Source organism: Melospiza melodia, chromosome 30 (assembly GCF_035770615.1).
Source record: "Melospiza melodia melodia isolate bMelMel2 chromosome 30, bMelMel2.pri, whole genome shotgun sequence".
Taxonomy (NCBI): domain Eukaryota; kingdom Metazoa; phylum Chordata; class Aves; order Passeriformes; family Passerellidae; genus Melospiza; species Melospiza melodia.
Genome location: NC_086223.1, coordinates 2966251 through 3227282, shown reverse-complemented (window position 1 = coordinate 3227282; position 261032 = coordinate 2966251). Strand labels below are relative to the sequence as shown.

The following is a 261032-nucleotide window of genomic DNA, read 5'->3' as shown; positions in this document are numbered from 1 at the left end:
GAGTGAGATTTGTACTGTGTCCCCAGCCTGCAAGGCTCTTCCCATGGTGAAAGGAGCCTGCAAGGCTCTTCTCTCTCTTGGAGTAAAAGCTGATGCCTGCAGGGGAAGCTGGAATGTCCTCAGGGAGGAATACTGGCATAGTTGCTTTGTCTAGGCTGACTTAATGCACAGCCTTGCTTTTCTTTCCGAGGATGTGTGGGAGATTGAGGTTTGAGGCTACTGAATGCTTATCTCTCCATTCCCCAGCCCTGGAACACTGTGATTTTGTCCCACAGACAAAGCCCTCACACAGCCCCCAGTGGGATTCCATTCACTTGCAGCAGTGTGCTGCTTTGGTTGTCCCAGCCACTGCAGCTTGTGATTCCCCTGGAGAAGCGGGGCTGGAGGAGAAGGGGAAAACTGTCCTGCCTGCCTGCCTGGCTGGGTGGCACTTGTAACCCTTTCTTACCTCTGCCAGCCCTCCTAGCTGCAGTGCTGCTGCCTTAGGAGGGCTAAAGAGAGGAGTTGTTCTGCATTTCTGCATTTCTCATGTGCATTTTTGCCACATGAGTGCTGATAATCCAAATTATGCTTATCTAGAGGCTGAGGCAGGTGCCTGTTTATATTGAAGGTCAGCTGGGCAGGTTTTGCTGTGGTCATTTCTCAGCTCTGTGCCTGGTCTGAGCTGTTCCATGAGGTGCCCTTTGCCTCTTGTGTTGTGTTCCAGCTCACCTGTGGCTTTCCTTCTTTGCAGGGGTAGCAAACCTGCTCACTGGGCAGAAGAAGAACCTCATGGCTATGGCTAAAACCTGGTGGAACCAGTTCAGCATCACTGCCTTGCAGCTCCTGCACCAGAACAAGGCTGTGTGTGGCTACCATCTTGGATATATGGATGAAGAGGTTGAGCTTCTCAGGAGTGTTGTGGCCAAGCTGGTTAACCTGTACAGCCAAGGCAAAATCAAGCCCAAAATAGACTCTGTGTGGCCCTTTGATCAGGTGAGTCTGAGCTGACATCCAGTGGTACAGAGCACCTCGTCCATGGGGGCTGAACTGTTGAAAATGTCTAATAACCATCTGCTCTCAGACGTTCTGAGGCTGAGTTTTATTCCTTTTAAAATATTAAGGCTGAGTAAAGTGGCTGGGCTGTTGTGCTCCAGTGCACAGGGCTGGGCAGTGCCAGACAGGGTCCCTGGGGAGCAGGGCAGGTGCTCAGCTGAGCTCCAGGGGCATCAGCAGCAGGAGGGGCTGGGTTCTGCATCACCCTGCAGCTTGCCCTGAGTGCTCTGTAGCCTGTAATTAAGCAGACAGATGGGGAGGTTGTTGCTGCCCTTCCAAGAGTGCCAAAGAGCCCAGGCAGTGAAGCAGAATGAAGGGAGCAGCAGGTTTTCCAGCAGCTCTGCTCTGCTCAGGGTTATTGCATTGATGTGTCCAGGCAGAGCCAGGCTCTTCCCTTGGGGATGCTGGGGCAGGAGCTGCTGCAGGGGAGCAAAGAACTTACTGATGATGGTCAGTGTTCATACCTGAGAACTGATGCAAAGGCTTAAGGAAAGCTTTGATTCCAGGCCTGGCCCAGGTGCTTGAAAATAATGATAAAAATGATACAATTCTGTGCATATATTGTTTTGTGCAGCTGGTAGAAGCTTTGTCCTGCTGGGAGGTGGCTGGATTCCTCCCTTTGGAGAGTGACACACGCTGCACTTCCACATTTGTGTGAGCAGAGCCTCCTTGTGTGTGTGTGTGTTTAGGTTGGGCTGTGTGAATTCTTGATAGTTTCCTATAGGCCTGCTGGGGTAATTGCCCAGGTCTGTCCAAAACACACCTGTGCAAGGCACCTGGATGCTTGGGAGGTGCTTGAACTCCAGGAAAGCTGCCTCTCAGTTATCAGAGTGCTCTGGGGGAGCTGAGGGGCCCAGGAGGGGCACAAATGCTCTCTGCAGTGGGTGGGGGTCTCACCAGGCTCCTTTTGCCTCCAGGTGGCAGAGGCTATGAAGCAGATGCAAGAAAAGAAGAATGTTGGAAAAGTCATCCTGGTTCCTGAAGCACCCAAGGAAGAATCTAAAAAAGCAGAGAACTAAGGAGAAGGGATGTATGCAGATTATGAATTCATGGTTTAACTCCCTGATCTCTTTGGGACCTGGAAATGGACAGATCAGTATCTCCCATCTTTCACCAGTACAAGAACATCATGGTTATCATTCAGATGAGGTTTGCATGCTCTTGTTGTGACTGACCCTTTGCCAGACATGCCTCCTGCTCTCTCTTTTGAAGCCTGTTTATTTCATACTGCTTTCTAACCACTTGTTTCTCCACTGAATTTCCAGACTAACCTCCTTTTTCTCTGGCAGTGAGGCTGAAGCTTCCAAGCAGTTGGTGACTGACAACTGCACAGCCTGTCACTGTAAAGTCAAGGCACAAAGTACTGTAACAACTGCCAAGTGTCTCTGCAGAAACTGAGCCCTGCTGAAGCATTTGCACTCTCAGCTTTGGGAAAGTCTGTTCAGCAGAGGATTGGCCAAATGTAGGATGTTTCCTCCACAGCCAAAGGAAAACCACAGCTGGCCTAGTTAAATTCAAGCAGGGGTTTCTCTTCTGTTCACACTAACCTGGCTTTATTCCCTCTGCTTTTTGTAGATCACTAACACAGCCAGATATTAACAGCTCATGTCGTTTTTGCCTTGACCATCCTGGCAATTTGGAGCCTATTGCAGATCACACTCCATTTGCAGTGACTTCTCTGTGCAGTCTGTAAATCCCCTGACAGGCTGGGCTGGGCTGTGTCTGACTACAGAAGAAAAGTTTCAATTAGATAACCTGATCCTGTCCATTTTCTATTTCCAAATTGTATAGAGAGATCTGAGCAGTGTCTGATTCTTAGAGACCATAAGGACTCAACTGTGTCTCAAACAACTGGAACAATTATGTTGGCTCTGTGCTTTATTATGTTGGGCTCCAAGTTGGTGTTGTTAGGCCTTCACCCTTGTCTTTGTATTTCCAAGGGCTGCAGTATTGAATTGGACTTGAGTGAGATGGAAACAAAATCATCCCCTATTAATGCTTTGTGCAGTGCCCTGTGCACTGAGGAGGTGTTGCAGTTTGGGAAGGAACTTTCAGGAGCCCCTCCTGTGGGCTGGCTGCCCTGCAGCCTGGGCTGGCTCTCCCTGTGGCACACTGGTGAGATGACAAACAGCCCAGCTGTGTGTCAATGTGCCTCTTTACCTGCACATTCTGAGCAGTTTTCCATTGTCTCCCAGCTCATTCCCTGCAGCAGGGCTTGGCTCTTCTCCCCCTGAGTCTGTCCTGGGGCTCTGGCACTGAGGGTTTAGGAGCTGCTTGGGATGCTCCTCCCTATACCAGAACTGTTTCATCTTCTACTTTTCCTTCCTTGTGTGTAGTTGGAAACAGAGCTGTGTAGAGACCCAAGCCCAGCTCTGTGAGCACCTTGAGCCCTGGGTGATGCAGTCCTTGAGCCCTGGGTGATGCTGTCCTGGACCCTGCTTGCAGCTCTGGGCCCACTCTGGTGCTGTCAGTGCTTACTTGGCATGGGCTGTAGGTGTTGTGGGCTTTTGGGCTTCATTTTGGATTTGAAATGGTAAACCTAAGGGCACTAAGAGCTGCCCATCATGGAAGAGCTTGTGCTTCAGAAGCAGAACCTTGAGGCTAGAATCCTGCTCAATTAGGCCACAGGGAAGGCCCAGGGCCCAAGGAGGGCAGGTACCCACTGGGCACAGGGCTGGGCACACAGCCCCATCACCACCCAGGGCTGGAGTTCCTCTCTGAATTCTCCCTCAGCCTGCTCAGTGGGACTCTGCCAGTGCAGTTTGGGGTGCAGGTGCTTGGGCTCGGTCCAGAGTTCTTTAGAAATGCACTGGCACAGCTTCCAGGGCTTTTCCCGTGGCTAACTTTAAAGATTGCAACAATCCTGTTCCCTACAATCTCAGAGGAGTGCTGGAGTCCTCTCACAGATCCTTGTCAGTTCATCTCTTGAATTTCATAAACACAGCCTGATGGAACTCTCAAGCACAACTTTTTACCTTTCTGAATCCAAAATCTTGCTGCTTCTTTCAGCCTGCTCCGTTGTGCTGATTTAGATTGAATCCAACACTGTCTAATGCTGCTTTACCAGGTGTGAAAACAGAAGGACTGTCTAAATTGCTGAAATGGAAAGTCTGGACCAGTTTCTCTGAGAAACTGGACTTCACCTTGATGCCAGGGCAGCATGCTGAAAAGGCACACAACCCTGCACATGCTCTGATTGTAAAAGGGAAACTGTTCTGGTGTGTTTCACAGCAACATCCTCTCTCTCCCTGCTTTTTCCTGAGCCAGTCTCGTGCTCAGTGCCTTACGTGGATGGCCTTGGGTCAGGCAGTGTGGCAGGGCTCTCACAGAGCCCTCTCTCTGCCCTGCTGCCTCCTGTGTGCCACAGCAAACAGCATCTCGGTGCCTTCTGCTACATGACTAAGAAGTCACTGGGGCCTTTTCCATTCTGGCCTTTCAAAGTATTGCCAAAACACTGTTTTGACTCTTGTTAGCTCTGTTTTGTGAACTCTGGTGATGTTGTTGGACTTTCCATGAGTTAGCTGTTCTCTCCCCAGGTGTTCCAGCCTTTCTGGGGCTGACCTAGTGCTCCTGTACCCCCCAGTCCATAAGATCTGTTGTAAAGCCCTTGTCTTTCCCAGGGCAGAGCTGTTTGGCTCCAAGGTGAGGCTTTATCAGCTGCTCCAGCCTTGGCTCTTTAGAAACAATCCTAGCTCCTGGCTCTTTTTGGGCTCACATGTCTTTCTAAGCAGAAATTCCTGAAGCCCTTATCAAGGCAGGAATGCCAAGCAGTCACTGCCTGTTCCAGGTCAGCACTATTTTGTGTCTCTTGGTAGCAACAGTGTTTTCTACAGGAAGACCAAGATTAAATGTAACCTTGCAATCCTCTGCTCAAAGTTCTGCTCCACGTGGGTGTGGTTGGTTGTGTTTTGGTTTTTTACTTTTCTTTTTTATGGGCCAGTTAAGTATAAAACCTGTGTAAAACAACTTCAAGTGTCTTAATCCAGTTAACCAGCCAGTCTGTGTACTAAGGACCAAAGCAAAAAAAAACCAAAATGAAACCCTAGGATAAAAATCATTCCATTCAGTGTTGCTTGTTTAGGGCAAAGTTGTGCTACTGAGGAACTGGGAGATTGCTGTACTTAATCATGTGTGCCATTCCAGAAGTGCAATTTAATGTTTATTTTACTGATTGTCTTGACTCAAAGGTTGTGCCATGAGGAGTGCAGGTGGAAGTGTAAGGAGTTGGTGAGTGGAGGAGGCACCCCCAGCCCTGCCTGCTGCAGGGGGCTCGGTGCCAGTGCCTCTCCTGTCATTGCTGTAGTGGCTCCCAGCCTGGTGCTGCTGCTCTTGGACAGAATGCAGCTCCTTTGCTGTCACCAGGCAGCAGTTGCCACGTTTTTGACTCTCTGAAGCTCACTTGTGTTGCAAGCTGACTGCAGGAGGGGAAGGGAGCAGAGGTGGCCCTGCCCAGTGCTCTGGGAAGGAGTTCAGCTCTAGGATTTGTTTCAGACACCTGTATTAAACTAGAATGGATTAACCAGGGAGATGTAAGAAGCACTGTGTGTGTGAGGCTTCAGCTGGAGCAGGATTCTGGCCTGCTGACAGCTGCTATCATAGGTGTGAATCCACTCAAGTTGCTGAAGCCTCTGGTGTGCTGAGCCCTCGTGCTGGCAAAGTGTTTTTGGCAAGTAGTACATGAGCATGATGTGAAATGTGTTAGACTCTGAGTGAGCCTCTTGCAGCATATGGTCTGGTCTGTACTGTCTGAGTTGTGTTGATTTGCAGATTTGTGATATGAGTGCTGCTCATCCTACAGACACATAGCAAATCTTTTGTTTAAAAAATATATTTCGCTTTTTTGTGTAACCGAGTTGGACAGAAGACAACTGTGCCACTGCTGTTTACATGACTACAATGTGTACTGCTCCTCTGTCAAATGTTACCATATGCCTTATGTGTTCCAAATGGTAATTAAAGCATAACAAAACCTTCACAGTGCTGCTCAGCTTTCTGTGGTGGTGAACCCTCTGCCCACAGCAGATTCAGTTGACAAAATGTAATGCTTCCAGCAGGAGGAGATGCCTCTGCTCTCAGGAACAGCTGTTGGCTTGAGTGTTGTTCCTGACACTCATCCTGAGGGCAGCCATGGTGATGTTTGTTTGTGAAGCCTTTAGCTGGGCTCTGCACTTCATATCTGGGTGTGGCAGTAGCCAGGTGGGACTGAAGTGGGTGCCTGTGCTGAGGGTAAGACAAGGCATGAACAGCCATCATCAAACATGAGAATAAATCCTGTTTATTTGTCAGCATGGAGACTGTCCCTGGGAGGAGGCAGCTGCTGAAAGCTGTTAAATGTTCTCCTCAAGAGAGCCCCAGGTCACCTGCTGGCCTCAGAGCAGGGGCCTGAAAGCTGACACTAAGGAGAGCTCATCTCCAGCCCCAGCTCTGGCAGCAGCTGAGCTGGAACCTCTGTAGGGGCAGGAGGTGGAAGAAACTTCCAGAAGCTGGGGCTGGATGAGATGCAAACTCCTGCCCAGGTTTGTGTCCGCTGCTGGAAGCCAAACAGGGCTCACTCAGGCTGCAATCAGCTCTGTGATTTCAGGGCATGCATCCAAGAGGAGCTGGAGTTTCTGGCAAGCACTGAGGCCTGCATGGGGCAGGGACAGAGGTGCTGCTCTTTGCTAAAGTGCAGAGTTCTGGCTACGTGTGGGGAAAGCAGGAGCTCTTTCAACAAACACCTGCTTCTTCCTGAGCTGTCTCTGTGAAGCTGCAGTTCTCAGCAGGAAAAGAAGGTGAAGGGAAGCCACAGGCTGTGGGAGAATCACACAAGGCCCAGTTTATTGAGGACTGTGCCAACCTCATGGAGGTACTGGGCATCTGGGTAGCCATTCCTGTGGGGCAGAGAGGAAGCACTGTAAATCCTGCTGCTGTGCCAAAACCACAGTGGGAAGCAGCCCTTTATTTTTGTCCCACCCTTTCAGAGGGGCTGAGAGGGGAATTGCTGCCCCTGGGATGTCCTGCAGCCTGCAGGTGCAGCTTGTACCCAGCACAGGCTCTAAGTGAACAGGGCCCACAGTTCCTGTCCATGGGGAATTACAGGTTTACCCAACACTAAGGGATGGATTTGTGGGATGGATTTGCTCCAGCTGGAGAGTGCCAGGGCTGCTCTGCCATGCCACAGCTGCCCTGCAAGCTGAAGCAAAGGGAAGCACCAACTCTGCCACTGTGCCATCCCTGCCAGGATTTGTTGAGCTGGAGCCCCTGGTTCTCCTCCCATTGCTACAAAACCCACAACCATACCCAGAAACTCAGGATGAGCTGGGCCATACCTGGCTTTGCCTCCATCCCAGGAGGTTTTGTGGGGGATAGGGCCCCATGTTACTCTTTCCTCTCCATTGCAGGACTTGATCTGGAATGTCAGCCCACATTCAAACGCTCTCTTCAGCAGCTTTGCTATCTTCACCCCTTCTGTGTTTTCAGGCAGGAAGGCACAAAAATTCCCCCCTTTGTAAGGGTGTCCTGGGCGAGGGTCCCCAACCTTGGAACAGGAATAAGACATTTTAAACAATGGCTGGAATGCTTTGCCTCTGAGGGGATTTCTAAGGTTTGTCTAGCTTGAAAACTACACTCATGACCATGGTCCCCATGGGCTGATAGTCACTGTCAACTGAAACCAGAGGTCACACATGCTTTTGAGAAGCAGCAAGCTGCTCCAAAACCTGCTGTGGAGCTTTTTGCCTTTCACAGGTTAACACCTCTGCTGATTTTTCTGTGAGGTAGGGAGCTGTGGCTGCTCTTTCCCCCCGCAACCACCCTGACAGCCCTCCCTGTGTGGGCTGCAGTGGGATGGGGAAGCTCTGTGTGGTACCTACCCCCTGCACTCCATCAGGGATGTTGTAAGCAAGCTGAAATGTTGAGTCCGGATAGAATCCAGGCAGGCTCTGGGACAGGGAGGAGATCTTCAGTGTCCCCAGGATATTGCAGCTTGGCATATCTGAGGAGGACTCACAGCAAGCTGGCTGCAAACTGTCTGCTGCAAAACATGTCCTGCACAAGGCGTGACCACAGGAGCCCTGGCAGGTCACCCCTGAGGCCTGGCAAGCATCACACTGCTCCAGAGGGATGGTGCTGCTTTCCTGGCCAAGGCTGGGCTCTCTTCTCTGCTGTGGTGGGAGCTCAGGCTCCTCCTGCTCGTTGCTCCTGCCCCCTGGGAGCTGGGCCCTTCCCTGCTCTGTGGGCTCTGCTGCAGGTGCCTGTTGGGCCACAGCTGGTGCTGGCTCAGCAGCCACAGCCCTGGGTAGCCAGGTGGGCATAGAGTGAGGAGTTTCACCAGCTGCAGGGACTGGACAGTGCTGCTGTCCCATTGCTTCGTTGTGGCCTCCTCTGCTCTTGTCTCTTGCAAACTGGAACCTGTCTGGCAAGACTTGTTTCAGCCGGGGGCTGTCGGGCTCCCCCAGGGTCAGTTTTGTCTTGCGCTGTTCCTGGAACTCCCTCAGGCCAGGAGGGCTCTGCTTATCCCCTGTGCCAAGGCTCAGCAGGCTGCTTCCTCGTCTGCCAGCCCCAGAATCAACACAGCCCCTGGCTTCCTCCTGCCCCCAAGCCTGCTGGTACCTCCAAGGACTGGGGGACCCCTTTTCCTCAGCCTCTGGCAGCCAGGAAGCCCTGAGCACATGTGGAGAGTCCATTTTATTGATGATGTTCAGGTGCTGTGGGGAACTCAGGCCACCAGGAAGGGCCACATCCAGCACTGGGTCCTGGCTTCTGCTTGGCTGGATGACACTCAATTTCCCTGTACTCTCTGGTCCAGGAGACAGGGATGAAGACTTCATGGCACAGAGCCTCCTAGAGGAAAACATATGGAAGGCCTCACTCACTCCTGGCAGCATCTCCTTGGGGCAGGCAAGGTAGAGCTTGTACTTGTCTTTGCTGAGTCCAACCTGGAAGGATTTTCCCCGCAAGAGGCTGCACAGTTCACTCAGGTCACTGTCATCTGGCCCACTGACAGCAAGCTCTGAGTAGCTCACGCTCTGGCACACCAAGTCAGGGCACTTCTGCACTAGATCTTCCACCTTCCATTTAGCCTGGAGCAGCCTTCTCCTGTCCTCTGCCTGCAGCATCAGCACCGTGCAGTCGCCGGCGTGGCGCTCCGAGATGTGCACCCCTCCAGCCCTGCACAGCTCATCAATAGCAGCATGGCACACATCTTTCAGGTAAAACCACTGCAGAGTGTCCAGGCTTATCTCCTCACTCACCCTGCTGATGTCTCCAGAGTTGCTGCTTTCCTTTGACCTCGACAGGGAGAAGCTGTTGGACCGTCTCAGCACAGGGCTGGATGCTGAGGGTTTGCAGCCTAGAGCAAAAGGGGTCCATGTCACATCACAGTTGCTGTAGATGCCAGCAAGGGAGTGGTACCCAAAGGGACCTGAGCCTTTAGAGTCCTCAGCATGCTGAAAAGTGCTGTTTTCTTTGCCTGCAACAGGCATCAGCAGCTTTTCTCCTGTGAGTCTGGCACCTCCTTCCACATGGTCCCTTTCTGTGGGGTCATTCTGCTGAGGCTCTGCTGCTGACCCCACAACTTTATCTGCCATAGGGGTGGGAGGCTGATACTGCTGGCTCAGTGCCCTTGGGTCACTCTGACCAGGAACATCTGTCTCTGATGAATGTTTCCCAGAAAGCTGCACCTGTGCCACTGCTGGAGAGTCCTGACTCACCAAGAGGTCCTGGCCAGCCTGAGACCTGTCAGCTTTCAGGGTGCTGAAGCTGGCAGCTAGCTTGAACTCACCTTTCTGCTCCTGCTTGCTTGGGCTAAGCCTTGTGGGTGAAGGATGCACAGGAGGTTTGCCCAGGAGTGGTGCAGCCTCTGTGGTGCCAGAGGGCTGGGAGCTGCTCAGCGTGTCAACCGTGCGCGCAGCACTTCTCCTGGTGACAGAATCCTCAAGGAACTGCTTGGCCTTGCACACATCAACCAGGCTTCCAACGAGATAAAGCTGCTTCACGTCCTCATGGCAGAGCAGCTGGGGATACAGCTCCTGCAGCTCACGTGTCAGAGCCCTGAGTGCCTGGCTGTCCATCCCCAGCCCTTTCTTAGCGATCTTCTCCTTGCGCAGGCTCGCCTCCAGCTGCTGGTAGAGCTGCTGCAGGGCCAGCTGGGCCTGCCTCAAGGCCTCTGTGTCCCCAGACACTCCTCCAGATGGCTGGAGGTACAACACAGCAATGCCATCGCCACTGACATCCACCACATCCACGTGGTGCTGCTGCAGCACACCCTGGTACTCAGCAGCACAGAACCTCTGCATGTACAAGTAAATGTCCGAGTCCACGGCGAGGGAAAAGTCCTCCAGCTTCCCCAAAAGTTCCACAGCTTCCTCACCCACTGGGCTCTGAGGTGATGGTTCTTTAGCTGCCATTTCCTGCACCTGGTCGCAATCTGGCAGCTTTGCTGCCTCTTGGGCTGGCTCAGTGGAGTCAGGCACTTGCTGCTGATCAGGCATTCCCATCTCCTTGGCCCCACAGCTGGAAGCTGGCAGGAGGATCTGGCCACTGGCCTGGTTCTTGAGGTTCAGGCTGCTGAGAAGGTCTCTGCTGAAGGTCTGCAGCTCAGTGAATGGGCCCTGCACTATGCACTGCATGTTCTTGGAGTCGAAGCTGAAGTGTACATTGCTGTACTCTTTGTGCAAGTCCTTCAGGAGGGTTTTGCCCGTGGGCAGCTTGCCATAGTCAATTGTCATGCTCACGTGTATGAAGATCTGCAAGTAGACAGCAAGGGAGTGAGAGAGCAAGGACCAAAACCAGCCCCTTTCAGAGGCACAGAAGGCAAGTGGCCCTGCATTACTGTGACACACTCTTCCACCTCTCTCCCTCAGCATCCAGGACCCTGACACAGACAGAACCAAAGACCCAGACTAAGCAACTCCTTGTGCACTTGTCAAAAGCTTTCTGCAAACAAGGAATCGGAGGGGGGAATTGCACAGAGACAGGGCCACATTTCTACACACTGGGAGCTCTTCAAAAAGCCCAAACCAAAGAAATCCACTATTGTTTTGCATCTGAAATGCAGTTGCTCTCTTGCCTTTGCAGAGCTTCAGCTCCAGATCTTCAAGCAGTTTTGGCACCACAGGCTTGCAAAAAGGTCTGCAAGGCCAGGTTAATTCCCATGCCCCTGTTTTGGGGGCTCAGATATGAAAACGTGAGACATGGCTACAGCCACGGTCCCTTGAGACTGGAGGAAGAGGCAAGAACTCTCCAGTGCTCCTCAGACACCAGCATGTCTGTATGCTAGGCTTTCCTGAGAAGGAAAGAGGAACAATACACTGTGAATCCAGCTGATGACACGGCAGAGGCATTAACAGGATCCCCTGTGTGGCACCAGATGGACTGGGGAAAAGTGCCTGTTCTCTTCCAGCCTGACTACCCTCCAACTGACAGGCACAAATGCCAGATGACTGAGAGCACAGCCTGCCTGCCTGTCCCTGTGCTATTAGCACAGGGGGAAAAAAAAAATCTTCATTTGAATATGAATGAGGACGGATTTAAGTGTAATTAAGATGAAAGGAGAGAGTGAGGTCTCCCTTCTCAAGCTGTCTGCCAGGCACAGAGTCTGTGTGGGAGCAGCTGGGGCTGCCACATCCCTCAGTACCTCATTGGGGCTCAGCTCTGAAGCGTGGGGTGTCACCTCCAGCGGGTACTGTGTCTTCCCAATGGCCAGCACGTGGTTCTTCACCTGCAGGATCCTCTGGGCCACTGGTGGGAAAAGCCACCCAGACCTCTGTCAGCCCAGCCAAGGGACAGCAGTGGGGTGGGGGACAGTGGGACAGGGGCTGGTGGGGCTGGGGACAGTGAGACAGGGGCAGGACAGAGGATGGTGGACAGGGGAGGGTGGGCAAGGCAATGTCAGGGTTGGGGATGGTCAGACAGGGAAGAGTGGGGCTGGGGATGGTGGGACAGGGCACAGAGGGGCTGGGGATGGTGGGACAGGGCAGAAAGGGGCTGAGGGTGGTGGGACAGGGCACAGAGGAGCTGGGGATGGTGGGACAGGGATGAGGGGATCTGGGGATGGTGGGACAGGACACAGAGGAGCTGGGGGTGGTGGGACAAGGAAGAGAGGGGCAGGGGATGGTGGGGCAGGGCACAGAGGGGCTGGGGAAGGTGGGACAGGAATGAGGGGAGCTGGCGATGGTGGGAAAGGGAAGAGTGGGGTTGGGGTGGTGGGACAGGCCAGGCCCCCGAGGGTCCCGCGGGCGTTACCTTCCGGCGCCTCGAAGGTGATGAGGGCGCAGGGCAGGGAGCCGGGCAGCACCCGGACGTTGGCGATGTCGCCGCCGCCGTTGCGGGAGCGCAGGAAGTGAATGGTCAGCTTGTCGGCCGCCCTGTCGGGGGGCAGCTCGGCGGGGAAGCCCTGCACCCGCACCGTGCGGCCCGCCATGCCCGCGGCGGCGGCGGCGGCTGCCCGGGCTCCGCCACACCGGCACGGCCTCGCCGCCCGCTCCCACAGCTCCGGCCACCGCCCCGACCCCTCCGCCGCGAGGAAACGAAAGCGAAAGCGGAGCCGCTCCGCCCTGGGCCCGCGGGAGGGCGCGGCCCGGCTCCTCAGGGCTCAGCTTCGCCCTGGCCCCTCAGAGCGCGGCGGGGAAGGACTCAGCCTCACCCCGGCCCCTCAGAGCACGGCCGGGAAGGGCTCAGCTTCGTCCCGGCCCCTCAGAGCACGGCCGGGAAGGGTTCAGCTTCACCGCGGCCCCTCAGAGCACGGCCGGGAAGGGCTCAGCTTCGTCCCGGCCCCTCAGAGCACGGCCGGGAAGGGCTCAGCTTGGTACCGGCCCCTCAGAGCACGGCCGGGAAGGGTTCAGCCTCGCCCCGGCCCCTCAGAGCACGGCCAGGAAGGGTTCAGCCTCACCCCGGCCCCTCAGAGCACGGCCGGGAGGGGGTTCAGCCTCGCCCCGGCCCTGCAGGCAACGCCCGGCCCGGCCCCAACACAACAGACACGGTGGGTGCTTCCAACAGACACTTTTAATTTCTCCCGTGCCCGCGGGTCAACGGACGCACGGAGCTCCTCAGCCTCGGGCTGAGACAGGACCAGCCCGTGTCTGGCCAGGACTAGCCCGCAGTGTCCTCCACGAACACGGCCACCCCTGTCCGCCCCGCTGGGACGTAGGCGAGCGCATCCACCTCGCCGCCGCCGCGGCTGGCCTTCTGGAAGTGGATCTCCAGGGCGTCTCTCATGGACTCCACGCTCATCACATCGGGGATGCCCAGCAGCAGGACGGTCCTGGGGCAGCGGGAGGGCTGGAGCTGGGCAGAGCAGGGGGTGAGTGCAGGGCAGCGCAGGGAGAGGGGCTTCAGGAGCCCCCTCAGCTGTGCTGCCTCCACCCAGGCTGGGAGGAGCTGCTTTCACGGGGTTCATGCCCTTACCTGCAGGTTAGAGATGTCTCCACTCATGTATGGTGATATTTTGATTTTGTATTTCCCTTTCCCAATGGGCACCTGGATATGTCCTCTTTCAATTAGCGGCTCTGCCACTGCATATGGAGAGGAAAGCCCTGAGCTGCCCAGGTCAGCTCCAGGAGAAGTTCTGCCCCTGGCATAGGCACCAAGGCTGACACTGCCCAGCTCATTGCTCAGCTCACCCACACCAGCACAGTTTTGGGGGAGGCAGGACAGCCTGGGGCTCACTGTATCTTCCCTGTTCCTCAAAGACAGCTTCCTCTGCTCTCAGATTTCCCCCCAGAGCAGGCTGGGCTGCTCCACCCTTGCCAGCCACCCAGGCTCAGCACACCCCACGCACCTCCATCCCGTGTGAAGGTCAGCACCACCTGCTGGGAGTCCTCCAGGAAACTTCTGCTCTCCACCTCGCTGCCCCCATTCTTTGTCTTGCTGAAGAAGAGCTCCAGCTTGTCCAGCAGTGCCTCCTTGGAGATGCTCAGGCTGGGCAGGTCAGACACAAGGATGCTCCTGCTACTCTGAGTCAGCCTGATCTGTGGGTGGCACCGGCCAGTCAGTGCCAGGGCAGGACTGGCCCAGAGCTCAGGGGAGCAGTGCCCTGGTTGAGGCAGGCTCAGACAGGGGGAGCAGCGTGCCCAGGGCACCCCCATGGCATGGGCACCCACGGGCCCTACCTCCAGGGCAGATGGCAGCAGGATGTCCATGGGCACTGCCTGCACTTTCACTCTGCACTGGTCGAGCTCCTCCAGCTGCCCACAGCTCAGCTCCACCGTGTGCTCCTTCATCTCTATGATCCTCTGGGCCACTGTGGGCAGGGAGAGCCCCCAGCACAGGGGAGTGACTGCCCAGCACTTTCCAGGACAGCAAAGGTGCTGGGGAGGGGGCACAGCCCCACACAAGGCAGGGAGAGGGGGAGCACCAAACTCTGGCACAGGGAGGGGACACAGAGCAGGCTCCAAAGTGATCGAGGACACCTGGCCAGAGCAGTGCTCTTCTCACACTTACCCTCTGCCTCCTCAAAGGTGATGAGAGCTGAGCCCCCTGGCAGAGGGCAGCGGATCAGTGGGATGAGCATCAGCTTGTTCATGTCCTCCTTGTTTGCTGGGAGTCCCTTAAAGATCATTTTCTTTTCTGGCAGGGCAGACAGTATCTAGGCACAAGCAGAGACAGCACGTGGAAGAGACTGGACCCTGCACAGGGCATGTCCCTGCCAATCCATGGACTAGAAATAAGCTCATGGCTCAAATAAACTGCTGGAGAACCTCAGCAGAGTCTCTCCTAGTGTCTGGCTGTGCCTGGAATTCCAAAGCATGACCAGAGCTCCTGGCTCTGGCAGAGGAGCTGTTCCAGTCATCACACAGTGCCCAGCTGCATTCACCTGCAGCTTCTCCAGCCAGGCTTGCGCCCTTGCCAGCAGACCCAAGTGCCCACACACACTCTGTTACCTGCACAGGATCATTCCAGAAGACCCTCTTCTTCAATTCTTCCAGTTTATTGTATAGAACCTGCTTCTCCAGCCTCAGTCTCTTGTTCTCCTCCCTTATTGTAAAAATCTAGAAGGAAGGAGGGAAAGAAGGAAGTAAGGACAGAATGGGAAGTAGGGAACACCAGGACACAAAGGGCTGCAGCACGTTTCTATTCCTGGGCACACAGCTCCAGCCCATTCTGCTCTTGACTGCCTGCAGCTCTGTCCTGGCCCCTCTCCTTTGAGGATAGCCCTGCCTTGCTGCAGCACTGCCTCACTTCTCAGCACAGGCCTTGTGTTCCCCATGAAACCTCCAGCAGATCCCAGGCAAGTGATCTCAGAGCAGTGACCTGCATCCTGCAGCCCCTGGCACCCTTCCAAACCTAGGCCACCCACTGAACACTGACTGACCTGGCGTGCTCTTTCTTCATCTCCATTTAAAGGCAGCTGTTGCTCTAAAACTTTATGAAGTTCTTCTTTCTTCAGCTCCTGCGTCCTTTGCTCTGCAGCTTCCTTGGCCGATTGTAGCTTTGCACATTCTTTCTCCAGAGCAGTGTGAAGCTCCTGTGAGAAGCACCATCAGACAGCAAGACCCTGACGACACTGCATCCCCCACCAGCCGGGCAGCCCCGGCACAGGCTGTGCCCTGGAACAGACTCTCCCTCCAGGGGATTGCTCCTCTCTGCCGCCTCTGACTCCCAGAGAACACCCGAGCTCCTGGCTGGTCCAGGGCGGACCCCGCCCAGCTGCCCAACCCTTCTCGGAGCAGCCGGACCCACCTTGCAGCGCTCGATCTCCTGCCGGAGCTGCTCGGGGCTCTGCAGGCTCTCGTCCTGCAGCCGGACGAAGGATTCCTAAAGACAGGAGGGGTCTCAGCCGCGCTGCGCCCCCCCCGCCCGCCGCTCCCCGGGGCTCGGCTCTTCCTCACCTCCTCCGAATCCATCCCCGGTCCCGCGGGGAGCCCTGCCCTGCCCACCGGGACCGCTCTCCCTACTCCCTCCGTGCTACCGGCGACTCGCTCTCGCCTTTCGCTTTCGTTTTCGCCAACTCGCCCCGCCCCGGCCCCTCCGAGGGCAGCCCCGGCCGCGGCGGAACGCGGGGCCCGCCCAGCCCCGTCCGGTGCCTCATCACCTCATCCTCTTCCTCCATCCCCGCCCCGCCTGGCTCGCCTTCCGAGCACCCACCGGGCTGCCAGGAACGGACCAGCCAGTAAATAAAGAAATTAACTCTTCCACACGGACCACCTACTAAGTATAACATCTTCCAAACGGACCAGCTAGTAAATATAGGAATAAACTGAGCGGACCAGCTACTAAATATAGAAATTAACTCTTCCAAACAGACCAGTTACTAAATATAAACTCTTTCAAACGGACCTGCTACTAAATATAGAAATAAACTGTTTTGAATGGACCAGCTACTAAATATAGGCATAAACTCTTCCAAATGGATCAGGTACAAAATATAGAAATAAACTCTTCTGAACGGACCAGCTACCAAATATAAACTGGTCCATTCCTGCCCCACTCTTGGATTTACAACTCGACCCAGCCCCTGCTCCCCTGGACAGCAATGGCTTCCCCAGCTCGTAGAGACACAGAGCAAGCATGACCACACCACAAAGGCCACTGCTTGTTTGTTAAATAACAAAAAAGGCATGGTTTTTAATAAACATTTATTGATGCAACCTCGTTACACCTTTAGAATCGCAGCTTCTGGAAGAACCACTTATTCTTGCCAGTTTTGTACCTGAAAGAGAACACACAGGTTAAAGGCCGTGTAAGAGCAGGTAAGAGCACCAAACCTGCACCTGAGCTGTCCCAGACAGACAGAATGTAGCACCTAATTCACCCAGAGGTAATTCACCTCATCTCTATGGCCTGGGCTACAACCAAACCCACTTTAAATATTGAAATTCCAAGGGAAGGAACTGCCAGGCTCCAAATTTAAAGACACCTGCACTGTGGCAGTTTCCACCCCAATGGGTACAAGCACAGGACACAGCCATCCCACTGGAAACCTCGTGTGGCAGGGGGAGATGCCCTTGGAGAACAGCCTGAGACACTGTGTCCCACTGAGGCCACACAGCTCCTTCCTCTGAAGGAGCTTCTGAACAGAAACCCATCAAAAAAGAGCAGAAACCCCAGCAAAGCATCAGCACTGCTCTGGCCCACCCAGCCCAGTGATAACAGAGAGGATGAACTGGCAGCACCTTGTCAGATCATCCTGTGGCACCTGAAAGGCTCCACAGGTGCTGGCACGACGGTGCACACACACAGAGGTGAGAAAAACACACTCAACAAACACTCCTGCAAAGAAGCCAGGGTGGAAGTGCCAACCTGGAAAAGCACAGACTGTAGCACAGCAACACCAACCCCTCACACCAGTAACAGCACAAACAACACTGAGCAGATGAACTCCCAACTCACCTCTCCTCAAATTTCACCTTGGCTTCACGTCTTGCTTTGCGTTTCAGAGCGGGATCCCTGAACACGTCCTTGTTCACCACTGTTTTGTCCAGGGGAATGTCCACAGAATACCTGGCAGAGAGCAGAACAGTTCAAAATGGGCATGGTACCTGGCACAGGGCTGAAAACCAAGCACATTCTAATGTCCAGACAAGGAGTTACAGCTCCTACAGTCTCCTCAGCTGAGGAATCACCAAACCATGAAAGCAGTCTCAGTTCAGCCTATAACGGAGCCATGCCCTTTCTGAGGGATATGCAGCTCTGTTCCATGTGGTGCCTGGGAGCTGCTCTGAGAGCTCTGAGGCACAGTAAGAAATGGCTCTACCAGCTCCAGAACCTCAAAGCTGTCTCTAACACCCCCCGAGCAAAGGGAAGATCAGTGTGGCTGAAATAAGAGCCAACTGCCTCATCCCAAAAGTTCATTAATATTTCCACTCAGCCTCAGACCCCAGCTCCATTTTTGCAGAGCCTGAGCCTCACATTCATTCAGCCACGGCATTGACAGCCTTGATAACTCTCGGTGCTCAGTAGAAAACACAAGAACCACGAAAGCAGCCGGTATCAGCACTCACCGGGTGGGCATCAGGTGGTTGTAGTTGTAAACCTTCACGAAAGACTTGATCTTGGACCTTTTTGCGATCTTTTTCTTGCCCATGGCAGCAGTCACCTTACGCGGGTAGCGATCGATGCCGGCCACCAAGGCGTGGCTGTACGGCCGGTCCGAGGTGCCATCGTCGATGTTCTGAAACAAACAGGCCGTGGTGGCGGCGATCGCACCGAGGAGCGGCGGCGGAGGTGGCACCGAGGACCCGCGCCCGTGCCTCCCTCCCGGTGTCCCGCTCGCCCCGGCCCCGCCGGCCCAGCCCCGCGCTCACCTTCACGATGACGGCCTTACGCCCCGAGTAGCGGCCGGCCAGCACCAGCACCACCTTCCCCGGCTTCATAAACTTCCCCATCTCTGCGGAGACAGCAGCCGGCAGTCAGCCCGAGCCCGCCACCCTCGCCCCGGCCGCCACCCCCGCGGATGGCGGCGGATGCCGCGCCCGCCCGCTCTCACCGAGGCTCCGCTGCGATGGCGCTGGGCCGGAAGGCAAAGGGAAGGCAGCGCCCGGCTTTTACCCGGACACCTACGTCACTTCCGCCGCGCCGCCGGGAGCTGCTGCCGGCACCGAGCGGCGGGACCGTGTCCGCCTCAGTAACCCCCGGCACGGTGGTGCCGCGTCCGCTTCCCCCGTACCCCCGCGCACAGCGGTGCCGTGTCCGCCTCAGTAATCCCCGGCACGGCGGTGCTGTGTCCGCTTCCCCCGTACCCCCGCGCACAGCGGTGCCGTGTCCGCCTCAGCCATCCCCGCCCCAGCGATGGCGTGTCCGCCTCAGCCATCCCCGCCCCGGCACGGCGGTGCTGTGTCCGCTTCCCCCGTACCCCCGCGCACAGCGGTGCCGTGTCCGCCTCAGCCACCTCCGCCCCAGCACGGCCGTGCTGGTGTCCGCTTCCCCCGTACCCCCGCGCACAGCGGTGCCGTGTCCGCCTCGGTAACCCCCGGCACGGCCGCTTCCCCCGTACCCCCGCGCACAGCGATGCCGTGTCCGCCACAGCCATCCCCACCCCGGCGGTGCCAGTGTCCGCCTCAGCCGCCCCTTCCCCTGGCACGGCGGTGCCGGTGTCCGCCTCGCCCGCCCCCTCCCAGCCCCGGTAACGCACAGAGCACACGGGACAGGGTTGAGCTCGGCCCACAGGTAGTACAACGGTGTTTAATTTACCCCGCGGGACAGCGGGCGGCGCTGATGCCCCACAAAAGCCCGGAACAAGGAGCTGGGTCCGTTGGACAAAGCACCCCGGCAGCCCGAGGGACACAGAGCGCAGAGCCGCTGGAGGAGCCCGCGGGCACCTCTGGCCCGGCACTCATCTCCTCCTACCGGGGGAGGTCAGACTGCCCCCAAGGTGCCTCAAACCCTGCCAGCTCCCTCCTCCATGAGAGATCCTGTGTGCAAGGTGTAGAGCAGAGACTGCAAGAAACAACCACAATGGAGCTCACTGCACATCCCACGGGCAGTCCCCGTGGCCAGGCCTCTGTCCCCCACCCCTGAATTGTCCCTGGCCACTGGGCAGGGCAGTTTGGCCCCAGAGCAGCAGGGAGAGGGCAGGGTGAGGCGCTGCTGCCCAACTGCGGCCTCCAGCAGACAACACACTGCCAACAACACGAGACCCTAAGATTTCCCTAAAAGCAAACACCAAAGAGACAAACTCGGTCTTACAAAAGCCAGGCTTCTTGAGCCCAACAGCTGCCTACTAGTGGAAAAACGGACGAACGGCAATAAAAACACATCAAAACGCATCTTTGATATTTTTCAGCTGCCGAACAGCCAGGTCAACCGGGAGGTTGAACTTCAGGCTGCTCAGGCGGCTGAGGAGGGTGAGGGCGCTTTCGAAGCCGGTGCTGGCCATGTAGCTCCAGGGCTGGTAGTGAGACTCAACCAGAGCCCCAGACTTGCAGATGAGGTTGAGCCACGAGACCAGGCGCTGCTCGTTGAGCGCCATGCACACCAGCGCCTTCAGCTCCGAGTCCGCGCTGCGCTTGAAGGGGCCGTGCTCCGTGAGCACCGTGTGGATGGCTGCCAGCAGGCTCTGCTTGGGGGTGGCCACCACTGCCCCCGTCACGGGCAGGGCGAAGGACAGGGACAGCTTGCGAGCCGGGGATTCCGCGAAGGCTCGTCCGTTCTTGGCCTTGTAGTACTTGACAAAGAGTTCCCAGGGGTGCATGGTCTGCGGGGAGGGGGTGAAGGCGGGGATCAAGCAGGCGATGGGGGCCAGCACCAGGCTCATGCCTGGGGAGGAGGCGTAGAGCCCGTGGGCCAGCAGGTCCCGCAGGGCCAGGGTGAGCTCCCTGCGCACAGCCAGGGTCAGCTCGTCTCTGCCACCCAGGGGAACGTCCTGCAGCTCGGAGGAGCAGATAACGTGCTCTGCCTGCTGGTGTTTCAGGGCTAGCTGCCTCACCCGCTCCACCGACAGCTCCAGTTTCTCTATTAAGGGGGAGAAGTCGTGCCTGTCCCGGTCCTTCTGCCAGAGGGTGCGAGGGATCTGCCCCGTGGCACAGCCAAACTGGCTGACAGCAAAGATCTGCAGCACGGCCAGCACGCGGCGCATGAGCTGCAGGCCCGTCTCTTGCATCCTTCTGGCATCTTCTGGGTTCACTGGCCAGGGTAGAAAAGAGAAAAACATAATCTCATTAGGGAGTCAACAACTCTGCGTGATCATACACACAAAGGGAGTGCAAATATTTGAAAATCCCTCCAGGTTAGCATTCTGAGTAGCTGCAGATGCCTCATGCTACATTATTGTACTTCCAGCAGGTTTAAGGGATAAGTAGGGAGGTCTCAAACTCCAAAGAATGCTGGATCCCTCCCAGCTCCCTGTACCTGCTCACACTGCTCAGAGCCTGAAGACCACAAATTACGGTGTGTTTTGCACCAAGTATGAGCAGTCTCTTCCTGACCCCACTGAGGACTGAGCCCACCCACCATGCCACTTGCTCAGGCTCTGTGACTACTCTGAGGATCCCATGGAAGGAGGGTAAAGGAAAAGGACACAGGCCTTCAGCAGAGGGAGTGCCAAAGCACAGAAACCAGCTGCCAGGAAAAAGCAGACAGTGACTGCTTTGTGTTCATCAAAGCTCCAGGGAGGAGCTGGAGCTCTGCTGACAGTGCTGAGCCCAGCAGTGCCCACCTCTGTTCCCAGGAGGCCGGGTGCTGGGTTTGTAGGAGCCTCCACAGTCACAGTGGGCATCTTCTGCCTTGCCAGAGCTTCCAACTTCATCTACAAAAAGGATTTCACATCATTATTTCACATTTGTTAATTTCAGCTGAATATCCCAAGTCTTAAGGTCAAAATTCCTCAGACCCCTCTAAATCTCTTTTGTCACTCTATCAATACTTTTCCTCACTGTCAGTTTAGAGAGATTTGTACTCTCCTGTGACCCAGAAGCTGCTCCTGCATCTCCTGACATCTGTGACTCTCTTCCTCATGACGTCAGGCAATTACAAAGAAATTCAGTCTGCTCATTCAAAAACTCATCACTGACCCTGAATGAAGTTGATGAACATTTCCAGGTCCCTTATCTGGGTTTTCAGCTGCTCCACCAGCTGCTCCTTCACCCTGGCTGGATTCACAATCTGTGCTATGGCAGCATCCACCCTCTGCCGCAGCTCCTCTGGAGAGAGCTTTGCAAAATCTTCACTCAAGTCCATGTCCAGCTTCTTTATCAACTCATTTATAATCATCTGCAAAACACAAGCGAGCAGTGGGATTTCACCACGTGGCACTGCTGCCTGGGAGCTTTCTCAAATAATTTTTTATATCAAATAAATTTTTACATCAGCGAGAGGGGAGAAGTTGATCCAGCTCTGCAGGGTAATGATTCATGTTTAACATAGAGGCACAGAGTGCTGGGCTGGAGCAAACTTGCACTTTGGAGGGATTGCACAGAACAAGGAGGGGCAGCACTGGTTTTAAAACAACTTCAAATTCTTCAGGAAAATATAACTCCTTTCCCAGAGGTTCCCTCAGAAACAGGACACCTTTACTGCACAGAAATAACTGCAAAAGACACATGACAGGCTCACACGTGTAGACAAACTCCTGACATTCTACAGCTGCTGGTGAGAAATACAGACTGATGAGTGCCTACAGTATGTAAGACACTCAGGCTAGGAAATACAGCTGGAGGATTTGGGAGCCTTACCCGTTGTCTTTCCATAACCACAGACTGTGGCAGGGAATCATAGCTGCCCTCTTGGTAAGCAAAGGTCTCAAGGTCATCCAGCTGTGTCTTGAGCTGCAGGATCAGCTCTCTCTGCTTCTCCTTCTGGACCTCAATTTGCTCCTGCTTCTCTCGCTCACCCTGGAAAAAAGTTAACAGTAAACAAAATTGAAAGCTTACTGTCATACCCAAGGCACAGAGAACAGGATTATGATGTGAGCAGTATCTCCTGCAGCTCATGTACTTCACTAGTCAGCACTGCAAATTGGCCTGAGAGAAAAATGTGAGCACCAAGCAGAGGTACCAGATACATCATCTCATTTAATAAAGGAGGGGAAGCACCTCTCCAGACCGCTTGCACCCACGTCGTGTCTCACAAGGCCAGGATCCAGGAAGAAGGAGGCCAAATAACACGTTCATATCACAGATGCTGTGAGTCAGCCGTGCTGTATCAGGGCGTGGAGCGGTGACACACCGCTCAGGGCTCCGAGGCACATCCCTGCGAGCAGCCTGCGAGTCCCCGGGAGCCTGCGAGCCCCGTGCAAACCCGAGCACCGCGGGCAGCGCAGCCACCCTCATGCGCTTCAGGCGGGGTTAAACCCACACACCGACCGCGGGGCCATGCCCGGCAAAGGCTCCACTCACCGGAGCGGCGCCGAGCCCGTGGGGCAGCGGCGCGGGGCAGCCGCGGAAGGCGAAGTCCTCGAGGTCGCGGAGCAGGCGCTGCTGCTCGGCCGGGCCGGCCCGGGCCACCTGCCGCAGGCGGAACTGCACCTGAGCGAAGTGCGAGGCGAGCGCCAGCAGCGCCCCGTGCAGCCGCCGCCGCTCGGCCCGCAGCTGCGGCACCGACTCCGCCGAATCTCCCCCGGTAGCCGCCGCTTCTTCGTCCTCCTCGTCCTCGTCCTCCTCCGCCGACACGGCGCCCACCGGCGCCCAGCGCTCGCCGGGGCCCAGCGAGCCGCTCTCTCCCTCCATAGCCGCCGCTACCGGCGCCGCGACGCCGCCGCCATCTTGGCGCTGAGGGGCGGGAGCGGGCGGGGCCAGCGCGCCCCCTCGCGGTCCGGCCCAGCGCGGCGGCGGCCCCGGGGGCGCGCACCGGGGGGAGCGGGGGGCGGCCCCGGGCCTGGCCCGTCCCGGCCTGGCCGGTCCGGCAGCCGCGCCCCCGGCCCGAAATAGCGCGGGGCGGGGTCGGCACCGCCATGGCGAGGTGAGCAAGGCCGGACGGGACAGGCGGCGCACAGAAGCCGTGTAAAGCGCCCGGTACCCGGTAGAGGCAGCGCCCGGCAGGAGCCTCCGATCTGGAGCAGCGGGCAGCGCCGGGCCAGGCAGATGGGAGCGGACACAGCCGGCCGGGCCCCGCCGGCCAGGGGCAGCGGGGAGAGTCACGGGGCCGGTGTCCGCTCCCACCGCCCGTCGGCACCCGCCCGGCTCCCTCTGCCCGTCCCGGGGCTCGCCACAAGCAGAGCCGGTGTCCGGGGCCCTTTCCTCGCCCCTGGCCCCTGCCGAGCTCTGTTAGGCACCGGGAAATGCCCGCTGGTGATGGTGATAGCCGCCGCTCTGCTCTTCCCCAAGGCAACCCGCAAAGACGCTGTGGTACGACCGGCCCCGGTACGTGTACCTGGAGTTCTGTGTGGAGGACAGCACGGACGTGAAGGTGCTCATCGAGGACCACCGGCTGGAGTTCAGGTGAGCTGCCGCTGCCCTGCCCACCGACACGGCCCTGCTCTGCTCGGGGGGTGGTTCAGGGGAGCGGGAGGACTCTGTGAGAGGAGAGCACGCGGGGACTCAGCTCTCTCCTAAGCCCTGTTGTTATAACGTTTTGGCAGCTGCAAAAATGCAGACGGTGTGGAGTTCTACAACGAGATCAACCTGTACGCCAGAGTCAACTCCAAGGTGAGGTTTCCCGCCAACAAACTCTTCTCTGTCAGCCTCTGTCAGGCTCAGAGTCAGAGCCAATCTGTGCAGTCTTGAGCAACACTGCCTAACCCTGAATGCTGCCCATCCTGAGAGCCCCAGCCCTGGGGCTGGTACTCACACTGCTGCCTTGAGCCAGAAACAACCTGTCTGTGGTTCTGTGACCCCACAGCCCGCACAGGGCTGAGCAGACAGGAGCCTGGCAGACCCTGAGGCACCCCAATCTCTTGGCAGGACTCACGGGAGAAGCGCTCTGACCGCTCCATCACGTGCTTTATGAGGAAGTGGAAGGAGAAAGTGGCCTGGCCACGCATCACCAAGGAGAACATCAAGGTGTGTGTGGTGCCTCAGTGCATGTGCTATCCCCACTCAGCACCTCATGGCTCCTAGGAACCAGCCTGCCCCCAGGACACACACAGAGGCTTCCACAGGGGATCCCAAGACAGAGCTCCCAAAAAGCCCTACCTGATAACCACCACTAGCCCACAGACTTCTGCCCTCCAGGAAGGACGTGGCACCCTTTTCCTTGACACACTCAGGATCAGGACCAGTGCCTGCAGGCAAAGGGACACTCCTGCTTCCTGCCCTTGCCCTTCACCTGTGTAGGAGCTGCCCCTGGGCTGGAGGTCCCTGCAGTGCTGCTCCCCCACTCAGGGGATGCTCTCTGTGCCCACAGCCAGCCTGGCTCTCCGTGGACTTCGACAACTGGCGAGATTGGGAAGGGGACGAGGAGGTGGAGAGAGCCATGGTGGAACAGTACGCAGAGGTGAGCTGGGCCACGGGCCTCAGGATCCTGGGGCACATCGTATGGGTGTGTGGGATGGGGGAACGCCGGGAATTTGAGGATCCAGATGTTTATTTCCCATCCAGATGCTGGAGAAGGTGACAGAAAAAGCTCCCCCTCCAGCCATGGATGACCTGGATGTAAGTACCACCTGCCGAGCACAACCCAGCTTCAGCCTTCTGCCGGCTCTGGGGCACCGGCAGCACCTCCCGCTGCTCACCTCGGGCAGCCCGTCCCGGGACAACCGGCTGGTGCCCCCCGCTGCCACCGGGGCTGGCCCGGTCTCGGCCCAGTCCCTGGCATCTCGCTCCTCCCTCCCGCAGGATGACTGACGCCCAGGCCCCCGGGGACGCCGCGGGAGTCAGCCGGTGCACCGGCAGCACCACCGGGGAGCAGCGCGGGCAGGGCTCTCCGAGGAAGCGGAGCCGCCTCAGCTCGTGCATCGCCGCGGGCATGGCTCCCGACCCGCGGTCCGGTCTCCCGTAGCCGGCTAAGCTGGCGGGGCACGGGGCAATAAACGTGAACTGCCGCAGCCGTGCGCTGTGTGCCGTGTGCCGCGCCGGGCCCCGGGAGCCGCTCACCCGCACCGGCCCCGGCGGGAGCGCGCGCCGCCGGCGGGAGCGCGCCCGCGCGTCCCCGTGCAGCCCCCGCCCCCTTCCTGTCCCTGTCCGTGTCCGTGTCCGTGTCCGTGTCCCTCCGCCGGTCCCGGCTCGCTTGTGCCGAGCGGTCGCCATGGTGTTCCGGTGCCAGCGGGACAGCTGGGCCCGGCAGGTAGCGTCGGGCCGGGGCCGGGACCGGGGTCAAGGCGCGGGGCAGGCCCGGGCGGGCCCTCACGGCGCCGCCGTCTCTGTCTCAGTTCACCACCAGGGTGGTGTCGTGCCGGGCGGCCGAGCTGCGGCCCGAGGGCGGCGGGGAGCCGGTGAGCGGCTTCCAGGTGGTGCTGGAGGACACCATCCTCTTCCCCGAGGGCGGCGGGCAGGTACGGGCCGGGCCGGGCCGGGCGGGGCGGGCACCGGGCCGGGAGCGGCGGCGCTGATGTCCCGTGTCCGCAGCCGGACGATCGCGGCCTCATCGGGGACGTGCCGGTGCTGCGGGTGACACGGCGGGGCACCGAGGCCGTGCATTTCGTGCCGGCCGCGCTGGAACCGGGCGCTGAAGTGCTGCTGTCGCTGGACTGGGAGCGCCGCTTCGACCACATGCAGCAGCATTCAGGTCCGTGCCGGTGCCGGTACCGGGGAGCGCACGGAACACCCCGCGGGCCGTGCCGCTGGGGCGGGGGGGCGCCCACCGTGTCCCCATCCCGGTCAGGGTAGGGAGAAATCCGCCGGCTCTGTGTGCACAGCTTGTTCCCGGGACTGCTGAGGGCAGCAGCACCCTCTGTGAGCTCCCCTTCGCTTGTAAACGCACCAAAAACAGGTTTGGAAGAGAAAGTTCAGCCTGCTTTGCACAGGGTGTGCTGCAGTGCCAGGAGCAGAGGCTCATGAGGCCAGAGCTGCTCCTTGCTGCTCCTGAGCTTTGGCAGGAGCCCCTCAGCACCCAGCACCCAGGCTGTCGTGGAGAATGTCAGCAGGGAAGACACGGCCTGACCGAAAATGCCAGTGGCACTCAGAGCTAGTGCTTGCACATCTCTTCCAGGACAGCATCTCATCAGTGCCGTTGCAGAACAGATGTTTGGATTCAAGACTACGTCATGGTGAGCAGGATAAAGGTTCCTTTTGACTCATTTGGCACATGCCAAAATGCTACCCTGCACAGAGCCTGAGCACTGAAACACCAAAAGCAATTTGGATGTTTCATTTGAGCTCAAATGTTGTAGGAGAGATGACTGACCTGGAGAGAAGATGTAGAAAGTGTTTTCTCTGTCTTGTCCTCCTTAAGTGTTTGGTTTCCACCTGGTGCTTTGAACATAAGAGGGAGAGGAGGGAAGTCTGTTTTGTTTCAGTCCACACTGCCAGCAGTGGGATGGATGCTGGTGCTGCACAAAGGCACCTCCCAGCTGCTCTCAGCAGATGTCCTTCCTTGGTGCAGGGAGCTGGGCCGCCAGCGCAGTGTCATTGAGCTGGACACCCCCGTGGTGACAGCAGAGCAGCTCCAGGCCCTGGAGGACAGCGTGAACGAGAAAATCCGGGACAGGGTCCCTGTAACAGTGAGGGAACTGGCTGCAGATGACCCTGAAGTTGAAACAGTGAGTGGTGGGGGAGAGCTGATGGCGTTCGTGGAATAGCTGAGCACAGATGTCACCTGCTCTGTCACCCTGCTCCTCTGGCAGGTGAGGAGCCGGGGGCTGCCCGATGACCACGCGGGGCCGGTGAGGGTGGTGGACATCGAAGGCATCGACTCCAACCTGTGCTGTGGGACTCACGTCTCCAACCTGAGTGACCTCCAGGTGGGCTCCTGCAGCTGGGCTGCCCCTGGGAGCCAGGCTGCACATGAAGTACAGCCAGAGTCCCTGGGATCCACAGGCTGCTCCAGGCTGTGCTGGTGGGGAAAGGGGTGGCAGAGCCCCAGGGTGAGGGAGCCCCAGGAGGGTCACACATGGGCTGGGTGCCACAGGAGCTTTTGTTTCCTTGTTGCAGAGCTCAGCCCTGTGATGCTTTTGCACTGCCAGGGGTGTTGGCCATGTTCTCTCTGCTTGAAGCTCTGATATTTTTGAGTGTTCATCATGGATGAGAAATCTGTGCAGGGAAATGGTGATAAAATCCTAGACTGCCTTTAAGTATTTGTACTTTCTCAGTCATTGGTTGGAGTTGGTTTCCCAGCAGATACATCCAGATGTCCTGTAGAGTACATCCCATGGCTAGAAGATTGCATAAATTCCACTGTACTTTTTTTTTTTTTTTTTTTATGTTGACCTTATAGCTGATTTAAATCCATTTATTTTCACTAGCAGAGAGTCAAAATTCATTACAAAGCACAATCTGGCAGGAACTGACCACCTATGTGAATTATCAAAATGCTGTTCTGACCAAGCTGATTTTCTTTTGAAGGTTATTAAACTCCTTGGCGTGGAAAAAGGGAAAAAGAACAAAACCAACTTGGTTTTCTTGGTGGGAAACAGAGTGCTGAAGTCAATTGAACAAAGTCACAGTACTGAGAAGGCTCTAACCTCTCTGCTCAAGTAATCCTCTTTCCACCTTTGTTATTTCATCTTCACTCCTCCTCCTGAGAGATACCACATAAGCCTCAGGGTGCACGTTGTGGGGCTGTGTGTGATGTTGTCTGTTGTACTCCTTTAGGAAATTCTTCCTCTGTCCTTCAGAGAAGTGATCCAAAGTCTCTCATTTCTTTCAGAAATGGACCAGGTGAGCATGTAGAGGCTGTGAAGAGACTGCAGAGCTCTGTGAAGCTGCTCCAGAAGGTACAAGAGTGCCTGGGAAAAGTGGGTTGTCACTATTTCCTGTAGGCCATTCGTTGTGGTAACTGGGAGTCAGATCATTGGCTTCAATTTTTGTGCATATTGTGAAAAGTGCTCAAACCTCTGGGAACACAGCTGTGTTCACACTGACTCCTCCAGCTGCAGGACAGTTAATTTCCTTTCCTTTCAGAACAACCTGAACTTGCTTAGAGACATTGCTGTTTTGATAGCCCGGGACTTCAAGAGCAAACCTGCTCCAAAGCAGCTCTTTGTGTTGCACAGGTATGGGGGAGCTCAGGGAAGAGGGGCCAGCAGTATCCCACAGGTTTTATGGCTCTTGGATCTCTCACACCTCGTGAGAGCAGCTTGTTTTCTCGAGGGAGGAATGTAAACAAAGGAAATAGAATATTAAACTGCCTTGGCCTGCTGCAAAGTTGTGTAATTAAAGGAATCTGTAATTCAGTCACTGAATTCTTCTGGTGCTGTAGCTGAGAAATTGCTGTGTCCATCTAATTCCCTCTGCACTTGATATTTTCAAGTAAAACCAGGGAGCTCTATTTCTTAAAGATAACACTTGAATAATTCCTAAAGGAGAGCCCAGCAAGGATTTACACCTATAGACAAGAGAAAGAGGCCAAAATCTCTAATCATGCACTTGGTTTCTGACTGAGATTTTGTACTCTAGAGGGGAGTTTTGCTTCTTTCTGAAACGTTTTTTTTATCCATCCTTACAGGAAAGAGGGTGATTCTGAATTTATGAACATCATTGCTAATGAGATTGGGACAGAGGTGAGTCACTGATGAAGACTAAACTGACACCACTGGTTTTCCACCCCAGTTTTACATGGCCAGGCTTCTGTTCCTGCCACAGTCATGATCTGCAGATCTGGTTCCTTTGACAAGTACCTGAGGTTTCCTGTCCCCAGCAGCCTCAGTCTGCAGGGCAGTCCTCAACAGTGAGAATTCAGAGCCCTGGAGAAGAGCCCTAAGAGCTGTACAGAGCCTCACTGGCTGAAATAGGTTAGGATAGAATTAGGTAGAAGTGGTGTCATGGAAGGAGACCCAGACACCAGGTGGTTCATCAGAGGTCCAGTTTATTGAAGAAAGCATCAAACACTTATACAGCAAATAATAAGCTTATGAATATTCTGTAAGCCAAGCAATCTATTGGTTAAACTATACCATGAACTCTTCCTCATTCCTTAGGGGTTACATCTCTCTTTTCTCATGTCTCTTTCACTATTTGTTATCCTACTACAGCTAGGCCCAAGGACACGCAATCTCACAGGTGCAGGACTTGGAATTAGCCATGGCTTTGTAATTTTCCAGTCTCTAGCAGCTAAATTCCCAACAAAGTAGGATAGGAAGAACAGCAAGTTTCAGTCACAATCACCTAGTTCAGCTGCCAGCTGTGTCCTTTTAATTTGGGATACCCCAAGCAGTGTCAGTCTCAGTAATGCACAGAGATTTCTGAATTGTCACTTTGGTGTTTGTGTGCTGTGGCCACTGTGGAAAGCACTGATTTCTCTGGAGCAAAGCCCATCTCTGTCCACAGGAAACCCTGCTATTCCTGACTGTGGGAGATGAAAAAGAAGCAGGACTCTTCCTTCTAGCTGGACCTGTTGAAGCAGTTGAAAATTTAGGTCCCAGGTAACGTTTTGTGATTTATTTAACTCGGGTAAGAACTCTGATGTTGCAGACATGATGAGCAGCTGCACAGTGTGATCCAGGCAGGGATCTGTGTGTGCTGGAGCAGCCTGGGCTCCAGCCTGTGCTGCTGCTGCTGCAGGGTGGCAGAGCTGCTGGGAGGGAAAGGAGCTGGGAAGCGCGGCCGCTTCCAGGGCAAGGCAGCCAAGATGAGCCGGCGAGGAGAAGTGCAAGCTCTGCTCCAGGAATTCATCAGCAATCAAAACCCTGGAGCATGAGAGACAATTCTCAAAGTAGCTTTGTCTTATATTTGTTTGCACAGGCTCCACTAGCTTCTCTACCAGAGAATAAAGACCTGAACCCAACAGCTGGTGTGCACATGCTCTGCGTGGGCTGCTCACGGAAATGGGGAGGGGATCTGCCATCAAGGCTTTGCTGCAAGGCCTCAGTTGTCAGAACAAATGGTGCAGGGGTTAAAGTAGTCCTTAATTAACCACTTTCTAGGGTTCCCAAACCCAGAAGGGGCCTCCTGCTGGCAGTACTTTGGGGCGTTTTGCTTTGTGCCATTTGCTGAGGAGAAGTTGTTTGGTACAAATGCTCAAGCAAGAGGCAGCTGGTCCCCCCAGACTCCTTGGGCTGGGTGAGGGCAGAGAGCAGCTGGAAGGGAGAGCAGGTACCCCAGAGACAAGAGATCATTCCTCACCACATACCACACCTTTCCCTTGGTGGGGTGCAGTTGTTAGTGGTCGTGTTTTGACCATCAATAGTTTCTGGAGCTGATGCAGCTGTAAACTCCCTCGGGATCAGGCAGAGCTGTCCCTGCTGTTCCCTCAGCTCACCCTTCCTGCCCAGGCAGGCCCTGGAGCTGCTGCAGTCTCCTCTGGAGGAACTAAAGGGCGCTGTGGAGCCACAACAGGGCTCAACAGGTAATTTGAGAATTTACCCTTCCCCTTCTTGCCAGAAATGGTGTGACAAGTTTACCCCAGGTGTTGGTAATAAACAGAGAACAAGAATAAAAGAAACCTCCATCCTAAGGAATTTTATCTGTCATGAACAAGGGGATGGGAGCAGCCCCAGCAGATCAGATTCCCACCCATGGCTGCTGTGACTGCTGCAGGGCCACAGCCTTGGCTGAGCTGTTGGGATGGCACCAGGACAGCGGGAGCACCACTGGGGCCTGGAACTGGTGTGGGGTCAGAGCTGCAGGGGCTGTGCTTTGGGAGTGATCCTACACATGCACAGAGTCTGGCAGGAAGAAAGTGTCCACACCTCCCTGTGTATTTTGGACTATCTCAGACTGATGAGGATGTTTCCTGAGAAGGTTTAGCTGGGCTGTACAGCCTGCACAGCTTGGAGGGCAGCAGGCTGAGCCCTCAGGACTTCCTGAGTGAGCACTGGGCTGGGGTACTGAGGTGAGAGGGGCACGACCCCAACCCCACACCATGGCAAAATAAATCCCAGTTCTGTCCCCAACACCCTGGGGACTCAGCACAGCCCCAGCTGAGCCAGTTGATCCCAAAGCTGAGCTCGTTTCTGTAAGCAGTGAGGTGACACAAGTTTGTCCCTGTTCCTGGCACAGAGTGCACCCAGAAACCTTGGACAAACAGCACAAAAAGCAGCTCATTGCCCCCACTGTGCTGTCAGGGTACAGCTGTATCTCAGGACAAAAGGTGAAGACCCAGGGCAGTGCCCTTCCCAGTGGCTTGAACACATCTTGCAGCTGTTGAGGGTCTTCAGCCCCCAGGAGAAATGTCCTTCCTGTACCATCTGCAGCCATGGCACAACAAGCCTGCCTCCAGGAGCCGATCCCCCATCCCATGGTGCTGGCCAGCAGGACACTCAAACTCTGCAGCTAAACAACCTTCATCTTTAATAAAACACCTCCTGTGCCCAGCCCCAGCCACCCCCTGTGCTGTGTGCCCAGCTCCACGCAGTCCCTGTGTGCCCCCCACACTGTCCACAGGGGTGAGCACCAAACGTCCTCCCAGGGCTGGGGGTCCCTCACCCACACTGGCACTCGATCTCCATGTCAGTCTGTCCTTCCTGTCACAGAGCTGCCTCTTCAGCACGCTGAGGTGACAGCGCTGATGCCAGTGGTGCTGTCCCCAGCCCTGCAGCACAAGGTGGGCTGTCCCCACGAGCTGCAAAGGAGTGCAGGACTTCTCACTGCTGCTGCTGCTGGCTCCTGGGCAGGTTTCCCCCACCCGTGGGTGCAGGAGGGACAGCAGGGCAGTCGTGGGCACGCAGGGCTCTCTCTCTGTGCCACCAGCCAGCCCAGCCCAGCAGGACTGGCACTGTGGGTCCGTGCTGTGGGAGCCACCCAGCAGCACCGCCGGCCCAGCCTCCATTGTCAGCTCCCAGTGCAACCCGGTGGCTGAGGTGTCCCCAGGGCCTGGCAGCTGCCCCTGAGCCACCCTGGCGTGCCTTAGGCCGCCTTTTTGTGCTGTGTGGGCAGCAGCTGGGCCAGGCAGTAGGGGATGAGGCCCACGGTGGCCAGCGGCACGGCCGCGCTCTTGCAGAAGGACAGGGCGTAGAAGAGCAGCTGCACGTGGGAGGGAGGCTTGAAGGCATCAAAGACGTGGAGGATGAGGAGGGAGGCAGCGGCGCAGCCCAGGCGGAAGAAGGGCGGCTGCTGGCCCTGCGTTAACCGGGAGCTCTCCTGGTACAGGGGGGAGTTGAGGGCCAGCCCCAGCCCGAAGAGGATGCCCAGGTTACGGAGGAGGCTGGCAAAGGGAGTGGTGTCAATGTGCACCCACTCAGGGTTGCTGCACCACTTCTGGGCCTTCTCCAGCGTCCAGAGCAGGTCCACGCCGAACGTCCACAGCAGCAGGTAGAAACCCAGGGTGAAGCTGAAGAGGAAGATGGTGATGAGCAGGTACCGATGGAAGCTGGCGTGGTAGATGCAGCGGACGTGCTGGAAGGTCTTGGCCACAGCCATCCCTGCCAGGAGCAAAGTGAGAGCGCTGGTGAGTGCTGCAGGTGCTGCAGTGCAGCTCAGTGTGCTGCAGGGACAGGGAGGGGGGGTAGATCAGTGCTGCAGGTGCTGCAGTGCAGCTCAGTGTGCTGCAGGGACAGGGAGGGGGCTCTGGTCAGTGCTGCAGGTGCTGCAGTGCAGCATAGAGGTGCTGCAGGGACAGGGAGGGGGTATTGGAATTAAAAACCAAGGAGGGTTCTGGTGCACTCACCTGAGAACACCCCTGCAATCACCTGGTGCGGGAAGTGAGCGGCGATGAAGACTCGGGACATGCAGACACAGACCTGAACTGCCCAGAAGCCAACCCAAAGCACCGTCCACAGCACCCTGTGAGGGACAGGTGGCCATGTGGGTGCCAGGGCCAGCTTGCACTGCCCATGGCACTGCCATCACGCACTCCAGACAATGCCTGGCTGTCACTGAGCCTGTCCCCGTGCTGCAAGCCCACAGCCTTGCACCTCGATGGGCTTGGCTGTGCCTGTCGGTGCTGGAGCCACCTCTGCCTGGCACAGGTGGTTTTGGCACTCAGCTTACCAGTATCCCAGTGTCCTTGACTGCTTCTCTCCCCCAGCAGCAGAGAGGAGGGCTGTCACCATCACGTAGTACACGCCTGCTGCACCCATGGCATGGCCAGATGGGCTCCCTGGGCAAGGAGAGAGAGCCAGGTCAGGCTCTGCAGGGGCCAGAGCTCAGCACCCACAGGGGTTTGTGCTGAGCCACCACAGCTTCACCAGGGGTCAAGGTGTGCCCCGTGCAGGGGCTGCCCTGCCTCCTTCCCCTGCAGGCACAGCCAGTGTCCCCAGCACACTGCAGCCTCTCTGCAGGGCTGGGTGCTCCCTGCAGGCTGCCAGCACCGGGCCAGCACCCCCTCTTTGCCTGTTCAGCTCAAGCACCCCCTGCCCCTGGCTGCCAGTCCCTGCCATGGCTCAGGGAACCCTACCAGGGCCAGTCTCGCAGGTGAGAGGGAACTGCTGGATCTCTGGTGCAGAGCTGTTGCCATAATAGTCTGTGTCAAGGACCCACCAGTATGGCCTCTCCCCAAAAAGGATCCTGAAAAGAAAAGAGAAGGGGTCTGGGGAGGTCCAGGGCACAGCTGCAGCTTTAGATCTGTTCTGGGAGATGGAAGAAGCAAAGCACCCACAAGTGGTGCAGGGCATCCCGACAGACACAGCACCCAGCTGACTGCCTGGTTCTGCCAGCCAACACTGCCTGCCCGTGTCCCCGTCCCCGGCCCTGAGAGCAGGAACACCCTGGGGGCAAGCCAACATTGCCTCCTGTGCTGAGGGGCTCCGTGGAGATCCCCCCACTCAGCACCAGCCCTGGCTGATGGGAGGCTCTGCTTGCAGGAGGCTCCATCCCTGCTCGGAGCAGAGGGGCAGAGCTGTTCCTGCATGGCCTGGGGAGGAGTGACCATGGTCACTGCCCAGCTGGGGCTGAGAGCACCCACGTCAGTGCAGGTGTGCCAGCACAGGTGGGAGTGCTGGCTCAGGGCCACTCACCACTTGAAGACGAGGTTGAGCCAGTCTCCAATGACAGCCACCCAGATGAGCCTGATGCCCACGGCCTCACTGAAGTGGAACCAGATGGGGAAGAGGACAAAAAAAGCATTCCTGAGATCAGCAGCATAGGAGATGAAGAGGAACCAGTCCTGGGAGCCCTGGAAGCGCTGCTGCAGCCAGTGTGTGGTCTGGATGCCCACATCATGCAGGAGGTTCATGTGGGCCTCCATCCTGCCCCGCTGCCCTCAGCGTGCCTCCGGCTGTCCCCTGCTCCACTGTGCCACTGGGGTTTTATACTCTGCAGGGTCCTGTTTGCAGCAGGCAGGTCACTGTCCCAGCGCTGATCTTTGGACCCAAAACCACTCTTTCCAAAGGTACATCACCAGGGGGTTGTAACAAACATGTTTGGAACAGCTTACGTAAAAGAGGAAAACAGGTTTGGAGGGCACGTGGAGAGCAGTGCTCCAAGCCCAGCACCATCCCCTCACTCAGGGGGATCCTGCAGCCCTGGCTCCTCCAGCTGTGCAGCACAGCAGCCCTGACTGACCCACAGCCCTTGATCTGACTGACAGCAGCTCTGACTGACCCACAGCCCTTGCTCCATGATCCCACACTCTCTGTGACAGTCCTGCAGAGCTGCCATGGCCAGGGCTGACAACTGCTCTGGTCTCTCTGCCATCCCCTCATGAACCACCACCAGAGCATGGTGAGGATGCCCAGGAGCATGCAGAGGGTGCATGGAGCAGAGGGCAGACTGTCCTGCCCTCTCCTCATTTGCCAGGCTAATTTAACTTTGCGTAATGGGAAACTTTCAAAGCCGTTCCTGGAGGTTCCTGCAATCCCAGAGAGCCAGGCCTGGGGTGCTCCTGGCTGCCAGTTGTGTTCTTCTGATCTCTAATGGGGAGCTGAAAGACCTTTGCAAATAGGGACTGCCCTTCTCCACTTGGTTAATCCCTCCTGCCCCACCAGACCCCAGCTGTGGGTGCAGAGCCCAACACAGAACTCATCCTGCAGTGCCCATGGCCATGCCCTGCACCCCAGCTGCACTCTGCCGTCCCTGGCACTGCATCTTTGTCACCCAGCAGCAGCACCCAGCACAGCTGAGCAGGCAGCAAGGCATTAATGATCAACAGCCAGTGAAATGCATCACTTATCTCCCTCCTGAGAAAATTCATGTCAGGATCCTTGAACCCCTGCCCTGTGTTGTTTGTCTCTGGGAGGGAGCTGTGTCCAGTTCTGAGTCCTGCTGACAAACAGCAGCAGTTACAGCCCCGTCCTGCCCCTCTGCCCATGCATGGGAGCCATGGGGTCTGACAGGCACAGCACCAGCAAACCTCCGTCCTTGGGGTATGGCCTGGGAGGAAAGCTGGCAAAGAAAGGCCACAGACACAGCGTGTCCCATCCAGCCTGGCCGTGCTGCACCCAAGGAAGGTGGTCCCACACCCTGGGCTGAGCTCCTGACCTGCAAAAACACCCCAACAAAACAGGAGTTTGCACAGAAACTGAATTACTCTTGCAAAACAAATCCCCCATCAGCTCACTCCAGGGTCTTCAGCTGAGAGAGGCTTTGGCCAGCGTGAAGGAATGCAGCAGACTTGGCTTCTGTTCCAGCAATATTTTGAAACCATCAGCAAGAAATCCTTCCCAGGAGATTTCACAGCGGAAAATGGGGCAAAAGGTGCTGGGGGATGGGGGCCAGCACTCCAATCCTCTAGGAAAATGTCACTGCAGGAAAACTGGGGCCATGGTGGGGAGAGAGCAGCGTGATGGGAGCAGCCAAAGGACAGAGTGGCTCAGCCCAGTATCCCAGTGTGTTTGTGCAGTGCCAGGTGCCCATGCCACTGCTCAGGACAGTGCCAGAGGTGCCAGGGTCCACATGGTCCCTGCCCTGTGGGTAAATCCCCAGCCCCAAAGTCCCTGTGAGGAGCTGGGGCAGGGCAGGGCAGCAGGAGCTGTGTGGGCACTGCAGGCTCTGCATTCTGGCTGCTCTGACCATTGCTCAGGGTCCTGCTCATCCCTGCAGGGATGTGCACTAAAAATGTGCTGGCTTTCCCATGGAAGGACTGGGGGAACCCAGTTTGTGCCTCAGCAGGCCCAGCTGCTCTGGCACACGCTGTGCCCGTGATTCCCAAGGCTCTGGGTGCAGCCCTGGCCAGCACAGCACCACTGGGGGCTGAACGTGCCATGTGGAGAGCCCGTGCTCGCTCCAGAACGTTCCCTGCCAGCTGCAAGGTCCAGGCTGGGCTGTGGCAGCGTGCTCACTGCGTCAGCAGCGCCCGTGTGGGCACAGGGAGCGGGCTGGGCACGACCTTCCTGCTCTGGGCACAGCCCAGGGCACCCAGGGGCCACTGCAGGCCACACTGAGCCATGGCCTGAGCTGCCCCCTGCTCCCCTCCCCTCTCCCGGGTGCTGCAGCAGGCTGAGCTGGCTCCCAGGGGCACATCCACGGCCATGAGGGCTGCCCAAGCTCCTCTCACCATGTTCTTGGGGCTGCTCAATCCCCTCTCAGCCTGTTCTTGGGGCTGCTCAATCCCATCTCAGCCTGTTCTTGAGGCTGCTCAATCCCCTCTCACCCTGTTCTTGAGGCTGCTCAATCCCCTCTCAGCCTGTTCTTGAGGCTGCTCAATCCCCTCTCACCCTGTTCTTGAGGCTGCTCAATCCCCTCTCAGCCTGTTCTTGGGGCTGTCAATCCCCTCTCAGCCTGTTTTGAAGCTGCTCAATCCCATCTCAGCCTGTTCTTGGGGCTGTCAATCCCCTCTCAGCCTGTTTTGAAGCTGCTCAATCCCCTCTCAGCCTGTTCTTGAGGCTGCTCAATCCCCTCTCAGCCTGTTCTTGAGGCTGCTCAATCCCCTCTCAGCCTGTTTTGAAGCTGCTCAATCCCCTCTCAGCCTGTTCTTGGGGCTGTCAATCCCCTCTCAGCCTGTTTTGAAGCTGCTCAATCCCATCTCAGCCTGTTCTTGGGGCTGCTCAATCCCATCTCAGCCTGTTCTGCACAGACCCATGCACTACAGCGAGGGGCTGGACACCCACCGTGCCCCCAGGGACTCTTTGGTGAGTGTGTGGTGCCTGCTGCCGTGTGCCAGGGGTGGCACTGACCTCTCCCAGCTCCTTGGTGTCCTCATGCCAGCCTGGCACGGTGGGGAGGGGCTGCACATGCAGCTGGGGTGTGGAATCGAGGGTCCCCACACAGCGGGGCTGAGCAGGCTGGGCAGCAGCCAAGCCCAGAACTGATTAACACAGCTCGGAACAAGTGTTAAACATTAACTGCCCTGTTTGCTCCATATTCCCTGGCAGGAACCTCCTGCCAGCGCCAGGGTCCAGGAGCATCGCCAGGACAGCCCACACAGCCGTGCCAGGCACTGTGCCAGGCTCTGGGGCTGCCCCACAGCCTGGGAGCCCCTCAGAGCTGAGCCGGGACCTTCCCTAAGGGGCTTCAGCAGGAGACAGAGCAGCAGCCAGGAGCTGGTTCAGGAAAAGCACAGAGTGCCCCTTTATTGGGAAGGGCACACACAGGGCAGTGCCCAGCCCGGGCTGTGCCCATCCAGAGGCTCAGCCTGGGCTCCTGCAGCAGCATCCCAGCGAGCCCAGGGCAGCACCTCCCTCTGCAGAGCCAGCCCTGGTGCTGCAGTGCCTGGGGAGGAGGTTTGGGGCATTCCACAGCAGCTCCACACCACTCACTGCTGCCACTGTGAGCAAAACCTCAGCTGGAGCCCAGCCCCAAGGGCAGCTGCAGCTTTGTGCTGTGGCCAGCACTGTCCCCCGTGTGCACCAGTGATGGGAAGGAGGTGGAAACTCCATCCCAGAGGAGGGGAGTTCACCCCACAGTTCACAGGGCGAAATGAAATCACTCCCAGGGGCTGCTTTTCAGAGGCTTCGGGTCCTCCCTTGCTGCAGTGCTGAAATGAGAACTGAGCTTCTCCCAACAGCTGACCCCGAGCACAGGACAGCCCGGGCAGGATGGGGCAGCTCCTGGGTGGGACAGAGACCCCCTGAGCGCCCCCCCAGCAGCCCCTGGCCCATCAGAGCCCCCCCAGGGGCGGTGCCAGGCTGAGGTTGAGGAAGCCCCCGAAGTGGAAGGGGGGCAGGCGGGGGGCACAGGTGGCAGCAGAGGACAGGCAGGCGAGGGGGTTGTCCCCACACGCCCCAGCATCCTGCTCACTGCTCAGGTACACGCTGTCAGGGCAATCCACCGAGGGGTCCTCGCTGAAGTAGTTGTAGGGCCTCAGGAAAAAGCCAACGCTGTTCCCCACGGTCACCGTGTTGGGGATGTCTTCAGCGTGAGGGACGTGCAGGAACCCCACGGTGATCCAGGCAACCAAGTCCTGGAGAAGAGGAACAAAACATCTGACAGGCTGAGCAGGGCTCTGCCAGCCCACCCCTCAGGCTGGCTCTGGGACAGGAGCAGAGGTTCTGAACCCTCAAGGTTCAGCTTCTCCCCACTCCAGGAAGCCCAGCTCACCTGGTTGGTGATGGTCTCGTTGTTGATGAAGTCGGCAAAGGCCACAGTGGGCGTCCAGGGGTCGTTCTGGTTGTAGACGCTGGTGCTGGTGGGCTCCTCCTCCTTCCTCCTGGTGACAGCCAGCTGGTACCTGCCAGCACAGGGCCACAGGGGCTCGTCCACGCCAGCCATGGCACTGCCAAACTGGGGCTGGGCATCCCCAGTCTGCCCTGGGGCGGGGAGGGAAAGGGCCAAGAGGGCAGAGATGGGCAGCACCCCAGCATCTCCAAGCTTTGTGGGGAATCCCTTGCTGCCTCTGGCTTTTCCAGCATGGCTGGGACACGGATGGATCCAGGTGCAAATGCTGCCAGTCAATGCCCAGTGCACTCCCCTAAGCCACAGCTGCTCCTGCCCCACACAGACATCCCCAGCATGAGCTCCATCAGCTCATCCTGGCACTGAGACTGCTCTGTGCTGATCCCAAGCACTTTCCAAAAGCCATTCTGTCCTCGTGGGAAGGTATCACAGCCTGGCAATGCCAGTGCTTCCCTTAGGAATTCCTTCTGCAGCCTACTGCCCCTCAAAGGCAAAAACACCTGGGGCTGCTCTAAATTAGTCTGACATGGGGTCAGACTCCTGCCTGCGACCTACCATGAGCAGATGTTATTGAGCAACAGCTCAAGGAAATTTCAGAGCCAAAAGCTATCATGTTTGCTTTAACCCTCTGTTTTACCCTTCCCTGCAGCCTGCTGCAGGCCTGCCCAGGGGTGAGAAGCTCCCTCCACCAGGAGCAGAAGCTGCTGAGGCCTCGGCACCCACCTGCCCCAGCTGACTGAGCGCTCCATGGAGCTGTTGGTGGGCAGGTGCTTCCCAGCAAAGCTGATGACCTGGATCCTGTAGCTGCGTGGGTGCCCCCACCTGTTGGGATTGGGGCTGACAAAGGAGAGGTAGCGGGGCAGGGGGGCATTGAGTGGGAATGCTGCCTCGTCCTCCCTCTCCAGCCGTTCCCTGCGGAGGTGCGGCCGCTCAATGGTGTTCTGTGCGCTCCAGGGATCTTTGACAAACTCATACTCCATGTCCTGGCTCTCCAGCGAGTTCAGCTGCCCTGTGAAGCAGAAGAGAAAACCCTCTCAAGCCCTGCACCCCAACAGAAGGCCACAATAAACCACAGCCATGCACAAAGGCGGCCACACCTACCATCAACATCCAGGTCCACCTTGTAGTGGATGTGGTGGATGTGCATCGTCCCCAGCGTGTGGGGCCCAACCCTGTTGCCATAGTCAGTGCCTCGGCCATGGAGGAAGGAGGAGCTGATGTAGCCCATGGCGTGCACCCTGACCTCCACGGCCCCGTTGGTGTGGAACATGAAATCCCAGATGTAGTCGTAGTTGATGAGCGTGGAGATGGTGCGGATCACCAGCGCGTTCCTCCGCAGCCCGCCGTAGTAGAAGGACTGCGAGTCGGAGAAGTGGCGCCTCAGAGGGAGGGCAGAGTCGTGCTCAAAGATGCAGAGGGAGTTCTGGTTGGTTTTGGGAGTGTCTGTCTCTGCCAGGTAGTGCCTGTCCACGTAGGTGGCCGTGTAGGGGCAGTCCAGGCCCCGCACCAGCTCGTAGGCAAACCTGCCGATGCCGAAGCTGCCGTCCAGGTAACGGGTGGACATTCCCCCGGGGCAGTTGGAGCCATACAGGGCTAAGGCTTCCTGCAGGCTCAGCTCATAGACAATCCTCTCCCCACGGTACCTGATGTCGAAGAGGCGCGGGCCAGTGTTGGGGTTCATGCCAAAGGCGAAGCTCCAGCCCTGGAAGGTGACGTGGTTGTTCCTGACGCTGTAGCGGGGACCCTGCGGCTCGAACTGCAGCGGGGCCGGGGGCCCAGGAGGGCGTCGGGGCTTCATTGAGCCCAGCACTGCCTCAGCCTGGGGCTGCTTCAGCCTGACCACCTCCAGTGCACCAGCCACGAACTCCTGCTCCAGATCCCCCGTGCTGGCAAAGTAGCGGCCGTTGTAGAAGACTTTGCGCAGCTGCCACCGGGACACCCGCAGGTCCCCGTGGTCCACCAGCACCTCCAGCCCCACCGGGGACAGGTAATAACCAGTGCCAGCCACGTTGTGGAAAAGAACAAACCAGGTGACACGATCCCCAGACCTGAATCCCCGCGGGGCCGTGGTGAGGGTGACCAGGTCGGTGCCGTCGGAGTCGCAGCAGGCGGCGAGGAAGAGCGGCGCCTTCTTCAGCTCGCTGTGGATGAGGGCGTCGATCTGCTTGTACTCCCGGCCCGTGACGGGCCTGCGGTGGTAGGGCAGCCTCCCCCCGTACTTGCGCACCGTCACGTCCCGGTGGTACGCCGGCCCCGGCAGCGGCCCCACCACCAGCTCGGTGATGTTGGGCTCCGGCTGCTGCCCAAAGTACAGCACAGCCAGAGCCTCCCGGGGCGGACGGGCACCCCCCGAGTCCAGGAACCGCAGCACCTCTGCCTTGGCGGGCACCTGCACGTCCAGCCAGGCGATGCAGTTCTCCGAGGGCTCGGCACGCGACGCCTCCACCAGCGGCACCCCGAGGTGGCCCCGCAGGTACCGCACCACCTGCGACATCTCCTCGGCCGTCAGGTCGGCAAACACCAGGCTCTGGCCGTCCTCTGTGTCCTCCTGCTCTGGGGGAAGGCTCTGGCACGTCCTGGGGCTCCTTTCCCTGGTCAGCAGCACGCAGACCAAAGCGAAGATCGTGGCTAAGGCCAGGCCAAGCAGGATGAGCACGGGTTTGAGGCTCATGCCTGCTGAGGCACTGGGTGCTCTCTCTCAGTCTGGCAGGACACGTTTCCAGCTGTGCAATCCTCCCAGCCACTCACTAGAACAAGGGGCTGGGTTTATTTTCCTCCCCTGTTTCCTCAGCAGGGAGCAGCCCCTGGAACTCGCAGGGAGGGTGCAAGGGGACGTTCTCACACATTGCCAGCATTTGCTGGGAGCCATAAAAGGCAACTATGCTCTGCTTCCCTAGAGGGCCATCATTTTAAGTAAACTCAATGTTTGTACATCTGTCCTTCCCCTCAGGTCCCAGATCCTACACTGCAGAGCTTGGAGAGGATGGATGCAGTTGTTTAGGGGAAATAAGCACATTCTCACTTCTCCTCTTTCTCTTAACCCCACAGATGCTGGGCGGGCTGTAGAGATAAACCTTCCCTGTGCAGAGCAGTGCTAAACACAGCACCCTGTCCCATCCTGACACAGCTCTGCCATCACTGCTGCTGCCAACATCCCCATGGTCCTGCAGCCAGGAGGGAGGGGACAGCTGTTTGTCACCCTGTGAAGGTGCCCACTGGTCCTGAGTTACAGCCTGGCACAGACAGGGCTGCAAGGAGGGGAACAGGGGCACCAGAGCGCAGCCTGGCAAACAGGCAGTGGCACTGCATCACCAGCTGCCATCAAAGGTGAAACCATTAAAGCCATAAAACCCCTTCCTGCAAGGTCCTGCCCAGATCCCTCCTTTGTGCCCAGCATTGAGGGCCTGAAAGCCACAACCAGTCCTGGCCATGACCCAACCTCCCCACAGCAGCCACAGGGCTTGGTGCCAGCACCCACATCCACCCCAGCTCATCCCTCCAGCTGGACATCCCCGTGCCCAGACAGCACCCAGAGCCACACTGGGCTGGTTTGTGGGTGCAGGAAAGATGGCAGAGAGCAGCACCACCCCCCAGGAGATGCAGCTGTAAGAATGAGACACTTGAGAGCATTGGACCAGCACCATTTTCATTATTTTAACCTGAGAAATGCACTACACAGCACTTGCTTCTACAGCAGAGGAACAGGATTCTCTCCTGGCTTTCCTCTGGCAATAGACTCAAATTCAGGAATTACAGATAACAGATAGACTTCCATCTCACATCATAGTAGGAAAATCATGTTTCCCTTTTCAAGAGCACTATTTCAAAAGCAATGATAAAACGTGAAGTCACTGGACAACTGAAAATTGAGACAACTTCACTAAAAAGCTGAAAACTGGAGACAGAACAGTCAGCCTGGTGTCTCTGCCCACGTCTCCTCACCATCCTGTAGCATTAAATCCTGCTCATATTTGGAAAACCATCAAAAGTGAATGGGGGGAAGCTTGGCAAACAGGAGGCAGTTTTGGGCAAGCAGGCAAGAGGGTTGATTTCACATGCTGTGAAGTCCTGCTCACTGGTGAAAAACACACCATCCTGGGAGTATATAGAGGGGTCCAGGTCATAGTAGTTGTAGGGCCTCAGGAGAAAACCAACGGAGTTTCCCACGGTCACAGTGTTGGGAATATCCTCAGAGTGTGGGATGTGCAGGAAGCCAGCAGTTATCCAGGCTACCAGGTCCTAGGGAAGAGCAGAACAAGCCCAGGGTTACTTCAGAAGCTGCAGCAGCAGTGGCCAAAATACACGTGGGGCAGTGGGGAGGGACAGAAGGGAAGGAGGGGGACCCCAATGGGCACCAGCCAGCTGTGCTCCCACACACCCAGCTCCCCTGTCCTGGGAAAGAGCTCCTCCCTTCCCCAAAGACCTGCCACAGAATCACAGAATTTCTAGGTTGGAAGAGACCTTTAAGACCATTGAGTCCAACCCAGCCACAGCCACGGCTGCAGGTATCCACCCAGTGGAAGGACTCTTGCTTTGACCTCCATGGCCTCACAACATTTTCATGATGTTTTGCCAGCATTTCTCCACAGGGAGAGACAAACTTCAGCTCTGCACACACTCTCTGTGTTCTCTGACCAAAGGACCAAGCAGACACACAGAGAAGGGGATGCCCAAACCCACTTTGCTCCCAAAGCTGGGCCCACTGTCCCAGGAGTGGTGCTGGAGTCTCTCTGCTCCTTGGGGCTCCATTGAGCCTTGGCTGGGTGTCACATTGAGCCCAGGGAGCCCAGCTCACCTCATTGGTGATGGTCTCATTGTTGATGAAGTCAGCAAAGGCCACAGTGGGCGTCCAGGGGTCGTTCTGGTTGTAGATGCTGGTGCTGGTGGGCTCCTCCTCCTTCCTCCTGGTGACAGCCAGCTGGTACCTGAGGACAAGAAAAGAGAGGGGAGCAGCCCCCCGAGGCAGGGCACAGCTAAATCAACTCCTGAAGGCCTGCAGAGCCCAGAATTGTGCTTCCCTGCGCCTCCCATCCAGGCACATCCAGCAATCCTTCCCAGCTGGCAGGGCTGAGGGGCTCTCTGGAGCCTGCCCTGCCAGCCAGAGCAGCCTGACCTTGCCCAGCTGATGGCCCTCTCCATGGAGCTGGCCTCAGGGATGTGGTCCCCTGCAGAGCTGGTGATCTGGATCCTGTAGCCACGCTGGTGGCCCCACTTGTTTTTGCTGTTGGCAGCAAAGTAGATGTATCTGGGCATCTTGGAGTGGAGCAGGAAGGCAGCCTGGTCTTCTGTGTCCAGGACTCTCCTGGTGAGCATTGGCCTCTCTATCTGCTGCTCTGGGCTCCAGGGAGCCTGGGCCATCTCAAACTCCATGTCCTGGGCCATGAGGGAGTTTTTCACCCCTGTGAAGCCAAAACAAAGTCACTGAGGAGAGTCCCCGCAGTGCCCTGCTCCCCAAGGACACCACAGTGCCTGCTCTCCCTGCACGCTGAGCAGCCCAGGAGCAGCTCTGCAGCTCCCCATGCCATGACAACACCATGTGTGGATCTGTGGCTGGACACTTGTCCAGGCTGGGCAGCACCGACAAGAGGGGACAAGGGATGAGCCTCACCCCAGGGCACAACAACAGGTTTGCCTCCCATTTTCCTCCCTGTTTGCCTCCACAGCCTAATTAACAAGAGCACGAGCTTTGTTAGTGCTCATCCTGCAGAGTGGAGGCCCCTGGAGCAGCCTGGGTGCTGCACACATGCACATCACAGGCAAGAGCAGTGCTGGGTGCTCTCAGGCCCTGCCACAAAGAAGGGACACGGGCCCAAGGTTTGGAGCAACAGGAGCGATTCAACCTGGGGATGAGGGGGCAAAGAGCATTTGATGGCCAGTGCCTGTGAGTTCTGGCAGAGGGGTTATTGCTCAGAACCTCCTGCCTGTCCCACCATTAATCCCCTCTGTGTTCTGGTCCTTTACCATGTGAGTTCTCAGCTTCCATAGAAACCATTTCAGAGCTGAACTTGTGGCCATCTGTGAAGGTCTGAGCCCCACAGAAGATGATCCAGGCACAGCTGAGCTCTTTTCCTTTCTTTTTCTCACATGAACAAAACTTCTGCTGCTCCTGGCAGTATTAACAGTGACAGCCTGATTTCATGTCCCTTCTCCCTGTTCCTGCAGTTCTGCCACCTCCCCACTGCAAGCACACCACCCTGCCCCACAAGTGGGAAGGAAAAACTGTATAACCACCAAGAACATAAAGTTCTTTGAGAAGTATTTGGAGACGACTCTTCCAAAAGCAGAAATAAGATCCAGACCTACCTCCCACGTCCAAGTCCACCTTGTAGTTGGCAAAATGGGTGTGTAAGGTGCCCAGGGAGTGCTCCCAAAGCCTATTGCCATATCTCAGGCCATCCCCACGGAGAAAGGAGGAGCTTGGGCACCCCATGGCCTGCACCTTGCCCTCCAGGGCCCCGTTCTGGTAGCAGATGAGTCCCACACGTGGTCGTAGTCGCCCACGGTGGCGATGGAGCGAAGCACCAGAGTGGTGTCACCACCTGAGGCTGAGCATCCCTGCACTTCCAGCACTCGCTGTGAGCAGGGGCTGCTCCTGGGCTCCAAACCCTGTGCAGACACCCACGGCCAGACTGTGACTGCACACGGACCTCGCTGGGAGGATTTCCCCAAGGGAGGAGCAGTGCCAGGAGCAGCAGCGGGCTCTGCAAAGCAGGCTCACTGCGGCTGGGCTCAGACACGGCCACCTCCCCGTCTGCCCGCCCGCGCCTATGGCAACACACCCCGCGCCAGACGGGAGGCCTCAAGGAAACACAAACATTTTTCAGCTGCTACCTTTCATACTTTCCCTGAGCCGAACACAGAGCTCCCAGAAATTCCCACTGCTTCCCACCCAGTCACCTTGACAGACTGCTTTATGCGTCGAAAAGTAATTTTGCAATGAAAGAAGAGGTTAGGAGAATAAAGAAGCAGAGTTCTGATGTAGTTATTAGGGATTGTATGGACAAGGGGGCAAACCTCAAAGCATTAGGCTTTTAAGCTAAACAAAGAGGGTTTCCCCCCTCCTTAATGATATGCCTCAACCAAACCCTGGCCCCTGATTTTTTATCATGCTCACTTCATGACTCACTTTTTCTTTAATTATCCAACCCAAACTTCAGAACAATGGCAGACATTAAAAGAAGATCCAGACCTACCTCCCACATCCAAGTCCACCTTGTAGTTGACAAAATGGGTGTGTATTGTACCCAGGGTGTGCTCCCAAAGCCTATTGCCATATCTCAGGCCATCCCCATGGAGAAAGGATGAGCTCGGGTACCCCGTGGCCTGCACCTTGCCCTCCAGGGCCCCGTTCTGGTAGAAGATGAAGTCCCACACGTAGTCGTAGTTGCCCACGGTGGCGATGGAGCGAAGCACCAGGGCCGAGTTCACCAGCCCCCCGTAGTAGAGCGACTGCAGGTTGGAGTAGTGGCGCCTCAGAGGCGAGCCCAGGTTGTGCTCAAAGATGCAGAGCGAAGCCTTCCTCTTCTTGGGCCTCAGGCTGTCAGACAGAGAGACTGTGTCCACAAAGGTGGCCAGGTAGGGGCAGTCCACCCCTGGCACCAGGGGCGAGGTGTAGCGCCCCAGGCCGAAGCTGCCGTCCATGTAGCGGGTGGACATCCCGGCCGGGCAGTTGGAGCCGTACACGGACAGCGCCTCCTGCACGCTGATCTCGTAGGCAACCCTCTCCCCCTTGTGTCGGATGTCAAACAGCCGCAGGCCCCTGCTCACGCTCACGCCAAAGGCGAAGCTCCAGCCCTGGAAGAGCACCCGGTTGTTCCTGACTCTGTAGCGGGGACCCTGCGGCTCGAACTGCAGCGGGAACGGCGCGGCCGCGGGCGCTCGAGGCCTCATGGAGGAGAAATCCCCGTCCCTCGGTGCCCTCCTCACCTTCTCCACGCTGACCCGGCCCTGCACGTAGGCACTCTCCAGCTGCACCATGTCCCTGTAGTACTGCCCGTTGTAGAACACCCTGCTCACTGCCCACTGGGAGATGTCCAGGCTGCTGTGGTCCACCAGCACCTCCAGCCCCACGGGGTGCAGAAAGAACCCGCTCACATTCTGGAACACGACAAACCAGGTGACCCTGTCCCCAGACTGGAACCCACGGGGAGCAGCCGTCACGGTGGCCAGGTTGGCTCCATCATACTCCATGACTTGCTGCATGAAAGCTGGAGCTGAGGGGAACACTCGGCTCTTCAGGAAGCCCCCGATCTGCTTGTACTCCCCAGCCAGCGTGGGCCTGCGGTGGTAGGGCAGCCTCCCCCCGTACTTGCGCACCGTCACGTCCCGGTGGTACGCCGGCCCCGGCAGCGGCCCCACCACCAGCTCGGTGATGTTGGGCTCCGGCTGCTGCCCAAAGTACAGCACAGCCAGAGCCTCCCGGCGGGGACGGGCCCCCCCCCGAGTCCAGGAACCGCAGCACCTCTGCCTTGGCGGGCACCTGCACGTCCAGCCAGGCGATGCAGTTCTCCGAGGGCTCGGCACGCGACGCCTCCACCAGCGGCACCCCGAGGTGGCCCCGCAGGTACCGCACCACCTGCGACATCTCCTCGGCCGTCAGGTCGGCAAACACCAGGCTCTGGCCGTCCTCTGTGTCCTCCTGCTCTGGGGGAAGGCTCTGGCACGTCCTGGGGCTCCTTTCCCTGGTCAGCAGCACGCAGACCAAAGCGAAGATCGTGGCTAAGGCCAGGCCAAGCAGGATGAGCACGGGTTTCAAGTTCATGCCTGCGGCTGGTCCAGAAGCATTCAGAGACTTTCAGAGCAGGCTTTCCAGCTCCTGCCTCTGTCAGTGTATGCTGCACTGGATGGATTAGCAGAGAAAGTACAAAAGACTGGGAGAGGCTAGGGGAGGAGATCTGAAACCCTTGGTGACCAGAAAGGGCAGATCTCCTCTCAGCTGCAGCCTCTCCGGTCCTCCTTCACGGCAGTGCCCTGAAAGAACTTGTGGAGATGTAGGGTCAGTGACTCAGACAAGTTCCACATAATTCCGTTGCTTTTTCGGTCCAGCCTGCTTTCCTGAGGCTGCCTGTAAAAACGGAGACTCTGCAGCCAGCCTGAGGTGGCTGTGACCACTGTGAGGCTCTGACAAGCTGGGAATTGTTGCCACACTGTACAATTTCACCTCTTTACAAGTCACCGATTTTCCTTGTTTATCAGGCTGCTTCCTTGTAAACATTCCCCCTGGCAACACCATTCCAAGCTTGGAGTTACTTTTTATTTAATTTTTTTCAGTCTTCCACATGGAAGCCTTTGCTGAAAACACATCCTCCTGTGTAGCAGTAGAAAAATTTGGCAGGCATGGAGATGTAGCTCAGGATGAGAATCAGGCACCAAGGTGCTGTGAACAACCAGCCCTTAGAACAGCTCTGAGCCAATGAATCCCCAGCACTGCACTGCCACAGGACCACCCAGCCTTTGTCTCTGCCTCCAGTTCAGATAAATTGAGGTGCAGCTTCCTAGAGGTTCCCCCAAGGAGAGAAGGACCCTGAACCTGCCCCTGGCAGCAGCTGAGGGCAGTGCCTGCTGTCAGTGCCCAGGCTGGGCAGCCACACCTGCCCTGTGCCACCCCAAGGCCAATCCCTGCAGCCTCACAGTGCTGCTCACAGCCCTGGCAGAGCAGGAGGACCTGGTGCTGCCTCCTGCCACGCAGCAGATGCTCGGGGTAGACAAGACTCACCAGCCTGGCTCCAGGCCCAGAGCTGGTGCTGAGCAGGACAAGGCATCCAAGAGAACCAAGGCTGGAGATTCAACCCAATATTTCCACTCCTGCTGCCAGCCTCACCTCACCTCACCCTCGTCCTCTCCTCCTTGCATCAGTTTCCTGATGGGACACAGCACCCACCAGCCCCTGGTTGTTCCTCTGCAGCAGATCCTGCCTGGCTCAGCCCCTCTGTGCTCATCCACCAGGCTGGGAGGCAGAAGGGCCACGTTGCTGTGGGACACACTCCATCATCCTCACCACCCTGGCAGCCTGAGCCTTCCTCAGGGCAGGCTGCAGCTGTGCAGGCCAGGGACACACTCATAGAGTCTGTGCCAGCACACAGGGCTCTGCCTCAGCAGCCAGGAGAGCCTCAGAGCCTCAGCTCTGCTTCATGTGGCCACAGAGCCAGCAAAGGGGCTCACTGCTGCACAGACACAGCAATGGGCAGGGACAGCACAGGAGAAGAGAGAGAGAAGAGAGAGAGAAGAGAGAGAGAAGAGAGAGAGAAGAGAGAGAGAAGAGAGAGAGAAGAGAGAGAGAAGAGAGAGAGAAGAGAGAAGAGAGAAGAGAGAGAGAAGAGAGAGAGAAGAGAGAGAGAAGAGAGAGAGAAGAGAGAGAGAAGAGAGAGAGAAGAGAGAGAGAAGAGAGAGAGAAGAGAGAGAAGAGAGAGAGAAGAGAGAGAGAAGAGAGAGAGAAGAGAGAGAGAAGAGAGAGAGAAGAGAGAAGAAAGAGAGAAGAGAGAGAGAAGAAAGAAGAAAGCGAGAAGAGAAAGAGAAGAGAAAGAGAAGAGAAAGAGAAGAGAAAGAGAAGAGAAAGAGAAGAAAGCGAGAAGAGAAAGAGAAGAGAAAGAGAAGAGGAGCCATGGCTGCATGAGACACAGCAGCCACAGTGGCAGAAACACCTGCTCTCACCAGCTCCCAGCAGCAGAATCAAATGTCTCTGAGCAACTCCAAACAAGGCAAAGCAGCACGGATTTCCAGTCAGGTTTCAAGGATTACCTGGGGTGAGGCTTGGAAGAAAAATTCCCTTTTGGTTTGGGCCTGGAACATGGTGCCCATTTCACTTGGAGCACAGAGCAGCAGCTCTGCTGTCCTGGGTCAGGTTTGGAGCACAGAGCAGCAGCTCTGCTGTCCTGGGTCAGGTTTGGAGCAGCAGCTCTGCTGTCCTGGGTCAGGTTTGGAGCACAGAGCAGCAGCTCTGCTGTCCTGGGTCAGGTTTGGGGCACAGAGCAGCAGCTCTGCTGTCCTGGGTCAGGTTTGGAGCACAGAGCAGCAGCTCTGCTGTCCTGGTGCAGCTCTGGAGCACAGCCAGGACATCCCTGCTGCCTCCCAGGAACAGGACAAGTGTTCTGCTGCCACACACACCAGCAGAGCCAAGGTGAGACAGCAGCAGAGCCCCCATGGCTGCAGGACAAAGCTCAGTGGACCTTTCCTTAAAGAAGCACACAGATTGTTCAGGTTTGGCTTCAGCTCTTGGCTTTGCATCTGCAGCTCCTCAAAGCCACTCAGGCTCAGGCTGCAATTACAGAAGGGCCCTTTCCAAGCAGCACAGCAGTAGTTTAGGAAAACTCCACAGGCCTTCCTGCCCCACAAATCACAATTCAACCCTGCAGCTGGGCTGAGAGAAATCCAGAAATAGACTGTGGGAACACTCCTGGTTCTCTGCATGTTGGGGGCTTGGACAGAAAGAGAAACCCTAATCTGTACTGACATCCCCATGGCAAAGCAACCACAGCACACACCCCAGGGCTGCTGGATAAGGATGGAGCTCTCTGCACTGCAGAGCCTGTGCCACGGAGGCCCTGTCTGATAACAGGTTTTTAGTACTGTCTGCTTCTGCTGGGCTTTTCCAGCTCTGTTTCAGAACAAATAAAACAACCCTGAATCCACCTTCATCTTGCAGCAGGAATTTGAGGAAGCAGAGTAATTAACTAAGTCTGCAGAGCCAGAACCTGCCTGATGGAAGGCAATGAGGGATCACTGGGGGCCACACACACCATGGAATTGCTCTCCAAAAGGAGCCTGCAGCAGCTCAAAGCTAACCTAGAATTAAAGAAATTGCACGTCTCTGTAACTTGTAACTTGTTTATGACCTGCTCAGTGCACGTACTGCTGCCCACATGCCAGTCCCCATCACTGACCCACATCCCATGGAGAACTCACATCCTCCCCATGTTTTATTCGGGCTATTTTGGCTAAACTCATGTTTTATTTTGGCTCGTGGCTGCTTTTAGGCACTGCCCATCTGATATTTGCTAAATTGCCCACACTCCCCAAACACAGCAAGGGAGAGGGGAGTGCTGTTTTTCACGCACACAGAAAGGTAGAGGTGGCAAAAATAGCATCTGAAATTTACTGAAACCCAAACCAGGTGCAGACAGGTTTTATCTTGGGGAAACTCAGAGACAATTAACTGTGACAGCTGGGGAAAGGGCACAGGAGGAAAACCCCAACACTCCTAAACAGAGTCAGGAAAGCAAGGTCTGAGCCAGCCCCAAAGCAGAGCTCAGACTTCAGAAAGCTCCCACTCCCAATGCCTCACCTCAGGGGTCAGCTTATGCAAAGCACCACAGTGGGACCTGCCTGACCCTCCCTGCACTCCAGCTGTGCTGCTGGCAGTGCCTGTGCCTGCCCACAGCTGCTGAGCCATTATTCTCCTCCCCTGCGTTCAGCTGGGACGCCTCAAGGGCTGGTGAAGCTGCACACTGCAGCTGCTCCCACAATGAACCTCATTCCCTGCCAGCACCTGCCAGGACAATTGTCCTGCATGCTCCACCCTCCCACGGCTCCCTGGGAGCTCAGGTTTTTTGACTGTGGTGAGGAGGAGCCCTTTGTGCTGCAGCACACCAAATCCTGCCAGCAAGCCCTTCCCTTGGGCTCTGCTCCAGCTGCCTTGGCCCTGGGATGTGTGTGCAGCCCAGTGCCCCCTCCCTGCACGGGCCAGGCACCTGCAGGGCTTTCCCACACTGCACAAGGGGCTGCTCCTGTTCCTGGGCAGCCAGAGCCCGTCTGGAGCTGCTCCCAGGGCAGTCACAGCCTCTGCTGGGCAGCCACGGGCACAGCCCCAAACAGGCAGCAAACCCTGCACCCTCTGCTGGCTCAGAGGGGCTGCAGCCCTGCAGGACGCTCAGGAAAGCTTTGAGTGCCCCTGGAGAGGCCTCTGTGCCCCAGCAGGCAGGGAAGGCAGGAACAGGATGATGCCCAGAAGAGCAGAGGGCACTGTGGTCTCTGCTGGGTACCACACACAGGAGCACGAGGTGTGTGCCCCACAGAGACATCCAGGACAGCCAAGAGACACCTGCCAAGGAGACAGAGAAGCCCTGGAGCAACTGCAGGCTCAGAGAAACACCACATCTGTTTGAACTGGCACAGCCCAAGGCCCACACTGGGCTGAGATGGGACAGATTCCATCAAACCCAAGCCCATGGGGTAAAATCATGCCCAGTGTGAGGCATGCTGATGGAACCTACACAGCAGATTAGTTTATAACAAAGAGGAATGAGGAGAATGAAGGGAAGGAGCAACTGAAGGTGAGAAAGGCAGAACCAGAACTGGACACTAAACCTGCATGGCCTAAGAGCCCAGCATCACACACAGGGGGCTGCCTTGAAAGAATTCCAAGTACCTCCTTTTAATTTCTTGACATGGTAAAAGTTTACATAGGTTCATCTGGCAAAGAAAGCTGAACAAATGAAAAGGAATCAATACAAAGAAACACAAGGGGAAGTGCTGCTCCCAGACAGCAGCTCAACACAGTTGGTTTGTTACTGAATATTTATTAGCGGGAAGACTAAGAGTTGACTTAACTACAAACAACAACAGAAGAGTCTATAGCAAGGGCCAGCAGCCCCCCACACTCTGGGCAAATCCCTGGGAAACCAGCAAGAGACAACATGGCTCTTAGATGTGGAAGCAGAGAAAAAAATAAAACAAACTAAAAACGAAGTAAAAAAAAAAAAAAAAAAAAAAAGGGAAGAAAGTTCATTCCATTTGTCACTGTTGTTACAATGAGATTAACACAACTCTTAAGGCTACTGCACAATAAGAATATACAGGTGTAACAGCGAGACCTGGGAAACAGCAAGGTTCCTGAAACAAATGATTTAACCTTCCCTGATTAAGGGACTTAAGTAGAAATACTATAAATAAGAAAAATTTTGAAGCCTGCAGCGTTATGGGCCCACTTGCCACACACAAAAACTGACGCAGTACAACCAGTCATTTCCAAGGGGGTTTGTAATGGACCACGAAATGTTCTGGCAGCTCAAAGGAGTCACCAGGCACAGGAGTGTGCCCTTTGCAGGGGAAAGACTGCAAGGTCTGCAAGGTACAGGTGGGTATCAGCCACCCTCACCATCAAGCACCAGCTGTGGCAGCCAGCCTGCCCTGCCCAGGCACCAGGAAGCACTGCCAGGGACAGGGGGACTCAGTCTGATCACATGCACAGAGATATTTTAGGACTTTAGCATCAGATCTCCAGCCCCTCCCTTCCCTCAGCCCAGGCAAAAGCAGCCCATGCTGAAGGGGCAACTGGGATGTATGTGAAGGAACATTGGTTTCAGCCAAGGAAGTGGCTCTAGTCAAATGGCAGAAGCCACCTGAGCTCATGACAGCCAGGACAGCACCAGCTCTAGTTCCAAGCATTTGCCTCACGCTCTGCACTGATCCAGGCAGGAGTGGTGAGGCAGAGACCTGTGGGGCAGGCTGAAAGGGAGTGCAGATGGCTCAGTGGCACCAGAGCACAGCTGCCAAGGGGCAGGGGCCCTGGTCAGTGCAGAGCTGGTGGCAGAGGGGCCTGGCCACAGGCAGCAGTGGGGACAGAGCTGCCCTGCTGTGGCACTGCCAGGCTGCCCTTGTGCTGGGCTCTTTGCCCTGTTCCAGAGACCCCAGAGCAGCCACCAGACAAGAGATGGGACAGGACAAGGGCTTGGTCTATAGTGTTGTTCCCACTCAGGTAGGAAGCAAGGCATGAAGGAATGTCCCTGTCTGGCTGCAGCAGCCTCTGGGGCCTCCAGTGCAGCATGGCCTCTGCTACCAGTGACTAGAGGAAGAGGGAGAGCTCCTGAGACCTGAACAAAACCAATCACAAAACTAGGCAAGAATTTCTTTAGAGTTTAACTAAGAATGCAATACTATTTCCAGCCAGTTTCCCATCTCGATAGTCACGTAACAAACCAAGGCAATGACGGTCTTTAGTTGACTGAACAGTTCTCAAGTTCAAACGTTGACACTTAATAGAGGGTCTCAGCATTGCTGCTCCGAGGCCTCTTGATCTTCTCAATGTTTTTAAGGATCATGTCATGCAAAGTGACCTGCAAAAAGGAAGAACAGGACTCAGACAGGAGGCCAAGCATCCAGCTTTCACCATAAGCACTGGCTACCACAGAAGCACCACCCTCAAGCATTGTGTGCAACCACACACCTGGGTAAGATCACAGAATCACAGAAATTCAAGGCTGGAAGAGACCTGTAAGATCATCAAGTCCAACCCATGTTCTAACAATTCAACTAGATCATGGCAGCAAGTGCCACATCCAGTCTTTTTTTGAACTCTTCAAGGGATGATGACTCCACCACCTCACTGGGTAGATGATTCCAGATAAGCTAGACCTTACAAAACCAGTATATAAAATACCAAAAACATTCATTCAGAAACCGTAGGATTAGCTTGTACTTTGTGAAGAGCTGAGGATCAGATTCCCACAGAGGGGGCACCAATATTTTGCATTACGGCCCTGGAAACATCTGCATCTCTGGGAGATGCTGCAGAAACACCTCACTGGAGGCAAAGTGGGAAGCAGGCAGGCCCAGGGGGAAAGGGGAGAGGAGCAGCAGCAGGAGCACAGTGTGGCTGAGTGCTTTCACTCACATATTGATTTCTCAGCTCTGAAATGATGAGGCGCAGGCTGATGTACTCCTTCTCGTCGATCTCCGTCACGGTGCGCCGATAATCCTCCTGTGGGGCACACACAGCTCAGCCCAGCCCAGCCCAGGCTCCCACAGAGCCCCCCAGCCTCAGCTCAATCCTCACAGCATCCCCTCCCCTTCCCCCAGCACCCTCAGCTCAGAAAGGACAGGGACAAAGAGCTCAGAGTCCCAGCATCAACGTGGAAATCTGCACGTGCCCGCTGACTTACCACGTGAGGGTACTTGGCTATTTTGGAAACCAACTTTGCTCTTGTGATATAGTATCTGGCAGGGAAAGAGAGAGATTCAAGCTCAGATAAACAGCACCAGGATTATTTTCATGTCCAAGCTGCCCTGCACAACAGCTGGAGGACCCTTCTCAAAACATTCTTTTCCAAGGAGATCCCAAAAAAAATTCCCAATAAAGCTATTTTGGAAACCAAGTTTGCTCTTGTGATATAGTATCTGGCAGGGAAAGAGAGAGATTAAAGCTCAGATAAACAGCACCAGAATTATTTTCATATCCAAGCTGCCTTGCACAACAGCTGGAGGACCTTTCCCAAAAATACTCCTCTTCCAAGGAGATCCCAAAAAAAATCCCAGTAAAGCTATTTTGGAAACCAAGTTTGCTCTTGTGATATAGTATCTGGCAGGGAAAGTGAGAGATTAAAGCTCAGATAAATAACCAAGATTACTTTAATATCCAAGCTGCCCTCTAACAACAGCTGGAAGACCTTTCCCAAAAATATTCCTCTTCCAAGGAGATCCCAATAGAGCTATTTTGGAAATCAACTTTGCTCTTGTGATATAGTATCTGGCAGGGAAAGTGAGAGATTAAAGCTCAGATAAACAGCACCAGGATTATTTTCATGTCCAAGCTGCCTTGCACAACAGCTGGAGGACCTTTCCCAAAAATACTCCTCTTCCAAGGAGATCCCAAAAAAAATCCCAGTAAAGCTATTTTGGAAACCAAGTTTGGTCTTGTGATATAGTATCTAGGAGGGAAAGTGAGAGATTAAAGCTCAGATAAATAACCAAGATTACTTTAATATCCAAGCTGCCCTCTAACAACAGCTGGAAGACCTTTCCCAAAAATATTCCTCTTCCAAGGAGATCCCAATAGAGCTATTTTAGAAACCAACTTTGCTCTTGTGATATAGTATCTGGCAGGAAAAGAGAGATATTGAAGCTCAGATAAACAGCACCAGGATTATTTTCATGTCCAAGCTGCCCTGCACAACAGCTGGAGGACCCTTCTCAAAACATTCTTTTCCAAGGAGATCCCAAAAAAAATTCCCAATAAAGCTATTTTGGAAACCAACTTTGCTCTTGTGATATAGTATCTGGCAGGGAAAGTGAGAGATTAAAGCTCAGATAAATAACCAAGATTACTTTAATATCCAAGCTGCCCTCTAACAACAGCTGGAAGACCTTTCCCAAAAACCTTATTCTTCCAAGGAGATAACAAAAAAGATCCCAATAAAGCTATTTTGGAAACCAACTTTGCTCTTGTGATATAGTATCTGGCAAGGAAAGAGAGAGATTAAAGCTCAGATAAACAGCACAAGGATTATTTTCAGGTCCAAGCTACCCTCTAAGAACAGCTGGAGGACCTTTCCCAAAATCATTCCTCTTCCAAGGAGATCCCCAAAGAAGAAGTTTGTTCTTGCATGCCCACCTAGAAATCTGGTCCAGGTAAGATGCTGCCTCACTCTCCACAGTCCTAAGCTCAGCAACTGTTTCTTCCTGCAGGGGAGACAAGGAAAGTTAGCTCCTGTAGGCTGCAGCTGGCCTTCAGGGCTCAGGAAGCACTGTCTGCTTCAGCAGCACCACATCAAGTTCAGGTTTGGGTTTTAAAATCTAAGCCAACCCCATGATTGCAGCTGCTGGACATCATGAACTGAAAAATTCAGAGGAACATCAGAGATCCAAGCCCCTGGAGCACAGAGCAGTGCCTTACCTGAATAGAAACACCAAAGTTGTTCCCATCCTCTATCCTGGGAATGAGAAGCTGCACCCACATTTTGACCTGCAGTGGAGAGATCACAGCACTGACCAAAGCCAACACCTGCACAAAGATTTCTCTCAGCAATGCCAGGAGGAGCTCCCAGGACCCTGCCTTTGCAACACAGCTCATGATCAGCTGCTGCAGGGCCCTTATGAACCTGTAACACCTCCAGGATCACCTCCCACATGGCTGGGATGCCATGCCAGCCAGCACAGGCCCAGCTTCCCATGGAGAGCTCTCCTCACCATGCCACAGGAGTCTGTGCTGGGCAAAAGAAGGGCAAGGCAAAGCCTCATGAGGACTGATATCAGACATCCTTCTCCTTCAGGTGAAGCACAGAGCTCCCCAGGCCCCTGCCAGACAGGACAAAGCCCTGCCTCTCCTCATCTGCAGCACAGAGGGACCTGCTCCTCCCACAGCTCCACCTCTGCAGGAGTGACACCACCCCCCTGCCTCCCCCTGCTCCAGGCTCACCGTATTGCACTTCTCAATGAGCAGCCTGATCTCTGGTTTCACTTTCTCTATGATGTCCACCAGCTGCTGGTTGCTCTTCAGCATCCCATTGGGCATCACAAACACTTTGGTACCTGTGGCACAGACAAACCCTCAGTGCCAGGGGCTCACAGGAGCAGGGATGGACTGAGGGGACACCTGAGCCTCACTCAGCAAGGCCAGAAAGGGGCTGAGCCAGGCTGTGGGGAAGGGGAAAGGGACATGGCACAAGCAGTGACCACAAGGGGAGGAAAGGAGAGAACAAACACAGAGCAGGATGAGATCGAAGAGCTCGAGGATGCTGAGCACAAAGAGTTTTCCTGGTGCACAAGAAGTTTCAGTCTCAGCTTAATGCAAAGCCTGGAATGTTCTTCCAGACAAAGAGAGGAACTGCACAGATCCTCAGAACCAGGAGACAGCTGCCTCTGTCAGCAGGCCCAGACCCAGCCAAGCACTACTTATGTCTATCAGAGAAGTACTAATTATGCTTCTAGGAGCTGGAAGCTGACTCCTCCACACCAAAACATCTGTAGGTCAGGCTCTGGGCTGCTTGAGCAGCAGCTGCTGTCAAGGCAGGGCAAGTGGGGCTTGCACAATCTGCATCTCCAAGGCTCAGGGGGCAGGCAGCAACACAGGGGACTTGGGGAGTCTCTTACCCTGAAAGGTCTCGTCGTGGTCTTCCAGCTTCCTCTTTTTCATGTTTGGCTAAAATATACAAAATGTTTTACTCACTAACTAGCTGTAAGCTGTAGAATGTTGCAAAGGAAAACCAAAAAAGGAAAACTTAGAGCTCTGCCATGTTCCTGGTTTCTAAACACTCTTCCTTAAATCCCAGGAAGAGCTGCAGAGCTGTGTTACCTCCAGGCTTGAGAGATCAATCTCTAAAGAGATCAGCCTGGTGTTAAACAAGAATATCCCACCCCAGCAGAGAGCAAACCATGCAGTTTGAACGGGAGCTGGGAGCACAGCCAGCACAGTAACCTTACCCCATCCAGTCCATCGTGGCTGTTGGTGAGAAGAATTGGGTCAGGCACTGGGAGGTTCATGTCCGAATGGATCTGAGTCAGATCATGAATATTCAGGATGGGTTCCTGCAAAGTAAAGCAGAGTTGTTACCTGATCACGAACGAGCTAACAAATTCTGCCACACCAAACACAACAAGAGAAAAGATTCAGGCCTCCTTCTTGTCCAGAATTAGGATGAATGAAGATAAAGAGCCTGGAAATAGACTGTGGACTCCCCACACCCTGAGTGCCAGGCCATGGTGTCCCTGTGAGAGCCCAGCACTGCCAGGGACAGCCCAGTGGGGAGGAAAATAAATGTGAGACATCACACAAAGCAAACTGCACAAGGCAGCACCCCCTCCAGAGCCAACAGCACTGCAGCTGCTGCCTCGTGTCCCTGCAGCAAGGTGAGATGCTCAGAAAACAGCCCTGGAGAGACCTGCCACAAGACTTTCAAAATGTAGCTGCAGGTGGAAAAGGATGCAGAGCACAAGGCACACCCTACCTTAAGGAATCCATCGAGTTCTAACAGCTTCTTTGGGAAAAAGTTTGCTACGAGGTCCTCAGCCTGAGAGAGAAAGGAAGAACAAACAGTGATGGGGGAGAAGCCACGTGGCTCCCACCAGCAGGCAAGAACAGCAGGGAAATCATCTGTGCACAAGCAGGAAACAAAGAGAACCCAGGGCTTCCTGCTGCCAGCACCAGACAAAGCCCAGGTGGGATTTAGGAGTTCAGGAGGTTCACAGCAGCGCTGAGGGCATCAGCTGGGTGCTGCCGAGCTTCCAGGGCAGGCTCAGCCCACGGCCGAGTGTGTCACAAAGATAAGGCCAAAAAAAAAAAAACCCCATTGCTGCTGGGCCCGTGGCACTCACCTCACTCGTGATCCGCTCCCTGAAGGAGTCAACCTACAGAAGCAAACAGGGACAGTCAGGGCGGCTCCGAACAGCCGGGGCGGCCGCGCTGAGCCCCGCACGACCCTCCCGGCTCGGCTCCCGCTCTCCCGGGGGACCGGGAGGAGCCCGCCAGCACCGAGCGGGGCTGCCCGGGGCGGCTCCATCCGCCCCCCATGACCCCGGGCGCTGCGGGGAGCCGGGAACCGGGAGGGAAGATGCTCGGATCCTCCGGGCCGCCCCCCGGGGCAGCCGGGCCCGGCTCGGGGGCGGCCGCAGCCCAGCCCCGGCCGCATCCCCGCCCCCCGGCGCTGCAGGGCCGGGCGGGGGTGGAGACACCGGGGGCTCGTCGGGGCGGGCGGGCCGGGCTGGAACGGCCCGGAGGCGCCGTGGGGCGGCCCCAAGCCCGCCCCGCCCCGGGCCGGCGGCGGCAGAGCTCGGTGCGGGCCGGCGGGGCGGAGGCGGCGGCCGAGCGGGGCCGGAGCGGGGCCGGAGCGGGGCCGGGCGGGGCGGGGCGGGCGGCGGGGCCGGGGCGCACCTTGAGCTTCACCTCCGGGTCCACCTTGAGCAGCGAGGCCATGGCGGGTCCGGGCTCGGGGCCGCTCCGCTTCCCCGGGGCCCACACCGGAAATGACCTCACGCCGCGCGCCCGCCAATGCCGCGCGCGCCCGCCGCCCGCGTGACCGGCCCCTACCGCGCACGCGCGCCGCCGCGTCCCGGCCGCTCCAGCGCCGCCCGGGGCGGGGACACCGAAAATGGCGGCGCCGGGACCGCGCCCCCGCCTGCGTCACGTCCGGCGCGCGGCGATGGCGGGGCGCGCGCGGGCGGCGCGATGGAGGCAGCGCGGGCGGGCGGCGGCGGCACCGGCGGCACGGCGCACGTCAGCTTCGTGTGCCAGCGCTGCTGCCAGCCGCTCAAGCTCGACACCTCCTTCAAGGTGCTCGACCGCCTCACCATCCAGGAGCTCACCGGTACCGGGCGCCGTGGGGTGGGGTGGGCGGCCGGGGCTTGGGCCTAGGCCTGGGCCTGGCTGACGCCGTCTCTCCCACAGCCCCGCTGGTGAGCGCCGCCCCGGCCAGGCCCGGGGACCTGCACGGAGAGGAGAGCGCCCTCACGGAGGTACGGCGGGGCCGGCGGCGGGGAGCGGCGGCAGCGGCAGCTCCCCCGGGCCTGCCGGTAACGGGGTTTCCTTGCCTCCAGGAAGCTTTCGTGGAGAACCGGCAGGATGGCGTGTCCAGGAGGTTCATCCCGCCTGCCAGGTACAGCCACAACCCTGCCGGCTGGGAGCCTGGGGCAGCCCCTCAGAAATGTCCCCTCACGGGGGTGGGTCACGCTGAGCAGCTCCTGTGAGCCCCCAGAGCTTCCCCTGCAGGATCCCCCTGGCCGGGTCACACTGAGCAGCTCCTGTGAGCCTCCAGAGCTGCCCCTGTGGGATCCCCCTGGCTGGGTCACACTGAACAGCTCCTGTGAGCATCCAGAGCTTCCCCTGCAGGATCCCCGTGCTTCAGTCACAAATAGCTCCTGTGAGCCCCCAGAGCTGCCCCTGCAGGATCCCCCTGGCTGGGTCACACTGAACAGCTCCTGTGAGCATCCAGAGCTTCCCCTGCAGGATCCCCCTGGCTGGGACACAAATAGCTCCTGTGAGCCCCCAGATCTTCCCCTGCAGGATCCCCCTGGCCCTCGAGCTCCTTGTCACACAGAGCTGCACCATCCTTGTTGCACTGTGGGTGAGCACAAACCCAGCTGAGCCCCCAAAACACGGGTTGCCCCATCCTCCTGCTCTCCCTTTGCCCTGAGCTAGCCCCAGGTTGTGGTTTGGTGCTGGAGCTGCCTCCCCTCAGCACTTACAACGTGTTCTTTCCAAGAATGATGTCAACAGAAAGTGCCAACAGCTTCACGCTGATCGGAGAGGCCTCGGATGGCGGCACCATGGAAAACCTCAGCAGGAGACTGAAGGCAAGTGGGGCACAAGCTGGCACACTCAGATCCTTGGGAATGGAGCTTCAGTTTTTCCTGATGCTCTGCAAAACTAAACTGCAAAGTTTCCCATAGCATTTGTCTTCAAGGGGCTTGGTTGTGGAGTAGTTGAGCAGAGATGGATTATTTTAATGAGTATTTGGCCTGCAAAGAGGATTCCTGCTAACTGAAGCTGCTGAGAAGCAGCTGCCTGAGGTTTCACTTGCACTGATGTGAGCCCTTCCTCCAGGTCACTGGAGACCTCTTTGACATCATGTCTGGGCAGACAGACGTGGATCACCCCCTGTGTGAGGAATGCACAGACACTCTGCTGGACCAGCTGGACACACAGCTCAACATCACAGAGAACGAGTGCCAGAACTACAAGTGAGTGATGCAGAGGTGACAGAGCTGCTGTGGCTTGAGGCACAATCAGTGTGGATGATTTATTAAAAACATGGATGTTGATCTAGTACTGATATCCAAGTGTGATGGACAAAAACTCTCTAACAGAGTTAGAAAGTCTATGTTTATTTTGAGATAACTCCCAAATACACACCACAATTTACAGGTGATTACAGAGCCCTTTTATCTATACAAATATTGAATACCCAAAATACAAATGCATATTCATAACTTTGGTACATCCCAGTCCCTGCTCTGTATGGTAATTAGGTCAAAAGCTATTAAGCATGGTAATTAGTTCAAAAGCTATTAAGCATGAGTAGTTTGTTCCTTGAAATGGGTCAGAAGTCCCAGAGTGAGGAAGTAAATGAAGTCTTCCTCATTCTGACCTTTCTACCTTTTCAATGCAAATATGACAAATGAACCCTTGGTAGAGCTCCAATTCCTCGTCTTCAGGTGGTTTCAGAACAGAGGAGGCCCAAAATTGTCTTATGTTCCTAAAAACAGTTGTCTTATGTTCCTAAAAACAATTGTCTTATGTTCCTAAAAGCTATTTATCAGTTTCTATATTCTTCATTATAAACCCAGCTAAACAAACATTGTATTGACGGGCAATCATTTATTAGTTAACTACTAACTCTTTGCTTCATCAAGGCCTACCCATTTATTTTAATTAACTCCAATAAAGCTTATCTCTAACTAAAATCTTAGCTCCTCTAAAATCTCTAAATTCCTTAAAGTTTATGTCTCATGGAGAGCTCAGGATTGCCAAGAGCTGCAGGGGCTGCCAGTGCAGGACTTCCCAGGATACCTGTCCTGGCAATCCTGTTGTTCTCCTCTAGGAGATGCCTGGAGATTCTGGAGCAGATGAACGAGGATGACAAAGAGAAGCTGCAGACAGAGCTGAAGGAGCTGGCACTGGAGGAGGAGCGGCTGATCCAGGAGCTGGAGGATGTGGAGAAGAACCGCAAGATTGTGGCTGAGGACTTTGAGAAAGTCAGGGCAGAGGCTGAGCGGCTGGAGCAGGAGGAGGCTCAGTGAGTGGCAGGGCTTGGAGGCAAAAAATAAATGAGAAATTTGTAAATGTGCCCGAATGCCAGTGGTTCTCTCTGTGCACAAAAAGAGAGGCCAAACTGGCCTGCAGAGCTGTCACTCTGAGGTAGAAGCCAGCCCTCAGCACTTCTTGTCCTGTTTGTGCTCAAAGGTACCAGAAGGAATACTGTGAGTTCAAGAGGCAGCAGCTGGAGCTGGATGATGAGCTGAAGAGTGTGGACAACCAAATGCGCTATGCCCAGATGCAGCTGGACAAACTAAAGAAAACCAACGTGTTCAATGCCACCTTTCACATCTGGTAATGTGGACATTGGGATATTATATCCATTTGCTTGGAATCTACAGTGTGAAGGTTTTGAAGGCACTGCATTTGATAGGAAAGGTGCAAGCCAGCTCACAGTTACCTCCCAGCAAAGCAGTGAGTGCCACCTGTCAGGAGTGGCAGCTGAGGAAAGTGTGCCAGGCTGTGGGAGTGGGAAATGGCTCCTTTGTAATACTTTGGCAACCCCTGTGCCAGCCAGCAGTGACACTGGCATTGGGGATCACAGAGCAGGCAGCTTGGAGAGGCTGGCTGGGGGTTTTTGTTGTGCTTTTGTGACAAAAAGACAGCAAGTGTTTGGTGTTTACATACACTTGTTAAGAATAGCCCCAAACCCTCCTTGTGCTTGGCTGGCACTGTGTGTGCTGTGCTCTTAGGACACAGCCCCTATTTGGTTATCAGGCCATGAGCTTTTCCCAGCCTAGCACATTTATTTATAATTCTCCTTATCACAGGCACAGTGGGCAGTTTGGCACAATAAATAACTTCAGGCTTGGCCGCCTCCCCAGCGTTCCTGTGGAGTGGAACGAGATCAACGCTGCCTGGGGGCAGACTGTGCTGCTGCTGCATGCCCTGGCCAACAAAATGGGCCTCAAGTTCCAGAGGTACCTGCAAAACCACCCACGGGTCATTCATGGCCCAGAGGAGGACAGGCAGACTCAGGTGCCTGTGAATTCTGTGAATTCTGTCTCCTTTTTTTCAGATACCGCCTTGTCCCCTATGGCAACCACTCCTATTTGGAGTCTCTCACAGACAAATCCAAGGTAAGGGATCCTGTACAAAGCATGGGACATTGACCTTGAGTGCCAGAGCCCTGGTCACACTGGGGATGCAGGAAAAGCTTGGTCTCTGTGGATTTGGAGTCCAGCAAAGCTGGCTGCCCCAGCTCCTCCAGCATGGTGACATCTCACATCCTGTATGAAGCCACTGGTGCTGCCAGCCAGCAGTAGAACTGTTGAATGACACACCTGGCCAGAGGCAGAGGCATGTTTTGGGGTGATTGGCAGGTAGATTGCATGATTTGGGGTTGCTGGAAGTCAGGAAAATATGCCTGCACATGGTAGGGACTTGCACAAAACCAAGTCACACTTGCCCTGTGCCACAAGCCATTTCTCAGCATCCCATGACAAATTTAAGCATCACATGAGGTTAAAAAGCTGCAGTGACCGTATCAAAACAAGTGCTTGGTGTTCCTGATACAAATCTCTCTATTCCAGGAGCTTCCCCTGTACTGCTCTGGAGGCCTGAGGTTCTTCTGGGACAATAAGTTTGATCATGCCATGGTGGCATTCCTGGACTGTGTGCAGCAGTTCAAAGAGGAAGTGGAGAAAGGTGAAACTCGGTTTTGTTTGCCTTACAGGTGAGTGTTGCCACAAAATGTCAAATTCAGCCCCGTGTGCTCTTCCTAGCATTGTTTCAGCCCTGATTTTTCAGAAATCATCTGCAATTCTTTATGATGTGTTTGATAGTTTCATTGAAACTTAAAAGCCAGCCCCTTGGGTGGAGTCCTGAGGCTTGCTCAGATCTCTTTAAAAACAGGATAGTGTTATTGTCAGATTTAAAATGTAGTGCTTGGTGTCATACTGAGGTTAAATGCTTGCAGTAGGAATACACTAATTAAAGCTTGTGTGTGATACAGGATGGACGTGGAGAAAGGAAAGATTGAAGACACAGGTGGCAGTGGTGGCTCTTATTCAATTAAAACACAATTTAACTCTGAAGAGCAGTGGACAAAAGCACTAAAATTCATGTTAACTAACCTGAAATGGGGCCTGGCCTGGGTCTCATCCCAATTCTATAACAAGTAACTGTGATCAGAACTTGGCCTGGGAGCCATGGAGTGTCTGCATTGTGTTGGAGAAAGGCAAATGAAGATATCTCTTAACATTAACCAGTACAAAATGTTTACAATACCAAAAATCCACAAGACACTTTATTTACAATGCCATTATTACAAGTAGTTTGTAGAAAAGCAATATGCAAAATTGTATTGTTGAGTTGAACAGAATAAAACCTAGCTATTAAATGGATTCTAAACTGTTATTTTTGGGGTTTATGGCCATGCACATAAATCCTTGTCAAATGAGCATCAGTTTGAAGCTGCTCTGTTACAGCTAATGCAAGGTTGGAAAAGCAGGACATGACAAACACAAGGAATAATGTGGGAAAACTGCCAGAACTCTGCCTGCTCATTAAAGAATTTAAAATAAAATATTTTCTAAGTCATATCAGCACTTCTTTGTGCTGCTGAACTTAAAAAGGTTTGAGACCATTACAACACTGTAATCCCTCCTGCAGGCTGTTCCTGCACAGGGCAGTGCTGAGGAAACAATGAAATTATTCCAGGTGTTTCCAGCCAGCAGTGCCTGGCACAGCACAGACCCCTGGCACTGGCAGGGACAGCCAGGCTGGGCACTGCTGTGGTGATGGTCACAGTGCTGGCACAGAGAGGACAATCCCTGTTTTATAAAGCAGGGGTTCTATAAAAGCAGCAGGAGGAGACAGAGCAGCCCCATTTGTGAGAGCTGGTCCCACCAGCCATGGCAGCACCTTTCAAACACAACCACTCTGAGGGATCTCTGATGAAAGAGAGCTTAGATCCCAAACTTAAAAGATGCAGCTGTTACAATAAAGCTTTTAGGGCATTTCTAAACACTGTGGTGCTTAGAAATGTTCTAAGGGCATTTCTAAACACTGTGGTGCTGTTGAGCCTCCTTCCAGAGCATGACTGTGATGCCCAGCAGGACAAGCTTTGCTAATTAACACATGACAGAATTCAGGTAACCCTGAGCTGCGCTGGGCAGTGTCACAGAGCAGGGACAGCTGTCAGCAGTGTGACAGCTCCTGCTGCTGGGCCAGTGACTGGAGGGACAGGGTGGTTCTATTTCTGAGGAGGGATTCTGTCCTGAGGGGATCTGGTGCCACGGTGCTGCTCGGGTGTGGTGCTGCCAACCACGCGCCTCACCACGGCGTAGGAGAACTCCAGGATGCTCTGGGCAGTGATGCCAGTGATGCAGTTTAAATGCTCCACAGCCTGGAAAAAAAGAAAAGATCACCTAAATCTGTGAGTTTACAGACTGACAAGAGTAACTGCTCTACCTGCCAGTGGAACATTGCCTGTGGGGTTTTGTTCTGTGAAGCACTAAAGGTGAGGACACTTGTAGGAATGTGCTCCCTGTTGAAGGAGTGACTGAATTATTCTTTGTCTGCTTAAAAAGGCAAAAAGCACAGAAGTTTCTCTCCCAATTTGATACAAAAGATACCTCATAGGCCCTTTTGGACTTCACATCAGACCTGGGGCTGTCCAACTGGACAGAGCCAAGAGGTCCAGCCTAGGTAATTCACTAGAAAAGGAAGAGAACAGAGGCAATAATTGCCTTTGTGGGGTGTTTTAGCAGGAACAAGAACCTCTTCCCCTTAACTCAATTTTTCTCTGTAAGAGCTTTGTTATTTGCCTTTTATTAAACATTTTTCTATTTCCAACACTACCTCAAAAGCCATCCTACTAATTTTATACCATTCAAAGTAGCTAAACTATCTCAAGTATAATCAGTTTCTCTAAGAGCTCATAAAATCTAACTCAAAAAACAACACACCACACACTCACCAGTGCCAGCACACAGCTCTGACAGAAACCCACATGCTTTGTGCTAAAAGACAGAGGTGTCCCCTCCCAGTGCAGCCCCAGTTGCTGTGCTGGAACCACCACAGATAAAGCACCTTGGCACTGTGTTTTGCTGTGCTGGAACAGATAAACCACCTTGGCACCGTGTTCCCGTGGAGCCAATGCCTTCAGCAGTGACTGTACCTGCTCCCAGTGCCCAGGGCTCAGGATGAACACCCCTGTACTGATAACTCCAACAGCCAGGAGCATGAAATCTTCCTTCACTGTTAAAAACTTGGCTCTGCAGAAAGAAAAGTGTGTTCAGGTGTAAAAGTTGCTTCACAGTTCAAAAGCACCTGCCAGTGCTCAGGACATGTTGGTTTATTTAGGCCAGCCTGAATAAACCACTGGAACTGACAGTGCAAGGCTGGATTTCAACCAAATGAAGCACTTTCCTTGCCCTTGAAGCAGGTGTGGAAAAGCATGTTGTTTGAACTGGTGTATTTAGAAACAATGATGAATGTCCCCTCAAATTATTTTTTAAAATGGCATAATGAGAAATAGCCCAAAATGGCATAAATAGCAGCACGTGCTATGCCCCAAAATGGCATAAATACCTGCATATGCTGCTATTTATTAACTTTTTCAAGGGGTTTTCATTTCAAAGGGTTATTTTTATTATTTTAAGTCATTTTCAGGCCTTACATCTGCAGTTTGCTGGGTGTGGAGTTCTCGATGGCAATCTTCAGCAGGGTGTCATAGATGGTCTCTCTGGTCAGGTAGCAGAGGTCCAGCAGCTGCACACACAGCTGGTGTAAAGGCTTGGCAGGAAGCAAGCAGCCATTGTATCCTGGCAGAGATCACACCATCAGTGCCACGTTCTGGGTCACTACACTGAGTCTGAGGTACCAGAAGGGAGAGGGAATTCTGAGGACAACTGCCCTGACTCTGAGTGCCACAGGATCCCTCAGCCTCAGTGGAATTTCACTCTGAAATTCAGGCTGTCAGAACTGGGCTGTGCTGGTACCAGTTCTGGGTGTCTCTGGGTCTGCATTGAAGGCACTTGAGACAGTAGTTCATGTTCAGACTCAAGTGTTTGTTATTTCTGGTCAGTAAAACAGTCTCACCACTGTGAGTTGGGCAGCTTTTCATTAGAAGGCACAAAATGGCCAACAATCTCTTGGTACAAGGTCTTTTAAAACTAAACTGTCCAATTAAGAACTGACACCTGGATTATTTTCCCTTTTAACCCAATAACTGATCCCAGTGTGGACTTTTCTGCCCAATTGCAAAATGCCACCCAAACCCAAGAAGGAAGAAGAAACCCAGGACAACACCCTGTGCCCTCCATCTTGCTTCCACCCACAACACACTAAAAACCCCAAAACCTCAATTTCTCACTTTTGTGGGTTCCAGTCTATGTTGAAGTCTGGGAAACTTTCTCCATGAATGAGGGTCAAAGTCAGAGCTCCCCTGGGGGTCAGGGCACCCCAGAGCAGACAGAGAAATATTTCCTGGGTGCCCTGGGTTTCCACACTGGGCCAAGAAAATTATGAGTGATTGTAGAACATTTGGCCTGGCACCACATTTGGGGGCTTTAAACTCTTAATATTTTACTGAATGACTCATGGCTGGCTGTCCAACAACATTCTATAAAGGACAAAGTCCTCATCTGGAAAGCTCTGGAAAATCTGAACTGTTTCATGTGCAAAAATATGTAATGTGAGACATTTCAGAGCAGCAACAGCTCAGTTACCCTATTAAAAAACTTCCTTCCCCTTCTCCCTGAGTGATACTCTCACCTAGAACCTCCAGGAGCAATTCCACATAGGCCAAGGGGGTTGACACGTTGATGTGGAACTGCAGAGTGTTTAAAACAGCAAGCTCTGACTCCAGCAATTCCTGCTTAGTGTAGGAGTATTTTATGGATTGCAGAAATGTTAAAGCTGTGTCACTGGTCACTCTCTGAAGAGGAAAAAGAGACAAAATGTCTTCCAGGAGTAAGGCAGGAACAAAGTGGTGTCACCTCCCAGCTCTGACCTTCCCCACAGGTTTCAGCTCAACAAACCATCCCCAGGCAGGTGTGGACACACAATTTTTGACAACCACAGGGCTGAGATTTTCCTGCATTTTTTTCCCCCCCTCAGAATGGGAACACTTGCCAGCAAATTGTTACTGGGTGAGCAGCAATTCACCTACCCTAAAGGGAATGTTGTGTCCTTGGCATCTCATTATCACTACTGGCTTCCAAAAAGGAAATCTATTTTTAAGAGAGATTAATACACTGCAGATTTAACCATGGTGCTAGAGCAAGGACAGGCTGAGCTGGCTTACACTGTAGTGCAGAGAGAGTTTGCTGGCAAGCTGAACACAGGACACGAGTCTCAGGACAAAGGTGTTGGTGATCTGATCCCTGACAGAGCTCCAGCTGCTCCTCTGGCCTTTTGTGCTCCCTCTGCCATCACACATCTGCTCTACCTGCTTGATCATGAACCTACAAAAGCCACAATTGCTCAGAGAATGGTTCTGGCTGCTGAGGAAAAGGGACAAAGGCAATTCCACGTATATGTATATATAATATATACATATATGTAATATACACATACATGTAATATATGTAATATATACATATATATAATACACACACACATATATAGAATATACACATATATTATATATGTATATAATATATAATATATATTGTATATTGTATATTACATATACAAAAGCCAAAATTGCTCAGAGAATGGTTCTGGCTGCTGAGGAAAAGGGACAAAGGCAATTCCACATACGTATATATATAATATATAATATATATATATATATAAAATATACACATACATTTAATATATATAATATATACATATATATATAATACATACATACATACATATATATTATATATATAATATATTATATATTGTATATTATATATTATATATTATATATTGTATATTATATATACAAAAGCCACAATTGCTCAGAGAATGGTTCTGGCTGCTGAGAAAAAGGAATAAAGGCAATTCCATATGCATGTATATATAATATGTACATATATATGTGTAAATAGATATATAATATATATATATTATATACATGTAGGTATATATTGTATATACTATATTATTATGTATATATTGTATATTATATATTCAAAAGCCACAATTGCTCAGAGAATGGTTCTGGCTGCTGAGGAAAATGAACAAAGGCAATTCTACATACATGTATATATAATATATACTTATATATAATATACACATACATATATATAATATATACATATATATGTGTAAATAGATATATATGATATATAATATACATGTATGTATATATTATATATATTATTATGTATATATAATATATAATAGATATTAGATAAAATATTATATATTGTATACAAAAGCCACAGTTGCTCAGAGAATGGTGCTGGCTGCTGGGGAAAAGGAACAAAGGCAATTCCACATATGTGTATATATAATATCTACATATATATAATATATACATATAGAGAGAGAGAGATAATACGTGTAAATAGATATATATTTTCTATATATAATATATAATGTATGCATATATAAATATTTATATATTTATATATGTGTATTATATGCAATATATATTGTATGTGTATTATATATACAATGTACAATATATAATATATATTGTACAATATACTTTATAATATATATAATACAAATATATATTATTTGTATTATAATAATACAAATATAATACAAATATATATACTATATTATATATGGTATATATAATATATATACATAACATATATATGTATATATAATATATACATATATATTATTATGTATATATTTGATATATATACATATATCCATCTATATATTATGTATGTGTATATTAATATGTATGTATGTATGTATGTATGTATAGGAGTATATGTAGAAGTAATAATTCAGATTAAATGAAAGAAGAGACAAAGCTCATTAATCCTGTGTGGTTTTGGGACAGAGTGAAACAGGGCTGGGCAGTAAAACCCCACCAGGGGATGGGAAATGTGCTGTGTTTAGGACTCTCATTACCGTTCAAGTAATTCCACTGCCTGGTACCGTGTGGGCAGGTCCAAGTGCCATTTTTCAGCCAAAAGGAATATAAATTCTGCAAAAAGCACAGCAGGCACTCGCTGCAGCTCCCGAGGCTCGGTGTACAGCCGCCCCGGGAGCTGCTGTGCCGAGCCTCACCCACGATCCGCGTCTCTTTGAAGCACCCGGCCTGCTCGGGCAGCTCGCTCAGGTACTGCTCGTTCTCCGTGGCCAAGTGGATCAGGGTGTCCTCGATAATCTCAGGAGCAACCCCACAGAACACGGGCCCTGAGTCACGGCCCCGGGCCCCCAGGGGCACCTCAGTCCCCATGGAGCAGGGCAGGGCCGAGGCCGTAACGGCAGTGATTGCACCGGCCCTGCGGGGAGAGACCGGCCCGGGGCTCCGCCGCCTCCTCCCGGCCGCTCTGGGGCGGCACCAGGCCGGGTCTGGCCGGGTTTTGGGCAGGCCCCGGCCCCGTTCAGGCCCCGGCCCCGTTCAGGGCGGGCGGCTGAGACGTTTCCCACCACGTGACCCCACCCCACCAATCAGCACTCGCCGATGCCGCGATGGGCATCACCCACTCGACGCCGCGTTCCGCCCGGGCTCTCCGATTGGCCAGCGAGCCCCTCCGGATGTGACGTCACATCTCCGCGCGGAGCCGGCGGGGCAAGATGGCGGCGCCGGGGGAGCCGGGTGAGGCGGCGTTCGCGCGGCGCATTGACCCGGCCCGGGAGCCGGGGCTCAGCCCCGAGCAGCGCCGCCTCATGGCGCAGGTGGAGCAGGTCCAGCGCCAGCGCGCCCTGCAGCGCCGGCTCCGCAGCCGCAACGTGCTGCTGGCGCTCGGCATCGGCGCGGTGACTTTTGGCATCTGTATCCTCCGGGGCCACGGAACGGTGGGGCCGGGGGGCTCCGGGGCCGCGCACGCTGCTTTTCCTTAACTCCCCCCGCAGACGGTTACACCTTCTACTCGGTGTCGCAGGAGCGGTTCCTGGATGAGCTGGAGCAGGAGGCGGAGGCGGCGCGGGCGCGGGCCCGGGCGCGGGCGGAGGGCACCGCAAGCTGAGCGGGGATCGCCCGGCCCGGCCCGGCCCGTGACTGAGCTGCCGCCCGCGCCAGGCAGGACGGGCCTCGAGGCAAATGCCCTGAGGGGTTCGGGCCTGCCCCGTGCTCTGCTTTGGCCCGGAGAAAGCCCCGGGGGCTCCCCGCAGGCAGGGCAGAACCCGCCCCGGGGCCGTGCCCGCGGGAGGGACGGAGCGCCCGGGTGCCGCCACTCCCCACAATAAATCCTCTCACTGACGCTCCGTTGTCACGGATCTCTTGGGCTGTGCCCGCCTCAGGGGGGATTTTCTGCTTTTTGCTGTTTATCCTCACACAGTGAGGCAAGCAGCCACGCGTCCTGCCCGACAGACACACGCAGAGCCAGTTTGTATTCAATCCACGTTTATGAAAACGCTTTTCCAACGCCACATCTTCATAACAAAGTGCTCCCGGATCCAGGAGGGCCGCCGGGAGCCGAAGGCGGGGTCGGTGCGGGGCTGGGGGTCCTCAGGGGGGGCTCAGCTCCTTCCAGCCACCAAGCACGGACACACCTCGCTCGTGTCCTCCCGCAGAGGGGCCGGGGACAGCGGGCAGAGCCCTGGGGACGGGCCAGCCCCACAGCCGAGGGCAGCGCGGGCTCTGCAGGGCTGGCTCTGCCCGCCGAGGGCAGCAGGCACTTGGATGAGGTAGTTCATGGGGTCATTCCTGGCCAGCCGGCTACTGCGGAGAGAAGCAGCCGTGAGCCGAGAGGCGCAGGAACGCCACGGGATCCCCGCGGGACCCGCCCGTGTCCCTTACCATGCGCCCGATGTCGTCGGCGAAGGTCACGCCCTTGTTGAGGCGCTGCTCCTGCGAGCCCGTGCTGCTGCCGCTCAGCGAGTTGCGGCGCATGATGCCTGCGGGGATGGCACGGTGAGGGCACCGGGCTGGGCAGCTCAACCGGGGCCGTGCCCGGTGGGGAACGGGGCTGTGCCGCTCACCCCGGGGCTGTGCCGCTCACCCTGAACCCTGCCCGGTGGGGAACGGGGCCGTGCCGCTCACCCTGAACCCAGCCCGGTGTGGAACGGGGCTGTGCCGCTCACCCGGAGCCCTGCCCTGCAGCCCCGCTCAGCCCGGGGTCCCTGCCCTGCCGCCCCACCCTGCCCGGCGGTGAACGGGGAACGGGAGCGGTGCCGGTACCCGCGGGCGGTGCCAGCTCCAGGCGCTGCAGGCTGTTGCGGCGGGAGGGGTTGAAGCTGCCCTTGGAGAGGCGGCGCTGGCGGCCGGACAGCATGGCAGCGGGGGACACGATGCCCAGCGGCGGCTGCTTCCCCATGCGCAGGTACAGCTCCTCGATCTCCTTCTTCTGAGCGCTCTGCAGCAGCTGCACCTCCGCCAGGTGCCTGCGGAGAGGAGAGGAGGTGGCAGCGGGGCCGGGGAAGGGACAGCGAGGTCCCCACGGGCTCGCTGGGAACACGCGTGGGCTCCCAGGTGCCACCCCTGCTCACTTCTGGCGCAGGTTCTGCAGCTCCTCCCAGATCTCCTCGTCCTCGCTCTCGGTGTCGTCGCTGCTCACGTAGGAGAGGCTGCGGGAGTAGCTCAGCCACACCTGGCTCAGCATGGCCTGCGGCACATTCTCCGTGCCCTCTTCCCCAGGGCCCTCCCCGGGGTCGCTCCCCGCGGGCGCAGCGGGCGCGGAGCCGCCCTCGGCCGGCCCCTCCTCAGCCTTGGGCGCCTCCGGTGCCGCGTCCGAGTCGCTGCTGGAGCTGCGGCTCGTGTCGGGCACGGCGGGAGGCGGGGAGGCGCTGGCTGCCGGCTCCGGGCCGGGCTGCTCCCCTTCGCTGCTGCCCGGCCCCAGGTCCTTGGCTGGCACCACCTGGAAGCGGCCCAGCACCTGCGGCTTGGCTTCTGCTGGGGACAGGGGCAGCGGTGGGCACAGGGGCATTGCGGTGCCCTGGCACAGCCTCTGCCCTGCCCCTCCTTACCTTCATTGATGGGTGAGAGCTGCGCCTTGGGCACGCTGGAGGCTGGTGCCTCCGAGATGATCAGAGAGTGGCTGGGCTTGGGGGCACCGGGCAGCACCTGTGGGCACCTGAGCACATCAGCAGCCCCACCCCCGTCCTGCCACCTCTCCTGTCCTCCCCTGTGGGCACTGAGCACATCAGCAGCCCCACCCCATGTCCTGCCACATCTCCTGTCCTCCCCTGTGGGCACTGAGCACATCAGCAGCTCCACCCCCCGTCCTGCCACCTCTCCTGTCCTCCCCTGTGGGCACTGAGCACATCAGCGGCTCCACCCCATGTCCTGCCACCTCTCCTGTCCTCCCCTGTGGGCACTGAGCACCATCAGCAGCCCCACTCCATGTCCCACCACATCTCCTGTCCTCCCCTGTGTGCCCTGGGATCTGCCACCCTCTCAGCCCTCCCTGCAGCCCAGTGGCTCCACAAGCCACAAGGCTCCATCCCACCCCAGTGCAGCACCTGCAGCGAGCACCCAGCCCTGCTGGGCAGCCCCTGTGCACCCACACTCACCGTGCTGCCCTCTGCACTGCCAGCTGTGGATGTGCTCAGCAGCTGCACAGGGCTCCCCACGGCCTCGCTGCCCGGGGGGCACCCTGGGGCTGGTGCCAAGGGAAGGGATGGTATGGGCACTCCAGCAGTGGGGACAGCAGCTGCCACTGACTCTGGGGTCCCGCTGCCAGGTGGGACTGGCTTGTCTGTGCTGGTGGGGTCAGGGTACACAAAGCGTGGGGCACCCAGGGCAAGACTCTGTGGCCGTGGCAGCAGGGGTGGGTACAGGTGCCCACCTGAGCTGGCAATGGAGGAGACAGTGTGGGCCACGGTCATCACTGCCAGGGAGAAGACATTGGCCAGGGACAGGAGGGGAGCAGTGGGGGACAAGGGTGTGCTGGTCACAGCAGGGCTCAGGGGGCTGCTGGGCTCACAGGGAACAGGGGGTGTGGGCACAGGCTGGGGGGACAGGAGGGCTTGGGGCAGGGCTGGGGGGACAGGCGCCCCTGGGGTCCCCTGGGGGGTCAGCGTTGGTGTCACTGCTGGTGACGACGTGAGCCAGGAGGGAGCCATGGAGACGAGGGGCCAGGTCTGTGCTGGGCCTGCAGGGAGAGGAGCATCAGGAGCAGCCCCAGGGCCCCTCCTGGCCCTGCCCAGGGGAGCAGCTGGCACCCCCCAGGGCAATGAACACGCCCACCCTGCCAGCACCAGTACCTGAGGGCGACCCCAGTGGCACCGGGGGCTCCACAGGGCTGCCCAGGTTGGTCTCTGACGGGGAGCGGCTCAGCAGCGGCAGCACGGGGGGCTGCACAGACAGGCTGGGGCTGGTGCAGCTCAGGTCTGTGGCACAGGGTGACAGCCAGCCTCAGCCAGGGCAGGACGTGTCCTTTGAGACCCTCAGGGCTCGGCTGAGGCCATCACCTGCCCTGCATGGGGCTGGGGGAGAGAGGAAGGGCCGGCAGAGGGGCACAGACGTACCACTGAGCGAGGATGAGGAGGAGATGGAGCGCGAGAGCCCCTGCAGCTGCAGGTCCACCTGTGAGAAGGGTGAGCTGAGCCCAGCACTGGGGCAGAGGCCACGACCAAGCTGTGCCAAGCCCCCACTGGCCCCACCCTGGGGACAGGAGCTGGAATCTCCTCTGTGCTGGGGAACACCTTGACTTGTCACAGGAGCGGCCAAGTGACCACAGGAGGACCCTGCACCCCAAGCCACCCCGCACTCCCTGGGGCCAGGCAGCGCCCCAAGCCATGCCCAGCAGCAGCAGCAGCTTCCCCAGGCTGGCACTCACAGGGCTGCCCAGAGCACTGTCAGCCCCGGGGCCCTTGGGCAGCTCGGTGCCCCCGCGGTCCTTGCGCAGCAGGGTCTCCACGCGGTGGATGATGTCCCGGATGCGGCTGATGAAACTCTCCCTCTCCGACTTGAGGATGAACTCATTGTGCACCTGAGGGTGTGCAGGGGTCCATCAGCACCCAGCCCAGCCAGGCACAGCCCACCTTCTCCCTCCCCCTGCTCTCACCATGGCGGCTGCAATTTCCTCGGGGTTGTCCCCATCCAGGTCGAACTTGAAGGTCACCATCTTGTTGTTGTAGGTCTGCAGCTGGCACTCCACCACTCGGTCGTTCTTGTCGGAGATCTGGGGGTGGCAGGGCTGGCTCAAGCCCAGGAAAACCCACCTGGCCCTGCCCGTCCCCTGCCTGTCCCCAGCCTGGCTCTGGTGGCACTCACGTTGGTGATGCGCAGCCTGGAGCGGGCTCGGCGCCGCAGCAGCTTCCCCGAGGCTCTCTTGGGGGGCAGCTTGGTGCTCTGCTCGCTGGCTGACAGCCCCTCATAGCCATCACTCATGCCTGATGCCACATCCGAGGTGTAGCTGCAGGAATCCCCAGCTCCAGAGCATCAGCACGGCCATTCCCAAGCACCACCCTCCCTGTCCAGCTCCCCCAGCCTCACCTGTCCACCGAGGAGGAGAAACCACTGGCAGGGGGCAAATGGTCTGTGGGCAGCTGCACGGCGATGCTCTGCAGGAGAGGAGGGGTGAGCTGGTGCCACAGCTGGGCTGAACTGGTGCCACAGCTGGGCTGAACTGGTGCCACAGCTGCCCTGAGCCCCCCTGAGCCCGTGCTCACCGTGGGGAAGCAGCGCACAGGCCGGCTGGGGGGAGGGCTGGTGGGGTCCACAGCCACAAAGCTGCGGTGGGCCAGGTCTGGAGAGTCCAGGAAGCCAGAGGAGCTCAGGTACCCATCGGTTTCACAGTCGGCTGTGGAGGAGAGCTGGCATGAAGCAAAGGCAGTGCTTTCCCTCGCTGGGCAGCTGGGGAAGGGCTGTGGGGTGGGAGAAGCTGATGGACCCCCTCTCAGCCCTGCTGCCCACCCGGCTGTGCCCCCTCGGTGCCTACGCACAGGTGGCCGAGGAGTAGCTGGTGTGGCGGTAGGTGAAGTGCTGGTGCTGGTCAGCCTCGGGCTCCTCGGGCTCCAGGGGGAAGGTGCTGCTGAAGGCAGAGTCCCCAGAGCCGGGGGTGGCCGGGGCGGGCGTGGGGCCGCCAGGTGGCAGCGGGGATTTGAGCTCCTCCAGGAGGCGCAGGACACCTGGCGGCTGCTCTGGCTCTGCCGGGGATGGAGCGCCCTGGGCACGCTTCAGCTTCTCCCTCTTGCGCTTGATGGCCACCACACGGTCCCGCACCGCCTTGGCCACCAGCTTGTAGTCAGCCTCACATACAAAGCCCAGCACCACCTGCGCAGGAGGGAGATTGTCACTTGTGTGGGGACCCCACAGCACCCCAGGGCTCCCCCAGGTCTGTACCCACCATCTCCTGAGCCACCTCCTCTGCCACGTCCTTGTAGAGCTCAAAGAGGAACTCGATGGCGTTGTTGTCCTTGTATTTGCCGTGCAGCTTCTTCGTGTCGTCCATGCGCAGCCAGAGCTTGAGCCCAGACTTGACTCCATCATCCTCCTCAGCCAGCTCCACGTGCACCCCGGTGTCCTCCTGGAAGAAGGAATGCTCCAGCAGGTCCTGGATGGTGTACCTGCAGAGGGCAAGGCTCAGAGTGGGCTCGGGGCCAGGGGAGACCCTGCCCTGCCACCCGGACCCTGCTCTGCCCCCACCTCTCGTTCTTGTCCATGCGGATGCAGCCCTCGATGATCTCCTTCAGCTCGGGCACCTTCACCTTGTAGAAGCTGCTGGGCTTCAGGCCCTGGGGGTAGTGACAGTGAGCACCTCCTGTGCCAACCCAGGGCCCAGGGGACAACCAGCCCAGGGCCACATGAGCTCTGCATGGCCCCTGTGGCCAGGCCACGTGTGCCTGCATGTGGCCAGGATGCCCCAGGGCTCAGAGTTTCCACCTCAACAGGCAGGAGCTGGCCAGGACCGGTCAGGGCAGCTGCAGTGCCCAAAGCCAGGGTGACTGAGCAGACTGCTCCCGTTCCACCCCATTAACACACTGGTGCAGCGCCAGGGATGTGGGGTCTGGCCAAGCCATGCCCCACCACCACCAGCCACAGCTCCATGGCCTGGCAGAGCAACCCCTCACTGCCTTTAGCTGTTCACACAACCCACACAGTGACACATTTCATCAGCAGCAAGGCCTGGCAGCTCCAGTGGGGAGCTGGGAAACAGTGAGGGTGTGAGGAGGGCACACAGGGGGTCCTGCCAAGCACAGGGGGCCACAAAGACCCAATGCAGAGGAGGCTTCTGTGGCCCCAGCACAGTGACACACACACAGGGCTGTGGTCCCCCCCCAGAATGGGCAGCTGACCATGGCAGCGCCCCCCAGCTGGGGCCGGGCCTCACCGAGGTGACCTTGCGGTAGATCTGGGCGGCGTTCTGGCACTCAGAGTAGGGGTACTCCGAGGTGGCCATCTCCAGCATGCACATCCCAAAGGCGTACACGTCCACGGCCTCGTCATACTTCTCCTCGTACATCTCGGGGGCCATGAACTCGGGGGTGCCTGGGGGAGCAGGGGAGCTCAGCACCCCCACATTGCCCACCCCTGCAGCCCCCAGAGCCCCCAGGAGCCCCCACCTATCACACTCTTGGCAAAGGAGGCTCTCTTGAGCGTGGCCAGGCCCAAGTCCCCGATCTTGACGGAGCCCGTGGGGCCCGTGATGAAGATGTTGTCACACTTGAGGTCACGGTGGATGATGGGGGGCGAGCGAGTGTGCAGGAAATGCAAACCCTTGAGGATCTGCCGGCTCCAGCGCTGCAGCACCTTCAGCTTCATCTCCTTAAAGCGCTTCAGATACCTGCCAGGGACCAACAGGGCCTCAAATACCCAACAGGGCCTCAAATACCCAACAGGGACCAACAGGGCTTCAAACACCTACCAGGGCCTCAAATACCTGCCAGCGACCAACAGGGCCTCAAATACCCAACAGGGACCAACAGGGCCTCAAATACCCACCAGGGCCTCAAATACCTGCCAGGGACCAACAGGGCCTCAAACACCTACCAGGGCCTCAAATACCTGCCAGCGACCAACAGGGCCTCAAATACCTGTCAGGGACCAATAGGGCTTCAGATACCTGTCTGGGACCAACAGGGCCTCAAATACCCAACAGGGACCAACAGGGCCTCAAATACCCAACAGGGCCTCAAATACCCAACAGGGACCAACAGGGCCTCAAACACCTGCCTGGGACCAAGAGGGCTTCAAATACCTGCCTGGGACAAACAGGGCTTCAAATACTTGTCAGGGACTATCAAATACCTGCCAGGAACCAACAGGGCCTCAAACACCTGCCAGGGACCAACAGGGCTTCAAATACCTGCCAGGGCCTCAGATACCTGCCTAGGACCAACAGGACCTCAAATACCTGCCTGGGACCAACAGAGTTTCAAATACTTGTCCGGAACCAACAGGGCCTCAAATACATGTCTGGGGCAAACAGGGCTTCAAATACCCACCAGGGACCAACAGGGCTTCAAGTACCTGCATGGGACCAACAGGACCTCAAATACCTGTCTGGGACCAACAGGACCTCAAATACCTGCCAGGGACCCACAGGACTCAGACCTGTGGGGCTCAGCTTCGTGGCCCAGCCTTGGCTCCAGCCCACCCTCCTCCCATCGCCATCCAGACCCAGATGACCCCACAACAAAGAGCAGAGACCCCGTTCCCTCCCCTGCCCGCCCCAATCACGTTTTCAGGGTGCCAGATGGATTCAGATGACCCCACAACAAAGAGCAGAGACCCCGTTCCCTCCCCTGCCCGCCCCAATCACGTTTTCAGGGTGCCAGATGGATTCAGATGACCCCACAACAAAGAGCAGAGACCCCGTTCCCTCCCCTGCCCGCCCCAATCACGTTTTCAGGGTGCCAGACGTCATGAGCTCCGTGACCAGCACGATGCAGATCTGCCCTTTGATGGTTGACTTCCAGGAGTCGTAGAAGCGGACGATGTTGGGGTGCTGCAGCCCCTTGAGCATCTCCACCTCCTCGCTGAACCGCTGCCGCTCCGTCTTGGACAGCTTCCGTGTCTGTGGGAGCCAGGAGGGGTGAGGGGGGCACACGGGGGATCCTGCTGTGTGAGGGGCCACAAAAGACCCTCACGACCCCATACAAGGCAGAGGAGGCTTTTGTGGCCCCAGCACAGTGGCATGCACATGGTTTGGGCCACTCTGGACTGGTCCCTCCACCAGCCCACCACTCTGGGTGAGTGCACCCAAGCAGTTCCCCATTGCCCTGTGCTGAGCCCACCCATCCTCATTCCCCTCACTCAGCCCCCAGCTGCAGCTGCCTGGGGACAGGGATCCCCATCCTGCAGCTGGAGGGGACATCTGGGGACTCTGCAGAGGCTGCTGCCACCCTGCCCTGTGCAGACACCATGGCCACGGCTCTTCTGCCCCCAGCGGGGCAGCAGCAGCCCTGGGCTCTGTGCTGGGCCAGCCTCAATGAGGCCTTTGTTGGGGAAAGCAGGCGGGGGAGGCTCCAGCCCAGGTTTTTCCATGTTCCTCCTGCTCGAGTTAATTAAAGTGGAAACACAAGCCGAGGGTGCTGACTGCAGCTGGGGCAGGGGCCAGCGGAGGGGACAGCCCCTCATGCTGGAGGGACACAGCTCCAGGGTGCAGGGAGAGGGGAGCTGGCTGGGCAGGGCTGCAGGAGGCAGCTCCAGCCTCAAGGGAGGGCTCAGCCCTGGGCAGGAGGAGCAGGAGCAGTGACAGCCCCACCACCCTGGGGTCCTGCAGAGCTCAGCTGCTGCACAGCCTGGGGGCCTCCACGCTGGGACCCCTGCCCAGCCCACGTTCAGAGGCCAAGGAAACTGGAGCTGCCCCGGCAGAGCTGCCAGAGCTGCCTCGGCCCCTTGGCCAGTGGCCACCAGCCATCAATCCCCTCGGCTTTCGTAACATTTTCATTGCATCACAGGCGGCCCCAAGGCTTGGCTGGAGCTGCTCCATAATCCCCCCACATTTAATACATGCTCAGGGACAGGCTCAGCCCAGAGGAGAACCTGAGCCTGCTGCAGCAGCATGAATGGGACCTTTCATAGGGAAGGAGGAAAACAGCACCCGAACCCCTGCAGGGCCAGCAGCACACACCGGCTTCCCTGCCCAGTGCCACGGCCACCACCACCCCTCTGGCCCTCTGCTACCCACTGGGGGTGTCCAGAGGCTTCACTGCACCCCACAAACCTGCAAGGGCATGAGGAGGCTGTGAAATGGGGATTTATGGGTGCCAGGGCTGTCCCAGCTCAGCCAGAGCAGACCCCAGCTGGAGCAGCTGTGCCAGCACAGCCCTCACTGTGCCATGCCCAGCTCCAGCACAAGGCCACCTCTCCCAGAGTGTCTGGAGTAAGGTCTGGGGGAGGCAGGGCTGTGCCCCAGGCTGTGCCAGGGCTGCTGGGCTCGCTTGGCATCACTCCTTCCACACACATGACCCCAGTGGCAGCAGCTCCCAGCCCTGTGCTGATACTCTCCCCGTTAAATGTGGGCATCAAAGCCCATCCTGGGCTGGAGCAGCACCAGCAGGGGCAGGGCAGGCAGGGCTGCCAGCACAGACATGGCACACAGCATGGGCACACCGTGTCCTCTCCTTCCAGCCTCCACACAGGGCGGAGGAGGACGCTGGGGGTGGTGGCACGGGGACCACGAGGAGCTGGTGGCAATGGTGGCAACAATCCAGCCCCTCCTGTGAGCCAGGAGCTGGCTGCTGAGGAGCCCAGCACAGCCAGCAGCAGGAGCTGAGGCCAGCTGCAGGAGAAGGGAGGGTGGGGATGGCTGCTGTCCCTGCAGCAGGAGGCTGTGCCCAGCCTGGCAGTGCTCTGTGCCCTCTGCAGCACTCACAGGGCTGCCCCATGGCACTGCACTGGCACTCGGAGCAACACCATGGTGGGGCACAGAGCCAGTGCTCAGCACTGTCCCTCCAGCCACATCCACAGCCCCAGGGACCCCCAAGCCCCCCAGAGGAGGCAGCACTCTGTCAGCTCTCAGCCAGCTCCTCACTGCCCTCCCCGTGCCCTGCAGCCCCAGGGCTGCTGGCTGAGCTTACCTGGGTGCCAGAGCCAGGGCAGGCACAGCACTGCCTGCTGCTCCTGCCCACCTGGGCAACCCCAAGGGGTTTCCACAGGAAAATCTCACAGCCAGGTATTTACAGCCAGACCCCACTCTGGGCCTCTGGTTTCCTCTCCCTGCTTTCTCCTTCCCCAGCACCCGCAGCACCTCGGACAGAAATAGTGCCAGGCTAAAGCTGGAAAGCACAAACAGTGGGGCTGTGGACAGACAGACGCTGCCTTCAGGACAGGGGACAGGGATGGGCAGGTCCCCTGAGGGTCTCAGGGAGACAGAAGACAGGCAAAAGCAAGCCGTGCTTCAGCAGGCTCTGAGGAGGGAAGGTCAGGGCAAGGACAGCAGGGAGAGCTGGGGTTTGGGACTGGGATCCATCACAGCAGCTGAACCAGGTTCTCTGGTGCAGAACAGGTCAGGCCTGAGGTTAAGTACTCATTTGGAATTGAAAGGCAATAGAAGGAGAACTGTGAAGTGCACAGGACAAAGCTATTTTTAAAATGGCAGAACCACAACCATTTTTATTTGTGGTTCCAAATCCCGTATTTGTGTCACAGTGTGCAATTCTTTGCATGATTGCTGAAAAAGAAAAACAACAAACTCCTAAATGTCTGTGTCTGTGCTCTCAGCCCCCTGTGGGACAGGGATTTGGGTACAACAGACACTGCATAAAGAGCAGTCAGTGGAATGGAGCCAAGCCCTGGGTGGGGAGGGCAGGGGCAGGGTCCTGGCTCTGGCAGCGACCCCCAGAGGGGTCCGGTGTCCCCAGCACCATGGGGGGCTCACAGAAGGGTCCCTGGCAGGGGACCCTCTCCACCAGCACCCCCAGGGGACAGGTGAGTGCTTGTGCCACTCCTGGCTGGCTCTCAGGGCCAGCATGTTCCTGCTGGGCAGGGACACAGCAGCGTTTTGCTGCCCAGCTCCCCGTTCCCCTCCACCTGAGTGGGGCAGGCTCATCCCTCCCAGCCCCTCCGAGACACCAGCAGTGCCCGCAGGCAGGGAGGAGCAGGAACAGGAGCTGCTGTGTGTGCCAGGCCCCAGGGCAGGCAGAGGGGCACAGCTGTGGCATGGGGCTGAGACCCACGGGGAGGGACACAGCTGACTCACCCAGGGATGAAGGGCCTGGGCTCGCCAAGGAGAGCCTGTTCCAGTCTGTGGCTGCCACCTGAAGGGACTCGAGAGAGCTCAGGGGTGTTTGGATGGAGCTGGGGGGCTTTGTGAGGGCAGGAGAACTGAGCTGGCTCTGAACTGAGCTCTCAACAACTGAACTGTGCAGCCCATTGGGGTGGGGAGCAAACTCCGAACTGAGCTCCGAACTGAGCTCTCAACAACTGAACTCTGCAACCCATTGGGGTGGGGAGCAAACCTTCACCTTCCTCACTAAGAGCCCTCTAGAAACCACCCAGCAGTCTCTCAGGATCTCTTCTTGCTCTGCTGGGCTGCAGCCACCCCGAGGACCCAGCCCAGGCAGCCACCTGTAAGTGCACTGAGCTTTTGGGAACAAGACAACAAACTCGCAAGACACGTTTTTCTGTGTCAACAAGGACTTGGACCTTTCCCACCACAGCAGCCATCCCAGGGTCAGGAGCCTGAGGGAGACTTTGGACTTCACCAAAAGGTGCTCCAAGGAGAAGAGGCAGCCCCACACATCTCCCTGGGCACCTCCATGGACAAGATCAGGCCCATCAAAAGCACTTGAGGGGGCAAAGGCATTGTGGAGGCAACGCTGTCACCACTGCTCTCAGCACAGCAGGACAGCCAAGGAGAGAGATGGAGGAGAGTGGCAGCAGAGAGGAGATGGGGATGCTCCTCAGAGTCCCTGGCAGCACCACAGAAACCATCACAGGTGACCCTGTACAGCACTCCAGCCAAGGTCAAGCAGGCAGAGGGCACCAAGGTCGTGTTGCACCCTGCTCCCAGCTGACAGCCAGCCCCAGCTCGCTGCAGGCACCTGCCCCAGGGCACACCGAGGGCTACAGGAGCAAACTTTGGGGGGAAGATCCAGCACAAGCACAGGCAGGCACGCAGAGAGGGCACTGCTGTGCTCCTGGAGGGAAAGCTGCGAGCTGCTGGGCAACAGAAGCACAGTGGGATGCCCAGCCCCAGATCCACCTGTAAAGTGCCAGAGTGGGGGCTGGCATCAAGAACGTGGGCACCCTGGCATGCTCCACGGTGCAGGCAGCAAGAAAGCAAATGGAAAACAGCACGTGATGAGCAGGAGGGCCAGGAGCGGCGGCAGCGAGCAGCACTCGGGGCCCGGGCCAGCGGACCCACGAGGCACCGAGGCACGGGCAGTGATGGGCACAGCGCAGGGCAGCGAGGGGAGCCCGCACCGTGCCCTGCCCGCTGCTGGGGCACCACAGGGACGGGCACAGGCGGAGATTGACGGAGCCCAGGAGGTGCCCGCGAGTCCCAGACAGCAGCCGGGCAGGGTAGGACCGGGGGGGCTGCACAGGGCAGGGAATCAGCGGGGCAGAGGGTCCCGGTGCCTGTCCGGAGCCCCCGGCCCGGGCTGGGGCCGTACCTGCAGCTCGCACCACGCCACCTCCACCGTGGTCTCCGTGTCCAGCCCCTTGTAGACGGTCTTGAAGGAGCCGCGGCCGATCTCGATGTCGAACTTGAGGAAGCGGCCGTCGGGGGAGGTGGCGACCGCCCGCGTCTCGACCTCCTCGCTCTCCGTCTCCTCCGGTTCCCGGAGCCCGGCGGCGGCCGCCGGCGGCGGCGGAGACACCCCGCGCTCCCCGTCCGGTGCCGGGTACCCCAGCAGCTCCAGCTCGGCCGAGCTCCGCCGGTTGAAGCGGGAGGAAGCCCGTCGGGAATCGCGCCCCGAGGGCCGCCGGCTGCGGTTACGGTGCGGGGCCCGTCCGGTGAGCCCCGGACCCGGCTCCGGCTCCGGCGGGGAGCCGCCGTCCGCCCGCTCCGCCTCGGGATGGGACATGGCTCCGGTAGCGGCGGGCTCGGCCGCCAGCATCGGCTCCGGCCCGGCGGGAGCGGCCGCTCCCGAGCTTCGCACCCGTGGCCTCCGCCAGCCCGCAACCGGGAGCGACCGCCGAGACCCGGTCCGGGCACCGGCCCCGGCACCGGCACCGCCCCGGCGGCACCGCCCCCGCCCCGCCCGGGCCCGCCTCCGAGCGACCGCCGCCCCCCGGCCGCGCTGCGCCACCGGGCAGGGGCACCGGGCAGGGGCACCGCACCGACAGCGAACAGCGCAGGGGCACCAAACCGGGCAGGGGCACTGCACCGACACCGCACCGGGCAGGGGCACCGCATCGGGCAGGGGCACCAAACCGGGCAGGGGCACCGAGCAGGGGCACCGCACTGACACTGTACCTGGCAGGGGCACCGCACCGACACCGAACAGGGCAGGGGCACCGCACTGACACTGTACCTCTCAGGGGCACCACACCCGGCAGGGGCACCAAACCGGCCCCACACCGGGCAGGGGCACCGCACTGACACTGTACCTGGCAGGGGCACCGCACCGGGCAGGGGCACCACACCGGGCAGGGGCACCGGGCAGGGGCACCGCACTGACACTGTACCTGGCAGGGGCACCACACCGGGCAGGGGCACCACACCGGGCAGGGGCACCGCACCGGGCAGAGGCACCGCACCGGGCAGGGGCACCGCACCGACACCTAACAGGGCAGGGGCACCGCACTGACGCTGTACCTCTCAGGGGCACCACACCGGGCAGGGGCACCAAACCGGCCCCACACCGGGCAGGGGCACCGCCCCGGCCCCGCGAGCAGCGCCCCGCACCGCTCCCGGTCCCCCCGGGCTGCCCCGTCCCAGCCGGGGACACCGCCCGGCGCCCACCCGGCTCCCGGGGCTCCTCGCTGTCCCCTCCCCGCAGGACAGCCCGTTCCCTGCCGCCGCCCCCGAGGGGCTCCGGGGCTGCTGTGACAGACGCAGCCGGAGCAGGAACGTCCCTGCTTTCAACATTTCCTCGGAGTTTCCGCCTCTGGTGCCGCTGCCGGGACGCGAATTCCCCCTCACGCTGCCCCGCTCGGGGTCACTACGGTCCGAGATCCTGAAATTAGGGTCAGGCAAATAGGAAGAGCCGAAGGTGTGTGTCAGCCCCGCGGGAGCCAGCGGCCGGACAAGAGCGTGTTGTCTGTCCAGGCTGAAGGAGAAGGTTGTTCTGCCGGTGAGGCTGTTTACACAAAACACAAAGCGATTGAGGCCAGCGCTGATTTCTTTTCCCTGAGGTCAGATTGTTTCTACTCAACGATACCGGAAACATTAAGGAGTGGATGGGCAGGGGAAGGCGGTCACGGGCTCCTGAACGCCAGGCTGGCACCCGCGGGGTGACCGCGGCTGCCGACCTGCCCCACGTCCCGCACGGCTGCTCCCCGCAAATCCCCGCTGCCAAGAGGGAGGACGAGCATTTCATGAAGTGTTCCTGGCCGATCTCTGCTCTGCTACCCCCATCCGACCTGCCCGAGGAGCTGGGTACCTCCTTCCCAGCCCGGAGTTTGAGTGATGCCTCTGCTTGGTGAGCAGGGAGCAGCAACCACATCCCCACTCAGCCCTGCACCCCTTGGAGCGTGTGAGGGGCTTGGTCCCAGCTGAACAAGCAGCACTGGCTGGACACCACGTCCAGCACCTCTGCCAGCTGCTGGGGCACCAGGTGCCACTGAGCCCAAAGGCCACAGGCACAGTGCTTGTACTGTCCCTGCCATGGGTCCCTCTTGAGCTGCAGGTTTGACTCAGCCCTGTTAAACAACGCTCTCTGTTCAGGTGAGCCTTGCCCAGAACCTCCTCAGCATGGCCAGAAAGGGGGACACGTCCCTGCCAGGGGTGCCCTGCACTGCCCAGGCTGGCAGGGAGCCCCAGCTCTCCAACAGGAGACACAGAGCCAGGCAGGGATCTCAGCTTGGTCCCTGGCAGGCTCCTGTCTCCTTATCAAGGGTTTCCATCGTGAAACAAGATGCCTTGGAAGATCCCAGAGGAGCAGGGGAGTGTTCCAGTCCAGTGAGGCCCCTGCAGACAGGAGAGGAAATTAGGGGTGAAATTTGCTCCAAGTGCTGCCCTCTCACACCTCCCTTTGTGGGTGATCTGAGAAATTCCCTACACGATCCCTCCAAATGCCACTCCACAGCTCAGGCAGGGGAACAGGTCCTCTCCTGGCCTGGCCAGGAACACCAATCTGCAGCCAGCTTGGCCTGAAAGCACAGGGCTCATGTTCCACAATCAGGAGCCCACTGCAGCTCCCCAGCCTTATCAGGGTGACATTTCTGGGCTGCAGGTGCCAGTGCCAGGCTTCGCTTTGAGGAACCGCCACAATCAGGGAACATAACCCCATTTCTCGCCTGCATTTGGCTGCCAGAAGGAGAACAGGGGACTGAGTAATCACTCTCCTCAGAATTAGATCATGAATCAAAGCCCTGCTCAGCTCCAGGCTCCACCAAGCCCTGCCAGGAATTGTCTGTGTGATGCCAGAGCTTGGGGCAGGAGCACAGAGGGGCCAGGATGGGTCTGGATGAAGGGGATGCACAGCTCAGGGTGCCTGTCCCAGGAGGGCTCCAGGCACACCCAGGGCTTGTTTCACTGTGGGCTTCATCACCCCACACCCATGGAACCTTCTGTGTCCCTCAAGTGAGTTCAGGGAGGTGGAGAGGCACCCAAACCTCAGCTCACTGTGCAGATCACTGCAGAGGATTTCCTCAGCCCAGAGGCACAGATGGGACCCACCTGCACGTTCATCCCGACACATAAAGTTATCAAACTGAAACAGCTCCTGCTCCTAAGCAGGTACATTAAAAAAAAAAATCTTTCTCAGAATCTTTCCTCCTTCACCAGCAAGATGGGTCTGGATGAAGGGGATGCACAGCTGGGGATGCACAGCACAGCACAGGGTGCCTGTCCCAGGAGGGCTCCAGGCACACCCAGGGCTTGTTTCACTGTTGGCTTCACCACTCCATACCCATGGAACCTTCTGTGTCCCTCATGTGAGTTCAGGCACCCAAAACCTCAGCCGTGGCTGGAACCCTGGGCAGATCACTGCAGAGGATTTCCTCAGCCCAGAGGCACAGCTGGGACCCACCTGCACGTTTATCCTGACACATAAAGTTATCAAACTGAAACAGCTCCTGCTCCTAAGCAGCTGCATTATGGAAAATCTTTCTCAGAATCTTTCCTCCTTCACCAGCAGGATCCAAGTGTGCCCAGCCTGATAGAGCCTTATCTTGGCACCAGCCCCTCTGAGCTCTGCCTCACCCTGCCCACAGAGCCCTAATCACCACAGCCAGACGTGGCAAGGGCCTCTGAGGGGCTGGAGGAGGGGGTTGTACCAGGCACCCTGAGCCCCCCAAAACCACCCTGAGCCTCCTCCTGCAGCAGGGCTGTGTGGCTGGGCTGGGCAGCGCCTGCACAGAGGGACATCTGCTCCATGCAGGGGGGCAGCAGCAGCTCTGCCACTGCCAGGACTCATCCTATGGCTTCAGCAGGGACACCATGGACTCAGCAGGGACAGCTCAGCCTCAGCAGTGGCACCTCAGCTTTAGCAGGGACACCTCAGCCTCAGCAGGGACACCATGGACTCAGCAGTGCCACCATGGCCTCAGCAGTGGCACCTCAGCTTTAGCAGTGACAGTGACACCTCAGCAGTGGCACCTCAGGTTTAGCAGTGATACCTTGACCTCAGCAGTGGCACCTCAGCCCCAGCAGTGACAGTGACACCTCAGCAGTGGCACCTCGGCCCCAGCAGTGCCATCCCAGCCCAGGGAATTTGGTCCCACAGGCTCCTCACTGGATGTGGCCTCTGGTATCCAGCCCAGAGGGTGTGGAAAAGGAATTTTACACCGTGTCCACTCTGCAGAGGGGACGTACTCTTCCTCCTCCTCCTCCTCTTCCCCCCGTTCAGTGAGTAAGCAACTAAATAGGAATCTGAAAAGGAGAAGGGAATTGCTGCCAGGAGTGGCTTGGAATGAAAAGCTGGTTTGGGGCTTATCTAATGTCACATCAGCCATTTCCTAAGAAGGGAGCAAATTTAATTAAGAACACAGACTCCCTCAAGGACAGGCAGGTTACACAGAGCACTCCCAGGCTGGAACACAGTGCTGGGAGGTCGGGATTGTGCACACAGGCAGTGAGAACAGACACTCCAGCCTGGCTGCTGAAGGGATCAAACTGCTTGGGATCCAATGCAGCCACCTGCAGGCACAGCACCCTGCTCTCTGCAGGGCAGCCAGAGCCACCACAGAGGGAAGGGGCAATGCTGGTGGCATGAGGAGGAAAGGGGAGGCAGATCTTGGACATGGAAACAAAGCCAGACTGGGAGCATAAAAATGTCACAGACATCTTTTATGAACAATCCTTTCCTTAGGATTTTTCCTCCTGAGAAGCTTAGGGGCCTCAGGAACAGAATGTAAACAATGGTTATCTGCTGCTGTGGGATGCAACAGGTGCATCTGGGATTGGTCTCATGTGGTTGTTTCTAATTAATGGCCAATCACAGTGAGCTGGCTCAGACAGAGAGTCCAAGTCACAAGCCTTTGTTATCATTCTTTTTCTATTCTTAGCCAGCCTTCTGAGGAAATCCTTTTTTCCATTCTTTTAGTATAGTTTTAATAGAATATATATCATAAAATAATAAATCAGCCTTCTGAAACACGGAGTCAGATCCTCATCTCTTCCCTCATCCTGGGACCACTGTGAACACGGTCCCATAAAGATCCTAGAGAGACTTTGGTGGCTGCAGACACAGAGGGATGACCCCTGAGCAAGCAGAGCCTGTGCCAGCTGTGGGGACATGGCACATGCCATGGCACAGCCCGTGCTGCTGGCTTTGCTCAGCACCACCAGTGGCAGGACCATGACAGAGCTCCCAGGGGTGGTGGTGCTCAGAATGAACCCACAGAGCCCACTGTGAGCACTGCTGGTGCCTTTGCTCAGCTCACAAGGGCTGGCACTCGGCAATTCCTGCACAGCCCTGCAGAGCCTGGCACAGACAGGAAGCCCCCAGAGCAAGGTGCCCACAGCAGGGCAGCACAGCCCACCAGGTCCAGCTCTACGGGCTCCTGCCACAGAACAAATATTCACATTTCACAGTCTGCAGCATGCCACCTGCACGGAGAATTCCTCAGCGCTGACATCAGCTGGCAGGAGCAGGTGAGGCAGGGCCAGGCTGTCCCCAAGGGCAGGCAAGGACAGACAGGGGCAGCCTGTGGGGTGCAGGTGCCACCTGCTCTGCTGCACCCCCACACTGACCCGAGGCCACTCCAGCACTGCCCCCAGCCTCTGACAATGACCAGGGAAAGGTGGCCCTGCTTCCCCAGGGCTCACAGGGTCAGCAACTGCACCTGGCCACAGTTTCTGACAAGTTATCACAATTTCTGACTTTGTCATCACCTAAAGCTGAGTCATCCCTCTCCCAGCCACAGTGCTACACAGCTCACCCCCTCACCTCTGCACAAACCCAGGGGCTTCCAGCAGGCTGCACATGCTAATTTAAAGTAAATGTTGTCCTGAGAAGGGCAGCAAGGGTTCCCTTCTCCTCTTTTTTTGTGCTGTTTCCCACCCTGGAACCACTGCATTTCCCTGGGGCACACAGGAAATATGACTGAAGGGCAAAAATCTGTTACAGCGCTCTGTCTCTGATGGAAAAATAAAGACAGATGAAAACAGCCAGGCTGCTCTATAAATACATCTCATTTTAATCACCTGAAATGAGTTCCCTGGCTTCCCCCAGCCTGCTTGGCAGCAAGTGCATTTCCTTCTGCCACTGAGGGCTTCCACAGGCAGTCCCCTGCTCCTGCCCCATCCCCTGGCACTGCAGCAGGGCTGCAGGACCCAGGCACGTGTGGCTGGCAGGGACACGGGGGGACCCTTGGAGGCCACCACAGGCACAGGGAGCAGCAGCAAGTCCAGTTCCACTTGTGGGTGGTCCCTCCCAGAGCTGCCTGGAGCAGCTCCAGCCTCTGGAACACATCAACAGGGAGAACAGACAGACAGAGGAGCTCAGGATATTCCCAAGTCTTTGGAAGGGTTCTCAGCCTCATCTCACCCCGAGATGCAGCTACTTGCAGTCACAGCTTGAGGCCAGGCCCAGAGAGGAAGGCTTGGCAGGGAGAGCCCAGACTGCAGCAGGGAAGGGGAGGAGGAGGCTGCTCTCAGAAGAACTTGACTCCTCGGCCATCATCCAGAGTGATAATCTCAGCCTTGTGCTCCTGCTGCAGGGCCTGCAGGGCACGGAGCAGCGTGGCCTCATCCAGGCCATGGAACTCTAGGGAAGGACAAAGATCCCCATCAACAGGAAGGAAAAACAACAATAATATAAATAAAATAACAATAACAAAAAATATATTATATATAATATATTATCATATAGTATTATATATTATATATGTAATATTATATACATAATAAATTATATATTATGTAATATTATATAATATAAATTAGAAATAATATAACATAACATAATATAACATAACATAACATAATATAACATAACATAATATAACATAACATAACATAATATAACATAACATAATATAACATAACACAATATAACATAACACAATATAACATAACACAATATAATATAACACAATATAATATAACATAACATAATATAACATAACATAATATAACATAACATAATATACTACAATATAATATAATATACTACAATATAATATGATATGATATGATATGATATGATATGATATGATATAATATAATATAATATAATATAATATAATATAATATAATATAATATAATATAATATAATATAATATAATATAATATAATATAATATAATATAATATAACAAAAATAACATCAGGAAACAAACAGGTTTGTGAGGGAACTTAGGGCAGCAATGCTGAGGGCTTTTAGAGCACCATAAATCCAGAGGGATGGACACACTGACAGGTTCATCATCTCTGCTTGGGGAACAGAGCCTGGATGGATGAGCCACAGCAACCTGCAAGGCAGAGCCTTGCTTGAAAGCAAAACACCCCTCACCACACCAGATAAAAATCCTAGGCAGTGAGGAAGGGAAAATGCAATTACAGAAGGGATGTTCCTGCAAAGTGATAAAAGCCCTTGGAGCAGCATGTGCCAATAGTGGGGAAAGGTGAGTTTGCACCTGAGATTTCAGAATATTTAATCTACAAAGCTGCAATCTGTCAATCAGCTGTTTACATGCTCCAGAACACCGAGCCCCGGCTTTACCTTCATTCTCTGTGTCATCTCCACTGACCAGCTCGTACAGCGTGAACACAGAGTTGGTCAGGCCATTCTTGGACACCTGGAAACACAAAAGAAAGGCAAAACAGCAAATTTCATCCACGTGGCTGAACATCCTTGTCCAAACCTCTCACACATCCTGGGTTGTGCAAAGCTGAGTGTACAAGCAGTGCTATTTCCTAAATAGCAGCCAGGGTCCCCCATGCTCATGGACACAGCCTGGTCTGGGTGTGCTCTCACCCACTGATAGATGAGCTTTCCCCATTCTTCTGGTCTCTTCCACATGATCAGGAAGCTGGTTTTGTTCTTATCCAACCATTCCAGGTTCCCTAGAAGCAACAGGGAACAGGGATTGAGGCGGAGAAGTCAGAAATAAGGATTGTGAAAAATGTGTACTTTATGATTGGCTTTTCGCAAATATTAAAATTAATATTATTATATGTGTTGTGTTAGAAAGTGATGCTGTATTGATTTTCTTAAGTAGTGTGTTAAATATAGGTTATAAAAATGTTAAAATGTTTTAGGTTATATAAAAATGTTAAAATAGAAACTATGCTATGTAAGATACTTTTTTAAAGAAAGGACTTGCAGGGAGATAGCAGCCACAGGACACCTGAAACTTTCAGAGAAAGAGAATTTATTGCTCTCTTATGAGGAGAAATTAACTTCTTCCTGCCTTGAAGGCACCTAAGGATTCAGAGGAAGCAGCTGACACTGACCAGACAGAATCCTGTGTTTGAATGGAATTTATGCATCATGGATGAGGTGCATGAATATGCAACAGGCTGTTGCTTTTAAGGGTTAATCCTCCGTTAACTGTGTCCTTTTTTTGGGCTTATTTTACCCAGAAAAAGGTACCTGAACTGCCTGTAACTCTTTGCTTTCATTGTCCCATATTGTCCTAATCCAAACTGTCCAAATTATTATTACCCTAACTGCGTTACTATTTTTACAACCATTTTATTACTATTAAAAAAATTAAAAACAAGCGATTGGCGTTTTTCACACGATCAAACACGCACATTTCGGGACATGTTGCCACACACTGCACCCGGAGGCAAACTCGCAGACCATCCCTGCCCTACGCACACTAAATACACCGAATATTGTTGAACATTGCTGTGTTTATAGAGCAATATTCAATTTATAGAGCAATACTCCCTTCCCTGCACAGCCCAAACCCCCGGGACGGAGCTGCCCGGTGCCTGCGGGGTGCGGGCACACGGGACGGACGGACGGACGGACGGACGGACGGACGGACGGACAGACGGACAGACGGACAGACGGACAGACGGACACGCACCGTTCTTGCGCAGCTCCTCCAGCACCACCTGGATGGATTCCAGCGGCAGCTTGCCTGGTTGCGGGTTAAGGAGGCGCCGGCGGAGGCGGGGAGCGGGGGCTGGGGGAGGCACCGGGAGCACCGGGAGCACAAAGGATACGCTGGAGCCGGTGGTTGGCGAAGAGCGGGATGTCCTGCGCCTCCCGCACCGTCATGGCGGGCAGCCGGTGCTCCTGGCTGTAGGCCAGCGCCAGCGCGCACCACGCCGCCAGCTGCTTCTGCCGCGTCTCGCCGTTCGGCTGCAGCCTGCGGGGCCCGGTCAGCGCGGGGGGCGGGTGAGCACCGGCACTGCCCGTTCCCGGTTCCCGCGTTCCTCGCCCTGCCCCGCCTCCCCCATACACCCAGCCCGACCCCGGCCGTGCTCACGTGAAGAAGGGCGGGAAGCTGTACTGCCACGGCCACACGAAGCTCATCGCCGCCGCTGCCACCGGAACCGCCGCCGCCGCTTTCCGCCCCGTGCCGCCCCGCTTCCGGCACGGCACAGCGAGCCACGCCCACCGCGCGGAGCCACGCCCACTCCGCTAGACCACGCCCCCACCAAACCTCTCACTCCTCATGAGACCACGCCCTCATGTGAGACCACGCCCTTCCCATGAGACCACGCCCTCATGTGAGACCACGCCCTTCCCATGAGACCACGCCCTCTCCACAAAACCACGCCCTCCCCGGCAGGCCACGCCCTCTCGACATGGCCACGCCCCCGCATAGCCCCGCCCCTCCCGTCCCGGTTTCGGTGCCGGTTCGGCCCCGGTGTCCCGGCGGAGCGTTCCCCACGCAAGGAGCTGCCGGCGGGAGCGGACCCGGGCCGGAGGGATGGAGCGGACGAAGAACCAGCGCCAGGGTGGGGGGAGAAGCGTTTAATACCGGGCCGCGGGGAGGGGAAGGCGCGGGAGGAACCGGCCGCCGCCGCAGCGCGGGGTGGTGGCACCGAGAGCCCACCGGGCGGGCCGGGGGTCCGGGAGGGCAGCTCTAAGCCTGAGCCTTGCCGTCCTTGCTGCGCCAGATGACCAGGGTGACAAGGAAGGGGATGAGGCAGATGGGCGCGATGATCATGGCCAGCAGCACATCCTCGGGCGGGTCGAAGTACACCGGGTGCTCCAGGGTGCAGTTGTGGAAGTAGATGTGGTGGCTCTGGAAGATGTACTGCTCGGCCAGGGCGTTGGGGTAGCTGTAGTTGAGGCGCTCTGCCCACCCCTCCAGGCAGTCCTGCAGCTCGCTGTAGGGCCTGGAGCAGAGACACCGGGACACCGGCAGGGGATGGGACACCGGGGACACACACCGGGCACCGGCAGTACTCCGCCGAGTGCCCAGCCCCTGCCCTTGCTCTAAAGGGGAAGGTGCTGTGTTGGGAAGGATGCAAGTTTGACAAGGAAAGTCTCACAGATGCTTAGCAGAAAGATTTTTAAATGTAGAGTCTGATGAAGGAATAGAAGTTAAAGCAAGTTTTGGTACAGAAGAAAAGAATTGCTGAGCCAGTCTTACCAAGGAGACAAAGGGTGTGTTGGTTAGAAGGGGTTTTTAGGACTTAGAGCAAGATGTTTTTACCAAGCAGAAAGATAGCACAGGCAAACAAGCCTGCTGATGTTGCAAGTAGAAAAAAGGTCTCAGAATTTTCTACTGCAAGAAAACTGAAAAACAACTTCCAGCTTAAACTGTAATGTACTGACTTTGAGTGATTGGAGAACAGTAACATGAATATGGTAATTACAGTAGTTATGATAGGCTATAGGTAAAAGTTAAGGTATAGATTGATTCTACTGTATGAAGATGCTCAGCAAAGAAAAGTATATAATGTATTGTGACCAAAAGAAAAGTATATAAGGCATTGTAACTAAAAGAAAAGTATACAATGCAATGTAACCTAAACTAAGGGTGTCCAGGCCTGCCTGCAGCTGGAGCTGACAGCTGTAGGTACAGCTCTGTCACCCATGACCCTGGACTGCTGAACCTCTTGGATGTAATAAACTGCATTTTGGAGACTGCCTGGAGTCCTGCATCCCTCATTCAAGCTCTCACAGTCCTGCTGGCCCGTACCTGCTGATGATTTTCCACTCGCACAACTGCGATGGCAGCACTTTCTTCATCAGGTGGACGAAGTAATCCCAGCAGTGCTGTGTGATGACGGTGTAATTCTGCTCTGTGGGGAAAGGGGCTGAGCAGGGCAGGGTGCCTCTGCCCACAGGGCATCACCTGCTGCCAGGTGACACCTGGAGCCCTGCCCAGGCTGGTGGCAGAGCCAGCAGCAGCACAGTGAGGGATGGACCTGCAGCAGCCCAGGGCAATGCCAGGGGCACAGAGGGAGGGCAGGCTGCTGCTGGCTGTGGGCAGTGGCAGGGAGAGCTTTGTGCCACAGGTTTTATTTTTGGGATGGTTAGGGGAAAGAAGGGATCATCTCTGGCCAGGGCACCATCTGTCCTACAGTGCTGCCTGGCCCTTGCTGAACCCCAACACTCACCCATGGACTGGGCTGTCCCGTTGGACGTGGCCGTGGGTGCGTTTGTCCCAGTGTCCTGGCTGGAGCTCGCTGTCACGTTTTCCATGTGACAAAGGCCAGGCCCGAGGAGCACTGCAGAGGGAGGGACACAGGGTGAGAGGGGACACAGGCTCTGGAGGGGGTGATAAGGGCACTGACAGGGCTCCATGTGCAGGAGCTGCCCTGGCAGAGGCTGGGTCTAGATGAAATTGCTGATTTTGGATTTGGGAGATAACTCATCTTGGCACTGGAGCCGGCAGGTGGGGCACAGGAAGGCACATGCTGGGGCTAGGGCATCCAGCCCCCCATGTGGGCAGGGGCTAGCCAGGCTGCAGGCAGCTCCCCAAAGGCTCAGAGGGGCTGTTTAGGAGCTACAAACCCTGAGCCATGGTCACAGCATGGGGACAAACTGGGACCCCCAGGCACGGGGAGCCAGCGTGGTGCTGCGTGTCAGCCGGACAGGGCTGGGGCAGGAAGAGGAAGCGCTGGCCCCAGCACAGAGCTGCTGGAGAGCCCCTCCGCCTGCCATCAGCTCCACACCCAGCACTGCCTGCCAAGGGCGTGGGGCACGTCTGGCCTGGCCCACGGGAGCCCCACGGCTCAGGGAAACTGCCCAATCCATCTTCCACCCTCGGCTGTGGGGCACTGATGGTGGTTCCGTGCTGACCCGCCAGTCTGTGCCCTCCTTGGGCTGCTTGTGGGGGGCTCTGGCACAGCTGGACACTGGGCACAGGGCACTGCTGGCCGGTGGGGAGCTCTGGCGCCGCTGGGCACTGGGCACAGGGCACTGCTGGGCTGGCACACTGGCTGTGCTAAGGGCAGCCCACCCTGAGCCCATTTCTGCCCCTGATGTCCCCATCCAGCCCCCCTGCCCGGGCATGTGCGGTGCTGCAGCTCCTCCCCTAGCCGTGCCAGAGCGCGGTGGGAGCTGCCCACAGCAGCTGGCGCTCACCTGCCGTGCCCCCCGGCCGTGCCAGCCCCAGCTAACTCAGCCTGGACGGGCCGGTCCCGTTTGGGGTGGGGCGATGGGGGCGGGCTGAGCCCAGACCCTGGCCCCGGGCCCCACGAGTGGGAGGGCGGCCACGTGCGGGGTGGTTCGGGGTGCGGAGCCCCGCGCACTTACCGGAGAGCAGCAGGAGCCCCCGGGAGAGGCGGCCGGAGCTGATGTGCGTGCGCGGTGCCATCCTGCCAAAGCCTGCCGGCTAACGAGCGGGACAAGGATTTCAATGGAAATAACAGGAAGCAACTCCTTTCCTCTGACAGGGGCAGTTTGACTACAGGAGACGTGTGAAAAATGAGATTGCTCAGTGCTGCTCTGAAGCGGCTCTCCCGGCGGGACCCGGCGCTGTCCCGTGCGGTGCCGGCCCCCGCGGGCATCGCTCCCGCACCCCGGTACCCACGGTACCCACGGTACCCACGGTACCCACGGTACCCACGGGGCCCGCGCCTCACCCACCGGCCCGCAGGATCCGCTCCCCGAACGGCACGTCCAGCGTTAGGAGGCCGCGATTTGTTTACTTGTGTATTTCTCTTTAATCCTGTCTGGGCTGGGTTGTGAAATCCCTCGTCTCCTGCGTGGAGGGCAGGCAGCCCAGCAGCGGGGGGAGTGGACGGGAAAGCACAATGTCCCCGGCGATGGGGGCGGCAGGGGGACCCACGGCCCCAAAACCGCAGCTTCTGCTTTAGCCGGGCACCTGCCCCATAGGGGCAGCCCCAGCTCCTGCCCATGGCCGCGGAGGGAAGGGTGATGGCACAATCCACCCCCAGGCACCAGGCCGAGGAGGTGGGGAGGGGGCAGACACTTGGCCGGCCCTGCCGGTCCTTGGCCGCAGCGCCTTCCTCCTGCTCCGTCCAGCCTGGCGCCTGCCTGGCTGTGCCAGAGCCCCCCTTCCTGGAGCAGTTCCTGCCCAGGGGCCCGTGTCCCCCGCACTGGGGGTGACTTCAGCCTGCGACATTCCCACACAGGACCTTTCACGCCTGGCGAGGGCAGAGCACAGCCCAAAGCCTCCCCTTTAACATCAGCCTGCAGGGCAGGGCAGGGCAGCTCGGACGGACCCTCCCTGCCGCGGATCGCAGCTCCCCAGCAAAGTCCTGGCAGAGCTGTCCGATGCTTCCCGGGCAGCAGCAGCCACCTTCTGCGGGCGAGTGGCCACATCTGGAAGTCATCCCCGGCACTCCGGTGCCTGCAGGGCTGGAGCCACCGGTCCCTGTTTGTGGTGGAGCCGGCGGAGCCTCCGGCCGGGTGGCAGGAGCCTCTGCCAGGGAGACACCCAATGATCTCAGCGCGGCCCCGGGGCTGGGACGGCCGCCGTCCGGAGGGGATGGGCAGGGACAGGACGGTGGCTGCCTGCCAAGGGCTCCCCACCCAGCCTGGCATCCCCGGCCTTCCCTGCCAGCCCCCACCCTGGGTGCGGGGTCAGTTGTGTGACTGGGGCTCTTCTCCCCCCAGTGCTCCCCCAGCCCCATTCCCAGCCTCCCCTCGCCACGGGACCCACTCCATGCCCAGGGAATCGCAAGCTCCCCATCCCTGCTCTGACCTGTCACCCTCAGTCCTGTCCTCCCGCCCATTAGCTGCCAGGGCTGGGAGGGAAGGAGGCTGTCGCTGGCCCCTCAAAAACCTGGGGGCAAGCAGGAGATGGGCAGCTTCTCCCTGGGATTTGAGCCCCTTTCTGGGCTCTGCTGAGTGTGAAGGCAGCTGCAAGGGGCACGAGCAGCCACACTGGGGCCACCTGCCCAGCTCGGGGAGCCTGGCCTCTGTGCAGCTGGTGAAGAATTCAGAAAAGAAAGAAGGTGTTGATGGCTCCAGGCCAGGGCAGGAGAGCAGCTGGGTGCCACTGGAGAGCTCACTGCGGGTGCTGTGGAGGGGACAGCATGGGGCCAGCCTGCAGGGCTGGGGACACATTCCTGTGATGCTCCGAGTGTGCATGTGGTGGCACTGGGGCCTCGCTCCGTGCAGCACCCGCGGGAGCAGAGACGGGAGCGGGCAGCAGAGCAGCCCCAGCCCGGGGAGCATCCTCATCCTCCCGACAGCGCCATCCCTGTACCCGGGCTGGGGCTGCCCTGGTCACCCATCCCGGAGCCCGGCTGTCCGCTCGCTCCCGAGCCAATGCCCGGCGGGGTCGGGGGACACCGGGCCCCGGCCGCACCGGGCTCGGCGGAGCTCCCAGATACGGGCGGGCCGGTCCTGCTGGAACCCCGCAGTCACCCTGCCGGAGCCCCGGGGCAGCCGGCACACGGGGCCCCCGCCGGGGCAGAGGCAGTTCCGTGCGCTCCCCAGCGCCGGGGCCCCCGGGGCAGGAAAGCGGCCGCCAGCAGCGGCTTCCTGCCCGGCGCCGCCACAGCCAGGGGTGGGGCCACAGGCACCCGGGACACCGGCACGGCTTGTCGGGGAGCGAGGCCATGCCGGGCACGGCTGTCCCGGGGCCCGGAGGGCGATGGAACCGGGCGGGAACGGCGCTGTCCCACCAACGCTTCCCACGGGACCGGGCCGGTCCCGCAATAGGGGCCGGGAGGACCCAGACACACCGGGAATGGGCGGGCACGGCACCGAGCCGCTGCTTAACCCGTTCCCCGCAGCCGAGAGGGGTGTCCTCCAGGCTGGAACAGGTCCGCTCTGCCAGGGCAGGGCATGCACCCCGACCCACCGGCACCGGCACCGGCACCGGCACCGGCACCGACACCGGCGGCGCGGGGCGGGGCCTGGGGATGTGAGGGGCGGGCCTGGGATGAGGGGGCGGGGCCTGTGGGTGAAGGGGCGGGTCCGGGGGGTGTGAGGGGCGGGGCGGGGCCGGGGGTGGCGATGTGAGGGGCGGGGCCCGGGGCGGGCCGAGCCGAGGCGGGGTCTGGTGCCTGAGGCGGGCCCGGGGCGGCATCCGGGGCTGGGTCCGGTGCCTGAGGCGGGCCCGGGGCGGGGTACGGGGCGGGGTACGGGGCGGGTCGGGGGCGGAGGCCGGGGCGGGCCGGCGCGCGCGCAGTGTGTCGGGGGCGCGCGGCCTCCCCCTGTCGCCATGGCCGAGCAGTGAGTGCGGGCGGGGCCGGGGGGTCCCGGGGGGTCGCGGGTGCCCGCGGTACCAGCCGGGCCCGGTGGGGCAGGGACTGGCGGGGCTCGGGCCCGCTCCCCCGGCCCGGCTTCGGCTCGCTCCGGTTCTTGTTGGCGGAGCTGGGACGCGCTGGGGCCCGGCCGGAGCGGCACGCAGGGCGGCTGGAGCGGAGCCGCGGCTCCCCGGCGGTGTGAACCGGGGGAGGGCGGGGACCCCCCGGGGGCTCGGGGGACAGCGCGGGCGGTCCTGATCAGCGCCGCCCCTCGCTGCTGTCCCGGGCCTGTCCGTGCGTTTCAGCTGGGGGTGTTCCGCAGCCAGGAGCGCTGCGCAGCGACGGCGTTATTTGCTTGGTTTAAGTCTGTGATGTATAGAGTGTTTTTCCCATCCACAGGGACGTTTTTCTAGTATCACTTGTTTCGGGGTTGAGCTCGCCATTATTTAATGTTTATTCTTTCTGTGCTGTTACAGAAAAATGGAAATTACCACTCCTCCGACATCCAAGTGTATCATGTACTGGAAAAGGAAAGTCAAGTCTGAGTACATGCGTCTGCGGCAGCTCAAGAGGTTCCAGGCAAACATGGGAGCAAAGGTACAGCCACAGCAAGGACTGGGCTGGGATGCCCCAAAAAGAATTTATTTCAGCTGACAGTGTCTGAGTGTTACTAGAGGGTGTCAGCATGGTGAATTGATAAGCTGTGTTTGACTTGGATCAATGGGAGGAGATGCCCCTTCTCCTCCTGCTGTCTTGAGCTGTGTGGGCAGCAGTGTCACACACACGAGGTCATTGAACAGGCATTGGTGTAACTGCAGCAGGAAAGCTCATTTCCCCTTGGTTTTTGCAGGATCTCCTTGCTGAACCCTTTCAGTGCTGTTGGAGTTCTCAATGGGTTTTCTTAAATTTTGAGACTCCTCTCTCTCCCTTCAGGCTCTCTTTGTGGCCAACTTTGCAAAGGTCCATGAGAAGACTCAGATCCTTAATGAAGACTGGAAGAAGCTTCGGGTGCAGCCAGTGCAGCTGATGAAGCCAGTCAGTGGGCACCCGTTCCTGAAACAGGTGTGCAGAGGAAAAGGGGCACCATCAGCAAGTGGGGACTGCAGCCAGGACTCTGCAGGGAGCTGTGGGGATATGGATGAGTTTTTGTCTGTGTTGCCCATGCCTCACACTTCTGCAATGCAGAAATGGATGAAAAGTACCCCCAAGGCTTTTTCCTGTGATGGAGTGCACAGAGTGCATGTGGGGCTTCTGTGTTTGTCCTGAATTCAGTTTTCCTCGGGCTGTGGCAGCCTCCCAGAGTGGTTCCTCACTGACCTTCCCTGTACTTGTATTCCAGTGCACTGTGGAGAGCATTTTCCCAGGATTTCCAAGCCAGACACTGTACATGAGGACCCTGAACACAGTGGCACTGGTGCCCATTATGTACTCCTGGTCCCCTCTTCAGCAGAATTTCATGGTATGTGTGAAGCATGGGGGTCTCAGTGAGATCAGCATCTGATTGTTACACAGTTGGGGAGTGGCTCTTCATCCCACTTGTTTCAGGCAACATCTGTGTGAGAGATGATGGAAAGTGTTGCTTTAGTTGCTTGTTTTGTAGAATCCCAACCAGCCTTGAGTCCACACTACCTCACCAGGCAGTCTCCTTTGCATGTGGCTTCTTTACAGAGTCACCATTCTTTCACAGAATTCAAAGAGTAAATATGTTTTTTTTTTTTTTTTGGGGGGGGGGGGTGTTTGTTTGTTTGTGTTTTTTCCTAATATTTTTATTTCCCTTTGTATTAAGAGTTTTATTTCTTAGTCAGATCTTTTTGTTTGTGACTGGGTTGCAGTGGGATAGCACTGATGTGTCAGTGATGAGCCATCTGAAGCTTTGCTGTGTGTTGTTGGCAGGTCTGAGGGACCAGAGCACAGCCCCACTGGGGTCAGCAAACTCTGCTTTTCTGAGCTGTGTCTGATCTCTCTTCAGGTGGAGGATGAAACAGTTCTGTGCAATATCCCTTACATGGGCGACGAGGTGAAGGAAGAAGATGAAACTTTCATTGAAGAACTTATTAATAACTATGATGGCAAAGTTCATGGAGAGGAAGGTAACCTGGGAGCAGCCAGCTCTGTCCACTCCAGGCCAGGTTGGATTGGGGCTTGGAGCAACCTGGCTTGTCCATGGCAAGGGTGGAACAAGATGAGCTTTAAAATCCCTTCCAACCCAAACCTTCCTATGGTTCTGTGGTTCAGTCTCTTGCAAATATCCAAGTAGTTCAGAAGTCAAAAGGTGGCAGCAGCAACCAGCTTTTCTGTGGGAGCTCTCAGAGCAGGATAACAGGATGGTGCCTGCTGTTCTCCTTTGCAAGGGCACATTCCTGCCTTTGGGTACCTCACTCCATTTTAATACCTGGAGTGCTCTGGAGCCAGTTCTGTTGTGTGCAGGGATTCACAGGCGTCCTCTGGGATGCTGAAAATGTGCTAGAGGGGGAGAAGCTCAGCAACCCTGTTCTGCTTGTTGCCTCAGGCAAGAGTTTAATCAATGAAAATCACTGCCTGCCCCATAATAAAACTGCCCAGTGGGGAGGAAGACAGGGAAAACTGGTGTGGCCTGTCCCCAGATTGCTGAAAATGATACACCACTACTGACTTTAGTGCTAAAATCCCACCTACCCCAAAAAAAAACTGAGAGGAGGGCTCTGGTGGGTATCAGAGCATGTAGGCTTGTGGTTTGCTATGGCAAGAAATGAGAAAGATGGTGGCACTGCCACTTGTGTGTGTTTCAGAAATGATCTCAGGGTCAGTCCTCATCAGTGATGCTGTGTTCCTGGAGCTGGTGAATGCTCTGAATCAGTACTCGGACGAGGAAGAGGAAGGACACAACGATTCTGAGGTGAAGCAGGAGGATGGAAAAGAGGAGCTGCCAGTGACAAGGAAAAGAAAGAGAATTGCAGTGGAAGGTGGGTTTGCCCCAGAGAAATGAAGATTATGTTGGTCACATTTCTGTCCTGAGCACTGGGCACTGCTCTCCTGCCATCCCTGGGTTGTCAATGTGCCAAGAGCAGTTCCAGCTTGACAAGTTCTGTAGCAGAAGGGAAATGATTTGCTCTCACTGTCTGCTGTGGACAGGGGAAGAAATCGCCATCGGAAAGTGTGGTGAGAAGTTATTTAATGAGTCATCTGGAAACCCACTTCCTGTGAGATTAGCAGGGCTGGGTGTTTTCTGAGAGGCTGTGGGATGTTTTCAAGTGCTGGTCTGGCAAACACCTGTCAAAGAGGTGTGGGTGGATCTCCTTCTGTGGGAGGCAGGGAGATGGACATTTTCAAATCCCTTCCAGACCTGCTTTCCATGTATTAGTGTTCCTCTCCCCTCTCCTGTGCCACCTGGAGCTCTTGTTGCCTAGAGGAAGCTCTGGTTTGTGGGATTTTCATGTGTCCTCAATGACCTTTTGAATGCTGATGGGTAATTTTGTCTTTGTCCTTGATCTGTAGTGATATGGGCAGCACAAACACCAACACTTCTGTGGGTATAGAAAAGCATTGTCTGCAAGTTCTGCCCTGGCAGAAATAAATAGTAATAGCACTTTAGAGAAGTTGGTGCTCCCAGCAGTACATTGTGCTGCACTGCAAGTGGCCTAGCACTGCTTTGAGAATACCTCAGCCTGGTGCAGATCACAAAGTTTATCTGCTGTGCATGGGATTACATTTTTGTCTTAAAACAATCCTGAGCATCTCTGGAATTGCTCTGTGCAGGGAGGAAAGACCCATCCACATCAGCTTGTCTGAAGAATTGTCTCCTCTTCTTTGCAGGTAACAAGAAGTGTTCAAAGAAGAGGTTCCCCAATGACATGATATTCACTGCTATTTCTTCCATGTTTCCTGAGTATGGCTTCCCAGAGGATATGAAAGAAAGGTAGAAAATCCCTACACTGTTGTCTGTTCCTTTTCTTAGCAAGAGTTGCAATCTATATTTCAGAGACCCAGCACTGTGGGCTGGCTGTGCCACAAAGCTCAGTGCCTGCAGGCTCTGTGAGCAGAGTGTGTTTTGAGTGTTACAAAACTTGAGGTACCTTCTCAGGATCTTCTGCTGGTCAGAGTGACCCCCAGATGTGTTAGAAAGTCTCTTTTCCCAGCCTGGCAATCAAAGAAGGAGTCAGAACTCTTCTATTCTCTTTTTCAAGGTTGTTTATTGTTTCTTATTTATAAAATTCTTTCTCTTAACTTGCTGAGGTCCATTCAGAGGTCAGACAGAGGCACACTGGTGTTATCTTTTTATATTAAAAAGTATGTACATTATTTACCATAACTTCCCAATACCTATCACCATGTTAGACAGTGAGCTTCTACTCTAAACCAATCCAAAAGTGCCAACATCACAGCAGAAGATAGAGGCCAAGAAGGAGAAAGGCTGGACGTGCCCAGATTCCTCCATCTTGCCTCCTGAACCCCCATTCTAAAAACCCCAAAAAATCTATTTTTTCACCCTGTGACAAACTAATTATTATTCTCCTTAGACTTTCATGGCTTGCAGATCCTCATATAAGATTGGTAATTTTTTCCATGGGTCATAATCAAAGTCACAAGTGTTTTGAGCTCTGTGCCAAGGTCTCTGAGCCCCCTGGCAGGGGTTTGGGCAATCCAGGACAGCCAGAGGGATGTCCTGAATTCTGACAGTACCTGGGCCAGAGCCTGATGATGCTATAAAGCTGTCCCAAACAGGCAAAGCACATCCCTGGGTGTTTGTGTGTTGGGGAAGATGAAACAGGAAAGCCTTATAAATATGATTGCCTGGCAAAAGATTTTGAGAATATAGAAACTATCAGTGAGATTGAAATGAAAGCAAGCTTTGAGATCCCTCAGTTACTGAACAACTGGAAAACAATGGAATGGTCTGCTGAAGGTCCAAGGGTCAGAGCAGACCCTACAGCTTGGCAGAGGGGGCCCAAAGAGGAGTTTTTAGGGTTTAAAATGTAACACCGTATGGTGATGTAATGATTCTTATAGGCTGTATGTAAATGCTATAGGATTTGTATATTGGACTAGATTGGTTAGTAAGAATTAGAATATTCAACACAGAAGAAGATTTATTGTATTGTAACAGGAACCTCGCTCTCTTACCCTTTTACTCTCTTACCCTCTCATCCTCTCTCCCCCTCTCTTCTCTCAGCCTGCTCTGAGCTGTGCCTGGCAGCTCCCAGCAGGGCCCTGCACTTGACCCTTTGCAATAAACCCCAAATTCCTGACCTGGCTGCAGAGATCTCTCCTCTCCGTCCATCCTGACCGTCCTACCCCCGTCACTCCTACATTTTGTTTGTCCCCAGGTACCGGGAGCTCACCGAGGTGTCCGACCCCAACGTGCTGCCCCCACAGTGCACCCCCAACATCGACGGGCCGTGCGCCAAGTCGGTGCAGCGGGAGCAGTCCCTGCACTCCTTCCACACCCTCTTCTGCCGCCGCTGCTTCAAGTACGACTGCTTTCTGCATCGTAAGTGCCGCCTCAGCCGGACGCTTCCCTAGAGCCCTTTCTCCTCAGTTTTCCTCTGCACGCCTTGCTTAGTCCGTGCTGGAGTCTCTGGAGGGTGGTGCCTCGTGAGTTTGCAGTGGGGCCTTGGGAGCTGACAGAAGCCTTTGGCACGGACGGCTGCGCTCTGGGCTCCCGCGGACGGCAGACCGACGCGCGCGGCCGTCCCCTCTCCGCGCTCCGCACGCCGCCTCCGAGCTCCCGGCAGTTTGTGCGCTAGTCCTGCCACCACCAGACTTTGCTCTTGCTTTGCAGAAGCTCCTCAGTGAAAGGCATGAAATGTTTCACTGCCAAAGTCTGGACGTGCCCCCCTGTGTTTTGTTGCCTCCCTGGAACTTACAGCTTCGTCTTAGTCATGTTCCTGCGGTTGGTCCTGCCAAAGCCTTTTGGATGCTGTTTGGCTGCTGGAGCTGCTGTTCTCCAGGTCTTAAGGGCTTCTTTGGGAAGTCACAGGACTTTCTCCAGTGAATTATTTATTAAAAGATATAATATTAATATGACGTGGTCTTTTTGTTTCAGTGTGAAAGCTGATCCTTCTCCTTTGGCCTCTCCTTCCCAAGCTGCCTGGTCCCCACTGTGGGTTGGAGCAGGGTTACCCTGTGGGTCTGGTCACCTCAGGCCCCACCTCAGCCACACAGACTCCTGCTTCCTGTCCCTTGCAGAGTGGGGGGAGACTCTTGGAGAATGCTAATAGTAAAGATAACTGTTACTTTTTCAGCTTTTCATGCTACTCCTAATGTGTACAAACGAAAGAATAGAGAGACCAAGATTGAGCCAGACCCTTGCGGCGCAGACTGTTTCCTGTGGCTGGTATGTTTCTCTGTCACCTTAGAAACCATGAGAGAAGTGCCCTGGCCAGCTGTGCTCTGCAGAGCTCTGTGGATCTTTTGCACAACTTGGATGATTTTTTCAGAATTAGTTCAGGTCCTGGTTGGGCTCAGAGGAGCGTGACTGCAAATGCAGACCTTACCAGATGCATATTATAGCAGATCTCCAATAAAGATTAATTGCAGAGCTGGCAGATGGGAAATTGTATGACAGATGATTTCTCTGGACTCAATGCAGTGTCAGAGAAATTAAGCCCGTGCTAAAAGGACCAGAGCAAGAAGTCAGGAGGATCCAGAGGAGTGGGCTGGGAGTTCAGGGCCAGGGAGCAATGCCAAAGAGAACAGAGTGGGAACATGCAACACAAGCAGCTGGTTTGGCACTTGCTGAAGGGACCACACGTGGCCAGCCTCTTCTACCTGCTCTTGGTGGTGGCAGGACAGGGCTTGTCCCAGGGCCTGTGGAGAAGCCTTCCTGCATTCCCTGGTCATCTGCCACCTGTCTTGTCTTCTGCTCTGCTTGCAGGAAGGAGCCAAGGAGTTCGCTGCCCTGCACAACCCCCGCTCCAAGTGCTCCGGGCGTCGCCGGCGGCGGCACCACGCGGTGGGCGCGTCCTGCTCCAGCACCGCCCCGGCTGTCACCGAGACCAGGGAGGGCGACAGCGACCGCGACACGGGCAACGAGTGGGCCTCCAGCTCCTCGGGTATGGTCCTGAGACACCCCTCTCCTCTCGGTGAGGGCAGGCAGCTCCTCCCAGCTGCAGTTCTCCCAGGCTCCCCTCTGCTTCCTGCACAGCTGGAGAATTTGGACTTAGCAGTCAGTGTTCCCAGCAAACATGAGAGACAGCAGCCCTGCCCCTGCTGCTGTGGGATTCACTGCCCTTTCCCAGGAAGGAGGAATGTTGCCAGGAAAAGCAAGAGCTTTGCTGGGACAGGCAAAGCCCAGAGCAAGCCCGTGGCTCCTGAGCACTGTGCCTGGCCTTAGGCAGGAGTGTGAGGCTGGGAGTGCAGTGCAGGGTTGCAGGGCACTAGGGGGTGACCACTGCCCCCCAAACCACGATGGCCAGGCTGTGTTTGGCTTACCATGTGCCCTTCCTGCCAGAGGCCAACTCCCGCTGCCAAACCCCCACAAAGCAGAAGCTGAGCCCAGCCTCCTCCCAGCTGTTTGCGGTGGAGACGCCGCAGGAGCCCGTGGAGTGGACAGGAGCTGAGGAGTCACTCTTCCGTGTCTTCCATGGCACCTACTTCAACAACTTCTGCTCGATTGCCAGGCTGCTGGGGACAAAGACCTGCAAGCAGGTGGGTGCCCAGAGCAGGCAAGAGAGGGGCCAGAGCCACTGCCTGTTGGTTTTATTTCTCTGCCACAAAGCTCCCCACAGGAAGGTGCCAGATCAACGCTTTTGGAGCTCAGGGTGTTACTGTGCAGCAGTGCTGCTGTTGGCAGAGTGAACCCTGTGTGCTGGCTTTGTGGGTTCCCTCCCAGGTGTGCAGGCAGGAGGAGGCAGTGTGCCATAGGCAGGAAAATGGGGCAGAGCTGCTGCTCTCTGAGCCCAGGCCTGGGAGCCTTGCTGTGCTTACTCACACTCTCCTTATGCTTTTGATAAAACAACTTGAGTGCACTGAACTTTTTGCTTATGTTCTTGGGTAGGTCTTTCAGTTTGCAGTGAAGGAATCGCTTATAACGAAACTGCCAACAAACGAGTTAATGAATCCATCCCAGAAGAAGAAAAGGAAGCACAGGCAAGTGTTGGACAAGCTTGTTTTGTTCTTAAAATGCAACCAGATCCTCTGCTTTTTGTGCCAACGCATTCCCGGTAATCCCCATCTGGCTCCCATCTGTGAGCACGTCCTGCTGTCACATGGGGCTGCTGCTGCTGGGTGCTGGCCTGGCCCAGCTCTGCCTGGGGGCTCAGGGGCCCTGCAGCTCCTGGCTCAGCCTGAGGGGAGGGTAGGGCAGCACAGGCTGCTGGTGCTGGTGCCACTTCCCTAAGAGCAGCCTCAGCTCCCTTGTAACCCACTTTGTGTGTTGATCTCAGTGTGTCCAATATTATTCTGGCTCTGGTGTTTGGCTTAAAGAGCTGCTGCAGCTGCATCACTCTCATCCCTCTCCACTTTATGGTGGCTGCTGATCATTAATGCATGAATCTGCCAAGCCCATCTCTGCTGTGCTGGCTGCTGGTGCTGAGCAGCTCTGGCTGCCTCTCCCTGAGGGCTTACACATCCTCTCAACCTTCTGTGCTCCTTTTGCAGGCTGTGGGCTGCACACTGCAGGAAGATCCAGCTGAAGAAAGGTAGAGTTGGCTGTGGCTGTGTCATGGGAGGTTTGCAAGGGTTGAGTTCTCCAGTGGGGTGGCCGTGCCCTGTTCACCACCCCAGCAGGTCCAGCAGCATGGAGGGAGTGACTACCCCTGGGGTGCCAGGGGCATCATGGCCATCCCAGTGCCCACTGAGGCTGCGTGTGCAGCAGGATTTGCTGCAGCCTGAGGGCAGTGTGCAGCCATGCTGTGGTCACTGGGCACAGCCATGTGTGTGTCTGTGGGAGCTGGGTGCTGCCAGGCTCCCTGCCCTGCAGGCAGATGGGCAGCTTGCACCTTCTTGGCTCCAGTGCCCTGCACTTGCTGCTTTGAACAGGTTCCTGCAACATTCAGCTTCCAATCTTGGCATTTCTCTTCTTGTTCTAGATAATTCACCAACCCAGGTGTACAACTACCAGCCCTGTGACCACCCTGAGCATCCCTGTGACAGCTCCTGCCCTTGCATCATGACTCAGAATTTCTGTGAGAAGTTCTGCCAGTGCAACCCTGACTGTAAGAAGAGGTCAAGGACTATTGGGCAGGAAAGCAGCCAGCTCTCCTGGCACAGAGCACAGGGAGGGTGCAGAGCTGGGGCTTGCTGGGTGCCTGCTTTATTCCTGCACTTGCTGCTCTGTCCATCCACAGCAGTTCTGTTAGCTAAGGCCCAAAAGGAGATGGTTCTGTGCTGTTCATATCTGCACTTTGCAGCTGTTGGCAGCTGAGACTCTCCTGTTAGTGCTCATCCCTGTGTCAGTGTCCTGTGGGTGCTCTGCTGGTCCCCTGTGATCAGGATGTGCCTCCAGCAGTTAGGCTGGGCGTTGGGTCACTGCTCTGCCATGTTTGTTTATCCTATCTGGGCTTCCATTCCCAGCTCTGCAGTGGAGAAAACAGCCAGACTTTCTTCTGTCCCTGCTCAAGATCTGCTTGGGGAGGAGCAGCTGGGGACAGACCCTCTGTTCTGTGGCAAAGCTCACAGTGCAACCCCGCTGTGTGTGTTGCTGCAGGTCAGAACCGCTTCCCAGGCTGCCGCTGCAAGACCCAGTGCAACACCAAGCAGTGCCCCTGCTACCTGGCTGTGAGGGAGTGTGACCCTGACCTCTGCCTCACCTGTGGGGCCTCAGAGCACTGGGACTGCAAGGTGGTCTCCTGCAAGAACTGCAGCATCCAGCGAGGCCTCAAAAAGGTATTGACAGCAGTGGGCTGCCTCAGGGCAGAGCTGACACACAGCTGCTGCTGCTGCTGTGTGTGGAGGGGGAGCAGCTTCCCTGAAGATGCCAGAGTCTGGAAAAGAAGCTGCTCTGCCCTGGGTCTCTGCTGCTCTTACTCTGGAGTAGGGACTGTAGGTGTGAAAATCAGGAGGGATGGTGGATGTCAAAATCGGGAGATGGGAGTTACATGAGGAATGGTGAGAGCAAGAGAATGTACAAAGTGGCTCTAGAGGAAGATTTAGTCTTGAATTCTGCTGGTCAGAGCAAGGAATTGAGCATTTTAAAAGAAGGGAAATTCAGAGAAAGTTGCAAATTAGTGTGTGTCAGGTCCTGTGCAGCTCCATGTAATGGTGTAAGTCTGTAGGGAGCTGTGTCACAACAAGGGCATGCTGGATGGACACTGGCTCCCTGCTGCCCCCATGACCTGTATGCTGTGAGGTGCTGTACCTGCCAACTCTCCCCATTTCCTTTCATTTGGTTCCAGCATTTGTTGCTGGCCCCATCAGACGTGGCTGGCTGGGGGACATTCATCAAGGAGGCAGTGCAGAAGAACGAGTTCATCTCCGAGTACTGCGGGGAGGTCAGTGCTGTGCTGGGGCTGCTGGCCAGGCACACGGGGGCTGTGTGTGGTGGGAGAGCTTCCTCTGGCTGTGGGGTCAGCTGCCTTCTCTGGTTCTGCTGTGCCCATGGGCTCTGAGCAGGTCTGGAGATGGAGCCCTGTGCTGTCTGGGGACACCTCTCAGTACCTCTGGCCTCCGCTGTGGAGGAGTGTGTGTGTGTGTGCTGCTGCCTGAGAGCTCTGCTCTGGCCCTGCCCCATCCCTGGGAGCCCTGGTGGGAGGGAGAGCAGGAGGGTGTTTCCAGGGGCAGCCCTGGAACCTGGCTCAGCCCTCAGCTGCCGTGTCTCTCAAGGTGATCTCCCTCTACAGCTCATTTCACAGGATGAGGCTGACAGGCGAGGAAAGGTCTACGACAAGTACATGTCCAGCTTCCTCTTCAACCTCAACAATGGTAACTTCCTGAGGTTTCCAGGGGTGGAGAGGCCAGGTGGGCATGCTCAGCCCACCTCTTGCCTGGGTGACAGGCCTGGCCTTACACCACGGTTTCCTTCTCTTTTTTCTTTTTATAGATTTTGTTGTTGACGCTACTCGCAAAGGAAATAAAATCCGCTTTGCCAACCACTCGGTGAACCCCAACTGCTATGCGAAAGGTGAGGTCCCTCTGCCCAGCCAGGCCAGGCAGGACATGGTGTGTGAGAGCTCCAGCCCAAGCTGGGGCTGCACATCTCTGATGTTGCATTCCTGATGTTGCATCTCTGATGTTGCATCTCTGGTTGCAGTTGTGATGGTGAACGGAGACCACCGCATTGGCATCTTCGCCAAGAGAGCCATCCAGGCAGGAGAGGAGCTTTTCTTTGACTACAGGTACCTTGGCCAGCACCAAACTTGGCCTGCAGGGTTGATCCCAAACTCTGTGCAGGTTTCTGGGGGCAGCATTGCTGCAGCCATGCCTTCCTGTCCCGTAGGTACAGCCAGGCAGATGCCCTGAAGTATGTTGGCATAGAGAGGGAGACGGACATCATCTAAGCTCCGGGGTGGTTCTGGCACACCTTGCTGCTGCACCTTGTAAGCAATGCCATGTTTGCTTCACGCTGACATGACTGCTGCTGTTCCTGCTGCTGTGTGTGTCACAAGTGCTACTTTCCATCCAGACACCAGAGAGACTCGGGGCAGGAGTGTAAGCAGCCCCTGGGCCATGGCTGTCCCAGGGTGAGATCCCCTCTGCCCCAGCTGGCTGGGAAATGGGGACTGCCCAGCTGTGGCTGGAGTGGCACCAAGGGATGCCTGGGGATGGGAGAGCAGCACTATGCAATATGATACTTTGAGTAGGGGTGCCACTGAGCTGGGTAGAGGATAGTGTTGCAATCCCTGCCTGTTGTGACCCAAGGGGGGATTCTCAGAAACCTTCTTTAGGCTTTGTGACCCCCTGGCCCTGGGGATAAAGGGGAAATATTCTCTGGCAGGGTGAGGTTTGGCCTTGCACTCCATGCAAAAAGGAAAGAAAAAAGCACTTTAAACTAACCCTCAACTAGTGGCTGGGCCCTGTATTTTGGGGTGGAGGGACTGCAGGCATCCCAGGTGTCCTGCACCTGTCAGCACCTTTGCTGGGATGTTGCTCCAGGGCTGGGACAGGGCAGGCTGGATGGGGCTGGGGTGGCCTGAAGGTTGGGGCTGTCCCCTGAGAGCCACATACACCACCAGCCTCCTGCCTGGCCTGGTGCTGGGTGCTGGGCTGTGCTCCCAACGTCCAGGGCTGGGTTCCCAGGATGACACGGGGAGCCTGACTGAGCCCTGACCTGGCTCCAGGGCCCCAGCCCTGCTCCCAGCTGTTTATTCCAGGAACACACAGAGGTGCTGGGTTTGCCTGGGAGCCAAGCCCTCCCTGGCCCAGCCCTCACCATACTTTCCCAGTCCCCTGCTACGGCAGGCCAGGCTGTCTGTCTGTCCTTCCTGTTATCCCCTGGAGCATGGAGGTGTTTAGGTGTGTCTGGAGCAGTGCTTGTATCCCAGCACCTTCCTGAGCCTTGCTCCCTGCCACCTCCATCCAGCCAGCTCCTGCCAGCCCTGCTCTTGCCTAAGCGTCTTCTGCCACTTTGGCCATATCTGCACTATGCCAGGCTTGTGTCTGTGGTTTGTTGACGGTGAATAATGGTAATAATAATGCACTTTAAATAACATGGCTTGTAGCCTTTGTCATAATAAAGTGGTAGCAAAGACCCTCCCCTGCTCCTGGCCTCTGTTACCCTGGGCATCAGATTGTCCTCACACTGTCCCCAGCCTGCTGGGCTCTGCCCAGCTGTCCCCAACGTGGCTCCCAGGGTCCAGGGGGGACAGAGTGACCCGGTGCTGCCAGCTGCCTGAATCACACTGGCTCAGGGTGGGAAGTGGGGAGAGGTGGTGGTGGGGAGAGCAGGACATGATGTGTGTGTGCAGCAGCAGCTGAGCTGCCTCTAGCCCCGGCTCCCTACACCCTCCCTCTCACTCTGGGACCAGGAATTGCTGTTGCCAATGTGGTGCCTCCCTTGGTGCAGGCTGAGCCGGGGTGGGAGGAGAGGATCTGCCCAGGCTGCCAAGGCGAAGGCTGGGGAGTGTCAAATGCCATCATTCTGCCTTTATTTGATTATCTTCACATCTCATTCAAAAGAACAGACTTTTTAAAAATAAAGTGCCCAGTGGAGCCAGGCCTTTGGGTAGATAAATGCATATCTGTAACATTGTCTTACCACAAACACAGCAAGTGAACAGGAGCTTTCCCTGGGCTGGAGGTAATCGGCAGGACTGGCACTTCGTACAGAGAAGTAGCAAACTACAGACCACGTACCACGACACGCGGGGGCCTCCCTCCCGCGGGAGCTTCCGCTTGGTTTTTTATACAAACCGAGAGAATAAAAAAACCAGAGTGTAGTAGAATATCCAGCAACAAAAAAATGGTAGAAAGGATCTGTACCTGATTTATGAAAGCAGCATCTCAGCAAGGTGCGGTGGCGGCATGCGCGGCGCCGGTGTTGGAGTATTGCTGGGCAGCGCGGCCGGGCGCGGCCGGCGCTCGTGGCTCTGCGTGGCGCTGGCGAAGCGAGCAAAGCAGCGGGTCAGCTACGCGGGTGGCAGCAGCAGAGGGGTGCCCCCGGCCAGAGGGAGGGTGGGCACCGGGCCCGGGGCTCCCCTACAGAGGCCAGGCAGGGTTTGGCAGCTGGAGGCCTCCGCTGTATCCGGGGCGAGCGAGGCCGGGGCTCGGCGGATCCGGGCCCGAGGAGGTGGCGCTCGGTCCGGTGCCGTTGGGTCAGTCTGAAGGCGGGTGTTGGCAGTTCAGGTGTGCTCGGCCTTTTGGTCCCGCGGCGCTCGCTCATTCCCGGGCGGCTCCCGGGGCTGTGAGCCCGTCCCACCCCCGGCCCCGTTAGTCCCCTCTCGGCTCCTCCAGGATCTGGGGCAGGTTCTGTTCCTTGCGGGCCGCCGGCGGTTTGGCGGCGCCGCCGTAATCCTGGATGGCCTTGGGCTCGTTGGTGTGGTAAGAGCCCTTGTAGCGGTGGTGGTAGAAGTAGAGCAGCACCAGCAGCCCTGACAGCAGCAGGAGCAGGAAGATCACGACTGCGGGGAAGAGGCGGCAGTGAGGGATTGGAGAGGGACCACGGGGCCGTGCCAGTGGGGAATAGCAAACAGAGGCTTCACTTACACCCGATGATGATCCCAATCCAGCCGTCGTCGTGCACGTGGGGGAACTCTGCAGAGACAGAGGAGGCAGCTGAGACCAGGCTGCAGCAAGGTCCCATGCTGGAGCTTCCCCTCTGCAGCTGGTGCTTGACCAGGGCTCCATCCCCACCAGGGTCCCACCACAGCACCCACCTGTGGCCATGTACCAGGGGTCCATCTCAGGAGGGATAAGGAGGGTGCTGAGGGGGAGCATTGAGGCACAGCTCGACTCCACCAGTTCTCCCCGGATGCTGTAGGGCCGCAGGGGACTGGTGGGGTGGAAGATGGCTTTGAGGGGCACGAGGGTGTTGAATTTCACCCCTGAGAGGCAGCCTGAGAAGCCAGGTGTGTTGTAGCGCTGGATCTCGGGGTCAATCACGCCAGTCTCTGTGGGGCCACAGAAAGAGATTATTCATCCTTCTCAGAGGGCAAGGGCCATGCTGTGCAGGGGAGACCCCAGAGACCCCAGCATGGGCAGGACCCAGCTCACCCATCACACGACCCAGGTACAGGTTCTTGGGCGAGTCCAGCTTTCTGTCCACAAACAGGGAAAACTGCTGCTCCATGACGGGGAGATAGTCCACCTGGGAGGAAGGTGCACAGCATCAGTGCCCACAGAGCCACCCTGCCCATGCCCTCTCCCAGCATGACCTGAAGCCCCCAGGGCCCCACTGGGAGGGGGCCCCAGCCCAAACCTGGGTGTAGAGCGTGCGGTTCAGGCGGGTGATGTTGACACGGTGGGGCCGCCCGTCTATCACTGGTTTGTTGGTGAGAGTGAAGACATAGGGGCTGGTGCCCAGCTGGTAGCGCAGCTGCAGGCTCCCTGTGGGCAGCACAGGGCTGTCAGCAGGGCTGGACTCTCAGTGGGCACGTCCAGCCCATCTATAGGCTTGGAAAGTGGCACCCACAGGGCAGGGGGCCTTGCCCTCACCGTCATCCTTGATGAGCACAGCCATGTAGTCCTTGACGAAGGTGCTGACATAGAGCAGCACGGCAGGTGCTGAGGTGGTGCTGAAGCTGAAGCTGACCTCCTCGCTGGTGAGGTTGTAGCCAGGCAGGGGCTGCCAGGGGCTGCTCACAATGCTGGCGAACTCCCGGGCGGCGTACAGCGACATGGGCAGGATGTTGTACCGCACCCAGGTGCCCTCCTCGAAGTACCCGCCGATGTCTGCGGGAGAGCCCGCGGGGTGAGGGCAGCGCCGGCTCCTCGGCCCTCCCAGCCCGCGGAGCGCTGCACTCACCGTGGTTGCAGAAGGGCCCGGTGAAGGCGGAGACGCTGCAGTTGCAGGTGTAGTGGCTGTAGCGCTCCACGCAGAGCCCGCTGTTCTGGCACGGCACCGGCGGGTCCTGGCAGTAGCCGGTGCAGTTGACCCGCACGCCCTCCGTCTCGTTGGCTTTGCCCTCCAGGTTGAGCGTGACCCCGTTCATCCGCAGCCCCCGCAGGCACCCCAGGAACGGGCGCATCTTGTGCTCGGCCGCGCCTGCAGCGGGGCCCAGACTGAGTGCCCTGTGGCACATGAGGACCTGGGCGTGCAGGGACGTGGCCGGGGGCTCTCACCAACATAGAGGGGCCGGTCAAATTCCAGGCGCACGAAGCTCTGTGGGGGGAATGGCCGCACCACCCAGGGCAGCTTGTCCACCCGCAGCCGGGCCAGCTTGACGTTGAGCTCAGCCTTCACCTGGTGCCACTCATCGTCGTTCCAGGGTACCACCGACCGCACCGTCAGGTTCTCGTCCCCGTTCCCGATGTCAAATATAAATGCCACGTCCCTGGTGGCTGCAAGGACACGGTGCTGAGAAGAGGCCCCAGCCCTTCTGCCCCCAACAGCCCTGCACCCTCTGCTGCCCCCCCGTACTGTTGAGCTCAATGCGGATGTAGTTTCGGTAGCCTGGGTTCTCCAGGAAGACTCCAGACTGGGCAGTGGTCTTGAAGTAGAAGGAGATGTCCAGGCTGTGGTTGGCTTGGAAGGTGGGGAAGATCAGGGCTGCGCCCCTGTTGAAGGAGACGGTGTTCCAGGTGTTGCCTGTGGGGAACAGGAGGGGCAGTGAGGGGTGGGCAGGGTCCCTCCATGTGGGACCCCTCCGTGTAGGCACTCTGCAGGCAGGGGATGTTCTGTGGGGCCGCTCACTTACGGTCTCCATAGCACCGTAGGGGCCCCAGCACGAACCGGGCTTCAGAGCCAGTGCGGTTGGTGTCTCCAACCACAACCTGGGTGACGGGCAGGTGGTCCACAAAGGTCAGCAGACCCTTGTCTGTCCTCCTGCAAATGTGAGCGCATCAGTGGGGCCATGAGGTGTTCCTGTCCCTTCGCCAGCCCGCAACCCTGTTACCCCCATCTGAGTGCCCCAGAGTCTGTGCCCCCCATGTCTGCAGTCCCCACCCCACAGCTCCTGTTGCACAGCTGCCACCACTCACCAAATTGCATGGTCAGCATCACAGTTGCAGAAGTACTGGGGGTCAGCACAGTTCTTGTCCAGCCCGCAGGCGCAGCGCTGGATGCCCGGGCTCGAGCCCCCCCAGTAGTAGTGCCGCTCATCGTTCCGCCCCATCCAGAAGCTGAAGGGCAGCCCGGCTGCAGGCACAGAGGAGGGTCAGGACACTGTCCCGTGTCACAGCCCTGCAGTGCAGCCCTGCAGCGCCGACCCCCTTCTCCCGAGGCTCACAGGGCGTGTTGAGCAGGCGGGAGTTGTAGCAGTGCAGCTCAATGCGCTGCTCGCAGTACTCAGAGGCGTTGGCCAGGGCTGAGACCTCGGCCCAGGAGGCGTTCCAGTACTCCACGGCCCCCAGGTAGGGCTGGTCCACGCTGGAGCCCGTCACCCGCGTGGCGTAGTGACGGTTGTGCCGGATGATGGTCCACGCTCGGTCCTCTGCAGTGAGAGGGGAGCTTTAGGACTTGATCCCTAGGACACCCCTGCTCCAGGAGCATCGGACAGAGGTCCCCTCAGCCCTCCTGCTGCCCCCACCTCGTATGTCACAGTACACCGTGAAGGGTTTCAGTGGCCCGCTGCCATCTGGGTCGATGGTGTAGTTGCCCGAGGTCTTCCCGCTGACCCGGTAAGCATCACACGTTTCCTTGTAAAGGGCTGGAAGAGAAGAATAGAGAGGAGGTCGGTGCAAGGGAGGCACCAGGCAGGAGCAGGGGCTGCAGGTGCCCCTACTGTCCCTGACCCACGAGGCTCCAGGCTCACATTTGTGGCAGGTCTCCCCCTTGTACCCCGTCAGGTCGCAGATGCACATGAAGTCATCCCAGGACTGGATACAGCGGCTGTCATGCTCACACAGGTTGGGGGTGCACCTGAGGGCACAGAGGCCTCCTGTCCCAGCACCAGCACAGCCCCCAGTGCCCCCCACTCCCCGGCAGCACCCTCACCCCGGTCAATACCTGTCTGTGATCCCACAGACGTTGAAGAACACGTTGTGGTACTGTGCCAGCCGGTGCAGTGCCAGCAGCTCCACGTCCACGGGCTGCATGTCCACGTTCAGCATCTGCAGGCAGCCGTGGAAAGCCGTCTGGTTTGACCTGCACCCAGTGACTGAGGCTGGCTTGGGGCAGCCTGCAAGAGAGATGGGGGTGAGCAGCCCCCAGGCACCCATTGCCCCAGACCCCACCCTGCTGCCCACCTCCAAAGAAGTACTGGCTGCCGGTGCGTAGCTGGAAGGGGTGTGCCACCCGGAACTCAGCACCATCCTCATCGTCAATGGTCACCACGGCTGAGCCCTCCCGTGCCACCAGGTGCACTGAGTGCCAGAAGCCATCATTCAGGCGGTGCCCTGCGCAGAGACGTGTTGAGGGATAGAATATAAGTAAATAAAGGTAATATAGAAAGTAATCTTACCCCCTAAAGAGTTGCAGCTGGGTTAATTATTAAAGATTAGGAGCAGGCCTGATGTTAACAGGCCACAGCTGTAGCTGATAATAAGAGTGTTATAAGAGTGGATTGATTGGTTGAGGGGAATTGGAGTCAGTTGGCTGCTGTGAAAAGAAGGACAAGTCAGTGCTTAGAGGAACTGCCTACGAGAAGCATCAAGGAGGTAGGAAACTCTGTCAATTTGGAATCCTTGCAATGTAATGACAACAGAACTCTTGCAATATAATAACAACAGAGAGGAAGGTGCTTGGGGACGCTCTGCTGCCAGCCTGACCCCCCAGCCCACCTGCAGCAAACTCCAGCTTCTTCTTGCCGGGCTGAGCGATGGAGACATTGACCTGCCCCTCGCTCAGCACCATCTCCAGGGAGCCCAGGCGGTCGGAGAAGCCGGTGTAGAGCAGGAGGCCCACGGTGTCCCAGGAGCGGAATCGGAAGCTGACGGCCAGGCGGTTCCTCCGCGGGATCCCCGGCACCTGCACGTAGTTGTTGATGCCGGCGAAGGTGATGGGGCTGGTCAGCTGGTCCTGGCAGTAGTGGCCCACTTTGCCCTGGGAGTGACCATGGGAGGGGTGAGGAAGGGAATGTCCCCCTCTCATCCCCGCAGTGCTGGCCTCAATCATGCCAAATTGATCCCAATGCCTGGCAGAGCCAGGCGGGCGCCCCAGGCCAGGGACAACCTTGCAGGGTCAATCTGGCACCGCCCGGCTGAGCACGGCCCCACATCACCCCACAGCAGGCAGGGAGCCCTGCCCCAGGGAAGGGGGCACCCCACGGTGGGGCTAAGGACACCCAGGACAGGGAGAGAAGGGGCCACCCCCCGGGCTGAACCTCAAAGCGAATGTTGGGCCGCCGGTGCCGGGCCAGGTCGGCGACGTTGACGCCGTTGAACATGATGTTCTCCACACAGCCGCGGAAGTTCTGCCGGTACGTGAGGTGCTGCTTGTCGTGGTCGATCACCCCTCCAAAGAACACCTGGCAGGCACGGGGAGGGTGTCAGCCCCTCTCTGGAGGACACCATCGACACCCTGGCAGCCCCTGCCCTGCGCACCCACCTCAGTCTCCAGGTCAAGCTGGTCGAAGGTGCCGCGGCAGCGGAAGCGTTTGACCTCCCCGTCCAGCGTCAGGTTGACGTAGTGGCCCAGGCGCTCAATGTGCAAGGAGTGCCAGTGCTGGTCATCCAGCAGGCTGCCCACGGCCACCGTGGTGTGGCCCTCGGTGGCGTGCAGTGGGCTGCTGCCTGGGGAGGACCAGCATCAGCCCGTGGCCCCCTGGCCCCACGCCCCCAGCCCCCGGTCCCGGCTCACCTAAGCTGATGTGCAGGAGGAGCTGGGCCTGTTTGAGCTCCACTGTGATGTAGTCACCCTGGGAGCCCTCCCCGTGCATCAGCACCCCATCCTGCTCCAGTGTCTTGAAGTTGAAGGAGATGTCATCCTCGAAGGTGCTGACCCTCTTGGCTCGGAAACGGTAGGAGATGGCATCGTCCCCGTCAAAGTAGAGCACGTGGGACCCTGGGGAGAGCAGAGCAGCCCCAGCCATGTCACTGCCCGCAGCAGCAGGTGCCCTGGCACGGGGAACACACCCTTCTGCTGCCATGGCTGCAGCGTGTTTGGCACAACGCCCCCTGAGAGAGCTTTGCCAGAGCCAGGGTCCCACCAGGCAGGGCTGCTGGAGCCCCTGGCCAGGTACTCACGGTAGGGGCAGCCATAGAGGCCCAGGCGCAGCCCAATCTTCCCCCGTGGGTTCCAGGCCACGGGAATGATGCGAATGTATCGTGCCAGGATGGGGTAGTGCAGGTCATGCCGCACCACCCCGCTCTCGTTCACGTTCCCGAAGAATGTCTGGGGATGGAAGGTCACTGTCAGCACCTTGCTTTGAGTCAGGGGTCTCTACACACCTCCCACCCCGGGCTGCCCCCTACCCAGTTGCTGCCCTGCTGGAAGAAGGGTTTCCAGCTGGTGGGGTGGTCTCCATAGAGCACAATGTAGCGTGTGAGCCAGTCGTAGGTGTTGAAGGTTCCCTGCGTGGCCACGGCGTTGATCCGGTGCTTTTGCATCAGGTCGATCTGGAGCCAGGGCTGCTTGTCGCGGGGGTCGGGGGACCAGCCGCTGGTGCCTGCGGGGAGAGCAGCTCAGGGCTTGCTTGGCACCACCACAGCGCCCGACCCGGCCCCTCGGCCCCGCCAGAGGCAAAACCCGGCCGGGGACACCCCCTGCCCACCGCCCCTGCGGGGGCACTCACTGTGCAGACGGGCGAAGCTGGCCGAGTAGAAGATGTTGTATCTGGAGGAGGCACCGATGGAGTAGGAGTAAAGGGGAGCAACGAGCTCATCGTAGCAGGGTCCTGAGGGCAGAATGGAGTTGGGGGCGTCCTCGGAGCGCCGAGCTGGGCAGTGTCCCTGCGCGGACCCCGAGCGCTCCCGAGGGCCGGCGGAGCGGCGGGCCCGCTGTGCTCTCCCCTCCCACTGCAGCGGAGCTGACACACCTCTGCGGGCCCGCCACCGGCACCAGCCGCCTCCGCACTGACGCGGGCGACGGGACCCCCGCTCTGCCCCGCCCCGGCGCGGAACGATCCCGCGTGGGATCCCGGGGGATCCCGTGCGAACCCTCGCGGCACCGGCAAAGGACCCTTCGGAGGGGCCGGGGTCCCGAACCTCTTTCAGGGTCCCTTACCGGGTCGGACGGAGCGCGGGGAGCTCAGGAGCATCCCCAGCTCACTGTAGGATCCGTGCTGCATCAACCCCCGGCTCTGCCCTCCCCGGTACCACCGACCCCCGCCTCGCTGCCCCTTCCCCCCGGCCCCGGGGATGGGGTCCCAGGCGCCGTCTCAGGGGGCCACGGGGAGCTGCCCGGTGCCACCGGGGCCTCTCCCATTCCCGTTCCCGAGCGGCTGCCCCAGCCCCGGTGCGGGGTCGGGCCCGGTGCGGCCCCGCGGCGGCGCTGACCGAGGTGCTGCCGGCAGAGCCCGCAGGTCCCGCGGGGCGTCCCCGCTCTCCGCGGCATCCCGGGGCGTTCCGGGGCATCCCGCATCCTCGGGGCGTCCCCGTTGTCCCGGTTGTCCCCAGAGGCTGCGGCCGGCGGGGGGGCTGCGGCGGGGCCGCCCCGGGCGGGGCGCGGTCGGCGGGAGAGCCGGGACGGCCGCGCCCGGCGGTGACCTTGGGGACGGTGCGAACGGCGGCAGCGGAGCATGCCGAGGGATGCCGGGGGTGCCCGGGGAAGAAGAGGGGCCGCCCGAGGGAGCGGAGGATGCGGGGACCGCTCGGGGATGCGCGGACGGGGCGGCGGGCGCGGTCCCGCAGTGCGGAGCGGCCGCTGCCGGGACTGCGGCCCCACTTACGTGCGAGGCAGCCGGGACCGGGGCGCAGGAAGCCGGCGCAGGCGGCGAGCAGGAGCCCGAAGAGGCGGCGGGCGCTCATGCTGCGCGCCCCGAGCCCCTCGGCGCCGCCGCTCCCGGTGCTGCGGCGGAGCGGGGCCGGCGGCTCCGCCCACGGGGCGGGGGGGAACCGGGCCGGGCCGGGCGCGGCGCAGAGTCCCGGCCGCCCCCGGGAGATGCTCCGCCCGGCAGCTCGATTTCCCCGCTCCTCGCACGGCGAGCGGCACCGGGGCCGTGTCAGTGCGGTACCGGGGCGCGGGGAGGCTGTGCCGCAGCTCCTGCCCGTTCCCCGGCGGTGCCCGGTCCCAGCCGCCGCTCGGGGAGGGTCGGAGCGGTGCCCGCAGCCCCCCCGCAGCAGATGTGGAGGGTTTGTAATCAAGCCGTGGATTAAGGCCTGCAGGTCTCGGGGTCGCCGCTCTCTCCACTGGTGCAGAAGAAGGGATTTAGTTTGTGTCTGCTCTCAACCACCCCCAGATGCACACAGAGGGGCTGGGGGGGCTGGCGCCTGCGTGCCCTACATACACCTAGAGCCCCGAGGGAGCAGGAGTCCTGCTGTCCTGGGAGCCTGGAGCAGTCCCAGGGGATGGGGATGCCCCAGCAGCTGCTGGCTCCAAGCAGGAGCAGGAACAGGAGATTGTTCCAGGCCCCCGGGACAGGGATGCCCCAGCAGCTGCTGGCTCCAGGCAGGAGCAGGAGCACGGCCAGGCTGTGCCCAGCTCTGCACCGGGGGCTCCAGACCTGGCAAAATGTGCCAGGCTGGCTGCCCAGGCAGGGCAGGGCAGCACAGGCATCAGCTGGGGCAGTCGGGGCCAAAACTCCTTCCTGCCCAGGGAATGAGAGAGAACAGAGAGCCCCAGGTGTGGAGGGATGTGGGACACCTGGCAGCGCACCAGTTTTGCTATCAAGAGCTGGAACTGTGAGCTGGGGACGTTGTCACCCTCATTCTTGTCCCCCAGACCTGGCAGTGCCCACAGGTCCATCCTAGGAGAGGCACAGCCCCCCTGGCCTTATCCTACACCCTGGGGGCTGCCTGCTCTCAGCCCCACGTCCTGACCCTGTGCTGGGTCAGATCTGTGACAGCCCCAACAGGGACGTGTAGAATCCCTGCTCTGCACCCACAGACTGGGCCCAGGACCCTCCTCCCTCCCCTTCCCCCCAGATGCAGGAAAGCACCCCCAGAGCCAGCACAGGGCAGGGATGTGCAGTTAGCACCCCTGCACTGCAGGAAGAGCAGGAGAGGGGGAAGAGAACATCCAGCAAAGAGCCCTGGGGATGCCCTGGATGCTGGGGCACCTGTGCTGGCTGCTCTCCATCCAGCCCCACTGAGATCCTGTCTGCAGGCAGCAGGAGGGCCGAGGGCAGGGTGGAGATAAGCCATGGCAAAGACAGCTGTAGCTGGGAGAAAGGGGGATTGAGGGATTATGGAGCCCATCAAGGCTAGGGATCAGTCTTCTCCCCCCTGAGGAGAGGAAATGGGGTCTCTGCCCCACAGCAACTAATCTGCTTTTTAATGAGGAGCTGGGGATTGCGTTGTCAACAACCAGCAACAGGCGTGCCCAGCACTGTGGGGATGCAGCACCAGGCTGGGAGCCCTGGGTGAGTGCCCTGCTCCAGCTGCCACCCCGGCTTCTGCAACTGTGGGATCTCAGCACCTCAGGACTGATGTGCAGAGTGGCTGAGACCACCCTTGGGGGGCTCGGGAGTCCTGGAATGTTGCCAGAAGTGTCTGGTGGCTGGACTTTGACCCTACACAGGAGACGACCTCTGTATGAGGATGGGAGGATCTCACTGGGTGAATGGTGAAGGGATAAGTTAATTAGAGTGTGAAACACAGGGTTTAGGATTTCTGTACAGGGGGGTCTAGAGAAGTAAGATGGAGGAATTGGGGCGTGTCCTGTCCTTCTTCTTCTTCTTCTTGGCCTCCATCTTCTGTGATGATGGTGGCACTTTGGGATTGGTCATTACTAGAAGTGCACCGGTTAATAAGGGTAGAAGGTATTGGGGGAAAATGATAAATATTGTATACGTAACTTGGGGTATAAAGATAGGTGACCGCCCTAGGGGCTCTCAGTGTGCTCATGGCTGGCTTGCTGTGCAGACCTCTGTTGGGCTGAAAGAAAATCTTTTAGATAAACAATTAATAAACACCGAGACCGAGAAAAGATCTGAAGCCTTTTCTCGTCCTTTGAAGCGCGGGCTGTTCAAGGCCACCCCGGGCCTTTCCAGGCCACCTAAACAGCCGAGAAACCGACATGCAACCACCACGTTTGCCATCAGGAAAAGACAACCCTAGAGCAGAGAGGGCTCTGCCAATCCTGCCTGAGGAGCACCCTGCCCGTGCCCAGCCCACAGCAGCCTCACTCTGCTCATTGGCCCCACTCTCCCTGCTCCTGCAGAAGCCAAAAGCAGCCCTGGGGTGGGCTGGGGTTTCCTGCATGTGCTGGATGCCCTCAGCCAGACCCTGCTCCCCTGGCTGCGTGCTCCCAGCTTTGTCCTGCACACCCCCATGACAGAGACTGAGCAGGGCTGCTATTTCTGTCCCCAGCACGCAGATGTAAAAGATGAACAGAGTAAAAGATTCATCATAGCTCCACAGTGGGGTCACACCTGCCACCTTGCTTTCCTCAAGGCTGGGCCTGTGCTCTTCATTCTCGGTATCAGGAGCTTCACGTAGCCAAACCACAGGTTAGAAAGAGCTGAGACACCAACAGCTTCAGACCCAGAGGCCAGGAGAAAGGCTCTGCTGTGCAATGACAGAGCAGGTAAGGGGGCTCCAGGGCGAGGGGTTTGCTGGGAGCCAGGCAGGACCCCCCCATCACTGGCTTTTCTTTGTTTTTTAGTGAGTCCTGTGGGTTTAGACTGAAAGGTAAAACCCTGGGGAATCAGGGCGGTGCCTGGTGCTCCAGGCCCTGAGCAGGAAAGGGTCTGGAGGAGCTGCTGGAGAGTCAGCCTGCCCTGGCACTGGGCTCTGATCCCAGCTGTGGCCCCAGAGCAGTTGAGGGACCCAAGCCCAGCTCGGGCTCACTGAGAGGGGCCAGAGTGAAATTGCTGATATGAGGCTGAGCCAGAGAGTGTCAGATCCTGATCTCCAGATCAGTGGGGTCCCAACTAACCAGTACCAGGCTGTACCAGGCTGCAGCACTGTCCTGCTGCCCCAGAGGGTGAGCAGCTGGGAGGTGAGAGCGCTGTGCTCCCTGTGAGAGGCAGGAGCTCCCTATCTGGGAACAGGACCGGGCAGTGCAAGGCTCTGTCCACTCTGGGGTCCCCAGGGGCGTGCGTGGGGGCTTTGGGCCCCTGGGGATGCTGGTGTGGATCCCCAAGATCCCCAAGGTTGAACTGCTCAGGGCCACGGTTGGGTGCTGAGCCCCAGAGCAGCTCCCTGGTACGTGCAAGGGGATTCTGTGGGACAAGGTGTTGTGCTGGGGATGCTGTGGCTGGGGTCACGTCCCTCCACCAGCTCTGCTCTGCAGAGGCTTCTCAGGAAGCCTGTGGTCGCTCTTACACGCTCTGAGCACGGCAAAATAAGCTGCTGCGGGTGGGTGTGAGATGAAAACGAAACCCGCAGGTAGAGGGCCAGGACGAGAGACTGCGGCACCTGGGCTGGGCTCCCCGTGGTGAGGGCGGGTAGACAAGGACTGCCCTGGGTGTGCCCTGGGTGTGCCCTGGGGGTGCCCTGGGCGTGCCCCGGGCTCCCAGTGTGAGGCTGGGTGCAGAAGGGCTGTCCCAGGGGTGGTTCTGCATCCCATGGCCGGGCCACCCCTGCCCAGCCTCCCTCTGCACAGGCGATTCCCAGCCCCTTCCCAACAGAGCCGATGGCAACCACTGACTTCTACCCCTGGGAGGACGCGTACTCGGGCGAGGCCAGCACGTTGCCAGAGCTCTGTGAGAAGGAGGAAGTGCAGGGCTTCGCCCGCACCTTCCAGCCCGCCGTGTACCTGCTGCTCTCGCTGCTGGGCACAGCGGGGAACGGGCTGGTGCTGCTCACACACAGCCGCTACCGCCAGGCACGCAGCATCAGCGATGTCTGCATCCTGCACCTGGCTCTGTCCGACCTCCTGCTGCTCCTGACGCTGCCCCTCGCCATCCTCGACACGCTGCAGGGCTGGTCCGCGGGCACAGCCGCCTGCAAGGCGCTGCAGGGTCTCTACGCCCTCAACTTCTACAGCGGCTTCCTCTTCCTCACCTTCATCAGCGTGGATCGCTACGTGGCCATCGTGCGGGTGCCGGCCGCCTGCCGCCTGCGGCCCCGGGCTCGCCGGCTCGGCTGCCTGGCAGCGGGGCTGGCCTGGGGGGCGGCCGCGCTGCTGGCACTGCCCCAGTTCATCTACGGCCAGGCAGAGCAGCACCTCGACCTCCGCCTCTGCCGCGTGGTGTTTCCCCGCGAGGTGTCACGGGCAGCCCGCGGTGCCACCAACCTGCTGCAGGTGCTGCTGGGCTTCGCGCTGCCCTGCCTGGCCATGACGAGCTGCTACGCGGCCGTGGCGCGGACGCTGCGGGCGAGCCGCGGTGCCCAGCCGCAGCGGGCTCTGCGGGTGCTGCTGGCCCTGGTGCTCGTGTTCGTGGCCCTGCAGCTGCCCCACAGCCTGATGGTGCTGCTGGACGCGGCCGAGCTGCTGCTCCCCTGGGAGATGAGCTGCGCGCAGAGCCGCCGCAAGGACCTGGCGCTGCTGCTCACGGGCGGGCTGGCGTACCTGCGCTGCTGCCTCAACCCGCTGCTCTACGCCTTCCTCGGGCAGCGCTTCCGCCGGGAGCTGCGGCGGCTCGCCAGCGATGCCGGCTGTGCGGGGTCCCTCGGCCCGCGCTGCTCCGGCCGCTCCGGCCCCCGCCGGCGGGCATCGCTCTCCAGCTACTTGGACGTGATGTAGGAGCTCCGTGCCGCGGGGTTCGGTGCCTCCGCCGCTCCCCGGGGACAGCCCCGGTGAGCAGCGGGACACGGGCAGCACCGGACAGCCCGCACGGCGCCTGCACACGCCTGCGGAGAGGGGAGAGGGGAGAGCAGCTCCGCATCGCCCGCACGCCCTGCGAGTGCCCGCAATGCCCGGAGGGGCTGCGGTCCCCGCGGAGACCCTGCAGTGTCACCGCGCCGCGGGCTCCGGTGAGCCGGCTCGGTGGGTGCAACGCTGGGGCCAGGCAGGCCGCTGGTTCTCACTCTCACAATAAACCCCTAAAGAGTTGGTTCTCACTCTCAGATTAAACCCCTAAAGAGTTGGTTCTCACTCTCAGATTAAACCCCTAAAGAGTTGGTTCTCACTCTCAGATTAAACCCCTAAAGAGTTGGTTCTCACTCTCAGATTAAACCCCTAAAGAGTTGGTTCTCACTCTCACAATAAATCCTGAACGAGCTGGTTTCCACTCTCACAACAAACCCCGAAGGAGCCGGTTCCCACTCTCACAATAAACCCCTAAGGAGTTGGTTCCCACTCTCACGACAAACCCCGAACGAGTCCCGGTCTCCGCGCGGGGGTTTTGCGGGGCTCCGTGGCCACGGGCAGCGGCGGGCGGTGCCTGCAGGAGGCAGCAGAAGCTCACGGCTCCTGGTCGCCCTCTGCTCGTCCCCGCCGCTGGAGGGACACGGAGCTCCCGGACAGGGGACAGCAGAGACCCACCCCACGCCGGACAAACCCTCCTTGGGTCCTGCACCCCATGGGGGGCAGAGGGAGGTTTTTCTCCCTTCCTTACTCCCCCCACGAGCTCCTGTGCCACGGCACATCCCGGCCCCGAGGCTGTGCGGTACCAGGGTGCTGAGCTGCGGCTGGTCCGGCCCGGACACGTGGCGACCAACGCAAGAGCACGGGCTAGGACACGGCGAGCGACATTCGTCCCACGGGGTGGCACACGGTGTCGGGGCCGTGTCCCATCACCAGGCCTGGCTAAGGAAACGCTCCAGAGTGAGGGAACAGGACTGGGCTTGGCTGTGGTGCAGCTGCTCATGGAGCCTCCCAGCAGAGCTGGGCATGCAGGGAAGAACCTCCTGGTCCTGCTACTTCCTGCTCACCCCCTGCCCTGTTTGGGATTAGCCCAGGGCTCGACGGGAAGAAGCCATTCCAGAAGCTTCACCTACTGCAGGGCCAGAAGCAGGTTCCTGCTGACTCAGCAGCTGCAGACGTGGGGTGATGGATCTCTGTCCCCCACAGCACTCAGTGGGGATCAAGAGCCACATTCGGGCAGTTCTTGGCCACACAGCACAGCTGCCCCTGCTGCCTGTGGTCTGGGGGGGTCCCGTTCCAGCCATCCAGTGCCCCCACAGCTGGTGGCTGGCCTGGCTGCACAGCCGGCCCCACACCAGGGGCTCAGCCCCAGGCACAATCCAGAGCCGGCTGCGTGGGAGGGGAGCTGGCAGCCGGAGCTTCCTGCCCGCACATCCCAGCAGCCACAGGCTCCCAGGGACGGCGCTGACCCAAGAGCTGAGGCACAGCCAGAGCCTGAGCTCCGGGGCTTCGGGAGCGGGACCAGGGCCTGGACACTGCCATGGCACCCATGCCCTCTGCCACTGGGCAGAGCCGGGGCTGAGCTGAGCCACGCAGCGGTGGCACCACCATGAACGCCTTCCACCAGCTCCTTGGTGGAAAGTCGCTATGAGGGCCTGCAGGACAGGCCTGCCTGGGCATGGTGCCCTCCTGCCCGCTGTGTCCTGCTGCCCATTGTGTCCTCTTCCCCACGGTGTCCTCCTGCCCATGGTGTCCTCCTGTCCATCATGTCCTCCTGCCCACAGTGCCCTCCTGCCCATCGTGCCCTCCTCCCCATGGTGTCCTCCTCCCCATGGTGTCCTCCTGTCCATCATGTCCTCCTGCCCATGGTGTCCTCCTGCCCACGGCGCCCTCCTGCCCACTGTGTCCTCCTGCCCATGATGCCCTCTTGCCCGCGGTGCCCTCTTGTCCATCGTGCCCTCCTGTCTATCATGTCCTCCTGCCCACGGTGCCCTCCTGCCCAGGGTGCCCTCCTGCCCGAGCACCGAGCCCACGGTGCTGCCCGCTGGCACAAACTTGGCTGAGTCGCCGTTCTGGGACAGGCGCCAGCGCTGCAGGAGAGCAGCGCACGGTGCGGGTGCCGCGGGGCAGGGCAGGGGCCCGTGCCCGGTGCCGGTGCCCACACCGGGCGCAGGCGGCGCTCAGTGACGGTGCCCCCGCGATGAGCCGAGGGTACCCGGTGCACCCTACCGGCAGCGGCGGCGGCTCCGGGAGCACCGTGCCCAGCGCAGCCCGGCCCCGCGCTGCCCCCGCCCCGCCGTGACGCACCGGCGGCCCCGCCGCCCCGGGCGGGAGCTCCGCCCCGGGCCGCGCGCGGCGATTGGCGGCGCCCGGTGACGCGCGGCCCGGCCCGCCCGGGGCGGCGGCGGGGCCGGCGGCCGGTGCGCGGGGCGGGCCGGTCCCGTCGCGTCCCGGTGCCGTCCCGTTGGTGTCGGCGGGGCGATGCCGTTCCCGGGCGGGCTCTGGTGGCTGCTGTGCTGTCGGCGGGGCTTCACGCTGCTGCGGCGGGACTACGGCGAGGCGGAGCGGGAGGCGGACGGCGAGGCCGAAGAGGAGGAGGAGGCGTCCTTCGAGCTCCGCGCTCACGGAGACCAGGTGGGGCCGGCACCGGCGCCGGGACGGCCACCGGGACGAGCGCGGGCGCGCCGCCGGGGCGGCCCCGCGGCGTGCGGGGTGCAGGGTGCGTCGCTCCGGTGGGTGCGGGCGAGCCGCAGCCCATGGAGGCTCCGGGCGGGCGCGGAGGTCCCGGGCCCGCGGGGCAGCACCGACCGTCCCGCTGGGTGCTCCGCTCCGGGCTGCCCCGCTCTTAGGACGGGACCGCGGGGGTACCGGGTACCGGGTACCGTGCCAGACCCGCGGCGGGAGCGGACCGGGGCGGTCCCGGGAGCACGTGCCGGCCGCGGGGAGCGGGCCTGGATCTCCCCTCTCCGGCTGCTTCCTCTCTGGAGGGAAACGGAGCGGCGGAAACCGGTGCTTCCTCCGGCCGGGCTGCGTGTGCGGCGGCTGATAGCGCGGGCTGCGGGGCATGGAGCTCCCGGGGCTCCGCTCTGTCCCGCCGCTCTCCCGCACCGAGGGCCCTGGATCCCAGCCCGGATTCGCGGGGCACAGGGGGTGGGGACTGCCCGGTCCCGCTGGCTGTGGCCCCTCTCCCCTGCCCGCTGCGGGGGCTGCAGCAAGGCCCTGGCTCCGTCGGTCCCTTAGCAGCAGGTCCCAGCCCGTGGGGACAGTGACGGGGCTGGAGCTGGGCCCTCTGGGGACTGACTGGTGGCAGTGCCAAGGGCACAGCTGCGTAAGGAACCGTCTTTGGGCTTCCCACATCCCATGGGCCGCGCTGGCTCCGGGCTGGCGTGGGCGACTGGTGACGCCAGCTCCCCCGAGAGCCCTTTGCTGTGGCCAGGGGGTCCTTGGAAAGCCGCGGTGTCAGCCGGCCCTTGGTGGGAGCGTGGGAGCAGCTCCCCTGGCCCTGCGGCCGCAGCTCCTCTGCTGTTTATTTATATCCCTGAGAAAGGGCCGGCTGCCGCCGCTGCCTCCTGAGCAGAAAGCAGGCACTGCCGGCATGCTGCAGCCCTGAGGAGCGTGTGAGGCCCTCCTCTCCCAGCGGGACAGTGTCTGGCGCTGCCGGCCCTGTGCATGGGCACCGGCGCTATTGACAGGTGCCCTTAATGCCACAGGTCAGTGGCGCCCGGCCCTGCCCCGCAGCGCAGCCGTACCTGCGGCGGCTCCCCCTTCCCCGCCACTATTTTTAGCATCTGTCTCTTTTTCTTGGCGTTGCGTGCTCTGGCCTGCCGAGCCTCTGGCTGCCCCGTTGGGCTGCAGCTGGCAGCAGCTCCCGTGCATCTCCCAGGACAGCACTGCCGGTGCTTCCATGTCCCCGCACCCCTCTGCGCTGGGCACCGCGCCCGGCCCGGTGCCTGCCTGTGCCTGGGCTCTGCCTCGTGTCCCAGCATGTGTGCCAGGCCCGTCACGTGAGTGGCACTGTCCATGTCAAGCCGTGCTGCGTGAGGAGGAACTGACCCTGTCCCACTGCAGGGCCAGGGACTTCCCAGCGCTGCGTCCCACCGCCGCGGGCAGGAAGTCAGCGGCCCCATTACAATGGGACTTTGTGCCGTAAGCGTATTACTCAGCACTGACCTTGTGCAATTCTGCACGGTATTCAGCCAGCTGGGTCAGCTCAGGACACACACGGCCAGCGCGCCCGCCGGCTGCCCCCGCACCCGGGGAGCCCCAGCTGCAGCCCTGGCTGCTGCCGTGCCCTTGTGGGTGCCAGGGCTCCTCTGCCCCATGGCAGCAGGGTGTGAGGCTGTCTCTCTGCGCCCAGAGCTGGGTTAATGAGGAGGAGGAGGAGGCGTACAGTCATGCCTCACCGTCATTGCATGCCAGGTAATGACCGTGGGGCTGAGATGTCTCCTTCCTCCCCAGGGATCCCTGGAGGTGAGCCTGAGCCAGCCCACCCGCAGCAGCAGCGGCTCGGAGCGGTGAGTGTTCCCCTGCCCCGGTGAGTGTTCCCCTGCCCCGCGTCCCTTGCGTGGTGCTGCAGGAGCTGAGGGACTGGCGTGTTGTGGGAGGTTGCCCTGGTGCTGGTGTGTGCTCCATCCTGCTCACCGAGCCAGCACCAGGCTGTGCTGCTCTGTCAGGCGGAGCAGGGAGTGGCAGAGCCGGGACTGCCGTGCTTGTCCCCATCCCTGGCGCATCCTCAGGCACGTCTCCATCCCCCTGCCGTGCCGGGGAGCTTGACTGCCTCAGGCTTGGCTGATGGGGCTGTGCATGACTCTGGCTGTGCCAGGAGGCTCTGCCGGGCTGTGTCCATCAGCAGAGGCTGTGCCCTGGGGTGCTTGGTGCCGAGGAAGACGGGGTGCAGGGGCACAGGGGCCTGCTCGCTCGCTGTACACGCAGTTCTGACGCTGCTGCCAACATTCCTTCCTGGTTGTTCATTTTCCGAATTCCTTGGCAGGGCCAAGACTGCAAACAGCTTATTTTTAGCCGGGGTCATTTGCACCCAATGACTCTGTTCCCACCGCAGGGCTGTGGGGTGCCCAGAGCCCCTCGGGACCCAGCTCATCCCAGCCCCGGGGCCAGCTCCCTGCTCAGGGGCTCTGGGAGAGCCCCATGGGTGCCTGAGCTCAGCCTCATGTTCTCCTCAGGTCCCTGCTCGTTGCAGAGGAGATGCGCAGCCTCATCGTGGACAAGGGCCCAGGGCCGGTGGAGGACGAGCCTGACGCGCTGGTGAAAGGTGGGATTGTGACCGGAGGGATGGTCAGAGCTGTGCAGACCCTTCCCCGTGCTGAGAAGCCATTGGGGTGGGTGTCAGCGAGGCTGAGGGCTCCCCTTCCCAGGCTGGCTGCAGCGGGAGATGCGGGGCTGCATGAAGACCCCCTGGATCCGCCCTCGGAAGTATTGGTTCGTGCTGACCCCCGACTCCCTGGACTACTACAGCAGCAACGAGAAGGGCGCCAGGCGCCTGGGCTCCCTGGTGCTCACCAGCCTCTGCTCCGTGCTCTGGCCAGACAAGCAGCTCTACAAGGAGACGGGTGAGGTGCCCATGCCCCTTGGCCGGGCTTCATCTTGCCGGCACAGCTTGTACCCTCCCTGCCAGCCCTGAGGGCCTGTTTAGCCCAGAGGAGAGGCTGTGCCGAGCCCTGGGGCGCTGAGCCAGCCTGGCTGGGGTGCTGGTGGGCAGTGGGTGAGTGGGTCTGTGCCTTGCAGGCTACTGGAGCGTGACGGTGTTTGGCAGGAAGCACTGCTACCGCCTGTACACCGAGCACCTCAACGAGGCCGTGCGCTGGGTGTGCGCCGTGCAGAAGGTCATTGACAGCAAAGCTCCTGTCCAAACACCCACCCAGCTGCTCATGCGTGATGTCGAGGTGAGCCCATGCCCACAGCAGCACTGGAGTGGGTGTTAGAGGCCTCACATGCCTCAGGGTGGTGGTGGGGGTTTGTGCACTGGGGTGGGTGTTTGGGTTCTCACATATCCCAGGGTGGTGATGGGGGTTTGTGCACTGGGGTGGGTGTCTGGGGCCTCACATGCCTCAGGGTGGTGGTGGGGGTTTGTGCACTGGGGTGGGTGTTTGGGTTCTCACATACCCCAAGGTGGTGGTGGGGGTTTGTGCACTGGGGTGGGTGTTTGGGGTCTCACATATCCCAGGGTGGTGATAGGGGTTTGTGCACTGGGGTGGGTGTTTGGGGTCTCACATGCCTCAGGGTGGTGGTGGGGGTTTGTGCACTGGGGTGGGTGTTTGGGGTCTCACATGCCCCAGGGTGGTGGTGGGGGTTTGTGCACTGGGGTGGGTGTTTGGGTTCTCACATATCCCAGGGTGGTGATAGGGGTTTGTGCACTGGGGTGGGTGTTTGGGGCCTCACATGCCTCAGGGTGGTGGTGGGGGTTTGTGCACTGGGGTGGGTGTTTGGGGCCTCACATGCCTCAGGGTGGTGGTGGGGGTTTGTGCACTGGAGTGGGTGTTTGGGGCCTCACATGCCCCAGGTTGGTGGTGGGGGTTTGTGCCAGGTTACCCCTCTGCAGCTGTTGCTTTGCCCTCCAGGAGCACAGAGACAGCCCCGAGGTTCTGGAGCAGATCTATCGCTGCAACCCCATCCTGCGCTACACCAGTGGCCCCCTCTACGCCCCCCTGCTGCCCTTCCCCTACGGCAGCCTGGACCAAAGTGGTGAGCGGCAGATGGGGGGCACAGAGCTGGGTACTGCACTCTGGGATGGCAGCAGTGATGGCTGGGATGGATGCTGTGCAGGGCAGGTGGGCACTGGGCTGGGGCCAGGCTGGCTCTGGGTGTGAGGACAGTGCAGGGAGGAGCATGGGGCTGTTAAACCTCATCCCATTCCACAGCCCCTGACCCCTCAGCTATGCCATCGGGCTGTTAACCCTCATCCCATGCCACAGATGCTGTGCAGGGCAGGTGGGCACTGGGCTGGGGCCTGGCTGGCCCTGGGTGTGAGGACAGTGCCTGGCTGCTGGCAGTGGGTCCTGGGGAGGACCATGGGGCTGTTAACCCTCATGCCATCCCACAGCTACACCACAGGGCTGTTAACCCCTATCCCATCCCACAGCTCCTGACACCACAGGGCTGTTAACCCCTATCCCATCCCACAGCTACCCCACATGGCTGTTAACCCCTATCCCATCCCACAGCCACACCACGGGGCTGTTAACCCCTATCCCATCCCACAGCTACCCCACATGGCTGTTAACCCCTATCCCATCCCACAGCTCCTGACACCACAGGGCTGTTAACCCCTATCCCATCCCACAGCCACCCCACGGGGCTGTTAACCCCTATCCCATCCCACAGCTCCTGACACCACAGGGCTGTTAACCCCTATCCCATCCCACAGCTACCCCACATGGCTGTTAACCCCTATCCCATCCCACAGCCACACCACGGGGCTGTTAACCCCTATCCCATCCCACAGCCACACCACGGGTCTGTTAACCCCTATCCCATCCCACAGCTACCCCACATGGCTGTTAACCCCTATCCCATCCCACAGCCCCCGGCCCCCGCAGCTACACCACGCTGCGTGACGAGGCTGTGAAGCTCTTCAACTCGCTGCAGCAGCTGGAGTCAGAGCGGGACCCGGTGCCGCTGATGCAGGGTGTCCTGCAGACCTGCCTGGACCTGCCCCCGCTGGTGGATGAGATTTACTGCCAGCTGGTGAAGCAGACTACGGAGCCGCCGGCGCCGGGCGGGCAGGGCGACCTGCACTACTGGCAGCTCCTCACCTGCATGAGCTGCACCTTCCTGCCCTCCCCGCCTGTCCTGCGCTTCCTGCGCTTCCACCTGGACAGGTGAGTGCCAGGGAGCTCGCCACGTGCCGGGCGCCCCTCAGATCAGTGCCACCCTGATCCTCCTGGCGTTTCTTGCAGGACGGAGAACCGTTTCCCCGCCTCGGAGATGGCCAAGTACGCCTGTTTCATCCGAGAGGCGCTGGGAAAGACGAAGGGGAGGGAGTGTGTGCCCTCTCTGGAGGAGATCCTGGTGCTGATGCAGCGGCAGGAGATGATCTGCACGGTGCACTGCCCTGGGGCGCCTGCCTGCAGCGTGGCCATCAGTTCCCACACCACAGCCGAGGAGGTGAGGGGTTATGGCTGTGCCAGGCAGGGGGGCTGGGGACATTTTGATGCACAGGGTTGGGTGGGCAGAGTGCCACAGCAGGTGAGCAGGGTCTCTCCCAGCTGAGCCACGGTGGAGAGGGGCCAGGAGCTGTCTGCGTTTGCCCACCATGACCTGTCTGTGTCCCTTTACAGCCCTGAGTGCCGTGGCCAGGAACACGTGGTCACCATCGGTTGCCTTTGTCTCGCCCAGGTGGCCCAGGAACTTGTGTCACGCCTGGGGCTGTCCCAGAGCCCCAACCTCTTTGCGCTCTACGAGCAGTCCCGGCGACGGGAGCAGCCAGTGGGCAGTGCCACGCTGCTGGCTGATGTCCTCACCAGGTTTGAAAAGTAAATGTCCTGTTCTGCTGCCTACGGAGGAGAGGGGCTGGGGGGCACAGGCGGGAGGGGACAGATGGGGATGGAGCACATCCACAAGCTGATGGAGCCGCTCCTGTCTGCTGCAGCCTGGCTGGAGAGGACCGGGAGCAGGACCCACCGTGCCGGCTCTGCTTCAAGCACTACGGCTTCCTGGACACGGACAACGTGCCACGAGACAGCCTGGAGTTTGCCCTCCTCTTTGAGCAGGTGAGTGGCACACCAGGGTGACCGTGTCGTGGTGGCCGTGCCGCGGTGGCCGTGCCATGGTGGCCGTGCCGTGGTGGCCGTGCCGCGGTGGCCGTGCCATGGTGACCATACCGTGGTGGCCATACAGTGGTGGCCATGCCGTGGTGGCCGTGCCATGGTGGCCATGCCGTGGTGACCATACCGTGGTGGCCGTGCCGTGGTGGCCGTGCCATGGTGGCCATGCCGTGGTGACCATACCGTGGTGGCCATGCCGTGGTGGCCGTGCCGTGGTGGCCGTGCCAGCTCACCCTGCTCTCTGCCAGGCGCACGAGATGGTGCTGCGGGGCTACGTGCCCACGTCGGAGGAGACGCTGCAGACGCTGGCGGCCCTGCGCCTGCAGAGCCTCAACAGCGACTTCTCCACCCACGCGCCCTTCCCGCGCCTCGAGGAGCTCTTCCCTCCGCACGTGCTGCACGCCCGCCTGCCGCCCCTGCCCCACCGGCCCCCCAAGTGCCGCGGGGCCCGGCTGCGCGCGGGGCTGCTGGCCGGGGGGCTCTGGGGCCAGGCCCTGGCCAAGCAGCGGGCGGAGCGGGACCAGCGCCTGCGGGGCCGGCTGCGGGAGGAGGGGGCCAGCACCATGGCTGCCATCGTGGAGAAGTGGAAGCTGCTGCAGGGCATGGGCCGGCCCGAGGCCATGGCCGCCTACGTGGCTTTGGTGCGGGAGTGGCCTGGCTTCGGCTCCACGCTCTTCGATGTGGACCTGCAGGCGGTGAGGCCCTGGCTGGGGGTGGTACAGGGGTGGTACTGGGGGCAGTGGGCAAGCCTGACACCCCCCTGTCCCTTGCAGAGCCCAGTGGGGGCCGGGCCCCAGCGCCTGTGGCTGGGCATCGGGGCCAAGGCTGTCTCGCTGTACAAGCCGGGAGAGCCCGAGCCCTTGGACAGCTTCTGCTACGGCCGCATCTCCTCCTTTGGTGCCTCTGACAGCAGCACCTTCCGCCTCTCCGTGGAGGACCGAGACCTGCTCTTTGAGACCTCCCAGGTAAGGGGCTGCCATGCCTCCACCCTCCCCTCACACCAAGGGTGCCCCAGACTGACCCCCGTGCCCGCTGTACCCGCAGGTGGATGAGATCGCCCAGCTCCTCAAGACGTACCTTGCCTCTGCGGGTGCCCAGCGGCTGCCCCGGCCCCAGGAGCCTCCCACCAGTGCCCCCACTCTGGAGCCCACTGTGCTGCCCCAGGGGCTCTGCCCTGCTCCCGGGCCCTGGCCACCAGTGGGTTCCTCCCACAGCTAGCCCAGCAGCTGCTGTGGCCACGCAGGTGCTCCCGTGGCCGGCGTGGGAGGGCAGCCAAGCCTGGCAGCGAGTGGCAGCTCTGTGCTGGCCCCCAGAGACCAGGGGGCCAGGGGGTCGTGCTCCCCCACTGCCATTGCCTTTCTGGCTATTCCCTTAATTTATTTTGAGACGCCTGCGCGCCCCACGTCTCCCAGCACTTTCCCTGGTGGGCAGCGGGGCCGCCCTGCTGTGGTCCCCAACGCTGCCCCCAGGCCTGTCCCCGTCCCCTATACCCCGGTGCCTTTGCCTGCAGCACTTGTGCTGCCTGGCCACCCTGCTCGTGCCCTGGGCAAGCAGAGGGTACCAGGCAGTAGTGCTGTGCCATCGTCTGTCTGTCCGTCCTCTGGAGCCACCCCTTCTGGAAAGCTGCGGGCGGCTTTTGGCCAGGCTGCCCTGGGGAGCCACGGGCTCCTCCTGCGCGAGTGGCTGGGCTCTGCGGTGGCCCTGTGGCCAGGCTGGTGTCACAGGGCTGGATGGTGGAGTGGCAGCTGGTACGGCCGGGGCTCGGCCCCTCAGTGTTGCCTCTGTAGAGTTTGTTGGTTCTGTCTTGGGATGGGGGGGGTTGGTTGGTTGTTTTTCTAAATAAATGCACAAAGGAAAGGCTGGGCCTCCTGTCCTGGAGCGTGGGCTGCCAGCGGGAGGCTGGGACAGTGGGATCCCTGGGGCAGCCAGGGCAGCAGGGCCTGGAACAGGCAGAGGGGAGGAGCAGCACAGCATGTCCTTGGGGGCAGGGACTGCTGTCCCTCTGGTCACTGCCAGGCGACCTTTGGCATTTCCCCAAGAGCACAGGCAGCTCCAGCTCCCCGGCAGCCCCTGGCACTGGCTGCCCCGGCGGGGGGAACTGCCCCAGCCACAGGGGCTGCTGCCAAAGAGGGCGTGGGAGCCCATGCTGCCACCGTGGCTGTATTTTTAGTCACCTGCTCTGTGCCCCAAAGGGTAAGAGGAAAATGCTAATTTTCACCTTGGGCTGCCAGGGTTTGGGATGGTGCCAGCACTGCCCCTTGTTCCCAGGCCACAGCCCAACTCCCACAGGTCAGGAACAGAGCTGCTGTGTCCATATCCCCTGACACTGTCCAGCCTCCCAACCATGTCCTTCCTGGTGTTGCTGTCCCTGCCTCAGATCCTGAGTGGTGAGGGCACTCCCAGCCCCTCATGGCCACCCCTGCCCAGAGCCTCAGTGCTGCAGGAGATCCATGTGGGTGCTGTGTGCTCTGCAGGCAGGGCGGTGCCAGTGCCAGCCCTGGTCAGCCGTGCAGGCAGGTCCTGCCAGTATTTCTGGCTCTGCTGCAGCAGTTGCCCAGTGCTGCCTGGGCCCCATGGCATTGCCAGCCGGGACAGAGCTGGCCCTGCACACCCCAGGGCATGTCAGTGAGCAGTGGCCATGGTTCTCCTGTGCAATGGGGCTGGCTGGCCAGCCAGACAAGGCAAGCACCAGCCCCAGGCTTCCCTGCCTGGCTGTTCAATCTGGAGTCATGCAGGCAGCATCAGTGCAGGAACAGCCTTTATTAAAGCAAAATAACCTACAAAAATATAGATACAGCCCGTGCCCCAGGCCTGATCTGGCCAAGGAGGAACAAGGCTCCCGCCCAGGGCAAGGACTAGCTCAGCCACACGGAGCCTTTGGCCACGGGGGTTGTGTGCACCCAAACTCAGGGGGCCAGGCCTGTTCCCAGCCCCAGGGTCACTCTCCTCCTCCTCCTCCTCCTCCTCCTCGCAGCAAGCGTTGCTCCCACAGGCAGAGGTTCCCTCCCAGCAGAGCGCGCAGCTGCCCCAGTCCTGTCCTGGGCCAGGGCACACGGTGGGGTGGGAGCTGTGCCCCAGCTCTCCACAGAGGAGCGCTGGCACGAGGGCTCTGCCACGCCAGGCAGCGCTGAGGGGTGACAAACGTGGGCACGGCAGAGACGAGCCCTGCCGGCGTGCGCGGGGGCGGCCGCGGAGCTTCCTGTGCCCCGGCAGGGCACTCACTGTTCCTGCGTGCCCCAGGAGATGTAGTCAGGGCGTGTGGCGGCGTGATACTCATCGATCAGCTGCTGCACGATCTCCCGGGAGTTGTCCAGCTCGTCAAAGTTGTCCTTGAAGATGTCCTCCTTGCGGAACTGCTCCAGGAAAGCCTCTCGCTTGCGCAGCTTGTCGTACTGCCGGCACGTCCGCTCGAACAGCTGGGGAGCAGCGCCGGGTCAGGGCGGCCACAGAGCCCCAGGGAGCCTTCCCCGAGGAGCCAGCAGGGCTTGGGAGGACACTGGACCAGATCTGAGCCCTGCTAGGAGCCACCCACCCCCGTCCCTGGCTTTGTGACAGGCCCAGAGTGAAGAGAAAATGATGGATGAAACCCGGGGACACGGAGATGGACAATGCCCAGGGACAGGAGGATGGATGAACCCCAGGGACAGAGGGATGGACAATGCCCAGGGACAGGGAGATGGACAATGCCCAGGGACAGGGAGATGGACAATGCCCAGGGATACAGAGATGGACAATGCCCAGGGACAGAGGGATGGACAATGCCCAGGGATACAGAGATGGACAATGCCCAGGGACAGGAGGATGGACAATGTCCAGGGATATGAGAGTGGACAATGCCCAGGGACAGGAGGATGGATGAAGCCCAGGGACAGAGAGATGGACAATGCCCAGGGACAGGAGGATGGACAATGTCCAGGGATATGAGAGTGGACAATGCCCAGGGACAGGAGGATGGACAATGCCCAGGGACAGGAGGATGGACAATGCCCAGGGACAGGAGGATGGACAGTGCCTAGGGGCACAGATGGACAATGCCCAGGGACAGAAGAATGGACAATGCCCAGGGACAGGAGGATGGATGAACCCCAGGGACAGAGAGATGGACAATGCCCAGGGACAGGAGGATGGATGAAGCCCAGGGACAGAGAGATGGACAATACTCAGGGACACAGAGATGGACAATGCCCAGGGACAGGAGGATGGATGAAGCCCAGGGACAGGTAGATGGACATTGCCTGAGGACACGGAGATGGACAATGCCCAGAGGTCTGGGGCTGCAGGGCCTGGCTTGGCAGGGGAGGCTCTCACCGAGGAGATGTTGGTGTGGTTGGCCATCATGAGGCCACTGACACGGTGAGCAGAGGGCAGGTAAGGGGACTTGCGGGACAGAGCCACCTGGATGCTGGCAGGGCCCCAGGGGATGAAGTTGGCCAACTTCCTCTCCCTGATCCGCTGCAGACTCTTGTGAACCTGCAAGGATGAGAACAGCAAGGGACAGCAGGGTGAGGGACAAAGAGCCTGGCTGCAGCAGACCCAGGAGCTGCTCCCCACAGCCATGGGGAGTCATTTCATCACGACTGCTGCCTTCCCATGAGGCCAAAGCCCCAAGAGGAGCAATCTGAAGCCAGCTCTCAGACACTGCCTAGCCTCACCCCAGGATCCCTGCACAGTGACCATGCTCTTCCTTGTGCCACACCACGGCCATCAGTACCTGAACAGCCACGGGGACTCACCTGTGTGGGATCCACCTCCCCCTGGATGATGTTGAGGATGGCAATGTAGCAGTGGTTGGTCTGCCTGTCTCGCCCTGTGGACACCATCACGTTTTTAGGCTGCAGCAACCTCCTCATCACGTCCAGGACTGTGGTTTTCCTCACACTGGCCACCTGCACAGGCAGCCAGGGGTCAGAGGGAGTGGGTGTGCTGCTCCCTGCCCTCCTGCTGCCTGGTACACACACACACACACAGGAGCAGGGGGCAGCTGGACAGAAATGCCCTCACACAGGGGATGGAGTCACATGCAGAGCCACATGCCAGACAGGGAAATCCCAACACGGCACAACAGGCACAGCCAGGCCAAGAAACAAAGTGTTAATGGAGGCTCCAGCATGGGGGCTGTCTGGCCCACACCCTGCAGCACAGCAGGGGCTGGGGGTGAAGCTCAGCTGAGAACAGAAGCACAAGGACCTGTTTTATATTGTTGCTATCAAACATGGGTTCTGTCCCACTGCCAAGCAGAAAGAAGTGCGGGTTCCACAGCAAATCCCACTGCATGCCCTCCCTGCCTTGCCCAGCTCTGAGCTATGGGCAGCCTGTCCCTGAGTGCTGCTGGGGCTTTGCCCAGCTGCTGCTGGCCTGGGTGGGCACAGCCAGGGCCAGCACCCAGCCTGCCCACAGCAGGGACAGCTGGCTCAGGTGGCAGCCCCCCCTGCCCACACTCCTCCCTCGGAGGACAGATCACACACTGATACCCTTTTCAGAGCCAGCAGTTTTTCAGATTTGCTTCTCTGAGAAACATCCTGAGGAAATGCACGCAGGGAGAGGAGAAGAGCAGCTGTTAGTTCCTTCCGGGCCGTGGTGGGGCAGTGCAGGTGAGCACCTCCCAGAAACCAGAACTGCCCCACTGGCACCAGGGGGCTGGGGGGCACTGGTTAGGGACCAGCCAAACAAAAGAACAGCACTTGAAGTGCAGAGAGGTGGCAAATTCACTCTCAGACACAGACTGAGCTTCAGGAAGGGTCTGACACCTGTAGCCCACCCTCAATGACAACGAGCGTTGCTGTTTAGACCCAAATTGCTGAAGCTGATGGGGTGGCAGGACTGGCAAGGCCACTCTCCTGGCCTTGCTCTCATCACTGCCAAGGGTGGCTTTTGCCAGTCCAGAGCCTGATGCATGCAGCAGGTAGCCTGGCACAAGCACAGCTGCCTGCTCGGGTCTGATTCACTGCACATGCGGCCGTCACGTGGTGCGAGCACACGTGGGCTGGGATTTGGGACATGAGCCTGGGATCTGGGACGTGCAGTGACAGCTCACAGCGAGACAGGGCTGACAGATGCTGCAAGGTGAGTGTGGCAGCCTCTGTGCCCTTGGGGATGGGGAGGAGAGCCCCATGGGGGCTGCCTTACCGACTGGTCGGTGGTGAGCGGCGTGTAGCCCGTCATGAGGAAGTGCAGCCGGGGCGTGGGGATCAGCGAGGCAATCAGCCCAATGAGGTCGTTGTTCATGTACCCAGGGTACCTGAGCGTGGTGGTGCTGGCAGACATGATGGTGGACACCTGGGGGAGAGGACAGGCTCAGCAGAGGGTCACAGAGCCTGTAAAAACCTGCCTCATGCCGGCACGACCAAGGGAAGCTGCGGCACCTGGATGGGCACAGGGCCCTCACTCACAGCTCCAGGCTGCCCACCCCTCAGCCCAGCCCATGAAGAAGGTTCAGACTAAACTGAACACAGCAGGGAAACCCCATTCTGGATTTTCCCGAGGGAAAAGCCCTTCTCACCAGCTGGTTGATCTGTGAGAATGACGGGTTCTGGATGTGCAGCCGGTCTGTCGCGATCCGATTCAAGGCTGTGTTGTCCAGAACCACCTGCAAGAGAGACCTGGCTCTGAGGGGCCCCTGAGGCAGCTGAGGAAGGCCAGTCCTGGCCATGTGTCCCAGGGCACTGGTGGTCCAGCACAGGCCCTCAGAGGAGCCCTCTGCACAGGTGGCAGACACTTGAAACCACAAGCTGACTCATGCATGGCTGTAACTGACACAGTCAATGGAGCCTCTTCCCTCCCTCCTGGCTGAGCTCCCCACGCTCTCCCAAGAGCTCTGCCCCACTGCAGCAGCTCCAGTGCAACTGCTCCTGCACTGCCACATGCAGGGAGCAGCTGAAGGAATGAGCAGTGTCTGGTCAGATGTGACTGAAGGCAGACTGAAGGTGCTGCCTGGCTGGGGAGGCTGTGGGTGCTGCAAATGCTGCATTCAGGAGGGGCTGCAGCACAGCTACAGAGAAAGCACAGCCTGTCCTCACTGCCTTGGAGCCAAGGCAGAAATGCCAGGCAGCTCTGCAGGGGTGAGGGTCCCTGGGGCCACATCTGCTTGGTCCCTCTCTTTGGGGTGTGCTTGTTGCTGCACCTGGGGCTTGCTCATCCCCCCAGGATGGGCTGCAATTCTGAGCTCTGGGGACAGGGCCACCTCCTCAGGGCTGGCTGCACCACGGGCCTCTTACCACACAGTCAGCATTCTGGGTCAGCCTCTTCAGAGTCAGCAGGGAGTTGTAGGGCTGGACTACGACGTCGCTCATCTCATCCTGGTTTGGGAACACCGAGTAGGTCTCCACCAGTTTCTTGGGATACCTGGTGAGAAGTGCAGCATCTCAAGGGTTAACACTACCAAGCTACACTCTCCCCTCCCACAAGCTGCCTTAGCAGTCTCCAGGGCTCAGGACAGGGTGAGTCACCAAAGCTGCAGCCAGAGTGGCTCCCAGGGAGGGAGAGAATGTGTCCCAGCCATGCCTGCCCCAGCAGCACAGGAGCTGGCTGCCAGAGGAGCTACAGGGAGGCTGAGCCATCCACAGGCTGATTAAGCAGCTGCTCACAAGCCTTTTCAAGAGGATGCAAGCTGCAACAGGCCAGGATGGCAGCTCCCAGCCTTCAGCCAGAGCCTCCCGCCCTCCCCTGCACCGTCAGGGTGTCCGCAGGCGGCTGCCTGATAAGAACACTGAGGGAAGGCAGAGCTTGGACACATCAAGTCCAGTTTCAGAGGCTCTCGAGTGCCCAGGCGTATCAGGAGGCAGCCCTGAGCAGGCATGGTGCCAGGGATTGCACAAGGCAGTGTTTGGCTGGGGGTGGTGCCTCTGAGTCAGCGCTCTCCAGCTCCAGGCAGGCTGCCCGGGCTGGGCCAGGACTGCAGCGGGGTGTGGGCAGGGGACAGGGCTGTGCTCACCTGCCCAGGGCTCTGCTCACCTGTCATTCAGCCTCTCCAGGAGGTAGGAGCCCAGCCCAGAGCCTGTTCCACCAGCAATGGAGTGGCACAGTACAAAGCCCTGGAAGGAAGCAGCAGGCAGGGGCTGAAAGTGAAGCTCAGACAATGTGTCAGCCCTGCTAGCTCCAGCAGACACCTGCCAGACAGGGCCAGAGCTTCTCACAGCACAGACTGACCCAGCTCCTCTGACCCCAGCTCCTCCAGAGCCCAGCAGCAGCTGCAGCTCCTCAGGCCACTGCTGCCCACACAGTGGGACCCGCATCTCTGCACACCCCACAAAGTGCAACAGCTGCTCTGTGGGAGAGCACTCAGGTTCCTCCCACCCAGAGCAGCATTGGAACAGCTCCAATGTCACCCCCAGGGGTCCAGTCTGGCACAGGAAATGGAACTGCATGTTCTCAGCTCTTTCCTGGGTCCTTCACATCCCTCACTCCTTCTAGAATGAGGCCAAGCTCCCAGTGCCTGGCTCCAGGGCAGCTCCCACATGCTCAGCTCCCACAACAGGCACTTGAATCTCCTGCCAGCTTGTTTGAGTGATGTCCTCCCTTTCCCTGCTGCCATGTCACAGCCTGACACGAGCACCTGGCAGCCCTGTCTGTGTGCACACAGGGTATGGCTCACATGGACAGCATAGAGAAAAATACCCCACAAGCAAACAGTGAGAGAACTTCTGGGGCAGGCTGGAGTGGGGATGGACAAATCTGACCCCAGATCCCCTCTCTACATGTTCTGTGCTCAGAAGCTCACTGAGCTAAGTCTGTGCCCATCACAATGCTGAGCTCAACCTCACAAAGAGCTGGGAAAACACCAGGCAGGGCCACCAGCTCCTTGTTGACTTACTTCCAAGCTGTCACTCCCATCAGCCTCTCTGTCTATTATGTCAAAAATATCTTCATGGATCTTTTCTCCCTGCAAGAGAGATCAGGACTGGTTTTGCTCCTTTCCCATACACAACGTGGACAAGAGCTGCTCAAGCTCAGTGTGAAGCTGAGTCAGACTGGCAGTGTGGTCCTGTGCCACACAGGGCAGCGACACAGGGCAAACCCCAGGGCTGAAAAGTCTCCCCCAAGGGCTGGTACCTGTGAGAAGCCACTGGCCCAGTTGTTGCCAGCTCCCCCTCCATGCTCAGACAGGTAGATGTTCTCTGGGTTGTAGAGGTTGGCATAGGGGGAGTTGAGGATGGAGTGGATGACACGGGGCTCCAGGTCCAGCAGCACGGCCCGGGGGATGTAGTGCTCATCATCTGCCTACAACGGGAGCAAGAGCATCTCCATGCTGCTGCAGCTTGGTGCCACCTCCTTCCCAGAGCATCAGCCACCCCTGCTGCAGGTGAGGGTGAGAGGGAGGAGGGAGAGGCTGCTCCTGTGCATGAGCTGCAGGTGAGGGTGAGAGGGAGGAGGGAGAGGCTGCTCCTGTGCATGAGCTGCAGGTGAGCCCCACACGGTGACAGGGAGGAGGGAGAGGCTGTTCCTGTGCAGCCTGCCCTCAGTGCAGCATCTCTGTGCCCCAGAGCTCTGCCAGCCGGCGAGGGGGAGGCACTCCGGGTGCTTACATAAGGCGCTATCTATGGCAGCCCCAGCCTCGTGCCTCTGCTCCGCCTCCACAGCGCTCCAGGGACAGAGCGGGAGCGCGGGCGGGCAGGGAGCGGGAGCCGGGCTGAGCCGCCCGCACTGCACGGTCCCGGTGCCCGCGGGGTGTGCAACGGGCACGGACAGTGAGCGGATCCTGCCGGGGCACGGAGCCCCGCGGGGAGCAGGGCGGCTCACGCTCCGCGGCCCGGGGCTGCCGGTACCTGGTAGAAGAAGACGTCCTTGCGGTCGGTGCCCTCGGTAGCGAACTCTTCCACGATGCCCTCGGGGCTGATGCCGTGCTCGGCGCAGAGCTGCTTCCAGAACTCGAACCCGACTGCGGGGAGGCGCGGTCAGACGGGCCGGGCACCGGGCCCGGTACCGGGGCAAGGCCCGGAGCGCCCCGGCCCGCAGGCCCCGCCCCACCCGCGTGAGGCCCCGCCCCACCCGCGTGAGGCCCCGCCCCGTCCCGCCAGGCCCCGCCCCGTCCCGCCAGGCCCCGCTAACCGCCCCCCCCACCACCACAGCATCCCGACCCCGCCCGGTGCGCGCTGCCCCGGGCCTGCCGCGGCCGTGGCGCGCTCACTCTGGTTGCCGCACTGGCCCAGCTGCAGGGTGATGATCTCCCGCGGCATCGCGGCCGAGGCTCCGCTCCGCTCCGCGCCCCGCCCGACTCCGGTACCGCCGCGTCTCCCGCCGGCGCCAACGGCACTGCGCGTGCGCGCTGCTCGCTTCCGGGGCAGCGCCGCCCCGGCAACGCGCGTGCGTCCCGGCGGGAGGTGCGGGCCGCGCATGCGCCAAGATGGCGGCGCGCACAGTGGCGTCGCAGTCGGTTGCTGGGGGCCGCCATGCTTGCGGCGGGCGCGCGCGCGCGGCGGGCGGGCGGATGTTGACGCCGTGAGGGAGCGATGGCGGCGGCGGCAACGGCGGCGGGGCCCGGGCCCGGCGAGCGGCAGCGGCGGGTGCAGGCGTTGAGCGCGGCGCTGCGCTGCCGCCTCGGGCCTTACGAGCCGCTGCTGGGCGCCGTGCAGGCCGCGCTGGTGTGGGAGCGGCCGGGCCGCAGCGCGCTGTGCTGGGTGGCGGTGCACGGCCTGTTCTGGTGAGCGCCGGGGCTGGGACCGGGACAGGGCCGCTCAGGGCTGCGGTGGCCGGGGGGCCTGGGGGAGCTGCCCTCGGGGAGAAGCGGTCCGTAAGGGGCCGCGGGTTTGCTCCGTGCCCCTTTCGGATAGGAGGGACCGGGAGCGCTGGGTTTGCTGCAGCCCCGTCCCCGTGCTCTCCTTGTACCTGAGAGCATCAAACCAGCCTGCTCTGAGGCAGGGGAGGGAGGGCAGCCTGCCCTGACAGGAGCTGTACACCAGGGCTGTCCCGGGACACCTGACACGAGCAAACCGGAGTCACCCGGCAGCTGCCCCCGGGGCACGCTGTGTGGTGACTGAGTAGCAGGTGCTGAGTTTTCCCCCTCAGTGAGTGGTTTGAGGTCGGTTTGTGTTATCCCTAAATATCTGGTCGGTACCAACTCATTGGTTTCTTCCCCACAGGTTCTTTGCTCTGACTTCCCTTCGTTTGCTGTTCCTGACTGCTGTAACCCTCATAGTGGTAGTGTGTGTAGACCAGTGGAAACACAAAATCTGGCCAGAAATTGGTGGTAAGTTGCATTTTGAGCTCATAGCAACAAATCAAGCCCAGTTTCCAGCCTCACAAGTACAGGCTCTGCGCTGCCTGCAGTTACATTGCCAAAACCTCAACTTTTTGCTTTAAGGGTCTAGAAGCCAGCAAGACTACTGCAGGCATGCTCTTTCTGGAGCTGGAATATTCTAAACCTGTGTAAACACAAGTTCTTTTTGTGCTTGTGACACTGGTATGTGCCTTGTAATCCTGAACCACAGGATGTACGTGACCTAGTGCAGGTTGGAGACAGTGATTCACTTTGTGAGCATTCAGTACCAGAGTGAGAAACAGAAGCAGATGGAACTCGTCTGGATTCCCCCTCAGAATCCATAATCAGTTTAGGATGAACACAAGTCCCAGCCTTGCTGTTGATCAGAGATGTCTTTGGGAGAAGAGGCATCTGAAGGGCTGTAATGGAGTCAGTTTTCAGCTCTCAGTGACCAAAGCAGTTGTTTCCCTCCTTTGTGACATTAATACACTGATGGACAGCCCCAATCCAGCAGCTCAGGGTCCCTTGGCTTTGCATGGTCAGGTTAGTTTGGAGCAGTGTGAGGGTCTGCATGTTCCCAGGGCTGGTTCCCTGACTAACCAGCAAGTCCAGCTCCCAGCTTTCTGCTTCAATCTACGTTCCCTGTACTTCCTGGGAAGACATTAAAGCTTTCCTTGTTTTCAAAGCTTGGCTCAGGCTCCTTGTTAGGAGACAGTGTCTGTCCAGCTCCCTCATCCCTCTGATTTGATCCCTTTCAAGTCTCAGCCTGGGTGGGAAGGTATTAAAGGATAAATCCACGATGCCTCCAGTGTGCAGGCTGTTCCTGCTCCCCAGCTGGTGTGTGCAGGGGGGAGAGGGAGGTGGGCAGGCTCTAGAGTGCAACAAACACCAAGGAGCACCAGGGAGAGACTCCTGCAGCCCTGTGCTGTCACACGTACACACACTCAGGATTTGTTATGGAGTGATGCTTCTCCATCCTGTAATTACACTTAATGTCTTTTCCAGGTGTTCCCCAGCTTATTAAAACTTTACTTAAATCCCAAGAGCTAAGCATTCCCATGGCAAATTCCTTGCAACTAATGTAGTGTCTGTTCTTAATATTTTAGTGGCAAGACCTGATGAATTAGACAATGAGAGGTAGGAAACTAATTGACTGCTCTGCTGTGATACTGTGTTGTTACCTGCACATGCTTGGGGTGTTGGCACCTTTGGGTGAGGGGGAGGAGGGAGACCCAGGTGCAGCCAGGTGCTCATGAGAAGTTTTTTACTTGCCCAAGCCATTTTATTATACTTTGTCTTCTTAGCAGCCTCCAAGATTTGCTTGCTTGATTCCCTGCCCCCTGAAGTTAGAAGTGTTGCCTTAAGAGCAATTCCTCTTGTGTGGCTCTCCAGTAGCAGGAAACCAGCATTTCTGTGGGAATTAATGAAGTCTTCTGAGACTTGATGGGGAATATTTAACAGGCTTGTTCCAGCAGTTGTTCCTGCATAGTTATGATGTGACTGCAGCATTAATTATGGGTTGAGAAATGCTGAGGTGTTGCCTCAGTGCTCACACCTGCCTCTCTGGGCACACCTTCCTGTGCTGGATGTCACTTCCTGATTAAATCATCACCTCACCTGCTGCCAAAGGACAATTGTCTTTATTTATTTTCATTTTTTTTAAGAGGCTCAAGCACAAAAGGAATTGCTCTTTCTAACCTTCAGGTACTCCTGACTAGCAGTTAGGCAACACTAACAAAAACTGACCAGTTCAAGGCCTCCAGAGTAACTGAGTACATGAAGTGAGGTGCAAGGCTGCTTCTAGACCTCACGCTGAACACTTGGAGGCTGCAGTTGACCAGATAAACACAGAAAAAAAATAAATGGATTCACTTGATTTGCCTGTGCAGCATGGAAACTGAAATTTGCCAGGGCATTGACTCAAATTCCTGCTCGTCAGCTGCTGTGGGAGCACTGGGATGCTGCTAGAGGGGCTGTAGATGAACTGCTTTGACCAGGGCACTGCTTGGAGGGCAAGTGGCCCTCACCTCTAGAGCTCTGTGCTGGGTGGGAACAGGAGGAAGCTTTAAGACAAGTATTTATAATGAGGGTCTTCATCCCTGCCACTGATGCAGCAATGTCTCCCCAAATTGTGCCTTCCCTGCAGCTGGGGATACGTCCACCCTCGGCTGCTGGGGCTGCCAGAGCTCTGTCATCATTTGGCTGAAGGATGGGTGACTGGGACCAACTTCTTGAATAATCTCTTCGTTTTCAAGAGGCAAAGTCCTGGCAAGGTAAGAAATGTGCAGTTCAGAAATGACCTGGTTGGTGTGGAGCCCGTGCTGACCACGAGGATCCTGCTGTGCTGGCATCCAGCACTGGCTGAACACGTTTCTGATGGGAGCTTGTCATGGGAGGGCTCCCTCAAGCACCATGCCTGTTATGTGGTGGGGAGGAATGGAAAACCCAGGCAGAATAATCAGGTTGTGGAGGAGGGAGGAGAAAGTGAATGTCACTGTGTGGATTGCACCACTGAAGTGAGAGCCTGGCTGCTCCTTCTGGAGGTTTCTGCCTTTTCAAGTGTCTGTCAAATTTGTCTCCTCACTGGGTTTTAACAGTTTGAGAATGTGTCAAGCTTTTTCCTTCTTCTTTTTTTTTGAGTTTATGGAAAGAGAAACCTGTAGCACAGTGATATTGTGCTTGTGCTTTTCACCTTGAAGAGCTCTCTAGTTTAACCTCTTCCTTGCTGTTGGTGTCCCTGCTTTGGGAAGCTCCTCAGCTGCCTGTGGCTCTGAGGGCAGATCCCCTGTGCCCACACTGGAGCAGGGGTTGGACACTGAAGGCTTCACCCTCTTTGGAACAATGACCTGACCCAGGATTTGCAGAGGCTGAGATGGTCAAGAAGTGAGTGGACCTGCTGCTTAACCCTGGAAACTCACTGTCTGTCATGTTCTTCAGTTTTGCCTTTTAGTGTGTGGAGTGTTCACTTTCCTGGCTGTCCTGGGCCGGTACATCCCTGGGCTCTTGCTCTCGTACCTGCTGTGTAAGTAAAGCTCTGTGCCAACACAGACTTACATGTGAAAGGAGATGAGTAGTGCTGAGTGAGGGATGGGGCTCAAAAGGAAAGCTTGTGTGAATGGTTTTAAAATTTAAAACAATACATTCTGCCAGGAATGTGGTGGTTCTTGACCAGGACTCAAAGTCTGGTCTGGAAAGAATGTGTTTGAGTGCTTAGTAACTACAGATCAGGTTGGCCTCTCAATTTTGTTAAATTGGCAGAGCTGATGTGATGTAGTAGCCTCCTTCAGCCAGATCTAATAAGCTCTTGGAGGGCTATAACACACCCAAGCTAGCTCAGCTACCCTTGGAGGCATAAAAATCAGCAGGATGGCTTCTGTTGCAGTGTTGGAAACAAAAAGATGTAATGAAGTGCAAAATAACAAACAGGGAAAAACCGAGCCAGGTGCCAGAAATCCTGCTCCTCGTAAAACACCTCACAAAAGTGATTAGTTCCTTTGTTCACTTCTTTTTCTACTAAATTGCTCAGGCAGGCAATTTCTGTACAATTAGCTATCCTTATGTTTGAGGTGAAGTCCCCTAGACCTATGAGGTAGGAGAGAAACTCTCCACCTAATCCAGGAGAGAAACTTCTAGGCTTCTTTCCTTTTTAAAAGGACAAAAAATACTTTTGTCACTCCATCAACAAGAAACACACTGCTCTAGTGATGGCACCTCCTCCAACAGCCTCCCACAGCGCTGCCCTCAGTGCTCACATCTGTGTGCTCTGTGTGTTGTGCTGCATCAGGGAACAGGCAGGATGTTTGCCAAGCAGCATCCTGAGCACCTTTCTAACCCACATTCCTGCTTCCTGCAGTGCTGCTGGTGCTGCTGTGGCCCCTGGCTGTGTACCACAGGCTGGGGCAGAGGGTGTACCTGAGGCTGGAGCCCGTGCTGCAGCGCCTGGACTGGAGCGTGCGCGGATACGTGACAGCGAGGCAGCGCCAGCGGCAGCGTGAGTCCTGCGTGTTGTCATTTCAGGGTTTACCTCAGAGCCTCGGGTTCCTCTCTGATAATTCCCTGCCAGGTGTGTCAGTCACCTCTCCTTTCCCCTCCCAGCACTGTCTGTCAGTCCTGGAATTCCAGAAGAGCATCGGTGATTGGCAGATTCAAAGCCCTGGGGGGGGCATTGGGCCATCCAGGTGTCCTTTGTCCCTCCCCTCCTGTACCTGTTTGGTGGCTCCCTACCCCTTCCCTCCCCTTTTCCCTGGGGTTCAAAGACACAGCAACCACGGGGTTAGGGAGTTCTGTTGGAGCTGTGGGCCAGAATAAAGCTCTGGTTCCAAACCCTCCATCAGAACCAACTCCTTTCCTTCACCATCGCCTTAAAGCTTCTCTGCCAGAGAGAAACCCAAGGAGCAGACCCTGTTATGGGGGGAAGCTCCATCCCAGCACCACCAGAGCTCCTGCAGGCCTGGACTTTCCTCCAAGCACCCAGCTTAGCCAAAAGTGTCTGTGGGGTGAAACACCACACACCCAGCTTAGCCAAAAGGGTCTGTGGGGTGAAACACCACAGTGCTGCTATTTGGTTCAGCAGCAAGGGCCAGACAAGCTTAGGCATGTCCTGATGGCTATATTGGCAATATTCCAATAGAGTCTTGTGCCCTTTCTGCCTCCAAGGTTTCACACCTGGATCTCTGATCCCTGGAACAGGCTGTGAATAAATAGAGGCTCCAGCCTTGGTGGGCAGTGTGGGCTGCATGTGTGGCATGGCAAATCCTTGGAACTGCCTTGAGAAGAGAGAGAGGCAGTTCCTCCTCTGCAGCCATCTCCTAGGAAGCAGCTGCTGTGGGCTTTTCACACCACCTTCCCAGAGCTGCTCCAGTTCTTGGCTGTCAGAACTGTGTGTTCTCTATTCTGGAAAAAGGAGGAAAGGAGGAAAAAAAACTGTGCGAGGGAGTTCTGCACATGTTCATTTCAGCAAAAAACCTGCAAATGATCATGGCTCTGCTGTGGAACAGGGCTCTGCTCTGTTCTGTGCAGTTTGGGGGTTTCTGGTCCTGCACAGAGCCTTGCCCAGCAGCAGTAACAGCTTTGTGTGTGCTTTCTAACAGTGCATGGCCGGGCCCTGGGTGAGGAAGCCACGGATGATGGGAGTGACAGTGAAGAGGAGCTGGCTGCATTCTGCCCCAAGGTAATGGAGCTTCTTGGAGAGGGAAGAGCTCAGCTGGAAAGAACAAACCTCACTGGGGGGACATGCAGCACATCTGGCAGCACAGCTCAGAGTGATAGGAGAGCAGATGAGGACACTGTCCTTTCAGATAGGTTTTTCCCACTCTGTTCCACTAAAGAATGTCCAGAGCTGCTTGTGCCAGCTGCAGTCTCCTACCCTGTGCAGTAAATGTGAATGAGTCTCAGGTACCAGTCTCCCACGGGGTCCAGGTTTAGCAGGAGGCCACTCCATCATCTGTTGTTTTGAGGCGTGGGGATAACCTTTCTAGTGCTGATGTTTTCAATTTTATCTTCTATTTCAAAGCTGGATGACTCTGTGGTGGCCAAGGAACTGACCATCTCTGACTCTGAGCATTCAGATGCTGAGGTTTCCTATACTGAAAATGGGATGTTTAACCTTTCCAGGGGCCAGACACCCCTGACAGAGGGATCAGAAGGTGAGAGGGAAGGGAAGGTGTGGAATGCTGAGCAGGTGCCAGTGTGATAGGCTAGAGGGAGGATGTGTTACCTCCCATCATTGAAGTCTGGCTGTTTGATGTCAGCCTTGCTGCTGGAAATGAGCTGCAAGTGCCTGTTTTGTTCAGAACTGAACTTCCTCCTGCATTCCTGTGGTGCTTGAGCGAGGGCAGCAGCTCTGCACAGGCAGATCTGGCTCTGGGTGCTGGTGCTCCACTCTCACAGGTGGCTGCTTCAGCACCAGTGTTCCTTGTGAGTGAGCTGGGATCTGAACCCTTGAGATGAGGGGAGGGAGATGTTGAAGAGTGTGATCTGTGAGCTCCCAACAGTGTGTCCAGGGGAGGTGCTGGCCCAGCTCCTGCCTGGGCCTGCGGGTGCTGGTGAGTACTGGCAATTAAAGCACTTTCTCCTCTTCCAGACCTGGATGGTCACAGTGACCCAGAAGAATCTTTTGCCAGGGATCTGCCTGACTTCCCTTCCATAAACCCTGAAGCAACAGGCATAGATGATGAGGATGACACCAGCATTGGGATCCCGAGCCTGGCGTACCGCGCGCAGGGGACAGAGGATCTGCAGCTCCCCTACGAGCAGGAGGAGTTTGGCACGCTGCCATCGGTGCAGAACCTCACCAACAACATCGCTGGCTTCGTCACCAGGGGCATGATCCAGCTGGCACTGTCAGGAGGCTCTCAGGCAGGCCCCTCACGCAGCACCAATCCCCAGAGAGGGGCAAAGACTCACCTCAGAGCAGCCAGTTTGGACTTGGACACTGATGCTGAAGGGGATGACTTTGAACTGCTGGATCAGTCTGAGCTGAACCAGCTGGATCCCACTGGCTCCCGGGGCCAGTAAACCATGCTGTCACTTCCCTCTGGTTTTCTACTGCGCATCATGGAGTGAATCCTGGAAGGAAAAGCTTTGCACAGTTCTCTCAATCGTCTCCTGGGGGTCTGGGTGATGTGACAGCCACTCCTGGCTGGGTGCACCACTGTCACTTGTGACTCCGTAGCCTCGCTTGGATCTTAAAATAAAGGACACTGGCAATCTGTAGGGAAGAGGCGTTGATGGGACAGCTCCACAATCACCCTGCACTGTCTGACATGATGCTGCCTGCTCCAAACTTTTATCTCTCAGACAATAAATCTGGTGTTTGCAGCTCTCAAGTCCAGTGGGACTGACAGCATCGCCAGGAACAATTGTGCACTGAGTTCTGGCACTGATGTGTAACCAGGGGAACAGGACAGAGCCCCTCAGATGTGCTGTCTGGGCCTCAATGCTGTTCTGTCTCAGACAGCTGTTCCCCAATCCTAATGTGTGCACAAATCCAAGTCTTCTCTCCCAGCAATATCCAACTCCAGGTGGAACCAAGCCCCTTGCTCCACTGTGGATGTTGAGCAGCTGCAATGTTTTCCTTGCACTGGCTGCTCCCTCGGCTCCAGCTCCTCGTGATGCTGTTTTGTAAGAGCTCAATGGCAATAAGACACCTGCTGTGACCATCAGACCACCTACAACAACATCCACGTGTAGCCCCTGCTCTTGTGTTGCTTCTCTGAACTAACAGCTTTTGTTAACAGCCAACTAACACTTTGCTAGAAACCCCTGTGCTGCTCCAGTGCGTTCCCCGTGGGCAGGGCCGAGGCTGCACGTTTTCCTGGAGGAAGGAGGAGGTGGAGCAGGGCTGCCAGGGCCGTGCTGTGTCCCTGGGCCCGTGCTGCCTCCAGCCGTGTGCAGGCAGAGCAGGGACAGCAGGGACAGCAGCCCAGACCAGCAGCGACTGAAGAGGTCGTGCCTGTGAACAAACCAGCAGACTCCAGGGAGCGCCAGCCCCCTCTGCCCACCGAGTGCCCACCGAGTGCCCCCGTTACTTTTCCTAAGCCATACAGACCCGGTTCTGATCACGTTTGTGCAGCCAAGAACGTACCTCGTCAGGGACCCCGTTACCGGCTGCTGTCTGTCTGATTCTGCTTATCCCACTGCGTCCGCCGTGCCGGGGCTGAGGGCGGGGCCGGGGGGGCGGCCTCAGCCGGGAAGGGGAGCTCGGTAACGGGTACGGGCTGAGTCCGGTGCGGAGGCGGTGGGGGGCGAGGGAGCGGGACCGCCGGTTCCAGCCGGGGAGTGCTGAGCTGTGCGCGGGCCGCGTTCCCGCGGGGGCGCGCCGGTACCGGGCGGGGCACGTTCCTCCGCCCATCGCGGGCCGGTACCGGGCGGGGCACGTTCCCCCGTCCATCACGGACCGGTACCGGGCGGGGCGCGTTTCCCCGCCCATCGCGGGCCGGTACCGGGCGGGGCACGTTTCCCCGCCCATCGCGGGCCGGTACCGGGCGGGGCACGTTTCCCCGCCCATCGCGGGCCGGTACCGGGCGGGGCACGTTCCCCCGCCCATCGCGGGCCGGTACCGGGCGGGGCACGTTCCCCCGCCCACCGCGGGCCGGTACCGGGCGGGGCACGTTCCCCCGCCCATCGCGGGCCGGTACCGGGCGGGGCACGTTCCCCCGCCCACCGCGGCCTGCCCCGCCATTGGCGGGGGGCGGGCGGCGCGCCGGAAGTGCGTGCCCGGCGCCAACCGGGAACGGAGCGGGGCTGCAGGCGCGCCATGAGCAAAGGGCGGGAGGCCGCGGCCGGCGGTGAGTGCGGGAGAGGCGGGGGAGCACCGGGCGGCCCCGGGAGGCCGCGGTGACCGGGGCTGGTCCCGCAGGAGGCGCCGCCGCCGTGCTGCTGCGGTACCTGCGGGAGCAGAACCGGCCGTACAGCGCCCAGGATGCCTTCGGGAACCTGCAGCGGGAGCACGGGCTGGGCAAGGCGGTGAGCGGGGCCGGGCCGGGCTGGGGCGGGGCGGGCCCGGGCCCGGCTGACGCCGCGTCCCGCAGGCCGTGGTGAAGGCGCTGGAGCAGCTGGCGCAGCAGGGCCGCGTTCGCGAGAAGGTCTACGGCAAGCAGAAGATTTACTTCGCCGACCAGGTGAGTGAGCCCCGGCCGCCGCCCGCCGGCCCCGGTGCCCCGCAGCCCTGAGCCGCCGCTCCCCGCAGGAGCAGCTCCCGGCCGCCAGCGATGCGGAGCTGCGCGGGCTGGACGGGCAGATTGCCGCCCGCTCCGGGCAGCTGCAAGCGCTGCAGCAGAGCTGCCGGCACATGGAGGCGGGTGAGTGAGTGTGCCTGGCCGGGCAGCCCCCAGCCGCCCTGGCATCCCCAGCCGTGCCCCGGGGCCAGCCCGGGCCGTGATTGGTGCCACCTTCCCAGAGCTGAAGGACTTGAACAGCTCCATGACAACCCCTGAGATTGCCAAGGAGATCGAGGTGCTGAGGAAGGACTGTGCCAGTTACACGGAGAAACTGGAGAGGATTAAAACTGCAACCAACCATGTGACTCCGGAGGAAAAAGAGAAGGTGAACAGCAGCTGTGTCTGAACTGGGGTCAGTCTGGGTCCAGGATCCAGCACTTCCCTTACCGGCACTGCTTGCCCGGGGCTGCTGAGAGCCCTGCAGGGCAGCTCTGACCCGCGGCTGTTGCAGGTGTGCCGGGAGCAGCAGCTGTACCGCCGGGAGTGGCGCCGGAGGAAGAGGATGGTATGGAGGAAGGGGATGGCACCAGCTGTGCAGTGAGGGCCCCGCCGGGACTGCTGCCCACAGCCCTCACCTGCCCTGTATCCCCAGGCCACCGAGCTGCTGGATGCCATCCTGGAGGGCTATCCCAAGAGCAAGAAGCAATTCTTTGTAAGTACCGAGGCTGGGTTGTGCTCACGGCTGCCAAGCCAGACCCTGAGCCTGTTGTGATGTGCTCGGTGCCGTGCAGGAGGAGGTTGGGATAGAGACAGACGAGGACCACGGCGTGGAGCTGCCAGCGGCCACGTGAGGTGCTGGGGGAGCCTTTGTTCTGGGGAGAAGCTGCTGCAGAGCTGCCTCTGAAACTCGGCTGTTGGGTTGCTCTTTTTCTCTTTTTGCAGGACTGGGATTTGTCCAGTGTATTTATTTGGGTTTGTTTTAATGTTTTGTAGTTGGAAGGGTGGTGGGTAGCAGTAACTTAGGCACTGGCTCTCTCCTTGCAGTGGAATGTTGTTTTTTCCTGCCCCCAGCGTGGCTGGGGGGACACATGGGGCACTGGTGCTGTGTCCTGGTGTTCTGGTAAGGAGAAGCAGCGAGGGACTGTCTGGGCTCCAGAGCTCTGTGTGTGTTCCTGCTCCGTGCCTGAGTGGTGACATGAGAATATGATCCATTAAACACCAGGATTTTGGTTCAGCTGCACATCCCTGTGGTGTTTGTCTCTTCAGAAGGTGTCAGGGAAGGATTTAAGCCCTGAGGAGTGGGGAGGGCAGGAGCCAGGAAACCACAGCCATAGGGGTGGAATGGGCTTCTGGAAACCACCAGCTCTAGGGCACAGCTCCAGTAACTCAGCATCAGAAAAATCATCAAAACATTCAGTGAAATTTATTTAATTACTTTTCACAATAGAAAAATACATCACTTTCACGTGTGAGGTCTGTAAAATTCCACGTCTTCTTCCCAAGGCAGGAGGCAGCACTCCCTGCTCAGTGCTGGAAAAACTGCCTGAAATAAACATTCCCTGGATGTGCCCCTGGAGCAGGAGCACAAACATGGAGATGGAGAACAAACCCTGCTGCTGGCAGCACCCTGGTCCCTTCACTCTGGACAGTGCCCAGCCCTCACCCAGGCAGAGCTGTGACCCAGACTGGGCATGGGACAGGGTCAAACATATCCCTGATAGCAGCTGCTTCTACAGCTGGCACAGGCAGCACTCTGGGACCATTTCAAAATTTACAGTAATAAAAATCCAATCGAGGCTGGTCATGTATGTGTGTGTATAAAAGTTCTAAGGAGGAGTAGCTGTGCTACAGCTGCAGATCTTTGCTGTGCAATACAGCCACAGTTTCTGAAAAGGAGAGGTGTTCCAGCACTTGCAGGAACTTCACTCTGTTCCTTCCCAGGGCTGCAGCATGCTTGGGGTTCATCAAGGCCCTAGCATGTGCTGCCAGGGCCACAACTCCCAGCTCTTGATGGGCTCATCCTGCTGCCAGCACTGCCAGGCTCCTCCAAACTGCAAGAGCTGACTCAAAACAGCTGCTTCAGAGGGGCAGGGCACAGCCCAGAGGGTCAGGGAAAAGCAATTCCTGCTGCTATACCAGAAACCCATTGTTTTTAATATGCTTTTTGTCACATTTGCCCACCTTGGGGACAGCAGGGCTGTCACGGGCCTGAGGGCACAGAGTGGGGCTGCTCTGGGATCAGCTCTGCAAGGAGAGTCAGTGGCACAGGCAACCCCATGGCACGGCCTGAGCCAGAGACTCTGCCCCCATCTTTCCCTCCCCTCCTGCCCAGTCCCTGTAAAGATTTGGTGGCACCGAGTGGAGCAGCAGTGTCTGCACAGCCACCGTTGGGCTTCAGAAGGAATACAATAAATAATTCAGAGAACCTTATAAACAGCCACAAGGGAGAGGGCCCAGGGTGGTTCCTGGCACCCTGGCCTCTGGCAGAAGTGCCCCATCCCATGGGCACAGAAGTGGCACGGGAGGCTCAGTAGAGCTGGCTCTTCACCTTGTGCAGGACCCCGATGACAACGTCCCGCAGCGTCTGTGGCAGAGAGAGGACATGGTTGGTCTGTGGAGAGACAGAGCCACCCCTGTGCCACTGTCTGTCCCCTCAGCCATGGCACCAGCCCCTCTGCATTCACCTGGGGCTTGCAGTGCTCCTCAATCCAGCTGAAGACACACGCTGAGAGCTCCTGAAAACTCGTTACGGAGACCGAGGCGTTGAAGGACTGGAACAGGGAGTCCATGATGCCTTGGAAAACATTGAACTTCACCTCATCAGAGATCTGGTTCTTCCCCTCGTTGGGGTTGTTCTGATGAGCTTTCACAATCTGCTCATAGTTCCTGAAACAAGCACGGCACACCAAGGTCAGCACTGAGGTCTCCACACATGACTGAGCTGCCACTCCCAGCTCCTGCTCCCAGCTCTGAATTCCCACAGCAGCTCCTGCTTCCAGCTCTGAATTCCCACACCAACTCCTGCTCCCAGCTCTGAATTCCCACACCAACTCCTGCTCCCAGCTCTGAATTCCCACACCAACTCCTGCTCCCAGCTCTGAATTCCCACACCAACTCCTGCTTCCAGCTCTGAATTCCCACTCCAACTCCTGCTCCCAGCTCTGAATTCCCACAGCAGCTCCTGCTCCCAGCTCTGAATTCCCACATCCAGCTCCTGCTCCCAGTTCCAGGCCTGTCCCCAGATGCAGAACCACTGCAGGACCCCACAAGGATGTGAGGGAACAACAGGAAGTGGAGGGCACGACCCCAACAGCTCTTCCCTTACACTTTCATGATCTTCAAGGCCATCACATCTTTCCTGAGGGTAGAAACTTCCTCCTCCTGCTTTTTCTTCTCTTTGTGCAGGAACTGGATGTAGTCAATAGCTGAGCACGAAAACACAGAGTGAGGATTTGGGAGATCCCCACAGGAGGTGCCTGAGCCAGGGCAGCACCATCAGCTCCCAGTGACCCAGTTCCCTTGGGGAAGGTGAGTGCAGGTGAGGCTCCCCAGAGCCTCATCACTCCAGAAGGTTCCAAGGTGCTGAACTTTGCCCTGCACACCTCCAGGGCGGAGCTTTGGGTGTTGACAGCACCTCCTTCCCTCGGGACTCACTTTTCTGCAGCACAATGGCCTTGCTCAGCTTCTGCGAGCTGATGGAGAAATCCTGCTGCTCACAGGTGGGGACGATGGCCTGCAGGTCATTGTAGCCTTTCTGCAGGGAAGCAGAGCCACAGAGCGTGGTGGGCTCGTCCATGCTGAGAGGCCAGGAGCACAGCACAGAGCCAGGGCAGCTCCCAGCACACACAGAGCAGGGATCTGGCAGCTCCAGCAGCAGAACAGCAATGCTTGGAGAGCAGAGCCCTGCAGCACTGCCTGCTGGCCCGTGCCTCGCTCACCTTGATGGCATCCCGGCGTTTCTGCTCGGCCTGGGTGTGTGCCCGGCGCCGCTGGTCCTTGTAGGTCTCCTTGGGGGACTCCTGGGCGCAGTCGCTGTCCTCGTCGTCTGTGGGGACACAGCGGGGCTGGGCGTGGGACACAGAGGCACCACGAGGGGCACAAGACAGCTCAAGGGAGCATGCAGCTGCAGCCAGGCCCAGCATAGCCCCCGCCCCACTCAACTACAGCAGGCTGGGCAGAAAAGCTTTCCAAGGAGCCCTGGCAACACTTTCAGACCCCTCAGGGAGCTGGGCAGGAGGTAGATGCTGGAAGCTCCCTTGGGAAGGTGACAAAACCAGAGTGATTCTCGACTCCAAACCCTGCTGGAACCACAGAACCCTGATGCTGCTCCCACCACCTTCCTCCTCCTCATCATCAGGACAGGAATCCTGCCCAGCCACGCTCACCCCCTCGGTGCAGGGCAGACCTGAAGCCCGGCATGTGCCGGATTCCCCAGCGAGCAGAACCGCGTTGTCACCGAGAGCAAACCCCACCTGTGTTGGGGACAGAAGAGGCACTGGTGGAGCCGATGCTGTTGGCCCGGGACACTATGCTGCCTTTCCGGGCATTCTCCATGAAGAGCGCTGGAATTAACATTGTCCCGGGGTCAGTGCCCAGCTCGGGGTGTGACCGGGCGCGGGGACGTGAGGGGCGTCCCCGGGCAGCCGCTGCCACCCACGGACGGGGCTGGCGCCGCCCAGGCACCTACCGGAGTCCAGGCCATTGTCGCCGTAGGCCGCGTCCACCTGCGCGGGGCCGGCGGGCGGAGGAGACACGTCAGCGGGGCTGGGGCGGCGATGCGGGCCGCGCCCCGGAGCCCCCCGCCCCAAGGAGCTCGGTCAGCCCGAGCAGCACCCGCCACCCCCGAGCTGCGGCCCCGCCGGGCCTTCACCCCCGCCCCTCGCCCCGGCACCGACTCGTGCGCGCTCCCGCCTCCCGCGCCCCCGGCCCGGCGCTCACCCTGCCCGGCCGCCACGAGCCCCGTGCCGGCGCGCCGCCCTGCGCCCCCGCGGCACCCGGCGGCCCGGCCCGACCCGATCCCGGCCCCACCTTCCCCCACGAGTCCTCGGCGGCGGCGGCGCCCGGCGGCTCCGCCATCTTCCGCCCGCCCGGTCATGTGACCACCGGGAGCGCGCGCCGCTGCCGCCGCCAGGGGGCGCCCGTGACGTCATGGCCGTGACCCACCGGGAGTCCCACGGCGGACACCGGGAGTGACCCACGGGGAACCGGGAGTGACACACCGGGCACCGGGAGTGACACACCAGGAATGACCCATACCGGGCACCGGGAGTGACCCACGGGGAACCGGGAGTGACACACCGGGCACCGGGAGTGACACACCAGGAATGACCCATACCGGGCACCGGGAGTGACCCACGGGGAACCGGGAGTGACACACCGGGCACCGGGAGTGACACACCGGGCACTAGGATTGACCCACTGGGCACCGGGAGTGACCCCCCGGGTTCCGAGAGTGACCGACCGGGTACCGGGAGTGACACACTGAGCATCGGGAGTTACCCATCGGGCACCGGGAGTGACCCACGGGAACTGGGAGTGACCCACCGGGTGTCCCACACCAGGTACCGGGAGTCGCACACCGGGTACCGGGGGTCCCACACCGGGCACTGCGGGCCCATAACGGGAGCAGGGACGGGACGGGTGCACGGACACGCACGGCAGGAGCAGCCTCTTTACTGTCACCCAGCGGGGCTCAGCCCTGCGGGGCTCCCCTCACCGGGGACCGCAGGAGGCCCCGGACCCTTGGCGGAGCTGGACGGGGCCGGTGCTGTCGGTCCCGCGCTGCTCCGGCTCACGGTGGGCAGTGCTGGCTGGACACGGAGCCCCACGGAGCCTCACGGAGCCTCACGGAGCCTCACGGAGCCCTCACGGGCTGGGCTCGGGGCTCAGGCGCTGCTGCAGCAGGTCCCAGGCCTTGTGCACCTGCACCAGAACCGGGCGGCCTCAGAGCCACAGCACAGTCCCACGGCTCTTCCCTCCCGGCTGAATTCTGAATTCTCCTCCCCAAATCCACCCGTTGTGGCAGCCTCGATGGTGAGCAGCGCACTCAGGCATGGCCCGAGCACACACTGAGCACCCTGCAGGTGCTGTCACATCCCCTGAGCACACACCCAGCCCTGCAGGTGCTGTGGCAGCCCCATCTCACCTGCTGGCGGGTGATCTCGGGCTCCCAGAGGCTGCACAGCACCACCTGGGACTGTTCCACCCTCTGCCTGTTGCTCATCTGGCTCTGCAGCCGGCGCCGAGCGGCCTCCTCGGTGAGCCCATCCCTGGCCACAATGCGCCTCACGGCCTGCCGGGGACACGGGGGACACTCAGCAGCCCGGCAGAGGCTGAGGAGCAGCTCCAGCAGCAAGTGAGGGGCCCTGGCGTTGCCCACCTCCTCCTCTGGGATGATGGCTGTCCACACCTCGTGCACCATGCCCTGCCAGCCAGCCTCCAGCAGCACGGCAGCGTCCAGCACACACACGGCTTTCCCTAGGGAATAAAGGCAAAAAAAGGCATTCCTCAGTGCCTGGGCTCACTGCCACCTTCCTGACACTTCACTGCCCTCCTTACCTTGAGCATCAGCCTCCCTGACCTTCTCCTTCACCATCTGGGCTATTCTGGGCCACACAATGTCCGTCAGCCTCTTCAGCTGCTCCTGGAAAGGAGCACAGCAGGATTTGAGATGCAGTCCCTGGTGCTCAGAGCCCCTCTGCAGCCAGGCAGGAGAGTGGGGTGTAAGCACTCAGGGGACACCCAGGGAGGAGCCATTGAAGGTGGGGAGATGGGTCCAGCCCATCACTGAGCACCAGGAGAGCTTTCACCCTGGCCAGAGGCTCCCATTCCTGCTGCCAGGCTCAGCATGCTTTTTCCTATTATTTTCTGCCATTAGGGCCCTGCTATTAGCAGATATCTCTCTGTGAGAGGTTCTTTGCTCCACACCACAACAAGCTCCCAGTGCAGCAGATCCCACAAAAGACATGTCCATCCAGGGAACCTCTTGGTGTGCCTCTAACTTGGCTTGGGGAAGCAGCAGAACAACAGGCTGAGCACCTGTAAAGGCCAGGTGCCACTGGGTGCAAGGGGCAGACACGCCTGGCTGTGTTTGTCAGGTCCGTTCCTCTGAGCTGGGTGAAGGAAAAGCATAGTATGGAGGAGATGGCAATGGGGACAGGGATGGGAACAGGGACAGGGAGGCAGCAGCAGCTGCAGGGCAAGAGCCAGATATATCCAGCCCAGCTGCTGATTCATCTGCACAGATGCAATCTGTCCCACCCTGTCCCCATGCCAGCAAATACAGCCAGGAAGGTGTCACCGTCTCAAAGGGCTGAAAACTCAACCCCTCTGTCACAAGAGAACAGCCCACACTCGCAGCATTAAGTATTTTTAATAAAGCTGCTTTTACCTGATTTCCAAACACTTTGGCCCCGAGGACTTTCCTGTTAATGGTTCCATCTTTGTTCAGGATCTCTGCAAGGCAGAAGCACAACAGGTTTGGGAGGGACAACTCCCATCCCTGTGGCAAGCCTGGGTTGGGGAAAGGGCTTTGGCACAGGGCTCTTAACAGGTACAGGTAGAAACTCCTAACCTGGCAGCTCTTCACCCGATTCCTGAAAAGGACAGGGAAGAGCCTTTCCCAGGCAAACAAACAGCAGCCTGGGTCATCATTCCCTACCAGCAGCTCTGACAAGGGACACACAACACTTGCGGAACCCATGGGGAAGGAGAGGGCACAGGCCAGAGCTGTCTGGGACACCAGGACACCCCTCCCTCCTCTTCCTCCTCCCTGCAGCCCCTACCTGCCCCAAAGGCTGCCACCACTGCCTCGTGGGCCGGGCCACCAGGGGCATAGACGGCGTGGCCCAGCTGGTCAGCGTCGATGACGAAGGCGCCCAGCTGCCCCAGCAGTTTGGCCATGGAGGTTTTCCCACTGCCAGTGCCCCCAGTCAGCCCAATCACGTACGGGCGCAGCGGCAGGGCCGCGTCTCGCTGAGGGAAAGAGGAAAGCCGTGGCAGCACGTGGAGAGCTGGGCTTTGCTGGAGCAGGATCCTGGCCTGCAGAGCAGCCTCTCCAAACTCTTTGAGACTCCCACACCTCCTCCTGTGCCCTCCCTCACCCGTGGGGGCCGCAGCAGTGTCCCCAGCAGCCTCTGCCGCAGGCTGGAGGAGCTGATCTTCTCCTCCTCGTTCTGATTGTGCTCGGGGTCCTTCATCAATTGGATTTCGTACAGAGCCAGCTCGGGGAGCCCCTGATGAGAGAAGGGAGCCCCGGCCATGAGAATGCAGCAGAGGGAAGGGGTGAATCAAAACCAAATTTGCTCCCAGGCAGGGCGAGAGGGCGGGCAGGGGTAACTCCAGCATGAGAATTACATTTTCAAGTCTCTTCTTGTTGACAGCCACCCCTCCCCGGTGGGTCTCCTCGCTGACCACCAGGCACTGCAGGTCAGGGTCTGTGACCGAGGGGCCGAAGGGGTCGGCCAGAGGCACGATGTCGTAGCACAGTGAGGGCTTCACATCCTCCAGGAACTCGCGCAGCTTCGCCGCCCGCAGCTCGTAGGGCTCGATCAGCTCTGGCAGCACCTTGTCTGCCGGGCGCCAGGAGGGCGGGGAAGCACAACAGTGACGGGAAAGCAAGACCGAGGGGTGGGAGAAAAGAGAGACCAAGAGATGGGACTTTGAACGCTGCCTCCCCCTTCCCTTGCCCTCGCTGCCCCTGAACGCTTTGCTGGCTCTGGGCACGACATGGTGACCCCACTGATGCTCTGCCTGGATGGCACTACCTCGGGTGGGTGACTCGAGCCCCCAGACCCCTGCCCTGCCCCGGGGAGCCCCGGGCTCAGCCCCGGTGCCCGCGCAGTGCCACGGCCGCCCCGGACTCACGGCGGAGCAGCTCTCCGTCCGCCACCCCGGCCAGGAGCCGCCGCCGGGCCAGGAGGCAGCAGGCGCTGAGCAGGAGCCGGTGGGCACCGTGCAGCCGGTCGAAGGTGCCGCCAACAGCCACGTCCAAGAACTCGGGGAGCGCCGCCTCGGGATCCTGCTCGGGGTCCCCGTCGGGGTCACCCCCGGCGTCCTCGCCCAGCAGCATCGCGGGCAGGCTGGGCGGGCAGCCGTACACGGCCGCGGCCAGGCGCTGCAGCCCGAGCTGCACCGGCTCCGGCGGCCCCGGCGCCTCGGCGGCGGCCGCCAGCAGCACGCGGGGCTGCCGCGCCAGGCGGCGGCCGGGCCCCAGCAGGACGCGCAGGTCCAGCCCCCGCCGCGCCGCCGCCGCCGTGTAGAGCGCGGCCAGAGCCCGCAGCAGCGCGGGGCCCGCGGGAGGAGCGGCGGGGCCGGCGGCGGGGCCGCCCAGCCGCAGCCCCGGCTGCAGGTGCACGTAGAGCGGCCCCGCCACCAGCCCCGCCGCCGCCGCCACCAGCCCCGCCGCCCGGCGCGGCAGCGCGGGCAGCGGCGCCGTCAGCACCAGCAGCCCCGAGGCGAAGGGCGGCATCGCCCCGCCGGAAGCGCCGCCGACCGGAACGGGGCCGGCAACGGCACCGGAACAGCTCCGCCTCCCGGGCAGCCCCGCCGCGGGCGGGAGCGCGCCCGGCTCCGCCTGCGAGGGGAGGAGACCGGCCCGGCCCGGTGCAGCCCCGCGGGGGGAGGAGACCGGCCCGGCCCGGCCCGGCCCGGTGCAGCCCCGCGGGGCGGAACGAGCCCGGGAGCTCCGCGGAGAGACGGGGATGGAACCGGAGCCGTGCGGCTGCAAAGGCTTTATTAGGGACACGGCGGCACCGGGCACGCGAACGGGCCCGGGCCGGGCTGGGGGTTCGCAGGGCAGCGGTTCCGGTGCTGGCGTGGCGCCGCTCAGGGCTGCTCCCCGCCGGTCTCGGTGCCGCCGAACACGAAGTCGTGCATGGCGCGGACGTACGCGGAGCCGTCGGGGCTGCTGAGCCGCAGGCGGCAGAGCGGGGCGAGGAGCTGGGTGCTGGCGCAGCGAAGGGGAGGGCAGGGGCTGCCGATGGCCTCCAGGAACAGCTGGCACCGCAGACGGGTCAGAGCCCTCCCTGGCACGGGCCCGCGGCCGCCCCCGCCCCGCCGTGACTGACCGGCAGCACCTGCTCCACCTCCTGGGCCGTGTCGCGGAAGATGCTCTGGCAGTGCCCCAGGTACCGGCGGTACAGCCGCTGTGTCTCGGCGTCCAAGCCCCGCATCTCGCTGCCCTCGGGGTCGGGGCGCTGCAGGTTGGCCATGAAGCTGGTGTGGACCGGCCCGCACTCCACCAGCGTCAGGCTGCGGGAGGGAGAGCATAAGCCGCCACCGTCCCCCCGCCCTGGCGTTCCCCCCATCCCGGTGGGCACGATCCAGCCCTTGCAGCATCACCGGCACTCACTGGATGTTGAAGGGGCGCAGGACGATGGCCAGGCTCTCGCACAGCCCCTCCAATGCAAACTTGCTGGCGCAGTACACAGCATTGAAGGGCAGCCCTGGGGCAGAGCCACACCCTGAGCACCAGAGCTGTTCCCCACAGGGAGCTCCGTGTGCCGCGGGGTGCAGGGGGTCCCACCTTGCAGCCCCCCGATGCTGCTGGAGACAACGATCCGCCCGGCCCTGCGGCTCTTCATGGCAGGCAGGAAGGCCTGGATGGTGCGGACAGCCCCGAAGACGTTCACGTCGAAGAGAGTTTTCATGGCCTGCTCGGAGCAGGTCTCCAGCGGTCCCATCAGTCCCACCCCTGCGTTGCAGACTGCCAGGCATGCTGCAGTCAGCCACTGACGGGAGCCCCACACACCACCAAGAAGGCAGAAATAGGGGGGCTTTCCCTGCTGATGATCCCTTGGTAACCCCAAATCCATCTACAGCACCTCTGCCCCACTAAACACATCCCCGCCCTAGGACTGCCTGCACCTCCCGTAATTTGGCATCTCCTCCTGGTGCCCTGGGGAGGGTTGTGACCCCACAGAAGTCCCCTCAGCCACCCTGGGGACACTGGGGACACCAGCCATACCCAGCACATCCAGCTGCTGTCCCTGCAGGTGCTGTGCAGCAGCTGCCAGCGAGCAGGGGTCAGTGACATCGAGCTGCAGCAGCTCCAGCGTGTCGGGGCAGGAGCCCCCCAGGCGCTCCAGCAGCCGCTCCCCCTTGGCCAGGTCACGCATGGTGGCATAAACTGGGGAGAGAATGGCTGAGGGCAGCAGTGCTGCATCCCAGCACCCACCCCAGGCTCTGCCTCTCCCTGGTGAGCCCACCTGGGGCTGACAGACCCCCGGGGCAGTGCTGACTCCTTTCCCCCTTTACCTTGGAAGCGGCGAGCGGCGTCGGCTGCCAGGCGTGCAGCCAGCCCCAGGCCGATGCCCGAGGAGCAGCCCGTGATCAGCACCGTGGTTCTCTCCATGCCTGGCAGCGCTGCCCGACGGGGCCACCCCATTTAAGAGGGCTGGGAAAGGGGTCCCCCCGCCCCACACCATATTGTTGTGTCTGCTGCCTTATCTCAATCCCCTCCACCCCCCTCCCTGCGCATGCCTGGGGCTCCCTGTGCCTTGATCCTGTGCAGGTGCTGTGATAAAGATTCCACTGAGCCAGGACCTCCCAGCTGGAGGAGGCTGTGGGGCACGAGGGGAGCTGCAGCCCCAGCTGTGCTTTGCTGTGCCAGGCATCCCAGCTGCCAGGGCACGTCTGGCAGGGTGTTGTTCCTGCTGGGCAGGCTCAGGGCTGAGCTGCTCCTCTGCCCCCGTGTTCCACACAGTCCTGAGCTAGCAAAGGAGCTGGACACACATGGGAGAAAAGAGTCTGTATTTGCTCCATCCATAGCTGGGCTCTGCCCAAGCCCCAGCTGTGGAAAAGGCCTCAAAAACTCCGTCCTGAGGAGGACATCCAGCAACACTGCAGGCAACAACACTGCAAAGTCTTTTATGATACAAAAGGCACCAAATAGGGGCAGGGCCATGCAGTGCCACGTCCCCACAGGCACTGGGCTCCAATACTGCTCTGTCCCCCTCCCCACTGCCACCTCCTTGTCTGCTTCTCACCCATCCCTACCCTTGCTAGCCAGCCAAGGCCCCTCAGCAGGGACACATTTGTCCTGTCCCTCTGCAGTGTCCCACCAAGCTCCCAGCCCAGGTTTCCTGGGAACAGGCTCAGGGCAGCTGGGCAGAGCTGAGCACACAGCATGGTGTGCGATGGGACCCTGGGGCACAGCCTGTCCCCACCCATCTTGTCCACGTGCCAGCCCCTCTTGGGGCACATCCTGCCCATCCAGGCTGGCTGAGGGCCACCAGGGCCACCGTGCCCCTCTTCCAGGACACAGCCATCAGGCCAGGAGCCCAGATGGGGGAGGGTGCAGGGGCTCTGTCCACCCTCTCTGGGGGAGGCTCCAGAGGCAGAACCCGAAGTCAGGCAGGCCCAGCCAAGCTGCGCCGCAGGGCACTGGGGTAGTATTTGAGGAACAGCTTCCTGGAGATCTCCATGGTGTCCCCAGCTGGCACAGCTGGGTAACGCTTCTTGTTGTAGATGAAGCCTCTCTCCACTTGGAAGACGGCCTGGTTGAACTGCTCCTGGTGGAAGGGGCGGCCCGAGTTGAGGCTCTCCACCAGCACAGACACGAAGAGGCTCCAGCGCACAGCGTAGTAGTCCAACACCAGCCCCCCCAGCTGCTTGTTGGCATAATCCAGGATGTTCCCGCTGGGCCCCCAGAGCGTCACCTGGTTGCGGGCGTTGAGCTCGTACTGCTCAGCCTCCCGGGCGCTGGTGGCCACGGCGCGGGCGCTCTCCAGCCAGCGGCCCAGCAGGAAGAGGCCGTGGCTGCACAGGAGGCTGTCCAGCTCGGGCAGCAGGTCGTACACCAGCACGCCGCCGGCCGTCAGCAGCTCGGGCAGCGCGCGGCTCTGGAAGGCCTGGCGGATGCTCAGGTAGTAATCGCTGACCAGCTGCTGCGCTGCCTGCCGGCTCACGTCCACCAGGTCGTAGAGGAAGGCGGGGCTGGAGCCCAGCTCGGCGCCCGCGCTCAGCAGCAGCCGCCAGGCCTCGTAGACGTCGCTGGCGTTGTACCAGAGCGCGGTGTCCATGCGCAGCGAGGGCCGGCGCACCAGCGGGCTGCGGTTGTGGTTGACGCAGACGCCGGTGCAGTTGTAGACGCTGCGCAGGAGCAGGCGCCAGGCGCCGGCTGCAGCAGCGTTCGGGGCGCCGTAGCGGCGCTCGGCGTAGCGCGTCACCCAGCTGGGCAGGTCCAGCGGCTCCTGCCGCCAGCCCAGCTCGTTCATCAGCTCGTACACCATGTCGTTCTGCTCGATGCCCTCGGGGACCAGCCCCGTGCCCACCATGGTGGAGTTGGGGAAGCGCCGAGCGGCGAAGGGGCCGTGGTTGATGGCCTCCACCGTGCCAAAGAGGCCGTGGTTGCCCCCGAAGTTGTGCAGCATGCACCAGATGAAGGGCTGCCCGTAGAAGGACTCTGTCCACTGGTAGACGGGCTTGGACTCAGCAAAGAGGTCGAGAACAATCATCCTGCCAAGGGGCACTCCGTGCAGCAGGGCCCGCACCTGCGCTGGCTGCCAGAAGTCGGGCTGGTGCTGGAAGAGCCAGCCCTGCATCAGCCACAGCGCCTTGGGGTCAGCTGGGGACAGAAGAGCACTGAGTGAGACCCTCTCCAGGCAGGGCCCACAGGTGTCTCATGAGGCCCTGGGGCCACCAACCACCCCTCTAGAGGCTTTTGGGGATCTGGCACCAATGGGTTCTGCGCTTACATGGCACCCACAGTCCCCTGCCCCAGCCCCTGCTATCCCACCTGGAGCCCTGTGGCCAGGCCAGCACCACACACGGACCCACCTCCTGTCATTGACCTGAAAACAGCATTGCTGACTCTGGAGAGATAGGCAGGGTCGGAGGAGAGGGGGGTCATCTCGTTGAAGGTGTCTGCGCTATAGACGTGGTCTGTGCCAAACTCCTTGATCAGCTCCTTCAGGAAGAGCGTCCCGATCACCTGGAACATGGGGTCCTCTGGGTCCAGCAGGTAGGTGCACGAGTAGGCGCAGTCAAAGTGGCTCCAGTGCCCCAGGCGAGTGGCATTCACACGGGGGAAGACCCTGCAGGAGAAGGCAGAGATGGGGATCAGGAGGAGAACAGGACAGGACCACCGTGCCCGTGGGAAGCTGCAGAGGGAGGTGCTGCTGGAGATCAGACCCCAGGAAGGGCCCAGGGCTGATCCCCCGGGGCAGGGCTGCACCTACCGGAGGATGCCCTGTGGCACATGGCCCGCGAAGGCCGGCAGCACCGTGGTCATCCCCAGCGAGCGCATCCGCTCCACGATGCGGTACTGGGAGAGAGAAAAGGAGAGAGGGAGCAGGAGAGAAGCCCCCAGGTTCCCACCAGGGGACCCCGGGCGCTGCTGCAGCTCGGGGGGGATCGAGGGGCTCCCCTCGGCCGGGAGGACCGGGGGGTGACATGGGTTTGCCCCGGGTGGCCCCGGTACCTGCAAGTAGAGCTGCTTGAAGTGCCAGGCGGGCGGCAGCGGCCCGGCCCAGCGGCGGAGATTGCCCATCCTATTCCAGGCCAGGAACGCGGGACCCGTGAAGTACTTGTCGATCTCCGACTGGTTCAGCCCCAGGTTACGGTAAACCTGCACCGGTAACCGGGGGTCAGCCGGACCCACGGCTCCCCACCGCCATCCTCCCCGTCCCCGCCGCCCCCTCGGCCCGGTGCTCACCCGCTGCCAGACCGCCTCCTGCCCCGCGAACGCCGGTGCCAGGTTGATGCCGCTCAGCGCCATCCAGTCGATCTCCCGCTCCCACCGCGCCCAGTCCCACCAGGCGAACGAGTAGCTCTGGGCGCACACGTTCTGGTAGTAGCGGTACCTGCGGGAGCGGCGGAGGCTGCGCCCGGGCCCCCCGCGCCCCCCGGGCCCCCCGTTACATAACGGCGCCTTGTCCCGCGCTAACGAGGCGTGAGCGCCGCCCGGCCCCGCGTCCCCGTTACCTGCCGGGGGCGGCGGCGCGGATCTCGGCCCGCAGCCGCGGCAGCGGCTCCGGCAGGCGGAGCTGCGCCCCGGACCACGACAGGTGGCAGCCGCAGAAGTCCCGCAGGTAGCGATAGAGACCGGCGGCCGCCGCCACGCCGCTGGAGCCCTCGACGGCGACGGCCACTCCGGTACCGGGAGGCGACCACAGCCGGTAGATGTCGGGCCCGCCAGCCGCCAGCGCCGGGTCCACCGAGAGCGACACGGCGGCGGCCCGAGGGCCGAGCAGCCGCCGCGCCAGCGCCCGCACCGCCTCCTCCTGCCGCGGGTCCCCCGCTCGCCCCGCCGTGGCCGCCAGCAGCAGCAGGAACGGCAGCGCCAGCCCCGGTACCGGACCCAGCCCCGGTTCCGGTCCCCGCCGCGCCGCCATCGCCGCTGCGTGCCCCTGCGCCGGCCCCGCCTCTCCCGGTGCGGTCCCGCCCGCCCCGGCCCCGCCTCTCCCGTACGGCCCCGCCCACCGCCGGCCCCGCCCATCCATCAGCTCCGGGCTCCGGGACCGGCTCCGACCGGCCGAGGGCGCTGCGAGACCGGGCAGCGCCGGTGCCCCGGGCCGGGAGCGTCCCGGCAGCCCAGCAGGACCCACCCGGAGCGTCCCGGTCTCGGCCGCCCAGGCGAACCCCGCTGGGGAACGGGCCCGGGCTGCCCGGGCTCTCCCAGCCGCAGGGGGAATCCGCAGACGCTGCCAGGACGGAGCTCGGAGGAGGGACGGGAATTCGGGGCTCCCCGAGCCCCCCCAGTGCAGCCCACGGCGGGCCGGGGTGTGCTGCCAGCTCCAGGGCTGCGCCTGTGAGCCCAAAGCCATGGAAAGGGGCAGAAATGCTGTGATTGCACGGGAGAATGGTGAAAGGGACAGAGAACATTCCCCCAGCTCGCTAGCACCTCCACCTGCAGGGAAAGCATCCCCCGGAGCCGCGGGAAGGGGAGGCTGGGCCCGCAGCTCAGAGATCGGGAGATGGGAAACGCACCGACATGAGCAACACCAAGGCCAAACCCTGCAGAACCCTCCTTTCCGCTGCTCCTGCACGTGTGGAAATAAATACCCTGTCCGGCAGGAAGGGGCTGAGTAAACACGGCCCTGGAGGGGGAGCGGGGACAGCAGGAGCAGGGCACAGCCCCGGGCACACAGAACGTGTTACCCCCACTGCCCGTGGAATGGAACCCACAGCACCCGGGTTAAACAAAAAAACTTGTTTAACTTTTTTGGGTCTATCAGGGAGGGCAGGAGGCCCCGGGATAAACAGCCCCAGCCCGGCCTTTGCTCGATAAGGATGTCACTCGATAAGCACAGAGGCAGCCCAGGGTCACGCTGGTCCTGCTGTACAAAGCAGCCCTGCCCACCCCGTGGTTCTGGTCAGGGAGGTGGCAGGATCCTGGATGGAAATGCTCCAAGTCCCAGCTGTCCCCTGCAGCTCTGGGTAGGTCAGGGATGGGGGGCTGCCCCTGAGCCCCCTCAGCAGAAAACAGGGCACAGTGCTTGTTGTGGAGTTGATTTAATTTATACAGCGACTGTCAGCAATGTGTTTCATCCAGGCAGCAGAACACAGCAGGACTCCTGTCAAAGCTTTGATTTGACCCTTCAGCCTGCAGACACCTCTGTGAATGCCCAGCACATCTTCCATGCCCAGGGCATGCCCAGGTGCAGCACAAGGCTCCCTGTGCCCTATGCACAGTCTGGCAGCACACATAACCTTCCCACCTAATTTTAAGCAGCCTGGCACCTTGAGACATTTCCTCCTTGATTCCAGGTTAATGAGTCTTGTTATTGTTCTAATCTGTTCTTACACAAATACCCAGCTCCACTGTGAGAATGGAACACGACAGTCACACACAGCACTGACACACCCACTGCTGCTACAGCTACATCGAGTTTGAGGAGTGCAAGGAAATACTGACAGCTCAGACAGGAAAGAAAGCAACAGCTAATGCAGGGACACAGCACAGAGAGCCCCCTGCCATGGAGCTGTTCTGGCAAGATGGGGCCACTGCTCCCCCTCAAAGGGCTCCCCAGAGAGTGCACAGGACAATGTGAGTCACTGGTACATCCACCTGAGCAAAGGCTGCCTCCAGCCATGCCAAGCACACACAGGCACTACCTGATGTGCCTCGAGGGCTTTGGGCTCAAACCAGAAAGTCCAAGAAATGTCACTGCCAGTGGCCAGTGACAGTCTGCACCAGGGCTCATCCTCCCCATCCTGCCCCAGGCCAGTCAGGCAGCTGAGCCCCAGTGCATGAGGGCTCCTCACCACGGCCTCCAGCAATGAGAGGGGATCAGCCTCACTCTTTGCTCCTCGCACCTTTCCTCCATGTGCTCTTTTGTCCCCTCAGCACAGCTGCCATTTCTTTTCTGCCCTGATCAGCTGCCAAGGAAAGCACAACACAGGGAAGCACATGACTGCACACCAAACAGACACCTCATGCACTTGGTACCTTTGGGAGTAAACTGAAAGAACCAAAAGTTTCTGTGATCCAGTGTTGTTACCCCAGAACGTCAAAGCTTTTGGCTTTGGGGTGCCATGGTAACGCTCAGGGGTGCTGCACAATAAATTATTGTCACTACACACACACAGGGAGGGGACAGGCACACCCTTGGTGCTGGGGTCTCACACACACAACATTTAACACTGCTGGAGTGGGGGCCTCAGTCATCAAACCTCCCCTCACGGATGATGTCAAAGGAGAAAGGGAGAAACTTGAACCCAGTGCCAGTGTAGAACTTGTTCTGGAATTCAATCCTGCAAGAGACAGAACAGTGATTACTCATTAGAAAGGCAGCTCTCAATAGGAACAATTAGGAGTAGGGAGTAGTAATGCTACTCCATTAAAAGTAGGATTACTGACTAAAAAGCTTTAAGGAGAAAAAGAGGTATTATAACATAATGTATCTTTTGGCACAACCCCCCCATCCGTGTGTGGAACTTCAATCCCACCCTCAGGGACAAAAAATGGCAAGAGGAGCAGAAGGCTGGCCTTGACCACAGTGCCCCAGGAAGCACAGGGAGCAGAAACAGCATTTTCTACAGCAGCTGCTGAAGTTCCCTTTTTCATCAGCACAAGCTCAGCCATGTGACACTGAGCTCAGCCTCCCCACAGGCATTTCTGTTGATTCCCTGCAGCACATTTGCACTGGGACGTGCCCAGCTGAGCATTAGCTCAGCCCCATTTGCTGCTGCCCCTAATGAACTCCAGTAAAAAAAAAAAAAATTATTCCAGAGAACTGCCCAATAATCAGTGACAGCCAAATAGGGAAAATTAATCCCTTGATTCCCAGCAAAAACAAGCCCAGGCTTCACAGACATTTTCCACTGCATAAAGTCCCTGCAGGCAGCAAGTGACAGCAAACTGGGGAGCCTTTAACACAGTTCAGGAGAAGGGTTTTTTCAGCAAAAAAAAAAAGACAAACTGGAATTATTATTCCCCAAATGGGGAATTATGGCAAACTGGAATTATTTTTCCCCAAATGGGGAATCATGGCAAACTCCAGAGCTGCTGAATTCAGCTAGCAAAAAGTGATTTCTCCACAGAGCCCAGGAGGGAAATGCTCAGGAAAACCAGCTTCAGCCTGTATCTTCTGCTGCCTCCCAGGCCAAGGGATCCCCAGGATGAGCAGGATTTTCCATGTGGGAGGAAGGGCTTTGTGCCAACACGCTCCAGTTTTTCAGGAACCCTGATAATCTCCACAAGTATCCTGTGACTAAGTGACTGTTCTGTAAGCAAAGGGAAATGAGAGGCAGAGGGTTGAGATCTGTGAGTCACCCAAGCTCACTGAGACTGACTTGTGAACCCTGATGATTCACAATTCCAGCTGGCCTTGGTATCCAAACCCTCCCTTTGGACATTCCATTACAACTGGAGGCCTGACAGTGGGAGAGAGGCTGCTCTAAGGTTAGAAAACTAGCCAGAAAAATGTATTTAAATAATCAGTGTGGATGGTCAGTGGGGTTTTCTGTGTCTCCAGAACACCCAAAACCCAGCAGGAAGCTCTGCTGTTGCTGTCACTGCCTGTTTGGTGTCCCAGTTTACTGCTGAGCCCTCTGTGTGCCCAAGTTCTGCAGAGGATTTACAGACACTGGCATTGTCAGCAAACAGCCCAGGAGAGCCTCTCTGCAGCTTTTTGCATTAATAATGTCAGGGTTTGCCAGGCTGTCATTCTTTCCAACCACACAGAGTCAGGGTACTGACACTGGCAAACCAGACAGCCCCAGTCCTGTCATGGATGTATTTTATGAAAAATCCTTTTGTTAGGATTTTTTCTCCTGAGAAGCCTCAGAGAAAAAGAAAAACAATAATTATCTGCTGCTGTGGAATGGAACAGGTGAATCTTTGATTGGTCTCATGTGGTTGTTTTTAATTAATGGCCAATCACAGTCTGGCTGTCTCAGACTCTCTGGTCAGTCACAAGATTTCATTATCATTCCATTCCTTTCCTTTCAAGCCTTCTAATAAAATATTTTTCTTCTGTTCTTTTAGTATAGTTTTAGTATATAATTTTCTTTTAATATAATATATATCATAAAATAATAAATCAGCCTTCTGAAACATGGAGTCAAGATTCTCATCTCTTCCCTCATTCTGGGACCCCTGTGAACACCATCACACAGTCCCATGAGTAGGAGACAAAAGTCTCCTAAAAAGACAAAAGCAGGAGACAAAAAAGGCAACTATCACTCAGTACAACTGCAAATTCCCACTCTGTGTTTGTGTCCCTGAAGGTATCAGAGCCTGGGGTCAGGTGTAAACCAGGAATAACTCAAGGCTGGCACACCTGAGAGACAGAACCCACTGGGGTGTCTGTGCAGAGACTGCTGCAGTTACTCCTTCCCAAAAAGAGCAGAGGCACCATATCTGTGTCTGGGATATTCCATCCTGCAGGTGAGTCCTGGCTCAGGGCATTTACAAAGGAAAATCCAATCCTGGCAGGTGGATGAGCAGCTGGACTCCATCACTGGACTGAGAGTGGGATGCAGCTCCAAACACACCCACACCTCTCAGGAACAGCACCCTGAATAGTTACAAACCTTTTCTTTTGGGCACAGTCTGTTCTGGCTCACTTTAGAAGAGGTGAGTAGCTTAAAAAGGGAGAAACTGCTTTAATCTGAATGTTCATGTTGCACTACATCACTGAAAGGCGATAAATGGAAAGGCTGAGTATTTCAGAAGGGTGATGTGTTTCAGAAGGGTGATGCGTTTCAGAAGGGTGATGTGTTTCAGAAGGGTTACAGCAAAAGAAGCTGACAGCATGACAGCTGAGACACGTACAGAGCTGCAGTGCAGCCCAAATTCACACCCTGCAATCCTGGCAGCAATCCAGAGGGCTGCCTCCACCCCACAACGGCCTGAAAAGCCCAACCTGCTCAAAGAATGCACACTGAAAAAGCACAAAATAAACCTCCCTCCTTTGGGACTGCCAGGCACAGCATGTGGAACAACCTGTGAATTCCCTGACCAGTAAAACCCATTCTCAATTCCTCCTCCTTTCCAGGAAGGCTGAACCACCCACACCTCAAATTCCTGATAGGTGACGCTTCTCTCCCAGCCAGAAATTCCCATCTGCTCCTCCCAGGACAGCTGAATTTGACCTCCACTCTTCCTTCCTCTTCCTAAAAAGGGAGCACCTGCCATTGGAACAGCCTGTTTTCAGTTCAAGAGCACAAAGGAATGTGAGCAGTGTGCTCTTTGGAACCACTGCAGGTGCCTCCCTCTGATAACCAACACCCAGCAACCTCAAAATCATTTCAGCAGATCACTTGCAGTCTGAAATAGAACCTTCAGCTTGCTTCTTGGGCTCTGAGCCTGAAGAGATTTTTCTCTCAGAGCCTGTGCATGAAAGGCTTGAAGGTTTGAAACAGATGTTTAGGGAAAACAGGACTTTGTCAAGCACTCCAGTCCAGGCACAGGCAGAGAGATCCCTGCTCTCACTGCTGCTGCCCTGGGTTTGCCCGTTTGCCATTTCACTCACACACACAGATGGTTTTTCAAAGGTCCTTTAGGGAAATGTGAACTATTATCTCCAGCTCACACCTGTTCCAGGTGTCTGAGCCACATCAGGAGGTGCAGTTTGTGATTAACACAAGGCAGGAACCTCCCCAAAAATGTGTTTTCTGCTCCATGGAGCCTGCCTAGAGCAGCTGCTCAGAGCTGTTCCCCTGCTGCTGCTTGGAAATGCCCTGGAAATCCTCTAATCCTCAGGGAATTACAGAGCAAACCCACCAGATGTGGAGTTACAGCACTGCTGCCCTCTGCTCGTCCTGGGCTGCCCTCAGTGCCCAGCAGGGTCTGGGGGGCTCCTCTGTCACTGTGACAGCAGGGACAGCACGAGGGACCTCTGGGCAGCCAGCAAGGAGCTCTGCAGTGACTGCTCTGCAGGGCTCAGGCTGCATGCCAGCAAAAACAGAGGCACCATCCAGCAGCCATTTCCAGGAGTGCCCCCCCAGCTCCCTCAGCACAAGATGGCTTCAAACCAGGGGCAGAGCTTGGCTCTCTTGGCTACAGAGACACAGATGGACCAGAACCCTCATCCTGCACACCCAGAACCTCCATCCTGCACCCCCAGGACCCTCCATCCTGCACACCCAGAACCCTCCATCCTGCACCCCCAGGAACCCCCAGCCTGCACCCCCAGGAGCCAGAACCCTCCATCCTGCACCCCCAGGACCTGGTCCAGACCTCCATCCTGCACCCCCAGAAGCCAGAACCCTCCATCCTGCACCCCCAGGACCCAGAACCCTCCATCCTGCACCCCCAGGACCCTCCATCCTGCACCCCCAGCCTGCACCTCACTAGCTGCCAAGGCAGAGGGCAAAAGGCCAAAGCTTTCCTTCCCCACAAGCAGGGGAAAAGTGCAAAAAGGCTGATTTTCTCTCTCTCTTTTTTTTTTTTCTTTTTATTTTTAGAGGCACTTGCTTCCTTTTGCACTTACAGAATTACCTTCAGAGAGTACTCCCAAGTTTTTCTTCCCATTTAAGCAAGGCAGAGTGTTTCTTGTGATGTTCAGAGACTTCCCTTTGCTCTCACAACCCCCTGCCCCAGAGGCACAAACTCTCCTACATTTCAGGCTGAGAAAATCCTGCTCCCAGAAAATCCTGCTCCTCTGGTACCACCAGTGCAATAAAAGGGAATCCAAAGTGGAACAATGAGCACTCTTAAACATGGATTACAGAAAAAACTCTTGAATATTTTCCATACTTGGGAGCAGAGTGATTCCTTCTGCTTTGCTGGCTGCATTCACAGGAGCTTAACGATGACAGGAAAGGGCCTGCAAAAGCAAATTCTAAAAGACCAGCAAAAACTTGCAGCCATCCCCAAGGGCAGAAGGCAGAGCCACTCCTGTCCAGGGCAAGGTTTTATAGCAGTGAACAGGAGCACAGGGAGGAACCTGCAGTCAGTGGCTATTGCACACAAACAACAACAAACACAGGAAACAGGGGAAAGACCAAGAAATGGAACAAGAAAGTTCTGCTGAAAGCCACAAAGCACACTGCTCCAGCCAGCACAGCCTCCCTGGTCCTTAGTCCCAAAGCTTTAGGTCCTAAACTTTCATCTTTCAGTGCTTATTTCTAAGCAGAGCTATAAAACTTTAAACAACAACTGGGGGAGGTGTTTTACTACAAACAGAACTGAAATCTCTGACCCTTTTTAATACTTTCTGCCTTCTAGAAGATGGCATTTCTGCACAGTACAGGGGACATCAGTTTTCCTGTTATGAGGAGCTCCCCAGGCTTCTGGATGTGCCAGTAACTCACCAGTGCAAGCGCAGGGCGTGCAGGAAGGCTGAGAGCCCCTCCATGACCAGCAGAATGGCCACTGTCAGCGTGGCAAAAGCTGCAAAGATGAAGAAGAGGCCCAAGCCTCCCCCCAGGCTCCTCACACTGAGGCCAATGTGGATCACCATGGTCCAGAGCACCTCTGAGAGCTCTGCAGAGAAAGGGGAGAGGATCAGGTCAGCAGGACAGGGGGGGGGGGGGTCACTGGTAAAATAAAAACTGAAGTCAAGCAAAGCCCTGCTACAGTGAGGTGGAAACTGAGGGATAAGAATTTTTACAGCCAAGTGTGTCAGGACATTGCCTCCAGCTGCCATACAAGGCAGGGCAGAGTCCTGGCTCAGCAGCTCTTTGCTTTATTCTGTGATTTTAACTCCATTCCTCTCATTCAGCAGAGTTTTGGGTGCAGACCCTGGTGTGTGGAGCTCACTGCTCCTGGGTAATGCATGCTGCCACATTCCTCTTCACAAAGAAAAGCAAGGCACAATTCTTCACAAGGATTTCTGAGATTCACATTCTCTGAACCTCAGAGAAAGGGAAAACACAATTCTTATCTTAGTTGCTGTGCCAAAGTAGAATGCAATATGGAGATTATTTACCCACAGTGATGGTGTTTTGTTTCCTTGGCTTATCAGGGCCAGGTGTGTAGCCTCACAATTCTCTTCACAGAGAAAAGCACGGCACAATTCTTCCCAAGAATATTCTTATCTCATTTGCTGTGCCTGGGTTGTGCCAAAGTAAAATGCAATATGGAGATTGTTTACCCACAGTGATGGTGTTTTGTTTCCTTGGCCTGTCAGGGCCAGGTGTGTGTGTGTGTGTGTGTGTGTGTGTGTCAGGACTGTCACTGACAGCCACGAGATTCTGTGCAGTGTGTGCAGAGTGAGTGCTTGGTAAATTCAGTTTAGAAATGTATATCATGTCTATAATATAGTATATAAATGTACATAATATAGTATAATAAATGTCTATAATATAGTATATAGATGTCTATAATATAGTATATAAATGTCTATAGTAAAGTATAATAAATGTATGTAACAATAAAAATACAATATTAATGTTAATATAATAGCATCAATATTAATATAATATTAATAATACAATTAATAATACTATCAATAATACTATTAATATAATATAATATAATATAATATAATATAATATAATATAATATAATATAATATAATATAATATAATATAATATAATATAATATAATATAATATAATATAAGTGTATTATTATTATTATTATTATTATTATTATTATTATTATTATTATTATTATTATTATTATTATTATTATTATTATTATTATTATTATTATTATTATTATTATTATTATTATTTAGCCTTCTGATGCCCATGAAATCAGATGCACCATTCTCTCTCCCTCACCAACATGGGAGACATCTTTGACTAGAAATAACTGCACACCCAGCAGTGTGCCAGGGGAGCCCTGGGAGGCCAGACAGACGGACAGACAGACAGACAGAGGCCCAGCCCAGCTCCCTGAGGACACTCACGTGCATGGGCCAGGCTGAGGGCCCACAGGCGCAGGTAGGAGGCTGTGTTGGAGATGCAGCCCAGGCAGTACTCGATGGTGTGGATGGCCTGGTACACCACGGTGTCCCCAAAGTCAAACTGCAAAGGAACAGAGGAGAGGGGAGCTGGGAGCATGGGTGGGGTGGGCACAGGGGCAGGGGGACTGCTGCTGTCACCAGGGACACTCTGTGTGACACTGCACACTGACACTGTCTTCTCCTGGTTTAGCACGCCAGGGCCACAAATGGAAAAATGGATCTGGTCTTGACAGGTTTTGCAGAATGACAAATGCTGTGACGTGAAAATTGTTTTCTTATAGTCAGATATTCCAAATTCATCCATGGGCTTAGCCAGGAAAAGACTGTTCAGCAGAAGGTGGTGCTGGTGTGCACTCCCTGCCCCAAGCTGTGCTGTGTGTGCCTCTGCTACAGGAGCAACAGGAGCATTCTGCAAGACATGAACCTGCCCTTTTTCAAAGCAAAAATAATGCACGAAGCTACCCTGAAGAAGTCACATCTGTGTACCATTCACTGGCAAAGCCTCTGTGCTTTGGTAATTTTCTGCAATAATAAAAGAATTTACAAGGAAGTCTGCCATGTAGGGCAGTTTCTTATCCTGCAGCTTGGGAAAGCATTCCCTGCAGTTTGGATTTAATCCATGCTTCAGAAACTGCTCAGATTTAAGTGAACACGATGTTTTAAATACATCCAGTGACTAATTCTCCAGGCATGCACACAAAGCTATTTATATTCTTAATTCTCCCCTAGTACATCCAAGGCAATAAATATTCCCAACAATTCAGTTAAATTAGCTGTCAAAATCCTAATCCTTTCTCCACAGAACATGAGATGTGAAGTTCTTCACTAAAAGCTGCCCCAGCCAACAGTTCCAGCTCTGGACACAGGAGGGAATGTGGGAAATGTTTAAACAATGACCTTTCAAAGCAACTGCCAGGGAGAGCAGCCACTGAGGCAGGAGTGGGAGCACTGGCATTGCTGTGGGACAGGCTTGGTGGGCTAGCACATTTTCCAGGTTCAGGGAGACACCAGAACAGGAATCCCCTTCCCCTCTCCTTCCCCCTGTTCCACACAGGCCTGTGCACAGCAGAGCTCTGAGCAAACCACTCTCAGCACAATTTTCAGCAGCAGTGCCCTGGTTAAGCTGTTCTGATTTCATGCCATTTGTATTCTTGTTTTTGTAGTAAAATTTGTTACCTGCTAGTGCTGAAACCTACACTCAATCCTGCATCAGTATTAAACTCTCAGTTTTTAAATACTTTTTACAAGTGCTTATGAATGAGCAGTTTCTCAGAATGGAGCTTCTCTTCTACACAAAGCTTCTGGCCAATTCAGTTTCTTGAACTACATGAAACTGGACTGGTTGTCCTGTATTTGCTCTCTGGGTCAACCAGCATCATCCTTAACATGGCAGATAGTTTGTGGGAAGAAATCTCTTCCAACAGTTTGCTGCAGCACAGAATTAAGAAAGCCACAACATTAAAAAGCTTATTTGGAGGCTCAAAAGTGAAAACTTTTCAGTTTCAGACCTCCAGCTGAACAGTTCCCCAGGTAACTGGGAACAATGTGCAGACAGGGGATCAGACAGACAAGCTGTACAGATGAAGTCATTAAAAGTCTGTGGATGTATGTGTGTATGAATTAAAAATGGCCTGTAACATGAAAACAGCAAGATCTTTTGGAAAACAAGAAGCTGTGACATAACAAATTCCATTCAGCATGTTTTACACCCATGGGAAATGGCCCAGGTACACATGAAGGCAAAGCTGCTGTGCTCTTACCACCTCGTCCTCTGTAGGCTTGAAAACACAAATTTACATTTAGTGCAGTGTTTTGATCACATGAATCATGAACACATTCAGCAATTCCCTCCTAGGCAGGCCACAGAAAGCAGTAATACATCCCATGCACTGCAGAGGCAGGATCTGCTGCAGTCCTTCAGAGAAGCATCAGAAACATCAGAAAAACCCAACTACCTGAGATCCACTGGTTTTCTCCTCTCCCAGAGGAAAGGGAAGTAATTAATGTTACCCCCAGCAGTCAAAATGAATATATGAACAAAATTTCAGTGCTGCAGAAGTACAGCCCCTGAATTTCAATATATTTTCCACTGGCATGGGAGAGGCAGATGTGGCACCTGGGAGTGCTGTGCACCCCTGAGATGGTGACACTTTGGGGACAAACAGAGCCACATCTCCCAGCATATACAAATTATGCTGCTTTTTCTCTGGAGTCACCAAGAGACAGAGAGTGAGAAAACTGCTAGAACACACTTCACTGGGAATGCTGCTGTTTAAACAGCATGGAAACAATAAATCCATCCCAGTGAGCTCATCCTGCTGCCTGCAGTGCCCTGAGAGCGAGGATGCTCAGGTGCTTACCTCTTCCCCCTCCTCAGAATGGGTAGATAACTGGTCATGTTGAATGATCTCAGCATCCTCCTCTGTTGGGCCATTGCCCACCCGGATCCCACCAAAGTTGTGCGTGCCCTGACACATGCAGAAAAGAAAGAGCAAAGTGTTGTTTGGGTTTTAGTGCAAAAGTGCAGGTTTCTCATGATTCCATGTGTAGCAGCAGCTCACAGAGGAAAAAAAAATATTAAATATTAAATATAAAATATTAAGGCCCAGATTAAGGCAGGTAGAATTCTATTTCCCAGCTTGGATGGGAAAGGTGCTGATTCCTGCTGGGGCTGGGGAAAAAATAATAATAAAAAAAAAGTCTGTCTGAGTGAATCCTTGGTACATTTCTACAGTGTAACTGCAACCATGAGGACAATAAAGGCACAGCTCTCAGAGGACATCTGCTAGCCCCACATCCTGCCCAGCATGGACACAGCACTGCTGGGTGCTGGAGCAGGTCATGGGGCTGAACACAAACACACACACATTTACTCCCACCAGCCTCAGGCACACCAACACTGCATGGAAAACCACATCTTCCCTCTATGCTGTGCAAGCAGGGCCTTTTAGAGACATTTGTTCTGACATTCAGCATCTGACCCTCAGCTGCACCTCCAAAGGGGAAAGAACAACACATAGACTGAGCTGAAACGCTGAAATTGGGAGCAGATTTTACCTGACCCCTGGGTCTGACCCCAAGAGAGACAAACTACAACACCACAGATAGAAATAAACCCTGTGGCCAGCTTCAGCACTGTCTTGGGTCACCTGTGACACAGGATGTGACCTGAGTTGCCACATCTGGACTGCAGAAGTCCAAAGATGCCCATGCAGATGAAAGAGGCTGAAGGTGCCATGACCTGGTGCTTGCACAGACCAGAACAGCTTCTCTGAGTTCTTCTACCTCCTTTGTCCTTAGAAGCCTGCTTTTATTTTAGGCTGAATTATAAATATGCTCAAAATGCCAGATATGAATTAGAGACTTTGCCAGGTTTCTAAAAACAAATTAGGTAGGCGTTTATGCTCTGAAAACAGAAATAAAATATTAACAACTAAGACAATGCTTTTATTAGGATTTTCAGTATCTCTAAAACACCACAAGTCACTGGTGTCTGCTGTCAATATTCTGTTTATGTATTTCTAGCCTGTGTGAACTTGCACTCAAGCAGCCTTTCCCTTGCACTTGACTCATATCCATTCCCTGTAACCCAGCCAACCTAAACACAGCTCCAACAGCTCCAATTGTTTACTTGATCCTTCTAAGCACCCTTCACACAAGGCCTCCCCTCACAGCTTCCTGATGGAGATGCATTTCATATGCTGGATGGATCCTGCACAAAACATCCATTTTCATCTCTGACATTTCTGTGAGGAGACCACAACGTCATGAGAGAAGCAGCTGACATGTCCCTCCCAGCACCCCTGGCACTTGGGGAGCATGGTGTGCTTCACACAATCAGTGAGATTCACACCTCTTAGGCAGCCAGGCAGATTCAGAACGAAAAGGCAGCTGAAATAGGGGAAAGAACTAAAAGGTAGCTGAAATAGGGGAAAGGACTGAGTTCTGGGGCTGCCACAATCCTCAGCAGAAAGCTTTGGCAGCAAAGAGCCATCTGTAAGCTTAGAAACATGTAAGTCAAAACAACTGCCAACAAGAAGCTTGTTTGTGCACAACTATTTTATAATAATTTCAGGTCAAAGTGTGTACAGGACAGATGTGTCACAAATCCAATGATTACTGACATGGAGTTGCTGGAGGCCATCACATCACTGTGTGTTTGGGAACATATAATGCAAACAGAAATGCTGCACTGAGAAGAAGCCTAATCTGTCTTAAAGAAATAGACAAGCAGAAGAAAAAAAGGGAAGAAAATTTAACATGGGGGGGGATGTGGTAGCAGGAAATCCTGTGCTGCTCTGCAGCTTGGATTCAGCAGCACTCCTGCAAGGAAGCGTCTCTGTGCACGCACAACTACCATCCTCCAGCCTGGGTGTTCATCCAGAATGTATCAATTTGGCTAAACTTTGCTCTTTCCAAGAGAAAGTGGTTTTCCACCCTAAAGGTGCACTTGCCATTCCCTTATGAAATTCAGATACATTCCATGCTCCTTTGATAAGAACCAGACACAAAGCCAACTCCCATCAGGCGAGGTTGAAGTGCACTCACTGTTGCAGCCGCTGCTGCCTCGAGCGCCTGCGCGTTCGTGCTGCCCTGGGCCTCCTCGGGCTGCCCTTCCTGGGGGAGGATGGATGCAAGAAAAGACAGGGGAGGAGGAAGAAAACAAAAAGAGAAAGGGAAACGAATGGAGGGGACATGGGAGGATGAAAGGTGGTCAGAGAAGGGAGAGGGAGTGTCTGTAACTGAGCTGATCTTTGGCGCGCTGCACATTCTCTGCAGCGCCACGTTCCTGCATCTCACACACAGCTGGAAACAGCTGGAAACCTACACAGTACCCCAGCACACAGCCTCTCACATCTCTAAGTCTCTTTTAGTTGTTTTTTTTAACCATCCAAGCTGCTTTAACAAAGGTAGCTGAGAAATCTGCCAGCCAATTCCATCTCTGTTTCCCACTGCCAGCCACAGAAGTGCATCCAGCAGCCAGTGAGGCTGTTCCTAAACCAGCTACCAATGCCCAAGCCAGAGACACTGTTCTGATCATTACCAACAAAAGGGGTTTTTAAAAGCAGGTTTGATGCTGGATCCATATCTGGGAAGCAGGCAGGCAACACTCTGTTTCTGTAACACCCACCTGCTGGTATGCCCAGGAATATGCAAAAACACTTTACAGGTTTCAATGCAGTGTGAACCCATGAATCCAAGCTCAGGATGAAGAACACAGCTTTTCAACCATAAACAGTTTTCATATGGAAAATATAAAAGGGAATCACCCACCAAGTGTTTTCTCCTTAGATACTGCTGGCGAAGGACCAGGGGTTTGGCCACCAGCATCCATGGCACACACAGCAAGGCCACCACCACGAGGAAGCACTGGAGCCCTTTCTGCAAAAAACACAAATCTCAGGTGATTCAGCTCAAACACACACAGAACCCAGCAAGAATGGCTGAATTCCCAGCACGTGGATGCTCCAATACCTCACTCTCTTCTGGGAACAGCAATTAAGTACTTAATGTCTGCAGCTGCCACCTCTGAGCACAGTGTTTAATGCTGAGACTGGGTTAGAATGGGGAAAAAACTGAAAGATCCTGCAGAAAATGAGAATTTGGCAGATGTCTGATACTGCTGAGAGGAAATAGAGTTGGTGTCTCAGCTAGGCTGAGAGGAATCACACTGCAGACATGGGACAATATTCCTAATTGCTTTCCACAATTAATCAAGATCCACGTGTTCTGAAGCCACAGCTGACTTATGGTCAGATAAATAAAAATTCCTGGTATAGAGATTATTCCTTCCTTCTACAACATTACATAGTGTCAGCCTTCAGAAATGCTCTGTCACAGTGGAAAGATGTTTCCTGCTTGATTTCACAATTATGACAATGAAACACTCCAGTATCACAAAGCATCTCTGATTCTGTCCTAGCAAGAGCACTCACCTGCCCACTGTAAAGCATCTTATTACTGGTGTCCTCATAGGAGAACAGAAACATGTTGATAAAGTGTATTAAGAGGCTGGGTGCTTCCTTGGAGGTGTGAGCATCATAGGCTGTCCACTTGTAAAAGATGAGAATAACAAGGTATCCAAAGAGGGAGGACATGAAAATCATTTCAGGGATAAATCCAAGGTATATGTTCAGTGGCTTCTTAAAATAGCTACAGGGAAGGAAAAAAAAAAAAGTTGATATTAGATTTGGTTAGAATTAGGACAAAACTCTTTTAATAAAAGTGTAAAGAGAGTGGAGGGGCTCATCAGCTCAACAACAGCTGGGCCTGGAGCACAGGAACTGCCTGACAGGCACAATTCCACACAACCAGAGACAATGCACTGCACCTTCCATCAGGAGGTATCCCAAACCACACAACACCCAAAGCCATTCCATTGCCCCCACCATGAGAAAACCATGAGCAAAGCACTTACATGTGGTTGAGGAGACTCAATGCCACACCAAAGAGCATCTGGAAAATGCCAAGAATCACAGACATCTTCATCTTAAAGGAATTGAGGAAAGCCAGCTTATTGCTGGCAATATTCCAGATCTGTGGAAAACAACACCTAGTCAGATACCAGGGGAAGGAAAACAGGAGGAGGAAAACACTCCCTTTAAGCTAAACATTATGAACCAGTCAGGAAGTGTGAGGCTGAAAAAACAGGTTCTTAAAGATGTGTTTGTCCTATTTTGGGGAAATGAGCAGACAAGCTTTCAGCTGGGAACAGCCTGACAGCAACTGAGCAGGAATCAAACCTGTTTTCATGGTACCTCACAGGTGCAGGAGAAAAGAGGCTGTATCCTTAACAGAGAGAATATGATTATCCATTTAAAGGAACAATTACACACAGCTCTGATTTCCTGCACTTTGTGCAACCCACACAAGGTTTGGCATATATTACAAGCAGAGTTAAGAGCAGAGGTGTTGATGCAGGCAGGTACAAAGTGACAGAATTAGTTGGAAATGTAAATTTCCAAGGGTGACTGAAAAAAGGGATGAACAACTTTCCCCAATGTAAAAAAGTAACTTCAGAAAGTGATTTTCAAGGCTAATCAGATTTCATTAAAGCACTGCAGGTTAGAAAGGGTGAGAAAGCAGCCTTTAATGGACCTCAGAACAAGGGTCTCTACCCCAAATTTGGCATCTCAGTAGGAATTCTATCGTTCAGGAGCATGGAATTGCTAAGGGAATGGCTGGGCTGGAAGATCTTTCACAGAACAATGAACACAGGTACTTTTCTTTCTGCTGACACAGAGGATTTTGCCCAAAAGCCTGCAGAGGAAGGAGGAGCTCTTACTGGGTCAATGCCAAAGGGGTAGGGCCCACCAAACACCCCTGGGATGGCAGGATCCAGCTGCAGCAGGGGGGTGGTCTCCAGCAAAGCATCTCTGTTTGGGAACAAGATTATAAAACATTAACAACAGCAATGCCACTCTCCTTCTGTAAAAAAAATAACAACACTCTTCCTTTGTGAGAGCAAGAAATAGCTTAAATTGAGAGAATTTCAAGGTTGCAGAACCTGGATGGTGCTAGAGATTTTCCCAAAGGAATAAAAACCTGTTTCTTGATTTTTTACTCTGTCACAAGGAAGACAGGTGCAGGAGACAGGAATCTTGAAATGTCTGTAGGGAAATAGATGAGAAACTGCATCTTTGTAAGTTTTCTGGGGAAAAAAAGCCATTTTGAATCTTGGCATATTTACATCCCTCTTCCAAATCTACCTGAGACAGAGGTCAGAAATTTTTGCTTTCCTGAACTGGAAGGACAATGGGAAAGGACAAGTCACCTGCTTCTCACTGTGTGTCCCAGATTGCAAGGTAAGATGCATTATCCTATTTGCCATCTGTATGGCAGTTGTCTCCTGTTCATTTGGCAGTTTTCCCTATCTCTTTCACACCCAATCCTCCCTCTGGGGAGACATCTGCTGATAACAGCTATTGAATGTCACTGCATGGCTGACAAGAACTACAGCATCCCATTGGGAGATGTGAGCCCAGAGGGAGGAGCCAAGCATTCCTGCCTGGATATAATCTGGAGATTCTGGAACCTCAGCCAAGCATTCCTGCCTGGATATAGTCTGGAGATTCTGGAACACCAGCCAAGCATTCCTGCCTGGATATAATCTGGAGATTCTGGAACACCAGCATGGCTTCTGCACTGGATTCCCCAGAGGAGCAGCAGCTGCCTCTTCCCCTGGATCATCAGAGGAAGAGACTGCACCTTTCTACAGGATCCCTGCTCCAGCAGAACCACCCCTGACACTGCAGGAGGGCTCAGCCACAATTCCAATGGCACTGCTGCCAACAGCCTGACCCACAGGGTGTCAGGTTGGGTTCTGACTCTGGCAGTGTTGGTTTAGTTCACTGCATTGTTTATTTTAGCCTTTTATTTTCTTCCTGCTCCCATATTTTTTGCCTGAGAGTCCCTTAATTAAAAATTTATAGCAATTCAGAGGGAGGAGGTTCACATTCTCCATTTCAGGGGAGGCTCCTGCCCTCCTTAGCAGACACCTGGCTTTCCAAACCAAGACACTGTGTCTACAAAGTTACAAAGGGTTTACTCACGACCAGTTGGCTTTATTGAACATGGGCCTGACGCTCCAGGAGGAACCAAACATGTTGAGGGATTTGGAGAAGCAGTCATTGTAGATGAGGCCTGTGTAGGTGGAGAACAGCCCCATCAGCAGGATGATGTACCGACCACTGAACACCATGTTGAACATCTGGTGTGAAAACCCAAAAAGGAACAAAAAGTCCATGAGAACAGGGAATGTTGGAAACCTGGATGCTGAGAATTTTAAATTTTCTGTGCTGAAAGGCACAGACCCACAAGAGAACACTGCATTTGACCTGAGGCTTTGGAGAAGGCTTCCAAAATTCATTTATAGCATTGGGATTATGGTGTGGAGTTGGTTAGAAGTGAATAATACCACAGGGTGAAAAACTTAAGAGTTTGGGGATTTAGAATATAGAAATAAATATGAAGCAACATGGAGGTTTTAGGGTGGAGACTGGTTGTTCCTCTTTACCTTCCTCTTCCTTCCTCCCCATGGGTTTGGGTGGTATTTTGTAATTGGACAGAAAAGTCCACATTGCAGCTTTGAGTGATCAGTTATTGGGTTAAAAAGGAAAATAATCTAGGCGTCAGTTCTTTATTGGATAGTTTAGTCTTAAAAGGCCTTGTAACAAGAGATTGTTGGCCATTTTGTGCCCTGCTAATGAAGAGCTGCAGAACTCACTGCTGTGAGACTCATAAGAAACTTATAAGAACTGATAGCACTGATAAGACACAATAAACACCTGAGTCTGAACATGAACCATTGTCTCGAGTGCCTTCAATCCCAACCCTGATGGAAGTAGAAAAAACAGAGAACCAACAAGGGAAGGTCACTCCTAAAGCCAAACCAGGGAAATCAGTCTGTTGTGGGATAAACACTGGCCATGTGAACCAAGAGCCCAAAATCTCTGTTTCCCCTTGGCAGGGATTAAGGGTGCAAGAGGGAGCAGAGCAGCACAGATAATGAGGATAAAGGGGCAGCATGGATCTCCACAGGGGACCTAGAGCAGCTGGAGAGGACAAACTGCACAGCCTGATGCAACTCCCAGCTGGCAGCATGAGTTTGGAACCAGGAGCACAGACTTTGCCAGTCTCCTCCAGCCCTGCCAGTGTATCTTAACTCTGGTTCAGTTCCTGTCAGCCCTGAGCCAGCAAAACCAACCCTGAGCAGCAAATAGGAAAAGTACCAGGGATGGGGTATAAACTACAGGAACTGGGAGTTTTGCAGTGCCTAAAGCCCACTATGATCCAGCTAAATTTGGGGTGATTTGTTTATGCCAACTTACCTACTACACTTAATAATTTCCTTCAGACAACTGAAATTAATAATTTCTTATAAATATACAAAAGGAAAAATCAAGGGAACTCAATACTTTTATGAAATTACACTACTTGGTGTGTGTGTGTGCTCTTCAGGCTTCCCAGCCTGTCCATGTGCTTCAAAAATTCCAAAGGAGGAGTAATGGGCATTGTCAGCTCAAGGGGAAAAGGATGGGAGTAAACCAAGCTGCAGCTCTTTGTTTGAAATGCAGAGCTCAGCACCATCTGCCACTTTACCTCATTGTCACTCTTCTGGGACAGAATCCTGCTCTCCCTCACCACCATCCAGACAGCAATCAGAGTCATCAGGATTCCATGGCCAAAATCCCCAAACATCACAGCAAACAGGAATGGGAAGGTGATGATGGTATAGGGTGCTGTAAAGGAAAAGACAACATTCCCAATTTAGCAAATATAATTCCTCAGCTTCCCCTCTGCTACTGAAAGCTGATGAGTCTACTAGAATTTTCTATTAAGAGATTTCCACACAGGACAGGCAATACAGATAAACATCACAACTAAAAAATTTGAGACAGAAATCTTGGATTTTTCTGCATCTGAATTTACCTGGATTGATTTCCCGATATGTCCCAATGCCATAAGCATCAACAATGTTTTGAAAGCCAGAAGTAAACTTGTTAGTTTTGTTGTACGTGGGTGGGGTTTGATTGGTTTGCATCCTGTTTAAAATAGATGGGACAGTGGATCCGCTGTGCTCCTGGTAGAGAAAAACAAAGGGAAGATCAGCAAACCCACCCTCAGAGCACTGGAGGATGAAGTCCAACACAGCTGTCCCCATTTGGAAAACTGCAGGCTTGAGTGTTTGCAGTGTGCTTGCACAATGAGACACTGCAGCAGCTCAGGAAGGCTGCCAGGATTCCACTGCTCTCCACTTTGTGCAGCAGGAGTAAAGGTGAATATTGTGTAGGACAGACAAAAAACCAAAAAGCAGGTGGAAGAACTTCAAGAAACTCAACTCTCTTGACTATCTGAGCAGAGGGTGAGTTTGCCAACATCCTGGAGAGCTCCTCTATCCAGACACCAGGACCACAGAGCCCAGCCAGTGTAACTAAGCCTCACACACAGTAAAATCCTCACCATTCCAGCCTTCACCTGAACTTTAAGCTTCTTACAACTTTGTTACTTCTTTTATCTCTAAACCATCATTCCTGCATGCTAAATAAGCTGTCCTCTGTGATTCCAGCAGCCCAAGGGATGGTGCTCAGAGGCTCACAAAACAGAAAAGGCAATGAACAGTGAACCCATGCGGTGCTGCCACAGGCACAGCATTTACTCACAGTGCCTCTCCTGAGGGCAAACTGGATGGAATCCAGGTCAGCAACGGGACACCACACTTCAGCAATCAAGCACTTCTGTGTCACATCGATGTTGCACAGGTTCAGGGTGTGGTAAATGGCCTTCATCTTCCTCACTTTGATGAACCACACGCGGATGTTTTTAGCAGCTGCCTGCAAAACCCTCTGCCGGTGATCCTCAGTTTGGTTCAGCACCTTTCAGACAAGCGGGACAAAGATGAGGCCAAATCATGGGCCAAAGATCAAGGTGCACCAACAAGAGAAGCTTTCCCACAGAGGATGAACCACCAGCCTGCTCCCCCACCCCATGCCTGCAGTCTGTGATGCAGTAATTAGCCCCCACAGTAATTAGCTGTGCTGAAAAGCTTAAGAGCTTTTTCCAGGGACACTTTCTGATTATTTTCCTCTTCCAGCTCCAAGGTCAGTGGTTGTTTCAAACAATTAACTGTGCCAAGATCACAGGGAACAGTTTTACCTCCACCCAGGTTAAAAGAGCAGAGAAGAGCTCTGCAAGTAAAGGGTGTGCTGCCTTGAAAAAACACACTAATCACCCTGAAAGAGTTGTTTACTGAAGGGAAAAGGAGAAAGTGTTTCCTACTGAGGGTGTTTTCCAACTGGAACATATCAAACTCAGGCCAAGTCAGATTTCCAGAGTGGAAAGTCTTAGATTGCAGGGAAAGTGAGGACAGAAGGCACATGCAGCTTATAGCAGTTACATTGCTTCTGAATTCCTGTCTACTTTAAAATATCTTTTGAGCTACACTGCACAACTCCCTGCTTGAGACAGTTTCTGTATCAAATAAGTAGGTCATATTCAACCCTTTTTTCTTTTAGTTTCTGAACCTTTTCTCAATTTTTGTTTCAAATCTCTTAAATCTTTCTACATTTTCACATACTGCCCTTCTTCCTTGAATCAAGCACCAGGTATTTCAGAGGTGGCACCCATGAGATTTGGATACTAATTACATTTTACCAACACAGGCAGCTGCACAAGAGATTAGCTGTAAAGCAGAAGCTCTTCAGGACAGCACAATGTGAAAATATAAAGACAGGCAGAAAAAGGAAGAGCTAAATTAATGTCAGCATTGTTGTATCTCAGCTTGAAAAAAGTTTAAATGTTTTCAAAGTACTTGCAGATGAAGCAGGCAGTTACACAACATGCTCTATGGGATCTCCCTACATGAGTTCCTCTTTTCTCACTGGTGTGGAGTTCTCTGTAATTATTTGTTTAGAATACATTGCTTAGCCCTCCACCCATCCCAAATCCTGACACAGAACCAACTGAGCAGTCCCCAAACACCTCTCTTGCACTGCTGGTCTCAAGCTACCTGAAGGTGAAAACAAGGTCATATCACAGGGGCAAAATCCTCCTGTTTTAACAGGATCCAAAGTTTCTCAATATAAGTTTCAACCACATTATTAAAAAAACAAAACAAAACAAAACAAAACAACAAAAAAAACAAAACAAAACAAACAGAGAAAGGTCATTGGCCCCAGTTCTTTTACCATCTGAAGATCATCAATTCTGGTGTTGACACCAGAAGCCATTTCCTTCCTCTCCTGAGGTGTTTCTGGGCATGGGTAGAGGGAGGCCCGGAACCTGCAAGACAGGGGAGCACCTCAGTGGCAGAGATGGAAAGAAAATCAATCACTCAGGGGTGAGCCAGAGGCACCTGGAGAGAAGTTTCTGATCAGCAGAGACTGCCAAGCACAGCTCCATCCCTACATCAATAAGTCAAACAGAAAAGTAGAAGTGCTTTAGGCCAAAGCAGAAGCTGAGTGCTAAAGAAAACAGAAGTGGGAGAGAATCCTCAGCTCCCTGTGCTGCCAGTGTCTCCAGGCACTGTCATGAGGCTGGGCAGCCATCCAGCCCAGGGGAGATGCTGCCACACCAGTGCAACTGCTGACAGAAGCAGTCATTGTTGTCTCCACTGTGAGAATATCCCACTGATGTCCATCAGGCCTGCCCCAGAAATCACCACTGCCTTGGTTTTTTGCATTCCCTAGCACAGCAGTGGTGTACTTTGAGCATTACAGGCTGGGGAGTGGCAAGTGTGACTGTAAAATGTGTTTCAGTTACTTCTGGCACATTTAATATCTGCTCCTGCAGCCACTGTGAAACAGGGAGTTGAGAAATATTGAAATAAAGTCATGGCAGTGTGTTTCAAATAAATGAGGGCTGCCCAGCTCTCAATTACAGACTTTCATACCCTTCACAGATCTTCTTGACTCTGTTCTTCAGCTGGTCACCTTGGAAGAAGATGATAAATACAGATTTGTGCACATAATCCCCCTAGAACAAAGGAAAGAATTGTAGAAATTAGCATTGGGTAATTACCAGAATTCTAATTTTCCTCTCACTGAGTCTGTCCATCAGAGCTCAGATGTGCACAAAAGGTCAAGAAATGTTCCTGATTAACACTGAACAGTCACAAGGAGAACAATTTTCCCAGCCTCAATACATAATACTTGCACTGTGTTTGTGTTCACTGAAGCAAAATGCTCCAGGTTATCCATTATTGATTCTATACAATCCAGTAAACAGGAAAACCTGGTAAGATCTCCAAAAATAACAAAGATTTTATCAGCACTTAGTGCAGTCAGCTCACCTACAGAATCAAGCCAAAAGAGTGAATGAAGATTAAAAAAAGTGGATTTTAAGCAGTGTGGCTCCCAGGGAGACCAGAGGCACATTCCTTGCACAGCTGTGTCTGTGGGGGCAGCCAGGGCCCCTTTCCTGCATTTGTTGACAAGTTATTGTTCTACCTTACTTAGGAAATTTTAACATAATGTTTCAAGAATAATTACATGAGGTGTAACCTCAATTTAAGGAAGTTCTGCACAATAAGAACAAAGTCTGTCCTAGCAGACAGATGATTCCACAGGTCAGCTACCAGTGGTTGGGGGGACAAGGGAACACATCAGCCAAATGAGAAAGAGAGGCTTTTACTGAGCTCAAACCCACAACCCTGAAATTAAGATTCTCATGCTCTAACTGAGCTAGCCAGTTGCAGGGAGGGGCCATGTGGGTTTGCTTTCTGGAGGGGCCCCCTTTTGGAGGTTTTCTCTCAAATCAGGACAAATTCTGGTGCCCACATGGGGTTCAAACCCATAACCCTGAGATTAAGAGTCTCATGCTCTAACTGAGCTAGCCAGCTGCAGGGAGGGACTGGGTGGGTTTGCCATCTGGAGAGGCCTCCTTTTAGAGGTTTTCTCCCAGATTTACCCTAAACCAGCACAAATTTTGGTGCCCAACGTGGGGCTCAAACCTATGACCCTGAGATTAAGAGTCTCATGCTCTAACTGAGCTAGCCAGTTGCAGGGAGGGACTAGGTGGGTTTGCCATCTGGAGAGGCCTCCTTTTAGAGGTTTTCTCCCAGATTTACCCTAAACCAGCACAAATTTTGGTGCCCAATGTGCGGCTCAAACCTACAGCCCTGAAATTTAGAGTCTCATGCTCTAACTGAGCTAGCTGGTTGCACGGAGGGGCTGTTTGGGTTTGCTTTCTAGAGGGGCCCCCTTTGGGAGGTTTTCTCCCAAATTTACCCTAAACCAGGACAAATTTTGGCGCCCAACGTGGGGCTCAAACCTATGACACCGAGATTAAGAGTCTCATGCCCTAACTGAGCTTGCCAGTTGAGGGAAGGGGCCATGTGGGTTTTCTTTCTGGAGGAGCCAACTTTCCAAAGTTTTCTCTCAAATTTGCCCTAAACCAGGACAAATTTTGGCACTCAACGTGCGGCTCAAACCCACGACCCTGAGATTAAGAGTCTCATGCTCTAACAGAGCTAGTCGGCTGGGGAGAGGGGCTGTGTGGCTTTGCTTTCTGGAGGGACCCCCTTTTGGAGGTTTTCTCCCAGATTTACCCTAAACCAGGACAAATCTTGGCGCCCAACGTGGGGCTTGAACCCACAACCCTGAAATTAAGAGTCTCATGCTCTAACTGAGCTAGTCGGCTGGGGAGAGGGGCTGTGTGGCTTTGCTTTCTGGAGGGACCCCCTTTTGGAGGTTTTCTCCCAGATTTACCCTAAACCAGGACAAATCTTGGCGCCCAACGTGGGGCTTGAACCCACAACCCTGAAATTAAGAGTCTCATGCTCTAACTGAGCTAGTTGGTTGCAGGGAGGGGCCATTTGGGTTTGCTTTCTAGAGGGGCCCCCTTCTGAAGGTTTTCTCCCAAATTTACCCTAAACCAGGACAAATTTTGGCACCCAACGTGGGGCTGAAACCTATGACACCGAGATTAAGAGTCTCATGCTCTAACTGAGCTAGCCAGTTGAGGGAAGGGGCCATGTGGGTTTTCTTTCTGGAGGAGCCAACTTTCCAAAGTTTTCTCTCAAATTTGCCCTAAACCAGGACAAATTTTGGCACTCAACGTGCAGCTCAAACCCACGACTGAGATTAAGAGTCTCATGCTCTAACTGAGCTAGCTGGTTGCAGGGAGGGGCCATTTGGGTTTGCTTTCTAGAGGGGCCCCCTTCTGGAGTTTTTCTCCCAAATTTGCCCTAAACCAGGACAAATTCTGGTGCCCAACATGGGGCTCAAACCTACGACCCTGAAATTAAAGAGTCTCATGCTCTAACTGAGTTAGCCAGCTGCAGGATAGGAGCCATGTGAGTTTTCTTTCTGGAGGGGCCTCCTTTTGGAGGTTTTCTCCCAAATTTACCCCAGACCAGGACAAATTTTGGCCCCCTTACCGTGACGGGGTCCTCCAGGGGGTTCTCGATCTCGGCCTGGCGCAGGAAGACGTTCCCGCGGCACACGCGCCACAGCATCCGCTCGAAGGTGGGGATGCGCTCGCGGTTGATCACGCCAGCCACGAACCTGCAAAGGGACAGCACGGCCTGAGGGGCTGCACCTGAACCCCCCACAGCCAGCACAGCTGCCAGCTGAGGGCTGGCACCACAATGAAAGCTATAAAAATCCTGGTTTAATGTTAGTTCTTGCTGTCGCATTTGTATTTTCTGAAAAATCCCTTTGCCTGGGATTTTTCTACCGGGAAGCTGAGAAGCCTCAGAGAAGAGGGAAAACAATAATTATTTGATTTGCTTCTCCTGCATTTTGCTCCTTTGAAGTGTGTTTGGAGATTGTTTACCAACAGGTGATTGTTTTATTGGTTTCATGTGAATTGACTCTTTGGCCAATCAGGGCCAAGTTGTGTCGGGGCTCTAGAAAGAGTCACAAGTTTTCATTATTATCTTGTTAGCCTTCTGTAAGAATCCTTTTTATAGCATCCTTTTTATAGCATTCCATAATATAATATAGTACCATAAAATAATAAGTTAGCCTTCTGAGAACATGGAGAACAGGTTCATAGGGCAACACAAATACAACAGAGGGCAACAAGGCTGGTGAGTAGTTTGGAACACAAACCCTGTGAGGAACAGCTGAGGGAGCTGGGGGTGTTTAGCCTGGAGAAAAGGAGACTCAGAGGTGACCTTATAACTCTCTACAACTTCCTGAAGGTAGTTGTAGTCACCTGGGGTTCGGTCTCTTTCTCCAGGCAGCACTGACAGAACAAGAGGTCACAGTCTCAAGCTATGACAAGGGAAATATAGGTTGGATATTAGGAAGAAGTTTTTTACAGAAAGAGTGACCAAGTACTGGAATGGTCTGCCTGGGGAGGTGGTGGAGTCACCATCCCTGGATGTGTTTAAGAAAAGCCTGGATGTGGCACAGGGTGCCAGGGTTTAGTTGAGGTGTCAGGGAATGGGTTGGACTTGATGGTCTTGAAGGTCTTTTCCAACCCAGTGATTCTGTTAATTCTGTGAATTAAACAAAATGGAACAACCTCTAAATACACAGAGGTAACACACAGCAAAACAACTGCACAGAGCACAGGCTCTGTTTTTTAACAGAATGCAATAAGCTTTAAAAAATATATAAAGTACTGCTTATAGGAGAAACAAATGCATTTAGATATACAGTTTCTAGCTTTCATTCCCCTACAGTCCTGGTACTTTGGCTGCAAGGGTTACAGCAGTCATGGCTGGCAGTGACAATGTCCTGGGCTCATACTCAGACCTCACTGGACCAAACCCCATGTCCAGATAAAGTATTCCACATGTACAAGGAAGCCTGGAAGCAGCTGATAAAGATATACAGTTATTTCAGATCATTATGTGCCCACAGTAGCTACAACTTTCAACAAAGCTCTGAGATCTCAGAATGCCTGAGGAAGCAAACAAATAGGCTTGCACAGAACAAACTGGGTTAACTGCTTGAGAGAAACTTGAAAGAAACAGTTTGTTAAATGTGGAGAGAAACTTGTGAAGCACAAACATGAACTGGGAAGTGAATATTTCCTTTTCCCCAGGAAAAGAGCAGAGAGCAAAAGCCAGTTTTAGATCAGCTTTCATCTGCTTGGTGTGGAAAGTTTCTACATCTGTGCTCAAAGCATTGCTGATAATCCCTGATCCAGCAACCCTGAACTGTAATTACCCGAGTCGGAGCGGGGCACCTCTTCCCATCTCACTCGGCTCCAGCAGCGAAGAGGATTCCTCCAACAGGTCTGGATCCGCCATCTGCTGATGATGCAATTCAGCCTGAATTCACAAATCAATTAATATCTAATGAAACCAGTTAGTGGCATGCAGGGAATGAGGAGCCAGGAGATAGTTGTGGGAGACAAAGAAAGAAAAGAAGAAAGGAAAGGAAAGAAAAGGAAGAGCAAAATAAGACAGCAAAAAGAAGAACAAGATGACAGAAAAGACAGCAAGAATCACACATGGAAGGAGAAAAACAAGAGGAAAAATGGAATGGCTCAGCAGGGCTTCCATACAAGAAAGGCTTGAGGATTGTTGCAACAAAAGGGGTTGGGAGATATGTAAGTCTGAAGAAAGGCAGAATTCAAAAAAATAATTCAAGTTTTAAATACAAGTGATGTTCCCAAGAACCATTTTTAATGGCACAAACCAGAGAAACACACTTGACTCATGTATTTCCCCAGATATTAAATTAATTTATCCTTATGGTTCACCATCACACACAAACACTGCTCAGAGCAGGCTGGCAACATGGTTCATCTCTTGGCCAGCAAGACACTAAAACAGGACAGTTTTGCACTGTCCTTCTTTTCAACCAATTTGCATGCCAAAATTCTTAGGAATATACCTTGTAAGTGTCAGAAATTCAGGTCAAGGATGCTCAAATCATATCCTCTTGTGCACCATCTTCATACTTGTTCAACCCCTCCTCACATTTAGTTCTACCTCTGCAGCTTATAAAATGAAATGCCAAAGATTACAGTTCCTGAGCAGAACCAGAGGGTCAAAGTCTACCCTCTGTGGAATGCAGGAGCTCTTTCCCACAAAACCACCAAGGGAACTTGTTAAATCACACTGGAAGGCAGAGTTTGACCCAAGGACACATTACACCCACACAAACACAGAGCACAGCCTTGCAAAACCTATGGCAAGTGTAGTAACTTAGCCCCAGTCTCTGTATTTGGGCAACAGTTATGTCAGTGAAAAATCTCCCCAACACTTCACCTGCTACAAATCAAAGTGTTTGCCATACACAAGAGAGTTTTTGCAAGGCTGACACCAAAAGCAGCTCAACTGCTTGTACACACACTTGCTGCAGCTTGGGATGTTACATGAGGGAGGGAGCCTTTCACTCAGCTTGGAAAGGCAACACAGGAATTCCTGTTCCTTTCAACTTAAAGGAGACTTGTTGCAACATCAAAAACTGAATGGAAATTCAGTTCATAGAGAACACAACTAAAATAAGAAAGTTTGGTACCTGAAAATGAAACACACAGACCAAACATCTCAGTGACTGTTTGACATCTCGATTTCAGGATGTTGAAGAACAGTAAGTTACAATTGTTAGAGGCTTGTATTGTATTTCCAGTAACCAAGACACTGTTTGTGGTAATCTTTTGTGATGTGCAGCACATTTTAGCAGATGACTCATGAAAAAGGAAGGACAATGTGACACCTTTGGATTTGCCTCACCTGAGAGAGAATTTGTTATATATGTTTAAAATTAGCTTGGCCCATTTGAGCTCTGTGTCCTTTATTCAGGACAAGTCCTGCTTAGAGGGGGTGGAATTACAAAGCAAAACAGATTAAAATAGAAATGGATTAGACTGTTTACCTAAAAGAAAACATTCTTTTGCAAGGATTATTTGCATTACAAACTCCATGTTTCTTAAATTCATTCCTCAACAACTCTGATTTGATGAGCACAACGATTCTAGGAAGGAAATGGCACAGCAGCAGCAGCTCTGCAGCAGGAAGGATAACTAAAACACTGCTGGGGGATTAATAGAAATAAAAAATTGAGACTATGTGGAAATGGAAGAACTATCTAGTTCCAGTGCAGGAAAACAGGATTCTGGGAAATCTACTTTGAATATGAGTTTTTGCCAGCAATGAGTGAAATGTTAGAGTTATTGTGGAGTAGTTTTTACTGGATGAGGTAGTTCAGGATTGGAATCTCCCAAGCATTTCCACGACAGTAATCAAGAAGCATAAAACAAGAGCTTTCATAATTAAACATTTTTAAATAGCTTATTGATCCCCTGATCAGCATCCAGGTCAGCACCTTAAATCTCAGTAAAGGTTCATTTTCTCCACTGACGATTGCAGTCCTGCCCTGTGACAGTTCTGGATGGCCAGTGCAAACCCATACAATTCAAGCCCCTTCCAGGTCACAAACAGGACAAAAATCAACGTTCACAAGAACTAAAAAGGATTCATGTTGCCACCTATTAACCCAGAGCCAGACAGAAGTGACAGATGCAAAGCAAACAGAGAAAAGCAGATGGCAGAAGAGTCAGAGGGAGGAAGAAGGGACTGCATGCCATTAACCGTTACTTTTCCAGTCTTCTTTTACGCTCACACTCTGGGCAAAGCTCTCAGAGAAATCTCTCCAGCTCATATGGCTCTTCATAAGCAAAGACAAGAAGACTGAGAAAAGGAGCATAATCATCAACATGGTGTGTTGGAACAAGAAATGGCTGCTTGGGCTGGAATGGTCACAGGAAGAACAAGGGGACATTTTGCCACCCTCCCTCCCACCGTGTTCAAAGTTTGGAGAGCAAAAGCCAGGCATGAAGGAATTGGAGAGTCAGCCATTTCTTGTGCAACTCATAACTATGAATAACACAGTCTTAATTACAAGTTATTGTAGTCTTCAAGTGTTGAAAGTGCTGTGCAAGTGCAGCATGGAGGAAGTTGGCCACTCTGGGATGGTGAGCAGAGGCAGCTCTGGGCTGCTCAGGGCTCCCCCCAGCACAGAAAGCTGAGGCAGGTTTAAACTGTCCACACTTACATTTTACTGAACATCACCTGTGAGCTGTTCTGTTTGCTTTTATCTAGAGCAGCACATGTTATTTGGTGTGTTTTGTTTTATTACTACAAAAAACTGTGAAAAGAAACAGGACATATCTAAGCTTTCTGTGGCTGCTTTGTGTAAGGCTGTGGATGACCTGCCATGGACCGTTTAGAAAATTGATTTTGATCTTTAAATTTAGCTTGATCCCACCACAGATGAAGAAGAGCAGTGGGCAGAGAGGCCAGTAATGAACAAGGCCAGGTTGGATGGGGCTTGGAGCAACCTGATCTAGTAGAAGGTGTCCCTGCCCATGGCAGGGGGGTGGATGGGGGTGAGCTTTAAGGTCCTTCCCACCCCAAACCAATTTGGGATTAATTCTCAATACAGAAGTGCTCAGCACTTGGTTTTACATGATTCTCAGAATAGGCAGTGCTACTTTAACACAGCAAAGTAATGGATTATCAGGTTAATCCTGTTTGTCCAATGGACACTTTTAAGTGTCCAGCACTCGAAGACAAAGGGTTTTTTGTACTAAAATCAACCTCACAACACCAGCAGCCCTCACACCAGCAGCACTATCTGTGTCAGCAGTGACTATGACTGGCACAGGACCAACCCTGGTGCCTGAACAGGCAATATCTTGTGCCAAAACAACAAAAAACAAACTGTTAGATAAATGGCCTGAAGTGTGCAGGAGTCCAGCTCCACTCGACAATAGCCCTTGTAAAAACCAGGAGCCATTTCCTTTAAGAACTCTTTGATCAAATCCTGAGATTAGAGGAAACAGGACATCTACTCAGCAAAAACATGTCCAGAAAAACACACAGGAGCTCTCTCAAAGAACTGCCAAGACTCTTGAGATGCTTCAGCTTTACAAGGAAGGGTTATGGCTTCTACCAAGCAGGATTTATGTCAGTGCCATGAATGATATTGGAGAAGCTGCTCTCAGGTCCAGTGGAAGTTGCCAGTTCCTGGCCCAGATGGTATTTGACAAAATGTCCAAGACTTTAAATGTCAGCTTTGCTCCACAACTGACCTCTGAAAGCTTCAGGGTTTGATCAAAGGCTCAATTAATTAATTTTTTTATCTATTACTTCAGAGGACTTTGTATTGTGACCCTGATGAGTCTCCACATAACACTTTAAAGGCTGAAGAGAAATTCAGCTCCATTTTAATTCCTCTGCATGTACACCAAAGAAATTCTGACCCACTGGGGACAGTGCTCACTGCAGCACCAAATTTTGGGACTGTTGATGTGCTTTCAAAACTACTCACATCTTAATTATTTTACACAATTTTTAGACAAACCATTGCTTAACTAGAATGAGCCCAAATCAGCATTGTGGGAGGTAAATCATGGGTAGCTATGTGTACTGCATGAAAAATGGAAAACAACTTGTGCAGCTTTCTCAAACAAAGCATAAAATGACCCTGCTGTCCAAAACAGCAACTAAAATATATTTGAGAATAAAAATGGTAATTTCTATGAGAAGAACCAGCTCCCCAAGTGTGCAACCCCACCGGTATTCTGACCTCATCAAAAAACTGCTGAGTTTTACGCAGAATAAACTTTAATTCTGTCAGCTCCAAGAAGTTTCTCTTCAGAGCCTCCTGGTTGGTGTTGATTTCTTTAAGCTCATTTTCAATTTTCTCAAAGTTGGCCTGGAAGATGTGAAAAGGAGAAAGAAAAAGGACTTAATTCCATAATTGAGTGCTGTTCAGCCTGTCAGCACACAGAGGCAAGTGAGATGTTTCACATCCCCACCCGATTTCCATTTTACAGGTTTTACAGGATTTACAGGTGCATGTCCAGCCTGCTGTGGCACAGATCCACATCTGCCACATCTGCAGACTTCTCCCACTCAGCCAGACTTTTATGGACTGGATTGATAGAGCTTCTTCAAATCAATAAAACTGTGATAAACTTTATGACCCAGCACCATAAATCATGTGGTTCCAGGAGTTTTTGGCTCATTTCTGTAGTGAAATTCCTACTGAGGACCCTCACTTGTGTATTTGGACAATGTGAGCTGGTAGAGCTGCTGCCAGGCACGGCTGGAGACTGAGTTAATGCCCCCCTGCCACTAAATCCTGCAACTATCAACCCACAGAGACAATTTCCCCCATTTCCATCCAGAATCAAATACTAGTTTAAGTCTTATCACATCATTACCTCCAGGTCAATCATGTCACGTGGAAAAGGCACCTCTGGGTTTTCACCAGTGTCCATGATTGGAATATTTGCCTTTTTAATCTCCTTCTCCACAAACCCTGCAGAGACAGCATTCCAAGTGTTAATTACAGATATTTCAGTGTCAAACACTTCCCCCAAACTGCACCTGGCCCCAGCAGCAGCTGATTCCTTCACCTCCTATTCCAAGGTGTCTGATTTAGCCAGAGTTATCTTTCTAGAGGTGGAGCCCTGCCTGTGCCCTCACCTCTGTGAAAAATATGTATTTTTGGCTTTTTGCAAATATTAAAATGAATATTATATGTGTTATGTTAGAAAGTTATGCTGTATTAATTTTTCTAAGTAGTGTGTTAAATAGAGTTTTAGGTTATAACATAATGTTAGAATAGAAACTATGTATGTGGGATATTTTTTTAAAGAACAGAATGAGGAACTTGCATCAGATAGCAGCCACAGGACACCTAAATCTTTCAGAGAAAGAGAATTTATTGCTGCCTTAGCAGAAGAAATGAACTTCTTCCCACCTTGCTCAGCCCTGAAGACACCTTAGGATTCAGAGGAAGAAGCTGACACTGACCAGACAGAATCCTGTGCTTGAATGGAATTTATGCATCATGGATGAGGTGTATGAATATGCAACAGGCTGTTGCTTTTAAGGGTTAATCCTCTGTTAATGTGGATCCTTTTTTGGGCTTATTTTGCCCAGAAAAGGTACCTGGACTGTCTGAGCCTCTTTGTTTCTGTTGTCTCATATTGTCCTAATCCAAACTGTCCAAATGTTATTATTCTAATTATATTGCTATTTTAAAAACCATTTTGTTACTATTAAACTTTTAAAATTTTAAAAATAAGCGATTGGCGTTTTTAACACCCCTCTGCTCTGCTCCAAACGCTGCCTTGCAGCTTCAGCCTGCCTTCCCTAGGGTTTTTTTTTTTAATTTATTTTTATTTTTTTAACCAAAAGCTGCAGCGTCAGAGCCACATCCACCCCAGCGGGAACGTACGGAGCTTTCGGTCCATCTCCTCGCACCGCCGGACCTCATTGACGAATTTTCGGTGGAACACGTTCACGTCGGGGTTCAGCTGCAGGGAGAGACACGGCACTGAGCAAACGCCCGCCGCACCGGGCCCGCTCCCGGGGCTCTCCCGGTGCTCCCACCGCCCCGGCGACACTCACATCACGGAACTGGACCTTGCCCAGCTCGCCCAGCTCGCTGACACAGCAATAGGCGGCCTCGGACTGCAGGAACAGCTGCGCCAGGGTCATCTCCTCGCTGCGGAACAGCTCCCCCATGGCGGCGCCGCTCCCGCCGCGGCCTCTGCGGAGATGGAGCCGTGAGAACCGGGCCGGGGGGACGGAGCGAGGCCTTCCCGCCGCCGCCGCCGCGCCACAGCCCGGCTGCACCGGGAGCCCGGCGCGGTGTCCGCACCCCATCCAGTCTCATCGCGTTCCCATCACATCCAGCCCCGTTCCGTCCCGTTCCCCGCCATTACCTGCCGCCGCTCCCGCTGTCGCTATCGCCGCTGCCGCCGCCTGACCAGAGCCGGCTCCCGTCCCCGCGTCACGCGCACGTCTCCTGGCGACCGCGCGCGGCCCCGCCCCGGAAGTGATGATAGAGGCGGCGCATCGCCTCCCGGGGTGACGTCATGAGCGGCGTGGTGACGTCACGGTGTAAAAAAGCCAATCGCTTGTTTTTAGAGTTTTAAAAGTTTAATGGTAATAAAATGGTTATTTAGTAATAGTAATAGTAACATAATTAGAGTAATGATAATTTGGACAATTTGAATTAGGGCAATATGAGACAATAAAAACAAAGTGTTATGGACAGTCCAGGTACCTCTTTCTGGGCAAAATAAGCCCAAAAAAGGACCCACGTTAACAAAGGATTAACCCTTAAAAGCAATAACCTGTTGTATATTCATACATCTCATAGATGATGCATAAATTCCATTCAAACACAAGATTCTGTCTGGGCAGTGTCAGCTTCTTCCTCTTAATCCTAATGGTGTCATCCAGCCCATCTAGGTGGGAAGAAGTTAATTTCTTCTGATAACGGAGCAATAAATTCTCTTTCTCTGAAAGACTCAGGTGTCCTGTGGCTGCTATCTTGGTGCGAGTCCTTTCTTTAGAAAAAAGAGTATCTTCCATAGCATAGTTTATTTTAGCATTTTGTTATAACCTAAAACTATATTTAACACACTAGTTTAAAAAATTAATACAGCACAATTTTCTAAGATAACACATATCATATTCATTTTAATATTTGCCAAAAGCCAATGATAAAACACACATTTTTCACAGTGCTGAGGGGGCCCAGGGTGCAATCCTGTGATCCCAGAGCCAGCAGGCCCAGGGCAGTGGGGACAGCGAGCAGTCATGGGGCAGGGACACGGCAGGGAAAGTGCTGACTGCTGTGGGCATTGTCAGTGAACAATGGCCCTCTGCATCCGTGGGATGTCAGGGTTGCCCAGTTGGATCATTCCTGGCAGGAGCCCAGTGGCAAAGGCTGAGAGCAGGCTGGGCCTGGCAGGAGTGCTGAGGGTGAATGCCCCTTGTAAAAGAACGAGGGGAGCTGCCACCTTGCCAGTGTGCCCACAGCCTTCCCAAATGGCAGCCCTGGCCGTGGGCACTTGGTTCCCTCTGGCTGAGCCAACCCCAGAACCAGAGAAAGGTCTGGCCCAGGGTCACTCCCAAGATCTGAACTTTTCCTTCTCCACATTCCTGGCGTGTTCAGCTGGCTTGTTGCAAAGCCTGGTGGCACCTCCCACGTGCCACCCTGTTTTGAATAGTTTAGGGTTTTTGCCACGAAATCCACGAGTAATTTGGGCTTTGTTTACAAGCAGTGTCCCCGCATTTAAAGTCTGGTGACAGGACCTGCAGAGGGCTCGAGGATTGCAGAGCTGGGAGAGCTCCTTTAGGGGAGCCTGGTGTTTGCCAGGTAGTGGGAAAGGCTGAGAGCAGGAGTACTGAGGGTGAATACCCCTTGTCAAAGCTGCCACCTTGCCAGTGTGCCCACAGCCTTCCCAAATGGCAGCTCTGGCCATGGGCACTTGGTTCCCTCTGGCTGAGCCAACCCCAGAACCAGAACCAGGGTCACTCCCAAGATCTGAACTTTCCTTCTCCACATTCCTGGCATGTTCAGCTGGCTTGTTGCAAGGCCTGGTGGCACCTCCCACGTGCCACCCTGTTTTGAATAGTTTAGGGTTTTTGCCACGAAATCCACGAGAAATTTGGGCTTTGTTTACAAGCAGTGTCCCCGCATTTAAAGTCTGGTGACAGGACCTGCAGAGGGCTCGAGGATCGCAGAGCTGGGAGAGCTCCTTTAGGGGAGCCTGGTGTTTGCCAGGTAGTGGGAAAGGCTGAGAGCAGGAGTGCTGAGGGTGAATACCCCTTGTCAAAGCTGCCACCTTGCCAGTGTGCCCACAGCCTTCCCAAATGGCAGCTCTGGCCGTGGGCATTTGGTTCCCTCTGAACTTTTCCTTCTCCACATTCCTGGCGTGTTCAGCTGAGTTGTTGCAAGGTCTGGCGGCACCTTCCATGTGTCTCCCTGTTTTGAATAATTTGGGGTTTTTTACCACTAAATCCACGAGTAATTCGGGCTTTGTTTACAAGCAGTGCCCCACATTTAAATTTGGTTTTTCTCGTGACAGGACCTGCAGAGGGCTCGAAGATTGCAGAGCTGGGAGAGCTCCTTTAGGGGGAGTGCCCAGCTGCTTAACTCCAGGAGGGAATTATCCTTCTCCGAGTTAAATCTGTGTGGAGATTTTTAACTCAGAGAAGTTAAATCTCCACACAGATTGGAGATCTGTTGCACCCTGCATGTACCATGCATGTACATGGGAGGGGGCATTCCTAAGATATAGACTTGTATCTTCGATTCCTGTCCACTTTTCATGCTGTTACTACTGAATTCAAATTGTGACATTTCTTTAAAATACTGAAATTCTGGCTCTCATAGTCCTGAAAAAAAAAACCCCAAACCTAAATATTGGCAGAAGGTTTGAGCTTCCAGCTGAACTTCAGCATGTGCAGTTGTTTAAACCTTAAAAAAGTTGTTTAAAGCCTTCAGTGCACACAGCTGTGTCCAGATGGGGCTGCTTGCTTCCCACTCTCTTCCTAGCAGCTTCCCGAGCCGTTCACTAAAGGATTTTGTTTTTTCCTCCTGTTGCTTCAGCGCCTTCAGACTGAGAGTAAAGCAGGGGCGGCTGCAGCTCCAGAGCTTCGCATTCCTGGCTGAGCCGTGCTTGTGTTTGCATGCAGAGCCCTCGTCTCCCCTCCAACTATTTTAATCATTTCAAAAGGGTGGGTCAAGCAGGCATTTGGCAGCGGCTCCTTTTCTATAGCTGAGGTGGAGTCAGCCAATGACCTGCTGCAAGGCTGGAAAATTTTGCAGGGCAGTTCCACTGGCCGGCTGTGCGGGGCTGTGCCATTTGGATTTCAGCACAGCCTCTCGCTCGCTGCTCTCCCCATTCCTGGCCGCTCTCCCAGCTCGGAGTTCAGCCCAGCCTCGGGCTCAGCTTTCCCTGCTCTCTGCCTGCACTGACAGCCACCATGGAGGACACCACCTTGCAGATCATCGAGCCGCCCACCGTCTCGGAGACCTCGGAGGAGCAGGCGCCCGAGGAGCCCATCAAACCCGACCAGATCAACGGCGTGATGGTGCTGACCCTGCTGGACAAGATCATCGGGGCCGTGGATCAGATCCAGCTGACCCAAACGCAGCTGGAGGAGAGGCAGCAGGAGATGGATAGCGCCGTGACCAGCATCCAGGGAGAGCTGACCAAGCTGACCAAGGCACACACCACCACCAGCAACACCGTCAACAAGATGCTGGAGAAGGTGCGCAAGGTGAGCGTCAACGTGAAGACCGTCAGGCAGAACCTGGAGAAGCAAGCCGGGCAGATCAAGAAGCTGGAGGCCAACGAAGCGGAGCTCCTGAAGCGCAGGAACTTCAAAGTCATGATCTATCAGGTAAGGAAAGTGTTTCACGATGTCTTTCCATCCTGTTAGTGAGTGTTTTCTTTGCTGAGGGTCCCGTCACGCTGCATGTTCTCCCAAACTCCCCAAATTTTCTGGCAGCCCAAGCTGAGGCGCGTCCCCCGTCACCTCATTTGTGGTTTAACATTTGCTGCGTGTCCTAAGACGAAGTTTGACAGAATTGTCCCATTTAACAGGAATTTTAATACAGATAGGGATCAATCGTGAGTTCCCACCCCTAAGAACTCGCTGCAACGGGCCAGAATATCAAAATAACCTGATTTAACTGCTTAGCTCAATAAAGAGCAATAGTACTCTGGGATCTAGAAGGGGGTGTTGGAAATCCATCTGCCAACGTGCCTTCTACCAAGAGACACCATGTGTGTGGCTACGTGGAGACCGATGATATTTCAAATTTGTGACATGCATCTAGTAACAAGTGATAGTAACCCCAGCCTCAGGGTTAATCTGTCCAGCCAGGGCAGATAGAGCTGTCAGAGAAAATCCAGCCCAGCCCCCTGAGCTTGGCAGTGCTCGGGGTGGCCTTTGCTGAGGGCTTGTACAATTCCCATCTTCTTTCTTCTGCATCCTGCAAACCTTGAGCCTCCTTGTTGTTTGGTCTCAATAACAGGTTTGGTTTGCTTGATGTTCACCTCCTTGCACTAAGTGTTGGAGTTTTCATTTAACATTAAACAAGGAGAGAGAGAGAGATGAATGTGATTCTACAGGTTTCCTGCCTGCAGTTAGTTTTCTGCATCAGAGCAAACTCTCTACTGGGACAGGGGAGAAAAGTGGGTGAAACAGTTAATGCTGCAGTTGAAAGCTCTGGGTTAATAATAGCCAGTGCTAGGAACAAATGGAGAAGCTTCGAGTGCTGATCACGGGAAGAGAGAGAAAAAAAGCAGAATAAAAGGGAGAATGGTCCTTTCTGTGAGGTTTGAGGGCGAGTGGCTCATGACAGGCTCAGAGGTCAGACACGTACCTGTGGGACTTCTTGTTGTTTTATCACGACTGAAAGGCTCAGATCATACAGGAAACACAACCAGCCATAGCCAGATATGTGTGTGTGGATTTATTACAAGCCCTTTGTATCAATCTATCCGTGGAAAAACAAAATAGAAGCCACGGCCACTGCGAAATGAGAGGAGTGGAGGGAATTGTTTAAACATAACATTCCATGTCAGTTACGGAAATAGGTAGGAAGTTGGCAAGGTTCAAGGTCCTTGGGAAGCATCCCAAACATCTGCAGGTTAGTGTTTCATGAGCAGTTCGTGTTGGTTTGCTGTGCCTTATTGATACTGAGCAGAGTTTCTTTAGGAATATGAAAAAGCAATCCTGTTTCTAAAAGTTTGGGGCCTGTCCCTGCTGCTGTGGTGAGGACAGGGCAGCCTTGGAAAGAGTCCTTTGGCCAGGGGCTGTGCCAGGGGCTTGAGGAATCATGGAGGTATTGGGGGAAGAAATGATTTGGGATTTGGGATGATTTCCCAGCATGGAATTTAGTGTGATTTGAATGTCACAGAGCACAGGTGAGGAGTTCTTCTCCAAGGTTTGCACCATGTGAAATGGATCTGTTTGTGCCCTCATGGACGTGCTGGCACTTCGATGGGAGTGGAGCACACCCGGCCCTGGAGGGAAATCATGGGGTCCACCCCGGGGTTAACTGAGCCATTCACTGTGCCTCCCTAACCGTGTCTACAGTTAAAACCAAATAATTACAAAATAACTCTCTAATTCCGTGTCTCATTCCTCAGACCCTCACCTACCAAAGTGTCTGTGGGGTATTTTACTGGTCGTGTCATTAATTCTGCGGTGCTGAGCACATGATTGCTCCTCTCTGACTCAGGGAAAGCTGCTTTCCCAAGCTGGGGGTGACTCCTGTGTGTTTCCAGTTGCTGTGGCAAAAAGTCCAAAGACTTATTAGTCTTTTCTTTTGGAGAACAAGACATAAACTCATCCTTGGAGATGTAAAATTTCCATAATTTTTTACAGCATCACGAGAGATCCGAGCAGAGCAAGAGTCCTGCTCTAATAGGGTTCAATATTGCACAGTTCTGCAGCTGGATGAAGTAAAAGAGGTAAAGATAAATGAGCTCCTTGCTGGTCCTTGATGTTTGATTATTCTCTCAGCATTGAGTCCTGAGGTCTCAGCCATTGTGGAGGGATTATTTTGGGAGTGCAAATAAGAACTTCTGCACCTCGGAGGGAGGCCAGACTGCCTGTGAGAATTGTGTTGTGCTTGCTGTAGATTAGGAGGGGATGAAAACCAAATTTTTATCAGGGAAAGTCTGACCTGTGGCATGATCCTGAGCATATCTGCTGGGGTGGTTTCAAAATTTGGGGGAGAAAATGCAGGGCTGGATATCACTCCCATTGCCTGGCTGAGGGGAGGTATTGAGCAGAACATTTACAGGCATCACTCTCACTCCCATCCATGTTTGTGTTTTCTCACTTGCTTACCCTCTTTGAGCTGATTTTGTCAGCAGCTGATCTGATTTCTCTGAATTATAGTTTTTGTATAGACTTAATATAGGGAATTAAATCAATTATTTAGAATAAAACTCAAAAACAACCATACCCCTCCAAATTGCCCCAACTTTCTCTTTTGAAAACTTGCTGAGCCAAAGCAGGGGTGACAGTTTTGACAGGCCAGTGTGTACACAGACATTCAGTGCAGAATTTACCTTCCTAAAAAGTCTGATGTCAGTGAGTGCCTGCACTGCTCAGCAGCATCAGAGCTTCCTTTGTGCCTCTGTCCCAGCTCCTCTCTTTCAGAGAAATCAGGGCACCAAAAAATTCTGTGAGAGTGGTTGCTAATAAAAACAAACTAAAGTGACTTCATCCCAAATCTCCTGGTTTTGGGATCCTCAACATGGGGCTGGTTACTGCAGTTCGTGGTTAAATAATGGATGTCCTGTGCAAGCAGCCACTGCTCTGAAACCAGACTTTGTGAGAGCTGGAGAGCAGCACGTGGCAGTTTATGTAAGCTTGGCATTTCCCTCCAAAGTGTTTTTTTGACAATTAAACTTATTCCTGCAAATGCCAGAGGCCGATTTTGTTACAGCTGGACAAAGCCCTGCAGCACTCGGCACGCACACCGAGTATTGAATTTCTAAAGCGTGCTGGTCCTTTATTTTGAGGCTGGTGTGGGCTGAGCTCTGGGGATGTTTTTGTTGGGAAAAGCTGCAGTGTTTAATTGCAGTGTTTGTGTTGGGAAGAGCAGCTTTGTCTGAGGGGTGTGAGTGTGTGCTCCCCACGCTGCCCTCATGGGAGGCTCCCTTGGGGCTCATCTGCTCTTCTGGGGGTTTTGGTGGCTGCTCTGAGCTGTGTGAGATGTGAGTTTCCGTGGGAAGGGCTGTGCTGTTGGGTGGGACCTGGATGCCAGCCATGCAGCGTTGGGTGGGTAGGGCTGGGCAGGGAAATATAAATAGCCCAGCCTGGCTTTGTGCTGGCGTGGGCCTTATACGGATGGGAGGCTGCACACGGAGAGAAGGAGGGGGAGATCTCAAACCCACTCATTAATGTGGCAGATTCAGAGCTGAGCTGCCTCAGTTTTGGGTCTGTGCTCCTCAAAAGAGCGTGGGAAAAGAGATAAGCTCAGGGAGCTGAGGAGCAGCACAGGGCAAGGACCCCAGGGCATACAAACCCACTGCCCCCGGGCTACAGCTTTTCTCCGCTGCCCAAACAGAATGGCAGCTTCCCTGAGCCATGGTTTTGTTTCAAATTAATCATTCAGAAACTCATTCACGATGAGTTTAATGGCAGGGGAGCATTGACAAGAGCCAGGGAGATGCACAGCCCTGAGGGACAGCCTGGCTGGGTGAGGTGCCTGCAGTTCAGTGCTGCCTGCCCAGCTCCAGCATTAAAAAGTAAACAGGAATTTCCAAAGCAATTTTGGTGACAGCACTGGGATGGGCACAGCACCAGGTATCCAGGTGCTTTTCCTGCAAGACCAGCTGGGTCCACCTGGCTGAGGCTCTCTGTGCTGGAACATCCATCCCTCTTCCCACTGGGAAGGGATTTGCATTGCAGCAGCCACTGTATTCATTTTCTGCTAATACTTTACAATAAAGAGCAGGTTTCACTCTCACTGCAAATCCAGTCTAAAGCAGCTCCTGTCAGTGCTGCCTCCATTGCAGCACACGAACATCCTGATGTACAAAAATCTTCCACATTCTCTGCATATTATGGAACTATAAGAGATTCAAGATAATAATTCAGAGGAGACTGAGCCTTAAAAAAAGTCAGGATGTTAATAGCTCTGACTCTTAGGATTTCTTTTAGTGCAGATTACCAGTCTACCAGCAGACAGCTCTGGAGCATGGATTTCTCTGTTGCAATCTAGTATCAACTGCATTAATATTTCATTGCTCAGCTATTATTTATAAGCAGTTGGTGCCAGAAGTGTTTGCTTTGCTAAAATCCTTTCACCATTATAGTTCCAGGCTGAGCTGTGCAGCCACAAATTGTCTCAGAGCAAAGGGCCAGAGGCTGCCCAGCCTTTGGGATAGGGTTAGATTGGATGAGTAGTGGCTCATGAGAACAAACCCAAGGTAATATCCCTCCTATCACCAATTCCTCCCTCAGGCGTCTCATGTGCACAACCCATAAGGCAATGACTTATAAACTATTCAGCAACAGGCTTAGCCCTCTTTTATCCCATTTGGGATTGTCCTCTTGATTCTGCAAATCTCCTGTAAGTTACAGGACACCTGAAGAATTGTGGGTGCACTGTCCAGCTGTGAGATGGACAAAGAGCAGAAACAAAATGTGCAGTATCAGTAAAGGAAAATCAAATATTTAGAATAAAAAGTCTCAGGATGTTTAGTCTTCAGCTTTATGTGAGGATGCAAACGTCAGTGTCTGCAAAGGATCTGTAACACAAACCCCATCTTTGCTGCTTTGCTGTTCAGAGCAGCTCTGGAGTCATCAATCAGCTCAGGCAGATTTATCCTGGAGGAGCAGATCTGAGAGCAAAGCCAGTGGTACAAACAGACTGATAATGGCATCAAAAAATGTTAATGCTGTCAGAGGGAGAAAAAAGCTCCTTTTCACTCTCAATCTATTTACTTCTCTGTTTCCTACAGCTCTCCCTCTCCTCTGACTCACTAAAGGCAAAAGCATTTTTCCAAGCACAGCCTCCTCCTGTCCCCACCCTCCCTCCCTTCCTCTGCACCAGCTCTGGTGCCTGTCCCCAGTGGCTGTTTCTCACAGCTCCTGAGGCACATCCAGCTTTTCAGACAGCTTGCAGGACACAGGGTAACTGGATGTGCCTGATAAGTGCCAGGCAAATTGCACAACACCCAGAATTACAGAGGCTGGGAGGACTCTGCTAGGCAGGGAGATGCTACTAGAGAATGAATTATTTATCCCTCTAACATTCACCTAATCCCAACCTGATTTGCTTTCTCCTCTCATATTTTAGACCTTTTTATCTCAGCAGTATTCCTTGGTGACTTCTCACTGCAGGACTCAAAAGTCTCGTCTCTAAGGCTTGAGGCTTCTCTTTTCATGAACCTCTTGGCACTATTGGACACAAACTTTGTCCAACCCTTGGAAGCCAAGAGTCAAGGCCATGGCTGACTTTGCTGTGTCACTGGGTGCAGAGATCTGGGAGCTGCTGGGAATTATCTGGCTCTGCTCTGGGGTAAGGTCAGTTCGTGACAAAAGCAGAGGATAGAGTTCTGGAGCTGCACCCGCCTGCTTCAATCTATGCAGCCTCTGCACCTCAATCCATAAACACTGGGCTTTAAAATCACCACTCTGGTGGTGTTCACAGGGGTCCCAGGATGAGGGAAGAGATGAGGATCTTGGCTCCATGTTTCAGAAGGCTGGTTTATTATTTTATGATATATATTATATTAAAAGAAAATGATATATTGTAATGATACTAAAAGAATAGAAGAACGGATTTCATCCGAAGGCTTGAAAGGAAAGGAATAGAATAATAATAAAATCTTGTGACTGACCAGAGAGTCTGAGACAGCTGGACTGTGGTTGGCCATTAATTAAAACCAACCACATGAGACCAATCACAGATGCACCTGTTGCATTCCACAGCAGCAGATAACCATTGTTTACATTTCATTTCTGAGGCCTCTCAGATTCTTAGGAGAAAAAAATCCTAGCAAAAGGATTCTTCATAAAATATGTCCATGACACACCACCCTTTTTTCATGATCTTACACTTACAAACAAACTCTGAGTTCAGCTACACCACAGCAAAGGGAGACATGTCCCCAACAGGTGACACTGAAGCCCTGTGATCCTGAGCAGAGTCTGGCCCTGTGGCAGTGGATCCTGTGTCTTCTGGGAACCTCCTGAACCAGAGACAGACACTCTTCCACTCACAGACCTTTGCTGACTCTCTTTTCTGTCAAATTCTGCTTCCTGCCTTCCCCCTTGACTAAAACACACCCCTGTGCCTTTTCTCTCTGCCTGTTCTCTGCTAACCCGGATCACTGTTGTTCTCGATCAGATTCCTGGAAGGAACAGGTAAGTGTTTCCATTGTGCTCCCTTTCCCCAGCCATTGAAACAGAGTTTTCCTCATCTTAGCCCGAGAAGATGCCCCGGGTATGCCTTGAGTCTTCGCCAGGGACTGCCCTGTGAGCCCAGCCCGTGGAGACAGGCCCAGGGCAGCAGAAGACACAGGAGGAGGCAGCAGTTTAGGGCTTCATCAGCAGGAAGATCACTCCCTGAAGATCACTCTGAACCTCCTCTGAAGCTCTGGGAGCTGCTGATTCCGAGCCTTTGCTTCTCTCCTGCTTGGGGCTGCCTGGGGCTGTCAGACCTTTAAGGCTGATCCTGCTCTGACTAATGTGCTTGCTGCATGAGCGTGGGTGTGAGGAGCTGGGATTTTCCCTCAGGAGGAGCTGCTGTGTGGCTTGCATGAGAAAGGGCAGGTGGCCAGGGGCAGCTGGCTCTGCTGGGACTGGGCAAATCCCACCTGTTCTCCCTGTGAAATGCAGCCCTGGAACCTCCTCAGGCTTCTTGTGAGCATTAGATTGTGATTGTGATGTGGCTTGAAGTTGTTGTTTTAAACAGGTAAAACAGGCAGAGGGCACAAACTGTGACATAAAACTTCTATAAAACTTCCAGGCAGCCCCTGCAGCATCTCCCATTTCTATCTGGCCACCTTGCTCAGACTCAGGTCCTCCCCATACTGCAGTGATGACTTTAAATGTTGTTCATGTAACATTTATTCCACAGAGGCCACAGTGGCCTCTTGCCTTCCTGTCATTGTGCAGCTGCTGGATAAAACCCCCCAAGCTCCAGCTGCCCTTTGGGGGTCACCCAGCAGCGTTTGCAGCACTGTCCAGTGGGAATGGCCACAGGAATATTCCAAGAGCCAGGCGAGGGTGAATCAAGTCTAGGAATTGTGGTTTCTGCTCAAAGCTGCCAGGGAAAACTCCTTTTTAAGGAGAATGTCAGATGTAAGAAAAGCCTCCTTTTTTTTTTGTGATCTAGCAAACTAGCAATTTCAGTCTCCACAGAAAAGGTCTGTTCCACTGGAGAGGAAAGCACAGCCCCTCTGTGCAGGGTATCTGGACACTCCTGAGCCGTGCTGTGTTCAGGGTGCTTCTCAGGCATGCTGTTGTTACTCAGGAATAGCTGAATCCTCCTTCCCATGACACTGCTGGGAGGTCAGCACAAAGCAGTGTCCTCTGGGGCCTGGCACAGCAGAGCAGTTATCATGGAAACGGGAGCAGAACTTGTTCTCTGGCACAGTCTGACCTGACCTGCAGGGCTGTTTGCTGCCCAGGCTCCTCCTGATCCTCCCCCAGGCTCCCCGAGGCCAGGCCCAGGCTGTGCTGCCCGGGGTGGGTGCAGGAGGGGCTGCAGCTCACAAAGTGTTGGGATCAGCCTGATTTGGTCATAGTGGAGCCCAGAAATGCGAGCTGGTCGTTTTCTGCATGTTACTGCTGCAAGCATCAACCAAACTCTCTGTTTGTGCTGTTGCAGTTGTGCAAAAATAACGGAGTGAAATGAATTGCAGATGTGATTTGCATGTGCATGTGAGAACCTTCCATTAAAACCTTCCAACTGGAGAGCAGAGTGCCTGGGAGTGCTGGGACTCGGTTCCTTACACACTGACTGGGAATGCAGCTCAGCTCTGCGTCTCCTTGGCCTTTTTATAGGCCAGGGGAAGTGTTTACGTGTGTTGTAGCAACCAGGCTGGTGTCCATGGCCGTGGGCTGCGGGTGACTCACTGCCAGGGAACTCGAAAACAATGTCAGATAAAAGCAAAGCCCACTCAGGGGAGAGGCTGCTGAGGATCCGACAGCTCGGGGCTGTTTGAAGTAGGAGGCCACAGAGCAGCTGGCAGCCAGCTGCCCTTGGGGCCCCTCTGGGTGCCCACAAACTCCACAGATGGACAGGCCCAGTGCCAGGGAGCTTCCCGAAGCACAGCTCATCCCAGGAGCTCTGTGCTGCAGGGACAATGCAGGCTCCATGTCCCTGTCCTGCTGCTGGGAGCAGCTCTGCACTGTACACGGAGTTTGCTGCTGCTGGTAACAAAATCTGCTGGAAAATGTTGTTTACTCACTGTCCTTGTGCCAGTTGGATGCGAGCAGAGAGGACAGGACTGGTTTGGGACTCTGCTGATTGGGAGCCAGGTTTTGAACACCCCAACAGGCTGGGATGCCAAGACCCAGGATTTCGGACTCGCCCACTTCAGGATCGGTGTTTTCTGAGTAAAAATAGAATGCCTGGTGTTAAAAATGTGGCTCAACTGGATGAGTCATGAGTAAAATGAAGTGCAGAGAGCATAGTGCCTTGCTTGGACAGAGCAGGGATTTGTGCAGCACCCAGCCATGGGCCTGGGATGGTTCCTGGTTGTTTCAGTCACGTCCCATTATCCTCCATGCCTGTGTCTGCAGGCACGTCCTGCCCACACCAGGCAGTTCCACTTCTCCTTCTCCACTGGAGAAACCTCCTGGGCAGGTTCTTGGTGGGCTTTGGGCAGTGCCTGGGTGCAGGTACATGCAAGGGATGCTCAGCAGAATGGGCTGGTCCCCATTAGGATGTGCCAGAGCTGTGGATGTTCTCACAGCAGCTGTGCTGTGCCTGAACCGACAGCAATGCTCCCTGAATGCAGGTGAGCTTGGACTCTGGGGACTGTCCCTTTGCACACTGCTGAAAACCCTCCAGTGATCCCTCAGCTGGTTAAATACTGGTCAGACCAGTGAGGAAGAGGTGGGCTGAGGGTGGGAAATACAGGAATTATACCTAGGAGAGAGAGAGAGAAACCAGGAGCAGGACATGAAGGGTTTCCCAAACACAGCTGGAGAAAAGCTCTTGGAAACAATCCCAAGGGAGGAGGCTGGGATCCTCACTATGGGAAGGGCTGTGCTCCCTCTGTGCCTCCTGACAGAGGCACCAGCAGAGCTGTGAGCACTGCCAGCCTGGGGCTGGGCTCTGGGGATGGAGCAGGGCTGGCAGAGTGGGAGAAGGGAGAGTTGCTGCTCTCCAGGTGAAGTGCAGGCTTTGGGAGAGCTGCAGGCACCCCAAGAGGGGTTGTTGCTCCCACTGTGCCATGCACCCAAAGCTGCTGCTGGCCATGTCTTTGTGGCTGTGAGGGAAGAGCTGCAGGATGCTGCTGAGGCTGGATGGGAGCACTGCTGGCCCAGCCCATCCCATCCCATCAGAAAATTCAGTCAAGAGCTGCATATACTGGTGTAGCACAAGGAAAGGTGAGGAAAGGTTGTTATTTATGTGACAGACGTGGAGGTTTGAGGTGTGTTTCTTGCTGCAAACACATATTCTGGAGCTCACAAGGGGCTGATAGGATCAGGGTTTCCAGGATATGGCCCATTTCCAGGGACAGCTGTGCCAGGCAAGAGGGGGATGCCTTTGTTCTGGCTCATTGTGTTGCCTCAGAGGGAAGGAAGTGGCTGGAGTTCCTGATGTTCTGCTGGCTGGGCAGGGTCCCTGGAATTTTCTGGGATTGCTCTGGCAGGTGTTGTTGTGGAGAACAGGATCCCTGCCTTCCCCCTGATGTGGGTTTGCCCTGGGCTGACCTGGCCCTCTGGAGAGTGTGTGTATTGTTTTCTGCTGAAATGGCTCATCAAATGAAGAAAACACATGTTGGCCACTTCACCTTCATCTCCACAAAGTGTATGAGACTTGACCTGTGATCTGGAGGGTGAAGAGCTTCACCCAGCACCTGAAAACCCAGAATGAAAGCTCTGTGCTTTCACCACAGACCCTGCAGCCCGTGCCATCCTCACTAAGCCCAGTGCCCCATGGAGCTGGCTTTCCACTGCTCACAAAAGTTTCCCCAGATGCCCTCGTGCTTCCAGAACTTCATCTGGCCCAAGGAACAGTACCTGTGCTTGGGGAAAAAATGAGAAAGCAGCTGAGAGCATCTGGATGTGACGCAGGTGAAGCTGTGCTGGAGTCATGTACTCGATGAGTTGTGTCACTTCTGCAGGGGTGGAAGGGAAGGCAGAGCTGGGGACAGCACAGAGGGCTGGGGACAGCACCCTGTCTGCAAGGAGGGCATCTCCAGGAGCTCAGGCCAGAGGCACAGAGTGGCAGTGACCCTGGTGAGGCAGGGCAGTGGTGTGCAGTGGGACAGCACTCAGGGTGAGGGTGTGCACACATGCTGTCCTGTCCTGCTCTGAGCAGGGACCGGGATGTTCTGTCCCACAACAGCACCAGGAACACCCCTCCTCATGCCTGGGGAATGGCCATTCCCCTGTCCAAAGGTTCTTGGCACCTTTGTGCAGCTGCTGTGACACGCAGAGCATGGGAGGTGCCACAGCAAAGTCACCCTGGGCACGTCCCCAAGCCAGGGGCAGGCAAATCCCTGCTGGTGTTCCAGGGTTTGCCATGCACTTCAAGCACTTGGGGTGCACCAGGGGCTGCCCCTTGATTTCCAGGGCAGAACTGGAATGCCATCCTTGCTCTGCTCTGCTGCTGCCTGCCCCAGGGCTCAGGATGGCACCTGGCTGTCTTGCTGCCCAGGCTCTTCTCCAAACCTCAGCAAATCCATCAGCTCAGCATGCTGAGTGCCCATTCCACACATTGCCCTTTGGCTGCTGCTGGATTCCTGACAGGCTGGTCCTGGCAGCTCCCACCTCTCTCACCCAGCTCTGTAGATTAGAACTGACTGCTTGGGCAATAAATTTCCGAGCGTGAGCTGCAGCCCTGCAGCTGTGAGGCTCTGGACAGTGATGGGCTATTTCCAGCCTGTCCTGGGAACAGAGAGGTGAATCACTGCTATGTGCTGCTCAGATGAAAACCAATCCCACTCCAGACTTGTGCCCCTCTCCCAGGCACATGCTTGTCCTCTGCCACTGGGATCAGGAACTTGGCTGGCTCAGGCTCGTGGAGAAGCTGAATGAATCCAAGTTGAGCTGTGTCTGCTTGCAGACCCGGCTGTGTGAGTTGGGACCACTGGCTCCACTATCTCCAGATATGGACTTGGGCAAATTCTCTAACTTATTCCCTAGTGGAGAAATAGGAAAAACAGGGCAGCCTGCTGCATCCCAAGAGATTCCCAGCCCCACATCTGGATCCTGAGGCCTTGGGAAAGTCTGAGTGCAGCCTGGGGGCAGCCAGGACAGAGTGTGCATGCTGGTGCTGTGGCCAGACTCTCAGCTCTGGCTGTGCCTCTGCAGCCCTGTGCTGTGCCCGGGGTCACAGCTGGACCTGGCCAGGCTGGAGAGCTGAAGACCACTGTCCTGCAGCCAGGGGTGAGGGGCTGTAATGGCCAGTGCAGGATAAAGATGAAACTGGAGGGCACAAGACTGTGACACAGACAGAGGAAGAAGGGAAAAGGCTCCCGTTTCAGTGCCGGGCTGCCTTTCCTGTACTTCTGGCATCACAGATGAGTTTGGAGCCAGCCTAGGGTGAGCAGAGCTGGTGCCTGAGTCCTGGTACATGCAGGACAGTCCTAAGCAGATCCTCCTCACAATGACTTTATCAGCTGCAGTGAGGGAGGATGAGCCCAGGCCTGAGGTACCTGGGTGTGTTTAGCTGGATGGAGGCCGATGTGTGGGAGGGAGGGAGGGAGGACGGGCTGGCTCTGGGGTTGCTGGTGTCTGTGTGTCTCACTGGCTCCGCTCTGTGTCTTGCAGGATGAAGTGAAGCTCCCGTCTAAACTGAGCATCAGCAAGTCCCTAAAGGAAGGTGAAAAGGTGGAGAAGGAAGGTGAGGGTGAGGAGGTCCCCGTGGGTGAGGACCATGCAGAGGAGGACCACATCCAGCTCTCCTCGGATGAGGAGGTGGAGATCGAGGAGATTATCGAAGAGTCACGGGCAGAACGCATCAAAAGGAGCGGCATGAAAAGGGTGGATGACTTCAAGAAGGCATTCTCAAAGGAGAAGATGGAAAAGACTAAGCTAAAGACCAAGGAAAACCTGGAGAAGACCCGCCACAACTTGGAGAAGACCCGCCACAACCTGGAGAAGAGGATGAACAAACTGGGCACTAAAATTGTGACTAACGAAAGGAGAGAGAAGATGAAGAGCTCTCGGGACAAACTGAGGAAGTCTTTCACCCCTGACCACACCATCTACGCCAGGTCCAAGACAGCCGTCTACAAAGTGCCACCCTTCACTTTCCACGTCAAGAAAATCAGAGAGGGTGAGGTGGAGGTGAAAGCCACAGAGCTGGTGGAGGTCGGTGGAGAGGAAGGAGAAAATTCAGACCTGATGCGTGGGGAGAGCCCCGACATGCACACCCTGCTGGAGATCACGGAGGAGACCGACGCGGTACTGGTGGACAAGAGTGACAGCGAGTAGGACAGGCCTGCAGAGCACGAGGGCTGTGGATGACAGCTGAACACAATATCACTCACATTTCGAGCTCTCCCTGCCCTGGAGCCCCAGGGAAGTGTACACAATGCATCCTCCTTACCCTGCAGAGCCGATGCCGATCCCCTGCCTGCTTTGTACAAGGTGTATTTTATATTTTAGTTTTAGCACATAAACATTAGCAACATGGAACTGTTTTTCTTACACTACTAAATCACCCTTGGAGACCATTCCTGCTGCAGCCTTCTTGCCCCACACCTGAAGATGTGCTTTGAGTGACAGGGCCCTGACCCAGCTGGAGAGTGCTGATCCCAAGAAGCTGTACAGCTGAAAGTTCAAGAGTCCTCCATAAGAAAAACCTGGTGTCAAGAAAGCCTCCTGCAATAGCCCACCAGCCCACACCACCTGCCCCCCAATGCCAGGCTCTGCAGCCACCCCACAGGCAAGAAGACTCCCAGCACCCAACCCGGCTGCTCCTTCGGGGGACCAGAGGAACTGGGATGCAGCTGGGACGGAAGAGCTGAGCAAATCCTCTCGTTGGGCAGCACGGGGCAAAGCTGAGCTGGCCTGGGGCAGGTGGGGCTGCTCCTCTCTGCCCTCCCAAGGACTGGGTGGCCTTTGCACAAAGCCACCCTGCAGCTGGGGTGTCACACAGCTGGGGCTCACTGCTGCTCCCCGCTGTGCCCTGGGGCTGTGGCAGGAGCAGAGCAAGCTGCAGGCTTCCTACACAGGTTAGGGATCTGCCAGAGATGCAGGAGGAGTCCCAGGGCAGGGAGCAGCATGCTGGGTCTGCTCCCTCCACACCCACAGTGGTGCTGGCAGCAGGCAGCGGGGGCCACACTTGCTGCCCTGGGAGAGGGGGACACCCAGGCAGCGATGCTGGAGCAGCCACCACGGCTAGGGACTTGTTTCCAGAGGGATGTGGGATGCACTGCTGCCATGTGAGGCTCTAGACCATCAGAAAGAGGCCTTGACACCTGCCCAGCACCGGACCTGGAGCATTTCTGAGCATCTGCTTTCTGCAGGTGTCCTGGCACAGCTCAGGCTCATGCCCATGTCCATGTCCTGTGCCGTCCTCCCTGTGTCCTGCTTTCTGCAGCTTCACTCCGTGCCCTGGGTGAGGCAGCAGGAGGGCAGCACACGGTGCCTCGGGGGCTCTGCCTGGCTCAGCCCAGCTTCTCTCACATACTCAGCCCCGCTGCAAGCCCCAGCCTCGCATTCCCCATCCTGCTCCCCCAGCACGAGGCTGCTGCTGCTCACATAACCCAATATATAAACTTGCTTTACTTTTAAAGAATTATTTTCCTTCAAGCAGTGCTGTCCCAGCCTCGGGGTCCTGCCCCAGCTTCCCTCCCCACAGGAGGTGTGAGCGGTCGGTTCCGTGTGCCGGCTGCAGGCAGCCCTGATGAGACACCGGCGGCCCCGAGGCTCCCGGTGTGGGAGGCACCGGGCACCGGCTCTCGGCTGCTGGTGCTTCCCAGCCCCGTGTGAGCCCGCAGCTCACCTGCCCTCACACAATCTCCTGCGGGCCCACGGGCCGTTTTTCCACGCGGGTTTTCTCTGAGCTGCGGGGCCAGGGCGGCAGAGGCCCCCGGGTGATCCTCGCCTGTCCCTGGCTGTGCCCAGGCAGCAGCGCAGCAATAAAGTCTCTTTTGTAAACCACCAGTGTGAGGCCTGTCCGTGGCACCGGGTGCTGGGGAGGGGCTGATCCCCACAGCACTGCTGTGTGGGGCTGACACGCTGAGCCCCACAGGGATCCATCCCCACAGGGATCCATCCCCACAGCACTGCTGTGTGGGGCTGACACGCTGAGCCCCACAGGGATCCATCCCCACAGGGATCCATCCCCATAGCACTACTGTGTGGGGCTGACACGCTGAGCCCCACAGGGATCCATCCCCACAGGGATCCATCCATCCATCCCCACAGCACTGCTGTGTGGGCTGACATGCTGAGCCCCACAGGGATCCATCCCCACAGGGATCCATCCCCATAGCACTGCAGTGGGGGCTGACACGCTGAGCCCCACAGGGATCCATCCCCATAGGGATCCATCCCCACAGGGATCCATCCCCACAGCACTGCAGTGGGGGCTGACACGCTGAGCCCCACAGGGATCCATCCCCAGAGCTTCAAGGGGATCGATCCCCACAGACCTACAAGGATGATCCCCATAGTCCTATAGGATCGATCCCCACAGTCCTAGAGCTGATCCTCCCAGTCCTGTAGGACAGATCCCCACAGCCCCACAGGGATCAATCCCCACAGCCCCACAGGGATCCATCCCCACAGGGACCGATCCCCACAGTTCTATAGGATCGATCCCCACAGCCCTATAGGATCAATCCCCTCAGCCCCACAGGGATCCATCCTCACAGCCCTATAGGATCAATCCCGACGGTCCTATAGGATCAATCCCCTCAGCCCCACAGGGCCGATCCCCCTTTCCCCACGCGGGGGCGCTGCTCCCAGCACGGCGCACGGGCCCGCCCGGCGAGGCGCGGCCCCTTTAAGAGGCTGCGGCGGCGGCGGCGGCGACCGCGTGACGTCACGGCGCTGCCCGGAACTCAGCTGGGTTTCCCGCACGGCTGTTCCCGGCAGCCGCCCCCCCCCCGACACCCTGCACCGCCTCTGCCTAGCGAAGCCCTGCGGCGGGAGGCGGTGCCATCCAGGAATAGCCGGGGGGGCAGCCCCCTCTCCGCGCGCCGTGACGCACCACACAACGGCCGCGCTGATTGGCTGTCGGAGGCCTGCCGGGGCGGGGCCGCAGGAACACCGAATCGCCATTGGCAGTGGGGATGATGACGTCACGGAGGGGCGGGGCCGGGCCGCAGGAGGTCCGGTCCCTCGGCGCAGCCGGACGCGATCGCCGCCGTCACCGGGAGCCGCCGCCCCGCCCGCCGGGACCGCCGGTGAGCGCGGGGGGTGCGCGGGCGCTGCTCGCCGCCGGCAGCCGGTGTGCCCCGCGCCGGTGTGGGGCCGGGGCGGGAGCGGGGCCGGCATCGCGGGGTAGCGCGGGGGGGGCCTGTCCCGGCTCCCGTCACTGCAGGCCGAGCCGCGGTGCGGAGCGGGGCCGGTCTGTGCGGCCCGGGCGGATCTTCCGGGCTGGCACCGCGCACGGGGACAGAGCCCGAACCGGCTGCTCTGACAGCGAGAAGCGGCGGGAGCCGCAGGGCCGGGGGAGGTGCGGCCCGCCCGGTGCGGCCGGGGCTGGCACGGCCTCGGGGGTCCCGTGCGGAACGGGGCCGGTAGGACTGGGAGCCCAAAGGGGGCCCGGGCACGGCGGGGCTGCGGGCTCAGGGCTGTCACACGCCGCCTGCGGCTCGGGGCGTCCTGCCCGGAGCGGGGCTCGCCTCGGTGACAGCCCCGTGGGTGCCGGTGTCACGGCAGCCGCGTTCTGCAGCTCGGGTGAACGAGCCCCCGGGAGCTCTGCGGGGCTGGCAGTGCTGTCACCGCTCCTGCTGCCCGGCTCTGGGTGGCTCCTGTCCCTCGGGCCGTGGGACAGACAGACTGGATGGAGAGTGGGCTGGCCTGGGCGCACATCGGGGCAGACCCTGCTCCCACCCTGCCGGTGATCCCTGTCACTGTCACTCCCCCAGTGTGCTCCGTCTGTTGGAGCTGCTGGAGCACAGGAGGGGTGCCCTGCGTGTCCCCTGCCGTGGGGAGGATGGTGACAGTGTCACTCGCAGCTGGGAGACCCCTTGGAGAAGCAGCAGCAGTGCTGGAGCACAGGAGGGCTGTGGGCTGTGTGTCCCCTGCCCTGAGGGGGATGGTGACAGTGTCACTCGCAGCTGGGATGGACCTTGGAGAGCTGCAATGAGGAACAGCAGCCCTGTGGGGTGATCACAACCCATGCTGTGGCTCTGAGGTTGTCCAGCGCCGTCTCCCTCCTCCTGTTGCAAATTTCTGCATCGCTGTTTTCCACCTCCAAGGCTGGCTTTGAAATTGCTCCAGAGAGGCAGAGCCGAGTTCTTCTAGCGCCTTTCCAGAGCACTGCCAGAGCCCTGGCTGCCGTGTGGAGCAGTTTTCCCTCAGGCTGCTGATGGTTCTGTGGAAGAGGGGGCAGCAAGGTGCCTGCTGCTGCTGCTGCAGGACTCTGTGAAGTGATGTTGGTGGCATCTGTCACGACCCTGTGATGGCACCGTGGTGATGTGGCCTGTGCAGTGCTGTCAGTGGCTGAGCTCCATCCCACTCTGTCACTGCAGGGGATGTGGAGTCCTGGGGTCCTTCTAAGGCTGTTTCCAGTGACTCCCCCATTCATGTTGCCCTAGGGCTCATTGCTTGCTGTAGGGACACACATGCAGGGTGTTCCCAGGTGTGTCCCACAGATGAAAAGGAAGGCAGAAAGCAGATACAGGGTTCTTCCATGACAGCCCCATTTTCAGTGGGGTGGTTGGAGTGTGCAGAGCTGTCCCAGAGGGGTGACACTGTGCAGCTGGGCCTGACTCTTGTGCTCTGCCCTTGCAGGAAGATAAAGAAAGATGAACTTTAGCTCTTGATCTACTTTTAGCAGCTCTGCTCTGAGCTCTGGACAGCGTGTTTACCCATGAGCTTGCATCATGCTGTGTTGGTCCTGGCCATGCTGGCTGCTCTCTGGCTCCATTCCAGAGATGGAGGAGAGGCAAACCACAGAGATGGGCAAGCCCAGCAGAATCAGAAAGGTTCAACCCTCAGATTTTTAACCGTGGGGCCCACCAGGCAGAGGCTCCTGTGTGGGATCCCAGGGCTGGCAGGATCAGAGCTTCCTTGAGAGTGGTGGCTGCTGCTGTGAGGAATGTCTTAAGGACCTTTTCCTCCAGGAATCTCAGAGTGCCTTGGGTGCATGCCAGGAGGAGCTGGAGTTCAGTGCTGCAAGCTGCCTTGCCCTGCGGCTGTTTGTGGCACTGGGAAGTGGCTGAGTCCCGTCCAAGTGCTGCTGCCCTGTGGCAGCCTGGGAGCTTCGGTGCTGCTCTGAAACGCCGAGATTGCGCCTTTCAGGTGCACCACGGCTCCGGATGTGGCACCTGGTCGTGTTTCTGCAGCAGCTCCGCCTGTGAGCCGCTTGGCACCCCTGCCCAGCTGCCTGCTGTGCCGTGCTGCTGCCGCAGCCCTGCGCTGCTCGGGGCCGGGAGCGGGGCTGTGGCAGGAGCTGCGCTGGGGCAGCAGCCGCTGCTGTTTCCGGAGGGGCCGGTGCAGCCCCCCCGCCCCCGGGCATGGCGCAATAGGAGGCGGGTGCTGAGCTCGCTGCCCAGGCGGGGCGATCCCTGCGGGGCTGTGGTGGGCTCCCACTCAGCCCTGGGCTTTTGGTGGGTTTCCCACCCTGCAGCAGCATCGCTCGTGCAGCAGGAGGGGCCCCCGCAGCTGCATGGGGCAGATGGAGCATTCCCTGAGCTGCTGCAGCTGAGCACTGGCCACAAAGGGCTGAACCCCCTGTGGAATGGGGGCTGTGCTGTGCTAGGTCAGGGCTCACAGCTCAGCCCTTGGACTGCAGCATCACATCAGCCAGGTCTGGCTCCAGGTCTGTAGGGATCTGTGGCCACAGCTCTCTCCTTTTTTGTTCACTTGTTGCTCCATTCATAGCAGATTTGGTTCGTGTGGACTTCTCTGAGGATTGCACCAGGCGGTTGCAGTTCAAGGTTAATGTCCTGCTCCTGCCTTTGGGGCTCTTCAGTGCTGTGAAGCACTAAAAACCCTCTTAACTCCCATGTCAGTGCCAATGCCTGTCCCCTCCTGGTGTCTCAGCCCACAGAAGACGTTTCCACTTTCTTTTCTTCGCACCCAGACAAATGAGGAAAGAGTCCCTTGGGGGAGGAGGCCATGCAGTGATGCTGCATCACTCAGCGCAGGGACCTTTGGGAAAAGCAAACCACTTTCTGCAGGGAAGTGACTGCTGGTGTCACGCAGAGCTGTGCCTTCATTTGCCAGCACAGCTGGAGTCCCCTCGTTAGTGTCAGCTTGATTTCCATTGATACAAGTCGTGAACTTGAAAATTGCTTCTTCCCTGTTTCTGTAGCTTCCTGGCAGTCTCCGCCTTCCACACTTACTGTAAGCTCCACAGCCACTTCCCTGCCTCCCAGCAGGACCAGCCAGGGGTGTTTTTGAGACCAGATTTAATCCTCATTCCAACCTGTTGCCAGTGGCCAGCCTGCCCCTGCCAGCTGTCCTGGAGCAGCGTGCCCTGGCTGTCTCTGGTTCTACCCAGAGAGAAGAACCCTTTTAGGGTCACAGCTGGGTCCTGGCAGGAGGGAGGCAGGAGCCAGCTGTGTTTCCACCCCTCAGGTCTCCCGAGCTGGCCAGGATGGCGCAGTGGAACCAGCTGCAGCAGCTCGACACGCGCTACCTGGAGCAGCTCCACCAGCTCTACAGCGACAGCTTCCCCATGGAGCTCCGGCAGTTCCTGGCCCCCTGGATTGAAAGCCAGGACTGGTGAGGACTTTTCAAATGCCTCTGAGGGGACTTTGCTCATAACACCCACCTGCAGGGGCTCAAGAGGGCTGGAGGAGCTCTGGTGATGGGACTGGCCTCTCTCTCTGGGGCTCATGTGGCATCAAGGGAATGGAGGGGGATTTTGTGCTCTGTGTCAGACCCTGGGCCAGGAGAAGCAGGGGGGTGTCCCCATCCAGGCATGGCTAACACTGACCTGTGTTGTAAAGGGGGCTGACACAGAGCACTGGTGGCTGGATCCTATCCATGAGCACGTGGGATGTGCTCACAGACATCAGGTGCTGGTGTTCACAGTCTGCCTGGTCTGCTTGACCAGATGGTGATTAGTCACCAGCTGGGCTCCATCTTAAGAGTTCTTTTCCTTCCTAAACGATTCAGAGATTCTGTAATTTGCACAGGGGGTGCTGGGTGTGAGCAGAGCCCCCCAGCTTTGCCCCTTGCCCCATGCCAGGCACTCAGATATCTCTCTCCCCTGCACAGGGCCTATGCTGCCAGCAAGGAGTCTCATGCCACGCTGGTGTTCCACAACCTGCTGGGGGAGATTGACCAGCAGTACAGCCGCTTCCTGCAGGAGTCCAACGTCCTCTACCAGCACAACCTGCGCCGCATCAAGCAGTTCCTGCAGGTGAGCTGGGAGCATGGTGGGGTCTCAGGGTTTCTGCTGCTCACAGTGACCCCCAGGTGTGTTAAAGTCTCTTTTCCCACCCAGCAGACTCCCTGAAGGAGGAGTCAGAACTCTTCTGTTCTCGTTCTCAAGGTTGTTTATTGTTTCTGATCTATAAAATTCTTTCTCTGCCCTGCCGAGGTCTGTTCAGCAGGTCAGACAGAGGCTGAAGGAACTCGGCAGGCCAGAGAAAGTATAAGATTTTCTTATCTATAAAATTCTATCTTTATAGAATAAGAAGGTTGTAGCCTTCTTATATAAAGAAAATTTTTATACTATCTTTTAGTATAAAAAGATAACTGGTGCTATCTCTTTATACTAAAAACCACGTGTACAATATTTACCATAACTTCCCAATCCCTATCACCTATGTCAGACAGTGAGCTTCTACTCTAAACCAATCCAAAAGTGCCACCATCTCAGCAGAAGATGGAGACCAAGAAGAACAAGGAGAAAGGCTGGCCATGCCCAGATTCCTCCTAAGCCCCCATTCTAAAAACCCCAAAAATCTATTTTACCCCTGTGACAAACTAATCATTATTATAATCCCTCATCTTGCCTCCTGAACCCCCATTCTAAAAACCCCAAAAATCTATTTGTCACCCCGTGACAAGCTAACTATTATTCTACTTAGGCTTTTGTGCCTTGCAGATCCTCATCTAAGGTTGGTAATTTTTTTCCATGGGTCATAATCAAAGCCACAGGTGTCTTGGGCTCTGTGCCAGGGTCTCTGAGCCCCCTGGCAGGGGTTTGGGCAGTCCAGGAGAGCCAGAGGGATGTGCTGAATTCCAACAGTGGGGGAGCTGGTGAGGGTCTGAGCGTTTCCTTGGCACAGCTCGCCATCCACAGCCCTGGTGTGGAGATCCTAGGGGTTCAGGAGGTGATTGCTGACCCTGTTTGACCCTTTACAGAGCAGATACCTGGAGAAGCCGATGGAGATCGCCCGCATCGTGGCTCGCTGCCTCTGGGAAGAGTCCCGGCTCCTCCAGACAGCTGCTACTGCAGCCCAGGTCAGTGGCCACATATCCCAGGGACTCCTGGTCCTGGCCATCCTGATTGCTGACAGCCAGGACACAGCCTGGGTGTTCTGGCTGGGTGTCTCCATCTCTCCTCTCCTCTCCTCTGCTGCCCTGGAGCTGGTGCTGAAGTGAGCAGCTAGCTGAGGACCCTGCAGAACCTCCTCAGGCTGGAAGGGAGCATCCCCTGTTACAGCCCTGTCCTGATGCCCTTCTTGTCCCCTCTGCAGCAAGGGGGACAGGCAACACATCCCACAGCAGCTGTGGTGACAGAGAAGCAGCAGATGCTGGAGCAGCACCTGCAGGATGTCAGGAAGAGGGTGCAGGTATGTGTCTGCCTGGGCACCTTCAGCTCTCCCCAGCACAATTCTTGAGTGCTGTAAGTGAAATCACATTTCTTGCCTTCCAGGATCTGGAGCAGAAGATGAAAGTGGTGGAAAATCTCCAGGATGACTTTGATTTTAACTACAAGACTTTGAAAAGCCAAGGAGGTAATGACAGCTCATTAGCATCTGCAAACCACAGTGTGTTCCTGCAAGGAAACTTGCTGGAGAGGTGTTCCAACCTCCACTCCCAGAGGGAATGTGCTCATTCTCAGGGCATTTGCATGGCAATTGGATAAACCTGGTCTGCCCTTGAGGGAGCTGAACTGAGCTTGGCTGTAAGCACAGCACTGGGGTGGGGAGGGAGTGGCCTCTGTGGGTGCAGGAGAGCCACGGAGGTGCTGTGCCAGATTCCTGCTTGGCTGTGGGGTGCCTGCACTTTGCTGTGCAAGCGTTGTGTCTTTGTGGCACTTGAGGAGGTGTGAAGAGTGTGGCTGAAGCTTCTCACCTCTGCACAGACATGCAGGACCTGAACGGGAACAACCAGTCAGTGACCAGGCAGAAGATGCAGCAGCTGGAGCAAATGCTGACAGCACTGGACCAGATGCGCAGGGTAAGAGGGAAAAGTGACCCTCCAGACCCCTCTGGGTGCATGTGGGAATCTGTAAAATCAGAGGGTTTTGGGCTTACAAGCAGGTATTGTATTTGAAAGAAGTAAGCATTGTTTTAACCAAAGGGACGTGTGCTTACAGTGGTTGGATAGAACTACTGTCAGTGTGCTTTTCTTTGTGGGATTGGTCAAAAAACTTTTGAAGTTGTAACATTAAGTTCTTTGTCTGCTGTCTGGAATGTGAGCTGATGGCATCTCCCCTTTGTCATAACCATGTAGTGAGACTGATGCTAAAAAATAAAACAGCTCAAAGCACATTCCTCAGCAATCCCATCCTGTTTGCAATTCGTACAATTAGGTGCAGATCTCCCTTCTTCAGGGTTAGAATTTGGTAGCTCCTGCATGGCCAGAACCAGGAGCAGTGCAGCAAGCACAGCCCTGGGTGATTTCTTCCTTGCCTGTGAATGTGAAACTTGTGGGTCTGTGGGGGAAGTCGCAGCTTGCTGAAGGTTCTGCTTTCTCTCCTGGCAGGGCATAGTGAGTGAGCTGGCTGGGCTGCTCTCAGCCATGGAGTATGTGCAGAAGATGCTGGCAGATGAGGAACTGGCAGACTGGAAGAGGAGACAGCAGATTGCCTGCATTGGTGGCCCACCCAATATCTGCCTGGACAGGCTTGAGAACTGGTGAGAGCTGCCTGGGGCTCAGTGTCAGTGCCCAGAGCAGTGGCACTCAGACACCTGCTGTGGAAATGAGCCCTTGCTCTCTGGAAATGTCCTTGCAAAGTGAACATTTCTGATGGTCGCATGTGTGAATGTGGCCTGCAGCTTAGACTGAGCCATGATGGTGGGCACAGTGCTGGAAAGGTGTCACACTGTCCCCAGCTCTGTGCCTGGGGGATTTTGAGGCTGCTGGAAAGTTTATAGCCCTGGAGTCACCTGTGCACATCAGGTTTTGTTTGTAATGCACGGCCTAGAAAACTGCTTTGGGCTTGGAGCCACAAACACCCTCAGCTCTTGACTGGCTTGGCATGGAGAGTGTGTTCCTGCATGGGAAGAGGAGGGCTCTGCAGGCTGGACAGTGTGGGCTGGGCAGCCAGAGCTAATGCTGGTTCTCCCTGCTCCCCCAGGATAACCTCCCTCGCTGAATCACAGCTACAGACCCGGCAGCAGATCAAGAAGTTGGAAGAGCTGCAGCAAAAAGTGTCCTACAAGGGTGACCCAATCGTGCAGCACCGGCCCATGCTGGAGGAGCGCATCGTGGAGCTCTTCAGGAACCTGATGAAAAGGTGCTGAAGGCAGCCAGGAGCTGCATGGCTGGGGTGGAGGGTGGGCAGTGAGGTCTGACTGTGGTCTTTGTGCTGTTCCTGCAGTGCTTTTGTGGTGGAGAGGCAGCCCTGCATGCCCATGCACCCTGACAGGCCCCTGGTCATCAAGACAGGTGTGCAGTTCACCACCAAAGTCAGGTGGGTGCCTCCCTGCAGGTGAGGGAGGGGAGCTGAGCAGGGAGGGCAGCCTGGGGTGGCTCTCTGAAGATGCTGCTGCAGATGCAGCCCCTGTGATGGAAAGGGATGGATCCCAGAAGGATGATCCCAGAGGGCTGGAGTGCTGCCCACATGACTCAGTGCAGGGCTGGCTGGGGATCTGCTGGGTTCTGGTAAATCCTGTTGTGGGGATGGGAAGCAGCAGCACATCCCTGGCCAGCTGCTGCTCAGCCTGGGCCATGTTCCCTGCCATGTTCTGACCCCAGGCTCTGCCTGGAGCTTCCTTGGCCTTTCTCTGTGCCTCCATGGCAGCCTCTGTCCTCTGGGGTGTTTGTTCAGAGCCTGGCATGGGCTGCCAGCAGCCCAAAGGAGCTCCTCAGGATGCTCAGGGGAGTGCCAGCATCTCCCTGGCTCTGGGGACAGGTGCCAGGGCTGTGTGAAGGTGTGCCCAGGGCTGCCAGAGGAGCTGGTCCATGCTGCTGGCTGTGCCAGGTGCCCTGTGGAACAGGAACAGTTTCTGTGCACAGCATCTTCATGCTCTGCTGACTCTTGCAGGTTGTTGGTCAAGTTCCCAGAGCTGAACTATCAGCTGAAAATCAAAGTCTGCATTGACAAGTGAGTTCTGTGCTGCCCTTCCAGTGGCCCTGGGTGGGGTAACGGGGATAGGACTGATCCCTGCTGCCCTTGGATTGGGCTCAATCTCCACAACGAGGACCAGTGTGGCCCCCAGTTAAAGGGGAGGGTGCAGGGAGGTGCTGAGTCCTGAGGGTTCACCCACATGGTTGGGGGGAAGGCCTGTGTGGTCATGGGACTGTGCTGGGATGCAGCTGGCACCACACACCAGCTTGTGTGCATCAGGGTGGGAAGATCACTGCCATGACCTGGTGTCTGCACCAGGGTGGGAAGATCACTGCCATGGCCTGGTGTCTCTATCAGGGTGGGAGGATCACTGCCATGACCTGGTGTCTCTATCAGGGTGGGAGGATCACTGCCATGACCTGGTGTCTGTATCAGGGTGGGAGGATCACTGCCATGGCCTGGTGTCTCTATCAGGGTGGGAGGATCACTGCCATGGCCTGGTGTCTGTATCAGGGTGGGAGGATCACTGCCATGGCCTGGTGTCTGTATAGGGTGGGAGGATCACTGCCATGACCTGGTGTCTGTATCAGGGTGGGAGAGCCACTGCCATGACCTGGTGTCTGTATCAGGGTGGGAGGATCACTGCCATGGCCTGGTGTCTGTATAGGGTGGGAGGATCACTGCCATGACCTGGTGTCTGCACCAGGGTGGGAGAGCCACTGCCATGACCTGGTGTCTGTATCAGGGTGGGAGGATCACTGCCATGGCCTGGTGTCTGCACCAGGGTGGGAGGATCACTGCCATGACCTGGTGTCTCTATCAGGGTGGGAGGATCACTGCCATGGCCTGGTGTCTCTATCAGGGTGGGAGGATCACTGCCATGACCTGGTGTCTGCACCAGGGTGGGAGGATCACTGCCATGGCCTGGTGTCTATATAGGGTGGGAGGATCACTGCCATGACCTGGTGTCTCTATCAGGGTGGGAAGATCACTGCCATGGCCTGGTGTCTGTATAGGGTGGGAGGATCACTGCCATGGCCTGGTGTCTGCACCAGGGTGGGAGGATCACTGCCATGACCTGGTGTCTCTATCAGGGTGGGAGGATCACTGCCATGACCTGGTGTCTGTATAGGGTGGGAGGATCACTGCCATGGCCTGGTGTCTCTATCAGGGTGGGAGGATCACTGCCATGACCTGGTGTCTCTATCAGGGTGGGAGGATCACTGCCATGACCTGGTGTCTGCACCAGGGTGGGAGGATCACTGCCATGACCTGGTGTCTCTTCCCCCTTTTCCAGGGACTCTGGGGATGTTGCAGCCCTTCGTGGGTGAGTGTACTGTTTGCTTTGTCCTTGTTTCTTGTTTCTGCTTTATTCCTGACAAACATCCTGCCACACATTCACTCCAAGCCTGCCCTGTCAGCCTGACTCTTTGCTCTGCCCAGGTCCCGCAAGTTTAACATCCTGGGGACCAACACCAAGGTGATGAACATGGAAGAGTCAAACAATGGCAGCCTCTCAGCAGAGTTCAAGCACCTGGTGGGTACCATGGGCTCCTGGGCTGCTCCTGCACAGCCAGGTGTCCTGGTGCTGCTGCTGCAGCCTGTCCCTCTCTCTGCAGACCCTGAGGGAGCAGCGCTGTGGCAATGGAGGCAGAGCCAACTGTGATGTGAGTGTCAGGGGCCCTGGGAGGGGGCCTGGCCACTGACAGGGGCAGTTGAGCTGGGAGGGGATGCAGGGGGTCCACCAGCACCAACTGGCACATGGGCAGCTTGCCAGGCCAGCCCCAGCAGCTCTGCTGGGTCTGCTGGTCGTGTGTTGGGCTCAGGGTGGGTGTTTTGTGGTGCTCATGGTGTCCCCTTCTGCCCCAGGCCTCGCTGATAGTCACTGAGGAGCTGCACCTCATCACTTTTGAGACAGAGGTGTATCACCAGGGGCTGAAGATCGACCTGGAGGTGAGGCTTGGGTCACTGCCTTCACCCCCACGGGCCTGGGTGGAGCCCTGGGAGTTGTCCCAACCCGTGGTGACATCCTCTCTTTGCAGACCCACTCGCTGCCTGTGGTGGTCATCTCCAACATCTGCCAGATGCCCAATGCCTGGGCATCCATCCTGTGGTACAACATGCTGACCAACAACCCCAAGGTAGGGCTGTGTGGGAGGGCAGCAGGGCAGGTGTCAGGATGGGGCTGTCAAAGAGAGGGAAATTGAGGCTGGACAGCGAGGCTGGGGCAGTACCTGGCCCTGCTTCTGTCCCATGTCCCACTCAGGGCTGTGTGTTCCCTCGTGCAGAACGTGAACTTCTTCACCAAGCCCCCCATTGGCACCTGGGACCAGGTGGCAGAGGTGCTGAGCTGGCAGTTCTCCTCCACCACCAAGCGCGGGCTCAGCATCGAGCAGCTCACCACGCTGGCAGAGAAACTGCTGGGTAAGAGAGGGCTGGTGGGTGTTCTGCCCATTCCTCTGTCCCCTGGTGTGGTTCCCCACCTGTACATGTCATCCAAGAGTGAGGTCCTGTGTTTGGCCTCAGGGCTTTTGGCCTGAGTCACTTTCAGGTGCTTGGTTTTCTCCCAAACCCTGGAAATGGTGTCTTTGGAAGGACAGCTCTATTTAAATGCTTGTGGTTTTTTTCTCTTTCAGGACCAGGTGTGAATTACTCTGGCTGTCAGATCACCTGGGCCAAGTTCTGCAAGGTAGAATTTATTCTATTCCCTGAGCACCTTCCCTTGGCCGTTCCCTTTCTCCAAGCTGTGCTAGCAGCCTCTCTGCCTTTTCCCCAGGAGAACATGGCTGGCAAAGGCTTCTCTTTCTGGGTCTGGCTGGACAACATCATTGACTTGGTCAAGAAGTACATCCTGGCACTGTGGAATGAAGGGTGAGTGCCAGCCCAGAGCCTGAGGTTAGGCTGGGCCTTGGAAGGGTCCCAGGTTCCACCCTGATGGCGTGGGGTGCTTGTCCATGTGCCAGGTGTGCTGTCCTGGGATACTTTTTGCTGTTTCAGAGTGAAAACTCACCCGGGAACCCATAAAATGTCAGTGGCCAGGCTGAGTTGTGCTGTTGAGCAGAGCTGGCAGGACTCACATCCTGGAGGAGCTGCTTCTGTGCCCTGACCCCCATTTGTTGTTCTTGCTTCCTCCTGCCCAGGTACATCATGGGCTTCATCAGCAAGGAGCGGGAGCGAGCCATCCTGAGCACCAAGCCCCCAGGGACCTTCCTGCTGCGCTTCAGTGAGAGCAGCAAGGAGGGTGGCATCACCTTCACCTGGGTGGAGAAGGACATCAGTGGTATGAGCTCTGTCTGGGTGCCTGGCTTGGCATTCCAGCTTCCAGAGTGGGCTTGGGTGCCCTGATAAGCATTTGTCCTTGTCCCAGCAAGCTGTCTGTGTGGGTTAACTTCTGAGCCTGGCTGCCCTTTGCTGCTCTTTGCCTTCTGGGTGTCTGTGCCCACGTGCTGCCCATGGGCACAGTTTTCTATGGCACTGACCACAGTCAGGTCCTAGTCCTGCCCTGTGCTCTGCTGTGTGCCCCAGGCCCATCTTGTCCCTGCTGCTCTGGGGGTGTCTGAAGGCAGCCCTGCCTTTTCTGTACCAAAATTCTCCTTCCTTGCACAGGAAAGACACAGATCCAGTCGGTGGAGCCTTACACCAAGCAGCAGCTGAACAACATGTCCTTTGCTGAGATCATCATGGGCTACAAGATCATGGATGCCACCAACATCCTGGTGTCCCCTCTGGTGTACCTGTACCCAGACATCCCCAAGGAGGAGGCATTTGGGAAGTACTGCCGCTCTGAGAGCCAGGAGCACTCGGAAGCCACGGACTCAGGTAGTCGTTGACTTTCTGTGGCTCCTTTGTCACAGGGAAGCTCTGGGGACAGCACTGGCTGTCACCAGCCAGGACCCTGTGCCATCTCTGGAGGGCACAGCCACAGGGTGGGACCAGCCATGGAGCAGAGGGTGGGCACTGCTTGTTCTAGGGGATAGAGAGAAGGATTTGTCCTTGAGTGGGTGATGATGAAGCTTCTCCCTCCTTGCAGGTGCTGCTCCATACCTGAAGACCAAGTTCATCTGTGTCACCCCGTGAGTGTTCCTGGGAGTTGTCTGTCACTGCTTGGGGGCTGTTTGTGTGCTCAGCCTTGCTTGAGGGAGAGGTTTCCTTCCTTTCTTTCCACCTCTGTCTGAGCTTTGCTGGTTCCTGTGGGGTTCCCAGCCTGGGGTGACGGTGGGGGCTGAGCCAGGCTCCCGCTGCTGCCCAAACCACAGCCCTGTTCTTCCCCTCCGGGGCCCCTTTCCTCTGGAGAGCTCTGGGGGCCCCTCAGCGGGTACAGGGGGTGTTGGAGAGCTCTGGCCAGGCCCTGATGTGGAGCTTTCTGTGCTTCTTCTCCCTGGGACAGCACCTCCTTCAGCAACACCATCGACCTGCCCATGTCCCCGCGCACGCTGGACTCGCTCATGCAGTTCGGCACCGGCGGCGAGGGCGCGGAGAGCAACGCAGGGGGGCAGTTTGGTGAGTCTGGGGGGGCTCCAGGGGGCCCTGGCTGCCAGCCCACGCCCAGGGCCCCGTAACCCTGCCTGTGTCTGCCCGCAGAGTCGCTGACCTTCGACATGGAGCTGACCCCAGAGTGCGCGTCCTCGCCCATGTGAGGGGCTGCGGCTCAGCCTTCCACCTCCAGAGCCTCCCCTGGATTTGTCCCGCTCGGCTGCAGCTGCTCCAGGAACTGCTGGGGTCCCTGCGTGGGTCAGGTCCTCACCTAACCCAGCCCCTCTCTGGGGTGGTGCAGCTCACCTCTGGGGGAGGGGGATGAACCTTTTTCTATTTCCTTCCATAACAGTTTTCTATTATTTTTGCTCATTCAAGTGCCTATTTGCCTCCGATTGCAGCCACAGTTCCTACAAACGCTTCCACAGCCCCGGTCCCGCTGCTGGAAGCTGCTGCCCTGACTGTGCCCACTCACAAATCTGGAATTGCAGAGGGGCTTGGCCATGTGGCAGGGTCTGCCCTGCTGCTCCCAGCACCTCCTAGAGCTGGCAGGGTGCTGGGGTGAGTCCCCTCTCTGCACCCACCTGGTTTTGGCCAGGATGACCAGGACAGGGCTCAGAGCTGCAGGTGGATGTATCCAGGTGCTCCCACCCTGGACTCAGCAGGCACTGCCTCTGCTGGACTCAGCCTGGGTTTGCTGGGAGCCCAGAGGTTCAGGAGCTGCTTGTGCTTGTCCCCAGCTTCCTGCTTTGGACACAGTGGTCTGGCCAGTGCCAGCAGCCCGGGCTCCTTTTGGGATGGCTGGTGTCCCTGGGGTAGGGCAGTGCTGCTACCCAGTAATGGCACCTGTGTGTGACCAGCATCTGCAGCTGTGGCCCATTCTGGGATCTGGATAAAGCCACAGGGGCTGTCCTGGCTTCCCTGTGGCCAGGCTGGTGCTGGGAGCACAGTCTTGCATCCAGTCCTGTGCTGAGTTAGACCAGTTGGACCCTGGGGAACTGGGGGAGCCAGCATGGCTGACAGTGGGGCACCTGGCCTGTGCCTTTCTCTCTGGGTTGTGAGGGGCCAGGCATGGGGTCTGCAGCTTCTTGGGGGCGTCATGTGGCATTTCTGTTGGAGGGTGGCCCTCACAGTTAAGGTGGGAAGGGTCAAGAGTTGAAGGGAGCAGGTGGATGTGAGGAGAGGAACCTGCTGTGGGGCAGTGGAGGACAGTGACAGGGGTGTTGTGAAGGGCAGTGTCCTGACTTTTGGGGGGTTGGTCCTGCATTTAACAGAACTGGGGGAGCCTCCCTGCCCTTTCCATGCAGTGGGCAAACAGACACAGATGAGCCGTGGAGGGGTGGGGGAGGCAGTGGCAGAGCTGCTCCCTCCGAGTTGCATCACAGCTGGTGGCAGGGAACCAGAGGGCAGGGGGAGGATCCCCGATGGGGTCTGGGCAAGCCCCTCCAGGCTGTGTGGGAGCAGGAAGGGGGTTTGTGGCTGGCCCTGGGGCTGCTCAAGGGCAATGAGGGCCCTTTGCCCCGCTGCTCGCTCACCGCCTCCGGCAGCATTCGATACTGTAAAAAAACTTTATTTTTTTGTATATTTTATTGCTGTATCTACAGGCTTGAACTTTCTCCGAAATAAAGGCCCTGAAGCGACATGCTGTGGGGTGTACACGAGCCGGGCTCTGCCTGCGGCACCCACCTGACCCTGCTCCGGGAACTGGGGCCTCCTTCGGCGCAGCCCGGCCCCGGTGCCGCCGCTGCGGTTTGTGCGGCGCGAGCGGCCCCGGCTCCTGCCCGGCAGGCGTGGGCAGCTGCCCCTTCCCGGGGCTCTGGGGCCCTTCCCGGGGCAGCCAGGGGGCAGCGGGCCTGCCCCAGCCCGTGCTTGCTTTCTGTGCCCCAGAGCTGTGCCTGGGTCTCCTGCAGTCGTGTAAAGGAAATGCCGGTGCCAGCGTGGGAGGACACGGCAGCGCTGGGGCCCTGCTCTGGCTGCTCTCGGCCTGGGGCTGCACTGGGGCCCCTGTGAGTGCTTCTGCCCTGGGGGTGCCAGGCACTGCTGGGAGCATGGGCTGGTGGCAGTGACACGCTTTGCACACACACAGCCCTGCTGGAGCCCACCCCGGCACTCTGCGATACCACGTGGATGTGAGGAGAGGAACCATGAACAGGATCGTTCCAGGGGTTGTGCTCTGATGAGGCCAAGAGGGAGAGATTATTTCTCTGTCAGAGCAGGATTAGGGGGATTGTTCATGCAGGTCATGTGGAACTGGCTGTGCTGCATCATTTGAGGTGCTGGAGGTGCACTGGAGCCTTCTCTGCCCTCTGTGTGCCCTGGAGCATCCTGCTCAGGGCTGAGCTGACCATGTCCCTGCTTTGGGAACCAGTCCCACTGCATTTCACTGTCAAACCAAGCCAGGGCTCTGCCCAGGCCCCACAGACCCATTCCTGCTCTCAAGGCTGCTGTGTTGGATCATTGCCTGTCTCAGTGGTGCAGCCCAGGGTGCTGCTCACAAGGGAATGAGGCCCAGCCCCCCTTCTCCTGCCCTGCCAGGTACCAGCTCCCCTCTGGCAGCTGCAAGATGGGGTTGAGAACCCAGGACTAAGGAATTTTCCTACCCATCTGCAACCCCTGGGGTTACCACAACCATGTGGTGTCAGGAACGTGGTGTTTGATTCCCTATTCCTGCAGATCAGGGGTTCCTCATCTCCCTGGCCCCACTGCATCCCTGTTGGCACCTGCCCCAGCCCTGAGTGATGGGGTCAAGCTCCCACCTAAGAATTTCTGCTGTCAGTGCTCTGGGGAGCAGCAGACTGGGAGCTCCTGGAGCTGATGGACAGCAGGAGAAAGTGCCCAGAGCTGGGCTGGTGGAACCCCTGCAGCACCAGCAGCAACTGGGGCAAGGGATGCTTTGCCAACATCCTGTCCCCCTCCTCCTGCCCCAGTCAGCCCTGCAGCCCTTGCTTTCTGCCTGTGCTGGGCCAGGAGGTTGTTTGTGGCTCCAAAAGGAGGTCACAGGGTGGCTTTGCTCCTTGCCCAGGCCCGCAGCACAGTGGGGAGGAGTGGGGACAGTGTCTGAGCCAAGCGTGCAAACGGATTAGGGGTTTCCAAATGCAGATAATCCGCTTGGGATGCGTGACGGGCACAGGGCAGCCCTGTGGGGATGGGCAGCCACCTGCCAGGGCAGCCCTGGGCCAGGGGCACTGCAGAGCAAGGGCTCGGGCAGGGTCCCACTGGTGTTTGGGGTGTCTGAGCTGTGCAATATTGACAGTCCTGGGGAATGAGGCAGCAGACAGGGATTAGAGAGAGCAGAGTTTATCTGCAGCTGAATGAGCAGGGCTGCAGTGAGGGGTGGGAGGCAAAGACCCCAAGGGCCAGCCTGAGGGTCCCCTCTGCCCTCCCAGGTGCTGGGTAGGATCTTCCCACAGCAACACGTGCTGAGCTGCAGAGCGCATGGCACTGCTGGCCAAGCCAAGAGCCATCCCAAATCCCTGCTTCCAGTGCTCAGAACACAACAGCCAAACAAATATTGCATCACACTCTGATAAATACACAGCAGAGCAGAGCCAAGCAGCGGTGCCTTCCACTGCCACATGTGGCAGAGGTCAGACGCAGAGCTGCAGCACAGTGTGATCACCAAAATCACCACCTCCAGCCATTCCAGGAGGACACAACCTGCCTGTCTCCCTACAGGTGTGTCCCATCATGGCCCACAGTGCATGGCAGAACCAGCACCAAGGGCTCAGCTCACCCTGCCATGGGGTGAAGAGCCCTGGCCCTGGTGCAGCTGCTGCACTGGGCTGACCTGTGGCAGCACGTTGGTGGCTGGAGCAGCTGGGACTGAGTGGTTACTGTGGCAACCTGAGCTCTGCAAGGGAGAGCAGGGATGCAGGGAGAGGACAGGGATGCATGGGGATGTGCAGGGAGAGGACAGGGATGTGCAGGGATGCAGAGGGATGTACAGGGATGCATGGAGATGGGCAGGGAGAGGGCAGGGATGTGCAGGGATGCAGGGGGAGGACAGGGATGCATGGGGATGTGCAGGGATGCACGGGGATGTGCAGGGATGCACCAGTGTGGGGTGGGGGCCAAGTGCAGCCCCAGTGCTGTGCTCCTGATGCCCCCAGCCAGCCCTGGCACTGGCTGGGCAGGAGAGGATTGTGTCCTTGGTGCCAGCTGGGCTGTGGGTGCCCCCCGTGCCCCCTCAGGTGCAGAGATACTCACTGGGCTGATGGGGGGTTCTGGTGCCCTCTGCAGACCCAGCCGGGCTCTCACTCTCGTGGGTGTCCCAGCAGCAGAAATTGGAGGTTCTTTGCTAGCAGGACGAGCTATGGAGTCTTTGCCCAAGCAATGGCACTGCTTGGCTGCTGAGGCCGAGTGTTTGCTGGGTTGTTCCCAGCCCTATCCGAGTGGCTGGAGGCAGAGGTTTCCTGTGGAAAATCCCCCTTGGACAAAATGTAATTTCCGTTTTTTTTTGTTTTTTTTTTTTTTTTTTGCTGGAGCAGATCATCCCCTCCTTCTGGCACTGGGCACCACCAACCAGGCTGAGGCTGTGCCAGTGACAAACATCTCCAAGCATCTCTGGTGCCCCCACTTTGCCCTGCCCACGGCTGGCCGGGTTCTGGCAGGGTCTGTGCTGCTGCCCTGTCCCCCTCACTGCTCCCAGGCTGCCTCCTGCACCAGCAGCAGGGCTGGAACCCCGCAGGGCCCATCCACGCTGGCTCTCCAGTGGGACCTCTGTGGGAAAATGTGAATCTGTGACTAATGTGGGGATTCATCTGTTTCGCGTTAGCTGGGCTGCATTCTCACAACGGGGTTTTGTTTTGAGACCTGGCATGCAGAGAGCAGGGATGGGATGGGGCTGGGCTCCCCCGTGAGAGCTCCCGGTTCCCGGTAAGCAGGAGGGGATGGAGCAGAGGCCGTGTCCTGCCCGCAGGTGACGTGCTTGGGTGTTTGTGCTTTGCCCAAGCCCTCTGCACATCCCGGGAGCATTGCAGAGGAGCCTCGCATACAGGATGTGCCCGGAGGGCAGCGGCCAAAAGCGTCAGGACCTCTCCAGAGCCGCCTAAATAAATGTTTCCACTCCTGAGAAATAATTAAGACCCTTGAGATGCCACTTAGAGAGAAAGGCCGTTCCGCCTGCACTCTTTGCTCTCCCGCTCCAAACACAGAGGCAATTTTCTCGGAAATCCATTACGGAGCTCCAGACTCGCTCCGTCCCCGGAATGCGCGGCGTCATTCGGCATCCTGCTGAGCTCATGCGAGGTGCCCGTGCGTCCGGCTGCGGCTCAGCCCGGATGGTGCTCACCTTCCCGGAGCCTTCCGAGACTCTCCGAGGCACAAAGGGAACCGGGCAGAGCTGAGATCGCTTCGGGGAATCGCTGGGGTGGAGCTGGGGCAGCTCCAGGGCAGCCTCTCCATCGGTCACTGCTGCAGTCACTGCTCCTCTGTTCTTTTCCTCTGGAAAGGAAGGATTTTTCCTGGTAACATCCCCACCAGCCAGCTCGGAGTTTTCCCTGAGACCTGGCAAAAACAAATTGTGATTGGATTGGATTGGGTTTTATTGGATTCCATTTGCCCTCTCAGCGAGGAGCACTCTCCACTTTCTCTCCCAACACTAATTTATTTTTCCTTTTTTCCCTCCTTTCCTAGCAGAAAGAGGAGGGAAATGAGAGTGTGTTTTGTGTTCATCTCCCAGCTCTCCCAAGCACGTGGAGCAGTGCAGGGAGCGCTGTGTCCCTGGGATCCTCCAGCTACCCCTGGATCTGTGGTGCCCAGACAGAGCCCCAGCAGGCACAGACATTGTGTGTGACCTTGGTTCTCTGGCCTGAGCAGCCAGTGCCCGCCTGGCTGCCTGCTCCAAAGGGTTATGTGGGCCAGGGATTGTGAAAGCTGCACATCCATGACGCAACTCAGCAGAGCAAGAGCGTCCCAGCCAAGCAGGACGGGCAGGCACCAGGGCCCCGCGCTGCCCACTCCGCTGCTTTTCTTGTGTCTCATTGAATACAGACGGTGTGGGAGCTGCTGGCTGCCTGTCCCTGCTTGCCAGGGTCCCAGCTCACCTCTCTGTGAGGTCTGGAGTGAGAGGAGCGCTGGGAAGTGCAGCCAGGGCTCTGCTGGCAGCAGCTCAGCAGCGATGTGTCAGCCTTTGTGTGTGAGGATTCTCCCAAGCTGGTGAGCACAGGCAGCAAAACATTTGGTGGGATCTGGGGGCTGTTGGGCTGGAGTCACTCATTCAGTCATTCCCCAAGGCTGCTCCAGGCACGGAATGGGGCTGGCAAGCTGGAAAGCACCGTTTTGTGGCTGCTGTTTGCATGGAGCAGGTGCTGGGCTGCTGCCTGCCCAGCCCACAGGTATTTATTTATCTCTTGCAAGTGTGGAGCTGGATGAGGCAGTGAGGAGCCCGAGCTGGAGCTGCAGGACTTTAGCACAAGAGCACAAAAGCAGTGGAGAGGTGGAACTTCAGGCTGTGCTCTGACACAGTGGCCGAGTGATTTGCAGTTGCTGGTGCACCAGCTGTCTGATACAGATCCTGTTCCAGCGCTGGCACGAGGAGAGACGAGTCCCTCCTCCCTGATTCCCACCAGGGAAGGGTCACCCCTGCTCCTACCCAAGAGAGGGACCTGCGTTTGCTGAATTTCCCTCCGGAGTTTTTTTCACGCCACAGAAAACATAATTCTGTCTATCTTACGTGAGCTGGTAGCGAAAGTGAAAGCCCAGGAGATCCCATGCGGTGGGTGCAGGCGCTGGGGCAGAACGAGCACACCCAGTATTGCTTCCTGCCGCCGCCTCTGCCCATCACGGCACGGCAGCCGCACCCCGGGCTGCCCGTCACCGGGGTACCCCTGCCTGGGGTGCCAGGAGGAGTCTGTTGAGGGTGCCAGCTGTGCAGGAGCTCCGCAGGATGGTTTTCTTATGGCTGCTGTTAACTTTCCCTGTTTGGGCAACTGCAGAGGAGCTGGCGGCGCCTTGGGGTGTCCTCACAGCTCTCAGGGGATGTGGCAGCTTGGAAGAAGGGGATGCAGCGTCCTGTCCCGGCAGGTGCCTGAGGCTGTGGCAGCACTGGGGATCTTGGCCATGCATGTGGCTGCAAAATGTCAGCCCAGGCCCGTGGTGGGAATGAGCACCAACACAGAGGGCCCGGTGTCAGCACAAGGCAGCCCTGCAGCCACGTCTGTGGCCACCTGGTACTGACTTGGTCACTCCTGCTCCCAGAACCAAGGCTGGGTGCTGCTTTGGGCTCCCCTGGTACTTACTGCCAAATTCTGGAGCTGGTTTGTGTCCTGCCAGAGCCGCTGGTGTTGAAGCCTGAAGCTGTTTTGAATTCTAGTGCTAGAGCCACTACTCACTTATGGCACCCTGTGCCATTACCTCCTGCTGGTACTGGCGGCGTTAACCTGCGCCCGGTACCGTCACCCAGTGCCACTGCCCGATGCCATTCCCCCGTGCCCGGTACCGGCACTGTTACGCGGTGCCCAGTGCCGTCACTCAGTGCCATTATTACCCGGTGCTGTTGCCCAGTTCCCGGCACCGCTCCGTTACCCGGTGCCGCTCCCGGTGCTGGCGGGGCCCGGCGGGGGCGGGGCCGCGGGGGGGCGGGGCCGCGCGGGCCGGGCCGGGGCGCGGCGGGGGCAGAGCGGCGGCGGAGCCGAGCGCCGGGAGCCGCCGGGAGCCGCGGGAGCAGCGGAGCCGCAGCCGCCGCCGCGGCCGCAGGTGGGCAAGGGCGGGAGCGCGGAGCCGTCAGCGCCGCCGGGACCGCACCGGACCGAACCGAACGGGACCGAGCCGAGCGGGCCCGGACCACGTCCGCCTTCCGCAGCAGGGCCGGGCGGGGTGCGGCGGGACCGGGGCGTTCCGGTCCGGTCCGGTCCGCGCTGTGGGTGTTTCGTAACCCCGGGCGGGCGCAGCGGGGACAAGCGCGGAGCTCGGCGGGAGCCCGGCTGGGCCCGCGGGCCTCTGGGCGGGCGGAGGCGACAGTGGGGCCGCTCCGAGGGGGCGGCGGGCACGTCCCGGGCCCGTCCTGCTGCCGCGGCGCATCCCGGGGCGGGGGCGCTCCTGGCCCGCCGGAGCCGGGCCGCTTCTCGCACGCGGGCCCCGCCGGAGCGGCGGCCCCGGAGGGCGGCTCCGAGTGCCGGTCCCGGGCCGAGGGGAGGATCCGGGGCAGCGCGAGGCGTCCCGTGCGGTGCCGGGGGGATCCCGCCGCAGGCAGCGCACCGAACCGGGACGGCGGGAGTGCGAGCCCCGCTGCTGTGGGTGGCACACGCGGGGCGGGTGGGATCGTTCCCCGGCGGGAGCGGCGGCACCGCAGCGCCCGGTGGTCTTTCACCCAGCTCGGGAGCCGCGGCCACCTGTCCGGCGGGTTACGGAGCTGTCAGGGCTCCGTGCCAGGCCGGCCCCGGGCAGCTCCTGCCCAGCGGCTCCGGGGCTCCCGTGCTCGGCTCGGACCGATGGGCCGGGGCTGTTGGCTCAGTCAGTTCTCCGTGCTGGGCACCCCGTGGCACCGGGCCGGTGACCAGCGGCGGTTTGGCGACAGTGCCTGGGGAGACAGCGCTGGGCTCAGGGTGGCTCCGCGTGGTTTGCCCTGGCAGGGGCATGGCACACGATGTCCCTGGGGTGCGCGGCCCTTGGTTAGAGCAGGACATTCCTGGCTGGGGGCTGGCTCTCTGCTGGCTGCCTGCGGGTCCCTGCAGTGCTCGTGCCTGTGCCCAGAGCAGTGTGAGCCCCATGTGGCATGCGAGGGGGCTCTGAGTGCAGGCACAATGAGGTGCTCCACAGAGCCTCACCACTGCCATGGGCACCAGGATCCAGCTCTCCATGGTGGGAGCTTTCCCCTCCAGGTCCTGACTCCTGGCCCAGGTCTTTGTGCTCCTGAAGCCATCAGGATTGCAGCCTGACCTGATGTGGTTCTGAGGATGTGAAGATGGAGACTCTCTGGGTTTTAGAACAGTTCCTGCTCATCCCTGGGGCTGGAGAGGGCTATGCTGTGCCCTGCTGTGTTGTGCCCTGCTGTGTTGTGCCCAGCTGTGCTGTGGGTGCATCATGAGGAGGAGGAGGAGCTCTGGTGTGGGCTGAGAGGTGCCAACAGCCTGTGTGCTGGGAGAGCTGTGCTGGGAGCAGGGTGTGACAGGTGGCTGTCACCCACTCTGTGTTTTGTGGCACTTTGACAATGCCCTGCTTTGGGGATGTTGGGTCCCTACGGTTGTCACTAGAGCCACCTCACTGGGTCTGCTGCAGCTGCCTTGTGCCAAGGCCAGTGCTTTGGGGCAGGGTCAGGGATGCTCTCACCATTCAGGGCGCTGCACTTGGGGATGCTCAGCACAGGGCACACAGAGCCTCTGGAGGGACCTTCCCCTCTCGCTGCAGGGGAAGTGCTGACTCCAAAGTGACGGCGAAGGCTTTGCCATGGGGTTTCCCAGCTCTCTCTCGAGTGATAGCAAAACTCAGATACCCTGCTTGCAAAAAATCCCTGCTCCCTGCTGTCTGCGACATCGTGGGCGGCGAGTGGCGACTGCTTTGGGCCGAGTACAGTGAAGCAGCCCTGTCGGCTGGGAAATTACTTTGTAGTTTGCAAGGAATGACTGTAAGGTGGGTCACACTCAACAGGCTCCACAGCAGCCCTGGGATGCCAGTGGGATGGCAGGCAGAGTGAATGGGACCTCCCTGGCATCAGCATCCCCTGGGTACCTGTGCTGGTGGCAGCATCCCTCTGCCTGCCCGGCTGCAGTGTCCCCAGCACTGTGAGTGCTGAGCTGGGAGCAGCCACTGCAGGGAAGCCAGGGCATGGCTAGGGTTAAGGTTAGGGTCGGGATTAGAGTCCCCACCTTGTCAGGACTCAGCTCTGCAGCCATGCAGGCAGCTCCAGCCTGGGAGGCTGTGCTGGCTCCGGGGCTCCGGCACGCTCCGGCACAAGTAGCCTCGACAGCTGTAATGTTTCTGTGGCATGCCTTTCCTTTCATGGGGTGTCTATTTTGCAACCCCCAAGTGTTTTGATCCCGGGAGGAAGGGGGCGGGGGTGTTTACCCTGGCACCGCATGGCTGGTGCAGGGATCCAAGTGGTGCTGGGCATGCCTGAATTTCACATGCAGCAACAGTTCTAGCAACATCTGCTGGCTGATAAAAGGTAGGCTGCTGCACGCCGCTGCTCCCGCCGCGTTGGGAAACGTCGAGGGGGAGGCACTCTGTGAACACGGCTTCCTGGCCGATAGGGCTGAGCTGACTTGCTGATAAAGCAGAATCCACCCATCTGGCTGCACCAGAGGGGCCAGGAGCACGGGCTGCTCGCAGGCACTCTGTGCTTCCCTGAGCGCTGGGTCCCGCTTCCCGCGGTATCAGGAATGATGTGCGGCCGAGCTCGGACAGCCACGGCAGCATAGCTGAACCACAGCACAGTCACGACCCATTCCCGGTTCAAACAGTCACTGGTGAGTTTTGCAATCTCCACTTTCAGTGTAACTTTGTGTTATGAGCTGGTTTATAGCACAGCTCTGCCGGGGAGGGAACTGGGGAAAAGGCTGGTGCTGGAGAGCACTGCCTCAAAGAGCAAAGCAGCGACCCAGTCCTATCCACCATGTGCTGGGTGCTCATTCTGTCCGGCCTCTATCACTCAAAGGCCCTGCAAAGCCTTTAGCAGAGGAAGAGCTGCTCTTGCTGGCAGTTCTGAGCTCCTGCACCAGCTGGAAATGCTGTAAAATGATCTTTGTCCTCTCTGGTGTGAATACCCGACCCTGGTGCTGTTGGGCTGTGGGCCCAGGGGTGCAGCTTCTCTGGCCCTGCTTGTGGAGATGCTGAGTGAGGCTTATGGTGCAGCTCAGGGGCAGGGGCTCTGCTGCTGCTTCAGGGGCTGGAAAGCCCATCCCAGGGCCAGGAAAGCCAAAACCCACCTGGACATATTTGTGTCTGTATGAATGCACGTTGAGCTTCACCCCTCTCTCGATTTGACTGAGGACTTTGTTTCACAAACCACCGGTGTTGGTTGTTTTATTCTCTGTCTGACTAGTCCCCCCTCCTGCCAGCATCCCTGGATGTCTGTGTATCCCCTCTTCCAAAGGCAAGGCTTTACTCCTCTCCATCCTGCTCCGTTGACTTGGTGCAAGAGCATCTCTGTGTGCAGAGCTGCTGGGGATGAACTCTGGGAATGCAGTGAGGGGATGCAGGAGCTGCTCTGGTGTCCTTCTGGCTCTCCCTGCTCACCACACATCCAAAAACCTGTGCTGTGCCAGCTGGGCTAGCCCAGGACAGCCCTGCCAGGGGTGAGGAGGCTCCTGCACCATGTCCCCAGCTCCAAGGAGAGCTGGAGCATGGCATCGACCCGAGGGGATGGATGCAGTCAGAGCAGTGCCTGTGCTGCCCACATCTCCCCCAGCCCACCTGGGTCCTGCCCAGCAAATCCAGTCTGGCTGTGGGTGGATTAGTGCCATTGTGTGCGCTCGCTGGAGCATGGCAGAGAAAATGAAATCGTGTCTCCAGACCCCAATCGGGACTAATTCGATGCTGAAATGAGCTTAATCCTCAGGTCCTTCACCCAGCCTATCCCTCCTGGGCTGGCACAGGTCTGAGCAGGGATTAGCACCGAGCCAGGGGCTGGGATGGATTTGGCCTCGGTGCAGGAGGCTGCCACAGAACCTTTGGGACCCCAGGGATGTGCCCTCAGCGTGGCATCACAAGGATTTGGGGTTGGGCATTATTAGCATGGAGGGAAAATCCCTTCCTTGAGCATCCTGGCACGGGGCAGCTGCACATCCCTGCCTGGGCAAGGCCAGAGTCTGGGATGCTGCAGGTGGTCAGTGGCTTTGTGCCCGCCCTGGGATTCCCCCACCAAGGCAGGGGAAGCTCCAGAACTCTGAGCTGGCAACTCCCTGCTGTGCCAGCCCCAAAGCTGGTTAACTCAGCTGCTTGGCCCCAGGGAGCCAGGAGTAATTAAAGCTCTGCCCAGCCTCTCTAATCCTGTCTGGGGGTTTATGGTGGGGGCAGCACCAGTGCTGGCAGGGACTGGGCTCCCCACTGGATGTCCTGCAGAGGCCACACTGGACTCATGCCCATGGGGCTGGTTGGGCACTGGGCTCTGCTGATGTGGCTGCACCCTGTGTCCTGCCCACCAGTGCTGGTGCTGCTGCAGGCTCAGTGTCTGAGGGAAACCCACTGGTGCCTGGGCAGTGCCTGTACCTGGCTGTGGCTGCCGCGGGGTGGCTCTTGGTGCACTGAGGTTTTCTTGAGGTTCCAGCCGTTGGATTCAAGGGATTTTGCTGGGTATTTCGGTGGTTTTGGTTTGACGCAGGTTTCTGGGCCTCTCTGATTGGAAGAAATCTGAGTGAGGAGGAAACTTTTCCCAAGGGTGGCAAGTGCTGGCAAGCTGAGAGCCTGGCCTGTGGTGTGAGATGAGCTGTTGGCAGCCCCCAGCACCGATGCCCCTGGCACCAGTCCCAGCTGGGGCATCTCTGCCTGTGTGGGGCTGGTGTTCCCTCTGAGCAGCATCAGGTCATGAATTCACGGTGTGAATTCTCTGCTTTTGGCTCTCAGAGTTGCTGGGGCACCTGGACAGTCCTGGTGCTACTAGTTCCACCTCTGCCTACCTGCTCTGCTGCTGGGGGACATGTCACCTCTGCTCTTAGGGGGCACGTTGGATTACCAGAGCCAGCCATGCCTCTTTCATGAGTGTCATGGTACAGATGTTTCCAGTGTGGGCTGAATGGTTTGGCTGCCTCCTCACCGGGGTGAAGACATCAGTTGCTGCCTCTTTCTGTGGGAGACAAACAAACCCCATCAAAGCACGGAGCTTCTAGAAGGAGCTCGCTCCCATGCCGGTGGGCACTGCCGCCTCCCAGCCAGAGCTGGAAACCACAGGCTGGTGGAAAACATGCGAGCAGCCCTTGGCCCCCTGTTCTAGCTCCACAATGTGCTGATACCACAGCTCTGTGCAGGGCTGGGGGCTGCTCACCATCACCTGGGTGTCCCCGCTGCAGGCTCGGCTCCAGGGCCGTGGGCTGGGGGATGTGAGCGAAGCCGGGGGGTGCAGGTCAGGGGGTCCCATCTCCCCCCATGCCAAACTCCTGGGATCCCATCCCTGGCTCTCAGCCAGCCACAGGGGCTCAGTGCCTGCCCAGGACAGCGGCTGTGCCTGCTCTGGCCCCGGGGCGCTGTGAGGGGCACAGTGTGCCGGGTGGCTGCCAGCACTCGGGGGCAGGCTGTCCCGCGCAGGCACCTGACATTTTGGAAGGAAATAGCTGCTCTCTGCTCCTTCCTGTAGTGCGCAGCCAGCGAAACGGCCGCCCGGGAGCCCGGCTGTGCCCGCCCCGAGCCGGAGCCCGGCTGTCCTGGGGCCGGACGCCAGAGCGGCGCGGGGGCACAGCGGGGCCTGAGGGCGGCTGCAGCACCGGGCTCTCCACACCGGCTCCAGCGGGGCCTGACCGCGGTGAGCGCGGCTGCAGAGCGGGCTCTCCACACCGGGCTCCAGAGGGGTCTGAGGGCGGTGAGTGCGGCTGCAGAGCGGGCTCTCCACACCGGGCTCCAGCGGGGCCTGACCGCGGTGAGCGCGGCTGCAGAGCGGGCTCTCCACACCGGCTCCAGCGGGGCCTGACCGCGGTGAGTGCGGCTGCAGAGCGGGCTCTCCACACCGGGCTCCAGCGGGGCCTGACCGCGGTGAGCGCGGCTGCAGAGCGGGCTCTCCACACCGGCTCCAGCGGGGCCTGACCGCGGTGGGTGCGGCTGCAGCACCGGGCACTCCACACCGGCTCCAGCGGGGTCTGAGGGCGGTGAGTGCGGCTGCAGCACCGGGCTCTCCACACCGGCTCCAGCGGGGCCCTGCGGGAGCTGGAGCGGCCAGGGGGCCGCTGAGGGCGGAGGGGTGGCTCTGTGTGTGTGTGGGTAACCGGAGCCCTCCGCTCTGCTCTGCCTGGCGGCCGCTCCCAGCTGTCACCTCCACCGCGCCCGGGGCCCGTCTGGGGGCCGGATCTTGTCCTGAAGGAATCTTGCTTGGAGCCGCCCAGCTCGGAGGGCTGCGGGACAGCTTCCCGCCGGGGGCAGCGGCAGCGCTGGCTGCGGCAGCACCGGAGCCCCTCGGCCGCACCGGCGCAGGGTGCACGGTCCGGCCCTGCGGCCACAAGCGGGGCCGGCTCTGACCTGGAAGCGATCGCGGGTTCCCGGAGGTGCCGAGAAACCACGTGTCCGTGTTTACTGCGGCGGGAGGCGCAGCGGGGCAGGGCCGCTGCCGCCGGAGCCCAGCCCCGCGAAGACACCGCTCCGGAGACCCCCGGGCTGCCGGGGCACCGGGCCAAGGGCAGTGCGGGAGCCGAGGGACTGCGTGGGTCGAGGGAGTGGGGCGGTGGGGGGTACAGCCAGAGCACAGGGGTCCCCCCAGGCCTTTGCCTTAGCCTTTCGCCCCTGCCTGGCCCTTCAGGGCATGGCTCTGGGCAAGGGGCTGCTGTCGGGGGCTGTGCCAGCGCCAGGGCAGGGGTGTCCTGCTCATGAGGAGGTCTTTGGGCTGGCTCTGTGCGGGAGCGCCCCGCGGCAGATTGCAGTGAGCATCCCGTGCAGAGCGTGCTCCGGGCTAGCTGCTGCTTATGTTTGGGTTTTGCCGTGTACATGGGAAGCTGCTGCTGCCGTCCTCATCCTGTGAGGCATTTCCCTCCTTTTGTGTGCCCACGGATGTGCTCTGGCTCTCCTGCAGCTTGGGACTTGCTGGTGCCTACTGCCACTGTGCCTGTGACGCTTTCCCAGTGTGATCATGTCAGTCCCCTGGTTGCCCCCAGCCCCAGCAGAGCTGCCACCTTTCCCATCTTTTCTCCTCCTCGCTGCTGCCTCTGGCCTTCTGAGTGCCCTTTTTGGGTGGGTTTCTCCTGTTTTGCATTGGGTTTCGCAGTGCTTCCCCATCAGCAGTGGGCAGTGAGGCTGTAAGAGGCAGAAATGATGTCTGCTGGTTCCCCTCTCCCTGCTCGGTCCCTGTGTTGCTGGGGTCCCTCCCCACAGCTCTGGGGTCTCTCCTCAGCAGTGGTCCTACCCCGGGAAGCTGCTGCCTGTGCCCCTTCACAGGCAATCAGTCTGGTGAGCACGTCGCTGTGGCTTGTCGAGTGCTGCTGGTTAACCGAGCTGCAGTGGCGGGTGGGTTCCAGCTCGCTGCCAGCGAGTAAATGCAAAGTAGCCTAAACCACTACAATTATCTGCCTCTTGCAGTTGTTGGAGTGCGCATGGGGCCGGTGGCTGCCGTGCGTGGCTGACCCATGGCAGTGCTTGAGGCTGCAGTGGCCCTGCTGGGGCTGGAGGTGGCTCTGGGGTGGGTGAATGTCCCTGGACGTGGGGCTGGAGCTGTCCCTGGATTCCCATCCCTCGGGCAGCTGGTGGTGTCACCGAGGAGTGTGATGCTGGAAGGTGATGGAGGAGGCAGGGCTGCCTGGAAAGGGATCACGGTGGCACCATGGTGCTGCAGCTTGTGCTGAAACAGAGTTGCTGGCCTAGCTGTGCTGAGTCTCAGGGCCAAGAGTCTGCCCGTGGCAGGTGGCACTGGTTGCTTGTGCTGGGGTGGTCATGGTGCCCTGCAGCCCATGGGGAGGTTTGGTTTGTCCCCCAGGTGAGACAAAAATGAGACAAATTTTCCCCAGGAGAAATTGCATGTCCTGCTGCACTGACAGTGTTTGTGGAGGTTGTGCTCAAGCCTGGTGCAAATGGTGTTTTGGGGCACACACCAGGTGAGCTCTGCCACTGTCAGCCACTGCACAGCCCCTTGTAGAGGCAGCTGTGGTGCTGGTGCTCCTGCTCCCAGACTGGCACTGGCCAAAGGCAGTGCCTGCCAGCTCACCACAGAGCAGCCAGAGACTCGTTGCTTAACAACATGCTAGAGTGGAGTAGGAAGTGTTTTGTCACTGTGAGATGGGAAGAGATCACCATTTTATCAACAGGCAGGGCAGTGTCTGTTTGCTCTGTGTCCGTGCAGATGTCCCCGCAGTGCTGGGGACTTCGGTCACTTTGTGGTGCAGTGGCACTGGCGTGGCTGTTCTTGGCTCTGCCCCTTATCAAACGTCCACAATTTCCAACAGCAGCATGTCCTGCTGTCAGCCATCCCACCTTCCCTTTCCTCCTTGCTGGCGTTCTTCTGCCTCCCCAGGCCCCTCCTTGCCAGCAGCATTTCCAGCTTGGTGATTTCTGTGAATGTGGAAATGTTCCTCCCTTTTTATAGAGGAAAAATTCATTTTTAGCCAGCTCTGGGTTATTGTTCCTCTTCCTGTTCGGGGGCGGGTGTGCGTGGCTCGGGGGCTCTGGCTGTGGCTGCTCCACTTGGACCTGCTGCCACTGTCCCCCAGCATGTGCCCCTCACTGTGTGACAGCACCAGCTCTTTTGGAGCCCTGTGACCCACTGGGTATTTCTGAGGCTGAACAAAATGCTTCGGGGAGAGGGGGAAGCACAGCCCCCACTGGCTCAGCCCCTCTGCTTGTCACCAGCCAGTGCAGTGATCAGGTTCTGGCCTGGTCACCCGGCCTTGGGACACGTCCAAGGCCTTGTGCCCCTGCCTGGCCCCTCTGTGTGGTGCCAAATCCCAGGTGGATAGAGTGTGAGTGTATCTAAATGCTGTTTACTGTGCTGCTGCCTCCTCACTCAGGGGGGGCCTTGAGGCCCCCAGACCCTCCTGTGTCACTCACTGTCACATCACCCTCACACAGTCAGCTGCAGGCTGTTTCTCCAGCCCCCTCTAGCCACAGGTGACCCAGGGGACACGCTGGATTTTAATAGAGGTGCTGTCACCACCATCTTATCCCTGCCTGCCCCCGGGGGAACCGAGGCTGTGTAGTGGTTGGAATCCCTGCATGGAGCCAGAGCTGCCCCAAAACTGCTTTGGGAAGGTGTGTGTGTCTCCACCAGGACTTGGGGCACACAAGGGACTCGTCAGGGACTGTGGTGCCACGTGGGCTCGTGGGGCTGGGGCTGCTCCTGCCTGCTGGCGCTGCCAGGGTGTGGGCAGGAGCGGGGTGGATGCAGGGGGGGCCTCTGCTCTGCGTCACCCTGGATTTCTGGGCAGCCCTCCCTCCCCCTGGCCTGTTTCCTCATTCGCGTGGCCAGCGATGGCTGCGATCCCGTGGTGCACTGAGGGGAAATGAGAACCATGTGGAGAGGCCATGCAGAGGCACGTCCCTGGCCCTGGGCACCCCCAGGGCTGTTCCTAGAAAAGAGGGGGTGACTCAGAGCCGGGGTCCACTGCCCCCGCACGCCCTTTCTTTCAGCAGCTGGAGACAGGGCTGGCACCACAGGGACTCGGGCACTCCTGCAGAGGGTGTGGGGACAGCCGGGGCCAGACCCCTTGCAGCACAGTGCCTGCCTGTCTCCTGCTGGTGCCCTGACAGCGTGTCTCCCCACAGGTGCTGAACCATGGCGGTGTGGATCCAGGCCCAGCAGCTCCAGGGCGAAGCCCTGCGGCAGATGCAGGCGCTCTATGGGCAGCACTTCCCCATCGAGGTGCGGCATTACCTGTCACAGTGGATCGAGAGCCAGGCATGGTAGGTCAGGGTGTGCCCTTCCCTGGGGGTGCTGTGACTGCCCCAGGGTACAGGTGCCCTGACACCCCTCTGATCCACACACAGGGACTCCATTGACCTTGACAACCCCCAGGAGAATGTGAAAGCGACCCAGCTTCTGGAGGGGCTGATCCAGGAGCTGCAGAAGAAGGCAGACCACCAAGTGGGTGAGGACGGCTTCCTGCTGAAGATCAAGCTGGGGCACTACGCCACGCAGCTGCAGGCGAGTGGGGGGCTGTGAGCAGGGGTGCAGGGCCGGGGGGGTCCCTGCCCCGTGCCTGGCTCAGGCAGTGCTCTCCCCACAGAACACGTATGACCGCTGCCCCATGGAGCTGGTGCGCTGCATCCGGCACATCCTCTACCACGAGCAGCGGCTGGTGCGGGAGGCAAACAATGTGAGTGTGGGCTGGGAGGGGTGAGGAGAGGGAGAGGCTGGGGGGATGCTCGGGGGCTCTTCTCCATGATGATGGGAGCAGCTCTGAGGCAGGAATAGGGAGGGTTCCCACACTGTGCTGAGCACACCCTGTGCCCCGTGCAGAGCCCTTCCCCATCTGGCTCCCTGGTGGACGCCATGTCCCAGAAGCACCTGCAGATCAACCAGACCTTCGAGGAGCTGCGGCTCATCACTCAGGACTCGGAGAATGAGCTCAAAAAGCTGCAGCAGACACAGGAATACTTCATCATCCAGTACCAGGAGAACATGCGACTCCAAGGTGGGTGGGGGGCCGAGGGGCATGGGCCTGGGGTGCTGGCAGGGCCAGCCCTAACACCGTGCCCTGTCCCCCAGCCCAGTTCTCCCAGCTCTCCCAGCTGGGCCCCCAGGAGCGCATGTCACGGGAGACGACGCTGCAGCAGAAGAAGGCGTCGCTGGAGGCCTGGCTGCACCGTGAGGCCCAGACACTACAGCAGTACCGTGTGGTGAGTGATGCCGCCTGGTTCCCCGTGATGCTGTCCCCATGATGCCCTGTGACACTGTCCCTGCAGCCCTGATGTTGTCCCACCTCGCAGGACCTGGCTGAGAAGCACCAGAAGACGCTGCAGCTGCTGCGCAAGCAGCAAACGACCATCCTGGATGATGAGCTGATCCAGTGGAAGCGTCGGCAGCAGCTGGCAGGGAATGGGGGCCCACCCGAAGGCACCTTGGATGTGCTGCAGACCTGGTGAGTGCCTGGTGGGGTGGGATGGGGTGCTGAGCCCAGTGGGTGCTGACCCTGCTCCCCCCAGGTGTGAGAAGCTGGCAGAGATCATCTGGCAGAACCGGCAGCAGATCCGCCGAGCTGAGCACCTGTGCCAGCAGCTGCCAATCCCAGGCCCAGTGGAGGAGATGCTGTCAGAGCTGAACGGAACCATCACTGACATCATCTCTGCCCTGGTCACCAGGTACAAGTTGGGCCCAGCTGGGTGTGGGGCCAGTTTGGCTCTGCTCCCCTTCCCAGCCCCCTTGATTCTCTTGCCCCCCCAGCACCTTCATCATCGAGAAGCAGCCCCCCCAAGTGCTGAAGACACAGACCAAGTTTGCAGCCACTGTGAGGCTCCTGGTGGGCGGCAAGCTGAATGTGCACATGAACCCCCCCCAAGTGAAGGCCACCATCATCAGTGAGCAGCAAGCCAAGGCCCTGCTGAAGAACGAGAGCACCCGCAAGTAATGCCAGGGGCTGGGGGTGTGTGGCTGGGGTGCCAAGGCAGTGGGGAGCAGGGGGAAGGGCTGCACTTTGCACAGCTCCCAGTCCTGGTGTGCCCTGACTCTGTGTGCATTCCTGTGGCAGTGAGAGCAGCGGGGAGATCCTCAACAACTGCTGTGTGATGGAGTATCACCAGGCCACTGGGACACTCAGCGCCCACTTCCGCAACATGGTGAGTGCCCCTGTTCCCCATCCTGTCCCCTTGTGTCCCCCTGTGTCCCCATCTGTTCCTCCATGCTCATCCGTGATGTCCCTGCAGTCCCTGAAGCGGATCAAGCGCTCGGATCGCCGCGGGGCTGAGTCAGTGACAGAGGAGAAATTCACCATCCTCTTCGAGTCGCAGTTCAGTGTTGGTGGGAACGAGCTCGTCTTCCAGGTGAAGGTAAAGCCACCATGTCCCTTCTGCAGGGCCTAGGCAAGCCATGGGCACTGTGCCCACAGGAGTGGGGCTGGGCTGGGGCCATGTGGGTGCCCGTGGGTGATGCTCCCTTGGTGCCCCACAGCCCATTCCGGTCTCCTTCCTCTCGGCAGACGCTGTCCCTGCCTGTGGTGGTGATTGTGCATGGGAGCCAGGACAACAATGCCACGGCCACTGTGCTTTGGGACAACGCCTTTGCCGAGCCCGTGAGTGCCAGTGCCGTGGGGACAGGACAGGCCCCATCTGCCCAGTGTGGGAGTAGGGCTCAGCCTCCTGGTGAGACATCAGGCAGAGCTGACCATGCTCTCTGCCCCCAGGGCCGCGTGCCCTTCGCTGTGCCCGACAAGGTGCAGTGGCCACAGCTCTGCGAGGCGCTCAACATGAAGTTCAAGGCAGAGGTGCAGAGCAGCCGTGGTCTGACCAAGGAGAACCTGGTGTTCCTGGCACAAAAGCTCTTCAACAGCACCAGCTCCCACTTGGAGGACTATAGCAGCACCACAGTGTCCTGGTCCCAGTTCAACCGGGTAAGTGGCCTGGGCTCTGCCCAGAGCCCCCCCAGTGCTCGTGCTTGTGGGGCTGGATGGGGGTGTACCTCACCCTGAGTCTCTGCTGCTGCACCCAATGTCTGTGCTGTGTAACAGTGGCTCAGAGGCTGCTGACAGGAGTGCTCATTATCTGGAGATTTCAACAGGAAAACCTGCCTGGGAGGAATTACACCTTCTGGCAGTGGTTTGACGGGGTCATGGAGGTGCTGAAGAAGCATTTGAAGCCGCACTGGAATGACGGGTAAGAGCCGCCCTGCCCTGTGCAGCCTGGCCCGAGCCCCAAGCCCTGACGCCCTACTCTGCCTAGGGCCATCCTGGGCTTCGTCAACAAGCAGCAGGCACACGACCTGCTCATCAACAAGCCCGACGGGACCTTCCTCCTGCGCTTCAGCGACTCGGAGATCGGTGGCATCACCATTGCCTGGAAGTTCGACTCCTGTGAGTGTGTGCCAGGCACTGGCATCCCTGGATCCCAGCCAGGCCACCTCATGCCCTTGGGGCACTGGCACTGCCACAGCAGGCAGGCTGGAGTTATCCTCAGGAAAGAGGAGAGCGCCAGAGCCCCCAGAATGCCTTGGCTGTGCCATGGGGAGCGGCGCCACTCACTGCAGCCATGGCTGTGTCAGGCCCTGAGGAGGGCCCAGGCTGAACCCAGCCCTGGGAAATGATGTGGGCTGTACAAAATCCAATTACTCCGTGGTGCTCCCCAGTGCACGGGTTGTCAGGGGTGGCCTAACCCCTTGCAGGAGTCTGTTGCCGTTCAGAAGAGTGTCCTTTGGAGGGCCACATAACTGAGAAGCACCAGAGAGCCCCATGGTTGGGGAACGTGTCAGGATGAGGCCAGACCTGCCTTGGCTTCGCTGTGTTTCCTTTCTTATCCCATTTTCTGGCGACCTGTGCTCTATCCTCAACTGTTTCTGGGGGAGGGATGCAGTGTGGGACTGCTGTTTGCTGCTTGATGTCCAGAGCACAGCCAGGAACTGCGGCAAACTCCAGGATTCACCATGATCCTCACGCTTCTCTTGCAGCTGAGAGGATGTTCTGGAACCTGATGCCTTTCACCACCAGGGACTTCTCCATCCGCTCCTTGGCTGACCGCCTCGGGGATCTCAGTTACCTCAACTACGTGTTCCCCGACCGGCCCAAGGACGAGGTGTTCTCCAAGTACTACACGCCGGTTCTCTGTGAGTCCACGCCAGGTAGCGCTGTCCCTCCACCCCTCATGTGTCCCCTCTTTTGTGCATCCAGCCAGGATGGAGCTGGTGTTCTCAGCCTCCCCCGGCCCCACAGGGGTTCGGCATCTGGCCACGTGTGAGCCCCCAGCACTGCCTGGGGTCGTGGCATGTGCTGGAGTTTGGGGCCTCAGTGCTGCTTCCTTCTCTCTAGCTAAAGCTGTGGATGGATATGTGAAGCCACAAATCAAGCAAGTGGTGCCAGAGTAAGTTTGACCGCGAAGGGAGATCCTGGGCAGTGGTTGCCATGGGTTCCCAGCATTGAATTGGCTGGGTTGGGTGGCACCCAGGGCACTGAGGAGCTCAGAGCCACCATCAATGGCCACATTGGTGCTGAGCCTTGTGAGAGATCTCGGTGACCTCACCCACAGGGCACCCAGTGCTCATGAGACCCTTCCCCACAGGTTTGTCAATGCATCAGGAGATTCTGCCCCTGGAGGGGCCACCTACATGGACCAGGCCCCCTCGCCTGCCGTCTGCTCCCAGCCTCATTACAACATGTACACCCAGAAGTGAGTACCACACCCTTACCCCTGCACTGCTGCAGCTGCTCCTCCCCTCACCACCTGCCTCCCACAGCCCCGACCCTGTGCTGGACCCCGAGGGTGATTTTGACCTGGAAGACACGATGGATGTGGCGAGGCACGTGGAGGAGCTGCTGCGGCGCCCCGTGGACAGTCAGTGGATCCCCCACGCCCAGTCGTGACAGGCAGGCGCCTGCTCCCTTGCCCCTGGCCCCAGCGCTGCGGGGACTGTGCTGTGTTCGTGTCTCTGTGCCAGGGGACAGCGGGTGGGCCCTGCCCCCAGGATTTGCTCTGTGCTGCCCCGAAACACAGGCTGGCGTCCAGCTCTTTGGTGTTTATGCCCTTGTATAAACGGCAGCGGATTTGTCGCATGGTTTTCCTGTATGTTCCTTTTAAGAGGCCCAGCTTCGGCTTTCCGCTTCTGCCAGCACTGGCCCTGCAGCCCCTGACCCCCCCTGTGGGGCTGCTGGGGGCCCCCAGCCCGGCCTCAGGTTCGCTTTCGCAGTCGTCACTAAGAATGTACATGTCGCCTTCTTGTTCTCCCCGCGGCTCCGTGCCCAGGGCTGCGTGAGGGCAGAGGGCAGAGGAGGGGTTCTGCCAGGGCTCCCCCAGCCCGTGCTGGTGCTCTGCTCCACACTGGCAGGGTCCCTGCACCTCATCCTCTCCTCTGTCCCCAAGGATGCAGGAGCTCCTCCGGCTGCCGGCCTCGGTGTCCCCTCTGGAGCCGGTTGCAGCGTGAGGGTGGCAGGGTGCGAGGGCACCCAGCGAGGGCAGTGGGGTGGGCAGGGGGTTTGGGGGAGCGGAGCCCTCTACCCGCTGCTTCTGCCCTCGCCTGGGCAGAAACTCTGGGGTCCTGGCCATGTTATTTTTCTATCACAGAGTAAATAAAGCACGGAATATTTTTGTAACACAAAAGCTCTGGGTGCCACGTGTGTCTTGGGACAGAGGTGGGTCCCTCTGGGGAGCTCCTCATCTTGGGTGCAGTAGATGAATGCCGGCGCTGGGCTCGGTGTGTGGGGTTCCTATCTCCGAGGGCAGGGTCGTCGGGCTCCGTTGGCACAAGCTGGGCGGATCCGGGGTCTCTGTCCGGGCGGGAGGGCTGCCCTGAGGAGCAGGGGTGGGCTGGGCAAAAAGCAAAATAAACCGGATCAATAGTTCTATTTTTCCAAAGAAGGAGCTTGCTCTTGCTGGAGGGGTAGAGGGCGCTGGTACTGGGGGTTCAGTTGCGGTTGAATTCCCCGCCGGGCGGGGGGCCCGGGGTGTGCTGTGTAAAGGTGAAAATGAAAATAAAACTGAAGCGGGGAGGGGGGCGGCGCCGGGCGCGATAAATCTCCGTCATTTCTGCCGGAGGCGGAATAGCCGGCGTGGGTGAGGGGGGTCCGGGGCCGGTCCGTGCCCGGGGCGGTGCCCGCGTTCCGCGATGCTGGTGGCGCTGGTGGCCGTGGCCGTGGCCCTGGCTGTGGCCATGGCTGTCCCCGCATTACGGCACCGTTTAATCCATTCCGCGGTGCGCCGCGTCGGGGCCCGGTACCGGCGGCGGCTGGAGGCTCCGGACAGCCATGTGCGGCTGAGGCAGGAGCGGCGGCTGCGGCGCCTGCTGGGCACCGGCAGGGCCGGCGGTGAGCGCGGGGCTGCGGGAAGCGCCGCGGGAAGGGGTCGGTCCCGTGGTTCCCTTCTCAGTTTGTGCCTCTCCCGGCAGGCTGGGAGGAGTTCCAGGAGCAGCACCCCTTGGGGCAGCCCTGTAAGGACGAAGCGCCGGCAGCTCCGCTTCCTCCACCGTATCTCTGGGCTTTGCTGCCCAGCTGCTGCGACACCGACCCCCGGCTGCAGGTACGGGAGCGGCGGGCGGCTGGGCGCGGATCCCGCAGGGTCTGCCCTCCTGACCCACCCTCCCTCGCAGGGCTCCCTGCTCTACCTGGATGCTCTCGGCGCCGCCTTTCCACGGGCTCTGACCCGCCGGGGCACGGCCGTGCTGCACTGGAGCCCCGGCTGTCCCCGCGCCCCGGCGGGGTGGCCGCTGCCCACCCTGTACTGCACCCCGGCCGCGGCCGCCGTGCTGCCCTCTCGGGCCGCAGCGCTGCGGCTGCAGCTGCTCTTCGCCCTGCGGCGGCGTGCCCTGCATGTGCTGGAGGCCGGGCTGGCAGCCGAGCTGCGCGACGCGCTGCTGACCCTGCGCACGGAATGGCCGCGGCTGGCGCAGGAGCTGGAGCTGGGCAGGCTGAGCCCCCAGCCCGGCCTGCCCGAGGAGCTGCGGGAGGAGCTGCAGGCGCTGCTGAGCCCTGCTGTGGCCCGGGCGACCGAGCTCCGTGATCAGTGTGCCCACGGCTTTGAGGGCATCGTGCCGCGGCTGTGGCCGCGGCTGGAGGTGGTGGTGGTGAGAACGATGTGCGGCACGGAGCGGCTCTACTGCGACTCCCTCCGCCGGGCCGACTGCCGGGGGCTGCCCTTCTACTGCCCCTTCTACCAGGCAGCAGGAGGTGAGTGTCCCCAGGATGCTGGTTGTGTCCACAGGGTGCCCACAGGGAGCTGCTGCCATATGGCAGCACAGATCTCCCTGCCCCATCTCCGTGCTGCATTCCCTTCCTGCAGCCTGAAAACACCTCAGTCCTGGCACCAGCAAAATTCTGCCCCTTGGAGAGGGGTGAGGTTTCTGTGGGTGAGCAGGGGGGTCTGGGGTGCTCACATTGCCACCTGCTGCCTCTGCCCAGCCCTGCTTGGTGTGAACCTGTGGCCAGCGGAGCCAGTGCCCCGATTCGTGCTGTGCCCTGACTGGGCTTTCTGCGAGTTCCTGCCCTGCCCGGCCAGCAAGGAGGCACGGACGGTGCTGCTGGATGAGCTCTGGGAGGGCCGTGAGTACGGGCTGGTTGTGACAGCTCAGCCAGGAGAGTACAGGTGCCTCCTCCCTGCTGTGTAGCCCTGGGGGGCTGCCTGCCCCAGCCCCGTGCACCCATGTCCCCCCTGACACCCCCCTGCCCTGCAGGTGCCGTACTGGGGAGGTGCTGAAGGTGACAGGCTTCCACAAGCAGTGTCCTGTGGTGGAGCCTGTGCGCAGGTGAGGACGCCCCAATGCCTGTCCCTCACCTCAGGGAGCTGGGTTACAGGCAGGGTTTGACAGGAGGGTGCCAGTCACCCACCCTGTGTCCCTGCACCTCAGGGAGAGCCAGACACTGAATGTGAGAGGCGAGAGCATCCCTGAGGAGCAGTTCTGCCAGAGCCTGTGCCGCACCCTGAGCCTGTGGCCGGGTGCTTGCCTTGTTGACTATGTCTGTGTGGAGAGCAGCCTGCTGGGTGAGTTCTTCTGAGCTGTCCAAATCCCCCTAAAGGTGTAGCTGGCACTGCATGGGGGTCTGCAGCCAATTCTGGCAGCTTTAACCTACTCGTGGTTCTGCTCCAGGTGACTCCTCAGGGCCCTGTGCCCCTCACTACGAGGTGTTCCTGGAGCTGCAGGGCCTGCGGGACCTGTCGGAGGTGCAGCGCTACAAGGTGAGCAGGACACGGGCTCTGCCCTGGGGCTGAAGGACACAGCTGGTGTGGCAGCGTGGCACCAGCACAGGCCCTCTCCTTGCAGCTGGACCAGTGTCTCCAGGAGGATTTCCCCGTCTACAAATCCTTCCGCTTCAAGGGCAGCATCGGGCCCCTGCGCCTGCACCTGGTGAGGCCCAGGAGCTTCGCCCGCCTGCGGGAAGCGCTGGGCTCCCCCGTGCCCATGCCCAGGGTCCTGCGTGAGGAGCAGCTGCTGCAGCTCATCCAGGGAGCAGTCATCTCCTAGGGCAGCCTTGGCACCCCGCAGCCCTTCCTGCCTGGCATGCACCCTCTGAGGAGGGGCCGTGTCCCCGGGGTGGGAGGGTGTGGGGTCAAGGTGCTCATCCCCAAGGGCTTGCCTGAGTGGAGCAAATGGAGACAGTGAGCTTGACCGTGATCCGTGGCAGCAGCTGGCACCACTCACTGATGCTGTGGAGGTGGAGCAGGAGCTTGGGAGCCTCGGGGGGCAACTGCAGGACCCCCTCACTCAGTGCCTTGGCAGCACCTGCAGCCACAGTGCAGTGTGTGCCTGTCCCAAGGGACACCACAGCCCATGGCTGATACTCAGTGGAAACCTGCAGCAGCAGCAGCAGCAGGAGAGCCGTGCCTCATCACTGGGGTCCTGTGGCATTTTGTCCCCTGTCAGGGACACTGCAGGCAGGGCTCAGGGGGCTGCTGGTGGCAGGTGTCACAGAGCAGCCCCAGTGCATGTCCACTGGTTTAAGAGTAAGCTCCGGTGAGGGCTGCTTTTAATGCTTTGAAAACCAAATGCAAAATAAAGGAGGATTATCTTTTTGAAATAAATAAAGGACCGCACTCTGGGATTGATTTTTTTAGACTATTATTTTTAATCTTCATTAAAGAGATTGCTCAAGCAATCTGACTGCTCTGGGGGCTGAGGAGTTGCTGCTGTTCTCAGGCGTCCTGGGGAAGGGGCAGCCATGAATATTTAACCAGCTGAGCCCTCTGGGGGCACCAGGCTCTTTGTGCCTTTGAGGCACATGTGTACCCTCGGGAGGGACTGGTCATTTCCCCTCCTGCTCATTAAGGGTTATTTCCAGGGCTGGTGAGGGCGTTTGGGGCACCTGCTGTACCGCAGCAGCTGCTGGTGGGCAGAAGATGATGTCTTGAGCAAGGCTCAC

The 261032-nt window shown here is 57.1% G+C and overlaps 32 protein-coding genes across 51 annotated transcripts in view; 13 read left to right on the top strand and 19 right to left on the bottom strand.

Annotated features, from left to right (window-relative positions):
* Window positions 1-6010, top strand: part of VAT1 (vesicle amine transport 1) — an 8548-nt gene extending 2538 nt beyond the window's left edge. The window contains exons 5-6 of the mRNA XM_063178839.1: window positions 734-975; window positions 1953-6010. Coding sequence (XP_063034909.1) covers window positions 734-975; window positions 1953-2054 — 344 coding nt within the window. The 3' untranslated portion in view covers window positions 2055-6010. The remainder of the gene's footprint in view (window positions 1-733; window positions 976-1952) is intronic.
* A 284-nt stretch (window positions 6011-6294) lies between these two features.
* On the bottom strand, window positions 6295-12436 carry LOC134430799 (uncharacterized). Its single transcript, XM_063178683.1, has 6 exons — window positions 12259-12436; window positions 11651-11754; window positions 9797-10760; window positions 7887-9364; window positions 7344-7552; window positions 6295-6905 (listed from the first exon to the last, which is right to left on the bottom strand). The coding sequence occupies exons 1-6, from the start codon at window positions 12434-12436 to the stop codon at window positions 6836-6838; spliced, it is 3003 nt and encodes a 1000-aa protein (XP_063034753.1). The 3' UTR covers window positions 6295-6835.
* A 563-nt stretch (window positions 12437-12999) lies between these two features.
* Window positions 13000-15993, bottom strand: IFI35 (interferon induced protein 35). The gene is made up of 9 exons (XM_063178840.1): window positions 15843-15993; window positions 15694-15768; window positions 15326-15478; window positions 14895-15002; window positions 14455-14599; window positions 14124-14254; window positions 13793-13982; window positions 13420-13526; window positions 13000-13299 (listed from the first exon to the last, which is right to left on the bottom strand). The coding sequence occupies exons 1-9, from the start codon at window positions 15855-15857 to the stop codon at window positions 13105-13107; spliced, it is 1119 nt and encodes a 372-aa protein (XP_063034910.1). The 5' UTR covers window positions 15858-15993; the 3' UTR covers window positions 13000-13104.
* A 579-nt stretch (window positions 15994-16572) lies between these two features.
* RPL27 (ribosomal protein L27) lies at window positions 16573-18517 on the bottom strand. Its single transcript, XM_063178844.1, has 5 exons — window positions 18440-18517; window positions 18258-18340; window positions 17955-18124; window positions 17344-17454; window positions 16573-16663 (listed from the first exon to the last, which is right to left on the bottom strand). The coding sequence occupies exons 2-5, from the start codon at window positions 18336-18338 to the stop codon at window positions 16615-16617; spliced, it is 411 nt and encodes a 136-aa protein (XP_063034914.1). The 5' UTR covers window positions 18339-18340; window positions 18440-18517; the 3' UTR covers window positions 16573-16614.
* A 585-nt stretch (window positions 18518-19102) lies between these two features.
* Window positions 19103-23114, bottom strand: RUNDC1 (RUN domain containing 1). Its single transcript, XM_063178831.1, has 5 exons — window positions 22785-23114; window positions 22122-22280; window positions 21462-21660; window positions 21107-21196; window positions 19103-20574 (listed from the first exon to the last, which is right to left on the bottom strand). The coding sequence occupies exons 1-5, from the start codon at window positions 23112-23114 to the stop codon at window positions 19709-19711; spliced, it is 1644 nt and encodes a 547-aa protein (XP_063034901.1). The 3' UTR covers window positions 19103-19708.
* A 139-nt stretch (window positions 23115-23253) lies between these two features.
* On the top strand, window positions 23254-30204 carry LOC134430939 (putative protein PTGES3L). 3 transcript variants are annotated; one of them, XM_063178835.1, is made up of 17 exons: window positions 23254-23346; window positions 23712-23825; window positions 23966-24032; window positions 24288-24386; window positions 24730-24819; window positions 24924-24977; window positions 25694-25816; window positions 25890-26049; window positions 26473-26530; window positions 26866-27022; window positions 27107-27223; window positions 27825-27955; window positions 28129-28195; window positions 28383-28474; window positions 28927-28981; window positions 29748-29842; window positions 29982-30204. In XM_063178835.1, the coding sequence occupies exons 1-17, from the start codon at window positions 23339-23341 to the stop codon at window positions 30115-30117; spliced, it is 1623 nt and encodes a 540-aa protein (XP_063034905.1). In that variant the 5' UTR covers window positions 23254-23338; the 3' UTR covers window positions 30118-30204. The 3 variants fall into 3 exon arrangements, with proteins under 3 accessions (XP_063034905.1, XP_063034904.1, XP_063034903.1); XM_063178833.1 differs by lacking the exons at window positions 23254-23346; window positions 23712-23825; window positions 23966-24032; ... (1 more) ...; window positions 24730-24819; window positions 24924-24977 and adding an exon at window positions 25510-25608; XM_063178834.1 differs by lacking the exons at window positions 25694-25816; window positions 25890-26049; window positions 26473-26530; ... (6 more) ...; window positions 29748-29842; window positions 29982-30204 and adding an exon at window positions 25161-25375.
* Window positions 30205-31686: 1482 nt separating this feature from the next.
* G6PC1 (glucose-6-phosphatase catalytic subunit 1) lies at window positions 31687-35297 on the bottom strand. The gene is made up of 5 exons (XM_063178841.1): window positions 34313-35297; window positions 33754-33863; window positions 33348-33456; window positions 33025-33140; window positions 31687-32779 (listed from the first exon to the last, which is right to left on the bottom strand). The coding sequence occupies exons 1-5, from the start codon at window positions 34540-34542 to the stop codon at window positions 32265-32267; spliced, it is 1080 nt and encodes a 359-aa protein (XP_063034911.1). The 5' UTR covers window positions 34543-35297; the 3' UTR covers window positions 31687-32264.
* A 2481-nt stretch (window positions 35298-37778) lies between these two features.
* On the bottom strand, window positions 37779-41676 carry LOC134430934 (membrane primary amine oxidase-like). Its single transcript, XM_063178828.1, has 4 exons — window positions 39948-41676; window positions 39570-39855; window positions 38772-38901; window positions 37779-38634 (listed from the first exon to the last, which is right to left on the bottom strand). Exons 1-4 carry the CDS (start codon window positions 41515-41517, stop codon window positions 38332-38334), a joined length of 2289 nt encoding a protein of 762 aa, XP_063034898.1. The 5' UTR covers window positions 41518-41676; the 3' UTR covers window positions 37779-38331.
* Window positions 41677-42569: 893 nt separating this feature from the next.
* LOC134430935 (membrane primary amine oxidase-like) lies at window positions 42570-48827 on the bottom strand. Its single transcript, XM_063178829.1, is given in 5 exon segments — window positions 42570-43085; window positions 43642-43771; window positions 43960-44245; window positions 46040-47273; window positions 47275-48827. Coding segments are annotated over 5 exon segments (2268 nt in total). The 5' UTR covers window positions 47608-48827; the 3' UTR covers window positions 42570-42800.
* A 3363-nt stretch (window positions 48828-52190) lies between these two features.
* PSME3 (proteasome activator subunit 3) lies at window positions 52191-59528 on the bottom strand. Of its 2 annotated transcripts, XM_063178842.1 has the most exons (11): window positions 59425-59528; window positions 58869-58901; window positions 58502-58564; window positions 57978-58082; window positions 57648-57696; window positions 56974-57086; window positions 56452-56520; window positions 56170-56237; window positions 54722-54776; window positions 54454-54540; window positions 52191-53896 (listed from the first exon to the last, which is right to left on the bottom strand). In XM_063178842.1, exons 1-11 carry the CDS (start codon window positions 59464-59466, stop codon window positions 53816-53818), a joined length of 765 nt encoding a protein of 254 aa, XP_063034912.1. In that variant the 5' UTR covers window positions 59467-59528; the 3' UTR covers window positions 52191-53815. The 2 variants fall into 2 exon arrangements, with proteins under 2 accessions (XP_063034912.1, XP_063034913.1); XM_063178843.1 differs by lacking the exons at window positions 52191-53896; window positions 54454-54540; window positions 54722-54776 and adding an exon at window positions 55870-56014.
* A 190-nt stretch (window positions 59529-59718) lies between these two features.
* BECN1 (beclin 1) lies at window positions 59719-64649 on the top strand. Its single transcript, XM_063178832.1, has 10 exons — window positions 59719-59857; window positions 59938-60145; window positions 60752-60842; window positions 61093-61229; window positions 62090-62284; window positions 62452-62598; window positions 63075-63224; window positions 63323-63383; window positions 63837-63979; window positions 64259-64649. Exons 1-10 carry the CDS (start codon window positions 59719-59721, stop codon window positions 64425-64427), a joined length of 1440 nt encoding a protein of 479 aa, XP_063034902.1. The 3' UTR covers window positions 64428-64649.
* Window positions 64650-65294: 645 nt separating this feature from the next.
* On the bottom strand, window positions 65295-70706 carry CNTD1 (cyclin N-terminal domain containing 1). Of its 3 annotated transcripts, none has more exons than XM_063178836.1 (7): window positions 70441-70706; window positions 70282-70357; window positions 68558-68717; window positions 68026-68188; window positions 66929-67073; window positions 66340-66524; window positions 65295-65653 (listed from the first exon to the last, which is right to left on the bottom strand). In XM_063178836.1, exons 1-7 carry the CDS (start codon window positions 70610-70612, stop codon window positions 65379-65381), a joined length of 1176 nt encoding a protein of 391 aa, XP_063034906.1. In that variant the 5' UTR covers window positions 70613-70706; the 3' UTR covers window positions 65295-65378. The 3 variants fall into 3 exon arrangements, with proteins under 3 accessions (XP_063034906.1, XP_063034908.1, XP_063034907.1); XM_063178838.1 differs by having other exon boundaries at window positions 70282-70382; window positions 70441-70547; XM_063178837.1 differs by having other exon boundaries at window positions 65361-65653; window positions 66428-66524; window positions 70441-70705.
* A 208-nt stretch (window positions 70707-70914) lies between these two features.
* On the top strand, window positions 70915-71579 carry LOC134430947 (cytochrome c oxidase assembly factor 3 homolog, mitochondrial). The gene is given in 2 exon segments (XM_063178845.1): window positions 70915-71152; window positions 71233-71579. Coding segments are annotated over 2 exon segments (351 nt in total). The 3' UTR covers window positions 71346-71579.
* A 126-nt stretch (window positions 71580-71705) lies between these two features.
* WNK4 (WNK lysine deficient protein kinase 4) lies at window positions 71706-84288 on the bottom strand. Of its 2 annotated transcripts, none has more exons than XM_063178826.1 (20): window positions 83827-84288; window positions 79108-79280; window positions 77827-78047; window positions 77595-77752; window positions 76910-76998; window positions 76611-76830; window positions 76207-76537; window positions 75934-76064; window positions 75758-75825; window positions 75536-75677; window positions 75327-75443; window positions 75099-75251; window positions 74788-74845; window positions 74524-74649; window positions 73831-74411; window positions 73285-73381; window positions 72808-73210; window positions 72500-72702; window positions 72119-72216; window positions 71706-72040 (listed from the first exon to the last, which is right to left on the bottom strand). In XM_063178826.1, the coding sequence occupies exons 1-20, from the start codon at window positions 84271-84273 to the stop codon at window positions 72038-72040; spliced, it is 3819 nt and encodes a 1272-aa protein (XP_063034896.1). In that variant the 5' UTR covers window positions 84274-84288; the 3' UTR covers window positions 71706-72037. The 2 variants fall into 2 exon arrangements, with proteins under 2 accessions (XP_063034896.1, XP_063034897.1); XM_063178827.1 differs by having other exon boundaries at window positions 72808-73207.
* A 5651-nt stretch (window positions 84289-89939) lies between these two features.
* Window positions 89940-93313, bottom strand: VPS25 (vacuolar protein sorting 25 homolog). The gene is made up of 6 exons (XM_063178883.1): window positions 93212-93313; window positions 92946-93091; window positions 92807-92860; window positions 91744-91832; window positions 91489-91564; window positions 89940-90531 (listed from the first exon to the last, which is right to left on the bottom strand). Exons 1-6 carry the CDS (start codon window positions 93256-93258, stop codon window positions 90419-90421), a joined length of 525 nt encoding a protein of 174 aa, XP_063034953.1. The 5' UTR covers window positions 93259-93313; the 3' UTR covers window positions 89940-90418.
* A 432-nt stretch (window positions 93314-93745) lies between these two features.
* Window positions 93746-96904, bottom strand: RAMP2 (receptor activity modifying protein 2). Of its 2 annotated transcripts, XM_063178715.1 has the most exons (5): window positions 96775-96904; window positions 96442-96592; window positions 95301-95411; window positions 94880-94982; window positions 93747-94070 (listed from the first exon to the last, which is right to left on the bottom strand). In XM_063178715.1, the coding sequence occupies exons 2-5, from the start codon at window positions 96500-96502 to the stop codon at window positions 93815-93817; spliced, it is 531 nt and encodes a 176-aa protein (XP_063034785.1). In that variant the 5' UTR covers window positions 96503-96592; window positions 96775-96904; the 3' UTR covers window positions 93747-93814. The 2 variants fall into 2 exon arrangements, with proteins under 2 accessions (XP_063034786.1, XP_063034785.1); XM_063178716.1 differs by lacking the exon at window positions 96775-96904 and having other exon boundaries at window positions 93746-94070.
* A 2379-nt stretch (window positions 96905-99283) lies between these two features.
* On the top strand, window positions 99284-111959 carry EZH1 (enhancer of zeste 1 polycomb repressive complex 2 subunit). The gene is made up of 20 exons (XM_063179075.1): window positions 99284-99336; window positions 99827-99947; window positions 100284-100412; window positions 100690-100809; window positions 101320-101440; window positions 102119-102292; window positions 103143-103245; window positions 104654-104817; window positions 105572-105663; window positions 106204-106381; window positions 106780-106976; window positions 107326-107417; window positions 107928-107968; window positions 108359-108484; window positions 108976-109154; window positions 109664-109759; window positions 110108-110189; window positions 110308-110388; window positions 110518-110606; window positions 110708-111959. Exons 1-20 carry the CDS (start codon window positions 99326-99328, stop codon window positions 110762-110764), a joined length of 2253 nt encoding a protein of 750 aa, XP_063035145.1. The 5' UTR covers window positions 99284-99325; the 3' UTR covers window positions 110765-111959.
* A 375-nt stretch (window positions 111960-112334) lies between these two features.
* CNTNAP1 (contactin associated protein 1) lies at window positions 112335-120739 on the bottom strand. The gene is made up of 24 exons (XM_063179074.1): window positions 120629-120739; window positions 119534-119635; window positions 119214-119407; window positions 118986-119133; window positions 118600-118803; window positions 118348-118532; window positions 118124-118267; window positions 117582-117843; window positions 117048-117197; window positions 116809-116980; window positions 116615-116721; window positions 116390-116509; window positions 116090-116293; window positions 115842-115998; window positions 115559-115686; window positions 115282-115449; window positions 114984-115202; window positions 114667-114906; window positions 114357-114593; window positions 114121-114248; window positions 113916-114009; window positions 113579-113812; window positions 113409-113456; window positions 112335-113323 (listed from the first exon to the last, which is right to left on the bottom strand). The coding sequence occupies exons 1-24, from the start codon at window positions 120705-120707 to the stop codon at window positions 113133-113135; spliced, it is 3915 nt and encodes a 1304-aa protein (XP_063035144.1). The 5' UTR covers window positions 120708-120739; the 3' UTR covers window positions 112335-113132.
* Window positions 120706-125529, top strand: CCR10 (C-C motif chemokine receptor 10). Its single transcript, XM_063178682.1, has 2 exons — window positions 120706-120909; window positions 124447-125529. Exons 1-2 carry the CDS (start codon window positions 120706-120708, stop codon window positions 125527-125529), a joined length of 1287 nt encoding a protein of 428 aa, XP_063034752.1.
* A 2529-nt stretch (window positions 125530-128058) lies between these two features.
* Window positions 128059-136229, top strand: PLEKHH3 (pleckstrin homology, MyTH4 and FERM domain containing H3). Of its 2 annotated transcripts, XM_063178847.1 has the most exons (13): window positions 128059-128226; window positions 130051-130106; window positions 130773-130861; window positions 130965-131159; window positions 131335-131492; window positions 132168-132291; window positions 133130-133427; window positions 133506-133713; window positions 133945-134081; window positions 134198-134318; window positions 134621-135067; window positions 135146-135337; window positions 135417-136229. In XM_063178847.1, exons 1-13 carry the CDS (start codon window positions 128074-128076, stop codon window positions 135588-135590), a joined length of 2352 nt encoding a protein of 783 aa, XP_063034917.1. In that variant the 5' UTR covers window positions 128059-128073; the 3' UTR covers window positions 135591-136229. The 2 variants fall into 2 exon arrangements, with proteins under 2 accessions (XP_063034917.1, XP_063034916.1); XM_063178846.1 differs by having other exon boundaries at window positions 134621-135337.
* An 884-nt stretch (window positions 136230-137113) lies between these two features.
* TUBG1 (tubulin gamma 1) lies at window positions 137114-144620 on the bottom strand. Its single transcript, XM_063178809.1, has 11 exons — window positions 144496-144620; window positions 144134-144246; window positions 143421-143588; window positions 143182-143250; window positions 142323-142402; window positions 141587-141713; window positions 140872-140958; window positions 140499-140648; window positions 139106-139258; window positions 138681-138842; window positions 137114-137788 (listed from the first exon to the last, which is right to left on the bottom strand). The coding sequence occupies exons 1-11, from the start codon at window positions 144542-144544 to the stop codon at window positions 137591-137593; spliced, it is 1356 nt and encodes a 451-aa protein (XP_063034879.1). The 5' UTR covers window positions 144545-144620; the 3' UTR covers window positions 137114-137590.
* Window positions 144621-144817: 197 nt separating this feature from the next.
* On the top strand, window positions 144818-153170 carry RETREG3 (reticulophagy regulator family member 3). The gene is made up of 9 exons (XM_063178781.1): window positions 144818-145008; window positions 145448-145554; window positions 146673-146703; window positions 147713-147839; window positions 148504-148588; window positions 149420-149557; window positions 150657-150736; window positions 151079-151211; window positions 151649-153170. Exons 1-9 carry the CDS (start codon window positions 144818-144820, stop codon window positions 152080-152082), a joined length of 1326 nt encoding a protein of 441 aa, XP_063034851.1. The 3' UTR covers window positions 152083-153170.
* A 600-nt stretch (window positions 153171-153770) lies between these two features.
* Window positions 153771-155466, top strand: PSMC3IP (PSMC3 interacting protein). The gene is made up of 8 exons (XM_063178651.1): window positions 153771-153854; window positions 153926-154032; window positions 154098-154187; window positions 154256-154367; window positions 154466-154611; window positions 154738-154791; window positions 154879-154938; window positions 155018-155466. Exons 1-8 carry the CDS (start codon window positions 153824-153826, stop codon window positions 155075-155077), a joined length of 660 nt encoding a protein of 219 aa, XP_063034721.1. The 5' UTR covers window positions 153771-153823; the 3' UTR covers window positions 155078-155466.
* Window positions 155467-155630: 164 nt separating this feature from the next.
* Window positions 155631-159336, bottom strand: MLX (MAX dimerization protein MLX). 3 transcript variants are annotated; one of them, XM_063178647.1, is made up of 8 exons: window positions 159255-159329; window positions 158914-158950; window positions 158699-158788; window positions 158165-158271; window positions 157881-157980; window positions 157552-157651; window positions 156911-157112; window positions 155631-156810 (listed from the first exon to the last, which is right to left on the bottom strand). In XM_063178647.1, exons 1-8 carry the CDS (start codon window positions 159300-159302, stop codon window positions 156754-156756), a joined length of 741 nt encoding a protein of 246 aa, XP_063034717.1. In that variant the 5' UTR covers window positions 159303-159329; the 3' UTR covers window positions 155631-156753. The 3 variants fall into 3 exon arrangements, with proteins under 3 accessions (XP_063034717.1, XP_063034720.1, XP_063034719.1); XM_063178650.1 differs by lacking the exon at window positions 159255-159329 and adding an exon at window positions 159165-159182; XM_063178649.1 differs by lacking the exon at window positions 158914-158950 and having other exon boundaries at window positions 159255-159336.
* A 623-nt stretch (window positions 159337-159959) lies between these two features.
* COASY (Coenzyme A synthase) lies at window positions 159960-163695 on the bottom strand. The gene is made up of 9 exons (XM_063178681.1): window positions 163092-163695; window positions 162582-162796; window positions 162329-162460; window positions 162011-162200; window positions 161617-161681; window positions 160785-160869; window positions 160606-160703; window positions 160372-160518; window positions 159960-160148 (listed from the first exon to the last, which is right to left on the bottom strand). Exons 1-9 carry the CDS (start codon window positions 163693-163695, stop codon window positions 160092-160094), a joined length of 1593 nt encoding a protein of 530 aa, XP_063034751.1. The 3' UTR covers window positions 159960-160091.
* A 356-nt stretch (window positions 163696-164051) lies between these two features.
* Window positions 164052-165585, bottom strand: HSD17B1 (hydroxysteroid 17-beta dehydrogenase 1). Its single transcript, XM_063178680.1, has 6 exons — window positions 165483-165585; window positions 165193-165354; window positions 164752-164931; window positions 164578-164671; window positions 164294-164477; window positions 164052-164222 (listed from the first exon to the last, which is right to left on the bottom strand). The coding sequence occupies exons 1-6, from the start codon at window positions 165577-165579 to the stop codon at window positions 164052-164054; spliced, it is 888 nt and encodes a 295-aa protein (XP_063034750.1). The 5' UTR covers window positions 165580-165585.
* A 375-nt stretch (window positions 165586-165960) lies between these two features.
* NAGLU (N-acetyl-alpha-glucosaminidase) lies at window positions 165961-169579 on the bottom strand. Its single transcript, XM_063178892.1, has 6 exons — window positions 169152-169579; window positions 168883-169030; window positions 168649-168795; window positions 168407-168492; window positions 168006-168262; window positions 165961-167793 (listed from the first exon to the last, which is right to left on the bottom strand). The coding sequence occupies exons 1-6, from the start codon at window positions 169559-169561 to the stop codon at window positions 166577-166579; spliced, it is 2265 nt and encodes a 754-aa protein (XP_063034962.1). The 5' UTR covers window positions 169562-169579; the 3' UTR covers window positions 165961-166576.
* Window positions 169580-170665: 1086 nt separating this feature from the next.
* On the bottom strand, window positions 170666-202760 carry ATP6V0A1 (ATPase H+ transporting V0 subunit a1). Of its 8 annotated transcripts, none has more exons than XM_063178874.1 (22): window positions 202679-202760; window positions 202362-202503; window positions 202189-202267; window positions 201167-201264; window positions 200527-200655; window positions 196153-196256; window positions 194409-194535; window positions 191922-192004; window positions 191218-191311; window positions 189694-189906; window positions 188963-189113; window positions 188633-188772; window positions 187084-187241; window positions 185817-185907; window positions 184950-185068; window positions 184468-184684; window positions 183806-183913; window positions 180892-180999; window positions 180292-180309; window positions 178475-178592; window positions 176931-177102; window positions 170666-171923 (listed from the first exon to the last, which is right to left on the bottom strand). In XM_063178874.1, the coding sequence occupies exons 2-22, from the start codon at window positions 202476-202478 to the stop codon at window positions 171830-171832; spliced, it is 2538 nt and encodes an 845-aa protein (XP_063034944.1). In that variant the 5' UTR covers window positions 202479-202503; window positions 202679-202760; the 3' UTR covers window positions 170666-171829. The 8 variants fall into 8 exon arrangements, with proteins under 8 accessions (XP_063034944.1, XP_063034948.1, XP_063034949.1 ...); XM_063178878.1 differs by lacking the exon at window positions 202679-202760 and adding an exon at window positions 183080-183148; XM_063178879.1 differs by lacking the exon at window positions 202679-202760 and adding an exon at window positions 183080-183148 and having other exon boundaries at window positions 196153-196235.
* Window positions 202761-205507: 2747 nt separating this feature from the next.
* Window positions 205508-220583, top strand: CAVIN1 (caveolae associated protein 1). The gene is made up of 2 exons (XM_063179138.1): window positions 205508-206156; window positions 218244-220583. The coding sequence occupies exons 1-2, from the start codon at window positions 205737-205739 to the stop codon at window positions 218907-218909; spliced, it is 1086 nt and encodes a 361-aa protein (XP_063035208.1). The 5' UTR covers window positions 205508-205736; the 3' UTR covers window positions 218910-220583.
* A 1167-nt stretch (window positions 220584-221750) lies between these two features.
* On the top strand, window positions 221751-236129 carry STAT3 (signal transducer and activator of transcription 3). Of its 2 annotated transcripts, none has more exons than XM_063179137.1 (24): window positions 221751-221833; window positions 225180-225326; window positions 225825-225969; window positions 226920-227018; window positions 227255-227350; window positions 227434-227515; window positions 227866-227960; window positions 228489-228640; window positions 229084-229242; window positions 229327-229419; window positions 229993-230052; window positions 231314-231343; window positions 231460-231553; window positions 231636-231683; window positions 231886-231969; window positions 232059-232157; window positions 232305-232440; window positions 232653-232705; window positions 232793-232887; window positions 233157-233296; window positions 233623-233835; window positions 234047-234089; window positions 234404-234516; window positions 234598-236129. In XM_063179137.1, exons 2-24 carry the CDS (start codon window positions 225199-225201, stop codon window positions 234651-234653), a joined length of 2313 nt encoding a protein of 770 aa, XP_063035207.1. In that variant the 5' UTR covers window positions 221751-221833; window positions 225180-225198; the 3' UTR covers window positions 234654-236129. The 2 variants fall into 2 exon arrangements, with proteins under 2 accessions (XP_063035207.1, XP_063035206.1); XM_063179136.1 differs by having other exon boundaries at window positions 233623-233838.
* A 5983-nt stretch (window positions 236130-242112) lies between these two features.
* LOC134430834 (signal transducer and activator of transcription 5B) lies at window positions 242113-257283 on the top strand. Of its 2 annotated transcripts, XM_063178703.1 has the most exons (19): window positions 242113-242184; window positions 251812-251949; window positions 252034-252190; window positions 252273-252362; window positions 252506-252680; window positions 252755-252885; window positions 252976-253127; window positions 253192-253347; window positions 253430-253609; window positions 253734-253821; window positions 253909-254031; window positions 254181-254273; window positions 254385-254591; window positions 254759-254853; window positions 254920-255050; window positions 255641-255811; window positions 255999-256050; window positions 256249-256356; window positions 256424-257283. In XM_063178703.1, exons 2-19 carry the CDS (start codon window positions 251822-251824, stop codon window positions 256548-256550), a joined length of 2364 nt encoding a protein of 787 aa, XP_063034773.1. In that variant the 5' UTR covers window positions 242113-242184; window positions 251812-251821; the 3' UTR covers window positions 256551-257283. The 2 variants fall into 2 exon arrangements, with proteins under 2 accessions (XP_063034773.1, XP_063034774.1); XM_063178704.1 differs by lacking the exon at window positions 242113-242184 and having other exon boundaries at window positions 255641-255796.
* Window positions 257284-257749: 466 nt separating this feature from the next.
* On the top strand, window positions 257750-260719 carry GHDC (GH3 domain containing). The gene is made up of 8 exons (XM_063178705.1): window positions 257750-257987; window positions 258068-258198; window positions 258269-258845; window positions 259077-259260; window positions 259349-259420; window positions 259523-259656; window positions 259763-259851; window positions 259937-260719. The coding sequence occupies exons 1-8, from the start codon at window positions 257789-257791 to the stop codon at window positions 260135-260137; spliced, it is 1587 nt and encodes a 528-aa protein (XP_063034775.1). The 5' UTR covers window positions 257750-257788; the 3' UTR covers window positions 260138-260719.
* Window positions 260720-261032: the final 313 nt, after the last annotated feature.

Bases quoted from the DNA above. Each gene is read 5' to 3' on its own strand.
- LOC134430799 (XM_063178683.1), bottom strand. From the start codon at position 12,436: ATGGCGGGCCGCACGGTGCGGGTGCAGGGCTTCCCCGCCGAGCTGCCC. The intron at 9,365-9,796 runs GTGAGTTCAAGC...CTTTTGCTCTAG, and splicing joins AAGCAAGCAGGAGCAGAAAG to GCTGCAAACCCTCAGCATCC. The intron at 7,553-7,886 runs GTAGGTACCACA...TCCTGTTCCAAG, and splicing joins TCCCTGATGGAGTGCAGGGG to GTTGGGGACCCTCGCCCAGG.
- IFI35 (XM_063178840.1), bottom strand. The intron at 15,003-15,325 runs GTCAGTCAGTGT...CCTTCCTTCTAG, and splicing joins ATGAAGAAAGAGCACGCCAG to ATTTTTACAATAAGGGAGGA. The intron at 14,255-14,454 runs GTAAGTGTGAGA...CCCTGCCCACAG, and splicing joins CACCTTTGAGGAGGCAGAGG to TGGCCCAGAGGATCATAGAG.
- RPL27 (XM_063178844.1), bottom strand. From the start codon at position 18,338: ATGGGGAAGTTTATGAAGCCGGGGAAGGTGGTGCTGGTGCTGGCCGGC. The intron at 17,455-17,954 runs GTGAGTGCTGAT...GCTCTCTGCCAG, and splicing joins AACCACCTGATGCCCACCCG to GTATTCTGTGGACATTCCCC. The intron at 16,664-17,343 runs GTGAGTTGGGAG...GTTCTCTTTCAG, and splicing joins AAGGTGAAATTTGAGGAGAG to GTACAAAACTGGCAAGAATA.
- RUNDC1 (XM_063178831.1), bottom strand. From the start codon at position 23,114: ATGGAGGGAGAGAGCGGCTCGCTGGGCCCCGGCGAGCGCTGGGCGCCG. The intron at 21,197-21,461 runs GTCAGTGATGAG...TCCTTTTTGTAG, and splicing joins GTTCATCAACTTCATTCAGG to ATGAAGTTGGAAGCTCTGGC. The intron at 20,575-21,106 runs GTGGGCACTGCT...TACCCTGGCCAG, and splicing joins CCGGCCTCCTGGGAACAGAG to TGAACCCAGAAGATGCCAGA.
- LOC134430939 (XM_063178835.1), top strand. The intron at 24,820-24,923 runs GTGAGCTGGGCC...TTTCCCATCCAG, and splicing joins TGGTGGAACAGTACGCAGAG to ATGCTGGAGAAGGTGACAGA. The intron at 27,224-27,824 runs GTGGGCTCCTGC...TTTCTTTTGAAG, and splicing joins CCAACCTGAGTGACCTCCAG to GTTATTAAACTCCTTGGCGT.
- G6PC1 (XM_063178841.1), bottom strand. From the start codon at position 34,542: ATGGAGGCCCACATGAACCTCCTGCATGATGTGGGCATCCAGACCACA. The intron at 33,864-34,312 runs GTGAGTGGCCCT...TTTTCTTTTCAG, and splicing joins CTCAACCTCGTCTTCAAGTG to GATCCTTTTTGGGGAGAGGC. The intron at 32,780-33,024 runs GTGAGTGCACCA...TGCTCCTGGCAG, and splicing joins GATTGCAGGGGTGTTCTCAG to GGATGGCTGTGGCCAAGACC.
- LOC134430934 (XM_063178828.1), bottom strand. From the start codon at position 41,517: ATGAGCCTCAAACCCGTGCTCATCCTGCTTGGCCTGGCCTTAGCCACG. The intron at 38,902-39,569 runs GTGGGTGCCGAG...CTGTGCTGGCAG, and splicing joins CGCTCAGTCAGCTGGGGCAG to GTACCAGCTGGCTGTCACCA. The intron at 38,635-38,771 runs GTGAGCTGGGCT...CCTCTTCTCCAG, and splicing joins ACGAGACCATCACCAACCAG to GACTTGGTTGCCTGGATCAC.
- PSME3 (XM_063178842.1), bottom strand. From the start codon at position 59,466: ATGGCCTCGCTGCTCAAGGTGGACCCGGAGGTGAAGCTCAAG. The intron at 54,777-56,169 runs GTGGGCATGCAA...TTTCCCTGCCAG, and splicing joins TACCTGGACCAGATTTCTAG to ATACTATATCACAAGAGCAA. The intron at 53,897-54,453 runs GTGAGTGAAAGC...TCCTTTTTGCAG, and splicing joins CAGAGCTGAGAAATCAATAT to GTCACTTTGCATGACATGAT.
- BECN1 (XM_063178832.1), top strand. From the start codon at position 59,719: ATGGAGGCAGCGCGGGCGGGCGGCGGCGGCACCGGCGGCACGGCGCAC. The intron at 62,285-62,451 runs GTGAGTGGCAGG...TTGTGCTCAAAG, and splicing joins CTGGAGCAGGAGGAGGCTCA to GTACCAGAAGGAATACTGTG. The intron at 63,225-63,322 runs GTACCTGCAAAA...CCTTTTTTTCAG, and splicing joins ATGGGCCTCAAGTTCCAGAG to ATACCGCCTTGTCCCCTATG.
- CNTD1 (XM_063178836.1), bottom strand. From the start codon at position 70,612: ATGGGGACTGAGGTGCCCCTGGGGGCCCGGGGCCGTGACTCAGGGCCC. The intron at 70,358-70,440 runs GTGAGGCTCGGC...TGCTTTTTGCAG, and splicing joins CAAAGAGACGCGGATCGTGG to AATTTATATTCCTTTTGGCT. The intron at 65,654-66,339 runs GTGCTTTATCTG...CTTTTTTTCCAG, and splicing joins CAGCAAAACACAGTGCCAAG to GCTGTGGAGCATTTAAACTG.
- WNK4 (XM_063178826.1), bottom strand. From the start codon at position 84,273: ATGCTGGCGGCCGAGCCCGCCGCTACCGGAGCCATGTCCCATCCCGAG. The intron at 77,753-77,826 runs GTGGGGGCTCCT...CTGCTCCCCCAG, and splicing joins CTTTGCCAAGAGTGTGATAG to GCACCCCCGAGTTCATGGCC. The intron at 76,831-76,909 runs GTGGGGGCAGAG...TGCCCTCTGCAG, and splicing joins CGCATGGACAAGAACGAGAG to GTACACCATCCAGGACCTGC.
- VPS25 (XM_063178883.1), bottom strand. From the start codon at position 93,258: ATGAGCTTCGTGTGGCCGTGGCAGTACAGCTTCCCGCCCTTCTTCAC. The intron at 91,833-92,806 runs GTGCGTGTCCGT...TGTTGCTTCTAG, and splicing joins GGAGGAGCTGCGCAAGAACG to GGAACCTGGAATGGTTGGAT. The intron at 91,565-91,743 runs GTGAGAGCACAC...TTGTGTTTCCAG, and splicing joins GAAAGCTCATCTATCAGTGG to GTGTCCAAGAATGGCCTGAC.
- RAMP2 (XM_063178715.1), bottom strand. From the start codon at position 96,502: ATGGCACCGCGCACGCACATCAGCTCCGGCCGCCTCTCCCGGGGGCTC. The intron at 95,412-96,441 runs GTAAGTGCGCGG...CTCCCTCTGCAG, and splicing joins GGGGCTCCTGCTGCTCTCCG to TGCTCCTCGGGCCTGGCCTT. The intron at 94,983-95,300 runs GTGAGTGTTGGG...CTTTCCCCACAG, and splicing joins CGGGACAGCCCAGTCCATGG to AGCAGAATTACACCGTCATC.
- EZH1 (XM_063179075.1), top strand. The intron at 107,418-107,927 runs GCAAGTGTTGGA...CTCCTTTTGCAG, and splicing joins AAGAAGAAAAGGAAGCACAG to GCTGTGGGCTGCACACTGCA. The intron at 109,760-110,107 runs GTCAGTGCTGTG...CTCCCTCTACAG, and splicing joins TCTCCGAGTACTGCGGGGAG to CTCATTTCACAGGATGAGGC.
- CCR10 (XM_063178682.1), top strand. From the start codon at position 120,706: ATGCTGCGCGCCCCGAGCCCCTCGGCGCCGCCGCTCCCGGTGCTGCGG. The intron at 120,910-124,446 runs GTACCGGGGCGC...CCCTCTGCACAG, and splicing joins ACCGGGGCCGTGTCAGTGCG to GCGATTCCCAGCCCCTTCCC.
- CNTNAP1 (XM_063179074.1), bottom strand. From the start codon at position 120,707: ATGAGCGCCCGCCGCCTCTTCGGGCTCCTGCTCGCCGCCTGCGCCGGC. The intron at 116,510-116,614 runs GTGAGCCTGGAG...CTTCTCTTCCAG, and splicing joins GGGGGAGACCTGCCACAAAT to CCCTTTACAAGGAAACGTGT. The intron at 115,203-115,281 runs GTACGGGGGGGC...GTGTCCTTGCAG, and splicing joins CATCCGCATTGAGCTCAACA to CCACCAGGGACGTGGCATTT.
- PLEKHH3 (XM_063178846.1), top strand. From the start codon at position 128,074: ATGCCGTTCCCGGGCGGGCTCTGGTGGCTGCTGTGCTGTCGGCGGGGC. The intron at 130,107-130,772 runs GTGAGTGTTCCC...TGTTCTCCTCAG, and splicing joins AGCAGCAGCGGCTCGGAGCG to GTCCCTGCTCGTTGCAGAGG. The intron at 134,319-134,620 runs GTGAGTGGCACA...GCTCTCTGCCAG, and splicing joins TTGCCCTCCTCTTTGAGCAG to GCGCACGAGATGGTGCTGCG.
- TUBG1 (XM_063178809.1), bottom strand. From the start codon at position 144,544: ATGCCGCGGGAGATCATCACCCTGCAGCTGGGCCAGTGCGGCAACCAG. The intron at 140,649-140,871 runs GTGAGAAGGGCT...CCTCTCCCCCAG, and splicing joins TCTCACAGATCAACCAGCTG to GTGTCCACCATCATGTCTGC. The intron at 137,789-138,680 runs GTGAGAGCCTCC...GCTGCTCCCCAG, and splicing joins ACCACACCAACATCTCCTCG to CTGTTCGAGCGGACGTGCCG.
- RETREG3 (XM_063178781.1), top strand. From the start codon at position 144,818: ATGGCGGCGGCGGCAACGGCGGCGGGGCCCGGGCCCGGCGAGCGGCAG. The intron at 145,009-145,447 runs GTGAGCGCCGGG...TCTTCCCCACAG, and splicing joins GCGGTGCACGGCCTGTTCTG to GTTCTTTGCTCTGACTTCCC. The intron at 150,737-151,078 runs GTAATGGAGCTT...TCTATTTCAAAG, and splicing joins TGGCTGCATTCTGCCCCAAG to CTGGATGACTCTGTGGTGGC.
- PSMC3IP (XM_063178651.1), top strand. From the start codon at position 153,824: ATGAGCAAAGGGCGGGAGGCCGCGGCCGGCG. The intron at 154,033-154,097 runs GTGAGCGGGGCC...CGCGTCCCGCAG, and splicing joins AGCACGGGCTGGGCAAGGCG to GCCGTGGTGAAGGCGCTGGA. The intron at 154,792-154,878 runs GTATGGAGGAAG...CTGTATCCCCAG, and splicing joins GGCGCCGGAGGAAGAGGATG to GCCACCGAGCTGCTGGATGC.
- MLX (XM_063178647.1), bottom strand. From the start codon at position 159,302: ATGGCGGAGCCGCCGGGCGCCGCCGCCGCCGAGGACTCGTGGGGGAAG. The intron at 157,981-158,164 runs GTGAGCGAGGCA...GCTTCCCTGCAG, and splicing joins AACGCCGGGATGCCATCAAG to AAAGGCTACAATGACCTGCA. The intron at 156,811-156,910 runs GTGAATGCAGAG...TCTCTGCCACAG, and splicing joins AGGAGCACTGCAAGCCCCAG to ACGCTGCGGGACGTTGTCAT.
- COASY (XM_063178681.1), bottom strand. From the start codon at position 163,695: ATGCCGCCCTTCGCCTCGGGGCTGCTGGTGCTGACGGCGCCGCTGCCC. The intron at 162,461-162,581 runs GTAATTCTCATG...TTCTCTCATCAG, and splicing joins ACAAGAAGAGACTTGAAAAT to GGGCTCCCCGAGCTGGCTCT. The intron at 160,519-160,605 runs GTGGGCAACGCC...TGTCCCCGGCAG, and splicing joins CCATCATCCCAGAGGAGGAG to GCCGTGAGGCGCATTGTGGC.
- HSD17B1 (XM_063178680.1), bottom strand. From the start codon at position 165,579: ATGGAGAGAACCACGGTGCTGATCACGGGCTGCTCCTCGGGCATCGGC. The intron at 165,355-165,482 runs GTAAAGGGGGAA...TTCTCTCCCCAG, and splicing joins CGCCGCTCGCCGCTTCCAAG to TTTATGCCACCATGCGTGAC. The intron at 164,672-164,751 runs GTGGGACCCCCT...GCTCTGCCCCAG, and splicing joins CAGCATCGGGGGGCTGCAAG to GGCTGCCCTTCAATGCTGTG.
- NAGLU (XM_063178892.1), bottom strand. From the start codon at position 169,561: ATGGCGGCGCGGCGGGGACCGGAACCGGGGCTGGGTCCGGTACCGGGG. The intron at 168,796-168,882 runs GTGAGCACCGGG...TTACCGGTGCAG, and splicing joins AGGAGGCGGTCTGGCAGCGG to GTTTACCGTAACCTGGGGCT. The intron at 167,794-168,005 runs GTGGGTCCGTGT...TTCTGTCCCCAG, and splicing joins TTTCAGGTCAATGACAGGAG to CTGACCCCAAGGCGCTGTGG.
- ATP6V0A1 (XM_063178878.1), bottom strand. From the start codon at position 202,478: ATGGGGGAGCTGTTCCGCAGCGAGGAGATGACCCTGGCGCAGCTGTTC. The intron at 184,685-184,949 runs GTAAGTGCTTTG...CCTTCCCTGTAG, and splicing joins TTGAGTCTCCTCAACCACAT to CTATTTTAAGAAGCCACTGA. The intron at 181,000-183,079 runs GTGAGTGCACTT...TGCATGTGTCAG, and splicing joins AGGCAGCAGCGGCTGCAACA to GGCACGCACAACTTTGGTGG.
- CAVIN1 (XM_063179138.1), top strand. From the start codon at position 205,737: ATGGAGGACACCACCTTGCAGATCATCGAGCCGCCCACCGTCTCGGAG. The intron at 206,157-218,243 runs GTAAGGAAAGTG...TGTGTCTTGCAG, and splicing joins TCAAAGTCATGATCTATCAG to GATGAAGTGAAGCTCCCGTC.
- STAT3 (XM_063179136.1), top strand. From the start codon at position 225,199: ATGGCGCAGTGGAACCAGCTGCAGCAGCTCGACACGCGCTACCTGGAG. The intron at 227,351-227,433 runs GTATGTGTCTGC...CTTGCCTTCCAG, and splicing joins ATGTCAGGAAGAGGGTGCAG to GATCTGGAGCAGAAGATGAA. The intron at 227,516-227,865 runs GTAATGACAGCT...ACCTCTGCACAG, and splicing joins GACTTTGAAAAGCCAAGGAG to ACATGCAGGACCTGAACGGG.
- LOC134430834 (XM_063178703.1), top strand. From the start codon at position 251,822: ATGGCGGTGTGGATCCAGGCCCAGCAGCTCCAGGGCGAAGCCCTGCGG. The intron at 251,950-252,033 runs GTAGGTCAGGGT...ATCCACACACAG, and splicing joins TGGATCGAGAGCCAGGCATG to GGACTCCATTGACCTTGACA. The intron at 253,822-253,908 runs GTGAGTGCCCCT...ATGTCCCTGCAG, and splicing joins GCGCCCACTTCCGCAACATG to TCCCTGAAGCGGATCAAGCG.
- GHDC (XM_063178705.1), top strand. From the start codon at position 257,789: ATGCTGGTGGCGCTGGTGGCCGTGGCCGTGGCCCTGGCTGTGGCCATG. The intron at 257,988-258,067 runs GTGAGCGCGGGG...CTCTCCCGGCAG, and splicing joins GGGCACCGGCAGGGCCGGCG to GCTGGGAGGAGTTCCAGGAG. The intron at 259,421-259,522 runs GTGAGGACGCCC...CCTGCACCTCAG, and splicing joins GTGGTGGAGCCTGTGCGCAG to GGAGAGCCAGACACTGAATG.